Source organism: Oryctolagus cuniculus, chromosome 3 (genome assembly GCF_964237555.1).
Source record: "Oryctolagus cuniculus chromosome 3, mOryCun1.1, whole genome shotgun sequence".
In the NCBI taxonomy this organism is placed as follows: domain Eukaryota; kingdom Metazoa; phylum Chordata; class Mammalia; order Lagomorpha; family Leporidae; genus Oryctolagus; species Oryctolagus cuniculus.
The window spans coordinates 55,891,900-56,180,257 of NC_091434.1; the positions used below are offsets into that span (position 1 = coordinate 55,891,900).

Consider the following 288,358-nt stretch of genomic DNA (forward strand, 5'->3'; position numbering starts at 1 on the left):
GTACCAACCTAAATAGCAGTATGACAATAGCGTGTCAAGCACTCTATATAAGAATCAGAAACCAAATTAAGATTGATTTTAATTAATTTTATTAACAGATTATACTTTAGAAAAATGTTAGACATAAAAATATAGAAAAAGTGGTTTCCAAACCTCCTTTTCCTCTATGTCTAGTTTCCCCTATTATTAGTATCTGGCAGTATGTAACCTCTGTTACAACTGATGAATGGACTTTCATTAGCTGAAGTATATAGTTTATGTTTGAGTTCACTTTGTATTTTACAGTTCCATGTGTTTTGATAAAAATTATGTCACGCATACATCATAGTGTATTACAGAATATAATTTCACTGCCCTACACATTTGCTCTTTCTCATCTAGGCATCTCTTCTTCCCTACTCCAATCCCCTGAGAACAACTGTATTTTTACTTTCTTTAAAGTTTTGCCTTCTTAGAAGGTCATGTAGTTGGAATCATTCAAAGGTACTCTTTTCAGACAGGCTTTTTTCACTGAGAATATGAATTGTAGGTTCCTCTTTATCTTTTCAAGACTATAACTCTATTTTTACTACTGAACAATATGCCATTATTTCAATGTACAGTAATGTCTTTATCCATTCCCTCGTTGAAGGCTATTTTGGTTGCCTCCCATTTTTGACAATTATGAATGAAGTTTCTATAAACATCCATGTGCAGATTTTTGTGTGAGCATAATTTTTCGACTCCTTTGGGTAAATACATAAGAATTAAATCGCTTGATCATATGGTAAGACTATGTTTAGCTTTATAAGAAACTGCCAAGCTGTCTTCCAAAATGACTGTACCATTTTGTAAATCTACCAGAAATGCTCCTGTTGTTCACATCCTTGCTAGAGTCTTTTGCTGTTATTGTTTTGCATATTAGCCATTCTATGGGGTGTGGAAAGGTATATCTACCTCATTTTGATTTGCAGTTAACCTAATAGCATATTATATTAAATGTCTTTTCGGATATTTATTTACTAAGTGTATATCTTAGTTGATGTAGTGTGCAGACATTATTGTTATTTGAACTCCTAATTCAATTAACAGAAACTAATTTTCTAGTCCTTAAGTTGTTGTTTTCTTTTTCACCTTATCTTATGTAAACTCTGAAGTTTAGAGTCTTCTTTTGCATCGATCTCATCAGATTTTTTTTGTTCTAAATATCAAACAAAAATTGTTGCAAAATCACCTGCCTAAAATCCAAGTGAAACAAAGGAGAATTCTTTGGAGTTAAAACATCTCTACAATAATCAGTTCCTTTATAGCGAATTCTACATAGTCAATTCCTATACAGTGAATTCCTACAATTTCCCTCCAAATCAGGAATAGTTTGTTATAAAACTGTTTCAAGAGTATAGTCATCTGTCATGTTCTAATAGGAATATTTCTATCGTTAGTATATATATATATATATATAAATTACATGTACAGATAAATATATTTATATAAAACATCTTGTTGAAATTATATAATGGTATAAATAAAGAATTTATCATGTTATCTCTTAATTATAACATATATTTAATGATATATCTTTTTAAGTGTTTCACATACATGCTACTAATCTCATTTATTTGGCTAATAACTTTAAACTTTATTGAATAAAGTTTGGTAGAAAAGTTTAACATTACTTTTTTGGTAATTGAGAATGTTGTTCATTGTAGAATAAATTGTAATTACCATAATAGGAAATCAGATCTATATTGCATTTTCCAAGCCATAGCTAATAATCTATCCATATATAACACTTGTAGCTACTGAAGACAGTTATCATTTTAAAAAGTGCTTCATCAACAAAACGGTTAGATTAAAATGTAGTCATGTAAATCCCTGGACTGTTCTCTGTATTTTATTGAGATTTTTATGAAAAATATGTGGATATAGATCTATTTGGTAGGTGTTATGGTATAATAGTTTTCCATCAGTGGATCTGATGCTGCATAATGGACTGGGCTAACATCTATCATGAGCAGTCAAACAGTTACATTGTACAGCCCTGACAACCTCTAAAAATAGGATTTGAAAACTCACTATTCTTCCATTCTGTGTTGAAACTAAAATATAAGAAAACGCATATAATCAACTATGATACTCTTTCAAATACCCAGATTGAAAAATAATAACAAAGTAAGGTTTGAGTCTCAATTTAAGCCACAATTAAATAATCCAGATCACAGAGTCAGATTTAATATGGACATCAAACATTGTGAAACTAGTTCAGGAACTCAATTTGGGACTCTGAAGTTATGAACAACTTTAAGTATATAGGTACACGAGTATAAATACAAATACTTTTACAGTTATTGACCTAAGAAATAGTGTTGTGGTTCACAGCTCATGAAATGAGACACTGAATGGAGTGATAGCCAAGAAGACGATGCATTCGGATCAGCAGGCATACAGAAAATAGGAGTTGTGGCTAGCAAGAGAATAGGACCAGGGAAAGCAGGGGATTCTTGGAGACTACTTCTGTCCTTAACTCTCAGTGCAGTACTTGTTCAAGCACCCTGCCCTTTCAGCGCTATCAGGCAGCAGCAGGGATATTAGTGGTTATTGAAGTAAACAGGCAATGGAAAAGCAATCGAGATAAAAGGCAAGCAACGTCCATTCATCAGTGGTTGGAGAGTTGAATCTGAAAGAGTGAACTGAAGTTACTCATGCTACATTAAGCAGCAGCAGTTGAACTTGAAAAGAATCACTATTCATAAAAATACATACATGTACCTGGAAATTTTTAGAAATAAATAGAATTGTGAAACCTATGAAATATTTGGATGCTTATTAACAAGTAGAAGGTGTCCCGATCATTACTTAGTCAGAAATTAAAATATTACTTCCCTATGCTCATGCGGATACTTAAGAATTATATATCATAGAGGATTCTCCTCTCTATGCACTATTTAGTTTAATAATATATTTTCTCCAATACATGTATTTGTACTTGACCACAATTAGTCATCATAGAAGAACACACACACATCCAAAGTAACAAATTATTCCAAAAAAAAAAAAAAAAAAAAAAAACGAACATACATTTAGAATAGTTTGTCTTAATAACATAAATTCACACTTTAAAAATCTATGATACAAGGGCTGGTGCTATGGCAGGATGGGTAAAAGCTGCTGCCTGCAGTGCTGGCATCCCATATGGGTGGACAGTTCGAGTCCCAGCTGCTCCACTTATGATCCAGCTCTCTGCTATGGCCTGGGAAAGCAGTAGAAGATGGCCCATGTCCTTTGGCCTCTGTACCCGCGTAGGAGACCCAGAAGAAGCTCCTGGCTCTTGACTTCAGATCAGCACAGCTCCGGCCATTGGAACACCTCTCTTTCTCTCTGCCTCTTCCTCTCTGTAACTCTGCCTTTCAAATAAATGATCTTTAAAAAATAAATTAAAAAAGTTAAAAAAAGAAGAGCCAGCACTAAAATTCTTAAATAAATATAATACAAAGCCTTTGGTTAGTATTTAATCAAGTGGTTAGTTAACTGCATTTGAACCTTTCTTTTCTATCACATAAAAATGAGAATCTATATGTTTTACATTTATTCTACTAACAGAATAATATATTAGACAATTTCCATATTAAAATAAAACATGACTGAATTTATCTGAAAAGGGCACATCAAGACCTAACCCACAAATTACAATCAATATGATGTAAAAATATGATGTCCTTTTACAATCTGTAGAGAAATTAATTATACATATGACATCACATTTTATTCACTAAAAGTTGAAGTGCCATTAAAATATAATGATAAAGAAAAGCAAATCATAGTAGCTATAGAGATCAACTTATTTAATTGAAATTGTAATACTTTATACTATAAGCATTAATTTGGATAGTTTCAGCTTGGTAATGATTTTACATGACTAGTAGTGGCAAGGCAAGTTTATTGCATTGTCTCAGTTTCAAATTTCCTGTTATAAATGCTCTCCTGCCTTTCCTAATGGAAAACATCTTAGTAATTGCATTATTGAAAATAATGTGCTTAATTGTGCAATCAGTGTACAAAAATAAAATTACATGTTCACAACAAGTAATGAGTAAGAACAAGATTAGACAGGTCAGAGGATACAAAGGCTGGATGGGTATGTAGCCAAGGGGAAGTCATTCTATGGAGTATCTCAGATAAAAGAGGTCTGTGGATTTGAGATCAAAGTGTTAGATCCAGAAAATGCAGAAAATTTGATTATCTACAAATATTAAGAGGGCATGGTAGTTTGGTGCTTGAGCCAAGAACTACAAATACATCAATATAGAAGAACAGATAGGTTCTGTTACATTCAATTGGGTGAATGCAGACCAAAATTCAATAATAGGATGGGGGGAGAAAATAGAGGGAAGAGACAAAGAATAAAGGAGAAAATGTGGGGAGAGGAAAGGTCAAGGGGGGATAATTGAATCAAAATTGAATCAAAGGCAGAGATGTTACAAAATTAATTTAATCCTTTTGAGTAAAACTGAGATTCTTTTTTGGTAGTTATAACACTGTTACTCAAAATGCAAAGATAAGTCAGTCTTTACAGTTTAAAAGCCATGAGTAGACAAAGATTCTTGCAAGCTTCTACAAAATCTTCAAAGCTATCATGTGAAATGTGAGGAAATATACAATATGGGATTTCCTCCCTTGATACAGAGATAACTATTGGATTGAAATTAATGAAATGAGACATGTGGAATAGGTTCTATTACCCATCTATATATGATTGTGTTGCACTGAGGTATAGGGATGTTATCCTTAGGTAAACTCTGATATAATTCATAGGTTAAATCAGCTGATCTATATATTTCCAATCAACACTTCATGTATTTCTCAATTTTACATTGAGGCTGGCATGCTGATGTAGAAGGGGAAGACTGTGCTTGAAGTGCCGGCAGGCATCCAGTCGTGGTTGCTTCACTTCTGATCCAGCTCCCTGCTAATAGGCTTGGGAAAGCAACAGAGGATGGCCCAAGTACTTGGGTCCCTGCACCCATGTGGCAGACCCAGAAAAATCACATTATATCTCCAAAAAGTATGCAAGTATTATGTTAATTCAAAATTTAAAACCATATGCTTTGTTCAAAATCAGTTATTAGATATGAATAAGCATTAAAACAATTATCTATAATTATAAACTTATACACTTGATTATAAACTTGATATTTACACTGATTCCATTTGTATAAGGGTATCTCATCAAGCCTGTGGAAAATGGAAATAAAAGTTTTATGTTGGTACAAACAGTTTGAAACTCATGAAAATTTTGTTTTATAATATGCGTTTCCACAAATTTTTGAAAAACCCCTCTCTGCATGAATTTCAAAACTTTTTGCACCAAAATAATTTTTAATACCATTTTCCACATCTTTGTTGAAGTGACCTTGTACAGTACAGAAATGCAGTTTTTAATAAGGAAGAACATCATTGTAGCATATGTATAGGAGTTGGCAAAATAATTCATTGAAAAGTTAAGAAGTGCCTGGAAGCATTCTAGGATGTCAACTAAGGGAAGCTAAATAAAAAAATTTAAATGAATTAAAATAATGTCATAAGAGTTAGGTAATACACCCCCTCTTACAGACACATACACAGAGAATAAAAGTATGAGTGGGAAGAATAAAAAGCAGGTGGAAGCCTCAAACTAGGGTGGTACAGGTAACTGTAACCTCCTCTGCATTTACCATACAAACATAACAAATATAAAATATTTGCATAAAAATCATGCATAACCAGAGATCTATGCCAGTCACAATCTTTACAGGCTCTAGAACAGACTTTAGAGATAGCACTTTGAAGAGTAATCCAATATCCTACGATAACAAAGAAAGAAGTAGATGGATGTCAGTGTTCGAGACAGCACAGAATTAATGCTCACAGGCATCCCAGAAATGCTTGACTATTTCCTTCAACTAATTAAAACACATGCAATAAAGAAGAAATGGAATCACGTTAGCACTTAATATTGAATTACAAAGCTGTCCAGAAAACTGTGAAATCATTTGCTCTCATTTTACACCTTTGATTTAGATTAAAATGTAAAGTTTTGTTCCCTATGACACATTTTAAGTCAGTGAATTAACTTACAATTGAACAATGGTGGATGAACATTTTGAAATTTTTAATAGGAAATGTGAAAACATCTACAGTTTTCCAGCAATTAATATTACTCTACAAGAGGGAGTGTGCATTCTTCATGATTTCGTTTGCAATGAATGCTACTTAATTTCTTCACAAGTTACCATTTTCTCAAAGGAAAAAAAATTTTACATAATACCTCTTTATCAAGAGAAAATATCATTCATTGAATGTACAACAGAAAAACATTTTAATTTAAGCAAAAGCAAAATAGGCTATTTATTAATCCAGAAATAGAAGACAGCTTAATATTAGGAATCAAATAACGTGTTGCATCCCAAGGTCAAATGAGAATATACTTTTCACATAGTGGGATTTCAGCCCTAGGAGATTTGTTAATGGAAGCATCATTCATATATAGTCCAATTGCTGTTATGGAATTCAGGACATAAAATTTACCACTTGGTTAGAAATAATTTACCGGTCATCATTAGGGATTTAAGTGTTTGGGTTAAATGAATTTTCAATACTCTTAAATTTATAAAAATTCATTAATTTTATATATAGTTCTTACTTCACTGACTTAGTAAACTGTGTTTCAATAAAATTTGGTATGTTAATACATTTAGAATTATCATTATGAATGTCAAGTACCATGCTGTGCTTCAATCACATCCTATGACTCTTTGTTCAAGACCTCTTTGTAAACTGCCCTGTAATATATGAATCATTTGGCTAAAGGATGAGAAATGTATATTTTATAGTAGGTGTGACTGTCCTTTGCCTCATGTTCCTCTTTTTAGTCCTGTTGTCAATTCAAAGTGAGTATGTTTATGTTACTTCCTCTGTTCTATTCAAATCTGTTGACCTCTGATTTCTTCGAATACAATTGATGGCTTTCATAACAAAGAAACTGTTCCTAATTTTAAGTAAACTTTCTAATTTTAGAAAACATTTAATTTATAGAAAAATCATAGAGATGCTACAAAGTTCCCATATATCACGCATCCAGATTATTTTAACAGTATAAATTATATGATCTGTGCAACAAGTTAATAAACAAATATTGATACACTACTAATTTAAGCCCACATTTTAGTCACATTTTCTTAGTTTTTCCTAATGTCCTTTTATTATTTCAGGATCCTATCTAGGATTCCATGCAACATTCAGTTATCATGTTTTCTTAGACTCCTCTTGGCTATATAATTTTCTCATTATAGTCAAGTTTTGGTGGAATATTCCCAATCAGGAATTGTTTTATGATGATGAGACTGGGAATATGGGAGAGAAAATTCAGAGGCATGTGCCACTCTCATCACATTTTATTAAGGCACACACCATCAATATGCATTGTCACTATTAATTTTCACCTTGGTCTAATTTGGGGTAGTGTTTCTAATTTCTACACTGGAAATTATTTGTTTTTTGACTTTTTCCATATTGTTATTTGGAAAGAGGTAATTGCAAGCAGTGTTCACTTCCAGAAAAGACTGATATCCTATCTCTTTGAATAGGGAGCATCTACACAAATTACTTGGGATATTTTGGCACGGGATACTTATATATTCTCTCTCAGTTATTTATTCAGTCATTTATATCAGTATGCATATTTGTTTCATGCATTGGTTATAACCTAAAGATACATTACATACTCATACATTGCTATGTGAATTGTTTCACCATGGGCCCTTGTCAGCTATGTCAGTTGGCTCTTTCATACTTTTTTTAAAATAATTTTATTGTATATATTTGAAAGGCAGAGTTACTCTAAGATCCTTGGTTTCTCTTATTAGAGGATGGCATTTGCTATAAAGTTCTTGAGGAGAAATACTTCTATGTTATGAACATTATAGTAGCATACTATGTGGTGTCATCATCCTAAAGAGTTCCACGTACTTTACCTACTCAATTTCTCTCATTCAGAGCCCTGGGAATCACTACTCTGTTTATTTTCTCTGTAGTTTCATCTTCCCCAGTATTTCAGATCAGTGAAATGATAATTTACCTACACCTTTTACACTTGATCTTAGCCAATATTGAGAAACAATACCTAACCTTTTAGACTGACTCATTCTATGGTATTGCTGAATAGTGTTCCACAACTTGAATAAACACAATTTATCCACTTATCCATTAAAAGACATCACAGTTATTCCAAATTTTTTGGTAATTATGAGTAAAGCTGTCATAAAATATTCATTCAGGTCTTTGAATACACCTGAGTTTTCAACTCAACTGCGAAAATACCTAGAATTATTTTATAAGTGTCATTTAATTCAAATTGACTAAGAATGCTGTTTGAGTCTTCTATGTGCTTACAGATTTTCTGTCTGCTTGACATATCAATTATGGGAAAACAGGTTTTGAAGCATACAACTATGGATAATTTTCTCCCTTCAGTTCAATCCTTTTGTCTCCCGTATTTTGACATTCTTGGGTTGGTTGTATATATATTTTTGGGTTGCTTTACTAACATTATAGTATCATTCTAAAGAGTTTATAACTGTGCAATGTCATTTTAACTATACATTATACCTTTTTATCTCTGATAAATTTCCTTGCTCTGAAGTCAGCTTAGCCCAATATTGATACAGTCCCACCAACTGATATTTGACTTGTGTTATCATGTCATATCATGATATCCATCTGTTACTTTTAACATACCCAACTCTATACATTCAAAGTGTGTTCTATAGGGATAATATAAATTTTTTTTATTTTCAATATACTTTGGCAATACTTCTAAATGTTTTAATTATTTGAAATGCAGCCCTAGCCCTAGCCCTAGCCCTAGCCCTAACCCTAACCATATATATATATATATATATATATAGAGAGAGAGAGAGAGAGAGAGAGAGAGAGGGTGGGAGGAGACATGGAGACCAAGAGACACAGAGAAACACAGATAGATATTTTTCCATTAATTAGTTAACTTCACAAATTATTACAACAGTTATGGCAAGACCAAATGGACCCATAGAACTCCATCTGGGTCTCCTAAGTGAATGGTGGAGACCCAAGCCATCAGTACTACCTCTCAGAAGCTCATTAGGAGGAAGCTAGATCAGAACAGAGTTGGGAACTCGAAGTCAGGTATTCTGATGTGAGATGGAGGCATCTGAAGCAGGGACTAAACTTCTGTGCCACATTGCACACACTGACAATGATTTTAACTGGAATATTTAGATCATTTGCATTTAAAATATTTTATAGACTGTTAATATCTAACATCCTTATTATATTATTTTTGTTCCATTTATTTTTTCTTCCCTTTTTTTCTGTGTTCCCTTGTTTAAGCTAAGCATTTTTATGATTGCATTTTATCTTCTTTTTTTATTATAGTAAGTAAACTTCTTTTAAGTTTTTCCCTCTAATGGTTACCATGTTCTTTTCTCTTTGTAAATCCATTCTTCTGATCATCTTCTGATACATTCCTTTCTCTGAGAAATTATTTTACCATTTCTTACAGAAAAGATCTGCTGGCAATGAAGTATTAACTTATTTTTCAGTCACTATGAAAGATAGTTTTACTTGGTGGTCTTCTTTCACCTTGCTTCCATAATTTCTCACGAGAAGTCCACTCTATTTCTCATTCTTGTACCACTATGAATAAGCCATCCTCCACAAATTATTTCAAGATTTTTTTTTAATTTGCTGCTGGTTTGCAACAGTTTGAATCTAATCTACCCAAGCCTGTTGGTTTGATTAGTTTATTTTTTCTGTTTGGTCATATTTCTTAGAGCTACTTGGACCTATGGTTTAGTTTGGTATCTATCATTGATTTTGAAATGTTACATCAGTCAATATTTCTGCAAATATTTCTTAAGTACTATTTTTCCTTTACTCTGTTTCTGATATTGCAATTGCATTTATGTTATGTTTTTTGATATTATAATATCTTTTTGTTGTTTTGCTCTATATTTTCTCACTCTTATATTCTGCAGGCAATGTGGAAGTTTGAAGTATCAAATGTCAGGAAATTCCCATTGACCTCCCTTCAAGTTCACTGATGACTTTTCCAGTTATGGCAGATCTACTCATGATAACATCAAATACATTCTTCTTTTGTGCCACAGTGCTTTTAATTTATGATCTTTCCTTTTCATTCTTCTTTTACTATTTTCAACTCTTTCTATGTCATGTATTTTGCTTATTATCTGTTTGCAGTAGTGTCCTTAATGTATTCACTATAATTTTTTCAAATTATTTTTGCGACATGTTTATCATAGCTGAAGGTGTTTGTGATGATTACTTTGTTTTTTCAGAGTGTGTTTTTCCTGATTTTTTGCGAACCCTATGATTTATTTCATTGTTGCTAGAATCCAGGCATGTTGCTATTTCCAGAAATAGTTAATGTCAGGTAATGAAAACTGAGCTAAATAGGACTTTGGTGTGAGGATTTATGTTAATATGGCCCAGAGTCAGTCTGTGTTTAATGTTTTTATAGCAATGGGACCCTATTGACTTGACATTCTTCTAGTGCCCTTGGCTTTATTTCTCCTCTTCATTTCAAGTTTCCCTAAGTACTCCTCTTCAGAGACAATCAGTGTTTTGCAGTTCTTTCAGCTCTAATCTACTCTTGTTATGGTGGAACACTCACTATCGGTACCGCAGTAAGTTGTGTAGGAAGAGAGAATTTCTATAATTTTTCAACTAAGTCCTAGTATTCTAATGAATCAGTGTCTCAGTGATGTAACCATCATGATTGTTCCTCCAGTGATAATAGCTTTTCAGTTTTTAACCCTTTCTCCCTCTATCCTTACTTGATAGCAGAGTTCCCAAAGTGTTTTCCTAAACTGTTGAAAATGGAAGGGTAGAGTGATTTAGAGGGAGTGTCATGCCCTTCCTTTGCTGGCATAGTCCCTCATAAAATTTTTTCTCCTGGGCTTTTGTGGTAGAATAGTCTCTGGATGTATTTCACAATTATTACACTTTTCCTTCCAATGTAAATTCCATTCTAAAGGCTATCGCCCTCAGATCCATCATGAGAAACTGATGGTATTACTAGAGATAAAGTCTGCAAACGTGTGAAAGTCTTCACAAAGATTGCAGGTCCCCAGAAGTTTCTCACTCTGTCATAGTCCACACTCAAGCACCAGAATTTGGTGATATTTACTTTTTTAAAAAATTATTTATTTGAAAGACAGAGTTACAGAGAGAGAGAGAGAGAGAGAGAGAAAGAGAGAGAACTCCATCCAGGTCTCCCAAGTGGGAGCAAGGATCCAAGGATGTGGGCCATTTTTTACTGCTTTCCCAGATGCATTAGCAGGGAGCAAGAATGGAAGTGGAGTAGCCAGGGTTTAAACCAGCACCCCTGTGAGATTCTGGGATCACAGGTGGCAGCTTAACCCACTCCACAACCACACCTGACCCAACAATTACTTTTAAGTGTTTCTATCAGTTTATGATTCTAGTGGCATCTTCTCTCAGCTGAGTTCTCTGAATGCATTCCTCCCTCCAATTTTCAGAATAGTCATCTTGCAACTTCATTTCTCTAATGGGTCCAAGAAGTGTCAGATTTTTATATTGTTTTTTTTCTTTGCCCATCACAACCTTGAAGTTAATGTAGATATATTAACACATAAACTCTTTATGTGTTGAAGCTGAAATAGTAAGTCTTACGTATAGTAAATCTTACTTACAAAAGTAAGTTTTAAAATATGAATATCACTTCACTAAGGTGACTAAAGTCTATATTTTTGTGTAGGTGCGGATGGGTTTGGGCATGGTGATAATAATTATAGCAACAGGGGCCCAGCGCTGTGGCATGGTGGGTGAAGTCATCGCCTGAAGTGCTGACATCCCATATGAGCGCCGGTTCAAGTTCCGGCTGCTCCACTTCCGATCTAGCTCTCTGCTATGACCTGGGAAAGCAACAGAAGATGGTCCAAGTCCTTGAGCCCCTGCACTGGCATGGGAAGACCTGGAGGAAGCTCCTGGCTCCTGGCTCCTGGCTCCTGGCTCTGGCTGTTACGGCCACCTGGGGAGTGATTCAATGGATGGAAGACCTCTCTCTCTCTCTCTCTCTCTCTCTCTCTCTCTCCCTGCTTGTGATCATTAAAAAATAAGACATGTATCTTGGGGCAGGCATTTTGCCTAGTGAATAATATGGCATATCAAATGCCTGCATTCCATACCAGAGTGCCTGGGTTCAAGACCCATTTGCATTCCTAATTCTAGTTTTCTGATAGTGTGAACACAGAAGCAAGCAAGGGTTGACTCAAGTAATTGGGACCCTGACACCCAGATGGCAGATACTGATTGAGTTTCTGGCTTTTGGCTTCAGTCTGGTCAAATCCCAACTGTTATAGGCATTTGAGGAGTGAACCAACAGATGAGACAACTCTCTCTAGCTCTCTCTCTCTATCCATCTTTCAAATACATAAAATTCAGACTGGGTGTTCAGCAGAAGATTAAATATACTGCTAGGGATAACTGCCTCCTGTGTTGGAATTCCAGAATTTATGTCTCAGCTTCACTCTCTATTCCAGCTTCCTGCTGATGTGCACCATTAAAGACAGCATGTGATGGTGCAAGTATTTAGGTCTCGGCCATCCTCATGGAAAACCTGAATTGAATTTTGGTCTCTAGCATCGTACTGGCCCAGCCATAGTTGTTAAGGGCATTTGGACACTTGGGGAGTATTATAGGATCTCGAATAGGAAAACTCTATTTATTTATTTATTTATTTATTTAACTTATTTTTTCCAATTTATTTATTTTCCTTAACAACACATGACAATTGAGGCATAAAATATTGTATCTAGGGATATTACAAATAAGATGATCAACATTTGCCCTTCTTTTGAAAACAATTTCTAAAACATATTTGATATTTTTAAGTAAGAGGTTTGAATTTTATGATTTCCACAAAAATATAGTAAAATTAAAAAAAAATTGACGTACTGAGAAATTAGAGTTTAATGACAGGAACAAGAACAGAATATTCTTTTCCCAGAATTTGGGTGATCTTGATAGATAAGCATCTCTGAACTGGAGTTCTAAAAGTTACAAACTTTCTAGCATAAATTTTTGTAGCCAAGAGATTAGTGCTTATTGCATTTGTTTTAAATCATAAGTAAAAGCAGGCCTTTAGCTTAGCAGTTTAGATGCCTATGAGGGATATCAGAATGGCTGGGTTCAGTTCCTGCATCTAGCTTCTGACTACAATTTTCTGTGGCAGACTCTGGAAGTAACAGCAATGGCTCAAGTAACTGGGGTTCCCTAAAACCCAAGTGGGAAACCTGATGCCTGGCTCCTGGCTGTAGCCTTGTCCTAGCCCTGACCATTTCAGGAATCTGAGGATTGAACCAGCAGGTGGTAGTTCTCACACATGGGCTCTCTCTTTTTCTCTCTTTCTCTCTCCCTTTCTCACTGCCTTTCAAATAATTAATCATGTCTTCAGTGTTGGTACCTTCCTATAATAATAAAACAAACCATTGAGTGTTTTGGGGGTAATAACTTGTGAGTTTCAAGAGCCATATTACTAGTTAAAGTGATCATTTTAACTGCATAACTGATCATAAAGATAGTATTAAGTGTCAAAGGAACCACATAAATAAGACCAAGTGTCTGCTAATAATGATAGATAGAATTAGAAAGGAAAGAGTGATCCAACATGGGAAGCAGGCCACACAGCAGACTCATAGAATGGCAGATGTCCCAAACAGCACTCTGGCCTCAGAATCAGCCCTTAAGGAATTTAGATCTGGCTAAAAAGCCCATGAGAGCATTTCAGGCATGGAAAGCCAAGACACTGTGGCAAAAAATTATCTACATTAAGGATCTCTGTGAGTGAGATCCCAGTGGAAAGAAGTGACCATCAAAGAAGGAGGTAACTTTTTCTGAAGGAAGAAGAGAATTTCTACTTTGATTATGGCCCTGTCTAAATACTGACAGAGTTTGTGGACTCAAGAGGCTTCCATAGCCTTGGCAGCTCATGACAAGACTCTCGGGTTTTCACTGATGTCATAAATAAGAGTGTCAAATGTTAAATCAGAAACAGGAGTCACTGTGCACTTGCTCCATGTGTAGGACCTCTGTCCTTAAGGAGTTGTATTATGAGAATTTACAGTAAAACTAATCTTCAAACAATACTTTATACTTTGTGTTTCTGTGTAGGTGCAAACTGTTGAAATCTTTTCTTAGTATAGAGTTGATCTTCTGTATATAAAGATAATTAAAATTATCTTAATGATGGGAGAGGGCATAGGAGGTGGGACAGGAATGGGGGTGGAAGGGCAGGTATGGGGGAAGAACTGCTTTATTCCAAAAGCTGTATTTTTAAAAATTTTTTTTGACAAGCAGAGTGGACAGTGAGAGAGAGAGAGACAGAGAGAAAGGTCTTCCTTTGCCGTTGGTTCACCCTCCAATGGCTGCCGCGGCCAGCGCGCTATGACCGGCGCACCGCGCTGATCCGATGGCAGGAGCCAGGTACTTCTCCTGGTCTCCATTGTGGTGCAGGGCCCAAGGACCTGGGCCATCCTCCACTGCACTCCCTGGCCACAGCAGAGAGCTGGCCTGGAAGAGGGGCAACCGGGACAGAATCCGGTGCCCCGACCGGGTCTAGAACCCGGTGTACCGGCGCCGCAAGGCAGAGGATTAGCCTAGTGAGCCGTGGCGCCGGCTGTATTTTTAAAATTTATATTTACTAAATAAAAGCTTTCTTAAAAAAAAATGACAAACTCTCAAATTCTGTTTCTAATACATTTCATAGATACTGAGGAATTTCTCTGAGGCCATGGTAGGCATGATCCTAATTTTTTTTTTTTTTTTTTTTTTTTTTACAAAAGATTAAGCCTGGCTGGCGCCGGGGCTCACTAGGCTAATCCTCCGCCTTGCAGCGCCGGCACACCGGATTCTAGTCCCGGTCGGGGAGCCGGATTCTGTCCCGGTTGCCCCTCTTCCATGCCAGCTCTCTGCTGTGGCCTGGGAGTGCAGTGGAGGATGGCCCAAGTCCTTGGGCCCTGCACCCCATGGGAGACCAGGAGAAGTACCTGGCTCCTGCCATTGGATCAGTGTGGTGCGCCGGCAGCAGCGCGCCAGCCGTGGCGGCCATTGGAGGGTGAACCAACAGCAAAGGAAGACCTTTCTCTCTGTCTCTCTCACTGTCCACTCTAACCTGTCAAAAAAAAAAAAAAAAAAGATTAAGCCAATGTTTGGCAGAGAATAAACCGATTAAGTTAAAATGGTCACTATGTGAGGTGGCCCAACCTTGAGAGACACCTAGCAATGATAGGTGGAGAAAGTTCAACTATATATAAAATGATTTTAAACATCATGAATTAGAACTGGGGAAAATATAATTGTTAATTTTTTTTCCTGAAAAAGTACAAAAGATTTGAGAAAGAGTGTAATGATTTTTTTTTTTTTTTTTTTTTGGAAGGCAAGTTTTAGATTTCAATCACTGGAGAGATTGGAGAGTTCTTGAAAAACTGTGGAAATGGAATTAAAAAACTAAATTTATTTTGGATAAATAAAATTTGAAAATCTATGCATTTTTTCATAATTTGCATTTTCAATGAACTTTGTGAACATAACTTTCATCACTTCAGTGGGGTGCTATAACTATCAGTGATAGTGTTTTGATGTACCAACTTGACAAGATATAGTTCCCAGGTATTCAATTAAATACTAACCTATGTGTTATTGTGAAAGCATTTTGTCAATGCAATTATGTCCATAATCTCTGTATTTCAAGAACAAGAAATGATCTCAGCTAATCTGGGTGGAGTAAGTTCAGTAAATTGCAAGATCTTAAAGCAGAGCTGAGGTTTCCCTGGTGAAGAAGAAATTCTGTCTGTATCAGTAACTCTAACCTGGGCCTAAAAGTCCCTGCTCACCCAGGCTGTTAGCTTGTCTTATGGTTTGGGACTTCTGTAGTCAGCCCCAAAATTATGTCAGTAAATTCCATGCGATACCTCTCGTAATATATTTCCCGCTTCTCTTTAGCTTTGTGAACTCTAATATATTATGAAAACAAAAGATATAAATTTTATACACATCTATACACATATCTAATTGCTTTAAAATTACAGTTAATAATTAATATAGTTATTGAATCATTTTTCAATGGTCTTTTAAATTTTTCATACATGTATTTCTCTGAGATGTAAATGATTTTCATAAAGCATATTCATATATTTTCTACTTCTGTAACTCCTAGCAAATGCTTATGGTGTAATCAGTAACATAAACAGCATCTTAAATTCTCAATCATATTAAAAATTTCCTGTTCCTCTTTGGAACTTTTGTCAAAAAGATTTATATATTTATTTGAAACTCAGAGTTACAGTGAAAGAGGGACAGAGAGAGAGAGAGCAGAGAGAGAGACAGAGAGAGAGAGAGAGAGAGAGAGATCTTCCATTTGCTGGTTCACTCCCTGGATGGCTGTCATGGCCACAGCTGAGCCAGGCCAAAGGCAGGACCCAGGAGCTCATTCAGGTCACTCACATTGGAGACCGGGGCCTGAATGCTTGTGCTATGTTCCACTGCTTTTCCCAGGCTATTAGCAGGGAGCTGTATTGAAAGTAAAGAAGCCACATCACTAACTGGTGCCCATCAGTGTCCATATGGGATGCTGGTGTCACATATGGTGGCTTTACCTGCTTCACCACGAGACTGGCCTCTAGAAGTTTTAAATTATTTTTAAATTTACTTATTTGAGTTGGGTGGAGGGAGAGATAAAGATAGAGAGAGAGAGAAAGAGAGGGAAGAGAGATATGCCTTCCACATTTTACTCTCAAATTCTTACAATGACTAGGGAAGAGATGGAAATGAAGCTGGGAACTGAGAACTCAAACCAGTTCTCCCAGGTAAGTGGCAAGGATCCAATGACTTGAGCCATCCATACTGCCTCCAGAGGTCTTCATTTGAAGGAAATTGGAGCCAGGAACCAAATACAGACACTACAATGTGGGATGCAGGTATCTTAATTGCTCCTTGGCCTTTTTAGTCAAATATTATACCCATTACCAGGTAGTACAAAGCATTGAACTATATTATGTTTCTGTAGTTTGGTCTCTTACAGAAATATATAAATGGTGTCTTATAATATTTCATCTTTTAAATCTGGATTCTCAGTCTTAGAAGCATACAACAGGGGCCATTCATATTGATATGTATATTGGTTATTTCCTTTTTAGTGCAGAGAATTGTTCCATTGCATGGATATACCACATGTTGTTCAGAAATTTTCAATTTTGAGGAAATTTGAATTGTTCCATATTTTTTGATCATTAAAAGTAAGTCCTTATGAATAGGCTTTGTTCCATTGTCTGTTCACTGTATTAATTCATGAACTGTTTCCTGTGTTCCTCTTTTGTAAGTGTATAAGGATTTTTTTTTTTTTTTTGACAGGCAGAGTGGACAGTGAGAGAGAGAGAGAGAGAGAGAGAAAGGTTTTCCTTTTTTCCGTTGGTTCACCCCCCCAATGGATGCTGCGGCCGGCGTGCTGTGGCCGGTGCATGGCGCCGGTCTGAAGCCAGGAGCCAGGTGCTTCTCCTGGTCTCCCATGGGGTGCAGGGTCCAAGGACTTGGGCCATAATCCACTGCCTTCCCGGGCCACAGCAGAGAGCTGGACTGGAAGAGGAGCAACCAGGACAGAATCCAGCGCCCCGACTGGGACTAGAATCCGGTGCGCCAGCACTGCAGGCGGAGGATTAGCCTAGTGAGCCACAGCGCCGGCTAGTGTATAAGGTTTTGAGTACAACGATGTGTAAGTTTATCATAACTCTACAAGGTAACAAACTTGTGATAAAGATGGATAAGTTAATAATGACTTTGGGAATGGTGCAAGCAAGAGGAGTAGGAGGATCACATAGCTGGTAGTTTCTAGAATCAAAGATGACACTAGACAGTGTGAACTTTAAGTTTTCACCTTAATAATCTGGGCAAGGGTCCTAACATCAAGAAAGCAGGGTTTTATCTTTGGCCCTGCCAGATAGCTCTCACTCAAGTCTTGAAACCTCACTGAATCTTGGTTTGATTAGAATTCTTTATCTGTAGAAGGAAGATGTTCTAATTTAGGTGAATTCTATTTAACTTTACTTTTAAAATTTTAATTTAATTTTATGTTAAATCTAGATCAATTATGGTACTTTTTATATTTGATAACTTTATACAACTAAGTAAATGTGAATTTAAAAAATTACCTACAATAAAACAGAGGTATATATTTTGTAGACTCTTAAAAGAATGTTATCAACATTGTAGAAACACTGAAAAAAATAAATATAGGATGTTACAGAACTTTGAACTGAAATCCACATTTAAATCCCTTCCTTCTGAGTTACTTCAAAGATTACTTGACCTATAGATGTATGCATACTACTATTAAGGTATAATTTGGTTTCCAGACTTTTAAGAATTTCTTCCCAGGAAATGAAAAATATTTTAAATCCTAAAGTATGTTCTTATCCATACTTCGAAGTAGACAATCTTAGTGCAGACGTCTGGCTAGATGTAATAATTTCCAGTTTTAACTGTGAAGAATCACGTTGTCAATAGTCTTTACTATGAGCTGATACACCGAAGTATTCTATTGCAAGAATTTCTGTTTAGTCTTCAACCTATATGGATCCAAGGGAAAGAAAACATTTTGCAGTAGCAATTATTTCCTGTCTAGTGATTTTCATCCTTTTAGAAGAAATTTTTTTATATCCTTATGACAAAAAATAGTTTCCAGTAGCCTCACATGCATTCTTTTCAAACCAGGCCCCAAAGGGAGAATTTTAGATAGGAACAAAGGAACCTCTCAATCATAACTTACATTAAAATGTGTCCAGAAGGGTATATGCAAATAACCTAATATAGTTACTCTATTAATGTATCTCAATTCCATTAAAAGTACTGCTAAAGTAAAATTTAAAATTAATTGTGCATGTTGTAGTTTCTAGATGTAATAAATTTGAAATAGAAAGTCATTAAAAGTTAAAATGTATGTTTTAATTTCTATTTTTAAAATAACTCTTGAATATGCATATACTAACAAATTCCATTTTCAAGATAGGAAATACATAATGTTAACCAGGTAATTTTGTAGTTCCTTTTAATCAAAGCCCTCAAGGTCTGAATTATGAATTTCCTCCCAACTTTTATTTTTCATTTCATGTGCATTTTAAATCTTGGTTTAGAATGGAAACTAATTTTCCTTAGAAAAAATGTCACATTTCTTTAAAAATATGTGGTGATGGGAAAAATATTATCCACTGGGACCAGTGCTGTGGCCTAGCGGGTAAAGCCACTGCCTGCAGTGCTGGCATCCCATATGGCTGCTCCCATATGACCTGGCTGCTCTACTTCTGATTCAGCTCCCTGCTATGGCCTGGGAAAGCAGTGGAAGATGGCCCAAGTCCTTGGGTCCCTGCACCCTCATGGGAGACCTGGAGCAGGCTCCTGATTTCGGATCCAACCAGCTCCAGCGGTTGAGGCCACCTGGGGAGTGAACCAGTGGATGGAACCTCTTTCTCTGTCTCTCTCTCTCTGCCTCTCTGTAACTCTGCCTTTCAAATAAAATAATCTTTAAAAAATTATCAAAAATTGTTCTATTTCAAGCACTTAGAATGATGAACATTATGTCTGCCTTTAGCATTACAATTCATCAACTTGATTTAATTAAATACATATAATGCATGAGTTTATGAATGTCAGTGAGCATACAATGCATTATTGTGTATATATAAAGATCTTCCAAAAGTTCATGGAAATGTGTATTATGAAAAATTATGAATGGATTTCACAAACAATTTGCACCAAAACGAAAACTGTTTAATTAGACTTTTTCTTGAAATTTTGATGTAGCTTTACATGGATAGTCACTCTAAAAACTATGGAGACACATGGTTTTCACTCCAAAGAATTTGCATAATATAGACTTTACCAAAGTCATGGATTTATGCAATTGTTAATATCAGAATACTAGAAATTAGCATCAAAATTATGAATCTATAATACAAAAATGTTTAGAAATTAAGTAGTACCCTGATAAATAACTTCTGGGTTAAAGAAATCACAATGAAATGTTAAATATTTGAACTCCAATAAAATAGGAAATTAACACTATATCAGACCTTTTGAGATGCATTATACCAGTGCAGGGAGGAAAACTTACCTCCATAAATAGTTTTAAATATACACATATATTTGAATGCATTAAGCATATATACCTATGTATTACATTTATTTGCAACAAAATTGAAACAGCAATAGTATAACTTTCCAAAGTAAGAAACTAGAAAATGAACTGTCATTAATTCTAAATTTAATAAGAGAAAACAGATGTATAATAAAGACATGTAAAATTTTTTTTCAGTCAAGAAAAAAAATACCAAAACCATGAATAAAAACATCAGCATATGTATTAATGAAACTTGTAGACAAAATAATATTTTCACAATAATATGACAATATACAAATTAAAATAAAATTGACATATTATAGAAAATTATATTTTAATAAATTTTACTATCCAAGGAATTCCTCCAATTTTTTCAATACAGAAAATCACTTACTAAAATGTTATACTTCTTTAAGATACAATCTTTAAATAAAGGGAACTTAAATAATCTGATAGGATTTATTCACAAGTAAACTACATCTATAGCATCCTTAGTGGTAAAAGATTCAACAGTTTTCACCTCAATTCAAATGACAACCAATGTTTACTCTCACAGTCTGTCTGTAACACCGTATTATGTTTCCTATCCAGACAAAGTCCCAAAAAAAGGAAAAAAAAAGTTATGTAGTTATGTAAGGTATGGAAATCACCAGTATATTATTCACATAATAAATAGCAATTAATTACAATCATATCAATATTATTCAGCTCATAATAAAAATTAAAATTATTCAAAGTAAAAGTGAATTAGCTGAATACAAAATGAATTACTGTCGCTCCCCGTCTTCGTGGAGGAACGACACAGGACCCTGAGCTGTTCTTTTGTCTGCTCGGCCCTTCCCGGGTTTGCTGCTGGTTCTTCCCTGGTTGGCTACCGTCCCTTCCACCTCCGTGGAAGGGCGGTTCCCCCTGCCACTTTCCCCACTTCCGCGGGGGAGCAGCACACTGCCGGCCGGCTCTCTCGGGGGCTGCACAGGTGTTCCTTCAGATAGATGTTCCTCTTAGATGTTCCTGGTGCATGTTGTCTCTCTCCTCCTTTATAGTCCTCTTCCACCAATCCCAATTCTGCTACCCACACGCCGAGTACGCTGTTCTCCTCCAATCAGGAGCAGGTCCTACAGTTTATTGGTTGAACTGGAGGCAGCTGTGTAGAAGTTGTTTTTACTCCTCTCCCAGCGCCATATTGTGGGAGAGCAGATGCATAGAATAAGTCTTAATTCCAGTAACTTAGTCTAGTCCGAGTTGCTCCCAGTTGCTCCCCACAATTACAATTCTCATTCCTAACAACAAAAAGTGGTATTGAAAACAAAAAATGATTATTATTTACATGTTGTATTGAATATATTGAATACTTAAGGGGAAATTTAATAAAATATGTGCAAGATTTCCACATTTGAAAGTACAAAGGACTTCTGAGAAAAAATTAATATCAGCCACAGAATTGGAGAGCGTCTAAGTTCATGCACTGGATAATTCACTATTGTTAAGATGTTCATTCTCCTCAAATTTTGTACTGGTCTTGAGGCATCTAACTCCAACTGAAAATGCAAAGCACATAACCTAAACTGAATAAAAAAGAGTATTCCATTTCTTGGCCCTAGCAGTAAATAGATTTAGTGGTGCTGTTTGACTTGGGAAACCCAATTAAAGTGACTCTCAGAATATTAGATGCAAAAAGAAACACAGAAAAATGTGACTCATTCTCCCGCTGGATGGGAGTTTCTTCTGTGACCGGCTGTCAGCTATCTTTTGACTGTATTGAGTTGGGATGGTGGGGGGAGGGTTGGTAGATTTAGGATGAAAGCTATATTATGTAAAGAAAGGCATGCAGGGGGCCAATGCTGTGGAACACTAGGTTAACGCCCTGGCCTGAAGCGCCGGCATCCCATATATAGGTGTCGGTTCAAGGCCCGGCTGCTCCACTTCTGATCCAGCTCTCTGCTGTGGTGTGGACTATCAGTAGAAGATGGCACAAGTCCTTGGGACCCTGTACCTGCATGAGAGACCTGGAGGAAGCTCCGGGCTCCTTGCTTTGGATCGGTGCAACTCCGGCCGCTGCAGCCAATTGGACAGTGAACCAACGGACGGATGACCTCTCTCTCTCTCTACCGCTCCTCTCTCTGTGTAACTCTGACTTTCAAATAAATAAATAAATAAATCTTTTTAAAAAAAGAAATACATGCAGAGAGAGGAAAAAATAGGCAGTTTCCTTTGGAAATTATTCTGGGTCAATCCATGCTTGAAATAATTGCTAAAACTAGAATTTTGGCTCTTTCATCCAAGTTATCACTTTGATTATTTAAGTTACTTTGAGTTGGATTCTTTATGTTTTGCAATGTAATTTATCTCATGGAAGAAAAACACAGAATCTGAAAGTACTCACAATTACAACAATAAAAGAAAAACACAATGTCACCAAATAATAGGCAAATTGAAAAATATTAATGTTTTTATATATTCCATTTTGAAGCCAAAGACAGAGAAAAATCTCTCAGTTGGCTCTTTACTCCCTAAACTTTATATTTAAGCATTATAGAATCTCTTGAAATGTAGGAGGTCTTTCCCCATTACAGAGCTATTATGATTAACAAAAGTTTCATGAGGTGGAGCGGACTCAATCTAGATACTGGAGAATTGAAGGTATTTAAATAAGTGGAAGAGAATATCAAAGGCTTTATGAGCAATAGGAGGAGTTTGATGAATAGTACAGAACAAGGAATAAGCAGAATTATATTCAGATAAATTTGTGCCAATTCAGATTGTTTAAAGCAAAGCAGTCATCTTGGAGTGTAATAATACAGAAATCCACTTTGATTAACACAAAGCAGTATCTACAGTGTATTTTCCTTTGATAATACAGAAAGATTTCACAAGAGTGACAAAAACTCGATGCAAATATATATTTTCTATGCTGATAGTCAATTTGTTGATAGTATTTTACAAATAGTACAATAACTTTCCTTCCATTCAAGGATGAAGTCTTTTTTTTTTTTTTTTTTTTTTTTTCAATTTGACAGGTAGAGTTATAGACAGGGAGAGAGAGAGACAGAAAGGTCTTCCTTCCGTTGGTTCACTCCCCAAAAGGCCGCTAAGGCCAGTACTGCACCGATCTGAAGCCAGGAGCCAGGTGCTTCCTCCTGGTCTCCCATGCGGGTGCAGGGCCCAAGCACTTGGGCCATCCTACACTGCCCTCCCAGGCCACAGCAGAGAGCTGGACTTGAAGAGGAGCAACCAGGAATAGAGTCCGGTGCCCATATACCCGGCGCCTATATGGGATGCTGGTGCCGCCTGTGGAGGATTAACCAAGTGAGCCATAAAGTCTTAATAAGACAAAAAAAAATGTGGAATTTTAATGATTTACGTAAGCAGAACAAGTAGAGAATAAAACATGAACTTCATATTTTTTGAAAAACCACATTTTGGGGCTAGCGCTGTGGCATAGCTGGTAAGGCAGCTATCTGCAGTGCTGGAATCCCATATGGGCACTGGTTCATGTCCCGGCTGCTCCACTTCTGATCCACCTCTCTACTATGGCCTGGGGAAGCAGCAAAAGATGGCCCAAGTCCTTGGGCCACTGTACCTGCGTGGGAGACCTGGAAGAAGCTCCTGGCTCCTGGCTTCAAATCGGCTCAGCTCCAGCTATCGCTGCCAACTGGAGAGTGAACCAGTGCATGGAAGACCTCTCTCTCTCTCTCTCTCTGCCTCTGGCTCTCTGTAACTCTGACTTTCAAATAAATTAAAAAAAATATTAAAAAAAACCCGCATTTTAAAAAACACGCATTTCAAGGGAATTTTTTCAATATTTTGAACTAATAGAATCAAAAATATGATGTATATTAGTGAATTAACATTTGAGATTTGATTATTGCTAACAGCTCTTGTCTCCACTGTTGAGCAACAATTTTTTTTCTTCTATTTGTTGAATTCTTTACTTAATGGAGGGTTAAGCTTATGATTATAAAATAAACTGAAAGTACAGCATTGTAAAATTTAAAAGAAAGAATAAGAAATGAAAGGAGTAGTGTGGATGGGAGGAATGGTAGGATGGTAAATATCACTATGCCCCTAAATCTGTATATATGAAATACATGAAATTTGTTCACCTCATATCAATAAAAATTTTAAAATATACATATTTCGTAGCATTACCATTAAACATGAACACTAAGGGTTTACAAATCCTGACTATAGATGATGAATTTTATTGTATTTAGCCAACTGTTAGTTCTTTGTTTTATTTAGCCAACTCCTAATATGTAGAATACAGATCCTTATCTTTTTTAGTGCTCTTTGATCTAGTATGTAATTATTTTGTCTTCTCTCCTTTGATTTTCTGAGCATTCTTCATAATTATTCTATTTATTGTTCAGTGATATAGCTTCTTACCTGAATGAGGATGATGCCATATAACATAGATGGTACTACAGATGTAAACAATACCCATCAAAAATCAAGCCTACACTAATTTAACAATTACTTATAAAACACACCTTAAGTACTCAATATTTTTAAATAGATGGAGTGCTGGTTTTTGACTAGGGAATAAACTAAGGTATTTCTATTCACCTGTGTTTAAAAAATCACAAAATAATTTTCAACTTTAATCTAATCATTAAAATATTTATTTGTTTGTCTGCTTGAAAGATTAAAAGAGGCAGAGAGGGAAGGAGTGTGTGAGAGAGGAAGGGTAATGTGAAAGAGAGGGAGAAAGAGATTTTCCATTTGCTGGTTCACTCCCCAAATGCCTACAATAGCCAGGGCTGGGACAGGCCCCAAAGACAAGAGTCAGAAACCCCATCTGATCTCCCACATAGGTGTCAGGCACCCAAGTGTTTGGGTCATCCTCTGCTGTTTTCCAGGAGCATTAACACAAAGCTGGATTAAGAGCAGAGGTGGGACTTGAACCAGCACTTTACATGGGATGTGGGAGTCCCAAATAGTGGCTTAACTCACAGTGCCTCAACAGCTGCTCCTCTATTTAATTTTTATGACAAAAATAGAGCACAAATTCAACAAAATAATGATAAAAATCACAAATTTCCTGAGTGACTGAGTAGTATAATCTAGACCATTTAAGGGTAATAAATCCTTCTTTAGCTATTAGAGTGCAAACCTGGTGGATTTCATTTTAATGTGAAGAACAACGTTTCCATGGATCTTCTCAATATCTTCTTTAATTCTACATATTTCATTTTTAGTTAGTACAACATTTTTTGTCTATTTCTTAGAATACAGTTTTATATATGAAAATTATCTTAATGAGAAAAACATGGGACATATAAGAATTCTACTCCCTGGCCTTGAGTTTAAATCAGATAAAAAAGGAACCATTAGTGTTCAAGTGTATTTGATTAGAAAAATTATCCTGAAAATTGCTCCAAGTGGCCCATGTATGTTCAGTAAGCAATTTTACTAGTTTAATGGATGGCAAGGGAAAACAAAATTCCCATGTTTACCTATCATGTTTTAAGCATCATTCAGCTGTGTGAAATTGTAAAGATTGCTTTGCATCCCATTTGTTGCATGCCAAATCTGTTCAGGAATTAAAGATAGCTCTCAGAGTCACCCTGAAAATGAGTAGTCTATATCTTAATTTATATCCAATATGGTATTAATTGCTGTCTAAATTGGAGGAGAACACAACCTTTCAATTTGTAACAAAAATATGCACTTTAGAAATATCCTCAAAGCAATGCTAGAAAATTGTAGCTTTTAATGAACTTTCTGTTCCCTTTTCATTCTAAAATTTTTGTTACTGTATTTTACTATCATGAGACGCTATGTCCTTGAAATCCAAATGTTCTAGTTAACACTATAAAGCAATATCCAGAGACTATTGAGCAAGTTCCTGATGCTAAAATATCAAATCATTTGGTTTAACAACTGTCATTATAATTTTTGAAGAAAAATATGGTTTTGGAGATCATGCTTACAGAATATACTTATGATTTCAAACCCACACAATATTTTAATTCCATAAGGTGTGTAGGTGGTTATTTCAAATTGACATGGTTTTGTGTTATTTTTTACATGCAAAATTATTATCAGATGGAGGGGAAATTAAATATTCTGAAAAGAAAAAAAGACATCAGTGTTCCTGACTTACAATACCAGTTTCTAACTACTGCTAGGATTTATCTATTTTTGGAAAATGAACCACCTTGACATAATCAGTCTCTATAAAAAATAACAACAGAAATTTTTCAAGATAATTCGAATATAATCCTTACATTAAAATACTCAATATGAATGTGAGAAAAATTGCTAAATGATTTATATTAATTTCAAGTGATTTACTAATAATTCCTGATTATTTAATAAAATGCTAAAGTTGACTATAATATAGATGTGCATTTTAAGCTGATTGTATAATATAGTGTACAATATCCATTTTATTAAAAAATAACACTTTCTAGAAATTTTTACCCTTTTTTAAAAGATTTATTTATTTGAAAGTCAGAGTTACACAGATACCCTTATTTTTAACACATTAGGCATCATGAGGCCGGCACTGTGGCGTAGCAGGTAAAGCCACTGCACATAGTGCCGGCATCCCATTTGGGCACCGGTTTGAGTCCCAGTCTACTTCTGACCCAGCTCTCTGCTATTGCCTGCGAAAGCAGTAGAAGGTGCCCCAGGTCCTTGGGCCCCTGCACCTATGTGGGAGACCCGGAGGAGATCCCTGGCTCCTGTCTCCTGGCTTCAGATCTTCGGATTGGCACAGCTCCGGCTGTCGTGGCCAATTGGGAAGTGACACAGCTGTTGGAAGACTCTCTCACTCTGCCTCTCCTTCTCTCTCTGTGTAACTCTGACTTTCAAATAAATAAATAAATCTTTAAAAAAAAAAGACATTAGGGATCTTTAGGATCTTTTGTCAATCAAGGACATAATAATAGTTTTATTTATAATCTAGCACAAGAGTATTTTTTAAAGATTATGGGATAGTGCAATTAAAGTATGTTTATTTTAGTGCAAAAATTCTTTGAAATCCAGGCACAATTTTTGCATGATGTTTCCATGAATTTTTGATGATCCCTTATACAATAATGTTGGGTTAATTCATTAACTCTCAATAACTAGTATTATCAGGCCAGCAATATACCTCATATTATGTCAGTTTTTTTAGGTTATTATAGATACATACATGTATTTTTGAATATTAATGACTTTTTAAAAAATCAAATTTATGAAATAAAATTTTTACATAATTAGGGGAAATTTTTTTAATGTTGCTGTAGGCAGAAACTTGGTGTTCCTCTCACTGTGCTCCTCTGCATAAAAAGTCTTTTATTTTTGTTTTTAATCTACTATGGACTTTGAGAGCTTGTTTGGAGGTTCTAGCAGGGGAGCGCAGTCCGGTCCTCCTCTTGCAGGGAAGGTCGTCCTCTTTGACCGAGCGCACAGCTTTGGGAGGGACGCACATGGAGCGGTGAGGGAGGAAGGGGACACCTGCCTAGCCAGCCAGATGAGCCAAATCAACCCTGGCGATCAATGGAGTGACAGATGTTGCAGCCAGATCGCCCTCACATCCGTTTTTAATCTACTATGGGAAAATATAGCACATCATTAATGCTTTGTATGGCATTTTCCCGGGATCCTAGTGAAAGAAATGGATTCCTTAATTTCTGGTATTGTGGAATTTAATTTGTATTAGTATATTTGTGTTTCTTCTTCTCAGAGCATCCTTTGTTATATTTATAATGCAACTTCCATTAAGTTATTTTATTTCCATTGCTATTTCGGAGTTTATACTTTTTGTTATTTGTTTACTTTTTTGTTAATGTGAAGAGAACAGATGTATTTCATAAGTACAGTTCTAATTCACTTCTTTATCAACATGGTATAGCTTTTTCTTTAAAAACATTCTCCTATCAGAACTATAGATAGTAAATAGGACAGAGAAATCTACCATGGCATGCCAAACTCCTACAAAGGGGTTGGCACTGTGGCACCGAGGGTTAAGCCACCACCTGCAATGCCAGCATTCCATTTGAATGTTAGTTCGAACCCAGGCTGCTCCACTTTTGATCCAGCTTCCTGCTAATGCACACAGGAAAGCAGAACAAGATTCTTGTGCACCTGACACCCATGTGGGAGACCCATGGAGAGAACGGGATAGAGTTCTTGGCTCATCACTTAAGTCTGGCCTACCCTTGGCTGTTGTGGTCATTTGGGGAGTGAACCAGCAAATCAAAGTTCTCTTTTTCTCCCTGTCTCTCCCCCTCTCTTTCTGTCACTCATCCTTTGAGATAAATTAAAAAAAAAAGTCTCAAAAAAAAAACCTCTTATAAGGAAAACAATACCACATTTCCACTCCAAAATGATTCATAGGTCATACTGCCACTGGAGGGCTTATCTCTGGATATCGTTGGAAATACAAGGTTCCTTCTTCAAATTCTCAGATGTCTACTATCTCTTCATTCCCCAGCCACTGAAAAACTGATATCTGCATGTACATTCAAACTATCTTTCTGACTTAAAAATAAATTTAATTTTTTCCTTCAAAAAAGCAGAAAAAATAAAATCCATTCCTTTTACAACTACTTAATCTTTTTATTAGATTATTAAACACAAAACAAAATCTTATGGTTGAAGCATACAATCCTCCCTCTCCCTTGCCCCCTGAAAATAGTGTTGGCTGCTCTCAGCAAGTCCTTTTCCTTGTATTTTCTTTTGCTGAAGAAAATTACTGTGCATATGCTCATTAACACTTCTCAGGAAGAGTTTGCTTTCAATGTCAGGTGGATGTGAGGTCCAATGGTCCCAATTTGGGACAACATTGCAGGGCCACCAAAGGTTTTCAAAGCCCTGTCCTAATGAGATTGGATGAAGATTTTCTTTTAATTACTTTGCACTCAAATTTCTCTTACTATATACTTTGATTTGTAAGCTCTGAGCATATGTATTGATATTGAGATCACTCTGCAGTGAATTCCTGAACTTAAATCTCTACCTCAGAGACTATTTCCTGGAAATCCCAACCTAAGATACAGCAGTTACATAGATGCTCATCACCAATCTCCTATTATTCTTGACTAAAATGAATTGTATTTTAAGGCAGGAAAATAAAAATTGCAAACACAAGGGATTCTGAGTTAATCAAATATCCTTGTGAAACAAAAAATGTAGAAACCACTTCCAGGAATAGCAAAACCAATCACCAAACTAGTTATACTTTATAATCTAATAGGAAGGCAAACAGCTGACTAGTAGTGTTGTCAAACTATATATAAAAGGAATATTCTTTAACAGTAATTTATCCAAATTCCACAAAGCAGAGACCTGACCAAAAAGAATAAAATCTTTATCATTTCATAAATCATTCTCTATATGTCTTTCTTAGTTTTAATAAAATGGAAAATTTGTTTACACAATATTTAGTAATGCTGATAAAACAAGGAGAAATGATCATTATGACAGCATTACTGTGGGTAATATGATAATGCCTGTTTGGTCTAAAAGAATATATAATTTTAGGAGATGATAAAAATGCTTCTGTACAATAGAATGCATGTGAAAGTCATGGATGATTTTAAAAACTCATGCTCACATAGTAGATAAAATTAAGCCAAACCTCAGTCTGATTACAAAGGTCCTTGAAATAAAATTCTAGGTCCCAATGAAGGAAGCAGTAAGGTCCCAGGTCCTGACCAAAAAATCAATGTGTTGATAATCTGCATCCTACAAAGCTGGTTGCTCTGAGGTTATTATTGTTTTATTCTGAGAACACTACAAAAAACTAAGGAAGGTAGCAAATAAATATTTTTACAAACCTAGACAGCACAAATACGTATGTAGAACTACTGAAATGACTTAAATAGGAGGTGTTAATATTTTAGAATAGTTCGAAGTATAACTGTGTTAGCATGCCATATAAAAGTTTCTTTTTTGAATTTTTGTTTGCTACTTAGAGAATTATATGCTTAATACAATCAGTCATATAATATAGTGATTTGAATTATGCATGACTTCACATAAGGTAATTGATTAGTCAAGATTAATTTTTGAACATAATTTTCTTGTAATATTTTATTATATCTATAGTTACACATTTAATAATTTAAACATTGCAATGTGATAAACATCAAGTTGTAGGTGATTTTTGAAGTGCATAACTTTTTAGCTTTGTTCATTAAACAGATATACAAAAATGTCCTCAACTCTCTCTATGTTGTATACTTTTAGTAATATTGTTAGCAGATAATTTGAATAGCAATTGATTATTATAAAACTGTTATAATACTTTCTTCCAAAAGCACATTTTAACTGTTGCACTCAAAGTTACTTTATTCATTCATCTTACTACATAGTCTATCATCCTTTGTCTAAGAACTGCATCTTTCCTGATATTTAAGACATAATCAGCGCTAGCTGAACAGTTTCCCACTTAGCTATTGCCAAAAACTCACTTGTTTCTCATTTTTATATTTGCTGTAGAATTGACAGGATTACCAATTTGCTTCAAAATGAATGCTTTATCACCAGGCATATTACAAAGTATGAATATATTGAGATCATTTAAACAAATCAAAATAATATAAGCATGTGATTTTTTTCATATAACAATACACTCATGGTTGATGAACTAAAATAAATTGTAATGCAGATGGAACCTTGTAAGTCTTTATCTGCTCCGTTTACATCTTGTTAAATCTTGCTTTACTTTTGTCTTCTAACATGGATAACCATATTTTATCCTAATTCCTCATCACTGGAGTTTAATGAATCACATTACCTTTATTTTGTCTCTTTTGGAAACATAATAGCATATCTTTTGGTTGAGTTGATGCTTTAATTAAAGTCAAATTTGAGGTTTAAGCATCGGGATGCAATCCAAACTAAATTATTTCTGTTCCAATTTACCTTGATTGTTGACATCTATTTCACTTAGAATCAATCTCTCTGTATTGCCCTGATCACATGTACATGTTGCCAGCCATACTCCCCAACTCATGGACAATTCTATCACTTAAAACCATAGAATTATAGTGAATTCGATTATAAATGGAGATATCTCTAAAAGCCTTGCTACAAAGAGACAGTCTTGAGACACATGCTTGGAATAACAATATATTTGGAGCCAAAAGACATTAATTTTAGGTCTGCCATTAACTCCTGCTACTTTGGACAAATTAAAAACTTCTTTCAGCCTTAAGACAATTTCTTGAAATAGGTAATATAATAATAATACCTAACATATATTGGTATTGATATTAGAAAATCATCAAAATTTATGTGATTTGTGTCATTTAAATTCACAGAGACCATATAAAGTCAACATTATTAAATCCTCATTTTAAGATGAATAAACTAGAGATAATAACACCTGCCTCTTTTAATTAAAAAAAATTATCTGAAAGCGAAGCTCCCATCTGCAGGTTTACTTTCCAAAATCACAGACTAATAGGCACTGGGCCATAATGAAGCCCATGTGGCAGGAATTCAGCATAGTTCTCTCTCTGCATAGCAAGGTCTCAAATATTTGAGTCATCACTTGCTGCCTTCCTGGGTGTACACTGGTAGGAAGCTGGAATTAGGAGTGTAGCTGGGACTCAAACTCAGATGATACAATATGAAAAGTGGATTCTTTAACTTGCTGCTCCAAATTCCTGTACCACACTTCCTCTTTGATTCATTGGGTTCCAGGGAAAATAAATTTGGTTAATGCAAATGAACATGTCATTTCACGATCAAGACATACCACCAAATAAAGATTTTTTTCTTTCTTTTTGTGCACTTCTACTCAGCTCTGGAATACATGTCAAATTCATTAATTTTTTAACTTGCACATGTACCTGCTTATTTTATGATTTTTATAATTTTATGATTTTTCAGAGAAAACTACAAAATAAGATGTCTCAGTGTCCCAATTTTGCTAAGCATTCTAGAGGTTCAGGTAAGTAAAATAATTGGAGGAAAGAATAGCTTGGACATTCTAGGAGAATAGGAATGATAAGAAGAATGTCTAATTTGCTCATGTGAAGGAAATAAAAGTATATACCTCTGTCATTATTCTCAGAGACATTTATTCTTCACTGTCTTAGTGAACATTTTTTGGGTGAGATTTCAGTACTATTTTTGAGCAAACAGAAATTACAGCAGAATGTACTCATATATGTTTGAATTCTTTCCAAGTGAACATATTGACCGTAACTGAAAATAATGGTGTTTTGTTTGCCATCATCTGAATTCTCAGTTCTCAATGAGTATGGTTTTATAGCACGTGTGTGCACACACACACACACACACAAATGCATACAGAAACAGTTCCACTCTAGATAGTCTGAGGACACAATAGCTTTCAATAAAATGAAAGAAGTAATTCACAGAGGTTATTGAGTAACTGAAAGCAACTTCAGCAGAAATTCCTAACAACTGGGCTTCTAAGATAAAAACAATTTACTTTCATTGGTGCCAAAGAGATTCAATATCAATGTCAGAAAAGTTTCACCAAATTATCCCACTGGTGTTCCTAAACAAGAATTCTACATTTCAAGGTCTAGGAATACAATTTTATACTGTTTCTATTCTTAGATACTTTGTAGTCTGTGACAGATTTGTACATTAATGACTCAAAATAATGTAATGTGAATTTTTAGAATTCAATTTATGGAATAAAACAATATGACCAACATTTATTCATTTGTTCACTCAATGACTATCTACTGAGTCATTATCTGTGCTAAGCCTTTCACTGGGTACTAGGAAAATAAAAATGAGCAAATCATATTCTTGACTTCAAAATGTTCTGTATCTAAGAAAACAGAACATGTAAAATATGAAGGAAGGAACCAGAATAGAAATATGTACAGTACATGACAAAATATTTTTCTAATTGTGACTAAAGGCAAGTGGTTGAGGATGACCTCATGAAGAAGACTTCATTAATAAAATTCTACCTTTGATCATCAAAGGATGTTTTTGAGTTGGCAAGAAAAGCATGCAACAAGGGAATGGTCAGTGCCTGAATCAGCTAGGAAGAAGCAGCACATAGTACAGTGGACATAGAGGCAAGAAAAGCATTCTGGGTGAGGAATTATAAAAGCACTACTGGATTAATAATAAGGTATGAAGCAGAGATTAGTAGGTCTACTGAGTGAATATTTAATCTCTTTAACATTGTCTGCCATCCAGCCTCCCATATTTACTTCCACACCCTTAGATCTTTAACTGGTCTCACCAGTTATAGTTCAGTAACTTCTTTTCTCTTCTGATTTATTCCCTTTTGTTTCCCCTAGAAATATTTCCATCTCTGATTTACCAATTATATTCTTCCAGCTCTCAGTGCAAATGTCAAATAGGAAGCATTTCAAACTATCATTGTTAATCTGCTAATCATTTACTAAATCAATCACATGTGAGGTTCTCAAAGTGTCATGGAAACTTGTACAAAATATAGTAAAATATATTCCAAAACATATTTTCTCAAATATACACACACATGTATCAGACACTATGTTGAGGTATGAAATAGAGACATGAGGGAAAATTAATTCCTTTCAGCAACAAGTATTGTCCAATATTAATATTTATTCACTTGATCTAACCTAGGACTATATTATAACTGGTAACCTAGGCCATATATTATTTCTATTGAAAGTCAAGCACATGTTAAAACGCCAAAGTGTTAGCCAATTAGGGTAAAAACAATAGATGGAAAGAATTATAAAAGGAAGTATAAAAATTAATAAATTCATTTCTGCTTATTTTTAACATAATCATCAATAATTCATGTTCTCACATTTATAAGATGTGAAAATAGAGGAACATTTATTGACAGAGTTACAAATGAATTTATAAGAATTTATTTAATTCTATATAACAATGTTTCACTAATTAAGCTATCATTACTTTTTTATTTTTTCACAAAGATTATGTTTGAAATTTATATTTATATTAAATATATTTATATTTAAAAAGGCAAAACATCTTGCTTTAGTAAAGAGAGGCATGGGATTGTTATGATCATATCAAATCATATTTGAGAATGAAAAATATCTTTGTCAGATACACAAATATACGAAAAAATCACAAGAAATATATTTTGCTATCATGTATAAAACACAGTTTACATTTACAAAATCACAGAAAATATTTCTTCTACTTACAATAGCTAAAGATATATAATTATATATTAAAAATACTGATCTGCCGGCCAGTGCCATGGCTCACTTGGTTAATTCTTCACCTGTGGCGCCGGCACCCTGGGTTCTCGTCCCTGTTGCTACTTTTCCAGTCCAGCTCTCTGCTGTGGCCCGGGAAGGCAGTGGAGGATGGCCCAAGTTCTTGGGCCCTGCACCCCATGGGAGACCAGGAGGAAGCACCTGCCTCCTGGCTTCGGATTGGCGCAGCACGCTGGCCACAGTGCACCAGTGGCCATTTAGGGGGTGAACCAACGGAAAAGGAAAACCTTTTTCTCTGTCTCTCGCTCTCTCTCTCTCACTGTCTAAATCTAACTGAAAAGTGATCCCTATTAGGAATTTGGAAAACATTATGCAGAGTGAAATAAGCCAATCCCAAAGGGACAAATACCACTTGTTCTCCCTGATAGGTGACAACTAACTGAGCACCAAAAAGGAAACCTGTTATAGTGAAATGAACACTATGAGAAATGGTGACTTGATCAGCCCTCACCCTGACTGTTGATGAGCAACTTGATATGTTATCCCTCTTAGTATTTTTGTTTGTTTGTTCTACTTAATACTTTTGGTTGAATACTGTAATCAATACACAATTCTTCTTAAGTGCTGAAACTTAACTGAAAAGTAATCGCTGTTAAATATAAGAGTGGGAATAAGAGAGGGAAGAGGTGTTCAATTCGGGACATGCTCAAGCTGACTTACCTCAAACGGTAGAGTTAGAAACATACCAGGGGATTCCAATTCAATCCTATCAAGGTGGCATGTACCAATGCCATCTCCTAGTCCCAGTGATCAATTTCTGTTCACAATTGATCATATTGATAGGACTAAGAACCAAAGGGATTACATAAACAAGAATAGTGTCTGCAAATACTAGCTGATAGAATCAAAAAGGGAGAGAATGATCCAACATGGGAAGTGAGATACACAGCAGACCCATAGAATGGCAGATGTCCTAAGCAGCACTCTGGCCTCAGAATCAGCCCTTAAGGCATGTGGATCTGGCTGAAAAGCCCATGAGAGTATTTCAGGCATGCAAAGCCAAGACACTCTGGGGAAAAAAAAAAAAAAAAAAAAAAAAAAAAAAAAAAAAAAACCTAAATGAAAGATCTCTGCGAGCGAGATCCCAGTGGAAAGAATGGGTCATCAAAGAAGGAGGTACCTTTCTCTGAAGGGAGGAGAGAACTTCCACTTTGACCATGGCCTTGTCTAAGTATGATCAGAGTCAGTGAACTCAGGGGGCTTCCATAGCCTTGGCAGCTCATGACAAGAGCCTAGGGTGATTACTGAGGCCATAAACAAGAGTGTCAATTTATTAAGTCAACAACAGGAGTAACTGTGCACTTACTCCTCATGTAGGATCTTTGTCTTTAGTGTGCTGTCCATTGAGATTTAATGCTATAACTAGTACTCAAACAGTATTTTTCACTTTATGTTTCTGTGTGGGAGCAAACTGCTGAAATCTTTACTTAATGTATGCTAAACTGATCTTCTGTATATAAAGAGAAACGAAAATGAATCTTGATGTGAATGGAAGGGGTGAGGGAGTGGGAAAGGGGAGGGTTGCAGGTGGGAGGGACGTTATGGGGGGGAAGCCATTGTAATCCATAAGCTGTACTTTGGAAATTTATATTCATTAAATAAAAGTTTAAAAAAAATACTGATTTGTCAATTCTCCCTGTAGTTAAGTTTTCTTTCTTTCTTTCTTTCTTTTTTGACAGGCAGAATGGATAGTGAGAGAGACACAGAGAGAAAGGTCTTCCTTTTTCCCATTGGTTCACCCTCTAATGGTCACCATGGCTGACGTGCTGCGGCCGGCGCACCTCGCTGATCCGAAGGCAGGAGCCAGGTGCTTATCCTGGTCTCCCATGGGGTGCAGGGCCCAAGCACTTGGGCCATCCTCCACTGCACTCCCTGGCCACAGCAGAGATCTGGCCTGGAACAGGGGCAAGAATCCAACGCCCTGACCGGGACTAGAACCCAGTGTGCTGGCGCCGCTAGGTGGAGGATTAGCCTAGTGAGCCGCGGCGCCGGCCTGTAGTTAAGTTTCAAACTGAAGTGGATGATGAACATAAAAAGTTTCTACTGTCAATAAAAATTTTAATTTTCATAAAAATTCTTCTAAACCTATAATAAATCAATTATTAAACAATAAAACAAATCAAAATGCACTTACATATTTAGTAATATCTGAATAAGCATATTTTCCCTGTGTCATTATTATTATTTCACATAGTTTATTGGAATGTTTTTAGAAATCTAATAATAGTTTAGTCGAAACATAAAGGCTCTTTGATCACTTCAACTTGGTTGTATCATCTGAATGAAAAATTACACAAAGCTAAGCTGAATCAAATTAAGATATATTCCAAGAGAGTAATAGGGTAGCCAGGATTTGTGGTTATCACTAATTGATAATATTTCGAAAATTTTAATGAGTAATAGCAACTCTGAATTGTATTAATCGATGTTGAAGTATAACTCTATATACAACCAAGCTAAATTGCCAAAATCCTTCTTTTAACTTGAAAATAGCAAAATGAAGCAGGCAGCCAGTTTTTACTTCCATCTTTCTTGGCACCCTATCATATGTATTCAACTGTGAAGGCAGTCTAAGCTATTACAGAATTGCATGAGCATAACTTAGGCTAAACTGAGTTTCCTTCTACAATACAAAATTTAAAAGAGAGCTAACATAGTGTATAAGCTATGAAAATAGAAGGTGAATTTGGTTACTCTCATTTAGATAGTTAAATTTACTAAGTTTGAAAACATCCTTACAGTCTGTATAACTCATATTGTTACTGAGTAATCAGCATTATCTAGAAAAAATAGTGTCACTTTCAGTAGCAAAGAAGGAAAAGATACTGATTAATGCACAAACTATAGTCTGGGCAAAGTAACAAAAGCTATTAAGCATAGATATTTAGATTGAGAAGGCAGCTTGTTGTTCATTAATTCACACAAAAATGTTATCTGTCCACCAAATTATGAATCAGGTATGTATTTAGACATAAAGATTAAAGTCCTTTAAAAATAGTCAATCTTCCTTATTCATATGGTTTGTTGGTTGTGGAGGACACAAATATCCATGATAAATAAGTAAAACATAATAGTAAGTGTTAGTGATTGAACTTTGGTCCTCCTAAATAGATGTGCTTAATACCTATTTCCCAGCATATGTAAATGTGACTTATTTAGTAGCAGACCCTTTACAGATGTAACAGAGGTAAGATGAATTTATTAGCATGGGCCTTAATCCAATGTGAATTATCCATATAGAAAAAGCAATAGCAGTCAAGTACATTTGGGAGAGTGTCATGTGAAAATGGAAAACTGATTGGAATTACACACCTGCCAATCAAGAAACACCAAGCAATGCCAACAACACTAGAATGTAAAACAAGGGCATGAAAGTACTCAGAGTTGACAAGAGGGGTTGGTGCTGGAAATACCTTGATTTTAGATTTCTGTTATTTTATGTCAGCCAACTTATCATACTTCGTTTTGGAAACCTTGCAAAACATAAAATGAAAGCAAGACTCAACAGAGATCAATGGAAAGCATTCTGCAGTATAGTACATATTCTAGGCAGTAAAATAAGTCTCACTACATTTAATGGCTTTTTTTTTTTTATTGCAAAGCATGTTTCGGATCACACTGAAGTGAAATTAGAAATAATGTCAGAAAATTTTAAAAATTCAAAAAGTTGTAGAAATTGAATAAATTCCTAACTAATCAAAGCCTCAAAGGAGAAATCACAGGACAAATTAGAAAATGCTTGAGATGAATGAAAATGAAAATACAACATAACAAAATTAATAGGACACAACAAAAATGGTACTTTAGAGGGAAATTTTCATATGTAAACACCTTCTTGAAAATTAATATTCTTGAATCAATAAATTTCTACATTAGGACACATGAAAAGGCACAAACTAAACTCAAAACAAACAGAAGGAAAGGGATAATAATATCATTATTATTAACGATAAATGAAAAAACAGAAAAAAGATTTAAATCACTAAAATCAGATATGTAACATGGTCAGTAAAACTGACTACAAAAATGAAAAGATGTTTAAGGGAGCATTAATACCAGCTGTGAGGGAGTGTAAGTCAAATCAAACATAGGATTAACTACCAACAGACCGTTATGAATTAGTACTTCACATGATATTAGGTAATCCAGCCTTATTATCTTATTAATTTACTCAAAATCATTTTATTTCTCCAGCGACTGTTGTGACTTAATATCACAGTTATTTGAATACCAATTTTCTTTAAATTACACATTTAGGCTTCCTCAAAGTATCAAATAGCACTGCTCCGGTGCTTAGAATCTTCCTGAGCTACACTTTCACAGAAACAAGTCCTCTGAAACATGCAGCTTTCTAACAATATATTCCTTCACAGCTAGAGTATCTCTTTTGAAGTGATCTTGTGGAGTTGACTGGCAGGGATATTTTTACAGTGTCTGCTACTCACGAACCAGACTCTACTACATTTTTTTAAAATATTGTTCACAGCATAAAAAAAAAAGAAATTCTTCATCAGTATAATTGTGGAACCAATATCTTCTTTTATCTTTTTTATGTAACACGTTTGGGACATATTTTTCTCCTTTTTGCTGCTAATTAATATTCAGAAAACAAGACCTTGTCTTTTTATCAAGATAATCATGCTACTTAATTAAAATATAAACAGATTGTCCCACACTACTAAAAGCTCCAATTGCAAAATGCATAGATGAGTTTGGAAAACATAAAATGAAAGCATGCACATTTCGGTTTGTGCCCCTTTATTACCATTTCAAACCACTTTTTTATCCTATATTGAGGAAATAATGCATGCTAGTAACAGAGGTGTCTAAAAATTAGTAAATAAGAATAAAAACAAACAGCCACCCTCAATCTGTGCATTTAAGGAGTTCTCAAGGTGCCAGCGCTATGGCAATAGTGGGTTAAGGCACCACCTGCAGTGCCAGCATCCCATGTGGGCACCAGTTTGAGACCTGGCTGCTCCACTTCCAATCCAGCTGTCTGCTATGGCCTGGGAAAGAAGTAGAAGATGTTCCAAATGCTTGGGTCCCTGTACGCGCTTGAGAGATCCAGAAGAAGCTCCTGGCTCCTGGCTTTGGAGGGGCACAGCTCTGGCTGTTGTGGCCAATTGAGGAGTGAACTAGTGGATGGAAGATTTCTCTCTCTGCCACTCCTTCTCTCTGTGTGTGTAATTCTGACTTTCAAATAACTAAATAAATCTTTTAAAAAAAAAGATTTCTCAAATTGGGGTCAGCACTGTGGCATAGTGGGTGAAGCTGCAGCCTGCAGTACTGGCATCCCTTATGGATGCCAGCTCAAGTCCTTGCTGCTCCACTTCTGATCCAGCTCTCTGCTGTGGCCTGGGAAAGCAGTAGAAGATGGTCTGAGTCCTTGGGCCCCTGCATCCATGTGTGGGAGACCCGGAAGAAGCTCCTGGCTCTTGGCTTTGGATCGCAGCACCTCTGGCCATTGTGGCCATTTGGGGAGTGTAAAAGCAGATGGAAGACTTTCTCTCTCTCTCTCTCTCTTTCAAATAAATATTTTTTTTAAAAAAAAAGATGTTACCTATTCCTATAAAGAAGAGTTCTAAAATTATGGTCTAGATAAAATTAAGTTATGCTTATTGTAATTTGTGGGGCTACCTAATTTCACATATACAGTTACACTCAAGAATATCAAATATAGGGGGCCGGCGCCATGGCTCACTTGGTTAATCCTCTGCCTACAGAGCCAGCATTCCATATGCGCATCGGGTTCTAGTCCTGGTTGCTCCTCTTCCAGTCCAGCTCTCTGCTGTGGCCCGGGAGGGCAGTGGAAGATGGCTCAAGTGCTTGGGCCCCTGCACTCGCAAGGGAAACCAGGAGGAAGCACCTGGCTCCTGGCTCCGGGGTGTAGCTCCAGCCATAGCGGCCATTTGGCGGGGGTGAACCAACAGAAGGAAGTCCTTTTTCTGTCTCTGTTTCTCTTACTGTCTAACTCTATCTGTTACTAAATAAATAAAAAAGAATATGAAATGTAATTTCATTGAGTCCTCTTTTCATGAAAGAGTAAAAAATACAAACATTCCAGAAGCTAGGCCTTAAAACAATGACACCATAACTTCCTTCACAAAGCATATTTAAACTACAGAAAGATTTGTACATTACACAATATATACATGTATCCAGACAGCATATAATATCCCATAACAGCATATATGTTTTATATATCAGCTAAAAAAATTGCATACAATAACAATAGATTTTCCCAGTCAGGCTAGATATCTATCCTACTAGAAATATATACTTCGGACTGTTGCAGTGGTGTAGCAGGTAAAGCTGCCACCTGAATGCCCAAATTCCATGTGGGCACCGGTTGGAGTCTCTGCTGCTCCAGTTCTGATCCAGCTCTCTGCTATGGCCTGGGAAAGCAGTAGAAGATGGGCCAGGTCCTTGGGCCCCTGCAACCGCATGAGACCCAGAGGAAGCTTCTGGCTCCTGGCTTTGGATGGGCGCATTTCCAGCCTTTGAGACCATCGGAGGAGTGAACCAGGGGATGGAAGATCTCTCTCTCTCTCTCTCTCTCTGCCTCTGCTTCTGCCTCTCTGTAACTCTGCCTTTCAAATAAACACATAAATTAAAAAAAAGAAATATCTAAATTTTCCAAAAAAATCAATTATAGTTACATATTTAAAATCCCCTAATCAAATTGCTTTTCAGGATGTTAACAATTTTCATTTTTTATTTTTGAAATAAACTATCAACCTAGATTATGTGACATTAGATGTGTTGAATGGAAATTTACAAGGGATTTTAAGAGTCAAATAGTCTAATGATGGGATCTAGTAAAACATTACATAGATGCATTAAAATATGATTCATGCTGCCATTTAATCAATAGGTGCATTCATGAAGAGATAATTTTTATGCTCATATAATTAAAACTGAAGGATACCTTAGAAATAATCTAGTTATTTTAGTAGACATGTCTGTTTCAGTCATAGAATATCAGTTCTCCTCTCTACATATAGCTATCTACTCCCACAATTTTCTTTTATGAAATCATTCCTACCTTTTTGTGATGCTAATCACAGTATACAGCCACTCTTTTCACTTTCCCTCCTGTGGGGCAAGTTTATGAATCAAGTCCAGTTAATCAAACTGTACTTGCCGCTTAGGCTACTGAAATACACACACACACATCCAGAGTAACGAATAGAGAAGTCATTTGTTACATATGTTCTAACAAGAATGCAGAACTTTTTGATATTGTGAAACTTTGGAACTATTTGCAGTCATAATTCTACAATACAGAAAGGAAAGTATATTATTGGTATGCAGTAATAAGGTTGATACACACAAAAGCAAGTGAGAACATAAGAAGCAGATAGAAAGAGATGGAGATATATAGACAGAAAGATAAATACGGTGAAAAAAATCTAAGTCTGGATTAATTATTCCACACTGGATCTTCTCAGCTACAAGAGCAAAATGCATTCATGGTTTTCCATGGCCAATATGACTCCAGTCACTTACTTCTGGTTAAATAAACAAATCATTCTCTAATTATTTTAAACTTTAAATTCACAGCATGTATGATCCATAGAGAGAATGTAAATGCTATGTGAACTTAGATATGGGAAAAAAGCTACATTTACATATTCAGAATAACTGCCTGAAATTTATCACTAAAGTTTTAAAAATATTTGAGAGAGAGATGGAGAGAAGGAGAAAGGAAAGGGGGGAGAGGGAGAGGGAGAGGGAAAGGGAAAGGGAGGAGAGGGAGAAACGGTCCGATTCGATTCACTGGTTTACTCTCCAAATGCCTGCAATGACTGGGAATGGATTGGCTAAAGCCAGGGGCACAGAATTCAATCTGAATCTCCCAAATGGATGGCAGGAACCCAATGACTTGAGCCATCATCACTGCTTCCCAGAGTCTGCATTAACAGGAAGCTGGAATCAGGAGCTGGAGCTGAATATTGAACCTTGGTGCTCAGATCTGGGACCGGGGCATCTTTACTAATATCCTAATCCCTAAACAAAGTGTCTGCTCCTGAATTGAGCCCTTTAAAATTTCAGTTATACAGGCAACACACACTAACTTTAGAACTATCTGATCACCAATAAAAATAGTAGATCATTTCACCACACACTAGGAATATTTTAATTACAACCAATACTATTCACTCCCATAAAATCATGGTAGTTTGTGAACTGTTCATAACTTAATATATTACTACAAAAACAAATGATTTTATTTATCATGTTCTAAAATAATTTGTTAAATTTATTACAATACATGGATTTCCCTATGTAATTCTAAAATTTTATTTATGCACTGAAAACATTATTCTGAGAAAGGACCATGTTATCTTCAAGATGGACCGAGGAGTCCATAGTACTGTCTCTCAAATGGTTAAAAATAACTTAAAAATAAAGAAGTACTATAACAATGTATTAATACATGTATCCATGTACATATGTATATATATATATATATATATACATATACAAAACCTTCATATGGATTCTTATAACAAATTTATTCATAATTGTCAAAACTCAGAAGTAACCAACATGTACTTCAGTAGGTGAATGGCTCTAGGGGGCAAAAAAACCCTGTGGTACACTTAGATAATGGAATATTAATCAACACTAAGTAAAAGAGCTATCAAGCCATGAAAAGACACGAGGTCACCTGAAATCAGTATTTCTAAGTGAAAGAAGTCAATATGCAAAGGCTTCATGATTTCAACCACTGTACATGACAATCCGAAAGAGACAAAACTAAGGAGACAGTAAAAGAGTCACTAGTCCCTAGAGTTTGGGAGAGAAAGTCTGAAAGAAAGCACAGAGGATTTTTAGGGAAGTGAAAGTTCTCTAGAGGATACTAAAATGATGGCTACATATCATTACAATTTTTCCAAATGCACAGAATGAACAACACCAAACTTAAAGTTTAATGTAAATTATGTACTTTAGATGCAGGTTCTTCTATAGTAAACAAATATACCACTTTGGTGAAGGTGTTGACAAATGAAGAATCTTTGGGTGGGATGCAAGGAGAAAAATCACTAAATTTTTCCCTATTTCCATTATTGTGTGGTTTAAGGAATGTCAGATAAATAGAATCATATAGTGTGTTACTTTATGGGATTAATTTATTTAAAAAATTTTTAACTTTATTTAAGAGAGAGAGAGCGAGAAGTAGAGAAATCTGTATTTGGTGTTACCCTCTCCAGGCTGCCTGCAACAGCATGGTCTGGACCACAGATGAAGCTGGGAGCTAGGAGCTCAGTCTGGGTCCCACATGCGTAAAAGAACTCAGCTACTAGAGCTATCACCGTGGTCTCCCAGGATCTGTGTTCTCAGGAAGATTTACACATGAGTCAGAAGTCAGCTTCTAACCCAGGCACTGCGATACATGGCATAGGCTACAAGCCCACTCCTTTTTGCTTACATTTTATGGAGTATAATTCCTCCAACCTTTATCCGAACTATATAAGAGGTCTTTTCCTTTTGAGTAGGAATGGATGGTAATTTTTGAAACCAATTTTTTTTGGGGGGGAGGAGTGGCTCCTGAAATTAAATACAATTTATTATATTTTACTGCAAAAGATTCTCTTGGTTTTGAAGGAGTGGCTAATTTCTGCTTCTTAAAATGTAGCTTTGCCTGCATTCTTTCAGTTCTTTCCTTACATGTAAGATTATTTTGAAGAGTCCATTTTCACACAAATTTATGAAAGTGTAAATAAGAAAATTATCTATGCAAGTTTGTTCCTCAACAACAGTTTTTATATGGTTTGAAATATGGTTCTAGTTCTTTATTGATCAAATTTGAACATTTTCCACCTATAGTCAGCATGCAAGGTATGATATCTCACACATAATTTTCAAATTAAACGTTTTGTTTTGAGACATTTGTAGATTCACATGCTGTTTAAAAACAGTGCACAAAGATCCTGTGTACCTTTTATCTGTTTACAAAAATGATAACTTTTTATAAAATATAGTGCCACAACCAAGTATTGTAGAGTCAAGATATGGGGCATTTCAGTCAAGATATGGATTCCTCATTGCTCCTTTATGACCATCCTCATTTTTGATTGCCCCAGTTGGCCCTAATGATCTGGAATACTAATTTGTTCTCTATTTCTATAATAATGTGGCTTGGGGAATACAATATAAGTGGAGACCTATAATACGTACCTTTGTCAGATTAGCTTTTTTATTTATTTGTTTTCTTATGGAAAATTCACCTGAATTTTTTCTAAATTGTATCAACTTTCTGTTCTACTATCTTTTCCCATAGTATTGATGGCACAAATGTATGACAGAGAGCTTACAAGTCACCCTTTGAAGACTATCTGTCCATCATTTTGGACTATTTCAAACAAAGCTGCTATGAACATTCATATGGTCCCTTTCGTATTAAAAAATGTGGCCAATTTGCTGTAATAAATCCACCAAAACATAATTGCTTGATTATTTAGTACTGCCTGTCTATATAAAAGAAATAAAACAAAACCTAAATATCATATGCATTGAAATACTTAGTAAATACATTTTGAATGTTTATAAGCAAAAGGTTTCAGTTTTCTATAAAATTAGCTTCTTTTTTAAAGATTTATTTATTTATTTGAAAGTCAGAGTTACACAGAGAGAGAAGGAGAGGCAGAGAGAGACAGAGATATTTCATCCACTGGTTCACTCCCCATTAGCTTCAATTGCAGGAGCTGTGCCGATCTGAAGCCAGGAGCCAGGATCCTTTTCCTGGTCTCCCATGCAGGTGTAGGGGCCCAAACACTTGGGCCATCCTCTAATGCCTTCCCAGGCCATCTTGGACAGTGGATCAGAAGTGGAGCACCTGGAATTCGAACCAACACCCATACGGGATGCCAGCACTGCAGGCAGTGGCTTTACCTGTTACACCATAGCGCCGACCCCTAAAATTAGCTTCTTAGACTGCAAACCAATTATTATATCTATCAGTGAACTTTGAAAAGCATTCTTACCTTATCTATTAAAGGTAAATATATTTTATAACCCTGTAATTGCTGTCTAAATAATATGCTTAGGGTCAGGTGTTATCATGCAGTGGGTTAAACTGCCACTTTGGATCATTCATGTCCCATATTAGAGTAGCAGTTCAATTCATGGCTACTGTAGTTTTGATACAGCTTCCTGCTATACATGGTGGGAAGAAACAGATAATGACTCAAATTCATGGGTCTCTGCCATCCATGTAGGAGACCAAGGTGGAGTTCTCAGCTCTGGACTTAGGCCTGCTTCAGCAGTGGCTGCCTGTTGTGGGAACTTGGGGAGTGACCCAGTGGGTTAAAGATATCTCTTTTCCTCTCTGTCTCTCTTGCTCTGAATTTCAAATCAATAAAAGAAATATTTTTAAAAAGCAGATGAATAATATGCCTAGAAGAAATGAGTATACTTGTTAATCAAATAACATGTGGTACGATGTTCATAGTAGCACTGTTTTCAAGGTCTGAGGAAAACTAGACATATGCCAAATGTCCATGAAGATTCAAATAAATAAAAATTAGTTCTGGCCACACAATAGATGCATTTTTTTAAAATCATTAATGACAAATTTCCTAAATAAAATTTGAAATGTAGTAACCAGATACAAAGTAAATATATAGACTGAGTCATCCATTTATATGAAATTCAAAAGTATGAACTCTGATGAAATTTATTTCTGAATCTTGAAATTATGATATTAGTTATCCTTGTATGAGAGTGAGAGTACAAAAGTGACAGGGGCTTTCCTTGTAAATTCTTGTGATTTTTTATTGTAGTTTCCCAAAATACAACTTTTAAAGCAATACACATAGCCTTTTGCGATTTCTATAGTTCAGGAACTGAGGACAGCTTAGCAGTTTCAGTATTTGTTATAAGATTAAAATCAAGGTGTTGTCTAGAGATAAAGTAACCTCAAGATTCAACTGCAGAATGAGTCACTTCTACTTTCACAATTGTGGTTGTTTGTCAGATTGTTTCCTTCAAGTTCTTGGACAGAGAACACAAATTCCTTGCTGGCTCTTGGTCAGAGGCTCTCTCCAGTGTCTAGTCATGTGGCCGTCTTCAACAGAGCAGCACGCCCAATCAAAGCAAGCTAGAGAGGAAGTATATTGGCAGAAAAAATATCTTTTTATAATGTAAACATCCCTTCAACATTCCAAATTTCAATTGTTTAGAAGGAAATTACTCAAATATAAAATTATGCAAGACTGTACATACCATAACACAAGGATCATTGTGAGTCATTTTAGAGGCTGCCTTGGCATTTTGTCAAGAATAAGTTGAATATACAAACATCTACACATGTGGATATCGATCCACATATGGAATACATACAGTTGTTAATTTTCTATTCTGTTTCATTGATCTATATACTTTTTCTTATGGCAAGCCCATGTTATCTGGGTTACTATGTCACTAGTATCTTTGTTAAGGCTTTCTAAGTCTTTTGCATTTCCCCATACGTTTAAGATTGCCTTGTCATTTTCTTCAAAAATGACTGCTAAGAATTTGATGCAGATAATGCTGAAGGTATAAATTAGTATGTGCACATAGCTGGGAGACATTACTGAAAAAGGTCAGACTAACATTAAGAAGCGGTACGCTAGAGATCCAAGATCCTTAATATGGAGAATTCACACTGACTTCAGTTACAGACACCGGAAAAGCAAAGGAAGGACCATATTCCTAGGAGGTTGATTGAGAGAAATTTTCATTGGAGAATGGCAAGAACAGTACAAAGACTCCATGGAGCAGTTAGGAGAGGGGACAGACACATAGTCACTGGCAGTGTACAACTCCTAATTATTCACAGCTCGTTCTCAGCTGGGAAGCACCGTCTTCCCAGACAAGGCGAGAGGAGCTGCTGGGACCTATGACATCAGCAGATTGGACTGAGGAAGAATTCACGCAGCTCACCGGCTCTGAGTCTTCCCTGGAGAACTGGTGGTAGGTTGAACAGATACCTTCCTCTATGAGGGAGACCATGTTACTTTCCCACCCTCTCCCCACCAAAGCTCCAGTCTCCCATTTGCTGAGGTGGAGCTGCAGCTGAGCTCTGCCCAGAATCAGGGAATGCTGGGAAGCTCATGAACCCCATGCACATTGTGATTGTGAGAGATCTGGGCATAGGCCATGGAGATGAGAGGGACATGGTTTCTAGCTGGGTTCCTGTGCACGTGTGCAGTCTGAGTACAGAAAGTCAGAGTTTCCCTTGTGCTGGGAACACGTCTCTCAGAGGGACACACCATAAAGTGGGTTGGTGTTCTGTATGGTGTGTGTGCCTGGGTCAGTGGAGTACTCAAGCTCCATAAATCAGCTGGTTCAGCTTGGCACAGAGAAGGGCTGGGATTGTGTTAACACTAAACAGCTTCAATATCTCCCCTAACTGACTGAAGTCAGAGGTGCTATACCATGCAAAACTTGGGTGTCACTCTGAACTCTTATTCCACCCATAAATGGTGGCCAGCCACAAACCTAAAACTCCAGCACAATTCGCAAGCACTCCACAGATCCAGAGAGACACAATTCTAAGAACAAAGCCTTCATTAAAAAATAATAAAATAAAAACTCACCCCCCATAGGAGATAACAAGTGATTCCCCAGATGTGTAAATAAAACAATGTAGAGACACAAAAAGCATGAATATGGAAGGCAATATGACTCCCTAAAAGGAACATACTAATAGATTAATCTTGGACTCTGAAGAAGGGGAAATTGATGATATACCTGAAAAGGAATTTTAAAAAATGAATTGATTGCAAGGTTACTTGAGAATACACAGAAGCAGTTACATGAAATAAGAAAAATCCATACATGATACAGATGAGAAATTCTGCAAAGAGATGGAGATCTTAATGAAAAACTAGCAGAAATATTATAAGTGAAATATTCAATAAGTCAAGTAAAAATACAGTGGAAAATCTTAAGAACAGATTCAGTGAGGCAGAAGAAAGAATATCTGATCTCTAAGACAGGTCTTTTGAAATAGCTTGCCAGATCCAAAAAAAAAAAAAAAAAAGAAATAAGAAAAAGAAAAAGAAAAAATTAGAAATACTGAAAACTGTTCAGGATCTATGGGATACCATTGAATAAACAATTATATGAGATTTACAAGTTCCCTGCAGGTATGAAAGAAAAGAATGACTTAGAAAATCTATTCAGTGAAATAACAGTAGAAAAATTACCCAATTTGGAAAAATATATGGGATATAAATAGAGGAAGTACAAAGAACCACAAATAGACATGATCAGAAAAGAGCCTCACCTCCTCACCATAACACATTATAGTCAAACATTCAGAAGTAAACCATAAACAGAATCTTCTAAAATATAAAAGCAAGAAATGCCAGAACACAGTTAAAGGATCTTCCATCAGGTTAACAGCATATCTCTTAACAGAAATCCTATAGACCAGGAGAGAATGGAGATACACAGCCAACGTTCTAAAAAAAAAAAAAAAGTCCAATCCAGAATACTATACCCAGTGAAACTGTCATTCATAAATCAGGGTGATAAAAAGATTTTCCAAAACAAACAACAATTAAAATAATTTGTCACTATTGGCTGGTGCAGGGGCTCACTTGGCTAATCCTCTGCCTGCAGCACCTGCAACCCGGGTTCTAGTCCCAGTCGAGGTGCTGGATTCTGTCCCAGTTGCTCCTCTTCCAGTCCAGCTCTCCGCTGTGGCCTGGGAAGGCAGTGGAGGATGGCCCAAGTTCTTAGGCGCTGCACCAGCATGGGAGACCAGGAGGAAGCACCTGGCTCCTGGCTTTGGATCAGTGCAGCACGCCAGCCATGGCAGCCATTTGGGGGGTGAACCAACGTAAAAAGGAAGACCTTTCTCTCTGTCTCTCTCACTGTCTAACCCTGCTTGTCAAAAAAAAAAATAATAATAATAATTTTCACTACCAAACCAGACTTAGGAAAAGATACATAAGTACATAATACACATAGAAACACAGAGAGACATTTAGCATTATGAAAGAATGTGAAGGAAGAAAACCTACTAGTAACAGAACAAAGGAGATCCAAAACAAATAATAGGAATGTTCCAGGAAAAATGGAAATACCAAGTCTTTATTTATTAATAATAACCTTGAATGTAAATGGACTATATTATCTTGAATTTAATGGACTAAATTCCCAATTAAAAAATACAGACTGGATGAATGGACAAAAAATCTGTATTCTGCCTATCTATATTCTGCCTACAAGAAATAAGCTTTACTAAGAAAGATATACACAGCCCGAAAGAGAAAGGATGGAAAAAGATAGTTTATGTTATGAGCAGAAGTAGCTAAACTCATGTTAGATAACCTAAAATTTAAAGTAAAAACATTTAAAAGAGACAAATAAATTCATAATATAATGATTAAGGATCAACTCAGAATATGTGACTACTATAAAATATATATGCTGAAACAAATATTAATAGATCTAAAGTGAAACATAGGCTCCAATACAATAATATTATGAATTTCAACACCACAATTTCACCAATGGACAGATCAACTAGACAAAAAATAAATAAATAAATAAATAAATAAATACATTATAGACTAAATGGACCTAATAGATATCTACAGAACATTTCATCTCACAGCTTTGAGATACACATTCTTTTCACCAGTGCATATAATATCCTCTAGGACAGATTGTATACTGACCCATAAAAAATCTCAACAAATTAAAAAAATTGAAATCATACTATGTATCTTTTCTGACTACAATGGAATGAAGCTGATAGTTAGCAAAACAATAAACTCTAGAAAATCTACAGACACATGGAAGTTGAGCAATGTTCTCCTGGATGAACAGTGGTCATAGAAGAAATCAAAAGGGAAATTAAAAACATCTCAAAATGAATGAAAGTAAAAAGTAAAAAGACAACATATCAAAGTTTATTAGATACAGCAAATGCAGTATTCAAGGAAATTTCATAGCAACAAGCGCCTACATCAAAAAATTGGAAGGGCATTAAATAAATATTCTAACACTACATCTCAAGGATCTAGATGAAAGAACAAACCAAACCCTAAATTAGTGGGAGGAAAGAAAAAAATAAAAAGAAAGGAAATGAACTGGGAAAGAGGGAACATCATTATATCCTTAGAATTGTATCTGTGAACTACATTGAACATTGTCTTTGTATTAATACTACATTAATATAAGAATTGATGGGAATTGTACTGTAGTAATTACCATGCATTTCTTGTGACCCAGAGAGTCTAATGTTAATAAAACTCCTTAAAAAATAAAAGACTATGTGTATGATTAAGATAATATTAAGAACACCAAATATGAACTTGGTATGTAATTTTACTCAACATGCTCTTCAGTTTTAGTGACCATATTTCTCATATATATTTTAAAAGTTTGTTTCAAAGATCCCAAGTGTGTTAATGCTAGTGTAAATAGAATTTTTTACATTTCATATCCAATTATCCTTCCTTCCTTCTTTCCTTCCTTCCTTCCTTCCTTCCTTCCTTCCTTCCTTCCTTCCTTCCTTTCATTTTTTTTTTTCCTTCTTCATTTATTTGAGAGGTAGAGTTGAAGTAGGCAGGCATACAGGTTAAAATTGCTAGATTTGTGAACTGGAAGACCACGCCTTTGCCATGCCCCTGAGTGGCCTCATTCCCCTACCTGGCCACACCTGGGTGCCCACCAACCAATCAAGTTAATTAACCACTCCCCTTTGGAAGTGGGTTTAAAGCCGGGACATGCTGTGGCCTGGTCTGCTCTTCTTCCCTGGCCTCTTTTCTGGAGAGGGCTTGATGTAGCCCAGCGCCTCCAGGGTGTGTGGCCTTCAGGCCATGTGCTCTAAGCTTCCTGGCCTAGATGCTCTTCCACATGGCTGGTTCCTGGTGCTCGGTATGAACCCCCATTCACTTCTCTCTCTTAAATAAAGCTCTCACTCTCCTATGCATCTTTCTCACTAAATAAAAGCGTAAAATGTACCATGCTGCCTCGTTTATCTGTGCCGGTATTTAGAATTCTTCTCTAAATATTAGGCAAGAACCCTCTTGGGCTTATTAATATTGGGGATTTAGTAATAAGTCTGTGGTGAAATCGTAAGGCACCCCAAATTCCGGTAGCACATGTGGCGCCCCAGATAGCATTTCCAGGGAACTTTAAGGGGCCACATTTCAGTGTAAATTTTAGGGGGTCTTCTCCGATTTCAGAGTTACAGACAGAGGAGACAGAAGAGAGAGGAAGAGACAGAGAGAAAGATCTTCCATCTGATGGTTCACTCCTCAAATGGCCACAAGGGCCAGAGCTGTGCCGATATGAAGCCAGGAGCCAGGAGCTTCTTCCGGGTCTTCCACGTGGGTGCAGGGGCCAAAGGACTTGGGCCATCTTCTACTGCTTTCCCAGGCCACAGCAGAGAGCTGGATTGGAAGAGGAGCAGCCAGGACTAGAATGACACCCAAATGGGATTCCTACACGACAGGCAGAGGATTAACCTATTGTGTCACAGTGCCCGCCCCTCATTGTTAATTTATAGAAGTATAAAAAGACTCATAGGGGCCAGTGCAGTGGCACAGTAGGTTAATCCTCCACCTGCAGCGACAGCATTCCATATGGGTGCCAGTTCTAGTCCCGGCTGCTCCTCTTCCGAACCATCTCTGCTATGGCCTGGGGAAACAATAGAAGTTGGCCCAAGTCCCTGGGCCACTGCACATGGGAGACCTGGAAGAAGCTCCTGGCTCCTGGCTTCAGATCAGTACAGCTCTGGCCGTTGCAGCCATTTGGGGACTGAACCAATAGACAGAAGACATTTCTCTCTGTCTCTCCCTCTGTCTGTAACTCTACCTCTCAAATAAATAAATTTAAAAAATCTTAAGAAACAGACTCATATTTGGTGATCTAAATTAACTATTATTGCCAGAGTTATGTTTACGTATTTCTTAGGATTTTTTTTAATATATGTGATCATTTGCCCAAGAATAAAGACAGTTTTAATTCTTAACTCCTAAATCCCTGACTTTACTTTTTCACTAGGATGACCTCCAGGATACCACTGAATGAAAGCAGTGAGAACTGATATATTTAGTTTCCTTATCCTATGCCTCTCCATGAAGTTTGATGCTCATATAGATTTAGAGATACATATTATCAAACTAGGGGAGGCCTTTTATTTTCTGAATATTTTAATCAATACATTATGAATATTTTCAACCACTCAAATATTTGATTAGTTTAAAATGTTAAGCTGCCTATCTTTCACAGATAAGACAGCTTCTTTTTAGTGCATTGTCCACTACTCACATTTTGAAATAAATTCTACATCTACATTTATTGGGGATTTTTAATTTCTGTGCAGTATCTCTGTTTAATATGTCTGTTAGTATAAATAGAGCCTTATTTAGTGATGTGAACTCTGTCTTCTCCCCTTTGTTTTGTTTGCAATACTTTAATATTATTTATTCCTTAATTGTTTGAGAGAATTAACCTGAGATTTCTATTGGGGAAAATTATTAATTACAGCTTGAAATTTATTAATAGAGAGATAGGTGCTAGCACTGTGGCATAGTGAGTAAAGCTGCAGCCTGCAGTGCCAGCAACCCATATGGGTGCCAGTTCGAGTCTCAGCTGATCCACTTCTGATCCAGCCTCTTGCTATCACCTGGGAAAGCCATATAAGATGGCCCAAGTGTTTTGGCCCCTGGGAGATCCAGAAAAAGCTCTTGGTTCCTGGCTTAGATCAGTACAGCTCCAGACATTGTGGCCATTTGGTGGAGTGAACCAGCAGATGGAAAACCTCTCTTTCTCTCTCTCTCTCTCTGCCTCTACATCTCTGTAACTCTGCTTTTCAAATAAATAAATAAATCTTTAAAAAATGTATAAAGTAAAATAGAGAGTTAATCAATCTGTCCAATTCCTCTAGAATCAATTTTGTTAATATGTATCTTTCAACAATTGCTTTTATTTTTAATTTTATTCATGTTGTCAAATTATTGGCATAGAGTTCATAACAATTATTCACTTTTAATGATTTTTTGAATCTAGTTATTTTTTCTTATTATGTTTTTTTGGATTCAATTTGCTGTTTTTAATAGATTCTAATTAAATAATTGAAGGAATCTATAACAGAAACTTTATTTTTTGACACTGTTGGTATTTTATGACTTTTTTAAGTCATACAGCTGCAAGATTCCACCTCAAAGTGTTTTCCTGTGTACTAGAGGAACATTCTCCAGTGTTTTGTACAGCACAACCCTGCTATAAGTAAACTTAATTACATTTTATTTGTTGAAAACAGACTTTAATTTTGCCTTCCTTTTTTTAGGATTTTTTTTACTGAATACAAAATTATGGTTTTACATTTTTTCTCTCTCTCTTTTGACTACTGCATTTCATTTATATTGTTTGATTCTTTTCTTAATCCATAATGTCTATTGAAGAGCCTATTAATGCATAACTTTATTCCAATATAAAACACTTTTTTTGCTTTTCCTGCTTTTAATATTTGTTCTTTTCCAATGTTATTTTAGCTATTTATATATGATTATTAGTATTTGTGATTACATTTGTTTTAACTCCACAGGGGATTTTAATTTTTGAATGTGTTAATTCATAGTATTCAAATAATTTAGATACTTTCAGTCATCCAATTTTATTTGCTTTTTAATTTTTACATAGCTATATTTCCAATTTACTTTATAATAATAAGCTAAGGTCTTCCTAAAATAAAGAATTATCCAAGTAGTAAGTAAAAAAATCACTGTTCCTCAAGAGTTGAGACAAGGGCTGTAAATCACAATCAAAACTCAAAACATCAATTTCAATCAGATACATTACATATTTAGGACTCTATATATTAGTTACCACAAATCAGGAAAATATATGACTTTTTTCTTTTGAGGACTGAGAAGTATCATTATGCTCTTCAAACTGTATATATGAAATACATGAAGTTTGTTTCTTTTATATAAATAAAAATGTAATTAAATAAATTTTAAAAATAAAACAATTTAGAAAATAGTCAAAGGTAATTACCATTATTTTAGAATTGCATCTGTGAAGTACATGAATCTGTTATCTTTGTATTAATATCACATTAACATAAGAATGGATGGGAATTGTGTTGCAGTAATTATCATGCTTTTATTGTGACCCTGAGAATCTAATGTATTAAAAATTGTAAATTCTTTACAATTTTTTTCTTGAAATTTTTTATGGCTTACCATCTCTTTTTCTGTTTGCTTTATTTTAAAGATTTATTTATTTATTTGAAAAGCAGAGTTACAGAGAGAGAATGAGATCTTCCTATCTGCTGGTTCACACCCCAGATGGCTGCAACAGCCAGAGCTGGGCCAGGCCAAAGCCAAGAACCAGGAATTTCATCTGGTCTCCCATGTGGGTGGCAGGGACCCATGAACTAGGGCCATATTTTGCTTTTCCATGTGCAATTTGCAGGGAGCTGGATCAGAAGTGAGCAGCTAAGACTGGAACTGGTGCTTAGATGGGATACTGTTATTTCAGGAGCAGCTTAATTTTATTATTAATAATTTTATTATTTTATTATTGCTGGGCCACAATACTGGTCCCCCATCATCTCATTTGTCATTTGTTATTCTTATAACCCATAAATTAGACCAAGTTGTATTGTCCTAGAGCTCTAGTGTTTTTTTCTATCTCTCTTTCTCTTTCTTATGGTCTTTTTTTTTTTTTTTCGACAGGCAGAGTGGACAGTGAGAGAGAGAGAGAGAGAAAGGTCTTCCTTTGCCGTTGGTTCACCCTCCAATGGCTGCCGCTGCAGCCGGCGCACTGCGCTGATCCGATGGCAGGAGCCAGGATCCAGGTGCTTTTCCTGGTCTCCCAGGGGGTGCAGGGCCCAAGCACCTGGGCCATCCTCCACTGCACTCCCTGGCCATAGCAGAGAGCTGGCCTGGAAGAGGGGCAACCGGGACAGAATCCGGCGCCCCGACCGGGACTAGAACCCGGTGTGCCGGCGTCGCAAGGTGGAGGATTAGCCTAGTGAGCCGCGGTGCCGGCTCTCTTATGGTCTTTTTACCAGTTATTTTGTGTCCATATTTGCTTTTGAATAATGTTTGCTATATTTTTCTATATTTTTAAAGTTTCTCTGGCAGTGCATAATCTCTTAGTCTTACTCAAGATAATTATCATTTGAGATAATTTATTATTCATTTTCTAGAGATCCAAAGTTATTGGATTTCTTCTAATTTTTCATTTTCTTTATATTTTTAATTGAATGCATGCAAGTAGCATTTTAAACATTGTTGCCTGCTAGTTACATCATATCTGTCATTTCTCGGTCTGATTCATTTGCTAATGTTTTTCGCTTAATAAGCTACACCTCTCCATCTGGGCAATGTTATCATTGGGTTTTGGACATCGCATGCTGTTATGAACTCAATTTTTCTTCCTAAAATTTGTACTTGAAGCTCTAATCCACAGTTTGAAGATATTTAGAATGGAGTCCTATAAGGATAAAAGACTATATCAATTTGTTAGGGTAGGGCCCTAAATAGCTAGGACTAATGTCATGATAAAAAGAGGAAACACATTAGAGTTATTTTGTTTCCCATGTACATGTGAAAACACAGCAAGGCAGGTGTCTACAAGACACGAAGGAGCTGAGAACTCAATCCAGATCTCCCATAATAGATGGCAAGCACCCAAACTACTTGAGACATCACTTGCTGCCTCTCAGACTCTATACTCACAGGAAGCTGAAGTAGAGAGCAGAACCAGAACTTGAATCCAGGCGCTATGATATGGGTACTGGTTTCTGAAACCCCATCTTAACTGCTGCACCATGTGCCCAGCCCACAGGTATTTTGGAAATAGACCTCTAGCCTCCAGAACAGTAAAAAAATATATGATGTTAGAGCCACTCAGGCTGTAGCATATTGTTATGGCATCCTGAACAGACTGATACTATAAAGTTATGCTATTGATGGTTTGGATCTTATCTTCGTTTGATGACCGCTGTTTTCTATTATGCCAGACAGTTAAATTACAGGAGATTAGTTAGATATTTTACAGGCCTGCTTAAGCTTTGTTAAAGAGGTCAAAATATGCTATGAAGAATGGCTAGTTTAGTTCTATTATTAAGGAATGTATCTTTTGCCATGCTGTCTTCTGCAATGACTGGTTGATTGGAATTCAAGCATAGCCTATCCTGTATGAGGTTCAGGAGTTGTTGAGCTTATAAATCTGATTCATTTTTCCACAAATGACTAGAAGTTCAGACTAGAAATGTGATACTTACGCCTGCCCTGTGAAAACCTCTAAATTTCTTTTGCCGCATAATTCCCTCATCCTCGTTACTCTTCCTCTCCATTTCCAGCCACCTCAGCTTCCCTAAATTCGGACTTCTATCATCTCAACATATAATTTCTACTAAATTCTGATTGAATGCTTCACCCTTGACCCTTGGTTTGGATATTTCCCTGGACAGAGAGTGATGGTAATCTGACTTTTCATTTCATGTATTTTATCCCTTTAGGGATCACAGTTATCTGCTGTTGTCCCATTTCTAGAAAAAGTCATTTTATATATGCTGTGCTATTGTCCAGTTGCTAAAGATGGAAAGGCCAATCCGATTGGAGATCTAGTTGTTTAAATAGAAAATCCTTAATATATGACATACATTTCCTGCCTGTCTGCTTGAAATCCCCCTCTTTCATAGGAAACTTGAAACAAATCAGGTTATGAATTATGAGTCCATCTGTAGGAAGGTTTTCATGTTAGAGGGATTTCTGAGAGTTAGTGTTCTGAAGAGTATTTGACAAACAGCCTGATGGACATGAAGGCCCCTATGGGTAGAGGAAGGAGAAGTAGATTATGAGGGCCCAGAATTTGGTTCATGTTCTTTGTGAGCAGAGTCCTGATATGTCCTGACTTGTTTATCAAATAATCACGTGGATAGTTCTTGCAAATATAAAGTGCATAAAATAATATTATTAGTAACTAAAAAGTGTTTAATATCTAATGCGTTTACTATGTGCCAAGCGTTATTTTAAGTGCTTCCCATCACTATTGTAAATTCTTCACATCTGTTCATTTATGTAATCCTCATATTCTAACTATAAACAGATGTTCTAGCATCATACTTAGTCTACAGATGAAAAATACTAAGGCATAGAGAGCAAATTACTTCGCTAAAGTTACTAGGTAATAAGTGAAAAGCAATTTGGCTCAAGTACAATGATTTTATTAAGTATAATATGTTGCATCAACCTCCAGGGTTATTCTGAAAATAGCTGAGGAAATTTACAAAAAGAGGTCTTAAAAGCAAGATCTGGCATGTAGTGCTCGAGAAATGATCACTGTTTTTATCTCCTTCAGGTCATTGCTAGCCATTCCTAACAACTGCAATCCCTTTAGTCTTAATGTTTTTCCTTATTCCTGGGTCTTTGCAAATGCCGTTTCTTCTAACTTCCTCTTTCCCTTAATAAATTTAATCATTCTTGGTAAATTATCTAAGAAAACAACATCTGAAAAAATTCTGTTATGTATCAATTTAGTCCCATATATCTCACTTGTCCATTTATTTAAATAACTTGATTGTTGGAATTCTACACTAATCTTCAGTTTCTCTCAGAAATAAAGCAATGAATCTTTGTTCCTATAAGCCATCTTCAGTGTACTTTTGGTAGCTAAGAATGTCATTTGTTTTCTTTTGGATGGTTACTTCCCTTTCAATTGTTTTGAATAGCTTGAGAAGAACTATAGTTAGTTCTTTAAATGTCTGATAGAATTCATCAGTAAAGCCATCTGGTCCTGGACTTTTCTTTCTTGGCAGGGTCTTTGTTATTGATTCAATTTCAGCCTTCATTATTGATCTGTTTAGGTTTTCTATGTCTTCATGGCTCAATTTTGGCAGGTTGTATGTGTCCAGGAATCTGCTCATTTCTAGGTTTCCTGGTTTGTTGGCACACAGCTCTTTGTAGTAACTTCTGATGATTCTTTTTATTTCTATGGTGTCTGCTGTTAGATTTCCTTTTTCATCAATAACTTTATTGAATTGTGTCTTCTCTCTTCTTTTTTTTTTTTTTTTTTTGGTTAGTTGGGCTAATGGCATGTCAATTATTTTATTTTTTTCAAAACACAAGCTCACTGTTCTGCTGATCTTTTGTATATTTCTTTTTGGTTTCATTTATTTCTTCTCTAATTTTAATTATTTCTTTTCTCCTACTGGTTTTGGGTTTGGTTTGTACCAGGATCTGCTATTTTACTAGGTCCTTGAAATGCATTGATAGCTCATTTAAATGGTGCCTTTCCAATTTCTTGATTTAGGCACTGGTTGCTATAAACTTTCCTCGTAACAATGCTTTTGCTGAATCCCATAAGTTTTGATATGTTGTATTGTCATCTTAATTTGTTTACAGAATTTTTTTTATTTCTCTTTTGATTTCTTGAATGACTCACTGTTCAGGAGTATGTTGTTCAGTCTTCATGTGTTTGCATATGTTTTAGAGATTCCTGCGTTATTGATTCCTAGCTTCATTCCATTGTGGTGTGAGAAGATGTATAATATGATTTTGATTTTTTTTAATTTGCTGAGGCTTGCTTTATGGCCTAGCATGTGGCCAATACTAGAGAAAATTCATGCATTGGTGAGCAGAATGTGTATTCTGCAACTGTAGGATGGAAAGTACTGTAGATATCTGTTGGGTCCATTTGGTCTACAGTGCTAATTAGCTCTGTTGTTTCCTTGCTGATTTTCTATGTGGTTGACCTGTCCAAGTTTGAACCATTCCCACTGAGATCTGGAACCAGACAAGGATGCCCATTCTCACCATTGATATGATTATTATCCTTATTTGCAGATGACACGATCCTATAAATAGGAGCTCCAGAAGACTCCACTAAGAGACTATTGAAACTTATAGAACAGTTTGGTAATGTGGTTGGATATAAAATCAACACACAAAAATCAACAGTCTTTGTATATGCAGACAATACCACTGCTGAGAAAGAACTTATAAGATCAATCTCATTCATAATAGCTATAAAAATATCAAATACCTTGCAATAAATTTAACCAAGGACATCAAAGACCTCTACAATGAAAATTACAAAATATTAATGAAATAAGTAGAAGACATAAAATATAGAAAAATTTTCCATGTTCATGGATTGGAAGAATCAATATCATCAAAATGTCCATGCTACCAAAAGCAATCTAGAGATTAAATGTGATATCAATCAAAATACCAAGGACATTCTTCCTTATACAAAAAAAATTAAATTCATGCCCCAGGTCCCGGTTGGGCACTGAATTCTGCCCCGGTTGCTCCTCTTCCAGTCCTGCTCTCTGCTGTGGCCCGGGAAGGCAGTGGAGGATGGCCCAAGTGCTTGGGCCCTGCACCCGCATGGGAGACCAGGAGGAAGCACCTGGCTCCTGGCTTCGGATCGGTGCAGCACACCAGCCATCACAGCCATTTGGGGGGTGAACCAATGGAATGAAGACCTCTCTTTCTGTCTCTCTCTCTCACTGTCTAACTCTGCATGTCAAAAAAAAATGAACTCATATGGAAACACAGGAGATCACAAATAGTTAAAACAACCTTATACAACAAAACAAAGCTGGAGGTATCACAATACCAGATTTTAAGGCATACTACAAGGTAGTTATGATCAAAACACCTGGTACTGGTACAAAAACAGATGAATAGACCAATGGAACAGAATAGAAATGCCAGAAATCAATCCATGCACCCAAGCCAACTTATCTTTGACAGAGGAGCTAAAATCAATCCCTGGAACAAGGACAGTCTCTTCAACAAATGTGCTGTGAATACTGGATCTCCACATGCAGAATTATGAAGCAAATTTCATACTTATGCCTTACACAAAAATCCATTCAAAATGGACTATAGACTAAAATCTATGACCTGATACCATCAAATTATCAGAGAACATTGGGGAAACCCAGAAAGACTTTGGCACATGCAAAAATTTCTTGGAAAAGACCCGAGGCACAGGCAATCAAAGCCCAAATTGACCAATGGGATTACAACGAATTGAGAAGCTTCTGTATTGAAAAAGAAACACTCAGCAAAGGGAAGAGACAACTGACAGAATGGGAGAAATTATTTGCAAACCATGCAATTGATAAAGGATTAATTACCAGAATTTATAAAGAGATCAAGAAACTCAACAACAACAAAAAAATCTAGTTAAGAAATGGGCAAGGGTCTTAAGCAGGCATTATTTTTAAAGAGGAAATCCAAATGGCCAACAGACACATGAAAAAATGTTCAGGATCACTAGCCATCATGGAATGCAAATCAAGACCACAATGAGTTTTCACACACACATGCTGCCCCTACCCCCCTTTAGAACAGCTCTCATACAGAAAGCAATAAACAACAAACGCAGGTGAGGATGTAGAGGAAAATGTACCCTAATCCACTGTTGGTGGGAATGTAAACTGATGCAGCCACTATGGAAGACAATATGGAGATATCTCAGAAATCTGAATAGACCTACCATACGACCCAGCCATCTCACTCCTGGGAATTTACCCAAGGAAAATGAAATCCACATATGAAAGAATTATCTGTACTTCCATGTTTGCTGTAACTCAATTAATAATAGCTAAGATATGGAATTGGGCTGGCACTGTGGTGCAGCAGGTTAAAGCCCTGGTCTTAAGCGCCAGCATCCCATATGGGCACCAGTTCTAGTCCCAACTACTCCTCTTCTGATCCAGCTCTCTGCTATGGCCTGGGATAGCAGTAGAAGATGGCCCAAGTCCTTGGGCCCCTGCACCCATGTGGGAGACCCGGAAGAAGCTCCTGGCTCCTGGCTCCTGGCTTTGAATCAGCACAGCTCCAGCCATTGTGGCCATCTGGGGAGTGAACCAGTGGATGGAAGACCTTTTCTCTCTGTCTCTTCTTCTCTCTGTAATTCTTTCAAATAAATAAAATAAATATTAAAAAATAATAGCTAAGATATGGAATCAACCTAAAATGCCTGTCAATAGCAAACTGGATAAAGAAATTACAGATATGTACACCATGGAATAATACTCAGCTTTAAAAAAAGAAAAAAAAAAACTAAATCTGGTTGTTTGCCACAAAAAAACTGGAAAACATCATACTTAGTGAAATAAGCCAGTCCCAAAAGGACAAATACCATTTTCTCCCTGACTTGTGAGAACTAATAGAGTACCTAAAGTGTAATCTATAGTAGTGATATTGACACATTGAGAAGAAATGACTTTGAACAGCCCTTGACTAGACTATTGAGGAATAATTTGTTTCTCCATACTAGTTATTGAATTCTTCACTTAACACAGAGTTAATCATATATGTATAAAGTTAATTGAAAATAAATCTTAGTAAAAAATAAGAATGGAAATAGTAGAGAGAAGAGTAAGTAGAGGGAGGAGTGTGGGTGGGAGGGCAGGTATTGTGGGAAAAATCACCATATTCCTAAAGTTGTAATTATGAAATATATTCAGTTTGTATTCCTTAAATAAAAAGTTTCTGCAGAAAAATTTATCAAGACTGCACAAATTTAATCAATAGTAAAATACCATCAGCAGATGCCTGAATTTCTAATGTTATAAAAAGTGATAGTACAGAAAACAAGAATGAGGTGGAGAAACAACAACTCTTGGAAATAGACTGATATTATCTTCTTAAATTGAGATAAACATAACCTGTAACCCAGCTATTCCACTCCTTGTTAGGTACCAAATAGAAATATGTACACAGTTTAACTAAGGGCACATACAAGAAAATCTTCAGAGTCATTTTTCATTAAAAGTGTTACAGGCCAAATTGTGTCTCCACAAATTTATATTGAAGCCTTAATCCCCAGGACCTATAATGTGAATATATTTAGAGATAGGATCTTGAAAAAGATGATCAAGTTAAAAATAAATCATTATGAAGGCTCCAGATGCAATCTGACTTGTGTCCTTATAAGGAGGAAACCTAAACACATACATACACCAGGGTTCCATATGCATGGAGGAGGGACCATATGAGGATGCTGTGAGAAGATTGCCATCTGCGAACTCCACTATTCTAACATAGGGACCCTTAATTTTGTATTTCACTATCTGATTTTCAATTTGAATTAGTAAAATTTAAGAAGGAAGCCACAGAATGACTTAGGTAGATGTGATGGGAATATTAAGGTAGAATACAATAAGGAACCTAAATTAGAAGTGAATGGCGGCACCAGTGCAGGAAGGGGAGTGGATTTCACACAGACACCAGTGGGGAGAGCAGGGACGCCCAGGGCTCCGAGTCCACACATCGGCACTGGAAGGGGAGGTGAGCTCAGTAACCCGATAAATTGGAGGGGAAACGGCAGACAAAATTTAGAGGGGAGTGGGAAAGTTCACCAGACTACAGGAGAGAAGAAAAAAAAAAGGTGGGAGGGTGCTGGTACAGACGAGTTTCTCTCTAGTTTCTCTCTCCGCCAACCTTGCAAAGGAGAGCAAGAGACAAAGAGCAGGCCCCACTCTGGATATACATAACAACAGGGGAGAGCTAAGGAACTGAGTCGCTACAATTCAGTAGCCTAGGCAACCCAGTGGGAGTCCAGAGGAGAAACGGAGCCTGCACGGACTCTTTGGGTAGAAGCCAGAGATCGGAAGCTAAATACCATCAATTCTGCACAGCCGTGTGGTATTACTTACCTCCTGAATAAATAAATAAATAAATAAAGAGAGAGAGAGATTTACCACACATAACCTGAGGGTGTCACCTTTGCACACCCGTAACCCGGAACAACCAAGCAGAACTCTCAGGCCACACCCATCTCAAGCCTCCAAGGCTCCTCCAACAGCAGGCAGGCAATTAACACAGACATAGTATAAAAAAAAAAAAAAAAAACACACAGTGAGGGAAAAAGAATTAACTACGCCAAGCAACAAACACAAAAATCGAGGGAACAAGATCAAGGATCACACTATGATGCCTCCAAATAAACAAAACACCCCAAGCCAAGATTATGAAGATGATGAAATAGAAGAAATGCAAGATACGGATTTCAAAAAATTTATGATAAGAACATTTAGAAGTTTTCAAAAGCAAATCCTTGAACTACAGAAATCCTTATTGGACAGGATTGAAAATCTCTCTCGAGAAAATGAAATTTTAAGGAAGAATCAAAATGAAACGCAGAAACTAGTAGAACAAGAAAGTGTGATAATGAAGAGAAATCAAAATGAAATGAAGAGCTCAATAGATCAAATGACAAACACATTAGAGAGCCTTAAAAACAGAATGGGTGAAGCAGAAGAGAGAATATCAGACTTAGAAGATAGAGCACAGGAAAACATACAGTCAAACCAAAGAAAAGAAGAGGAAATTAGAAATCTAAAAAATATTGTTGGGAATCTACAGGATACTATTAAAAAAACCAACATTCGAGTTCTAGGAGTTCCTGAAGGCATGGAGAGAGAGAAAGGATTAGAAGGCCTTTTTAGTGAGATACTAGCAGAGAACTTTCCAGGTTTGGAGAAGGACAGAGACATCCTAGTACAGGAAGCTCATAGAACCTCCAATAAACATGACTAAAAGAGATCCTCACCACGACATGTTGTAATTAAACTTACCACAGTGAAACATAAAGAAAAGATCCTAAAATGTGCAAGAGAGAAACGTCAGATTACTCTCAGAGGATCTCCAATTAGACTCAAAGCAGACTTCTCATCAGAAACACTACAGGCTAGGAGGGAATGGTGAGACATAGAACAGGTGCTAAGAAAGAAAAATTGCCAGCCCAGAATATTATATCCTGCTAAGCTCTCATTTGTGAATGAAGGTGAAATAAAGACCTTTCATAACAAACAGAAATTGAAAGAATTTGTGGCCACTCGTCCATTTCTAAAAAAGATACTTAAAGATGTGCTACATTCAGAAACACAGAAACACGGCCATCAATATGAAAGAAGGTAAAGGAAGAACACCTACCAGTAAAAGAGCATGGGAAGCTCAAAGCATATACTAGAAAATATCTCCGGGAAAATATCAGGGCAAAGTCACTATGTATCAATAGTCACATTAAACATTAATGGACTTAGCTCTTCAGTTAAAAGACACCGATTGGCTGACTGGCTCAAGGAACAAAACCCAACTATTTGTTGCCTACAAGAAACACATCTCTCTAACAAAGAGGCATGAAGATTGAAAGTGAAAGGTTGGAAAAAGATATTCCATGCCAACAGAAACAAAAAAAGCAGGTGTAGCCATATTAATATCAGACAAAAGAAACTTTAATACAAAAACTGTTAAGAGAGACAAAGAGGGGCACTATATAATGATTAAGGGTTCAATTCAACAGGAAGATGTAACGATTATCAATGTATATGCACCTAATTACAGGGCACCGGTCTATTTAAAAGATATGTTAAGGGACTTAAAAGGAGATTTAGATTCCAATACAATAGTACTGGGGGACTTCAATACTCCACTCTCAGAAATAGACAGATCAATAGGACAGAAGATCAACAAGGATACAGTAGATTTAAACGACACTATAGCCCAAATAGATCTAACAGATATATACAGAACTTTCAATCCTACAGCTAAAGATTTTACATTCTTCTCAGCAGTGCATGGAACCTTCTCTAGGATTGATGACACACTAGGCCATAAAGCAAGTCTCAGCAAATTTTAAAGAATTAGAATCATACCATGCAGCTTCTCAGCCACAGCAGAATGAAGTTGGAAATTAGCAACTCAGGAAACCCTAAAAAGTATGCAAACACATGGAGACTGAACAACATGCTCCTGAATGAACAATGGGTCATAGAAGAAATCAAAAGAGAAATCAAAAACTTTCTGGAAGTAAATGAGGATAACAACACAACATATCAAAACTTATGGGATACAGCAAAAGCAGTATTGAGAGGCAAGTTTATAGCAATAGGTGCCTATATCAAGAAATTGGAAAGGCACCAAATAGATGAACTTTCAGCGCATCTCAAGGACCTAGAAAAACTGCAGCAAACCAAACCCAAATCTAGTAGGAGAAGAGAAATAATTAAAATCAGAGAAGAAATTAACAGGATTGAATCCAAAAAAAAAAAAATTACAAAAAATCAGCCAAGCGAGGAGCTGGTTTTTTGAAAAAATGAAAAAAAATTGACACCCCATTGGCCCAACTAACTAAAAAAAGAAGAGAAAAGACACAAATCAATAAAATCAGTGATGAAAAAGGAAAAGTAACAACAGACACCACAAAAATCAAAAGAATCATCAGAAATTACTACAAGGACTTGCATGCCAGCAAACAGGAAAATCTATCAGAAATGGATAGATTCTTGGACACAGGCAATTTACCAAAATTGAACCATGAAGACATAGAAAACCTAAATAGACCCATAACTGAAACAGAAATTGAAACAGTAATAAAGGCCCTCCCAACAAAGAAAAGCCCAGGACCAGATGGATTCACTGCTGAATTCTACCAGACATTTAAAGAAGAACTAACTCCAATTCTTCTCAAACTATTCAGAACAATTGAAAAAGGGAATCCTCCCAAATTCTTGCTATGAAGCCAGCATCACCTTAATCCCTAAGCCAGAGAAAGATGCAGCACTGAAAGAAAATTACAGACCAATATCCCTGATGAACATAGATGCAAAAGTCCTTAATAAAATTCTCGCCAATAGAATACAACAACACATCAGAAAAATCATCCACCCAGACCAAATGGGATTTATCCCTGGTATGCAGGGATGGTTTAATGTGTGCAAGACAATCAATGTGATTCACCACATTAACAGACTGCAGAAGAAAAACCATATGATTATCTCAATAGATGTAGAGAAAGCATTCGATAAAATTCAACACCCTTTGCTGATGAAAACTCTAAGCAAATTGGGTATAGAAGGAACATTCCTCAATATAATCAAAGCAATTTATGAAAAACCCACAGCTAGCATCCTATTGAATGGGGAAAAGTTGGAAGCATTTCCACTGAAATCTGGTACCAGGCAGGGATGCCCACTCTCACCACTGCTATTTAACATAGTTCTGGAAGTTTTAGTCAGAGCCAACAGACAAGAAAAATAAATTAAAGGAATACAAATTGAAAAGGAAGAAGTCAAACTATCCCTCTTTACAGACGATATGATTCTTTACTTAGAGGATCCAAAGAACTCTACTAAGAGACTATTGGAACTCATAGAGGAGTTTGGCAAAGTGGCAGGATATAAAATCAACGCACAAAAATCAAAAGCCTTTGTATACACAAGCAATGCCATGGATGAGAAATAATTGCTAAGATCAATTCCATTCACAATAGGTACAAAAACAATCAAATACCTTGGAATAAACTTAACAAAGGACGTTAAAGATCTCTACGATGAAAATTACAAAATCTTGAAGAAAGAAATAGAAGAGAATACCAGAAAATTGAAAAATCTTCTATGCTCATGGATTGGAAGAATCAACATCATCAAAATGTCCATTCTCCCAAAAGCAATTTATAGATTCAATGCAATTCCAATCAGGATACCAAAGACATTCTTCTCAGATCTAGAAAAAAAGATGCTGAAATTTATATGGAGGCAAAAGAGACCTCGAATAGCTAAAGTAATCTTGTACAACAAAAACAAAGCTGGAGGCATCACAATACCAGATTTCAGGACATACTACAGGGCAGTTGTTATCAAAAGAGCATGGTACTGGTACAGAAACAGATGGATAGACCAATGGAACAGAATTGAAACACCAGAAATCAATCCAAACATCTACAGCCAACTCATATTTGATCAAGGGTCCAAAACCAATTCCTGGAGTAAGGACAGTCTATTCAATAAATGGTGCTGGGAAAACTGGATTTCCACGTGCAGAATCATGAAGCAAGACCCCTACCTTTCACCTTACACAAAAATCCACTCAACATGGATTAAAGACCTAAATCTATGACCTGAAACCATCAAGTTATTAGAGAACATTGGAGAAACCCTTCAAGATATTGGCACAGGCAAAGAGTTTCTGGAAAAGACCTGGGAGGCACAGGCAGTCAAAGCCAAAATCAACTATTGGGATTGCATCAAACTGAGAAGTTTCTGTACTGCAAAAGAAACAGTCAGGAGAGTGAAGAGACAACCGACAGAATGGGAAAAATATATTTGCAAACTATGCAACAGACAAAGGGTTAATAACCAGAATCTACAAAGAGATCAAGAAACTCCACAAAAACAAAACCAACAACCCACTTAAGAGATGGGCCAAGGACCTCAATAGACATTTTTCAAAAGAGGAAATCCAAATGGCCAACAGACACATGAAAAAATGTTCAAGATCACTAGCAATCAGGGAAATGCAAATCAAAACCACAATGAGGTTTCACCTCACCCCGGTTAGAATGGCTCACATACAGATATCTACCAACAACAGATGCTGGTGAGGATGTGGGGAAAAAGGGACACTAACCCACTGTTGGTGGGAATGCAAACTGGTCAAGCCACTATGGAAGTCAGTCTGGAGATTCCTCAGAAACCTGAAGATAACCCTACCATTCGACCCAGCATCCCACTCCTTGGAATTTACCCCAAGGAATTTAAATTGGCAAACAAAAAAGCGGTCTGCACCCTAATGTTTATTGCAGCTCAATTCACAATAGCCAAGACCTGGAACCAACCTAAATGCCCATCAACGGTAGACTGGATAAAGAAATTATGGGATATGTACTCTTTAGAGTACTATACCGAAGTAAGAAACAATGAAATCCAGTCTTTTGCAACAAAATGGAGGAATCTGGAACACATCATGCTGAGTGAAATAAGCCAGTCCCAAAGGGACAAATATCATATATTCTCCCTGATCGTTGACAACTGACTGAGCACAAAAAGGAAACCTGTTGAAGTGAAATGGACACTATGAGAAACAGTGACTTGATCAGCATAGCCCTGGCTGTTAATGAACAACTTAATACATTATCCCTCTTAGTAGTTTTTTTTTGTCTGTTCTACTTAATATGACTGGTTTAATTCTGTAATTAATACACAGTTATTCTTAAGTGTTGAAATTTAACTGAAATGTGATCCCTGTTAAACATAAGAGTGGGAATAAGAGAGGGAAGAGATGTATAATTTGGGACATGCTCAAGCTGACTTGCCCCAAATGGTAGAGTTAGAAACATACCAGGGGATTCCAATTCAATCCCATCAAGGTGGCATGTACCAATGCATTCTCACTATTCCAAGTGATCAATTTCAGTTCACAATTGATCATAATGAAAGGACTAAGAGTCAAAGGGAGCACATAAACAAGTTTAGTACCTGCTAATACTAACAGATAGAATAAATAAAGGGGAGAGTGATCCAACATGGGAAGCGAGATACTCAGCAGACTCATAGAATGGCGGATGTCCTAAACAGCACTCTGGCCTCAGAATCAGCCCTAAAGGCATTCAGATCCGGCTGAAAAGCCCATGAGAGTATTTCAGGCATGGAAAGCCAAGACACTCTGGCAAAAAAAAAAAAAAAAAAAAAAAAAAAAAAAACCCTGAATGAAAGATCTCTGTGAGTGAGATCCCAGTGGAAAGAACAGTTCTTCAAAGAAGGAGGTACCTTTCTCTGAAGGGAAGAGAGAACCTCCACTTTGACTATGACCCTGTCTAAACAAGATAAGAGTCGGAGAACTCAAAAGGCTTCCATAGCCTTGGAAACTCATGACTGGAGCATAGGGAGATTACTGATGCCATAAACAGGAGTGTCAATTTGTAAAGTCAACAACAGGAGTCACTGTGCACTTACTCCTCATGTAGGATCTCTGTCCTTAATGTGCTGTACATTGAGACTTAATGCTATAAGGAGTACTCTAACAGTATATTTCACTTTGTGTTTCTATGGGGGTGCAAACTGTTGAAATCTTTACTTAAGGTGTACTAAACTGATCTTCTGTAAAAAAAAAAAAAAAGAAAAAGAAGAAGAAGAAATTATCAATTCCCAACTTGACTCTCACTTGGATTAAACTTGACAATAGGTCTGATCTGATTTCATCATCATTTAAAAAATCATCTATTATTTTTCACTTTATGTTTCTGTGTGGGAGCAAACTGTTGAAATCTTTACTTAATGTATGCTAAACTGATCTTCTGTATAAAAGAGAATCGAAAATGAATCCTCATGTGAATGGAAGGGGAGAGGGAGTGAGAAAGGGGAGGGTTGCGGGTGGGAGGGACGTTATGGGGGGGAAGCCATTGTAATCCATAAGCCGTACTTTGGAAATTTATATTCATTAAATAAAAGTTAAAAAAATTATTTGATAGGCAAAGAGATGGAAAGAGAGAGATGGAGAGACCTAGAGATCCCAATTCACTGATTCACTTCCCAAAAGTCCACAATGGCTGGGGCAAGGCCAGACAGAAGCTGGGAGCTGAGAAATGTGGGCGGCAGGAGCCCAATGTCTTGAGCTGTCACCGGCTGCCTTCCCAGCATGCACATGAACAGGAGCTTGGAACTGGGAGTGACTCCAACCCAGGCACTCTGATATGGGACACAGGTGTCTCAAACACTAAACCAAATGCCTGCCACTCACATCCTCTTGAGAGCATTTATTCAAATCTTCATCAGTTTAGAAATGTAAATTGGAAAATGTATTTATATTATATTTTTTGTCATAGCTCCTATTAACATTTCATTGTTTTTATTTACCTAAATAACTTTTTCACTTATATTAAAAGCATTTGCATGGAGAAAAAAAAATGTTTCATGTATTTTTATCCATTTACAAGCAAAGCAAGAGATGAGAAAGAGACAGAGCTCATCATTCTGCTGATGTACTTCCCAAATGCCTCAAACAGTGGGATTGAGACAGGCCAAATATGGGAGTCTGAATCTCTCACAGGGTGGCAAGGACCCAAGTACTTGATTCATCACTTGTTGCCTCCTAATGTGTCAGTTAGCAGGAAGCCGAATGAGAAACAGAGCCAGGGCTCCAACTAAGGCACTCCAATGTGGTATGTGGGCTTCCCGAACAGTGGCTTAAACACTGTACCAAAATGTTCCCCTCAGAAAATTCTTCAGAGAAACACTATCATGTCAGAGAAATAATTGGCTTTTTTGATAACCTGATAGGGAGAATTAATGACAAATACTGTTGTTATGGACTGAACTGTATCCCTCCCTACCTTCAAATCACATGCTATAACCTAATCCCAGTATGACTGTATTTGCAGATAAGGCCTTTATTGTGATCATCAATGTTAAGTGAAGTTATAAGGATAGGACTTAATCTGCTAGAACTGGTGTCCCTATATGAAGAGAGAGAGAGAGAGAGAGAGAGAGAGAGAGAGAGAGAGAGAGAGAGACCAAAATCTTCCTCTCAGTAAGCATAGGGAAGATATCACATGAGGACTGAATGAGAAAATCATCATCTACAAGTCAAGTAGACAAGCCTTGCCAGAAACCAACCCTGACCATGATCTTGTGTAACTGTGAGAACATAAATTGGTTTGGGGACTGGTGGTGTGGCATAGCTAGCACAGCTCCCACCTGCAGTGCCAGCATCCCATATGGGCGCTGGTTCAAAACCCAGCTGTGCCACTTCTGAACTAGCTCTGCTGCAGCCTGGGAAAGCAGTAGAAGGTGGCCCAAGTCTGTGGGCCCCTGCATCCTCATGGGGGACAAGAAGAAGCTCCTGGCTCCTGGCTTCAGACCAGCTCAGTTCTGGTCACTGTAGCTATTTGGTGTGTGAACCAGTGGATGTCTATGTCTATGTCTATGTCTATGTCTATGTCTATGTCTATGTCTATGTCTCTCTCTCTCTCTCTCTCTCTCTCCCCCCCTTCTCTCTCTGCCTCTGCCTCCCTGTAGCTCTGCCTTTCAAATAAATGAATAATTCTTAAAACAAAGAATATAATTTGTTTTTAAACCACCCAGCATCCAAACTGTTATATTGTGTTATGGCAATTTGAGAAGACTGAGTGACACAGCTAACATCAACCATTTATCTATCTATATATCTATTTTATTCTCGTAGGAACCATTTTATTTTTAATGTTTGAGATAGGGGCATCATAAACTGCACACACACACATGTATATAGTTACTGTGTGTGATCACCTCTCTGATGAATTTATAAACAATTTGCATAGATAAAAATTAATACAAATATAAATTGAACATCTAAAGGACTGTGAATACTCATAGACTGTTCTTCAAATATTCCTAAGCACAACATTTAAGTTCAATGTTTGATAGGGACAACATTTAAGTATTTTAGTTCAATGTATTAGAGAATGATTCAGCCTTTAAAGGTAACAGAAATAAAAGCTAATCTTTTTACTTTGTGTTGCTTGTAAACTTCAGTTTTATTTCCTTCTGAGTTGCAATGGAGCATAAACTAAAAGGGAATAATATTTTCTGAAACTGAACTACAATGTAATATGGTGAGTTTACTCTAAAATTCCAAGGGAACTAAAGATAAGAGCAACTATTTTCACATAACAAATTGAAATTGGCCCAAAACAATGTAAAATTATGAACCAATTGCCAAAGATCTGGTGTAAAAAAAGAAGTTCACTTCTAATCTTAAAAATCTCCATAATCATGACAGTTAAAAAGCACAACATTGCTCTTGCAGTGAAATAATAATCAGATTTTCGGCCAATGGTACCTAAGGAAAGTTTATTGTTCTAGGGATACAGAATGATATTGCTGTTTTATTACACCTTTATAGAAGAGTTGTTTTCTATTGAAATATTTGTTATGGCTCTTAGAGGTGGAAAATCTTAGTTATTTTTATTTTTCCCTAGAAACCTTTAAACAACAAAAGCAATAGACCATTTTGTATTTGTCAAATAGATCACTTAAAATCAACTTTAGACTTATGGCTAATGGATATGGGGTATTTTTTTTTATTTTTATCTGATTAAATTTTATTCCAGTACTAATAACATTTTCATTCCTTGGAGTAAACTTATGTTTAGAATATTATTTTTAAGTCCTTTCTAGTTAATAAGGGAATATCTCCATTATTTGGTTATAAAATATTTCTTGGTTATGGAATTGTTTTTCTGTTATGAATTAGTCACATCTATTCAATAAAGTGTCCTTCTATGTTGTGATTAGGCTAAAAACCATACACTCTTAGAGGCATTTTATAAATATCTAGAGCCTTATATAAAAGGTGCAGGTCCAAATTATCCATATTTCATACATAAGGCCACTGGGGTAATATATCAAGCTACAAAACATTTAAATCTTATAACTGAGGTTAGACCTATCCTAGACTATAACATATTTTGAGTAAATATCACAAGATATTAAACATTAATATCACATAATCTAACATTTCATTTGAGGATTTATTTTTATGACTGGTATAGCAAGATCTTGCACAATTTCTACAAATTATTATATATCTTATAACTTAATTATGTATAATTTATTTTTAAAATAAGCACATTAATCTCATAAGCTATAACTATTATATATTCACATTGAAATTTTTTCCATTAATAAATTTTTAAATTTTATTTTTATTTATTTGAAAGTCAGAGACAGAGATGCAATATGGGATGCAGGCATCCCAAGTGGCAGTCTTAACCATTGGGCCAAGCACTCATCCTATTTTCCATTTTAATTTCCTTTCTATGTTCCTATTGTGACAACAAGCATAAGCACAGTAACTCCTTTTGACTTTCACACAAATTAAAATTTTAAAGTTTATTTTTATTTTTAGGTGGAGTGTCAGAGAGAGAGCTTATTTAACTAATACTCTATATATCCAATATACATATGTACTCATTTTATTAGCATTTATGACTCATTACTGGGTATAAATCTGATAAGAATAACATGCACACTTGTGTTTAATATTAGATAAAATGATGTTTTAGGCCGGCGCCGCGGCTCAATAGGCTAATCCTCCACATTGAGGTGCTGGCACACCGGGTTCTAGTCCTAGTCGGGCCACTGGATTCTGACCAGGTTGCCCCTCTTCCAGGCCTGCTCTCTGCTGTGGCCAGGGAGTGCAGTGGAGGACGGCCCAAGTGCTTGGGCCCTGCACCCCATGGGAGACCAGGATAAGCACCTGGCTCCTGCCTTCGGATAGGCACGGTGCGCCAGCCGCAGTGGCCATTGGAGGGTGAACCAAGGGCAAAGGAAGACCTTTCTTTCTGTCTCTCTCACTGTCCACTCTGCCTGTCAAAAAAAAAAAAAAAAAAAAAAAAGATAAAATGATGTTTTACAAAATTCAATCAACTGGTCTACTACTTAACAGAATTACAATTTTGTTCTGTTCAACTATTTTCTTTGGTTGTTTTGACATCATTAAACTCTACATAGATCTTTGAAAGATATGAAATATTTAAATATTGCACCTGATGGGAACATATTTTAGGAACTTAGTGGTATGACTTCTCCCATTTTTCTTCTCACCAGTTTACTTTGAATTTAGAAAAGCTTTTGCTTAGGAATGATGTTTCAACATGAAAACACCATTGCTAGCAGGGAAATCACACCATGTGGGCTTGCATTTTGCCCACATTAAGCTATGTCTAGCCTAACCAAATATGAATATAGGCATTTTGAAGAATGGAAATGAAACCCATAACATGTACATAAGGTCTTATTAACAAGATTTTGAAAATATTTTAACAGTGTTTTTTTTTCATTGAGACTTCAACTCGTATGTAAATTGTACTAACAAGAGACAATAATGCTACCTTCATGTTACAAGCGTCGAAGGAAACAGAATAACACAGAATTTAAGGAACTGAAAATGTAGTAAAAATAAAAGATTTTGCATTTACAGACATTTTACAAAACTCATTCTATGAAAACCCAGGATCTGGTAACTACTTTGCCTTATAAGCCATTTAATATCTTAGAATTTAGAGAATTCTGAGAGAAATTTTTGTTCTGTACTTAACACCAACTAATAAGCAATAATTGGCAAATAATTTGAAATGACAGAAATTCTGTGAGAAATTCAGTTTGAACTCTCACAATTTATTATTGCCAAAGTTACCTATGTGGGTCTTGTCAAATGTTTACCTTTCAAAAGAAAATTGTTTTTCTTTTAATTATTAGAGAAAACTACGAACAAAAACAAATATAAAATTTTACACATTTATAGAATTCATTCATAGGAAAAGTAGTTTTATTTATTTATTTATTTATTTATTTATTTTTTATTTTTGACAGGCAGAGTGGACAGTGAGAGAGAGAGACAGAGAGAGAAAGGTCTTCCTTTTGCCGTTGGTTCACCCTCCAATGGCCGCCGCTGCAGCTGGCGCACCGCGCTGATCCGATGGCAGGAGCCAGGAGTCAGGTGCTTTTTCCTGGTCTCCCATGGGGTGCAGGGCCCAAGCACCTGGGCCATCCTCCACTGCACTCCCTGGCCATAGCAGAGAGCTGGCCTGGAAGAGGGGCAACCGGGACAGAATCCGGCGCCCCGACCGGGACTAGAACCCGGTGTGCCGGCGCCGCAAGGTGGAGGATTAGCCTATTGAGCCACGGCGCCGGCTAGGAAAAGTAGTTTTAAAGATTTATTTTATGCATTTGAAAGGCAAAGTTAGAGAGAAAAGAGAGGGAGAGAGAGAGAGATCTTTCAAATGTTGGTTCACTCCCCAAATGGCCACAAAAGCTGGGGCTGATCTAGGTCAAAGCCAGGAGCCAGGACCTCTATTTAGGTCTTCCATGTGGGTGCCCTTGGGCTACCCAAAGATTTGGGCCACCTTCTGCTGCTTTTCCAGGCCATAGCAGAGAGCTGGTCAGAAGTGGAGCAGCCAGATCAAGAAATCAACACCCATAAGGGATGCCAGCATTGCATGCAGTGGCTTAACCCATTATGCCACATTGCTGGACTCAGAAGTTTTAATAATAATAACAAAAATTATAATCAATAGCTTTAAAAATAAAATTCTGAGGAGGCATACACAAATTATCTAAAGAGGGAATAAATACAAAAGTTATCTAAAGAGTTCAGTTATTGAAATACATGTATGAAAATTGGAATAGAGAGTATGATGATATATTAACAATAACAAGTTAGAATTTTTTAATGCAAAAGTAGTATGAAGTGATCCTTATGTTAAGTGTTAAATGACTGTAAAGTTATGTTTTAAGTTATATATTACCATAGTACAAAAAATGCTGAACAAAGAACACAATTTCAGTTAATGCTTTATTTCTAATATATGAGCAAAAAATTACTCACATTTTCATCTTTTTCTGGCAGGATGGATGGTCACTCAACAAAAAAAGCAAGACTTAGCACTGGTAAAAATTATAAGAAATTTGTGAGAGAAGACAAGATTTTAAGAAAGCATATTTTTACAGAGAGCTTACTTGCTCTATGAAAACGCAAATCTCTTAGACTGGATTAAATGTAAACCTCTTATACTGTATTAAAGAATGCAGAGAAAGAAACTGAAGATTAAATCTCTAAATACCTGTCAGTTATGTTGCAAATATAAGGATGAGAAGGAGAAGGAAAAGGCAGAAAATGAAATGATACCATACCTTTCATAGTGGATATAAGGAGCAATTTCATAAATTGTAGAATTTGATGCAAGTTAAGGTCAGGTACTAAAGCATTTGTCATTAAAATTGGATTTTTAAACATTTGTACAATGACCTTTCTTTTAAAAGTGTTTTATCATTATTAAAATAAAATAAATCTAATTGCATATTCTTTATAAGTGATCTACCCCAAATAATGCAATGCAAAGAAACTGGTAAAAGAGATAGTAAAATCATATCATGGATAAACTAGTAAAAATAATTCATGTTGGTGTACCAATGTGGTCAATAATTAAAGTAGAATATGATGCAGAAAACATTCCATGGGGGAAAATGGTCTAAAAAGCCAAACACTAACATATCAGTTCTTAAATTTTCTTTTTTTAAAGATTTTTTATTTACTTGAAAGTCAGAGTTACACAGAGAGAGAAGGAGAGGTCTTCCACCCACAGATTCAAACCCCAGATGGCCACAAAGGCCGGAGCTGTGCCGATCCCAAGCCAGGACCCAAGAGCTTCTTCCAGGTATCCCACGCAGGTGCAGGGGTGCAAGGACTTGCGCGATCTTCTTTTTTTTTTTTTTTTTCCATTTTTTTAATTTAATAAATGTGAATTTACAAAGTGCAACTTTTGCATTGTTGTGGCTCCTCCCCACCCTCCCTCCCGCAGCCCTGCCCTCTCCCACTCCTTCTCCCATCCCACCCTTCATCGAGTTTTATTTTCAATTATCTGTATATACAGAAAAGATTTCAACAGACTGCACTCACACAACTGCACAAGGTATAGGGTATTGTTCGACTAGTAGTGTTATCTTTAACTCTCATAGTAAAACACGTTAAGGACAGAGATCCTACATGGGGAGCATGTACCCAGTGACTCCTGTTGTTGATTTAACAATTGACACTCTTATTTATTATGTCAGTAATCACCTGAGGCTCTTGCCATGAGCTGTCGAGGCTATGGAAGCCCCTTGAGTTCACCAACTCTGAATTTGGTTATTTATTTATTTATTTATTTGACAGGCAGAGTGGACAGTGAGAGAGAGAGAAAGAGAGAAAGGTCTTCCTTTGCCGTTGGTTCACCCTCCAATGGCTGCCACAGCTGGCGCGCTGCAGCCAGCGCACCCCGCTGATCCGATGGCAGGAGCCAGGTGCTTCTCCTGGTCTCCCATGGGGTGCAGGGCCCAAGCACTTGGGCCATCCTCCACTGCATTCCCTGGCCATAGCAGAGAGCTGGCCTGGAAGAGGGGCTCCCGGGATAGAATCCGGTGCCCCGACCGGGACTAGAACCCGGTGTGCCAGCGTCGCAAAGCGGAGGATTAGCTTATTGAATCATGACGCCAGCCCAACTCTGAATTTGTTTAGTAAAGGCTATATCACAGTGGAGGTTCCTTCCTCCCTTCAGAGAAAGGTGCCTCCTTCTTTGATGGCCCGTTCTTTCTTTGCTGGGGTCTTGTTCACCAAGATCTTTCATTCAGGATGTATTTGTGACTGTGTCTTGGCTTTCCATGCCTGTGAGACTCTCATGGGCCTTTTAGCTGGATCCGAATGCCCCAAGGATTGATTCTGGGGCCATAGTGCTGTTTAGGGCGTTTGCCATTCTATGAGTCTACTGTGTGTCCTGCTTCCCCAACAGGATCATTCTCTCCCTTTTAATTCTATCCTTCATTATTTGCGGACACTTGTCTTATTTGTGAAATCTCTTTGACAATTACCCTATCTTTTTGATCGGTTATGTACTTATACTTATCACTTTACCAAGTGAGCTGGCATTGATACATGTCTCCTTGATAAGATTGAGTTGGGATCCCCTGGCACATTTCTAGCTCTACCATTGGAGGTAAGTCTGAGTGAGCATGTGCCGACCTGTATATCTCCTCCCTCTCTTATTCCCATTCTTATATTTAACAGAGATCGCTTTTCTGTTCATTTTAGATACCTAAGAATAATTGTGTATTAATTACAGAGTTCAACCAGTGGTATTAAGTAGAACAAACAGAACAACAACAACAACAAAAATACTAAAAGGAATAAAATAGTAAGTTGTTCCTCAACAGTTTAGACCAGGGCTGATCATGTCATTGTCTCTCATAGTGTCCATTTCACTTCAACGGGTTTCCTTTTAGATGCTCGTTTAGTTGTCATTGATCAGGAGGAACATATGATATTTGTCCCTTTTGGACTGGTTTATTTCACTCAGCATGCTATTTTCCAGATTCCTCAATTTTGTTGCAAATGACCGGATTTCATTGTTTTTTACTGCTGTATTGTGTTTCATAGGGTACATATCTCATAATTTCTTTATCTAGTCATCCGTTGATGGGCATTTAGGTTGATTCCATGTCTTAACTATTGTGAATTGAGCTGCAACAACATTGAGGTGCAAATAGCTCTTTTTCCCCTTTAATTCCATTTGGGTAAATTCCAAGGAGTGGGATGGATGGGTCCTGTGGTAGGACTATATTCAGGTTTCTGAGGACTCTCCAAACAGTCTTCCATAGTGGCTTTACCAGTTTGCATTCCTACCAACAGTGCATTAGTGTCCCTTTTTCCCCACATCCTCGCCAGCATCTGTTGTTAGTTGATTTCTGTATGTAACCAATTCTAACTGGAGTGAGGTGAAACATCATTGTGGCTTTGATTTGCATTTCCTTGATGGCTAGGGATCCTGAGCATTTTTCATGTATCAGTTGGCCCTTTGGATTTCCTCTTTAGAAAAATGTCTGTTAAGGTCCTTGGCCCATCTTTTTATTGGGTTGGTTGTGTGTTTCTGTGGTGTTTCTTGATCATTTTATAGATTCTAGTTGTTAATCCTCTATCTGTCGTGTAGTTTGCAAATAACATCTCCCATTCTGTTGGTTGCCTCTTCACTTTCCTGACTATTTCTTTTGCTGTAAAGAAACTTTTCAATTTGAGGTAATCCCGTTTGTTTACTTTATCTATGATTATCCGTGCCTCTGGTGTCTTCTCCAGGAATTCTTCGCCTGTTCCAATGTCTTGAAGGGTTTCCCCTACGCTCTCATTTAGTTTCATGGTGTTGTGGTGTATCTCTAGTTCTTTGATCCATGTTGAGTGGATTTTTGTATAAGCTGTAGGTAGGGGTCTTGCTTCATACTGTGACATGTGGACATCCATTTTTCCCAGCACCATTTGTTGAAGAGGCTGTCCTTGTTCCAGGGGTTGGTTTTAAGTCCTTAGTTGAATATGAGTTGGTTATAGATGTTTGTATTGATCATTGTTTCTATTCTGTTCCATTGGTCTATTCATCTGTTTTTGTACCAGTACCAGGCTGTTTTGATCATAACTGCCCTGTAGTATGTCTTGAAGTCTGGAATTGTGATGTCTCCGGCTTTGTTTTTATTGTAAAGGATTGGTTTAGCTATTCGCAGTCTCCTGTTTCTCCATATGAATTTCAGCATCATTTTTTCTAGGTCTTTGAAGAATGACTTCGGTATTTTGATTGCATTGAACTTGTAAATTGCTTTTGGGAGAATGGACATTTTGATGATGTTGATTATTCAAATCCATGAGCATGGCAGTTTTTCCATTTTTTGTGTCTCCTATCTTTCTTTAATGTTTTGTAATTTTCATCATAGAGGTCTTTGACATCTTTGGTTAAATTTATTCCAAAGTACTTGATTGTTTTTGTGGCTATTGTGAATGGGATTGATCTTAGAAGTTCTTCTCGGCCACAGCATTGTCTGTGTTTCCAAAGACTATTGATTTCAGAGCGTTGACTTTGTATCCTCCTACTTTACCAAACTCTTCTATGAGTTCCAATAGTCTCTTATAGGAATTTATTGGATCCCCTATATACAGGATCATGTCATCTGCAAATAGGGATAGTTTAACTTCCTCCTTTCCCATTTATATCCCTTTAATTTCTTTTTATTTCCTGATGGCTCTGATTAGCACTTCTAGGACTATATTGAATAACAATGGTGAGAGTGGGCATCCCTGTCTGGTGCCAGTTTTCAATGGAAATGCCTCCAACTTTCCCCATTCAATATGATGCTGTCCATTGGTTTATCATAAACTGCCTTAATTGTATTGAGGAATATTCCTCCTAACACCAATTTGCTTAGAGTTCTCATCATGAAAGGGTGTTGTATTTTGTCAAATGCTTTCTCTGCATCTATTGAGATAACATATGATTTTTGTTTCTCAATTTGTTAACGTGATGCATCGCATTGATTGACTTTCAAATATTGAACCATCCCTGCATGCCAGGGATAAATCCTACTTGGTCCAGGTGAATGATCTTTCTGATGTGCAGTTGGATTCAGTTTGCCAGAGTTTTGTTGAGTATTTTTGCATCTATGTTCATCAGGGAGATAGGTGTGTAGTTTTCTTTTGTTGCTGTGTCTTTTCCAGGTTTAGGAATTAAGATTATACTGGCCTCATAGAAAGAATTTGGGAGGATTCCCTCCCTTTCAGTTGTTTTTGAATAATTTGAGAAGAACTGGGGTTAGTTGTTCTTTAAATGTCTGGTAGAATTCGGTGGTAAAGCCATCCGGTCCTGTGCTCTTCTTTTTCGGTAGTGCATTTATTACTGATTCAATTTCTTTCATGGTTATGGGTCTGTTTAGATTTTCTATATCTTCATGGCTCAGTTTAGGAAGGTTGTATGTGTCCAGGAATCTATCCATTTCTTCCAGATTCTTCAATTTGTTAGCATACATCTTTTTGTAGTGGTTTTTGATGATTCTTTTTATTTCTGTTTTGTCTGTTGTTACATTCCCATTACTATCTTTGATTTGACGGATTTGGGTCTTCTCTCTCCATTTAGTTGGGTCAATGGTGTGTCGATTTCTTTATTTTTTGAAAGAACCAGCTCTTGGTTTTGTTGATCTTTTGTATTTTTTTTTTTGTTTCAATTCTGTTCATTTCTTCTCTAATCTTTAGTGTTTCTTTCCTTGGGCTTGATTTGATGCTGTTTTTCTAAATCCTTGAGGTGCATGGAGAGTTCATTTGTTTGGTTCCTTTCCAGATTCTTGATATAGGCACCAATTACTATAAACTTTCCTCTTAGCACTCTTTTGCTGTGTCCCATAGGTTTTGATAGGTTGTGTTATCATTTTCATTTGTTTCTAGAAATCTTTTGATTTCTCTTTTGATTTCTTCGATGACTGTTCATTCAGAATCACGTTGTCCATTCTCCAAAAGTTTGCATATGCTGTAGAGATTCTTCGGTTGTTGATTTCGAGTTTTTGTATTTCTGTGTGTAGCACGTCTTTGAGCCAGTGTTATAGGGTTGGACGCGAGGATACAAATTCTTTCAGTTTCTGTTTGTCATGGAAGATCTTTATTTCCCCTTCATTCATAAATGATAACTTTGCATGGTATAGTATTCTAGGTTGGCATTGTTTGTCTTTTAAAACTTGAAATATATCATGCCATTGTCTCCTTGCCTGTAGTGTTTGTGATGAGAAGTCCGTGGTGAGTCTGATTAACTTACCCTTGAATGTGATTTGTTGTTTCTCTCTGGCACATTTTAGGATTTGTTCTTTGTGTGTCACTGAGCTCAGTGTTGCCACAATGTGTCGTGGTGAATTTCTCTTCTGGTCTAACCTGTTGGGGCTCCTGGCTATTAGTTGAATTTGCCTGTTATTACCCATTTGCCTCTGTTGGAAGTTTTCTGATATTATTTCCTTGAAAACACCTTCCAATCCATTCTCTCTTTCCACACCCTCAGGGACTCCTATCATCTGAACATTACACCACTTGATTGAATCTTGTAGGTTTCTGACTGTGTTTTTTAATTTTCTAATTTCTTCTTCCTGTGTTTGAACTGACTGTATTATTTCTGGAAGCTTGTCTTTGAATTCTGATATTCACTCTTCTATTTCATCTGTTATATTTCTGAGGCATTCCACGGTGTTTTTTATATAGTCAATTGAGTTTTTCATTTCCAATATTTCATTCTGGCTTCTCTTTAGGATCTCTAATCCTTGGGCTTGCTTTTCTTTCAGATCTTGAAACTGTTTCTCATTATTTCTAAGTAAACTGATTATTAATTTTCTGAATTCTTTTTCTGGCATGGTTTCAAATTCTTCTTCTTCAGCCTCTATTATGGTTGGTTTAGCCTAATCCATTGGCAAGTTTATAGGTTCTTCTATATTCTTATTCTGGATTTTTTCCTTTGTTTTTTGGCATTTCCGTTTGGCTTGATTTTCAGGTTGATTTCCCTCTGCTATGGGCTGCTGTGGGTCTGTAGCAATATCCAGTGTAAGCAGGCTGCTCTACTTTCTAGAGTTTGTTTATTTATTTATTTGCTTTTTATTTATTTATTTATTTGATAATTTGAGTGGACTGGTGTCAGGGCTTTGAGGTGCCAATCTCAGCTCCTTGGGGCCGGTTTCCCTGTTCCTTTGTTCACCCTAACGTGCCTGTGCCTGGGGTTCGTTGGTCAGCCACTCTCCCTCACTGCACCCCCTGTGCTAGGAGTGCTGAGTAGGTCCAGACCACTTTTGGTCTCCGCCCCTGAAGTTTCCTCCTTGGGAGTGCGGCAGCAGAGGCCATTCTCCTTTATGCCCGAATGTAAACAAATAAGATGGCTGCTCTCTGCCCATTGCAGCTCTGATTGGGGGGAGGGCAGAGACACCAAAGTATCCTGGCATTTTTAATCCCTCAGTTCATCCCCTTGGATCGTGCCCTCTTCCCACAGGCGCTATTCAATTTTTTTTCTGGTAACTTGAGTAGGCTGGTGTCGGGGTTTTGAGGTGCCAAGCTCCACCCCTGGGGGCCAGTTTCCCTGTTCCTTTGTTCGCCCTGAATCGTTGGTCAGCCACCCTCCCTCACTGAGCCCCCTGTGCAAGGAGTGACAAGTAGCCCCACTCCACCTTTGGACTCTGCCCCTGAAGTTTCCTCCTTCTTCAGAGTGCAGAAGCAGAGGCAATTCTCCTTTATGCCTGAATGTAAACAAACAAGATGGCTGCTCTCTGCCTGTTGCAGCTCTGATTGGGGGGAGGGCAGAGACACCAAAGGATCCTGGCGTGTTCAGTCCCTCAGTTCATCCCCGTGGATCGTGCACTCTTCCCGCAGGCGCTATTCACTTTATTTTGTTTTTGATTTCCTCCCCCACTCACTCGTGTTTGTCTCACCTGTCCATCCTGTGGGGAGCAACTCGGACTAGACTAAGTTACTGGAATTAGGACTTATTCTATGCATCTGCTCTCCCACAATATGGCGCTGGGAGAGGAGTAAAAACAGCTTCTACACAGCTGCCTCCAGTTCAACCAATAGACTGTGGGACCTGCTCCTGATTGGAGGAGAGCAGCGTACTCGGCGTGTGGGTAGCAGAGTTGGGATTGATGGAAGAGGACTATAAAGGAGGAGAGAGACAACATGCACGAGGAACATCTAAGAGGAACATCTATCTGAAGGAACACCTGTGCAGCCCCCGAGAGAGCCGGCCGGCGGTGTGCCGCTCCCCTGCGGAAGTGGGGAAAGTGGCCAGGGGGAACCGCCCTTCCACGGAGGTGGAAGGGATGGTAGCCAACCCGGGAAGAACCAGCAGCAAACCCGGGGAGGGCCGAGCAGACAAAAGAACAGCGCAGGGTCCTGTGTCGTTCCTCCACGAAGAGGGGGAGCGACACATCCCAGGGTGGGTTGGGGGGGCAGCAGCAGCTGCTGCAGTGGTGTCGGGTGCCCTGTCTCATCTCAGCTTCCAGCACTGGTGTGTAGACTCGTCGGCTGGTGTCCTGTGCTGTGGGCATCTGCACCCTCTTTGCAGGTCTACCTTGTCTCACTAGTTCCAGAAGAGTTTCCTCTGCAGTATTTTTTCTCTAGTTTTTTTCTCTAGTTTTTCCCTGAAACTACAGAATCTCAACTTTTATTGAACTATCTTTTCCCGGACTATCAGTGTGCTCCCTCCCTATTCCACCATCTTGCCCCACCTGGGCCATCTTCTACTGCATTCCCAGGCCATAGCAGAGAGCTGGATCAGAAGAGGAGCAGCTGGGATTCAAACAGGCTCCCATATGGGATGCTGGCACTGCAGGCAGCAGCTTTACCCGCTACACCACAGCACCAGGTCCGTTCTTAAATTTTCATTCTGTGTTTCTGTATTGTTGCATTGTGACACTAAACATTTATTCATATTTAAATAAAAAACTAAAAAAATATTTTATGCTGATCATAAAGATACAATGATTAATTTTTATGATAATGGCACTAGAAAACAGCAAGCAAATATTTACATGATTGAAAATAATTAAGTATGCTATTTTACCATACTACACAACTGTAATTTGAAATCTTTAGAGATACTGTGGTTTTTTAAAAAACAGTGTTAGAATCATATATTTTGAAAAAGAAGTTTTTGGATACTTCTAAAGTAGCACACAACATCCAATTCTAAATTTATAAAGGCATTAGTGCAAAATGAATAAATAATATTAAATGAAAAAATAAAATTGATGTAAATGCAATGGTTTCATTAGATATAATTTATACAAAACTATACATATTTATCTAGTGTATACAAATGATGAGTTAGAGCATATGCATATGCCTGCTAATCCATCACTTCAAAAGTAATAGATACTTGACATCCATAAATGTTTCTTTGTGAGACTCCACTTTTCGAGGTAAGAATTCTGTGAATCTGATCTACTCTTTCAAATTTTTAAGTCCACAATACAGTATTGTTTGTTAACTGGGTTATGTAATTTTGTTTTTCTGTGTCAGGTTAATTCCACTTTGCTAAATTTCCTATGATCCACCCATGTGGTTACAAATGATAGAATTTTCTTCTTTTTAAATAGCCCAATAATAATCCATTGTATGTTTATTCATGTTTTCTTTGTCTATTGCACTGTCAATGGACATTTGGATTGTTTCAATATACCATTTATCAAGAAGAATGCTACAAGGAACATGAGCATACAGATATTACAATGTTTTCCTGATTTCCATTCTTTTAGGTATTTGGCCAGAAGTGAAAGTATTGAATCCTATGGTAGCTCCATTTTTTTTCATTTTCTGAGGAAACTCCATAGTGTTTTCTGTTGCAATTATACAATTTTGCATACCTAATGACAGTGAATAAATTCCCACTTTCTCCACATCCTTGCTAACACTTGTGTGGTTTTTGTTTTTTGATAGTCATACTGATAGATACAAAACAATATCATATTGTGGTTTTGATTGTCATTTCACTAATGAACAATGATATTGAATACCTTTTCATCTATTTATTGGCCAAACATATGCATTTTCTGAAGAAATTATTATTCAACTGTTGGTCAGTTTTAACCATGTGATTTGTTGTTTTGCCTTTGAGTTGAAATGCTTCAGATGTTTTTGATAGTTTTCTCTTTTTGGATATGTTTGACACATTCTTCCTTTCAGTCCATAGGTTACCCTTTCATTGTCTTGATCATTTCCTTTGCTGTGCAGTTTTTAGTTTGATGTGGTCCTACTTCTTCAATTTTGTTACTTGAGTTTTTGGTGTCATATTGAAGAAATCACATTCAAGCCCAGTGACAAGATATGTTTCCCCTGTGGTTTCTTCTAAGAGTTTTACAATTTGATACATCACATTAATAAAAATGAAGGATAAGGCTCAAACAATCATCTCAAGAGAGTCAGAAAAAGCATTTCATTAAAATCTTGATAAACATTCTCATCAAAATAGGTACAGAAGGAACTTTTCTCAAAACAATAAACCTTGTAAATTAAAGCTCATAGTTAATATACTACTTAACTATGAAAAAACTAAAAGATTTTTCTCTAAGATCAAAGAAAAAGGCAAAGATATTCATTCTCACCTTTCATTCAGAATAGTACAAATCAGAGCCAAGAAAAATAAATAATAAATAAAAATAAAATAAATAAAATAATTAAATAAATAAAAATAATAAAATAAATAAAAATAAAAAATAAATAATAAATAAAAGTAATTCAAATTGGAAAGGAAGAAGAAAAATCATTACTGTTTCCATATAAAATGGTATCACATGTAGACAACCAAAAATATGTCAGTAAAATTGCTAGAACTGACTGGTGTGTTCAGTAAATTTTCATCATTTTTAAGAAAGATTTATTTATTTAAAAAGCTAGAGTTATGGAGTAAGAGACGCTGAGAGAGAGAGAGAGATCTTCCATTTGCTGGTTCACTCTCCAACTGGCCGCTACAGTCAGGGTTGAGCTAGGCCAAAGCTAGGATCCAGGAGTTTCATCTAGATCTATCATGTGGGCGCAGGGTCCCAAGGATTTGGGCCATCTTCCTCTGCATTCCCAGGTGCATCAGCAGAAGTGGAGGAAGTGGAACAGCTGAGCCCCAAACTGGCACCCAGAAGGGATGCTGCCACTGCAGGTGGAGGCTTTACCTGCTACACTGCAGCACTGGCCCCAGATTTTCATTTTATATATCCAACATAGAAAATCACACATTCATAATGAACTATATGAAAAGTAAAATGAAAAAAAAATTCCATTTACAACAATGTCAAAAAGAGAAGAATAGTTAGAAATTTCAAGGAGGTAAAAAATTTATACTCTGTAAACAAGTAAAATCATAAATGAAAGAACTTAAGACTCTAAGTGAAAAGACACTCAAGTTCATGTATAGGAAGATATAGCAGTGTTAAAATGTCCGTAAGTACCCACAGAGATCTACAGGTCCAATGCAATGTCTGTCAAAAATCACAATGACTTTTTTTTTTTTTTAGTAAAATTCACGTTAATCATCAAATACATCATACAACCTAGGTTATTTTGAGAAAGAACAAAGCTGAGAACATTATATTTCCAGACTTTAAAATATATTACAAAGTGATAGTAATTAAATGAGTGATATATTGATATAAAGACAGATACAGACTGATGGAACAGAATTGACAGTCTACATGCAGAGTAGATGTGACAAATAGTCTACTCATTTTGACAAGGGTGCTAAGAATACACAATGGGGAAAGGACAGTCTCTGTAACAAATAGATATTGGGAAAAGTGGATTTCAATGGGCTGAAGGATGAAATTAGATCCTTATCTGGCATCACACACAAAAATCAGCTCGAGATGGATTAAAGAATTAAACATATGCTGTGTGAATATTTGCACAAAATTGAACTGGGAATGCTTTGCTAAAATAACAGCAAAGGTAAAACAGCACTTTTAACTATGGAAATGTATTCAGTAAATATTTACTATGGGCCTGAGGTGTTTCATGAAATACTTGGTAGTGAGACAAACAGACAGGGAGACTTACAGATCTTCCCTAAGCTTACTCAGCTGCCTCCCATGATTTATGCTAGAAAAAAATAGAATGGAGAGCAGAACCAGGAACCTTAATTTGGGAAATCATATAATATCTATGCCAAACACTCTCCCTAAAATAGTAGGTTTTCACCCAAGTTTTTCACTTTATATTATTGATATGATTATTTTATTTTCTTAACTCTTAAGGTAAGCAATGTATAATAATTTATGTTAAGTAATTTTTAAATTAAAATATTATAAATTTTAAAATTAAAGACAGCAGTATTCTGTCTGAGAGGCATCCAAGGAAAGCATGTAGTTCGATATTTCACCTAGCTCCTAAGATGTAACTGGGATAATTTTTTATTTACACCTTTTTTTTTGACAGGCAGAGTTAGTGAGAAAGAGACAGAGAGAAAGGTCTTCCTTCCATTGATTCACCCCCCACAAATGGCCACTACGGCAGGCGCGATTTGCCGATCCGAAGCCAGGAGTCAGGTGCTTCCTCCTGGTCTCCCATGCAGGTGCAGGGCCCAAGCACTTGGGCCATCCTCCACTGCCCTCCTGGGCCACAGCAGAGAGCTGAACTGGAAGAGCAGCAACCAGGACAGAATCCGTTGCCCCAACCTGGACTAGAACCCCAGGTGCTAGTGCTGCAGGCAGAGGATTAGCCAAGTGAGCTGTGGCGCTGGAATATTTACACTTTTTTTCCACATATGGTTTTTTTTTTTCCTGATCATACCAGAGAGCTCAACACTCATTCTAGAGAGAGATAATTTGCATTTTAAGGGAACCATCATTCTCTTGGCCCCAGGGCAATCCTTATAGCTTTCCCTAATTGAGATAGATACTAATCCAGGGGTCTGGGCAACCCAGGGAAACACTGGCCCAGGAATAACTGCCTAACCAATATGAACTCATCTTAATGATCCCTCCTCTCTGCCCCATTAAAAACAATAGCCCTCAAAGCCAGAGACCTGACAAAGGTTAAAAGGCATAACAGACAACTTAAAGTCGCAGGCAGTTTTAAAACAATGCAATAGTTCCATTAATTCCAATCCTTGGAGTCACAGGATTCTATTAGTCCCGGACCTCTAGGCTTGGGAAAATCGTCTGCCTTTGCACTTACTGATAAAAGATAACCAAACTTTAGGGACCCCTATTTTTACAGGGGCCCAGGGGCCCAACAGGCCTCTATTCAGCTTAAGTGGGCCTTAAGTGGGTGTTTTTCAAGGCCCCAGATTTAAGTTTCCCATTGAGCAAAGTCTTCAATCTATGTAACAGAGAGAAAAGGAACGGTTTTATGGTGTTGACTCAGATTCAGGGACCAGCTCTGCAGCCAACAGGGTATCTTAGCAAAGAACTTTACATGGTGGCTAAAGCATGGTCAACCTGCCTCTCAGTGGTACCAGCTTTCACTCCCCATAATCCCTGGAGGTTACACACTCACCCTAGGACAAGATCTAACAGTATACAACCCCCTATGTGACTGGGTTGCTAACCTCTAGTGGAAACCTTTAGTTAGTAGACAATTGCATTTTAATATACCAAACATTACTGCTAGGAGTCCCTGTGATCCAGCTCAAGACTTGATTTTGTGTTAATACCACTACCTTTCTCCCAGAGAAGATGGAAAACCAAGAACATAAATTTGAACAGGTAGTTCTACAGGCCTCTACAGTTTTTGAAAGATACCTGCATTTAGTGCAGCAGAAACGTGATTGGTAGAGATAACTCCATCTGAGGGAATAATGAAATCTAGTCCTGTGCTCTACTCCATATAGCTCAGTATGAAGACAGTCAATTCATGAAGGTCGCATGTAATGAGTATATGTAGCGCTAAGGTTATTGACTTCAAAAATCATTTATAGGGGCCAACATTGTGGTATAATAGGTAAAGGTTGCCCACCTGCAATGCTGGCGTCCCATATGGGTTCATGTCCCAGCTGCTCCACTTCTGAACCAGTTCCCTACTCATGGTCTGTGAAAAGCAGTAGCAGAAGCCCGAAGTGTTTGGACCACTGCCACCCACATGAGAGACCTTGTTGAAGCTTTTGGCTTTGGGCTTCGATCTAGCCCAGTCCTTGTTGTTGTGACCATTTGGGAAATGAATCAGTGGTTGGAAGATCTTTCTTTGTCTCTCCTTTCTCTCTGTAATTCTGGCTTTCAAAATAAGTAAGTTTTAAAAAAACATTTATAAATATACACTAATATGCAAATATATGAGAACAGTGAGACAAGAATAACTGATCTATTGATAATTGTAGAAAAATGAAATTATGATAATAAAAGAATTTGAATTATGCAAGGGAAACAGATGGCTGAAATAAAATAAGAGGATCAATAACAGAATCACAAAAACTACCAACTTTAAACAAAAGAAATCAATATACTGAAGAAAATGGGAAATACTGTGATTCTCAACATGGAGAGAGGGAAGCTTGGTGTTTTGAAGGAAAAAGAAGGAAGAGAGACAGAAAACAAAGACAAAGAGAAAGTTCCTATATGCTGGCTCACGTCACAAGCACCTGTGTCTAGAGTGGCTGAAGCTGAGAGCTGGAACTCAATTCAATTTTCTCACATGGGTGGCAGAAACCTAATTATCTGGATCATCACCACTGCCGTCCAGGGTCTGCACCTGCAGGAGGCTGGAGTTAGGAGTGAGAGTTTGGCATGCAATCCAGACATTTCATGCAAACCAGTATTGGATGCAGGTATCTTAAATGCTAGACCAAACACTTTCATAGAGATATTTTATATAGAGAAATAAGGGACAGGTATTTGGCAAAGCAATGAAGATATCAATTGGGACATCTGCATCACTTATTTGAGAGCCTGTGTTTGAGAACAGCTCTGGGTCTTATTCTAGTTTTATAATAAGGCAAACCCTGGGAAGCAGTAGGGGATGGCTGGAGTACTCAGATTCTTGCCACCCAAGTATGAGACCCTGTTTGAGTTCTCTTCCTAGTTTTGGTCTAACCCAACCAAAACTGTTACTGGCATATGAGGAATGAACCATGAACCAACAGGTGTTAAGCTCTCTGCCTGTGTTTTCAAATAAAAATAAAATTAAATATTGTTAAAGAAAGCTAAATAATGGGGCCTGTGCTGTTATGTAACAGGTGAAGCCGCCTCCTGCATGCCAGTATCCCATGTGGGCGCTGGATTGAGTCCTGGCTGCTCCTGCTCTGATCCAGCTCTATCCCATGGCCTGGGAAAGCAGTGGAAGATGGACCAGGTCCTTGGGCCCCTGCACCCACATGGGAGACCCGGTAGAAGCTCCTGGCTCCTGGCTTCAGATCGGCACAACTCTGGCTGTTGCAGGCAACTGGGGAGTGAACCAGCAGATGGAAGGCCTCTCTCTCTCTGCCTCTCCTCTCTCTCTCTCTCTCACTCTCTCTCTCTGCCTCTCCTTCTCTCTCTGTGTAACTCTTTCATATAAATAAATAAATCTAAAAAAAATAAGGGTAAATAAAAGGGACTTTGCTTTGATAATTAAAAGGCAATATTTATTTTTAATGAGAGCAATATTCTGATCACCAACAATATTTATACCACGTATGATTATTTCTTTATGTACTGTTATACCACCCTTAAGAGGCTCTTCTTGTTGGAAAGTCGATCTACAAACAGAAATGACATTTGTGATACATAAATTTAACAAAACAGATGAGGCATTATGAAACTATGAACACAGAACACCAGGTACATTTTTTTCTCACTATTTAAAAACAAATTGTAAGCACATTTGACTTTTTTCCTATTATGCCCTTAATTCATAATGATCATCTTTTACATCCATTTTGGTTGCCTAAACTATTTATCATTTGTTTCCTTCTTTCAACCCTCAGCTTGTATCATCACTTCTGACTTGGCAATTACCATGTTTTTCAGACTGGTATTCCTGCAAGGTGTCTAGCACATAACAAATCTTCCCAGGCAGATGAATCAATTAAAAAACAAGATTTTATTGGGATTCCGCTCCTGGGTGAGGTTCACCCATCCCAACAGAGCAGGGGTTGGGGAAGTCGCGCATCAGAGGTTGGGAGGGCTCCTTTTATAGATACAGGGCATGGGGGTTAAAGGTTGAGGCAGGTCTGATCCTCATTGGTTGACCTTTAGGCACCCATGGGGACCTTGACAAGGACTTTTCTTCCCCAGAAGTGTGGGTAGGGACTCTCCATTCTTGGAAGTGTAGGCCTTCTCTCCTTGCGGATCCCGGAGCTACCATCCCGACCTTTAGAAGAATGGAAAGGGGGCAATGATGAGTCTCTGGCTACTTCCTGCTGATTGGGAACGATGAGGTACTCTTCGCTGGCATGGTGCGATGTCTCAAGCCGCTGTCTCCTGGGTGGGAAGCCAAATATATCCCTGTAGCAACATTTGGTTGACCACCTGGTTGCTGAAGGCCTTGGTTCTTTCCATTATCACTTGCTGTAAACACTTAAACAGACACTGTAGTATACAAGTCAGGGTGAGAGTAGCAACCAATGATCCTAAGAGTGGCATTAACCAGGTAATGAAAGGATTTCATAGAGGAGAGGAAATGAGGGGGGTCTCCAGAGCCTTTTGAGGATTGTTTGATGGATGTGGTTTAAATCTGATCCCAGCCAAGACCAGAAGAAAGGCCACTCAACTTTTGCAGGTAGAGGGTTTTGTCTGTAGAGAAATTCTGAATAATCATACAACATTAAGTGGAGGAGAGGACCATCAGTACACATTGGTTGGGAGTAGAGACATTTATGTTAGAGTAGATTACAAAGGAGTGAGACCCAGGTGGGCTAGACAGGGTATAGAACAAAGGACAGAGTCATTATTAGAGGACCCAAGAAAGGTGCTGTCTAAGCCACAAATAAGTTCTCCGATTGAGAGGCAAATAGAAACTGACAGAAGGGGCTTGATAATAATCTGGTGGGCTTTAGACCTTGTAAATTAAGAGGCCCATACCTATCTATCTCTTCACATAGGGTACATCCTGAGAGATGTGAATCTCCTTGGGGAAGGCACCCTGTTGACTTCCATTACCTACCTGGCCTGGGAGGAGAACTTGCCAGGTAAAGGCAGGTGGCATCTCTAACAGGAAATTTACAGTTCTGCCTGCAGTGTTGCTGACCCTACTTGGCCATCCCCTCAGCTGCAGTGGTCACTTTGGAAGCTGGGCTGAATGAAGGGCTTTTCAGCTTAGAGCCAATAAGATCTGTGGCTCTGACCTGAAGTCCTTCGACTCCAGGGCAGTTCCATTTCCAGTGATCCAACTCTTGGCTGGCAGAGCTGCCAGGGCTCTTCATAAGCTGACTTCTGCTGAAGCCCAGGCTTACCACATTGAAAGTCACTGCAGTGGACTGGCCTGTTGGGTCTCCTTGAGGGCAGATCACTGTACAGAACAGCCATTAATAGGCCTGCCACCTGTCTTTACATTGCTTCTGATGCCTAGCTTTCTCTTCCTCCTGGTTTTTGTTAAAGCAGACCAGAGGATGCAAATCAAGGGGATGCTCAAGTCCCATTTCTAATCTTTGTGGCCTAAACTAGAAGTCTATAGTCACAGGCATGTTCTGATAGTGGTTTTTCTGAGGTAGATAATGCCAGTGAGGATAGCTATGTCCTCACTTTAAAACTTTCTTTCCCTTTATTTGGTCTGAAAATGAGGTCTTTCCTGTTTACTGTGCCCATGTAAATCTAGCTGTGAAATTATAATTTAAGCTATGCTATTACAAAAAATGTTAGCCATTCCTTTCATAAGATATCAAGATCAGATCAAATTTTACGTCTTGGAGAGTCCTTCAGAATAGAATGAGTTTCCTACCTCAAAGAGAATAGAGAAATGAGAGAACAAGTTGGACTTAGAATAGAGAAATGAGGGAGCAAGTCCTAGATTGCCTACTGACAATAGCAATATCAAATAAAAACTTAGCTAGTGACCTAATTTGTTTCTCAATAAGCAGGGAGCCAAAAAGGACATGATTACCACACCCTTGCTATTCTTATGGTAAAACTGGAACAAGAGAGGGAGGGACAAAAGACCAGCTGGAGGACAGGGGCTGGAGAGTGAAAGCATGGAGACAATCATTTCCAAACTGATAAGAGAGAGTAGACTTTGGACCAGGCCTGGTTCTAAGATAAAGTCTGAATTCCTAGGTGGGAGGGGGAAGTACAGTGAGATAGTGAAGAGTTGGGGCTGCAAACCTGGAAGGCCGAGGTTTTGGCTTAGGCTCTTGACCTCTAATGGAAATTTTGGAGGCCAATAGGACCTGGGCCGGAGAGCAGAAGGTACAGATTAGATGAGACTGGTTTCAGGAGGCAGAACAGAACATGGCAGAATCGCAGGGGGCAGAGCAGAACATGGTGGCCAGGATCCAGAGGGAGGGGCAGGACATGGTGGTGGGGCGGAAGAATGCACATATCGGGGTGGGAGGTTCCTGACCAGCTGTGGGGTCCCCAGGAACTCAGGAGGGTCTGAAAAGGTGGAGGGTGGAGAGTTCGGCAGTAACACAGAAGAGGGGTCCTTCGGAGGTGGGAGCCTGATCTTGGCCCAGCAAGACCTGGGCCATGGAGCAGGCAGAGAGGAAAGTAGGGGAGAAAGGAGTAGGACAGAGCGGAGGTCCCAGAAAGCCTGGACGTATGGGACCTCGGACCATTCTCTCTCCATGTGGCTGAAATTCTCAAGGTAATTAGGTCATGCCTGGGTGGAGAAAAAGATTAAGCTTTTATGCCTTAGGTCCTGCGCCAGTCCCAGTTGCTTCAAGTTCTTTAGGAGGCAAGCCAGGCGGCATTTTGAGTCCCACTCTCGGGATTGGCCAAATCCCATTGTCTCCCCAGCAGCCCGTGATCTACTGGAATTTGGGCAAGGTGTCCCCTGTCCTGGACTTCAGTAGACAGAATACAGGTCAATCCTCTACTGAGCCAAGCCAGTGGCGGGACATCTCCAGAGCCGCTGGGAGGCTTATCAGTGGAGAACAGACCCACATGAGCACAATTTGTAGATGGATGGAGAGCTAGCCGGAGATCACAGAGACTGGGCCAACCCAGAGGAGGGAGGGACAGCAGGGGAGAAGTTACTTACAGTTGGTCGAGCGTGGTTTGTAGTCAGTCTGTTGCACCAGACAGGTTCAAGGAGCGAGGGGGCCTCGAACCCAGAAAGAGGAGGCGTGCACCCTCAGCTCCCATGTTTCGGCACCATCTGCAAGGTGTCCAGCACATAACAAATCTTCCCAGGCAGATGAATCAATTAAAAAACAAGATTTTATTGGGATTCCGCTCCTGGGTGAGGTTCACCCATCCCAACAGAGCAGGGGTTGGGGAAGTCGCGCATCAGAGGTTGGGAGGGCTCCTTTTATAGATACAGGGCGTGGGGGTTAAAGGTTGAGGCAGGTCTGATCCTCATTGGTTGACCTTTAGGCACCCGTGGGGACCTTGACAAGGACTTTTCTTCCCCAGAAGTGTGGGTAGGGACTCTCCATTCTTGGAAGTGTAGGCCTTCTCTCCTTGCGGATCCCAGAGCTACCAATTCCTACCAATTCAAATTTGTCTCTACAGAATCAGATCTCTTGAGATGTGCCAAAGTGTTCTTTCTAAAATAAATATGAATATGGAACATATTTAATTAAAATCCTTCAGTCATTTATGATAGGTTTCAGAGTAAGTAAATTAACACACAGCCTTTTATTACCCTGTCTTGCTTCATGAAATCATGGGAATATGGGTAGCTCTCTGTTATAGTATTTGTTGCCCCTTCTTTTGATTTCTGTACAGTTTTGCCTTTTCTAGCTTATTTAGTTAGCTTCCTTTAGTTCTGATTTCTCATAGCTTAAAACAATGCCTAGCAGGGCACGATGTTGATGGATTGAATACAGGAGTATAGGAGACTCTCTAGGAATATTTGCTTCTCTTATGTATGGAAAAATAAGAAAAACTAGTGATTTACTTAACATTATTTTTATGAAATGACAAAATGAATGAAGGCTGAAAAAGTCAAATACTGTATAAGGTCACCATAGCATATAACTTTTCACAGCCTATAATCTTCCATACAACTTTGAATTACAAAGATATGCCTTAATTATTCCTCATCTTATCTTTACATCAGGGAATAAAACAAGGATAAAGCATCTTTTTGAAACCATATCACTCCTGAGACATGAGCACTGCAGACACACATTCTTATACAGATTCTAGTCAGTGGATTAATTTAGCTGCGGGCTCCCAAAGGAATTTCTCTCTCCCTGGAGAGAAATTGGGAAGTGCAACAGAAACTGCAAATCAAGGAAAGGCACTTCATAAGAACTTCCCACAGTATTACAACCTACAGATAATGGAATAATAGCGAACAGAGTAACTCTCAACTCTGTGGCCCAGAATGTAAGCAGCAATGCTATCTTTTCTTCCTCTCAAGGTCTTTACATTTCCTGAAAAGATATTTGAAAGATGAAAGGTCAAGTTCAATCCCATATGCCCCTCCCACATCCATAACATAAAAAAGAAATTTATTTTGCTTTGTTACATTTGCAGTTATTTAGTCCAACATGAATGGATTTAAGAAATCAAAGGTGTTAATTTCCAAAGGTTTTATCAGAAATCACAAATGTTAGATAAGCAATTTTATTAGTTTTCATAAATTTCTTTTGCCACAAACAAAAATTTAAAAAATATGTAATATATGTGTGAATGTATATGACATACAAAATAATCCACAAATTATAAAATATAAGCATCAAATGGAACTTCAGTTATTGTTTAATCCAACATTTGTCATTCTCACACATGACAAAATGAACATAGAGGAGATTAAGGAAATTGTATGGTTTGCAGAGAAGTATATAGTTATTTAGTGATAAATTAGGACCAAAATGAGAATTTCAATTTGCGGGAAACTCTATACCTCATTAATATGACATTTCCCATTTTTTTAGTATTTTTAAAATTATTTAAACCAAGCAACCAAAATATACCTTTTTATTTTAAAAAGTTTTGTTCTGTAATAGTAATTAAAATATATTTTATTTAATTTTTCTGTTTTTATGTAAAATAAAAACATACTCAGTTTTCTATCCTTTCAGGGCATATGAAAAACAGTTAGTTTGCTGTAGTGACATTTTAGAAGAACTCATTGCTTCTTTGGACATGCTTGTTCTAAGTTTATTAATTCTATTATGTTGGCATAATTCTTAAGAACGTGAACTTCATCATTTCAGATGTTTACCCACTGAAGCTCATTTCCCGGACTTTTCCCTAACTGAAGCAGAGATAATTCAACACCAGCAATTTTAAATGTGAATTATATGGAAAAGAAAAGGGGAATGCCCATCCCTTACAAAAGAAGGTACCACAATCAATTACAAAAAGTGAGAATTTTGAGTCCTAAAAGACCTAGTTGGGTTCGGGTGTGCAACAGGTGATATTGTCAACAGTATTAGGTTGTTGACTCAGGCTAACCAGGATATTAAATAGAACTTTGTAATATATTTGTAACATATATATGTATATGTATATATAATTTCAGGATTATATACAATTATCATCTGCATTATGTAATCTACTTTTTGAATTACTTAATTAATGTCTTTTCTACTAAATTAGCACATCAAATCATAAACCAGAGGCATTGTGGACCTCAAGAATTAGCAAATGTGTTAAATGAAAAAGCTACTTGGCATCAACATCCCATATCAGAAATAGCAGTTGGAGTTTCACTTGTTCTGCTTTCAATCCAGCATTCTGTTAATGTGTTGGTTTGCTTGGCCCAGACCTGGCTGCTGGAGAGTGAACCAGAGAATGAAGTTATCTCTCTCTCTATCTTTCTCAAACTCACCCATCCCTCCCTCCCCTACTCCCTCTCTCCTTCCTTTTCTCTCCCCTGCCCCTTACACTTTGCCTTTCAAATAAATAAGTTAAAAATAAAAATATTAATTAGAATGTGAAGAATAATGCTGATATTTCTTGCCTTAAATTTTGAAGCCACTTTAAAACACATTTCAATGGGACATTATGCATATACTATTAAAGGATTTTCTTTCAATGGAAATTTTCTCTTTCCCTTTCTTTCTTTCCTTTCATTCCTTCCTTCCATCCTTCTACTTTTCTTTTCTCTTCTTTTCTCATTAATAAAATAAAAAATGGCAGTGTAAAACATGAAGCTAGTAGAAGATGTTTTTGTTCTTGAGAAACTTGTACATTTCCCAAGAGATCTCTGCAGCTGTATTAAGGCTGAATTCAGGTATAACCAGAAAAGTTGTATTTTGGTTACTCCAAAGAATACCAAGGATGTAAGGACATTCATTAGTATTAAACATGGTCTTTAGCAAATTAGTACTTATTGAAGGCAGCATGACTTTATTAGGAAACAACTGAATTTTACTTTTACAATGGAACATAGTAAAATATTTACCTGGAATTATAGGTTGGCTGTACCTTTTAATAAATAACTTGATGAACATTATAATAAAATTGGGACAACTCACTAAAGTTATAATTTTTGATAGATCCAGGAAGGAACTATAAAAGATGGGTAGTACAGAATCCATGTTGGAAAAAAAAAAAGTTCTACAGTAGAAACATGAATCAAAAAGGAGCACAAAATAATAAATTAATATAACTTTAATGAATGCTTCCAAATTATTTGATCACCTATTAAAAATATACAAAAATTTTATCTCAGAATCTCTCTGTGTTGACTGCTTTGTTCCACAGAGAACTGCTACTCCCTATATTTGTCCTCTAAAGCTCACTTCTCAAGTTTTGCAAATATGAGATTTTATGGCTCTCCACCTCTATCACCAGTACCTTTCATAGGAATGTTTTAAGTGTTTATCTTTCCTTAGAAATAAGTCTCCCACCATGGAGTTTGGTAGAACATTGGTTCTGCATAGTTGCAAGTGCATGCTTTTCTTGCTCTTCTCAACTAAATTCCTGGCCCCAATCTCTGACCTGGCTTACGTTATTGGTAGGAAAAATGTATTTTCACAATATAATAATCTGTGTAGATTTTTTATGCTGCCCTCAAAAGTGACAACTTATTACAGCATAAAACATATTAATTAAGAAATAAAGCTGCACAGATCTAAGTTCTCATATTTGGGTTATATTCCAGGTTGAGGACCTGAGTAGTGAATACCTCCCTTATAATTACAAAACTAAAATTCTTCATGGATATAATGACATAATCTCTCTTGAAAGGAATAATTTATTACTCTTTAAATTTGTTATTTATTTGAGAGAGAGAGACAGAGTGAGGGAGGAGGGAGAGTGAAAGAGTAAAAGAGAGAGAACTCTCATATGCTGATTCACTTCCCAAATGATTGCAACGTGTGGTACTGAGCCAGCCTGAAATCTGAAGGTTGAGAATTCAATCCAGGTCTTCTAAGTGGGTGACATGGACCAAATTATTTAAGACATCACTTGTTGCCCACCATTCTCACTACTATGAAACTGGTTTGGAAGCCAGAACAAGGCATTAAACTCAAGTATTCTGATATGGAATGCAGGAATTAAAACTAGTGTCTTAACTACCAGACCAAACATTGGCCTGGCCAGAACTAATTTAAGTTTCTACTATAGAAAATACAAATCATAAATACATACAAACACAACTTTCCATAGACCTAGTTACATAACTATATCGTCAATGCTCCTGATAAGTAGGGTAAATGTGTTAGAGAACATTCGAAAGAAATGTGCCTGCTGAGAAAAGAAGGAAGAAAATGAAGAAGAGGAAGAATAAGAGAAAGAAGGAGAGAAAAGGCAATAAACAAAATTTTAAGATGGGAATAGGTTGAAAGGAACATAAAGGTTATAATTATTCATAAAACATATTCTATAAATAAATGGGTTCTCAATGACTCAGTTACATTGTATTGCGTATGATTGAAAGTGATAGAACTAATAAAAAAATAAAAGATAGACAAAATGACTGGAATTAGGAAACACTATCTGCATTCAAGATTTCTGTGTCCAGTTAAAATAGCCAAGAATGAGATTAACAATATTTTTCTCAACTTCATATGAAGTGACTTACTTTTCTCTTTATTTCAAACATTTTGACAAAAATTTTTCAAATGAAAGAGGGAGACTTAATCTCTGGTATGGGGCTCCTCCCACTTATGGCTCTGAATTTAGTCATTCTTGTAAGAAGTTGGTTCTTAGTCTTTTTTAAAGAAGTCTAGATTATACCAACAGCTTTTAGTCCTGAGATCAAGGACAGAGGGACACATAGGCAGTAGTAGGTAGACTATGGACTTAGACTGTGCCTGTAGATATGCCAACAGTTTCACTGTTTGGTTTCATTGGCATTTTTTTTAACTTTTATTTAATAAATATAAATTTCCAAAGTACAATGTTTGGATTATAGCCGCTTTTCCCCCTATAACCACCCTCCCACCAGCAACCATCCCATCTCCCACTCCCTCTCCCATCCCATTCTTCATCAAGATTCACTTTCAATTATCATTATATACAGAAGATAAATTTAGTATATACTAAGTAAAGATTTCAACAGTTTGCACCCACACCAAAACACAAAGTGTAAAATACTGTTTGAGTACTAGTTATACCGTTAATTCACATAGTACAACACATTAAGGACAGAGAGCCTATATGGGGAGTAAGTGCACAGTGACTCCTGTTGTTGATTTAACAATTGACACTCTTATTTATGGTGTCAGTAATCACCCAAGGCTCTTGTAATCAGCTGCCAAGGCCATAGAAGCCTCTTGAGTTCCTCAACTCCAATCTTATTTAGACAAGGCCATAGTCAAAATGGAAGTTCTCTCCTCCCTTCAGAAGAAGGTACCTCCTTCTTTGATGGCCCATTCTTTCTGCTGGGATCTCACTCACAGAGATCTTTCATTTAGGTCATTTTATTTATTATTATTATTATTTTTTTTTTTTGCCAGAGCGTCTTGGCTTCACACGCCTGAAATACTCTCATGGGCTTTTTAGCCAGATCCAAATATCATTGGCATTTTTCACTGTAATCTTTTGAATTGTGCTATATTCATCTTTTTCACTGCCTAACCTTGTCCCATTTAATTCTTCATTTTTTGTCTTCACATCATACTAGATAAGGCCATCTGTTATGAGCTTTCAAATCATAAAATTTATAGCATACATGAATTGCTGGAATAATAGGTGACTCCAATTAAAATGTAAACTCTTTGAAAGCAGTTACTGTCATTGCTTTGTTCTCAACTGTATCCTTCCCAAGGTACATATAGAGGTTCTCTAGTTTATAAAACACTTAGTCGATATTTGTTGAATTCTAGTTATTGAGGCATTTAAAGTGAAATCATGAAAATAAGATTTAAAAGGTAGTTGGAGAAATCCAGGAAGGAAAAAAAAATCATTATATCTTTACATTAAGAGTTCACATCAATAGCAGGAAAATGATAGAATAATTCAGTGTAAATAAATGCTTTATAAGACAAAAAGTGATCAAAAAGGCATTTGAAAAACAGTTATAAAATTTAAGACTTAGGGAACCCAGAGGGAATTAAATAATCCATTCTGGAAATGGTTCCTCCTGATGAATCATAGTTCTGTTTAAATTTTAGGAAGGAAATTAGATATTGATACACAGTTGTGATTCCTTAAATAAAACTAATTAAAATACATTAAAAAATAAATGTATTAAATTCTAACAAGTTTAAATACTGTGGTAGCATTTTGATAGGTAACTGATGTCCCCCCATTCTTCAGATGATAACAATTTTTACATATATTTTCATTTCTAATAAAACTCTTTGACTCAGAGTAAAATGAGGTGAATATAAAAGCTAAGGAATAAAAGGGCCATCTAAATCTCCAGGCTTGAATCTAACCTAACTGAAAATAATTTATCAGTCAAGAAAATTAAGAAAGAAAATGACTATAAGGAAAGCATGAGTATTGTTGAGAGGGATACAAAGCAAAAAAAGAATCCTACTAATTATTGTAGAGATATTCCAGTTGTAGTCTCACTAACCTATAAAATTATATTTCTTAAGGTTAATATTTATAAAACCAAATATTGTTACAAATACCTAATCCTAATTCCATAACTTGATCAATCTTGTGAGACAAAAGTTTGGAAATGATTTTATAAAAATGAGGATAAAATCTATTTTTAAAGCTCTGTACATGGTTTTACAAATAAACACATGAGAGAAGCACCCCATCAGACCATATAGTCTTATACTCTCCTTCTTCATCACCCTCTACACACAGGAATGTTTTTTACAGGGCAGTGACTCAGGTCAACTGCTCTCACAGAATGTTTCACAAAAGGGTGTTCACTTGGTATAGATTTTCTCATTCCTTCAGCCAAGCATTGATAGTGCATACCATGGACCAGACACTGAGAATGCAGAGACGGAACAGAAAGACCTAAAGATCTGTGAGCATTACAATGATCCGAGGATGATTTGAATTACAGAACAATGGCTATAAACTATGAGCTGTATGGTTGTTATGGAGCCCGATTTATCTTCCCTTGAAAAAGGATTTGTTTCAGATATAAAACATTTCTTTTAAAGTATCCTTTTAAATTAGTGTACTTAAAAACAAAAGACAACAGGGTCCATAGACTTTCAGTTCACAGCATGGGGGGGTGGGTGATGCTGAACATCATCAAGCTTGGCATGTTGATCTGCTCGTGAAATGCGGGCATAGCACGTTGACATGGTGCTGGTCGAGTCCACTCTGCTCTGTTTCCCAAGCAGCTTCCTGTTCATACAACTGTGAGAGCAGCAGAGGATAGGCTGAGTACTTGGGCCTCTCTCTGTCTCCTCCCTTTCCTTTGTGACTCTGCCTTTCAAATGAATAAATATTTTTTAAAAAAGGTCAGAATCAGTACAAACATGTTAGGAGAGCTGTAAAACTATGCTGAGACAGCTGCTGTCTTCTTGACAGCAGTATATAGGTTATGCCTGAATTCTTAGCAGTCTGTCACGTGTGTGTGTGTGCATGTGTATGAGAGTATGTGTATAAAACATACCTACATTGAACTATAAATCTCCTTCTCAATCTGCATATCTGTATGTTTTGCTTAGTGAAAGACATGTGTCTATTCTACAGTTGGCCAAATAAGAAATCTGCTAGTTACAGTATTCCCTGATTTAATGTATAAATTATTATCTATATTTGTCAATTACTTTGCAGGGAGAATTTACTCTAAAAGAGGGTCATTAATTCTCAGAATTTAACCACCTATCTTCTAGAAATCACAAACAGCTGTGAAGAATGTTTTGGATTTCACTGCTTAGAGACTGGGGACAGTAGGGTCTCACAAGTTATAGATCAACCACAAATTATCTTGCAATCTGACAACTATCTATTTTTTCCAGGGTAAAGGATGAAGAGAGAACTATGAAGAAATATGACAAAAAGTTTCAGAATATTGAAAGTACGAGGCAACAGCATACTAATATTGGCAACTTTAGTCGTGTGATAATTAAATTACTTCCCAACTTAACTGAGCTAAGTGTTGCCAAAATAGCTGGGAAAATAATGATTTTTGGATGTGCCTGTGAAGGTGTTTCTGGAAGTGATAAACATTTGAATTGGTGTACTAAGATGTGCCCTCACCATTGTGTGTGGGCCCCATCTAATCTATTGAGGTACTGATCATGAACAAAGGCAGAAAAGTGTCTAATGTGCTTTCTGTTTAAGATAGGGCATACATCTTTTCATGACTTTGGGACATCAAAGCTCCTGGTTTTCAGAACTTTGAAGTTCACTAACTTTCCTGGCTCTATAACTTGCAATCTCAGTTTCATGGGACTCCTCAGCCTCCATAATTATTTCAACCAATTCAGATGACAGATTTCTCTCTCTCTTCTGCCCTCGTCCTCTCCCTCTCCCCTCTCCACTGATTTTGTTCCCCTGGAAAACTCTTAAACAAGTAAGGACAAGTATTAGATCTATAATATGGAAATAAGTATCCTCCTCAGTGTTGGACATGAAACCCTCACACTAGCTTTGGTATCAATTCCATAACTAATGCATTGGTCAGCTGTAAGGCACACAGAACAGAAATGTAGTAATATGGAAGTTCTGAAATTACAAAGAAGTCTAGTTTGGGGAATAAATAGTAATTAGTTTGGAGTATTGTAAAAACTTATTGGAAAATATTTTGAAAGAAGGTTAATATAGTCATTCCAGAGTGAGAAAGTGCTGAACCAAAGAAATGTTTTTAAAAATGTTTGTTCAATTTCCCTTCAAGATATCTGCCCTGAAATATAAGGCTAAAAATTTCATCTTTATCTCAGAAGAGCACCCAAAATTAATGAATCTCTTTAGTATTTCACCTCAAATAGCGATTTGAGATAAGCGGTTTGAGATAAGCAGTTTGAGATCTGTACTTTCCAGTTAATGTGTTATTGCAAACGGGCGAGGTCAGAAATATAGATCTAGGTTGTTTCAGAGCGAGGAATAAAATCTCTGGGCGATGGAGGGTTTTGTTTCATTAACAGGGAAGGAATAGAAGAAGGAAAAGAAATACCAGTGACAGCAGTTGGTCAAACATTTTTTTCCTCCAATATGGCATTTTTATTTAAAGGCTGCATGATAGTTTAGAATAACCAATGTGACATTCCAGGATCACTGACTGATTGGAGAAACTATGCCACATTGATTGTTAAATACATTGAGTGCCATATTTGAGTTTAGTTAAATATAGAATATATAGTTTTGTGAAGATAGTAAAGTTATAAATAAAGGTGAATGTAGAAAGTTACAAATAAAGAATTACAACAAATCTGAAATAAAAGGTCACATACTCATAGGAGCAAAATAAAGTTGTGATGGAAGTCAAGAAAATTTCAAGAAAAGATTGCTCACCTAAAGAAGGAGAGTACTATGCTAAAGTCTTAAGGAAGTTCATAGGCTCTGTTATTAGGAACAGTTAGTTATGGATTGTCTTTGATAAATTAAAAATGAAAAAAATCCTAATGTTTTATTCTCAGAATTTATGTTACTCTCATGTACTTTTTATTGATGGTATTGTCAAAGACGACCCAATAGTAGCATAGATCCTGTATAATGCATGAGCTGAAATTTTTAAGCATGCAATAAGGTAGACCCACCAATATGACTCTTAATGATGGTACATCTTAAATTGCATTTTAATAAAGAACTGGAGGGAGGAGGGATTGGGAAAGTCTGATTGGTACTAGATTGCAGCTAAATAGGAGTAAGAAGTTCTGGGGTTCTAGAGAGAGTAGAGTAAATACATAATGTTAATTCACCACATATTACTTTATAAAAAAAACTCAATTATGGGATTTTGGGAGATTTCACTATAAAGAAATGTTAAATGCTTGAAAGAATAAATATATTTACTTTTACACATGTAATGAGACATCACATAGTATCCCATAACACGTATAATTTTTTTTATTTTTTTTTAATTTTTTATTTAGTAAATATAAATTTTCAAAGTACAGTTAATGGATTGCAATGGCTTCCCCCCCCCATAATTTGCCTCCCACTCACACCCCTCCCATCTCCCGCTCCCTCTCCCATTCCATTCACATCAAGATTCATTTTCAATTATCTTTATATACAGAAGATCGATTTAGTATATTTTAAGTAAAGATTTCATCAGTTTGCACCCACTCAGAAACACAAAGTGTAAAATACTGTTTCAGTATTAGTTATAGCATTACTTCACCTTGGACAACACATTAAGGACAGATCCCACATGAGGAGTAAGTACATAGTGACTCCTGCTGTTGACCTAACAATTTGATACTCTTGTTTATGGCCTCAGTAATCTCCCTAGGCTCTAGTCATGAGTTGCCAAGGCTATGGAAGCCTTTTGAGTTCGCTGACTTCGATCTTATTACCACAGGGTCATAGTCAAAGTGGAATATCTGTTAAACTAAAGGGATTACAATGTTGTCATTATGGCAGAATAAGTGTAGAAGAGCCTGCTACTTGTCCACCAGGACCAATTTCTCCCTTCTTTCACAGAGAAAGATTTTAAGAGAATCTTTGCTGGGGCCAGCATTGTTGTGTAGTGGTTTAAGCCAAGATTTGAGATGTCGTCATCCCGTAGGTTCACTGGTTCAAGTCCTGGCTGCTCAACTTCTGTTCCAGCTCACTGTTAATGTGCCTTGGAAAGCAGCAGAATGTAGCCCATGTACCTGGGCCCTGAACCCACAAAGGGGATGCAGATTAAGTTCCTGGCTATGAGCTTCAGCCTGGCCCTCCCCAAGCTCTTGCCTGCATTTGGGGAGTGAACCTGTGGATGAAAGATATCTCTATCTCTGTTTCTCTGTCCCTTCTTTGTAACTCTGCCTTTCAAATAAATTTTTAATCTTAAAAAAAAAAAGAGAGAACCATTGCCTACTGCTAGGAATGTATTTCCCAGCATCCCATATAGTTATGTTTGACCACAATGAACTGCTCTGTGAACCTCTGACTCATTCATGTAAAAGGACACTACTGCTCTTGACATTCTATTTCACCCACATCATGCTAGCTAGAGACCTGCCTGGCCCATTGCTCATTTCAGCATAAAGTAACATAATCCAGATAATGGTAGAGCAACTTTTTTTTAAAATTCTCAATAAAGTAAGACTTTCTGTGAGCCCAAATGTCTGTCATACATAGCTACTTCTAAAAATGCAAGGACTCAATGAGATTTTTCTTTTTGCTCTGACTTTGAAAATATATTTAAATATACAGTGCTGGTTTCCTAGTCATTTCCAAATTTTTCAAAGTTAACAACTATATTGATATAAATGAGTTAGTAAATTGACAATTACATATATAATTTATATTTTCAGAGTTTTCCAGTGTGCTTAAATTAAAAATAATGAACAATTTTGAAAAATTTTAGACAGGATAGATCTTCAGGAATGATATTACATTTTTATGCATCTCTGTAAACCATTTGGGCAATAACTTCATTTCTTTCATTCACTGGATTCTTCAACAAAAACAATGCAAACATTGCAAACCATGCAACATGAGTCGTTGAAAATCACTAGGACTGAAACTGTTACCCCAACCTGTAGTCTTCTCTCATATTCTTGGGAACTATGAGATAAATGTCTTTGTTCTCTGAGGCGGTGTTTTTTAAGTTTCTTTGTTAAAATAAATTAGTATTTATTCTCATTACTGATATACATAACCCGAGAAAAAGGGACAAATACATAAGCCCTAAGCATGTAAAAAGGTATGTTTTGAGATTTTAAAAATGCATAAGTGAGCTGTCGAATTGTAGGTCTGCATTAGTAAACTGAGATGAAAGCCAGCAGTATTGCCTGCGAATGCCTGGTGCTCCAGTTCTTGAGGATCACATTTATGATGCAGGATACAGGTCATACCAGGAAAGAATTCAGATCTCAAAAGGCTAAGATGAAGCAGAAAAAAGTAAAAACTCACTGCACAAAGAAACTTTTCCTCTCTTAGTTTAGGTTCTGGGTTTATGAAATAAAAGAGAACCTTCCCATATCCAGTTGTTCATTTCAGACATGTGTGTTGAACAGAAAATTTCATTACTAGTTAGATGTTAAAAACCACAAACTGATATGCAATTCAAATTAAATATAGTAATCTCAGATTAATAACATGCCCCGATGACTGTACAAAGGAATACAAATTCCTTGTAAGAAATATATGTTAAATCCAGGATTCTAAGAATCCTTCATTGAAGAGATTATCCTTTCTGCAATGTATGGTTGAGCACTTCTGCCAAAAATCAGTTAGCTGTATGTATGCAGATTAATTTTTTGGCTCTCTATTCTGTTCTGCTGATCTATGTGTTGGTTTTTATGCCAGTACCACATTGCTTTAATTATTGTAGATGTGTACCATGCTTTGATGTCACTTACTGTGATGCATTCAGCTTCTTTTTTTGCCCTCCAATTGCTTTGGCTATTCTGGGTCCTATTTGATTCCATATGAATATGACATATATGATATATATGAATATATATATGGATTACATATATATATATGACTTAAATTAGACCCATATATCTCATCATATAAAAAATCAACTCAAGATGGACCGAAGATCTAAACTTAAGAGCTGAGACTATGAAGTTGCTGGTAGAAAATGTGCAGGAAACACTTCCAGATATTGGTGTAGGTTATGACTTCTTGCATAAAACCTCCAAAGTACATGCAATGAAAGCAAAAGCAGACAAATTGAATTATGGCAAATTCAGAAGCTTTTGCACAGCATCGAAACAATCAATAGAGTGAAGATACATCCAACAGAATGGGGAAAATATTCGCAAACAAATTCTGACAAAGGATAAATATCCAAAATATATCAGCAACTCAAAAAACTCAACCAAGAAATCAACCAATCCAGTTATGAAATGAGCAAAGGATCTGAAGAAAAAGTTCTCAAAAGAAGAAATACAAATGGCCAACAAATATATGAAAAATAGTCAATATCAGTAGGCAGAGGGGAATTGCAAATCAAAATCATAGTAAGATATTACCCCAACCTGTAAGAATGGCTATTATCAAGAAGCCAAAGTGTAACAAATCCAGCAAGAATGTGGAGAAAGGGAACTCTAATACACTGTTGGTGGAAACATAAGTCAGTGCAACCACTATGGAAAACAGTATGGAGATTTCTTAAAAACTGGAAATAGACTTACCATATCATCCTGTTATCTCACTACTGGGTACATATCCAAAAGACATGAACACATTGTAATAAAGAGATACCTGTACCACACTGTTTATACCAGCACTGCTCACAATAGTTAAAATATAAAATTGACCAAAGTATCCATCATCAGATATGGAAAGAAAATGTACTTCATATACACAACAGAATGATATTCAGCAAGATAAAAAAAAAAAAAAAAGAATGAAATACTATCACTTGCATCAGAATGGTTGCAACTGAAAGACATCATGTTGAACAAAATAACTGGGGGGCCAGTGCTGTGATGCGACAGGTAAAGCCACTGCCTGCAGTGCCGTCATCTCATATGAGTGCAAATTTGAGTCCTAACTGCTCCACTTCTAATCTAGCTCTCTGCTATCGCCTGGGAATGCATTAGAAGATGGCCCAAATCCTTGGGCCCCTGAACCTGTGTGGGAGACCTGGAAGAAGCTCCTAGCTCCTGGCTTAGTGGCTTAGGATTGGCGCAGCTCCAGCCATTGTGGCCACCTGAAGAGTGAACCAGCAGATGGAAACCTCTCTCTCTCTCTCTGTCTCTCTCTCTCTGTTTCTCTTTCTCTCTCTGTCTCTGCATCTCTGTAATCTTTCAAATAAATAAATAAATATTTTAAAAAAGAAATAAAACTGGACAGAGAAAGTGAATACAACATGTTCTCCATGATATGTGGAGCTAAAATTAAAAAAAAAAAATCAAAGAAAAGATATGCCTATGTACAACAGTTTGCTGCAAATACTATTTTGTGGAACATTGTTTTAAATCTTTGTCAAAATAATTTTAAGAGTTATATGCTACTACAGTTTCAATTATTTTTGTTACTATTTTAAAATTTAAGATGGCACCAGGAAACCCATATCCCTTATCACCATGCCTGAGTTTGAGTTCCAGCTCCACTTCTGGTTCTAGCTTCCTATGAATGCACACCTTGACAGGCAGCAAATTCTGGCTCAAGCACTTGGATCCCTGCCACCCATATGGGAGACCCATATTGAGTTCTGGATTCCTGGCCTTGGCTACCCCAATCCCTACATGAGATGGGAGTGCACCAGTGACAGGATGATCTCTCTCAATCTGTCTCTGGTTCCCTCTCTCTTGGTCTTTCTGTATTGCAAATAAATAAAATAAAATATTTAAGCTTAATACATTTTACAGTTGATCTTAGCCAAAAGGCTGAGAAGCTATGCTTAATACATTTTAATAACTAGTATATTTAATGAATAAATTTAAACAGGAATGTTTATTTAGCAGAACCAAGAAGAACCTTGAGAATTAAAAATTGTAATAACTGAAATTAATCATTTCAGGGGTTGGTTAAACAGTATATTAGAAACCTCTGAAGAATGAAGTAAACCACAGAATTAATGAAATAATCCAGAATACATATAAGGTAGACAAGGAGATGGGATACGCAAATGATATATAAAGGGTAGTAAGAGTTTTGAAAAATAAAAAAAAAAAAATTCAGGAGAAAGCAGACATTAGGGGATGGACAATATTTAAAATAATGGCCAATAATTTTTCAGGATTGATGAAAGATACCAACTGTTAGATTTAGAAATAATTTATAAACATTGTTGGAAAAAAATAAAGCCACAAATGACTAACCAGTATGCAACTAGAGAGCTCCAAATACACAGCTTGATGAAATTCCATTAGTCTATTTTGCTTTTTTTTCCCTGTAGCATTTAACATATTTTAAAGTCAAGTAGCGTAATGCCTTCTGCTTTGCTTTTCTCGCTGAAATTATTATGTTTACTTTGGATCCTTTGTGATTTCATACAAAAATTTTTTTTTTTTTTTTTTTTTTTTTGGACAGGCAGAGTTAGTCAGAGAGAGAGAGAGAGAGAGAGAGAGAGGTATTCCTTTTTCCGTTGGTTCACCCCTTAAGTGGTGGTTACTGCCGGCGCGCTGTGCTGATCCAAAGCCAGGAGCCAGGTGCTTCCTCCTGGTCTCCCATGCGGGTGCAGGGCCCAAGGACCTGGGCCATCCTCCACTGCACTCCCAGGCCACAGCAGAGAGCTGGACTGGAAGAGGAGCAATCGGGACTATAACCCGGTGCCCCAACCAGGACTAGAACCCAGTGTGCCGGTGCCGCAGGCTGAGGATTAGCCTAGTGAACTGCGGCACCAGCCGGTTTCATACAAATTTTAGTACTGTGTTTTCTAGTTTTGTGAAAAATGTCATCCAGATTTTTATGAAAATTGCATTAAATCTGTACATCATTTTGGGTAGTATACACATTTCTACAATAGTGACTATTTCAGTTCATAAACAGGGGTTGTCTTTCTATTTATTTTTGTTCTCTTTAATTTCTATCATCAATGATTTGTAGTTTGCATTATAGAGACCTTCTACCTCTTTGGCTAAATTTCTTACCAAATATTTTACTGTTTTGTTGTGGCTATTGGAAATGGAATTAACTTTCTTGACTTCTTTGTTCAGACGATTCTCCATTTGTGTATAACAATGCTACTGATTTTGTACATTTACTTTGTATCCTAAATCTTTGCTTAATTTATTATTTCTAACACTTTTTTTCAATTGAGTATTTGTGATTTTCTATATATAAGATCAGCTTAGCTGTAAACAATGACAGTTTGACTTGCTTCTTTCCAATTTGGATGCCACTTATTTCTTTCTCTTATGCAATTGCTCTACCTAGGACTTCCAGTTAAACAAAGTGGGTCCAAGTGGGCATCCTCCTCTTGCTCCTGATTTCAGAGAGAAAGCCTTCAGCATTTCCTCATTCAATATGATGTTAACTGTTGGGCTGTTACATATGGTTGTTATTATGCTGAAATATATCCCTTCTACACATAATTTGGACATAGTTTTTATCACAAAGAGATGTTGAATTTTTATCAATTGCTTTTTCTGCATCTATTGAATAACATCTATTTTCTGCATCTATTGAAATCTACTTCATTGTATTTATGTAGCACATCACATTTATTGATTTGTATATATGGAATCATCCTTGTATTCCTTGGGTGAATCTAGCACAATCATAATAAATTATCATTTTTTCTTTTTAACTTTTATTTAATAAATATAAATTTTTAAAATACAGTTTATGGATTACAGTGGATTTTCCCTCCCATAACTTCCCTCCTACCTGCAACTCTCCCATCTCCCGCTCCCTCTCCCATTCCATTTGCATCAAGATTTACTTTCAATTATCTTTATATACAGAAGATTAATTTTAGTATAAATTAAGTAAAGATTTCAACAGTTTGCACCCACAGAGAAACATAAAGTGAAAAATACTGTTTGAGTACTAGTTATAGCGTTAATTCACATTGTACAACACATTAAGGACAGAGATCCTACATAAGGAGTAAGTGCAGAGTGACTCCTGTTGTTGACTTAGTAAATTGACACTCTTGTTTATGGCATCAGTAATCCCCCTTGGCTCTTGTCATGAGTTGCCAAGGCCATGGAAGCCCCCTGAGCTTGCCGACTTTGATCTTATTTAGACAAGGTCATAGTCAAAGTGGATGTTCTCTCCTCCCTTCAGAAGAAGGTACCTCCTTCTTTGATGGCCCATTCTTTCAGCTAGGATCTCACTCACAGAGATCTTTCATTTAGGTTTTTTGTTTGTTTGTTTGTTTTGCAAGAGTGTCTTGGCTTTCCATGCCTAAAATACTCTCATGGGCTCTTCAGCCAGATCTGAATGCCTTAAAGTCTAATTCTGAGGCCAGAGTGCTGTTTAGGGCATCTGCCATTCTATGAGTCTGCTGTGTAACCTGCTTCCCATGTTGGATCATTCTCTCCTTCTTATTTCTATCAGATAGTATTAGCAGACACTGGTCTTGTTTATGTGATCTCTTTGACTCTTAGACCTATCATTATGATCAATTGTGAAGTGAAGTTGATCACTTGGACTAGTGAGATGGCATTGGTACATGCCACCCCTGATGGCATTGAATTGGAATCCCCTGGCACGTTTCTAACTCTATCATTTGGGGCAAGTGCGATTGAGCATGTCCCAAACTGTACATCTCCTCCCTCTCTTATTCCCACTCTTATATTTAACAGAGTAGACTGAATAAAGAAATTATGGGATATGTACTCTATAGAATACTATACAGCAATAAAAAATGAAATTCGGTCATTTGCAACAAAATGGAGGAATCTGGAAAACATCATGCTGAGTGAAATAAGCCAGTGCCAAAGGGACAAATATCATATGTTCTCCCTAATCGGTGACAACTAACCGAGCACCAAAAAGGAAACCTGTTGAAGTGAAATGGACACTATGAGAAACGGTGACTTGATCAGCCCTTGTCCTGACTTTTGATGAACAACTTAATACTTTATCCCTTTTAGTATTTTTTTGTCATACTTAATACTATTGGTTGAACTCTGTAATTAGCACACAATTATTCTTAGGTGTTTAAATTTAACTGAAAAGTGATCTCTGGTAACTCATCATTTTAATGTACTGTTAGATTCATTTTGCTAGTATTTTGTTAAGGATTTTAGCTTCTATGTTCATCAAAGGTATTAGATGCAGCTTCATTTTTTTCATTTTGACCTATTGTAGTTTTGACATCAATGTAATGCTGGCCTCACAGAATATATTTAGAATAATTCCCTCATATTTTTTAAAGATTTATTTATTTATTTGAAAGTCAGAGTTACACAGAGAGAGGAGGAGAGACAGAGAGAGAGGTCTTCCATCCAATGGTTCACTCCCCAATAAGCTGCAATGGCCAGAGCTGCACTGATCTGAAACCAGAAGCCAGGAGCCTCCTCTGGGTCTCCCATGTGGTTGCAGGGGCCCAAGGACTTGGACCATCTTCTATGGCTTTCTCAGACCACAGCAGAGAGCTGGATTGGAAGTGCAGCAGCCGAGTCTCAAACCAGCGCCCATATGGGATGCCAACATTTCAGCCATGGTGTTCACTCACTGTGCCACTGCACTAGCCCCATCCCTCATATTTTTGAAATAATTTAAGGAGCATATTTCTTTCATACTCCAAGCCTTACAGTTGATAAGTCCTCTTAATATGCCAGGTAGAATTCAGCACTGAAGCCATCTGATCTGGACTTTTCTTTGGTGGTGGAATTTCTGTTACAAATTCAAGGTAGTTATTTATCATTCATCTGCTTAGGCATTTTATTTCTTTATGCTTGAATATGGGTAAGGTGTATGCATCCAAGAACTTGTCCATTTATTCTATGTTATTAATTGTGTTTTCATATGGTTGTTCATGGTAATTTCTAATAATCCTTTGTATTTCTATGGTGTCAGTCATATATCATTATTTTCATTTCTAATTGTGTATATTTAAAAATTCTCTCTTTTCTTGGTTAGCCTAGCAAATGGTTTGTCAATTTTATTTTTTGTTATTTCTTTACTTATATAAATGGAACAAATTTCATGTATTTCATATATTCAGTTTTAAGAACACCCCATCCTACTTCCCTCCCCTCCCTCCATACTACCCTTTCTTCTATTTCTCATTTTTCTTTTAATTTTTGCGATAATATATTTTTTCATCGAGAACAAGTTTTATCATTAATTGAAGAAGCATCTAAGAAAACAAGCAATGGAGTTCAGTACTTTGGCTTATCTAAAACTTATGAGACATAAGAATATCATCCATTTAATATACTAAAATGAAGTAAATCTTTGAGAACAAGTTTTTTGTTTTGTTTTGTTTGTTTGTTTTGACAGGCAGAGTTAGACAGTGAGAGAGAGACAGAGAAAAAGGTCTTCCTTTTTCCGTTGAATCACCCCCACAAATGGCCACTACGCCCAGCGTGCTGTGCCCATCTGAAGCCAGGAGCCAGTTGGATGAATAGTCTGGTATTTAAAATTAAGGGTAAGTATATATTAAATCATAAAACTACAGTAATTTTCAAAAATATATAATTTTATTCTAGTAAGTAATTGTGAGTGTATAAAGTACTTGTAAATAACAAACACAATGGGATTTTTAATAAAGTAAGATTTTTTGTGAGTCCAAGTGTCTGTCATACATAGCTGCTTCTAAAAATGCAAGGACTCAATGAGATATTTTTCTTTTTGAAAATATATTTAAACATACAGTTCTGGTTTCTTAGTCTTTACCAAATTTTTCAAAATTAACAACTATATTAATATAAAGTGAGTTAATAAATTGATAAGTTACATATATATCATTTTGTAATTTAGAATTTTCAAACATGTTTATGATAAAAATAATGGTCAATTTTGAAGAGTTTTAGACAGAATAGATCTTCAAGAATGGTATCATGTATTTATTCATCTCTGTATACAATTGGGAAATGCCTTCATTTCCTTCCTTCTGTGGGGTACTTTATAAATAAAGATTTATAAAATGACATTAAATAAAAAAAAAACAACTTCACTCTTACCCATGGTATTAATGTTTTACACAGTTACTTCAACTTGAATAGTAAACTAAAATATAAATAAAAATGGAAATCATAACTTACTCATTAATTAAAATAAACATGTATAGAGAGGTGCTCAAAAATAAATACCATTGTTGTAGTTTTATGAGCCAAATAACCTGTTTTTTTAATATTCTCTAATATTTCTCATTCAACACTCACTATATAAGGTGCTTTGCTTATAATAGTGACAATCATTGGCCTTAATGTATTTTCTTATTTGAGGGAGTAGAAAAAATAGAAAAAAAAGCACACACAATTAGGTATTGTATAAAATAAGTACAATGGGGGCTGGCACTGTGGTGCACCAGGTTAAAACCCTGGCCTGAAGCGCCAGCATCAGATATGGGTGCTGGTTCGAGTTCTGGCTGCTCCTCTTCCAATCCAGCTCTCTGCTATGGCCTGGGAAATCAGTAGAAGATGGCCCAAGACCTTGGGCCCCTGCACCCACATGGGAGACCCAGAAGAAGCTCCTGGCTCCTGGCTTCGGATCAGTGCAGCTCTGGCCATTGCGGCCATCTGTGGAGTGAACCAGTGGATGGAAGACCTCTCTCTCCATCTCTACCTCTCTCTGTAACTCTGTCTTTGTAATAAATAAAATAAATCTTAAAAAAATAAAATATATACAATGAACTACATAAAGTTTATTAAAATAATAAATATGGCAGTACACACATACAGCATCTGATTTCCATTGAGTGAAACTCAGAAAACTACACAAATTTTGAAGACTGTATAGCTATGTTAAATATATCACTCCATTATCCATATACAGTAATGTGGGGAGCAACTCGGACTAGACTAAGTTACTGGAATTAAGACTTATTCTATGCATCTGCTTTCCCACAATATGGCGCTGAGAAGGGAAACAGCTTCTACACAGCTGCCTCCAGTTCAACCAATAAACTGTAGGACTTGCTCCTGATTGGAGGAGAGCAGCGTACTCGGTGTGTGGGTAGCAGAGTTGGGATTGGTGGAAGAGGACTATAAAGGAGGAGAGAGACAACATGCACCAGGAACATCTAAGGGGAACATCTATCTAAGGGAACACCTGTGCAGCCCCAGAGAGAGCCGGCCGGCGGTGTGCCGCTCCCCCGCGGAAGTGGGGAAAGTGGCCAGGGGGAACCGCCCTTCCACGGAGGTGGAAGGGACGGCAGCCAACCCGGGAAGAACCAGCAGCAAACCCGGGGAGGGCCGAGCAGACAAAAGAACAGCGCAGGGTCCTGTGTCGTTCCTCCATGAAGAGGGGGAGCGACACAGTAAAGCATTACTGTAATAGTGCTGTTTGTTTGTTTAAAGTAAACATGGGTGAATATATTTGAGATTTAGAAAATATGAAAAATACAAATGAATGCAGTCCCTCATTACATTGCTAAGTGATTATATTAATATATCACTTTTATTGATGTCCTTGTTTTATGCCTATAGATTGTTTTGCTGCAAATGTATATAGTTTTGTGTCCAATCTTCCTCTTATTAAATTTTGAGAAATTCTTATCTTTTCTATTATACGATATTTTTATATATGTCCCATGCATTCGAGAAGAAGATTGGTAAGTTTTCCTAAGCCTCATTCATTGTTTACCTAAGTAACTAATACTCTACGTTTTGGTTTAATACATTTTGGTTTAATATGAAAGAGATATAGGTTTTGTTGCTGTCATTTTTTGCTACTTTTATGTTGGTAAACTATGCATATGGCAAAAGAGGTTATTTTAACAATGTACAATAACTACATTCATCATGTGCAACTACTTCAACTATATATTTTCCATTTTGTCATCGCTCAAGCAGAAATTCTATATGCAATGAAAAATGACTCTTCATTTTTTTACTCCCAGGGGTAGCTCTTTTCTCTACTTTGTGTCTCTATGAATTATCCTACTCTAGATATTTAGTTTAAACAGAATTTCATAATATGAGATTTAGTGTCTGGATTATTTCACTTAGAATAAAGTGTTCAATGTTCATCCATATCATAGTATGTATAAGATTTTAGCTATTATTTAGGCATGAGTAATATTTGATTATATGTATATACCACTTCTTGCTTGTCATGAATTGTTGATGGATACTTGGGTCATTTCTACATTTTGGCTATTGTGAATAAAGCTGCTATGTCATAGAAGTATCTGTCTCCATCAATGTTTTAATTTAACTTGATATATACCTAGGAGTAGAATTGATGAGTCACGTGATAATTCTGTGTGTGACGTTTTTATGAATCCTCAAACCATATGCATAGTGGCTACACATTTTATAATCCTAACTGCAGTATATAAAGGTATAATTTCTTCACATTTTCACCAACATTATTATTATTATCTAAAATTTTTATTTTAGCTATACTAGAAGGTAAGAGATAGTATCAGCTTATGGTGTTAATTTGAATTTCCTTAGTATCTAATCATGTTTAACATCTTTTCTTCTGCTTATGGGCTATTTGTATACCTCCTATTTTAATTTTGCAACACATAGGATACAGAAAACTTTGAACAAGTAAATGGCCTAAGGTAATATGTAATTATGATATTGTAGTTCAAGATAGTCTATATTTAATTTGTAGTTTGTTCTTATATATGTAAATAGTATTTTCTACACACACGCATGCATATTCTTATATGTGTGGGGGTATCACACACACAAATACAAATATACACACACATACACCCACAAGGAATCTTTAAAAAATTTCATTGATTTCATCCCTTGGTGATTTCACATGACTATTGGTCATTTTAGGCCTTCTTGTGGGAGATATATGTATAGATGTACTACCCATGCATTATTTGAGTGGGTTTTTGTTGTTGATGCTCCCATCGAGTTTGAGTTCCTTCTACATTCTAGCTCTTGTCTTCTTGTCAGATATATAGTTTGCAAATATTTTCTCCCATTTTGTAGGGTGTTGCCTCACTCTGTTGGTTATTTCCTTTGCTATGCAGAAGTTCTTTAGTCTAGTGAAATATCTGTTGTCTACTTTTTCCTTTTGTTTCCTGTGCTTTTAGTTTGATACACAATATGATAGCACCTCACTCAGCTAAAATTGGTTATCATCAAGAAGAAAAATAAGATAATGGGTGTTGGCAAAGGATATGGAGAAAATGAGAATTCGTGGACACTGTTGATGGGAAAGTAGAAAATTCCTCAAGAAAAAAAAAGAAGAAAGGAAGGAAGGAAGGAAAGAAGAAAGAAGGAAGGAAGGAAAGAAGAAAGAAGGAAGGAAGGAAAGAAGAAAAAGAAAGAGAGAGAGAGAGAGAGAGAGAGAGAGAGAATCTACGATAATATAGCAACGCTACTATTGTGTATATACTAATGTGAAATGAATTCACCTTGTCAAGGAGACATCTGTGCTACTATGTTTATTGATACACTATTCATAACAGACAAGAAATGGAATCAACTTAAATATCTACCCACTGATATGAAGATTCAGACAATCTGGTATTATACAAAATGGAATGCTACTCAGCCATAAAAAGGATGAAATATTGTCACCAGCAACACATGGATTGAACTGAATGTCATAATACTAAGTGAAGTAAACCAAGCACAAAAACACTAGTGTCACATGATCTCATTCATAGGTGGAGTCTAAAAACATGTGGCTGTCAAAGAAGATAAAACTCTAATCATGGTTACCAGAGGCTGGAGAGTGTAGGGGAGAATGAAGAGTGGGAAAGGTTGATTAATAGTTACAGAGTTATAGGTAGATAAAATAAAAAGTTTTGCAGTTCTATTTCACAGTGTGTTGACTATAGATCATGTTACTATTATGTATATTTCTCGTTTTTTTATATATTTTCACCTTAAAGAAATGTCAAATGTTTGAAGAGATAGATATATTTACCCTGATTAAACAGTACACAGGGTGCACCCATTTAGAAACATCATTATTCACTCAATAAATATGTACAAGATTATATGTCTGTTAGTTAAATAAAATTATGTTCATGTAAAATGCCTGTCACACAAAACATGCATAGAATTCAAATTGTCATAACAAAGTAAACAGCTTCATTTTTCCAAGAACTTTTTGAACTCTGATCATATGTTCCTGTACATATATATATTTATTTTCATACACATAGTTAGAAAATATGCAAAGGTGAATAAAATATTTATTATTAGAATTCTAAGTATAGTTGTACATACTATGTTAGAGTAAAAATGTAAGAAAGAGTGTGGGTGTCAAAGTTTATCCTGCCTTTTTAGGATTATCTTTATATTCTAATTCAGAGGGAAGGAAATGAACTAGAGAATTTAATACCAGACTTTTTAATATATACTAAAATGATAAGTCAAAGGAAATTTCATTAAGAAATAGTGTTTAATTAAATTGTAAGATTCAGCACAAATGACATTTTTCCCTTTCTAAATTTTCAAGCCTATTTTAAAGGAAAGTTGTAAGGGTACTTACAATGTTCACAAAAAATGGAATAAAAGCAAAATCTCTTTGATTACAAAAATTTTTGAGATCCATTCATACTTTTTTCATAATATGTATTTTCTTTTTCTATTAATTTTTTGAAGATGACATAGGCATAAATTTTAAAATTATTCAAATCCTGGTTCTCTCTCTTGATGTCTGTAAGGAAAGGGGCAGAACAGAGAGGAGACAGGATACAAACTCACAGCCACAATGAATTTATTCAAGAAAATAATGAATTATCAAAATTGGCTGACTGCCAGCATGCACATAGAATGAACAGGCAGAGAGCAAGAATTTAGTTATGGGCTGGGTTTATGCAGCATAAGCCAGTTAAGGGCCATGATGGAGGGTGGAGATGAGGTAGCTTTTCATGGGCATTTCAAACTCATTGGGCCTTCCTTTCTGCCAGCTGGTTACTTGGAAAAGAGTGCACAGGGTGGGATGGAGAAGATTACAAGGCAAGTGACCAAGCTTGCTTAAGAATGCAGGGGGACCAGATCTGCTCTCAGCTGAGGAACTAAAATGGCCCTGAGACCCATGTCCTTGCTTAAACGCCCTCCTCTCCTTGTCCTTTTGTTGACCTGTCCTCCTGTTACTACATCTGCATGCTATCCTGTACACCACACTTATTTCCCCTATATAAGCAGTAAAAATCAACCCTGGTACATGTGATCGACTGCTCCAATATTGACTACCTATTAAGACTTTTCCTTCCTTCTCATTTTTTCCTCATTTATTATTTTTTCAAAGGTTTTATTTATTTATTGGAGAGGTAGAGTTATAGACAGAGAGAGGGAAAGACAGAGAGAAAAGTGCTACATCCAGTGGTTCACTCCCCAAATGGCTGCAATGGCTAGAGTTGAACCAATCAGAAGCCAAGATCGAGGAGCCTCCTCCGGTCTTCCATGTGGGTGCAAGGGCCAAGCACTTGGGCCATCTTCCACTGTTTTTCCAGACCACAAACACAGAGCTGGGGATGGCACCGTGACTCACTAGGCTAATCCTCCACCTTCGGCGCCAGCACTCCGGGTTCTAGTCCCGATTAGGGCGCCGGATTCTGTGCTGGTTGCTCCTCTTCCAGTCCAGCTCTCTGCTGTGGCCCAGGAAGGCAGTAGAGGATGGCCCAAGTGCTTGGGCCCTGCACCTGCATGGGAGACCAGAAGGAAGCACCTGGCTCCTGACTTCGGATCAGCTCAGAGCACCAGCCATAGAGGCCATTTGGAGGGTGAACCAACGGAAAAAGGAAGACCTTTCTCTCTGTCTTTCTAACTATTCCTGTCAAAAACAAACAAACAAACAAACAAACAAACCCAGAGAGCTGGATATGAAGAGGAGCAGCCAGCACATGAACCGGTACCCATATAGGTTGCTGGCACCACAGGCAGAGGCTTAGCTTACTATGTCACAGCACCATCCCCAAATTTTAAATTTTTAAATATTTGTTTTCTATTTTATTTTTAAAATTTAGATTAACATGAAATGCCTGTACATTTTATGGGGTATAGTACATTATTTCCACAGATATTCACAGTGAAATCTGGTGATATCAAGCTATTAGTCCTTTCCATTTCCTCCATCACTGGCTGTAGTTACCCTATTGTTCTGTGGAACACCAGAGCTCATTGCTTTAACCTCATTACATTTTGGTGTCCAGTGTCGGTCCTCCATCATCCCTCCATCCTTCCCAGCCCCTATGGCAATTGTTATTTTAGATGAATATGGGCTGCTTGTGTAAAGCATATATAAATATCCACATATGAGAGAAAACATGGGTTATGTGTCTTCTGAGTCTGACTTGATCCCAAATCCCAACTATTTTATTGCAAATGTCAGAATTTCACTCATTTTAATGACTGAACAATATCTCATTGTGTGTGTGTGCATGTGTATGTGTGTCTTGCATGTTCTTCATCCATCCATCCATTGATAGACATCTAGGTTGGTCTTGGAAATCATGAATGGTGATGCACAAATATGTGAGTCCAAGTATCTTTTTCGTATGCTGATTTCATTTCCTGTGCATGCATTCTTAGAAGTACGATAGCTGGGTCATATCCATTTCCTAGTTTTTGAAAGAAACTCCATAAGGCTTTCAATAATGGCTTTACTAGATAGCATTCTCAACATCAGCGTATTAGGGCTCCCTTTTCTCCACAACTGTCAGTGTTTGTTATTATTTGAATTTTTGATAACAATCGTTCTAACTGGAGTGAAATGATAACTCATTGTGGGTTTTGTTTGCATTTCCCAGACCTTTAGCAATACAGAGCATGTTTTCATGTGTTGTTAGCTATTTCTTTTTATTATTATTTTATTTTTTATTTTTTGACTGGCAGAGTGGACAGTGAGAGAGAGACAGAGAGAAAGGTCTTCCTTTGCCGTTGGTTCACCCTCCAATGGCAGCTGCGGCCGGCGCGCTGCGGCCAGCGCACCACGCTGATCCGATGCCAGGAGCCAGGTGCTTCTCCTGGTCTCCCATGGGGTGCAGGGCCCAAGGACAACACTGTACTCCCTGGCCACAGCAGAGAGCTGGCCTGGAAGAGTGGCAACTGGGACAGAATCTGGTGCCACGACCGGGACTAGAACCCGGTGTGCCAGTGCTGCAAGGCGGAGGATTAGCCTAGTGAGCCGCGGCGCTATCTAGCTATTTCTACTATTTCTTCTTTTTTTTTCTAAAGATTTCTTTTATTTATTTGAAAGTCAGAGTTACACAGAGAGGAGAGGCAGAGAGAGAGAGAGGTCTTCCATCTACTGGTTCATTCTGCAATTGGCCATAATGGCAAGAGCCTCACCAATCCGAAGCCCAGGGCCAGGAGCTTCTTCTAGGTCTCCCACACAAAGGACTTGGGCCATCTTTTACTGCTTTCCCAGGTCATAGCAAAGAGCGGAATCAGAAGTGGAGCAACCGGGACTTGAACTGGCGTCCATATGGGATGCTGGCACTGCAGGTGGAAGCTTTACCTGCTATGCCACAACGCTGGCCCTTATTATTTCTTTTGAAAAATGACTATTCGGATTCTCTTTCCTATTACTTGATTGGAGTATTTGTTTTGCTGTTGTTGTCAATTTATTTAATTCTTTACATATCCATCACAGTAATCTGTAATCAGATTCATACTTTAGACATATTTTCTCCCATTCTTTCAGTTTTCTCTTCACTTTGTTGATTGTATCAATTGTTGTGCAAAGGCTTCTTAGTTTGATAAAATTCCATTGATCTATTTTTGATTATGAAATATTATGTAAAAAAATGTTGCCTATGCCAGTGCCTTGAAGAATTTACCTTATGATTCTTCTAATAGTTTCATAGTTTCAGTTACTATAGTCAGCTTTTTGATATAATATAGTCTTATTTTCCTCTTTATTTTTTTTTTTTATTTGGCACAGTTGGACAGTGAGAGAGAGAGACAGAGAGAAAGGTCTTCCTTCTGTTGGTTCACCCCCCAAATGGCCTCTACGGCCAGCGCTGCACCGATCCAAAGCCAGGAGCCAGGTGCTTCCTCCTGGTCTCCCATGGGGGTGCAGGGCCCAAGCACTTGTGCCATCCTCCACTGCCTTCCCGGGCCACAGCAGAGAGCTGGACTGGAAGAGGAGCAGCCAGGACTAGAACCCAGTGTCCATATGGGATGTCAGCACCGCAGAGAGAGGATTAACCAAGTGAGCCAAGGCGCTGGCCCTCCTCTTACATTAAATCACAATGAAACACTTTCCCTCAACTTTCCATTTATTCATGGCTTTGCAGAAGTAGATTATTGTGTTTGTGATATCTTTATACTCCTGCACATCCATCAGGTTTATAGCTCCCCATATAATTGAGTTGTCTGTAGAAGACCCCAGGTAGTCTTATACACAATACAGCTCTGCAATCTCCCACTGCACTTTGCATAACCTTCCCTTATTGTTTCTATGCCTGTATGATGATGTAAACATGGACTGTATCCTTTGTATTCTCTAGTGCCTAACGAGCATTTAAAAAAAAACCTGAATACATTAGTCAACTGTAGAAAGGTCTAACAGTCTCATAAAATGTTTTTTACTGGATTTTAAATGAATCATGAAATTAAAATTGAATGCCTACTTGGAGAAAGGGGATTTCTTCAAGATTAAGATATGAAGCACATTTGACCTTACAAAATTTTAATAAAAAGCAGTCTGCAGTAATAGAAAAATCCCTGTATTCAAAAGAATGAAAATTGGATTCTAGGTTAAGAATCGCACTTTACTCTCTGTATGATCTAGGTAACATTTTAATCTCTCAAATTATTAATTTCCTAAGTAGTAAAAGATTTTTGCTTTACTTACAATAGGATTATTATAATAAAATGAGATAAACATGGTAGGCAATATGAAGAGAATTATACAAATTTTGGATATTAATAAATTATAAAGATGGAAACTTAACACACTCTGAATGTATCAAAAATTTGACCTGTTATCTCAGATTTCTTAAGATGAAAAGTGTGGGAAATATAAATTAAATATATGAAGATAGGGGAGAATAGATGCATTTTAACTACATGGTGGTAAAATGGAATTTTCCTAGCTATTAAATTCAGAGATACAATAATTATTTTATAACTTGATCTGTGGAATTCTTATGTGACATAAATATTGGAAAGACTTCTTTGAGTATTTTTTAAAATACTATGAAGACATCTTCCAATGTTCAGCATTTATCAGCTATGTGAAATATAGATCTCTTACATAACTACAGTGCTAATTTGGTAAAAACTCACAAAGAATCTGTGAAATATCATGATGCCTCAACAGATAGTAGTCTTGCCAAAGAAAAGCTTAGCCTCCATAAATATTTATTTTTGAGAGATAGTCATTTTGTATAAATACAAAAATTTAATACGCACCTTCATGGTAACATATTTGAAACAATTTCGAACCATCTAGTAAATACAGAAAAAGATATAAATAAATCAGGAACAAAAAAAGTATATCCACATCTTGCAAGTAAGCATAACATTAAAACTCAGCTAGTAGATATCAAAACTTGAATTCATTTTTACTTAGTAATTAATTTTGAGAACCTGATATATTTTTAATTTTGGAGCCACAGAACAAACTGATTATTAAAGTATAAGTATTAGTTTTAATGATAATACACAAATCAGTACTGGTGGTATTTGTTCTGGTTACATTTTATTTTACCATGGTATCTGGGTGATAATAGGTATAACTTATTACCTAAAATTTATTTTAGCATTTCTCTTTTGAAAATAAAGTAAAAAGAATATGCTTCCCTTTTTCAAGTTTAAAGGGGTGAAATAAAATGTAATTTAAGTAGGAAATTCTCATTAAAAATACCACATGCCAATATGCCATTAGCAAATTACATGAATTAAATAATTGATGTTACTCTGATATCTATCTAGCACCTAATACATATATTTAGAATATCTGTATTTAAGTTTCTGCAAAATCATTATTAATTGAAATTTTAGTTATAAGTTGATTTTTCAGAACCATAAATTCCTAACCTAGAAAGGGACACATATACTCCAATGGGTTATATTAAAACAACACACACAATTAACATTGATAAGTGCTTTAGTAATGAAATATTCTCTTTTATCATGAATTTCAAAAGCTTTTATATCTGTTTCTAGGTAATGCTTTTCAGAAAGTGTTACCATATCTTTTAAAGATATCCTAGATGCAATAGAAATCTCTCAAAAAATGAAGGTGATTATATTAGCAGCTATTTTCTTCTGTTTTCCCTATGTACATCAGCTTTGATTTTCTTACCCACATTCAGCATTCCCTTCTGTAAGCTTTATTTGATTAATCTTAAATTAGAATATTCTCTGTGCCAGGAAATATTCTAGATCCAAGAGAACATTAAGAAATTGGAGGGGGAAAAAAAGCAGAAACAAATGCCTTATCTCCTTGAACTTAGAGCAGTGAGGAGATAATCATGAATTAAAGAATAAGAAAATTGTTAAATTGCAAAGCTAATATATGTAGGAAACTATTAAATGAAATGTTATGTCTAATGGAATCTGACCTTCTTAGTAAGATGCCAAGGCTAAAATGCTGGCACTGAGATTTAAACGACATACAGAAGTTACGTAAGTGAAAAGGAGAGGGTGGCAAAGGGAAGCAGCAGAAAGAAGAGTGTGCAAGGCTTCCTAAACACTGGGTTGCATTCCATGAACTGAAAATCATTGTGACTGGAGTGTGGAAAGTAAAATGACTAACGGTACAAAGTGGGAACGTTTTAGCCTATCACAGTCCTTTACACTATTTCAGTTCAGTAATTCCTCGAATTCTAGACCACTGATTTCTATCCGTATTCATTTGCATTAGTTGCTTGACTTCATTTCTTAGACAAAAATGATTCGTTCATGTTCCACATATGTTACATTCCAGTTACAACCCAATATTAAACCTATGTGTTTTCCATAACTTTTGAATCCAGAAGGGACACAAAGACCTATTCAGGCACTTCTCCCTTCCCCCACTGCGTAGCAATGTATATTCTACGCTAGGAGTTCTTGGCCCTCATGATATTAAGTGGACATTTTTGCCAGACAAAATTTCTTTCTTAAATGCAATAAATATTTTTTCTATCTCTCAAGGGATCAGTTGTCAAAGATGTCAGTGCCACTCCATGAAAACAATGTTGACATTTGTCTATACTTGTACTGGGTCTTCAAAGTGTATACATTCTTTGTGTGTAGGCATACTCTGCACTAATACCAAAAAGTTTGCTAAGTGCTACACAGTGCCACCTCCCCTACACTTGATGAGGCCCTTGAAATGCTGAGGACCCACAAGTCCCTGCTATCTGTGAAGGCAGGGTTCTATTTCACATTTTGGGGATAGTCTTATACTTGTATACTTGTGTATTTAGCTTCATGAGCTGAAGAAATATGGCACTGATGCTGAGGTCTAGTGGGTTCATGAGACCTTGCTAATAAATAGAAAAACAACCAACTGCAGTATCTTTGTTAACTTGCCCGTGAAGTCCATTCCCTGTCTCTCTGGTTATGACTCCATATGTTTTACATCTATATACCAGGTTAGATCTATACCTATTCAAAACTTAATTTTATGCAAATTTGTGAAGTATGCAAAATTCTTCATTAGTGATCCTATAAATGAAGATCAACAGTTTGGATCGTTTGAAGACTTTTTCTTAACTTCTAACATTGTTGTGCTTCTAAATAAAACCCATTTATTATGGTGATTTTTAAACTTAATAATTCCTGGTATATTTATTAATTGAATACTTTCTGTAAGGAAAGCTGTACTTAATTAATTTATTTCAGGATAGGCTCCTTGGTTCTTATTTTATTCAATGAATTAAAATTTTTCAATAGTATTATTTATTTTGTTGCTCAAATTGTCCCAGATTTGGCCAGTGGGAACTCCTTTTAATGAATTCTATGTCGTTTGACACATCTTCATTAATTTCTGAACACTACTTTACTTTCTGTAACTGTAAGTATATCCCAGGTATATCTTTTATTGCCCCAGGTCTGGAACCAGCTGGTGCTCCTATTAATAAATGATTTAGGTAAAATTCATTAATAATGAAAGTGCAGGTTTGAGGAATAACATAATATTTATTATATCTCAAAGCTCCCCAACAAGCATTTTACCAAAAAATGCTAATTCATTATAATAGGAAAATCTGTAACTTACAATAAACGAAACTGACACACTAATGAAGTGATCAATGCAGGGCAATCACCACTAAAAGACAAATAAAAATTAAGTAATTCCTGATATGATGCATCATGAAAGCAGTACTTTCCTTCAAAGACACACTCATGCACAATCCCATCACTGGGAGATTGCAATTAAAGCACGGTAGTGGGCTACTCTACAAAATAACTGACCTACTCTGAAATGTCAATGCCATGACATACAGGGGGAAATACAGAGAAATTATCATAGACCAAGGAGACTAAAAATATGCATAAATTTAATATAACTCATCATCAGGAATTTTCTATTACATGAGGAATTTTATTGGAACAACTGTAAACTCTGGTAAAAGGCTGAGGGTTTCATGGTATTTTAATGTTACTTTTCTGATTAAGATAAAAGGAATAAAATTATAATTATTATAAAACAGAAAAGTATTCAAAGATAAGTAGGTATCCAATCTACAGCTCCTTTTCAAAGGATTTCAAAAACATTATCTATCATAATAGCAATTTGGTAAAAAAATTTTTAAAGATTTATTTATTTATTCAAAAGGTAGAATTACCAACAGAGGGATAAATAGAGGGGAAGACATTTATATATATATGTGTGTGTGTGTGTGTGTGTGTGTGTATGTATATATACACATACAGAGAGAGAGAGAGAGAGAGGAAGAGAGAGAGAGAATCTTCCATTTGCTGGTTCACTCCCAGAATGGCTGCAGTGGTTGGGCAAGCTGAAGCCAGAAGCAAGGAGCCAGGAGCTTCATATGGGTCTCCCATGTGAGTACACGGGCCCAAGAACCTGGGCCATCCTTTGCTGCTTTCCCAGGAGCATTTGCAGGGAGATGGATAGTACATGCAGTAGCCAGCACTCAAACGGGTACATGGGATGCCAGCATTGCAGGCTGTGACTTAACCTGCTATTACACAGGGTAGTCCTCCCCAAAAATATTTTCATTTGATAATCTGGGTAAAAAGCATACAGACATTCTTGATACTGTTCTTATAACATTTTGAAAGTTTGAAACTAAATATTATATAGCTATAATAAAATATTTAGATCAATATTTTGAAAAAGTGTGATTATTACTCAGAATAATAGGCACTACAGGATCGTAGAACTTCTCTGCATTTTATTTCCTTCAAAGAAGTAAAAAGCCACAAATAAAACTAATCACTAATTTATTGAATATTTTTTGATCCTATTGATCATGAGCAATTCATTTGAATTTTATGTGGCTTTAATTGAAATGACATTGAAAATTTGGGGAGGATGAAAAATTTCACAAGTTGAGAACATATAATAATTAGTCCAGGTAATAAATTAAAACATGAAGGAAACAGAACGAATTATTGTATACAAATTCCAGCATTTTATTGACATTGGCAGAAGGAGAGAACTCAGAAGGACTTTTGTGATTAATTATTTCCTTCCAAGGTTGCCAGGCATTTAAAAAAATAACTTAAGATCAACTTAAATCAGGTCACATTCTCATTAAACTCTCTTCATCCACTAATTATGAGGGTACATATTTTTCCAAATTAGTTTGGTTGATGGTTAATGAGATTTGATGCTACTTTCCAGGGTAATCTGGCCAAAAGACCATTGTTGATTTTAACAAATGATTTAGAACAATTTATTTAATATATGGAGGAGGATATCCTATAAATTATGTTTTTTTTTCTTTACAGTTTTGAAATTTTATTTAATCATTGCCAATCATGAAGTAAAAATTGTTACACACTCTAGTAGTTTGCTATTTTGGTAAATAATTGAAAGATTTTTCCAAAAGATTTTTCTAAAAAAACATAGTGTTTATTTTTAAAACATTTCTCAGGAAACTTAAGAAATTATAAAAAAGAATATCATCCAAAGTAGTTCCAAAAGGAATTATAATTAATTTTAAAGCAATTATAATAGCATGCCTACTGCTAAAGTTAAATTATATGTACACATTCCTGTGATGTTTCAAATTATATTTGGATCTGATTTCATTTGTTGGATATTTATATAACAAACATTGATATATTCTATGTTTACTGTAACTAAATAGTGTTGTTTGGCTATTTCACCCTGTACAAATTCAAATATGAATTAACTAACTCAAATTTCTTTAAAATAAAATTTAGAAACATGCTTTTTTTCTGAAATTACACTGCACAACTTTTCCTGAGATTTATGTAAGTTGAAGACATTTTCTAGCACTTTGGCTCCATTTGTTTATATTTATAGTTTTTACTTTCATTTTATTTGTAAATATATGTTAAACATCCTTATGGAATTTAGTGTTCAAACCTAAATATGCTTATTTATATGTATTTCACATTCCATCCTATGTATTAAGTGGAATGAAACCTTTTTTCTTTTTTTTTTTCTTTTAAAATGTTTATTAAGTTTCAACTATGTAAAAAGCAATGAGAGAGAGAGAGAGAGAAATCTCCCATCTGCTGGTTCACTTGCCAAATGGCTGCAATGGCAACCCACATGGGAGCAGGTTTGAGTCCTGGCTGCTCTACTTCCCATCCCTCTCCCTGCTAATGTGCCTGAGAAAGCAGAGCAGGATAGACCAAATCTATGGGCCTCTGCACCCACTTGAGAGATCTGGAAGAAGCTCTTGGCTCCTGTTTTTGGATTGGCCCAACCCTGGCCATTATGGCCATTTTGGGACTAAACCAGCCGATTATAGATCTCTCTTTCTCTTTGTCTCTCCTTGTTTCTCATCATAAACTCTGCTTTTCAAATACTTAAAAAACATAAATTTAAAGACTAAAACCTATTTTTAAAAAATATTTTCGGAAATTAAATAGTCATAAATAATAGGTTTAATATGTCAGACAAGTCATGTGAATCTGATATCCTTGGTTGTTAAGAACATTAAGAAAAATTAACATTGAAACAATAATTATGAATCAGAAATAGGATGACTGCCTCCTGACTTTCCTAACTGGAAGTCTCTTTCCCTGAGAATGCTTACAGTGCTGGACAAACTGGAACAGATGGATTTTTTAGCTGAGTTATGAAACCGAGAGTGAAGAAGTAAGTAGTTTCCTAAGAAACAAAGATTTTGTCAGTAAAAGTTATAATTATCAAGAAATGGCAATGAAAGTGAAGAGGAAAACTTCTCTCTCCTTAAATGTTTGACTTGGAAGGAAAAAACAAACACAGGTTGAAAAGGCAGTAAAGCAGATTTCGCAGTGCATAGCAGGGTTAAACCAAGGTTAAATAGAGATGTTCTGTGACAATGTCGAGGATATGGATGATTAGGCTAAAAAACCAAAAATTTATGAATCTGTAGTGTGAACATTCTGGAGAGACAAAAAGTATTGAATCCTGGGAATAACAATTGTGCTCGCTTCAGCAGCACATATACTAAAAACTGGGAATAAGAATCAGTGGATTTATAGAAAACCGGGAGATTTAAGGTGATTGATTGATTCATCAATTGATCAATTCATCTCGTTGAAAATGATAAATAATGATTTTGATGATTACTGAGGTAAATAGGAAAAGATAGGGAATCAATTATTAAGTCTTTTTAGAGAAACAAGACCATAAATCTATAGTCTAGCATTGCTATTTGGTAGTATGGTGGCTTTTGTTTTCCCCCACCCCTTGGACTTCATAAGGAGGTTTTCAATGATATTGAGACAATTCTTTCATCTCCCTGAGTCAGCGTGACAAGGTGAGAGTACGGACTCTCTGAAGCTGCTGCTCTGAGGTGGGGGAGAGGAGGCTCCTACCTCAGTGTTGCTTCAGAAGTATTCCCTTGCCTGATCTATGTGTATCACTTGGCTAAAGTTCACCTAAGAAGTAGTCTGCTTATCTGGACTTCTACATCGTGCTAAGTAGTGGATTCCCAGTGCTGTACCCTGCTCCTTCCTTTCATCTGTAGGGACTAATCCATAGGAATTCAGTATGTACAGATGCTTTTCATTTTTATAATTATCTGCTTACCTCATGCTGAAGACAAAAACAGCAACAACAACAACAACAACAAAAACCAAACAATCTATATTACAATGTGCTCTTAAAATCACAACTTTACATAGTGTGATCTCAAACCACATTAATGTATGAGAGAAAGTGAGAAAGCTTTGGTCTTCATGTATATAGAATAATTTTGATATGTGTATTTCTACCACTTATCTAAAATAATAAGGGAAGTGATTGCTGTTTTATGATTGGTTCAAGTTTTAATAATTTGGGAATTTGGTTTTGAAAACGAATGCCAGGTAAATGATTGCTGTTACCAATTGAAGACCTAAATATGTTAATTTTCATAGTGCTGACATAAAAGGCCAACACATTGCTCATTGGTTTAGCTGCTTCTGCAGTCTTTTTTTCAAAGATTCATTTTACTTATATGAAAGACAAAGTTATAGAGAGAGGTAGAAACAGAGAGAGAGGTCTTGCATCTGCTGGTTCACTCGCCAGATGGCCACAACGGCTGAAGCCTGCAGTTTGATTATCAGTTTCTTCTCATGTAAACTTCTTTTAATATTTTATATCTGCACTTGAAATTGCCTGGAAATTTATATGCTTTCTTCAAATTGTATGCTTTAGTTGTGGTAAAAATCACAAAACTGTTTGCTAATAAAATTAAGTAGACAGATAGAAGAGTGGGAATAAGAGAGGGAAGAGATGTGCAATTTGGGACATGCTCAAGCTGACTTACCCCAAACGTTAGAGTTAGAAACATACCAGAGGATTCCAATTCAATCCCATCAAGGTGGCATGTACCAATGCCATCTCACTAGTCCCAGTGATCAACTTCTGTTCACAATTGATCATAATGATAGGACTAAGAACCAAAGGGATCACATAAACAAGAATAGTGTCTGCAAATACTAGCTGATAGAATCAAAAAGGGAGAGAATGATCCCACATGGGAAGTGAGATACACAGCAGACCCATAGAATGGCAGATGTCCTAAACAGCACTCTGGCCTCATAATCAGCCTTTAAGGCATGCAGATCTGGATGAAAAGCCCATGAGAGTATTTCAGGCATGGAAAGCCAAGACACTTTGGGGGAAAAAAAAAAAAAAAAACTAAATGAAAGACCTCCACAAGTGAGATCCCAGTGGAAAGAACGGGTCATCAAAGAAGGAGGTACCTTTCTCTGAAGGGAGGAAAGAACTTCCACTTTGACCACGGCCTTGTCTAAATATGATCAGAGTCAGTGAACTCAGGGGGCTTCCATAGCCTTGGCAGCTCATGACAAGAGCCTAGGGTGATTACTGATGCCATAAACAAGAGTGTCAATTTGTTAAGTCAACAACAGGAGTCACTGTGCACTTACTCCTCATGTAGGATCTTTGTCCTTAGTGTGCTGTACTTTGAGATTTAATGCTACAACTAGTACTCAAACAGTATTTTACACTTTGTGTTTTGGTGTGGGTGCAAACTGTTGAAATCTTTACTTAATGTATGCTCAACTGATCTTCTGTATATAAAGAGAATCGAAAATGAATCTTGATGTGAATGGAAGGGGAGAGGGAGTGGGAAAGGGGAGGGTTGCGGGTGGGAGGGACGTTATGGGGGGAAGCCATTGTAATCCATAAGCTGTACTTTGGAAATTTATATTCATTAAATAAAAGTTAAAAAAATTAAGTAGACAGATTATTTTTTCCTACTAGGTGAGGGTAAGATTAAGCAGCAATTGTTAGGTAACAGGACATAAAACCTATTTGTGTCATCATCTTTATTTTTATTTTTCCAAAATGAACAAGTCTCTGGTAGACACTAGATTGAGAAAGTGTTTTAATATAATTATGTACCTGTAAAATTATTACTAGCTTTGACAGAATGCCTCTGAGAAATTGAACAACTTAATGAAAAAGGATCTTGTATGACTTCTATGAGAAGAGACAATATTCAGAAGAGAAAAATGTTGTGCACATTGATATTTCTGCATTTTAAAATTACTAACATTGATTTTTGTTCCAAAGCAATGATAGGGTACATAGGATAGAACATATATAAGGTCAGATGACATGAATATAATATAGATCTTTTAAAGAATTAATGTGCACATTTAAGGAAAATGACAAGTTAAGAAGTAATAAAATCAAGAAAAATTGACTATCTCCTGAAAATGGCAGAATGTAATTTCTAGATGAATTCTGCCTGGTCCAGTTTGGAGGCTAGCATTAAAGCTTCAGAAGCATAACTATTTTTCTAACACTGAATTGTTAGACATGGACAAATGTCCAATTGTTAAACATGGACTCAATTTAATCAATACATGTGCTAATGTAGATTAAAAGAATATTTTAAAACAACACAAAATATAAACAGTGATAATTGTTAACAACATGGCCAAAATATATTCAGAAGCTTGATTTAATGAACTTGTGAGGGAAAACAGATTTAACCACAAATAATAATTTGGTTAAATTTATGTATTTCATGGTTATCAGAACCAGGATACTTTTGGGTACATGATTAATATATTTTCTTCCTGTGTAATCAATCCTCCATAGGAAGTAAATTGGTGATCTTAAAATAAATTGAGGAATAGGGTGTCAGAACAATGGAAATCTCCTGGGTGAACCAAATGACTCTGTGAACACAATCTGCCTACTGACTCTCTCTGGAGATACAGCCGTACCATTAAGGATTAAAGATTAAGGACTAAGTTTAGCCTCTTTCTAAACTTTGTGTATAGTCATTCCCAGTACTGGGTTTTAAGAATCTATTATTTTATGAGCCTGATAGTCACCCCTGCCTCTTTATGAGGTATGGAGTTTGCCTTTTGATAGACATTCAATCGGCTTAAAGTTTAATTTTAGAAGCGGAGACTTTACTGTAAGAGTTTATATTGACTTTCTCTATATGAAAGGACTTCAAAGATGTTGTAGAAAATAGAATCAAAAAGTAAGTTTATTTTGGTGCAAAAACTTCAAAATCCATGTAGTTTTTTCACAATATGAATTTTCCAGGAATTTTTTTGACACCCTCTGGCATCAAATGCCAAAGTATTTTAAACTCAGCACACTGACATTTGGGCTGACTAATTCTTCGTCATAGCTGTGCACTACAGGATGTTCAGAAGCTTCCCGAGGCTCTAATATGCTAGATGCTGGTGACGCTCCCCAGCTTCCTTCATTCTTAACAACCAAAACTGCAGTATTTGTTTAGGCTTTTCTATTTAACTGTTTGAAAAATTCTACTTCTGCTCATTACTTCACATGGATTAGTAGTTCCAGTATCATGATAAGAAGTAAGATGGCTGGTAAAAAAAAGTTTGAGCAGTTTTCTGCTGTCTTTTCTTCTAATCTGGGTTTGTGGGTATTAGGAATCACATCAGTTGTAACCATCTAGTTGAAACAATTTAAGGAAAATAAAGATAGATATTAGAAAGAGAATGGATACTATAGTTTACTAGGCAGCGATAGCAACTTAAAGGAAACATAACTCAGGTTATGTTAATGGGTAATTCTCATTTATGTTATTAGGCCCTATACATTGCCCACATTTCATGTTATATTTTACCAATTCATTGATTCTACTATTATTATATTTGATCATTTTATATAGTGCTTTCTTCCCTAACCTCCCACACATTCTCATAGTCATCACATCACTTAATTCTTATTTCAATGGTAAAACAGAAATGAGTAGAAGAGAACTATTATAACTTCCCACCTCCTTACAAATTTTCTGTATGTGTGTGTCTGCATTAGTTCTAATTTATGCACAAACTATCTCCACTCTTAGAAAGAAGTCACTGTCTTACTGTTTTCCCCAAAACAGATATTGAAGCAAGACTCACCTTTCAGCAGTTCATTTGGGAAGTAAGTCCAGTTATAAATGTAAGGGAATGAAACAAAATCAATGAAAGATTCTTAATGAGCCAGCTTCTACTCTTGGTATATGGAATCAATTCACTGATAATCCTTTGAAGAGTGTGTAGACCACGTTCAGAACTGTCTAACTGGATTGTACAATAGGAAGTTGCAGCACTGACACAGAGACTCCACTCAAAATTGCTCCTAGACATGTTATTCCTATACTTCAGCCACCTCTATACCTCCAAGCTGTGCCCAATTTTAGCAGAGCATTTTCTGCAATGCCAGAGTAGGGTCTGAGGAAGGAAGCTATTACAACCAATCTGCTGTCTCTGTGGATGAGCCCAGCAGTTGAAAAGAACAGTCAAAGCCTCTGCATTCAATTTTCACCTAGTTGTGTTCCTGCCTCTCTACTCAAAGACACTGCTCTAGAAAGCCCCTTCCCTCCTTTCCATCAGTTTTAAATTGGTAAAATGATTTGATGGAGGGGGAGAAATTCCTTCCCTGTTAAGGAAATCCCCTGTAGCATTTTTTTTCATATTTCCTATCAATTTCTTTCCTCTTGAATATTTTTGACCAGGATTTTTTTTCACTATTTCATTAAAAATGTTCTAAGTCATCCATCATCAACCATCTCCAATATCAATTCTCTGTGCTCCTCTTATTTCACTCATTAGCAGTGCTTAGCACACATGATTACTCTCACAAAATTCTTTGTTTCCATGCAGACAATGCACTGTTTCTTCCTCCTCATATCACATGCCTTACTTTGCTTTGATTTTCCCTCTTAACCTGCCAAACCACTTTTCTTGCAGACAAGGACTTTGTCTTCAGTTACTTTCTCTGATCATTCCACACACTTTTCTTAGTTATCCCCTTTGCCATCATGGTCTCAAGATGAAATAAAAGTTTAGCCCAGGCTCTCTTTAAACCCCAGACACAGTTATTTAAAAGACCACTTGTCCACTTTACCTGGATATCTGTAAAGGTTTTTAAATTGTATGTGGCCCAAATTAAATTCCTGAAGATCAGCTTTTCAAAGATCTTTTGCACTGATTTTTTAAAATCAATAAATAGTAATTTTAGGTACATAGTTGCTCAGGGAAAAATGTCAAATTTGATTCTTATTTTTTTTTTTTCTCAGATACCACATCTAAGGTTTTGGTAGACTATGTCAGATTTAATTTCTAGTATATCAAGACATGACATATATACTTGTCACAATCCACACTAACCTCTTCTGGAATATTGGAGTAGCTTCCTAACCGGTTCCCTTGGTTTTTCCTGTTCAGTCTGTCTTCAACACAGGAGCCAGAGCAATCCTGTTCAGTATATATCACTGTGTATTATTAATTCTTTTCAGAAAATTTCCAGGACTTAAAAGGCAAAAGTTATCTGACCCTCTGACCTAAGCCCCAACTTACTGGGCATGCTCCTGCCCTTGGCTTGTGGCATGTGCAATTCTCTTTCCTTGACTATCCCTTCCCTGATAAATTAGTACAGTTACAGGGCCTCTTCCTTCTTTCCTTGATGTCATTATTTAAATGTCACCTTTTCAATAAGTCTTCCAAGCTATTTTATGTGAAACTTCCACTACCTGCTACCCCCTCTCCTATACCCCCATTCCCTTCCTGACATAGTTTTTTTTTCTTTTTATTTTTTTGACAGGTAGAGTGGACAGTGAGAGAGAAACAGAGAGAAAGGTCTTCCTTTGCTGTTGGTTCACCCTCCAATGGCCGCCGCGGCAGGTGCGCTGCAGCCAGCGCGCTGCGCTGATCCGATGGCAGGAGCCAGGTCTTTCTCCTGGTCTCCCATGGGGTGCAGGGCCTAAGCACTTGGGCCATCCTCCACTGCGCTCCCTGGCCACAGCAGAGAGCTGGCCTGGAAGAGGGGCAACTGGGACAGAATCCGGCACCCCGACTGGGACTAGAACCCGGTGTGCTGGCGCAGCAAGGCGGAGGATTAGCCTAGTGAGCCGCAGCGCCGGCCCTGACATAGTTTTACTCCTTTGCACTTCCGACTACTAACCATGCAAATACTATACAAATTCAATTTTTTATTGATTGTTTCCCCCGCTAGGATAGAAAATCCAAGACATCAGGAATTTTTGTCTTTTCTTTTTTATCTATGTTTTTATTGCTGCCATCAGAATAATAAGATAATCATTGCACATAGAAGGTCACAACTATCTGTTATGAATGACTACATGGATAAATGAATGAAGAATACATTAATAATATTAACAATTGGAAAAGAACATAAATTTTAAAATTTATTGTTGTAAAATTTTCCTAGTCTTATTTCCAATTCCCTTAGTTTCTGTAGGAGAAAGTTTAAATAGAAGGATCTTAGACAGCAGTGCAATTCTTTAAAAAAATATATATATACCAATTATAAATATATAAATACATATACCTATATATATACCAATATATATGTATACCAATATATATAAATATATAAATATATATATATATATTTGAGAGATAGATAGAGAAAGAGATAACATTCCCATCCTAAGATCCATTCCTCATGGCCTGTGTGGGGCCAGGCTGACTGAGGGCCAGGCACCCATTCTGGGTCTCCCACATGAGTGGCAGGAACCTAAATATTTGAGTCATCACCTGCTGCCTCCCAAGGTACACATTGCTGGGAGGCAGCAATCATAAAAGGATCTTGGAATTGCACTCATGCATGTATATGGAATGCAGGCGTCTAAGCAAGGCCCTAAGCACTAAGCCAAGGCTGTCCTGCAGCGCAATTCTTAGGAAGATTTGCCAAAATTATCAGAGTTTTTTAGTCAAAATCATTCACTGGGTGAGTGCCAACTCACATAGGAGAGACCGAGCTTAGTATTCCTGCCACACTCAGCCACTGGGTAAAAGCAGTGCTTGCAAAACGTGGCTTCAGCAGGAGTGCAGTTAGGAATTTCAAAGAGCATGAGTTGGGGCCATTGGCAATTGCACTCTTAGCAGAGCAGTCAGAGATCACTACAGTGCATTTTCATGACCACAACATATTGGCTTTCTATTATATTAAATTTTGCTTTTAAAAAAATCAATACATTTCTTCCTGCTCCCTTAAATTAATTTTGTTGTTATTTTCAAATACACTTGCCTTAACAACTTAGAATCGAATATGAAAAGTTGCCATATCACATTAGTTTAGGTCTCTGAAAGGCTCCTGTTTTGAATAAAAAATAAGTTAAAATACATTGCCTCACCATCCATCCCAAAGCAGCTCTCCAAGCTCTGCACTGTTTTCCTGCCGCCCTGTATATCCATATTCTGTCATGACTCAAGTCGCTAGTTATATGTGCTGTGTGCTGGTTGGGTTTCTAACTCTGGCAGTATAGCTCTACTTTCTGACCACAGGACTTCACAGCCAATAAGGATGACTCATCTCCTGCACTTAACTTTGCCCACCCACAGTGAGGACATGTCATGATAGAAAAAAAAAAAAAATGCTTCTGTTCATCGTCTCCCTTTCTCCAGCTGAGAAAACAACAATGTCTAAAGCTTGCAGGAGCTGTCTTTGGACACTAACAGACAAGCATGAGGAAGAAAGAATTAGAGTCTGTGATGACATCTTTGAATACAAGCAGCAAGCGTAGACAAACACAGAACTCCCTTTCTTTCTTTCTTTCTTTCTTTCTTTCTTTCTTTCTTTCTTTCTTTCTTTCTTTTTTTTTTAATTTGGAAGGTAGAGTTATAGACAGTGAGAGAGAGAGACAGAGAGAAAGGTCTTCCTTCCATTGGTTCACTCCCTAAATGGCCACTATGGCCGGAGCTACACCAATCCAAAGCCAGGAGCCAGGTACTTCCTCCTGGTCTCCCATGTGGGTGCAGGGGTCCAAGTACTTGGGCCATCCTCCACTGCCCTCTCAGGCCACAGCAGAGAGCTGGACTGGAAGAGGAGCAACTGGGACTAGAACCCGGTGCCCATATGGGATACCGGTGCCACAGGCAGAGGATTAACCAAGTGAGCCATGGCACCGGCCCCAGAACTTCCTTTCATATGAAAATAATAAACTATAATTTTCTTAACCATTTTGGTTTCCTTTTACAAAGGTGAAAGTTTTCCTAATGGGTACACTGGTGAAACAATAGCATTAAAACTTAGGTTGTAATAAAATGCCTATAGTGTCTTTATATTTAGAATTTGTAACCCTCAATTATTGCAAAGTATCATAGGAGGCATTATTAAAATAACTAATTATTACATGATCTCCACGTTCCTCAGTATCTTTTTCCAAAAATGATATTCATGTGGAGTGACAAACATACAAGTTAAATTCCTAATACAGATTTGGTGAATTTTGAGAAATGTACAGTCATGCAACATTGGCAAATAACAAAATATTGAATATTTCATTAGCTCAAATTTCCCACATTCTTGATGCAACCACTAACCACTGACTGCCTTAATTTTTAGATACCTAGGATATCAAAAATAGGATCATATCATATGCAGATTTATGTATGATTTCATTCACTATCATAACTGTTTCGAATTTTCTCATGATCCTGGATACAGCAGTAATCCATTCCTTTTCATTACTGAGTAACATTATATTGTATTCTGTGTTGTTTTATGTATTTATTCATGTGTTCCATATTTCATACATTCACAAATTAGTGCATATTTGGTTCTTTTTCATTTACACTATTTTAATTAGAGCTGCTCTGCACATTCATGTGCAGATTTAAAAATAAAACAACAACAAAAACCTCAGATGTCACATGCATCATCTAAGCAATCAGGTTCTCAAACGGAAAGGGACAATGAAATAAATGTGATGGCATATTGTAGATAAACAGATAATGCCACTGTATTTGTAGCATCTGACTAGCTTCATTAACTGTGTATGAAAATAGAACAGAATCAAGAGACACAAAACCTAATGATTTATTACATTTTCTGAGACATGACCATACCTGCCCAGAGATGCTAGGATATCAAGTTCACTTTTTCTTGTATGTCTATCTTCCAATCAATACTTTGGAGGCTATAAATTTTCCACTGTTTACTATTTCGTGATTCCTCCTGAGTATCTTAAAAATGCTACTCTCACACACTTCTATACATTCTCATTGTTACTTCCTTTATAACAAAAGAAAGATTTCTTCCCTGAGTTGCTGGAAACGTTTGAGTGTATTGTGCTTTTTTAGGTAAAGTTGAAAGCCAAAGTCAGATCTGAACAGTTCAGATCCTCTGTCGTGAGTCTAAAGCTGCTCAGCCCAGAGTTTGTCCTAGTCTAGAACATAATTTAGTTTCCTTGGAAATCTTTCTCTAATTAGAGAAAGAGACCTTAATATTCACCTTCTATACCAATGTCTTTCTAGATATTCTGCTGGGGATGAGACAAAAATCTTTTAGCATGCTGTAACAAGTCTGTGTTTTTTCTCTTCTTTTAATTTTGCAAAATCTTGCCTACTTTGCTCAGGAGTTTTAAAATATTTATCAGTACTCATTCACAGTCACTCTCATAATAAGCCCCTAGATTCATCAAAAGCAGCCGCGACTTCTGAGATTCAGTCTCAGAGCTGGGTTCTATTTTTACACTCTTTAATAATCTCCATTTTATTTTTTTTTCACTTCAATGATTTTGCTCATCCGTATTTGGTAGAAAAACAAATAGACTTAATTTAATTCTTATTATCCACTTTGCACTTCCTTTTTTCATTCTTTGCCTTCTATTAGCTTGTTTAGTCAGTGTTATATACACCACATTATTTTATTTTTAATTTTTAAATTTTTTTTTAATTTGAAAGCTCTCCACCACTCTGCCATTCCTCCACTGACACTACCTTAAAGAGTAAAAACTAAGTACTTAACCCCTCCTTTCTGACTATACCCTAACAAACACGAGATGAAACATTTTTATTTCCTGCTAGCATCATTTCATCTCTTCATTGCACATTGTCATGCATCTAACATGGTCCATAGCATATGAGTTATACACACGGCAACGAACTTGGTTTCCTGTTGGTTTTATCAGTTTAGTCACTTTTTTTTTTTTTATCAGTTTAGTTACTTCTTAAATCTCTTTCTCAGACATACTAGAAGAGAAATATTTTTGCAGAAAAACCATGTTTACCTAAATAACTTTTTTCCTGATATATTAATACTACCATAGTTTGGCATAAAAATTGTCATTACTATTATTATACTATCTTATTATGCTATACTAAATTATTTTCTCTAATCTGCATATTTTTCGTTCCCATAATCATTTACTTTCAAATTCAGATGCAAAACTTCTGATCCTTGCCTGAATCCTATATCTGATTTTTACAAAGTTTTAAAGGGCTATTAAAAATAAGTTTATTATTATTTTTGTTCTTAACATTCATAAATTACACCAGAATATGCGTATAACATATTTAAGTATTAATATACGTGCCTTGCTTATAATAGGGTAAAAATGCCTTCTGTATAGATTCAACCTGTTTTAATTTTATCTATATGAAATCCAGAGGGAGTGAGGAAGAGAGAGAAAATTTCCACCCATTGGTTTATATCCCAAATACCCCTAACAGCCAGGGCTAGGTCAGGCTGTAAAAAGCATCCAGGAGCTCAGTCTAGATCTCCCAAATGGCGCCATGGATCTATCTACTTGAGCCCTTCAACTATTGCCTCCCAGGGTGTACATTAGCAGGGTACCTTAATCCAAAGTGGAGCAAGGATTTAAACCTATGTACTCCTATATATGATACATGTGTTCAAGCAGTATATTTACCTCTGCTCCTTTTTTGTTTTGTTTTGAGTGCAGGAAAATTTCCTGTTTGTATTGAATAATATGCTTGTACTTTATTCAATTAAAAATGTTACTTGCCTCAAGGACAACATAGCATGCTTGCAGGATGATATTGGTGTGCCTAGAAGCAGATTTTTTGAAAGCAACTTCCTTCAAAAGCATAGTTTTCATTCCACCTATGTGCAGCATCTTGATACACCATCGCAGCAATAACAATCAAAAGGATGGCATCAAAGAGAGCTATCATGAAGCATTATCACCAATCCAGAATAGACTTTATGTTGCGTTTGTCGTAAATCTACGTATTCTCATCTTCCATGTGACTATTACTGCAAAGTAGAGCTTGTTTGACATTGGATGACAGGACAATTGTATGCTATCACCCTTCTGTGGATATTCCACCTGATCACTAAAAACCTGTCCCTTGACCAGATTTAACATTGTTATGCTAGTTTGTTTGTTTGTTTGTTTGTTTTTTGGTGTTTTTTTTTTTTTTTTTTTGACAGGCAGAGTGGACAGTGAGAGAGACAGAGAGAAAGGTCTTCCTTTTTCCTTTGGTTCACCCTCCAATGGCCGCTGCGACTGGCACACCGCGCTAGTCCAAAGGCAGGAGCCAGGTGCTTCTCCTGGTCTCCCATATGGGTGCAGGGCCTAAGGGCTTGGGCCATCCTCCACTGCACTCCCAGGCCACAGCAAAGAGCTGGACAGGAAGAGGAGCGACTGGGACAGAATCCGGCGCCCTGACTGGGAATAGAACCCGGTGTGCCGGCGCTGCAGGTGGAGGATTAGCCTATTGATGCGCAGCGCCAGCCAGTGTATGAGGTTTTGAGTACAATGATGTGTAAGTTTATCATAACTCTACAAGGTAACAAACTTGTGATAAAGATGGGTAAGTTAACAATGACTTTGGGAATGGTGCAAGCAAGAGGAATAGGATGATCACGTAGTCAGGGAGAAGGAATTAATTCTGGTATTTTATAGCATAGTAGCATATATCAATTTATGATGTATTTAAAGATAATTAGAAGACTCCATAGTCTTCCAACACATAGAAATGATAAATGCTTAAAGAGCTATAATGCTGGTTACCCCGATTAAATCATTGTGCACTGTATGCAGAAACTTAATTATCATTATATACCTCATAAATATATATACATATCATGTACAAATTTTTAAAAATGGTGGGCACTCTTCTATGAGGGACAATGTCAGCATCACAAAGAAATTCATATCTTTCAGCCTCTTTAGAGCATAGAGTCTTCCCAGTTCTCCACCATCATTTCAGGCTATTCTAGGGAAACAGAATATGGGAATTCATCCACCATTCCAGGAAGAGTATAATGGCCATAAACTACTTTAAAATATTTAACATTTTGAAAATGTAAAGTTAAAAATATACTAATGTTCTGAAATGAATTAATGAGAAATTCTATTAGTGTCATTTCCTCATTATGGAGAATGTCTTATATATCACCTTAATTTGAAATGTAATTTATTAAAAATAATTACATTATGTATGTTGTTTCTGTTATTCTGGTAATATTTAGTAGAACTTAACGTGATTTAAAGCATATTCTAACACTACGTTGAAAATTATTGTATAGAATTGTTAAATATTCTGTGAAATAACTTTGAAATTATTTTAAAATTTTATTCACAATGGCTTATCAATAAATTTAATTGGATTGCCACTACTTAGTGGACATGGTGTAATTAATCATCATTTGCTTCCCGTCTTTTCATTCTTCCCTTCAGAAAAACAAGGAAATAAATAGGCTATTTTTGACCTTTTACTGAACTAGCCATCAGGGAAATACAAATCAAAACCGCAATGAGGTTTCACCTCACTCCAGTTAGAATGGCTTACATACAGAAATCTACCAACAACAGATGCTGGCGAGGATGTGGGGAAAAAGGGACACTAACCCACTGTTGGTGGGAATGCAAACTGGTAAAGCCACTATGGGAGTCAGTTTGGAGATTCCTTAGAAACCTGACTACAACCCTACCATACAACCCAGCCATCCCACTTCTTGGAACTTAACAAAAGGAAATTAAATTGGCAAATAAAAGAGCTGACAGCACCTCAGTGTTTATTGTAGTTCAATTCACAATAGCTAAGACCTGGAATCAACCTAAATGCCCATTAACAGATGACTGGATAAAGCAATTATGGGATATGTATAATACTATATAGCAGTAAAAAAGAATGAAATCTGGTCATTTACAACAAAATGGAGGAATCTGGAAAACATCATGCTGAGTGAAATAAGCCAGTGCCAAAGGGACAAATATCATATGTTCTCCCTGATCGGTGACATCTAAGTGAGCACCAAAAAGGAAACCTGTTGAAATGAAATGGACACTATGAGAAACAGTGACTTAATCAGCCCTTGTCCTGACTATGGAGGAACAACTTACTACTTTATTCCTTTTAGTATTTTTTTTTCTACTTAAAACCATTGGTTGAACTCTGTAATTAACACACAATTGTTCTTACATGTTTAAATTTAACTGAAAAGTGATCCCTGTTAAATATAAGAGTGGGAATAAGAGAGGGAAGATATGTACAGTTCGGCACATGCTCAATCGAACTTACCCCTAATGGTAGAGCTAGAAACGTGCCAGGGGATTCCAATTCAATCCCATCAAGGTAGCATGTACCAATGCCATCTCACTAGTCAAAGTGATCAGTTTCAGTTCATAATTGATCATAATGATAGGATTAAGTGTCACATAAACAAGACTAGTGTCTGCTAATACTAACTGATAGAATTAAAAAGGAGAGAATCATCCAACATGGGAAGTGGGATACACAGCAGACTCATAGAATGGCAGATGTCCTAAACAGCACTCTGGCCTCAGAATCAGCCCTTGAGGCATTTGGATCTGGCTAAAAAGCCCATGAGAGTATTGAGTATTTTAGGCATGGAAAGCCAAGACACTGTGCAAAAAAAAAAAAAAAAAAAAAAAAAAAAAAGAAAGATCTCTGTGAGTGAGATCGCAGCAGAAAGGACAGGCCATTAAAGAAGTAGAAGTAGGTACCTTTCTCTGAAGGGAGGAGAGAACTTCCACTTTGACCATGGCCTTGTCTAAATAAGATTGGAGTTGGGGAACTCAAGAGGCTTCCATGGCCTTGGAAGCTGATTACAAAAGCCTTGGGTGATTACTGACATCATAAATAAGAGTGTCAATTATTAAATAAACAACAGGAGTCACTGTGCACTTACTCCCCATCTTTGTCCTTCATGTGTTGTACTATGTGAAGTAACAGTATAACTTGTACTCAAACAGTACTCTATACTTTGTGTTTTTGTGTAGGTGCAAACTGTTGAAATCTTTACTTAGTGTATACTAAATTGATCTTCTTTATACAAAGATAATTGAAATGAATCTTGATGAAGAATGGGATGGGAGAGGGAGTGTGAGATGGGATGGTTGCGGGTGGGAGGGTGGTTGGGGGGGTAAAAGCCGCTATAATCCAAAAGTTGTACTTTGGAAATTTATATTTATTAAATAAAAGTTAAAAAAGATATATGATGAATGGTGTATATCCAGAAACTTGCGATTTGTACAGTTGTACTGTACTTTACAGGTAACTGATGACTACTATTTGTTTTGCTCATTTACTGATCACTTGTGCGTCATTTTATTGTTGGTATAGTTCAGCTATAGTTCCAGTATCATTTTTTAATTGTTTTGCAGTAGAATTTCAGTGAAAACCAGTATCCAGTGTTTCTAAGGGTGAATGAATGAATGAACAAATCAATAGACAAACAGAAAACCATATAATGAAATAAATTAGGTGCATTTACAGTAGCTAAAACTGCACATAAATACATTTTTATTTTTTAAAGATATATTTATTTTAAAGTCAGAGCTACACAGAGAGAAGGACACACACACACACACACACACACACACACATACGGATATTCTATGTATTGGTTCACTCCCCAGATGGCTGCAACAGCCAGGACTGAGCCAGTTAGAACCTAGGAGCCAGAAAATTCAACCGGGTCTCCCACATGGGTGGCAGGTAACAAAGAGTTGGGACATTCTACAAAGCTTTTCACAGGCCATTAGCCAGGAGCCAGATTAGAAGTGGAGCAGCTGGGATCTAAATCATTGCCCATATGGGATTCTTGCATCAGCTTTACCATTTACATTACAACACTGGCCCCATTTAGTACATTTTAAAAAATGTATTGATTTTCATTTTATTTGAAAGGGAGACAGACAGAGAAATCTTACACCTGCTGGTAAACTCCCCAAATGCCCCTCATAATCTGGAATGGTCCAGGCCAAAAGCAGGAATCTGGGTCTCCCATTTTGGTGGCAGGAAACCCAGGTACTTAAGCCATCATCTTCTGCCTCTCAGTGTGCACAATTGCAGGAAGCTGGATTGGAAGCAGACCCCAGATTCAAATCAGACTGTCCAATATGGAATGTGGCATCCCATTTGGTATCTTAACTTCTGTGCTAGTGTCCACCTCTAAAATTGCTTTTTTTTTTAATTTGGTAAATTATTATGGCTTTCTTTTCATACCTTTTAAGAAATATACATCGGGGCTGGAGCTGTGGTGCAGCAGATTAACATCCTGTCCTAAAGCACAGGCATCCCATATGGGCACCATTTCGAGACCCAGATGCTCCACTTTTGATCCAGCTCTCTCCTATGGCCTGGGTAAGCAGTAGAAGATGGCCCAAGTACTTGGGCCCCTGCACCCACGTGGGAGACCTGGAAGGAGCTCCTGGCTCCTGGCTTCAGATCAGCTCAGCTCCAGCCATTGCAGCCAGTTGGGGAGTGAACCTGTGGATGGAAAACCTCTCTCTCTCTCTGCCTCTCCTTTCTCTGTGTAAGCCTGACTTTCAAATAAATAAATCAATCTTTAAAAATAAAATATATATATCATTTCCAGTGTTTATATATCACTCCATTGTAGGTAATTATCATTATTTAAATAAATATTCACATATTAACATACTAATACTCAGGGTTTAGCAATATTGTATTCAATGTTATTATGAATGAATGTTCACAAATATTTTTCAGTTTTCTTCAATTATATATAAGAGCTATTTTCAGAAGTAGAACACTCAAATCAAGGCATTTATATTTAAGTATTGATATTATATTTTAAAGTGCTTTGTCAAAGAGACATACAGTTTAGTCATCAGAAAAGAGTTCATGGAGTGCTCGTTTTACTCTACCTACATAGATAATATGAATAGTAGTTAATGCTTTCTCAATTTCATTTTGGGCCTGGTGGTCTTTTGGTGTAATTCTGAAATAAAACATTCAAATATTTTAAACTGTGTACAGTAACTATTACCATTTTTTTACCATATTTTTTCTGGCATGTATACTTTTCAATGGGGACATCATAACATTTATGGTGGGTGGATGTTTGGCATAGTGGGTAAGACATGCCTTGAGATGTCTGCATCCCTTGTTTACAAATTCCAGCTTCTTGATAATGTGTACCCTGCAAGGCAGCAGGTGATGGTTGGTGTAGCTAGGTACTTGTCAATTTTGTGGGAGACCTAGATTGAGCTCATGACTCTTGGATTTGTCCTGATTTAGATGTGGCTGTTTTGAGGGTTTGGGAAGGGAACCAGTGGATGGGGAACCTCTGCCTCTACCTCCTTTTTCTGTCTCTCTCTTTAACTCCCTCTCTGCCTTTCAAATAGTTTTTTTTCATAATGTATATTTGCTATAAGCTTCCTAAAGACACTCTGTATATATTGATATATATTTAGGCCAAAATTATAAAGATATAACCCACATTTTATATTTAATGCTTTCTATTACTTTTTTTTAAAGATTTTATTTATTTTATTTGAGAGGTAGAGTTACAGACAGTGAGAGGGAGAGACAGAGAGAAAGGTCTTCCTTCCAAATGGTTCACTCTCCAAATGGCTGATTCGAAGCAAGGAGCCAGGTGCTTCTTCTCGGTCTCCTGCACAGGTGCAGAGACCCAAGCACTTGGGCCATCCTCTACTGCTTTCCCAGGCCACAGCAGAGAGCTGGATCAGAAGTGGAGCAGCCGAGACTAGAACCAGCGCCCATATGGGATGCCAGTGCTGCAGGCAGAGGATTAACCTACTGCACCACGGTGCTAGCCCCTGTTTTCTATTACTTAATTGACACTTTTGATTTATTTTTGTTAAGGACAAGATAAGTAACCCAATATATTTAACAGAGCAACAAAATTCTAGTCAATATCATTTATTGAAGTATTATTCTCAATCATGACTAGAAATGAAAATCACACTGTGTACATGAAGAGCTGTATGTCAACTGCATATTCTTAATCACTAAATTGTCTGCAAAGCCTGTACTTCTTTCTGGAGTATTTTAATTACTATAATTTAACATGTTTCATTGAAATTGTAACATGTTGTGTTATATAATAAGAGATTTTGTTTATTGGAAGTTGATGTACACTTATGATATTATATTGGTTTATCTGTCTTGCTTTATGAGAATGAGGATAATTTTTGTTCCCATGTGATTGTGTTTTTGCTCATATTGTTTATTGAAGGTGGAAAAGATCTTATTTATTTTGGGGAAATATATTTGTCACATTCCTAGATAGTATTTTATTTTTCCCTGTATCCAAGAAAAGGAAAATGTTAGTGTAACAGTTTGAAATAAAGAAAACAAAATCAGGAAGATAAGGATATATATTTCCCATGTTATTGTTACTATTTTAAGTATTTATCAAATACAAGTAACTTCCAGAACTAAAAGAATCCTTGGACCACAATTGGTCTATATATTAAATAAAAACATAATGGAATTTATAAGGATGAGGTAAAGAAAGGTTAGACAAAAGGTCTGTGTTTGTGATGAAAGATTAGAAACAAGAATGCCATCTACACAAGGGGACTAGTATTTTAATTTAAAAGAAGACAGGAAGAAGAAGATTATAAACTTGGCTCTAAGTTTCATTTTAGTTGCAGAGATTTCATCTATAAAATTATTGAATGTCTTGGAGAATGAGGAAGATAGCAGGCTTGAAATTTAATTATCTCAAATGAAAAAATTGGGAAATGGTGAGTTCAAAACAATAAATTCAGATATTGACATCCTTAATATCATATCATCAAGCATTTACAAATTTTGATCTGTATATATGTATTACAAGGAATTGCTGAGATGATTAATAAGAATAGATGAATATTCCTGAGGATATTTGTAATTCATTAACTTTTTAGTTTTCTGATCAAACTGGTAGATGATAAATAGCTGAAATTATGAATAACTTTTTCTTTCAAAACTAGACATCCATAACCATATACTAATTGTCCCAGATTCAATAATATATATGTAAATTTAAAATAACTATGGTATCTATACAAAAGATTTAATTTAATAAACAAGAGAAAATAGTATCCTCTATTCTAATGTATTATTTCTCTTCAATAATATATGTATATTAAAATGGTTACTCTCAAAACTTTTTTTTGGGTGAAATTATATGGATATCTGTGTGAGGATATTATTTGGCATTTACATTCACAGAAACTCATTGATAATCTGTATCTATCATGTTTATATAGAAATTAACAAAAATACATTTGGTGATGTGAAACATGCTCCTCAATATTAAGTTTAGGGATGTGGTTATCTTTTCAAGATTTTATCTTTGACTCTGGCTTTCAGTAGTTTTAAATATTGTATTCTCACAGTTATATGTTTGTGAGTGGGTATTTGAACAGTTATCCTACTTGGTGTCCTTTAAATTTTCTGAGCTGTGAGTTGATATCTGCCATTTATTATGGAATGCTTTCAGCCCTTATTACCTCAAATATTTCTTTCTTGCATTTAATCTTTCTTCTCTTGTGGTGTTTCAAATACATATGTTAGATCTTTAAATATTGTCCCATTCCTTTTTTGAATATTGCATTGTGTTATTTTTCATTATTTTTACTTTTTTACATTTCAGCACAGTAAACTTTTATTGACCTATCTTCAAGTTTGTGCATTTTTTTAGCTGTGTTGAAAAATAAATGATGAAATCATCAAATATATTTTTAATTTCTATTCACGTGATTCTTATTTCTAGCATTTGATTATTTTTGCATATGATTTCATATTGCTGCTTGTCTTATCCACCTATTCTTGTTTGCTATCGGCTTTTTCATTTATAAATCTTGACACATTAATCATAGTTATTTTATTTTTCTTGTCCTTTTTTCCCTTTTTAGCTTTTGAGATAACATTTTAATTTACATTATAGTCAAATGTTTATTCTCCAGTGAATAGCTAAACAAATAAAAATAAGAAGACCATAGACCAGGAGGAATACAGTTAAAGGCTATAAACCATAATCAAATGAAAAAATGTCAATTTCATGCATATACAGTAAACTTTAAAATAGTCACAGATCATTAAAACTATAGTAGCATATATCGTCTGGTCATTCTGGCATTTGTGTCATGTTTGAGTCTGATTTCAAGATTGCTTTGACTCTTTAGATTGTGTTTTTTTTTTTTTTTAACCCTCTGACATGTCTTGCAATTTTATTTGCTAAAGGCTAAATAAATTGTATTGCGTTGTAGAAACTGAGTTAAATAGAACCTTTATGTCATGACTGATGTTACTCTGGCTAAGTTTGTTCCAATTTCTTTAGTGTACCTTTTGGTTTCTCTCTACTCTAGCATTTGGGTGTTCCTGAAGACTCCCTATCAGAGCGAATTAGTGTCCTGTAGCTCATCTGTACTCTATAAATCGATTATAATTAGAGGCCAGTTGTATGGTGGGAATGGTGATGGAGATTGAGCATTTTATATTTTGAATAATCTCAATTTATAAGTGAGCTGTGTATAAGGGCTGCGACATTCACAAGTGGTCACAGTTTTCTCTAAACACCTACTCCTTTTCCTGGTTACTCAGACCCCAATATGTTTCCTTGAAGGTTTAACCCCTGCTGACTGCACCATAATAAACCTGCCTTATGTAAGACAAATAAAAAGGAGAAAAGGACTGGAGGGAATTTCTTTTCCCCAGCTGGGATACAAGATCAGAATTTAGCTCTGGGAAAGTCATTTTCCCTGGGATGTAAGTCTTTTATACAGAGAAGGTTCTGGGCATATATCGCTATCATTACTCTTCCCCTCCATATGCAGAAGCCACAAGGGTTATTTTTTTTCTCAGTTCATAATTGCAAGAATCTGGTAGAGCTGATGGAAAGAAAGCCTATGAAAGTATTTGGACAGCCCACTAAGACAGTAGCCTCTGGGATGTTTCTCTCACACTAATCCAAACTCAGCCTCCAGCAATTCATCAAAGTTACCTTTTCATAAGTGTTCCTACCAGTTCACAGCCCCTGTCCTTCTGCTCCAGATAAATAGTTCTTAGCTAAAACTGCATTTTCTTGCGATTTGCCCTACCACTTCATTTCTCTGGTGACTCCAGAAAAAGTCATTGATTTTCATAGATTTAACCTAGCATTATTATGGAAATGATAGCACCTAAGCTCTTTACATTTTAGATATAAGAACGTGGGCCTGTTTTGGGTCATCTTTGACCCTTTTGACAATTTGATAAGATGAAAGCTTATTTTCTCATAGGAAAAAATGAATAAATGTACATGAATATACTTGAATATGAGTATAAATATTTGCAAAATATTTACACAAAATTTTACTAAATAAAAAATATATATTTAAATTAAAACTAATACGTGCAACAGCATATTCTGCAAAAAAAATTTTGAGGAAGAAAAAAACTAATTATGGAAACTTGATATTTTATGGTTGAACAGATACAGAGGAAGTAATAGTTTGTATTCGGTGGTTGACTGTAGAAAGAAAATTGGTGCACATAGTCAAAAATTAGAACGTGGAGCAGGTATTTAGCAGTAAAGATGCTGATTGACAGACATGTTTCCCACATCAGAGTGCCTGGGTTTGATTTCTGCCTTCAGCTCCTGATATCAGCTTCCGGCTAACATGAACCCAACCTTTGGGAACAACAGGGATGGCTGAAGTAATTGGATTTCTGCCACCCACATAGGAGACTTGACATTCACTGAGTATTAAGCGCCTGGCTCCAGGCTTCACCTAGGCCCCGTGTTGACTATTCTGGGCATTTGAGGATTGAACCGGCAGATGGGAGCTCACTGTGTGCCTGTCACACTATTTCTCAAAAAATAAATAATTTAAAAACAACTAGAATGCATGGAAAAATCATGGTAGACTTGCATAAAAGGAATAAGACCAGAAAATTTTTAAAAAAGAGAATCAGGTGGCTGAAAGAATACAAGGTCAATGAATTATTTTCCAGTTTTTTAACTTTAGAAAATTTCATACTTATTTGTACAAATAGAAAGTTTTAATTTTTTTAGTACAGAATCTCTTCTGTAACATAGAAAGGAAACTATTGCACATCCCACACATTTACTTATAATCCACACAGATGAAAACAATGTTTTAAGCATAAATTTTGAATATATAGCCATTGAGTAAGACATATGTAATTCTAATTTAAGCCATAGAAAACTATTTTGTATATTTGCATACAAATGTTAAACGATGAGTCAACTTTGTTATACTATTCACAGATTACTACTTAATTATGTCAACTGATATAATTTATGCATTAGAAAGTTAAGTAAAGGAATTTATATGTTCCATTTAACATTTGAAGTAATTAAATGTGTTGTCTATGTGTATAAAAAAACATTATTTGGTTAAAAGTTAATGCTAATGTCCAAAGAAAGCCACTAATAGATTCATAATATGATTATAAATCTATTTAATTGTGTGTATATGATCTTAACATATGTTTGAACATCTTGAACATTATTCAGTACAATGTACTTTCACTAATTTTTTTGTTAGAAGCTCTAGAAACAGGAATGTAAACTAATTATGTTGGCATCATTCTAACCTTAAGACAAATGTAATAACATACAAATTAAATTATATGAAATATAAACAAGATTTCACTTTTTATGTATATATGTGTTACTGTGCACTCATTATCAAAAGCATATTAATGATATACAGTTGTAGATATTCAGATTTACAAAGTTAAAAATAATTATGAGGCTCAATTATTTTTGTAGGGCATATAATAATGACATTATTGACTGAGGTATACATTAATATAATCCTTTAGCTTGTCATTTATAGATTTTGTATCAAAGTGTTAAGTACTTTTATCTCTTGAGGTTGGTAATTGTGCTTCCCTAACTATCCTTAGATTCCAAAATGATGTAGCTAAAATTGTGAAATTTATAATTGTGAAAAGAGAAAACCAACATTTAAATATTAGTCAAGTACCATCAAAAATAAAAATATTATTTAGATATTGAAAAAGATAATCTAGAATTAAATTAATTCAGATGACAAGTATCTATCATTATTCTTGAATGATATGAAAAATTTACAAAAACTATGGGTAGTATGAGATAATTTGTGTAAATTAAATAATATTTACTCACAGAGATACCTATATTGAAGTGAGTTAGACATTGACAGTATTTATTTATTGCTGTAAAGTTAAAGGGTATTTTCTTTCTGCTTTTGGTATTTAGTTATAGCTTTACTAAGATACAATTCACATAACTAAAATTCACCCACCTAAAGTATACAATTCATTGGTTTTTGGTAAATTTATAGAGTTTCAGAACCATCTACTTTTTATTAAAAATGATTTATTTATTTATTTGAAAGGTAGAGTTAGAGAGAGAGATTGAGAGACAGAGAGAGAGATTTTGCATCTGCTGGTTCACTTCCCAAATGGCCATAACAGCCAGGGACAGGCCAAGTCAAAACCAAGAGACTAGAACTCCACCTAAGTCTCCCACATTGGTGTAGGGACCCAGAGCCTTGGACCATCTTCCACTGCTTTCCAAGGCACATTTTACAGGGTGCTGGATCAGAAGCGGAGCAGCCGGGACTCAAACTGGAACCCAAATGGGATTCTGGCATTGCAGGCCAAGGCTTAACTCGCTGTGTCATAGCACTTGCCCCAGAACTATCTACTTTTTAAAATACTTACATAACCTCAAAAAAAAAAAAAAAACCCACTCACAATAGCAATCCCTCCCCACTCCTCCTTATGTAAAATGCCTGTCAATCACTAATCTACTTTCCATTCATCAATAAGAAAATTCTCTGCACTTTCTGCTAAATGTTTCTGTAAACCTAAAATTCCTCTAGAAATATAGTCTACTAGTATGAAGAAACTGTACATATACATATTATACTTTTCAATATGGATTAAAATATGAGGAAACTTCAAAATTTCATGGAAAACAGAATTAAAAGATAAATATATTTTGACACCAAAAGTTTTGAAATCCATGACAATGTAGTCCTAAAAGAAACTCTAATACTTAGGGAATAAGATTCAACAGTTTCCAAGTTACTAGAGGTTTTATGGGAGAGAAAGAGACTGGATGGGATATTTGGCAAGCTTCATAAAGAAAGTGTCAGTGGAATATGCTACACAAGCCATACTCCCTGCAGCAAGGAAACTTTACACCATTTACATTAGAAACTTTTAGTTTGTAAAGAGTCCACATTAAACACTAAGCATCTAATCAAGGGACATCATAAGCTAGGTACTACCAGGTCAATCAAATAAATAAAGTGGATTCATTCAGAATCGCACCTTAAACAGAGCTGTCCCTTTCAGCACTGGGACTAAGCACACCTTGAAGGTACAAGAAAGCTATACTAACCATGAACACATACTAAAAGGCAACATCATGGTTACATTAACGTCCCTACATCAAGTCACACACAAGTTGTCTTTGTTGTTTCCCCTGACAAACTGACAGGGAATGTGTCATGAATATGTCATCTTCGCTTGTACTTGCAAGCTTAATATGAGCTATTGCTACATTAGAGATACATTCGGTAGTGACACTAAAAGACAGTAGTGGATGGAACAGCTCCCCTGTGATTAAAACCACAGGCAGCACCGTTGAATTTTTTACTTCCTGTGGATAGAAGATAATTTACAGTGAGGACACATATACGTCCACCGACATGGTCAAAAGGCTCTGCTGGTTCATTAGGAGTCTAGGAGGACCAATCTTGGAGGATACATAAAATGAGATTTGAGGGAGGAACATGTTGCCCAAGAGCAGTGGATCATTCTTCCTTGCATATTAGTCTAATCACAAAGGAAATGAAGAAATGAAATTAGAAAAGATAAGATTTATTTCTATGATATGAATTAAATATTATAATAGAAGAAAACTCCTAATTTATCGAGGAGATTTCAGTAGTTTAAAGACATGTCTCTATTCTTTGATACTCCTTCAAAAAGTGGTGAATATTTTCTCTTCCTTTGGGTGTGAGACAGGCTTAATCAACCATGATTTATGAATATAATATAGCAGAAGTGATACTATATAGCTTTTGAAGATACGTCAAAAATTTAACTTTCTCATGGAGCTCTATGAGGGTATATGACATATTTTTGGAAAAAGCGTATTTTGTAGTATTTAATGGACAAAGGAAAAGATTATCGAAATTTTATAATATAATAGTAATACCATATATGTTAGATGTAGGGAGTTAGAAGAGAAAATTGTAGATAAGGAAAAAGGCACACATATTCTCATTTTATGTAGAGGCATAATCACCACCATGTGTGCATACAAATCTAAGCATATGTTTTAATTGCAAGTAAAAATAAGGAGGATCTAAAATTACTTTGGGAGAGATAACAATATTTACTGAGAAGAGTCTAATTTGGAAAACAAAGATTGCATATAATGCTGATGCCAATAAGAAAGAACTAAACAGAATAATATTTACAATACACAATTAACTACCAGAGTATTGTAAGCAGAAAAGAGTAAGTGTTCCTTCCAGGGAGTTTTACTGGGAAGAAGGGAGGGAAAGGACACTGCATAGTTGAGAATCATAGGCATACGGATACTAGTTTAAGTCGACAAAATCTTTAAATGTGAACAAAAGACAAATGACAACAAAATCATGCAAATCCATTAATGAATATTTTGAAAAGTTTTATTTCTTTGAAAGGTGGAGACAGAGAGATGGAGAGATAGATACATAGAGAGATCTTGCTGTCAGTGGATTCTCTGCCCAAATGGCCATGAAAGCCAGGACTGCACTAGCCCAAAGTCATGAGCCATGAACTCCATCCGTGTCTCCCATGTAGGGGCCAGGGATCAAATACTTTGGTCATCCTTCACTGCCTTTCCAGCTACATTAGCATGAAAGTGGATCTGAAATAGAGCAGCAAAGACTCAAATCAACACTCTGATACAGGATACTGGTGTGTCAAGATGTGGCTTAACCCAACACTCTACAGCACAACAGTCCCCATTTGTGGATATTGAAAGGAAAATGCACCAGGATGGTAAGCTGTAGTCTCTCAGAGTAGAAGAATCAAAATGGAATGCTTTTACCAATTCTGAGAAATGGGAGAGTTTCATAAAGTAGTAAAGAGTGTCAAATTATCCTGAAGTCAAGAGATGAAAATTGTCACTAAATTTGACAAATTAAAAAAAAAAAAAACTTTTCTTTTTCCATTCAACAGAACTATCATGGGCCACTACAAAAATGATAATTTTTTTTTCAGTGCTGCCTTAGGCATACATAGATATGTGCATACACACACACATACACACACATACATGTGAAAGACATGCCCCCAAATTATTGAATGCAATATAATTTTTACATTATTATTTAGAGTATTGCCAATTGAAAGGGAAAATTACATTGTATTGCATTAATAGGTAAATACTCAGCAAACCTGAAAATTATTTCAAAGAATTTAGAGGAGTTAAAGGAGGGAAGCAAAATATAAAGAAAAATAAATTATAGGATCATATTGGCATAACTTAATCAGATTTGAATATATGCATTATTTTCGTATATACATCTATGTTCCTATCACATACCAAAATACACATCCAGGACATATTTTTAAAAACGAATTTAAAAATTTACTCATTTTAATTTTATTTTAAAGGCAGGAAGAGAAAGACGGGTAGAGATTTTTCATCCACTGCTTTACTCCCCAAATGCAGGCAATGGTCAAGTTTAGGCCAGGCCGAAGTCAAGAGCTCAGAACTCAATCTGGGTTTCAAAGAAGTGTGGCATGGACCCGAGTACTTGAGTCATCATTTATTGCCTCCAAGGGTGCAAATTAGCAGGAAGCCAGAATCAAAAACAGAGCCACAGGGCTGGTGCTATAGCATAGCAGGTAAAGCTGCTGTCTGCAGTGCCAGCATCCTGCAAGGGTACAAGTTTGTGTACTGGCTGCTCCACTTCTGAGTCAGCTCTCTGCTTTGGCCTGAGAAAGCAGTAGGAGACAGCCCAAGTCCTTGGGCCCCTGCACCCCCATGGAAGACCCAGAAGAAGCTCCTGGCTCTTGGCTTCAGATTGGTACAGTTTTAACCTCTGGCCATTGTGGTCATCTGTGGAGTGAACCAGCGTACAGAAGACCTCTCTGTATCTCTCTGCCTCTGCCTCTGTAACACTGCCTTTCAAATAAATAAATAAATCTTAAAAAATAATAAAAAAGTAGAGCCAGAACTTAAGCCCAGGCACTGTGATATGCAATGTGAGTCCCACATATGACTTAATGGATGCACAAAGTGTCCACTTACAGGGTTTTAAAGTAATAGTATTTTTAAAAATTACTTATAAGGAGATAGAGGGAATATACAAACAATTGCTTATAAAATGACAGGCCAGCGCCGTGGCTCCTTGATTAATTCTCCACCTGTGGTGCTGGCATCCCATATGTGCACCGGATTCTAGTCCCGGTTGCTCCTCTTACAGTCCAGTTCTCTGCTTTGGCTGGGGAAGGCAGTGGAGGATGGCCCAAGTGCTTGGGCTCCTGCACCCTCATGGGAAACCAGGGAGAGGCACCTGGCTCCTGGCTTCGGATGGCGCAGCACTGGCCGTAGCGGCCATTTGAGGGGTGAATCAACGGAAGGAAGACCTTTCTCTCTGTCTCTCTCTCTCACTGTGCAACTCTATCTGTCAAATTAAAAAAAAAAAAAGAGAGAGAAAAGAAAAAATGTCTATGTTTTTCTACTTCTATTGGTTTTACCTAAGCATAAACAAAGCATTGCAGGGACAGCACAGACATAAAATATTCACTTTGTTCTTGTTAGACATGAATCATGAGACGCAATCCAACCTTTTGCCAATATTTTAATGTTAATATTCACTATAGCAGACATGTATTTAGCACTGACATCCTAGGTGTATAAACTTATAAATACAAAATATATTTCAGGAAGCAATTGTTTAATATATTTATATCTATATCTATATATAAATATCTGTATCAATTGTCAACATTTCCCTCTGGAGATTCTATATTAGATGAATATAGAGAGTTTTATATATACGTATATATGCAGTCATGCATTGCTTAATGATGGAATAAATTCTGAGAAATGCATATTAGGCAATTTTGAAATTGTGTGAATGTCATAGAATGTATTGCATTGTGTGAACAACAAAGTGAACTCACACAAATCAAAATAGTAAAAGTCAATCATTTGTGGTGGTTTCTTGATACAATAAAGAGATGCATAAACATGATACGTAGTAAGCTGCTGCAGGCATAAGACGCATACTGTTCTACAGTTAACATTTTTAATATAAGTATAAGGAATACACTCCAAAATGACACATAAAGTACAGTGTAGTAAATGCATAAACCAACAACATTGTCCTTTGTTATCATTATCTAGTTATGTACTATATATAACTGCATGTGCTCCAATTTTGTATGACTGGCAGAACAGTAGATTGTTTATATCAGTATCTTAGCAAATGTGTGAGTGATGCATGTGCTACAATATTATAATATCCACATCATTAAGTGATAGAAATTTTTCAGCTTCATTAAAATATTATTGGATCACTATATTATATGTTGTTTATCAGTGACCAAATGTACTTACATAATACATGATTAATAAAGTTAGCCTCATTTTAAATATATGTATAAAGTATATAAAATTATATATAAATTAGGTACAAACATTATATGTATATATATATTCAATAAATTTTGTAGTATAAAACAAATAATTCATACATTCTCAATAATAGTTAAATAAAATTTTTATATACTTTGAATAGTATATAAAGGCATTGAAGTATTATTTTGTAGAAGCTAATCAAGGGATGGGACAGACACTGTGGAGTTGTGGATAAAGCTGCCATCTGCTGTGCCAGCATCCAATATGGGTGCTGGTTTGAGTCCTGGCTGTTCTACTTCCCATCAAGCTCTCTGCTATGGCCTTGTAAGGAGGATGCTCCTGGCTCCTGGCTTTGGATCAGCGCAGCTCCAGCCATTGCAGCCAACTGGGGAGTGAACCAGTGGATGGAAGACCTCTCTCTCTCTCTCTCTGCCTCTTCTCTGTTTGTTTAACTCTGACTTTGAAATAAATAAATAAAATTTTAGAAATAAAAGCTAATCAAGGGGCCTGCACTGTGGCATAGTGGGCTAAGCCTCACCTACAGTGCCAGCATCCCATATGGGCACTGGGTCGTGTCCTGGCTGCTTCTCTTCTGATCCAGCTCTCTGTTCACGGCCTGGGAAAGCAGCAGAAGATGGCCCAAGTGCTTTGGCCCAAGCACTCACATGGGAGACCCGAAAAAGCTCCTGGCTACTGGCTTCAGATCAGCCCAATTCCTGCCATTGCTGCCATCTGGGGAGTGAAACAGCGGATGGAAGATCTTTCTGTCTCTCCCTCTCTCTGTCTGTAATTTTGCCTCTCAATTAAATAAATAAAATCTTTAAAAAAAAGATAATCAATTTGGAAAGTAATCATAGAAAGTATTAAATGAATGCCTAAATGCTTGTGTATATTTATAAGTGCTATAAATTTGTTGGTTTTTTTTTTTTAATTTATGTTGTTCAAGGAGATAGAAAGCAAACTTTGGAATTCATAGGGATACAATTAGCATCAAGGATACCCCTCTTTCTAAATATTCAAAGAGCTAGTAACAGTAAATACACATATATTAATGGACCAAATAGCAGAGAAATGAAAAAAAAGATGTATATTTAACCCAGTTGTGTTTTGGAAAAGTACAGGAAAATGACCCATCAACATGCATCACTGGGATATGTACTATTATTATTGAAAGACAAAAATTTAAATTTGTACTACTTGTCATATAGATGAATAAAATACATAAAGAATAAATATCTAAAAGAAAAAAGAAATTAGAGAAAAATGAATTGGCTATATATATATATATATATATATACACATTGCCAAGATAGAAAAAAAAAACACTGACACAAGTCTCAGATTATCATCCTACAAAGGGACAGATTGATGTATTTGATGATACAAAAATGTAAAGAACAATTTTATGCTAATATACAAAATGATACACAGAGGGAAACACGTTTTATGCATCCCTTAAAATTGAAGCACATATTTTTAACATTAAGTAACTTCTGTTAGACAAAAAAGTACCATATGTATTCCACAGAAAACCATGGAAATGCTATGAAGATAATTTATGGAAAACATTATTTGATGTCTAGTAAACATGAAAAGTTTTCTGAAGTAGCTAGAAATCAGAGAAATGCAATAAAAGCAAGAGACACAGCTCCATACCAGTTATTTTAGCAAAATTAAGGTCTATAGTATTGTACATTGTAAAGAGTTGAGGGTTTGGGCAAAATTTATCCACATTTTCTGTCAGGAATGTCATTTGGCACAGACAGAGTTTATGATACAGAGTTCACCACCACACATGTATCCTAGAATCTGCACATGTAGGCAAGAAGACAAACACAGGTATTCCTTTCAGTGTTGATTGTAATCAAAGAGGGGATAAACAAAATATTGATTCACAGTAAATAAATAACTAAATTGCAGTACATTCACATCCTGAAATAATAATAATAAACACTTAGAATTACTTATATCTGAAGAGCCACATGTAAAGATAAATAAATATAAGAATTCTGAGTGAAAACTGATCTGAAAATAGATACAGATCATCGTTATCTTGAAATTGTACATTAATTATGCAAAAATATTTAAGTATAACTGAATACATACTCACAGGATTGTTTTTTTAATTAATGGAAGTTAACAGTTCCTTCAAGTGAGAAGTTAAATCTATGAATAAAATTTAAGAAAAGAGTCAACCAATTACTGTGACATATATATTTTAGCTCATAAAGAATATATCCAGGGGCTGATGCTGTGGCACAGTGGGTTAAAACATCAGCCTGCAGCACCAGCATCCCATATGGGTGCCGGTTTCAGTCCCAGCTGCTCCACTTTTTTTTTTGCCCCCTACAGGCAGAGTGGAAAGTGAGAGAGAGAGACAGAGAGAAAGGTCTTCCTTTTCCGTTGGTTCACCCTCTAATGGCCGCTGTGGCTGGCCCGCTGCAGCCGGTGCACTGCGCTGATCCGAAGCCAGGAGCCAGGTTCCTCTCCTGGTCTCCCATGGGGTGCAGGGCCCAATCACTCGGGCCATCCTCCACTGCCTTCCCGGGCCACAGCAGAGAGCTGGACTGGAAGAGGGGCAACCGGACAGAATCCGGCGCCCTGACCAGGATTAGAACCCGGTGTGCTGGCGCTGTAGGCAGAGGATTAGCCTAGTGAGCCACGGCGCCGGCCACTTCTAATCCAACTCTCATTTTATGTGCCCGGGAAAGCAGAGGAGGATGGCCCACATCCTTGGGCTCCTGTACCCACGTGGGAGACCCAGAAGAAACTCCTGGCTCCTGGTTTCGGGTTTGCTCAGCTCCAACCATTGTAGTCATTTGGGGGAGTGAACCAGCTGCTAGAAGACCTCTGTCTCTGTCTCTTCCTTTTCTGTAACTCTTTCAAATAAATAAAATAAATAGTTTATATATATATATATATCCAAAATATGATAAAGTGTTGATCCACATTAGTCATGGAAGTATTGCGAATTTCTCTGTTTTGAAAAAAATTGTCCTGTTTGGCATATTTCACAATTAAAGTTTACAAGAAAAATAATATAACAGCATTGCAATATATTTAAAAATGGCATCTAGTTTTCACACTTTGCCATGTTTTTGTGGTGTATTTCCATATTTTTATGTTATAGTAATATATTATCTACTATGTATCTTTTTAAATAAAACTACAACAGAAAATTAAGAAATGTAGAATACAAACAGTGACTCAGATATCACTGTTTCCTTTTTCCCTTGTGTTTAAAGACTGTGAACATATCTTCCTTTTTTATATTGACACAATAATAGAAATTATGTGTGGCAAAATTTAAACTCCTTAACAGCTAGCTTGCATTTCCAGTAGGTTCAACTGGGCTCAAAACCATGCCTAACACATACCGGGGTTTAAATATATAAATTGATATTTTCATGTCCTCTTATACCTGGTATAGATCATTTAGTTAGTAAAATATCTGTGTTACCAAAAAGAAACTATCAATCACAGGTCTTTTATGAAGAAAAATTTCACAAACTAACAGTCAAAATAATTCATGTGAGTTATTACACAGAAAAAGGGGAAACTGTAGATTAGTAGTGGAGGGGAAGAATTGCTGGGTAGCAATCTGATTTATTATAGGGTTTATGACCTCTGGTGATATAAAGTAAGGCATAAACCAAGAAAAGGCAGATAACTGGATAGATAGAAAATAGAAGTAGTTACTCAGGAAGACAGGCTATATTTCATGTTTTTGCAGTGTTTAGTTTCATACAGTGTCCCATTTTATGGGAAAAAATAGAGGGTGGGATTATTTCCCAAATATAAGTGTGAGCACATCACTTCCATTTAATCTGCCTCAACTGTATGTGGACACCATCAATTCCTGATACATTTGCAGCACTAGATGTCTCTATGAGTCACCATATAAATGATTTTAACCTTTACTTATTATAAGAAATGGTTATTTTGGGTTGCATACATTATCTCTTCATCTTTTTTGGGACACAGTCACAGAAAGGAAGACAGTGACTTATTAGGTGCTTTAAAAATAAGGTCACCGAAGAATGGATAGAGAGAGTAAATGAGAACAATGTGAGGCTTTGCCAGAGCCAACTGCAGTAGAATATTTTTAAAGTGGAGCATAACCTCAGGTTAACTTGCATGACTATTTCCCGGCATCCATGTCCCTGAAAGAAAGTATTTAATCATTAGTTACTTTTCTCTGTGTGTATATATACATATGTATGCACACAAATATATATATAGCTATATATATGTATATGTATGTAATAGTTTTGCTACTGACTATTTACTGATAAAAAAAAAAAAAAAAAAAAAAAAAAAAAAAAAAAAAAATGGTAAATTTGAACTCCAAAGATTTTTAGTACAAAATGAAGGTAGGTCTTTAGTCTAAAGTCCCTATACTAGTTAGTAACTTTCACTAAGTATTTAGCTATTCTTCAAAAGTGTCATTGTGAGCTATTGTGTCTATGTATATGTGTGTCTGTGTATGTGTGTGTAAGAGAGAGAGAGAGGGAGGGAGGGAGGGAGGGAGGGAGGGAGGGAGGGAGAGAGGGAGTTTGGATACAGATAGAGAAGGGAGAAATTCACTTTTGACAGAAAGAAACAGCAGCTACATCTGCTAAGTTTCTGTTTCCATAAAAAGAATACCTGCTAGCCTGCTGACATGAGGCAGACTAAACTGCAATGTTGAAAGATTAAGGCCAGCTGGTGTTTTTCCAGTTGATTTGCATTTTTGGAGCTCAAGGTGATCCCTTTTTATTTTTAAGGCATGTTGATGACTCAAAAATATTGGCATTTTATGAGGTTAATAAAGCTACCCCTTTTAAAGACATTAGAAATCAAGTCTGAAAAACACAAATAGAAATGATTAACATCAAAGCGGTTAATTTGCAATAATTGCCATATGAATGTTTACTCTGTTGATTAAGTCTAACTATTTATAAATGGCCTAAGTATAATCTATATTCTGAAGATGTGTGGGAAAGGTGCAGGAATGTACAGAAATAAACTATATCCCTATGTAAGAAGTAAGGAAACTTTCCAATTAAATGAAGAATAAATTTGCAATAAAAATTGGATTGAATTCAAGAAAACTAGTTTGCAAGATTATTAGGAAAGATATTACTTTGTTTAATTCCACATTTTATATAGAATAAAGGCATTTATTGCCATTTCCTTCATATTTTTTATAACTCCAGGAACATCCACCACCATATTAACCATAGGGATATAAATCATCTTTTTACTATTGCTAGATCTAATTTAACTTCAAATTTTCAGATTATTGTAATCTGAGAGGTAGGTATGATTTCTCAGTACTTCAAGTTATTGGGGCTGGCGCTGTGGCATAGTGGGTAAAGCTGCCACCTGAAGTGCCAGCATCCCATATGGGCTCCAGTTCAAGTCCCGGCTGCTCCACTTCTGATCCAGCTCTCTGCTATGGCCTAGGAAAGCAATAGAAGATGGCCCAAGTCCTTGGGTCCCTGTACCTGCCTGGGAGACCCGGAAGAAGCTCCTGGCTCCTGGCTTCAGATCAGTGCAGCTCTAGCCATTGTGGCCATCTGGGGAGTGAACCGGTGGATGGAAGACCTCTCTCTCTCTCTCTCTCTCTCTGCCTGTGCTTCGCTCTCTAACTCTGCCTTTCAAATAAATAAGTAAAATCTTAAAAACAATACTTCAAGTTTTTATAGAAGTTATTTGTCCTATGCTTACCAGATATGCTTCTTGGTATACTCCACGATTGGCTGATATACATGATTTATTTAAGTGAACATTTATGAAAATTTACTTTTATGCGCTTACACAAGTATGATTTACATCTTCATCACATAAGTTATCTAACATATCAAAAATTATTTCATTTAAATTATGGATTGAAAAACCAAGATCAAGACTTACAATTTGCATATGAAAATATAAACTGTCATTGAAAGGTGTTTTAAAGAAGAATCATTCCTGAAAATTATGCAGACATTCCTATATTAAACACCAAATGGACCCACTTTAGGCCACATTTCATAAAATTGATTTATTTTCACTTTATTGAGGTAATGTATATTTGTAAGGATAGCTACCAAAAATTATACTTACTTAACATTCTCTTAACACTAGTTAGAAAATCATAAGATGCATTTCCTGTTTTTGTATGAATATATTTAATTAAATCTATAAAAATGTACTAGAAAGTGTTTTACTATAGAAACAAGGAAGACAAAGACATCATGAAATTTTATTACTGTTGCACTTTTAGTAATTTTGTCTTATCAAGTAATTTTTTAAGAAGTTTAAACATTTTTTACTTATTTATTTATTTGAGAGACAAAGTTATTGATGGATATACAGAGAGAGCTCCCATCCACTGTAGTACCCTTCAATCTACTTCAATGACCTGGGCTGGGTGAGGCCAAAGCCAGGAACTGGAAACTCAATTCAGGTCTCTCCTGTGTGTAGCAGGATATCAATTACCATAGACATCATTGCTGACTCCAAAAAGATCTGCCTTATTAGGAAGCTAGAATCAGGAGCCATAGATACACAGCCATATGCTGGCCCACAAGTAATGGTTTCTGCCTAATATTTCAAGTACCAACATATAAAGTATGTCACATGAAACTTAACCTTGAGCCACCCCATGTATGTTAGACTATGTCATACACTTACTATTTTTGCATAGCATCATTAATTCTTTTGCTTGCAGCAGGGGAACTTACTTTTTTTGTCAGTGGTTTTGCCTATACATTGAATGCTTTCAACTCTCAGAAGCAAAATCATCATAAATCATTAAATACCATGATTTTTATCTAATATATGCAATATAAGCTATTTATATCATGCCTGTAAATAAAGACTTCTCTTTGAATGTGTTATAGAAATATTTCACCAGCCACCTATCCACATGAATATAGGTATTTCAAAGTTGTAAATTATTTTTTATGCCTAAAGACAGGAGTAACTGGGCCTGGCATTGGGATGCAGTGGGTTAAGTCAGGACCTGCAATGCCAGTATCCCAAATGATTGCCAGTTTGAGTCTGGCTGCTCCACTTCTGATGGCGCTCCCATCTATGTGCAGCGGGAGATGGCACAAGTACTTGGACCCCTGCCACCCACTTGGAAGAACCAGATGGAGTTCCTGGCTTCTGGCTTCTGTTGGCCCATGCCTGGTCATTGCTGTCATTTGGGTAATGAACCAATATATGGAAGACTTCTCTCACTTCTCTCTCTCTCTCTCTCTCTCTCTCTCTCTCTCTCTCTCTCCCTATCTCTGTGCGCGTGTATGTATGTCTGTGTGTCTGTCTGTCTTTCCTTCTAAGTCTATGGACTATCTTTCAAATAAATAAAATAAACATTGAAAACAAATATAGGGGAAACATTCGAAAGATAACTATAAGTGAATTTAAAACAAATTTATAAAATGAAATATAATCTTGGTGGGTGAAATACTTAAATGTCTTAATGAATAACACTCCAAAAACAAGAAAGTTCCCTGAGCAAATGAGCGTGGCTGTAGGTTTCTGAAGCAGTGTCTGAAATACAATATAAGTCACAAATTTAAAAAAGTGTTTTGTGGCTAGTGTATATTTGGCTCAGTAGACACAATGGAGAATAAAACTTATAGGTCTTCCTAAAATTCACAGATTTATATTACTGAATATAGTAGCTAAGCCAACTTTACAATATTGCACCAAGCTTTATGTCAGCCATTGAAATAATTAATTGATTTAGTTTTCAGTACGGTTCATATCTTGGTAGAGTAAATCAATTCACCTATTTTTAAAGATATGAAAACCTAAGTTTATTCATATTTCTAATTATTTAGTTAGTAAAAGACTTTTCATTATATAATTTTCATAATAAAATACTATGTATTGGATAAATATAAGTAAAATACTGAGACTAATATCAGAAAAAAATCAGTTCAAATTATTTATGATAACAATGAAAAGGCTCAGGTAAATTTAGCCAGGACTGTTGTGGGTTTCAGACTTTGAGAATAATGAATAATTCCATATTCTTGTGATTCATATTAATTATATTTAAACTATTAACAAGATATTTGGGGTATTTTAGAAAGTAGCTTTGTGATAAACTCTAAATATAATTATGATATGATCTAGGACTATTTTCTCTGAATGAAAGCAATTTTAATCTGAAACACTGAGTCTGTAGTGTTCCTAAGATAAATTTTGCAAGTAATTACACACTCAATAAAATCATGAGTTTTTGTAGTATAAAACTGAGCCAAGTAATCATATGAGGACTTTATGCACTAATGAACTATATACAATCAGATATATGTAAATGTGCCTTAAGGGCTATATAAAAGTGACAATGATTGCTGAGAAAAGAGACTTTAATGGTTATTAAGAAACCATCATTGATTATTAAGTAGTATTTATATTAAAAGTACTATTAATATGTACTGGTAGAGCGACAAAAAGAGAAATATTTAGTAGTAGGTTAGTGTAATGGAAATACAGAGAAGGTCATCTTACCAAATTAGCTTTGACAAGCATTCCCTCAAATTACCTACTGTGTAAGCCTTGAGAGGTTAAATTTGCCTGAGTAACAACTTTGTGTGCTATAATATGAAATAACAGTTCTTTCTCCTACAATTATGAGGTTAAAGGTAGATGAAATTAATAAATATCATAGTATGAATAAAATATCACAAACTCAATAAATGTTAGTTTCAAAACAATTTAATAGTATTAGATACAATTTTATTTTTAATTTTGGACATGATATTAGGAATAAATGAGATAAACATTTATGAAAAAATTTTTATGATGGCTTGAGGAATAGAGTATATGCAGCACTACATATTTTTGACTATTGTGTCTTACCATATCATCATACCATTAGAAAGTACTATGTAAAACCATAAAGAAAATAAATTAATCAATCTCTTATGGTAAAAACTACGGTCAGAATCTATTTTTATTTGAGAGTGACAATTGGAATGCTGATGATACTGGTATAGAAAATTATTACAATGCTTTAATATTTTTTCAAGTAACCAAATTGTTTCAGAGAAGAGGATTTTTCAGCTTCAAACTGGAAAATAGTATACCTTTGTTTTCAGCTCTGATGTGTGTGACATTGCCATTTATTTAGAAGAGTCACTTTACCAAAGATTTACACAATTAGCAACTATGTAAAGATTAAAATCTGTACTATTCTTTCTACAGATATGCTGAATGTATGCAAGTCTGACAAAAAATTCTGTTTGCTTCTTTTAGCTCTTTATTTTTAAAAGCTCTTTCAAAATAGTGAAATACAGAGATCTTAAGAATAAAATTTGATCAGTTTTAACAATGGATACATCGCATGTAAACAACAGTGAATTTATAGTAGATGACATTTTGTTACCTTCAAAAGTTACCTCTTGCAGCCCTCCAGTATATGCCCATACCTCCCATAGAGGAATGGTATATTTACTAATATATTCAATTTTCTCATCTGATTCTTATTTAAATGGAATAAAATCTATACTTAATTAAAGAAATTGACATTTATAAAGCTCTCCACATGGGTTAAACAAAACACACATTCCTTTCAGGTGCATCTGAAGGTAGACCACGATCTAGTACATACAGCAAACCTTAAGTAATGTAAAAGAACAAAAACTATAAAACATAATAATATATTCTTGATCTATGACAGAATTAAATTGGACATCAATAACTAGAGACTTATACAAATTCCTAAAACATTTGTATATGATACAGTCTGGATCTTAATAAACCATAGGTTAAAGATGAAATTTTAGTTGGAGGTTGTGATACAATGATTTAAACCACCACTTGGAATGTCCACATCCATTGGAATGCTAGTTTAGTCCACATGGGAGATTCAGCCTGGTTCAGCTCCTGTCATTGTCACCAGCTGGGGAGTGAATCAGTGGATGAAAGATTTCTCTCTCTCTTTCTTCTCTGTCTCTCTCTGTTTGTAACTGACTTTCAAACCAATAAATAAATCTTTAAAGAACAAACTTGTGGAAATGGTAGTTAAGAGATAAGTATAAGTGGAGAAAACACATTTGAATTCCATGCATACAGAGGTCTTCACAAAGTTCATGACCATGCATATTCATTTCTCACACCATAGTAAGTATTTTTTCATTTCATATAATTTTATCCTCACAACTTGAGGAGAAAGTAGTGTTAAATATGCATATTTTATAAAAAATTATGCATTGATTTAAAAAAATTTTACACAAAAAATGAACCTTTAATTTCTTTTTTCCCAAAAACTCGTTGAAGTATCTTCATATATTTTACTTGGAAAATTCTACTGAATTTTATACAAAAATTTTAGGGAGCTATTATTAAATGATACCCAATATATATGAACTTCATAACATATCATGACAAAGTGGAATTTATTTCAGGAATGAAAAGGTTATTCAATTTTTAAAAACTGACAAATGTAATTTGCTATGGAGCAGACTAGAGAGTAAAAACCTTAGGAACATTTCAACAGTTGATTAAAATACTTGACAAAGATTCAACATCCATCATGATTAAAAAAATAACTTTAGGGGCTGGCTCAGTCGCAAAGTGGGTAAGGCTGCATCCTGCAGTGCCAGCATCCCTTATGGGTGCTGGTTCAAGACCCAGCTGCTCCACTTCCGATCAGCTCTCTGCTGTGGCCTGGAAAAGCAGTAGAAGATGGCCAAAGATATCTGGCCCCTGCATGCGAATGGGAAACCCAGAAGAAGCTCCTGGCTCCTGGCTTCAAATCAACGCAGCTCTGGCCATTGTGGCCAACTGTGGAATGAACCAGCAGATGGAGGACACCCCCTCCTCCCCCGCCTCGCTCTGCCTCTCCTTTCCTCTCTAACTCTTTCAAATAAATAAATAAATCTTTAAAAATATAAATAACTTGAAAAAGGAAACTATTATGTTAGCAAACTAGAGATAGAAGTATCTTGACAAAGGGCATGGAATAAAACAATATAAATTACGTATTATTTATCTCAGAGAGAGAGAGAGAAATCTTAATCTACTGGTTCATTCTTCAAATGTTTGCAGATTGAGTGTTCTGGGTAACCCAGACTGTAGCAGACATCCAAGTACTTGAGCCATCACCTGCTGTCTCCTAGGTTTCATACTAGCAGACCACTAGAGTTGATGCAAAAGTGAGACACAAACCCAGGTACTATTATATGACACATGGGCATCCCAAATGGTGGCCTAACCTCAGAGCAACACACACTTCAAAAAGCAAAGTATAATTAGCACAAACTATAGCTAACATAATATTTAATGCTGACTTAAAATCGAAAACAATGAAATGAACTGATGTCCACTCTACCACTCCATTTTGAATTGTACTGGAAAATCAGCACATGCAGTCACGTAAGAAAAAGAAATGAAACACATAGAGTTTAATCAGAAGAAATACAACTGTTTTTCTTTCTAGAGACATTATTTCCTACTTAGAAACCTCTAAGGAATCTAAATAAAAGCTACTAAAACTGATAAATGAGTGTAGAATGTAAGCAAGTCTATCATGGGACTATTCATCAGCAGTGAACAATTGAGTTCTGAAATTTTAAGAAAGAAGAGAATTAAAATCAGTATCATTATTTTTCCCAATATGTGAAAGACCATTCTCTTTCAAATAAAATTAAACTAAACAAATGTGTTAAAAGCAAACCTATTGTAAGGGTGATTCTAAGGAAGAAACCCAACTCAAGAGATGGAACAGCACCACTTTCCTCAAAGTCCCTTTGTGTTCTCTACCAAAGTCATTGCTTCACACTTCCCTATAGATAATCATTTCATTGTATTCTGATAGTGTAGTAAGTTTGCCTCTTTTTCAATATAACATAAATTTAAAAAATTATATGTGTTCTTTTGTTTATAGGCTCTTCCTTTATTACTATATTTGTGAAACCACATTGATAGAAAAAAATATGATAAATTGATGAAATTTCATATGTATAATCCTTTTCTTAGCAATTGTACCATAAGAGATTTATCTTCCAAAGAATTTGTATCTTGGGTCTTGGCAAGATGGCGGAATAGGAAGGGAGCACATTGATAGTCCGGGGAGAGACGGTTTAATAAAAGTGGAGATACTGCAGATTCAAGGAAGAGTAGGGGAGGAAACAGCAGAAGAAACTCTTCTGGAACGTGTGATTCACAGTGGACCTGCGTGGAGAGCGTGGGGGCCCACAGTTCAGGACACCAGCGGCAGACTCAACACACCAGTGCTGGAACGCGAGGTGAGCCAAACCTCAATAGCCCGAGACACCGGCAGGCAAGCAGAGAGAGGAGACTAGAGGGAACGACCCCCGGGGGGGAAAAGTTCACCAGGTTAACTGGAAGAGAGAGAGAGAGAAAAAAAAAGGTGACTGGTATGGACACGGGTTCCTCTATCTCTGCTCACCTCTCAAGGGCAAGCAAGACAAAGAGCAGGCGCCATCTTGGACATACGTCATAAGCAGAGCGACCTCAGGTCTGCACTGGCCCTGAACCTAGCAGAAAAACCTGACTCTGGGCGGGGCGAATTAACAGGAGATTAGGACCTAGTAAATTTGTGGGGCTACTGAACTGAGACTGTGAAAAAAGAGACGGTGGGGGAGAGAACTCATGGAATTCACGTGAGTACTCTCCAGAGATGCTACAATTCCATAACTTTGGCAACCCAGTGGGAGACTGAAGGAGAATTTGAGCCCACTCTGAGGGCCGAACAGATTCCCTGTGTGGTCCTTGGGAAAGAGCTTCCGATCTCTGGCTCCTGTGGGTATATCATTTGCCTGCTAACTACCTCCAACTTCGTTCAGCTGTGCGGAATGACTTCCCTTTTGAATCAAAAAAGAAAGAGAGAGAGAGAGAGAGAGATCTACCACGCCTAACCTGGGAGAGTCACCTTTGGCACACCAAACAGAGCTCTCAGGCCACACCCATCTCAAGCCTCTAAGGCTCCATCAAAAACAGACAGTCCACTTAATCTAGAGTCATTGTATAACAAGAAAAAGCACCACAGTGAAGAAACCAAATATCTCCAATATGCCAAATAACAAACGCAAAAACCGAGATAATAAAAACAAGGAAGTCACCATGACGCCCCCAAATGAAAAAGACACCCCAATTCAAGATTATGAAGATGATGACATAGAAGAAATGCAAGAAGCAGATCTCAAAAAATTGATAAGAACATTAAGGAGTTCTCAAAAACAAATTCTTGAACTACACAAATCCTTAATGGACAAGATAGAAAATCTCTCTCGTGAAAATGAAATATTAAGGAGGAATCAAAATGAAATGAAACAACTAGTACAACAGGAAACTGTGATAGTGACGAGAAATCATAATGAAGTGAAGAATTCAATAGATCAAATGAAAAACACAATAGAGAGCCTTACAAACAGAATGGGTGAAGCAGAAGAGAGAATATCGGACTTAGAACACAGAGAACAGGAAAGGATACAGTCAGACCAAAGAAAAGAAGAGGAAATTAGAAATCTAAAACATATTGTCAGGAATCTGCAGGATACTATTAAAAAACCCAACATTCGGGTTCTAGGAGTTCCTGAAGGCATGGAGAGGGAGAAAGGATTAGAAGGCCTTTTTAGTGAGATATTAGCAGAAAATTTCCCAGGTTTGGAGAAGGACAGAGAAATCCTAGTACAGGAAGCTCATAGAACCCCCAATAAACATGACCAAAAGAGATCCTCACCACGACACGCTGTAATTAAACTCTCCACAGTGAAATATAAAGAAAAGATCCTAAAATGGGCAAGAGAGAAACGTCAGATTACTCTCAGAGGATCTCCAATCAGACTCACAGCAGACTTCTCATCAGAAACCCTACAAGCTAGGAGGGAATGGCGAGATATAGCCCAAGTACTAAGAGAGGAAAACTGCCAGCCCAGAATATTATATCCTGCAAAGCTCTCATTTGTGAATGAAGGTGAAATAAAGACTTTTCATAGCAAACAGAAATTGAAAGAATTTGTCACCACTCGTCTAGCCCTGCAAAAGATGCTTAAAGATGTGTTACACACAGAAACACAGAAACACGGTCATCAATATGAAAGAAGGTAAAGGAAGGAAACCTCACAGCAAAAGATCACAGGGTATTCAAAGCATATATTAGAACTTATCTTTGGCAAATGGCAGGGCAGTTACCACTTATCATTAGTCACAATGAACGTTAATGGCCTGAACTGTCCAGTTAAAAGACACCTATTGGCTGATTGTGTTAAGGAACAAAACCCATCTATTTGCTGCTTACAAGAAACACATCTTTCCAACAAATATCCTTACAGACTGAAAGTGAAAGGCTGGAAAAAGATATACCATGCCAACAGAAATGAAAAAAGAGCAGGCGTAGCCATCTTAATATCGGACAACATAAACTTTACCACAAAAACTATTAAGAGAGACAAAGAGGGACACTACATAATGATTAAGGGATCAATTCAACAGGAAGATATAACAATTATCAATGTATATGCACCTAACTACAGGGCACCGGTTTATCTAAAAGATTTGTTATGGGACTTAAAGGGAGACTTAGACCCCAATACAATAGTACTGGGTGACTTCAATACTCCACTCTCAGAAATAGACAGATCAACAGGACAGAAGATCAACAAGGATACAGTAGATTTAAACGACACTATAGCCCAAATGGATTTAACAGATATATACAGAACTTTCAATCCTACAGATAAAGATTTTACATTCTACTCAGCAGTACATGGAACCTTCTCTAGGATTGACCACATAGTAGGCCATAAAGCAAGTCTCAGCAAATTCAAAAGAATTAGAATCATACCATGCAGCTTCTCAGAGCATAAAGGAATGAAGTTGGAAATTAGCAACTCAGGAATCCCTAGAGCATACACAAACACATGGAGATTGAACAACATGCAACTGAATGAACAATGGATCATAGAAGAAATTAAAAGAGAAATCAAAAATTTTCTGGAAGTAAATGAGGATAACAGCACAACATACCAAAACTTATGGGACGCAGCAAAAGCAGTATTAAGAGGAAAGTTTATATCAATAGGTGCCTACATCAAGAAAATGGAAAGGCACCAAATAGATGAGCTTTCAATTCATCTCAAGGATCTAGAAAAACTGCAGCAAACCAGACCCAAATCCAGTAGGAGAAGAGAAATAATTAAAATCAGAGAAGAAATCAACAGGATTGAATCCAAAAAAAAACATTACAAAAAATCAGCCAAACGAGGAGCTGGTTTTTTGAAAAAATAAACAAAATTGACACCCCATTGGCCCAACTAACTAAAAAAAGAAGAGAAAAGACCCAAATCAATAAAATCAGAGATGAAAAAGGAAACGTAACAACAGACACCACAGAAATAAAAAGAATCATCAGAAATTACTACAAGGACTTGTATGCCAGCAAACAGGGAAACCTATCAGAAATGGATAGATTCCTGGACACATGCAACCTACCTAAATTGAACCAGGAAGACATCAAAAACCTAAACAGACCCATAACTGAGACAGAAATTGAAACAGTAATAAAAGCCCTCCCAACAAAGAAAAGCCCAGGACCAGATGGATTCACTGCTGAATTCTACCAGACATTTAAAGAAGAACTAACTCCAATTCTTCTCAAACTATTCAGAAAAATCGAAGAAGAGGGAATCTTCCCAAATTCTTTCTATGAAGCCAGCATCACCTTAATTCCTAAGAAAGAGAAAGATGCAGCATTGAAAGAGAATTACAGACCAATATCCCTGATGAACATAGATGCAAAAATCCTCAATAAAATTCTCGCCAATGGAATGCAACAACACATCAGAAAGATCATCCACCCAGACCAAGTGGGATTTATCCCTGGTATGCAGGGATGGTTTAATGTGTGCAAGACAATCAATGTGATACACCACATTAACAGACTGCAGAAGAAAAACCATATGATTCTCTCAATAGATGCCGAGAAAGCATTTGATAAAATACAACACCCGTTCATGATGAAAACTCTAAGCAAACTGGGTTTGGAAGGAACATTCCTCAATACAATCAAAGCAATCTATGAAAAACCCACAGCCAACACCCTATTGAATGGGGAAAAGTTGGAAGCATTTCCACTGAGATCTGGTACCAGACAGGGATGCCCACTCTCACCACTGCTATTCAATATTTCTGGAGATTCTAGCCAGAGCTATTAGGCAAGAAAAAGAAATTAAAGGGATACAAATTGGGAAGGAAGAACTCAAACTATCCCTCTTTGCAGATGACATGATTCTTTATTTAGGGCACCCAAAGAACTCTACTAAGAGACTATTGGAACTCATAGAAGAGTTTGGCAAAGTAGCAGGGTATAAAATCAATGCACAAAAATCAACAGCCTTTGTATACACAGACAATGCCATGGCTGAGGAAGAACTTCTAAGATCAATCCCATTCACAATAGCTACAAAAACAATCAAATACCTTGGAATAAACTTAACCAAGGACATTAAAGATCTCTATGATGAAAATTACAAAACCTTAAAGAAAGAAATAGAAGAGGATAGCAAGAAATGGAAAAATCTTCCATGCTCATGGATTGGAAGAATCAATATCATCAAAATGTCCATTCTCCCAAAAGCAATTTATAGATTCAATGCAATCCCAATCAAGATACCGAAGACCTTCTTCGCAGATCTGGAAAAAATGGTGCTGAAATTTATATGGAGGCACAAGATTGCTAAAGCTATCTTGTACAACAAAAACAAAGCTGGAGGCATCACAATACCTGATTTCAGGACATACTACAGGGCAATTGTAATCAAAACAGCATGGTACTGGTACAGAAACAGATGGATAGACCAATGGAACAGAATTGAAACACCAGAAATCAATCCAAACATCTACAGGGTGATCAAGGGTCCAAAACCAATTCCTGGAGTAAGGACAGTCTATTCAATAAATGGTGCTGGGAAAACTGGATTTCCACGTGCAGAATCATGAAGCAAGACCCCTACCTTTCACCTTACACAAAAATCCACTCAACATGGATTAAAGACTTAAATCTACGACCTGACACCATCAGATTATTAGAGAGCATTGGAAAAACCCTGGAAGATATAGGTAACGGCAATGACTTCTTGGAAAATACCCCAGAAGCATAGGCAGTCAAAGCCAAAATTAACATTTGGGATTGCATCAAATTGAGAAGTTTCTGTACTGCAAAAGAAACAGTCAGGAAAGTGAAGAGACAACCAACAGAATGGGAAAATATATTTGCAAACTATGCAACTGATAAAGGGTTGATAACCAGAATCTACAAAGAAATCAAGAAACTCCACAACATCAAAACAAACAACCCACCTAAGAGATGGGCCAAGGACCTCAATAGACATTTTTCAAAAGAGGAAATCCAAATGGCCAACAGACACATGAAAAAATGTCCAAGATCACTAGCAATCAGGGAAATGCAAATCAAAACCACAATGAGGTTCCACCTCACCCCAGTTAGAATGGCTCACATTCAGAAATCTACCAACAATAGATGCTGGGGAGGATGTGGGGAAAAAGGGACACTAACCCACTGTTGGTGGGAATGCAAACTGGTTAAGCCACTATGGAAGTCAGTCTGGAGATTGCTCAGAAACCTGAATATAGCCCTACCATTCAACCCAGCCATCCCACTCCTTGGAATTTACCTAAAGGAAATTAAATTGGCAAACAAAAAAGCGGTCTGCACCCTAATGTTTATTGCAGCTCAATTCACAATAGCTAAGACCTGGAACCAACCCAAATGCCCATCAACAGTAGACTGGATAAAGAATTTATGGGACATGTACTCTATAGAATACTATACAGCAGTCAAAAACAATGAAACCCAGTCATTTGCAACAAGATGGAGGAATTTGGAAAACATCATGCTGAGTGAATTAAGCCAGTCCCAAAGGGACAAATATCATATGTTCTCCCTGATTGGCGACAACTAACTGAGCACCAAAGGGGAAACCTGTTGAAGTGAAATGGACACTATGATAAACAGTGCCTTGATCAGCTCTTGTCCTGACAGTTGATGTACAATGTAATACTTTATCCATTTTAGTATTTTTTTTTTGTTCTAGTACCATTGGTTGAACTCTGTAATTAACACACAGTTATTCTTAGGTGTTTATATTTTACCTGAAAAGTGATCCCTGTTAGGAATTTGGAAAACATTATGTTGAATGAAATAAGCCAATCCCAAAGGGACAAATACCACTTGTTCTCCTTGATAGGTGACAACTAACTGAGCACCAAAAAGGAAACCTGTTAAAATGAAATGAACACTATGAGAAATGGTGACTTGATCATCCCTCACCCTGACTGTTGATGAGCAGCTTAATATGTTATCCCTCTTAGTATTTTTTTTTGGTTCTACTTAATACTTTTGGTTGAATACTGTTATCAATACACAATTCTTCTTAAGTGCTGAAACTTAACTGAAAAGTGATTGCTGTTAAATATAAGAGTGGGAATAAGAGAGGGAAGAGATGTGCAATTCAGGACATGCTCGAGCTGACTTACCTCAAACGGTAGAGTTAGAAACATACCAGGGGATTCGAATTCCATCCCATCGAGGTGGCATGTACCAATGCCATCTCACCAGTCCAAGTGATCAATTTCTGTTCACAATTGATCATAATGATAGGACTAAGAACCAAAGGGAGCACATAAACAAGAATAGTGTCTGCAAATACTAGCTGACAGAATCAAAAAGGGAGAGAATGGTCCAACATGGGAAGTGAGATACACAGCAGACCCATAGAATGGCAAATGTCCTAATAGCACTCTGGCCTCATAATTAGCCCTTAAGGCATGCGGATCCAGCAGAAATGCCCATGAGAGTATTTCAGGCATGGAAAGCCAAGACACTCTGGGGGAAAAAAAAAACGTAAATGAAAGATCTCCGTGAGTGGGATCCCAGTGGAAAGAATGGGTCATCAAAGAAGGAGGTACCTTTCTCTGAAGGGAGGAGAGAACTTCCACTTTGACCATGGCCTTGTCTAAAAATGATCAGAGTCAGTGAACTCAGGGGGCTTCCATAGCCTTGACAGCTCATGACAAGAGCCTAGGGTGATTACTGATGCCATAAACAAGAGTGTCAATTTGTTAAGTCAACAACAGGAGTCACTGTGCACTTACTCCTCATGTAGGATCTTTGTCCTTAGTGTGCTGTACATTGAGATCTAATGCTATAACTAGTAGTCAAACAGTGTTTTTCACTTTATGCTTCTGTGTGGGAGCAAACTGTTGAAATCTTTACTTAATGTATGCTAAACTGAGCTTCTGCATATAAAGAGAATCGAAAATGAATCTTGATGTGAATGGAAGGGGAGAAGGAGTGGATAAGGGGAGGGTGGCGGGTTGGAGGGACGTTATGGGGGGGAAGCCATTGTAATCAATATTCTGTACTTTGGAAATTTATATTCATTAAATAAAAGTTAAAAAATTATTAATAAAAAAAGAATTTGTATCTTAAGTTAAATGGGTTAAAACACTTTTCACATTTGGAATTTTAAACCTAGACACTCTAAGAATATTGTTAGAATTAATAGGTTGTTAAATTGCTTGAATCTAGAGAATAATTAATAATAGTAAAATGATCACTATATATTATATCTAATTAAAATAGTTTATTTCATAATTTTTGTAGTTTTTTACTTCTTTTTTTCAACATTTATTTAATAAATATAAATTTCCAAAGTACAACTATTGGATTATAGCAGCTTTTCCTCCATAACCTCCCTCCCACTCGCAACCATCCCATGTCCCAATCCCTCTTCCATCCCATTCTTCATCAAGATTCATTTCAATTATATTTATATACAGAAGATCAACTTAGTATATACTAAGTAAAGATTTAAACAGTTTGCACCCACACAGACACACAAAGTATAGAGTACTGTTTGAGAACTAGTTTTACCATTAATTCTCATATTACAACACATTAAGGACAGAGATCCTACATGGGGAGTAGGTGGAAAGTGACTCCCGTTGTTGATTGAACAATTGACACTCTTATTTATGACGTTAGTAATCATCCGAGGTTCTTTTCATGAGCTGCCAAGGCTATGGAAGCCTCTTGAGTTCACAAACTCCCATCTTCTTTAGACAAGGCCATAGTCAAAGTGGAAGTTCTCTCCTCCCTTCAGAGAAAGGTACCTCCTTCTTTAATGACCCGTTCTTTCTCTGGGATCTCACTCACAGAGATATTTCATTTAGGTCATTTTTTTTTGCCACAGTGTCTTGGCTTTCCATGCCTAAAATACTCTCATGGGCTTTTTAGCCAGATCCAAATGCCTCAAGGGCTGATTCTGAGGCCAGAGTGCTGTTTAGGACATCTGCCATTCTATGAATTTGCTGTGTATCCTGCTTCCCATGTTGGATTATTCTCTCCTTTTTAATTCTATCAGTTAGTATTAGCAGACACTAGTCTTGTTTATTTGACACTTAATGCTATCATTATGATCAATTATGAACTGAAACTGATCAATCTGGCTAGTGAGATGGCATTGGTACATGCCACCTTGTTTATGTGACACTTAATCCTATCATTATGATCAATTATGAACTGAAACTGATCACTTTGACTAGTGAGATGGCATCTGTACATACCACCTTGATGGGATTGAATTGGAATACCCTGGCACATTTCTAGCTCTACCATTAGGGTAAGTCCGAGTGCGCATGTGCCAAAATGTACATCTCCTCCCTCTACTATTTCCAACTTTCTCTCTTTTAGCTGTACCAAAAATTTAACAATATGTAACAATTAAATACAACAATCATTTCAAGTTACTCAACAAATACTAGCACTTTGAAAACAGAGTTATTTAAACATTACATGGTCACACTTCTGTTTTATTCTGAAAATAAGACAATATAAAGCTTCACACCTAATTCTTTTGATATGTTTATATTAAAAATTTACAGGTGGTTTTGTAAAGATTGCCTCGATTCTCTTGAGGGTGTTCCTTCTATACCCAATTTGCTCTAGGTTTTTATCAGGAAAGGATGTTGTATTTTATCAAATGCTTTCTCTACATCTATTGAGATAAACATACTTTTTTTGTTCTTCAGTTTGTTATCGTGACGTATCACAGTTATTGATTTGTGGATGTTCAACAATTCCTGTATACCAGGGATAAATCCCACGTGGTCTGGCTGAATGACCTTTCTGATGTGTTGTTGGACAGCCAGCATCTTATTGAATGAGGAAAAGTTGGAAGAATTCTTGCTAAGATGCAAACCAGACAAGGATGCCCACTCTCACCTTTGCTATTGAATAGTCCTGGAAGTTTTAACCAGAGCCATTTTGTAAGAAAAAGAAATCAAGTGCTTAACAAATTGAGAAGGAGGAAGTTAAACTATTTCTATTTTCAGATGACATAAGTCTATATACAGGCAATACAAAATATTCCACTAACTATGAGAATATTAGAACTCTTAAAAGATTTTGGTAAAGTGGCAGAATAAAAATTAACACAAAAAACAAATAGCCTTTATATACACAGTCAATGCCATGGCTAATAAAGAACGTCTAAGATCAATCCCATTCACAATAGCCACAAAAAATTGAATACCTTGCAATATATTTGATCAAGGATGTCAAAGGTCTCTATGATGAACACTACAAAACATTAAAGAAATAAAAGGCACAAAGAATGGGAAAAAATCTTCCATGTTCATGGATTGGAAGAATTGATATCATCAAAATGTCCATACAACTGAGAGCAATTTATAAAATCAATGCGATTCCAATCAAAATACCAAATATATTCCTCTAAGATTGAGAAAAAACAATGCTCAAATTTATATGGAAACACAAGAGACTCCAAATAGCTAATGCAATATTATACAACAAATGCCAAAGGCATCACAATACAAGACTCCAAGAAATACTAAAGGACAACAATAATCAAAACAGCTTCTTATTGGCAAAAAACATATATGTAGACAAATGAAACAGGATAGAAACTGCAGAAATCATTCCACAAATCTATGAGTAACTTATATTTGACAAAGGAACTAAAATCAATCCCTGGGCAGGGATAATCTCTTCAACATTTTGTGCTAGGAAAACTGGATCTGCATATGCACAAGTATGAAAGAAGACTCTTACGTTATATCCTAGCCAAAAATCCACTCAAAATGGATCAAAGACCTCAATCTATGACCCAATAAATTCAAAATAATAGAGAACATTAGGGAAAATCTGCAAGACACTGGTATAGGCCAAGACTTCTTGGAAAAGACCCCAAGCACACAGGCAATCAAAGCCAAAATTGTCAAATCAGATTACATCGAGCTGAGAAGCTTCTGCCCTGCAAAAGAAACACTCAACAAAATGAAGAGGCAACTGACAGAATGCGAGAAAATATTTGCAAACTAAGCATCTGATAAAGGATTAATATTTGGAATCTATAAAGAGTTCAAGAAACTCAACAATAACAAAACATTCACCCGAATTAAAAAATGAGTAAAAAACTTGTAGAGGTATTTCTCAACGAAATTCAAATGGCTAACATACACATGAAAAAATGCTCAGGATCACTAGCTGTCAGTAAAATGCAAATCAAAACCACGATGAGTTTTCACCTCAACTCAGAATGGCTCTCAAACAGAAATCAACAAATACTGGCAGAAATTTGGGGAAGAAAGTACCCTAATCCACTGTTGGTGGGAATGCAAACTGTTGTAACCATTGAGAAAGACAGTATGGAGATACCACAAAAAGCTGAGTATAGATCTACCTCATGACCCAGCCATCCCTTTCCTGGGAATTTATCCAAACAACACAAAAATCAGTTCTGATAAAGTGATCTGCACCCCCATGTTTATTGTAGCTCAATTCACAATAACTAAGATGCAGAATTAACCCAAATGCCCATAAACTAAAGACTGGATAAAGAAATTATGGCATATATACACTATGGAATACTACACAGTAATAAAAAATCTTGTCATTTGCAACAATGTGAATGTAACTGGATAACATTACACTTAGTGAAATAAACTAGTCCCAGAAAGACAAGCACCATATGTTCTCCCTGATCTGTGGTAACAATTGACTACCTAAAAGGTAATTTATAGATGGGAAATTGCACTTTGAGATGCAATGAATTTGAACGCCTTTGTCTCAACTGTTGAGGAACAGTGTTTTGTCCTGTTTTTTTCTTCATGTTATTTATTGAACACTTTACTTAGTGTAGGGTTAATTTTATGAATATAAAGTTAACTGAAAATTGTAAAAAATAACAATGGTAATTGGAGAGGGAGGAGGAAGAATGGTGGAAATGAGGATAGGAAGGATGGTAGGGAGGGAAGAATCACTATGTTCCTAAATTTGTATAAATGAAAATCATGAAGCTTGTATACCTTAAATAAATAAAATTAAAAAATAATGTAGCATATTATAGTACCAATTTTTAGAGGTTTGAGCTTTTTGTACTCTGCAGAATTGTATAAGAAATATCAAGGAGATATTGCAAAACTAATATTATAGGAACAATGTCAAAAATTAGGGGCTCTTTTCCAGAAAATAATTACTCAATTATTATGTGTTTGAGTCTTTCTATCCTTAATGAATTGTATTGACTGTGAGGGGATATTTCTCAGCATTTAGAATATGAAGTAGGGGAGAGAAGTAGATTGAATAAAGCCATTTTCTTGCTGAGTTTCAGAGGTGGGCCTTGAAAATACATTTTTGTTGTCATCATCAATACTTCCTAACTGGCATCGATCATCTCACATCATGACTCATAGTTTCTAAGAAGTAAGATGAAAAGATCTGATAAGGCAGGTGTTCCTCATCCTCTTAAGACTCTCCATTGTCACAACTCTTCCTACCCTCTTATTGTGGTGAGTTTATTTTATTGAGAGTAGGATAGCTGTAAGCTTCTTTAATATGTTTACATTTCACATACCTAGAAGAAAATAATTTAGTGTATTATCATTAGTGATGTAATGATGTGTAGACAAAATACTGTAATTTTTCTTTTTTTTTTCACTTTGCCTTCTACATAGGGGAGATAATTAGTCCAATGAAGTTGTTTTTTGCCAGTGAAATCAGAGCAGGATGCTTTTGATACACAAGTTTTAGGCAAAGCCTTTGAAGAAGTTTGTCCATTCTACATACACTTGACTCTTATGCTTTTGAAAACAGATAATAAAGAGGAATCAAGACATGATACAAATGAAGCTGGAACAGATCCTTGTCTTTAAAAGGAACACATTTTTTGTAAATGTGATCCACAATGCATAAATATCATAATGGTGTATGTATCACTTGGAAAAAGAAATGTTTCTGATGTAGGAAGCCACTGAAATGGTGGTGGCAGCATTACCTTACCTATGACATTAGCCAGAAAAATATATAGACATATTATATTAAAATATAAGTTGGCCTATATCAGTGTTAGGAGGAACTTTCACGGAATGTGAAAAATGTATAAATAACTTTCACAATTTAAAAAAGTGTGATTAAATTAAAACTATTTACTTCTGGTTGTGATCTGAACAGAGCTGTTAGTTCATATGCAATCAAATTATGAAAAGACTAAGCAGGTTATAAACAGTTTAATGCAGATGTTCAGCTACAAATATAGTAAGAATTTAATCTTCAATAACATCTACAGATATAAACCTTATTTAGTATTTTAAAATAACAGTATAATTTTATGACAACTCCAGATTTACAGGTTATATAGTAAAATATGTCTAGAACTTACCCTAGTCCCTTGTTTCAGAATTTCACTAAAATAGATATGGAAATATAGAAAATAATTAGGAAAATTTGGGGAATTATTGGGAAAAAGATAATTGCATTAGAAATGACAGACTCTTCCAGGAAATTGTGGAATATGCTTTCTGCTATTAAACCAGAGTAAAAGTGATAAATATGTCTGAATTATAACTTCTATTCCCCTATAAAGCATGTGACCAGTAATGACATTTAGGGAATTCCAGAGTTCACGTTTCAGGAGCAAAAACCGGAGGTGAAAATAAGCAATAATGATCAACTTGGATTTTTGTATGCACCATTGGTAAGTAGTATTTTTCAAACAGTGGCCCTCATATTTGAGAGAGGTTTTACAATAGCTAAGAACACAGTTTTTAGGTGATAAAGACTTGTTCTTGGTAGGAAGTAAACATAAAAGATTTCATAGAATTTTACTTTTATTTTGAAGGAATAAGTGTGGCAAACTAACAATGACAGATATGTCGATAAAATATTCAAAGGATGAATTAAAGCTACAGCATCATAATAAAGGAAATATTTTAAAAAGATAGAAAATACCAATACAAAATGATGATTTCTGTATCCACACAACTCTCACCTAATACTACAAAAACTAGATAGAAGCACTTAAATGTATTAAAATTTATGATGTCCAGGATAAAGAAAGTGGCTAATATAAGAAAACATGTTAAGAGGCCAGTGGCATGGACAAAGATTGGTATATGTTGTGTCACTGACATGGAAATAGGGCCCAGCAAAAAAAAATCACAGTGAGAATTTTGTCCTTGACAGGCTAAGTATAAGAGTTATCAGTAAGAAATGAATCTGCAAGGAAGTTTGTATTCTGGGAGTACCATAGTTATGGAAGTTTTCATAAATTAATAATTGCTGAATTGGAGGTACAAGTGTCTCACACGCTAAGTTTTGGTTTAACTTTTCAGAAAACAAGCGAAAAATCAGACAGTGAGGAGATGCAAAGAGAATTTACACAATTTGGAGAAAGCAACTACTTAGAACTTAGCCAAATATTAGTAACCAAACATACTCACACATATTCACATTCACATACACAACTTGCATCTGTAAAAAAGTACAATATAAAAACCAGAATCAATAATGCTCAGTGCAACTGAAAATGTATAATATGAAAAACATAATGGCATTATGGAATAAACCTACTTTTCTATCAAAATTCAATAAAACCTTACAAAATATACTTTGAAAAAGATATGAAAATGACATTGAAACCCCAAGTAGAAATAAAATGGGAAGTGGGATGGAACATAATTTGCATGGCCAAAGTAATTTTACTTTAAAAACAAAAGGCCAAAGAATAAAGAGTAATAGGAAAAAAACAAAATAGTGATAGTTAAGGTAAAGTAAGAAAGGTTAAAGGGTCTGAAAGGATCTGTAACACTGTTGAATATATCAACAGCCACTGAATAGACTTTTGTTTCCACAAACAAGCCAACAAAAGGTTTAAAAATGATGTTTTTGTAGGTCAATTAGTTTCATTCTCTTTCAAATTTCACCTGGTACAATTAATTAATATATTAATAGAGATTTTCTTCCAAATTACAAAAGATTACAAATTAATTTAAATGAGTAAATGAAGAAATGAAATTCAATGTTCTGTTTTCACAACTCCATCAACAATCTACCCATATAAACCACATATCACAAGGAAATACAATACAGATACATGGATTTGACATTTATTTCTATAATATATAAGTATTAAATCATACTATAGTTAATGATTTATATGCAAATTCTTTCCTGTGACTAAAATATTATTGATATTTTCTAGGTTGAAAATTTTTCATAAATTCAAAATTTTGGAAAGCCACCATTTTACATGGTGAAATAATATTCCATTTCCAAAGAGCATCTTAATTAAATAATTGAAACCAACTGAATGTTGACATTAACCCAAATCTTCCAATGAATTTCCACTTTTTTCTAAATTTCTTTATTTTCTTTTTACAATTTCTTAAATATTTTGCCAAATGCATTTAGAATATAGACATAATATATATACACATATGAACATTCTTTTCTTTTTTTTTTTTTTTGACAGGTAGAGTTAGAGAGAGAGAGAGAGAGAGACAGAGAGAAAGGTCTTCCTTTTCCATTGGTTCACCCCACAAATGGCCACAACAGCTGGCGCGCTGTGCTGATTTGAAGCCAGGAGCCAGGTGCTTCCTCCTGGTCTCCCCATGCAGGTGCAGTGCCCAAGCACTTGGGAGATCCTCCACTGCCTTCCTGGGCCACAGCAGAGAGCTGGACTGGAAGAGGAGCAGCAGGGACAGAACCAGAGCCCCAACCGGGACTAGAACCTATAGTGCCAGCGCCACAGGCAGAGGATTAGTCTAGTGACCCGCGGTGCCGGCCTGAATATTATTTTCTTGAAAACAGAGATACTAATATCAGAGAGGGATCCATCACAATGATCAGAAGAGTATATTGTCATTCAATATACTCTTCATTCAATGAAGCAATATTTATAAATAACAAATGATATGACACCCACATATTTATATTTATTTATTTATTTATTTGAAAGGCAGTGTTATGGAGATGGAGAGGCAGAAAGAGAGAGGTCTTCCATCCTCTGGTTCACTCCCCAGATGGCCACAATGGCCAGAGCTGTGCTTATCCAAAGCCAAGAGTCAGGAGCTTCTTCCAGGTCTCCCATGTAGGTGCAAGGGCCCAAGTGGGCCATATTCTATTGCTTTCCCAGGCCATGGCAGAGAGCTAGATTAGAAGTGGAGCAGCTGGAACTTGAACCAGCACCCATATGGGATGCTGACACTGCAACCAGCAGATTTACCGGAAACACAAAGCACTGGCTCCACACCCACACATTTTTATACTCTATATATTAACTTCCATAAATAAGAGAAAATGTGATATTAGTCTTTGTGGATATGGCTTATTTCACTTAGCACAATGAACTCAAATTCTTGCAAATGTCAGGATTTTCTTCTTTTTTTATGGGCAATAGTCCACTGTGTATATAAAACACATTTTCCTTATTCAATCATCAATTACAAGACATAAGGTTAATTTAACATCATAGATGTTATGAATTGAGCTTCTATAAACATCAGCGTACAGGTATCTATTTAATATGCTGATTTCATTTCATTTGGATATATTCTCAGAGGTGGGATAGCCAGGACATATGGTAGATCTATTGTTAGTTTTCTGTGGAATCTCCATACAGTTTTCCAAAGTGGTTATACTAATTTATATTCCCACCAAGAGTATATTAGGGGTAACTTTTTTTCCATGACCTTGCCAGCATTCTTATTTTTTTTTTTATTTTTTGGACAATAGCCATTCTAATGGGATTCCACTGATACCTAGTGAGGTTTTTATTTGTATTTCTCAGATAGCTAGTGATCTTGAGCATTTTCATGTGTCTCTTGGCCATTTGTATTTCATCTTTCAAAACCGTCTGTTCATATTTTTTCCTGTGTATTAACTGGGTTGTTTTGTTCTTGTGGAGTTTCTTGGGCTCTCTATATATCCTGGATATCTCCTTTATTGAATGCATATTTTCAAATATTTTCTCCCATTCTGTCAGTTGCCTCTTCACTTTGTGTCCTTGGCTGTGTAGAAGCTTCCTAGCTTGATAGAACCCATTTGTCTATTTTTGCTTTTACTGCCTGTGTTTCTGGTGCTTTATCCATGAATCTTTTGCCTAGGTCACTATCTTACATTTCCTCTAGTACTTGATGGTTTCAGTTCTTAGGTTTAGATCCTGGATTCATTGTGAATTGATTTCTGCGTATGTTGTAAGATAGGGGTCTTGTTTCAAACTTATGCAGGTGGAAACCCAGTGTCCTTTGTATTTTGATGGAGATTGCAATGAATCAGTAAATTGCTTCCAGGAATATGAACATTTTGATATTAATCCTTCCAGTTAATGAACATGGAAGATTTTTCCCTTTTCTTGTGTCATCTTCCATTTTTTCTCATTTTTGTTTTGTAATATTCATTGCAGAGTTCTGTCACATCCTTGTTTATAATAATCTAAATTATTTATATCTTTGTAGATATTGTAAATGGGACTAATCTTATAATTATAGCTCTTTCTCAGAGGATTGTTGGTATATAAGAATGTGACTGATTTTTGAGTTTTGATTTTACATCCTGCAACTTTCTCAAATTTTTATATGAGGTCTAATAGTCTCTTAATGGAGTTGTTTTGGTTCCTTGTATAAAGGATAGTGTCATCTGCGAACAGGGACAATTCGACTTCCTCCTTTCTAATATGTACCCCTTTTATTTATTTTTGTTGCCTAATGTCTCTGGATGAAACTTCCAGAACTATATTGAATAATGGTGGTGAGAGTGGACCTTCTGTCGCTCCCCTTCTTCGTGGAGGAACGACACAGGACCCTGCGCTGTTCTTTTGTCTGCTCGGCCCTCCCCGGGTTTGCCGCTGGTTCTTCCCGGGTTGGCTATCGACCCTTCCACCTCCGTGGAAGGGCGGTTCCCCCTAGCCACTTTCCCCACTTCCGCGGGGGAGCGGCACACCGCCGGCCGGCTCTCTCGGGGGCTGCACAGGTGTTCCTTCAGATAGATGTTCCTGGTGCATGTTGTCTCTCTCCTCCTTTATAGTCCTCTTCCGCCAATCCCAACTCTGCTACCCACACACTGAGTACGCTGCTCTCCCCCAATCAGGAGCAGGATCAGCTCCTGCAGCTCAGTCAATCAAATTGACGAGAGGCAGCTGTGTAGAAGTTTACTCCTCTCCCAGCGCCATATTGTGGGAGAGCAGATGCATAGAATAAGCCTTAATTCCAGTAACTTAGTCTAGTCCGAGTTGCTCCCAGTTGCTCCCCACACCTTCTTGTCTGGTACCAGGTCTCACTGCAAATGTTTCCAACTATTCTACATTCAGTATTATGCTAGATGTAAGTTTGTCAAATATAGCCTTATTACGCTAAGATATGATCCTTCTATGCCCAATTTAAAAGGCTTTTACTGTGAAAGTATGTTGTATTTTATCAAATGGCTGCCCTGCATCTATTCAATAATCATATGATTTTATTCTTCATTTTGTTGATGTGCTGTATCACGTTTATTTATTACATGCTTATGTGTTATTTGATTCTATTTTTAGTAATTTGTTGAGGAGTTTTATATCTATGTTCATCAGGGATGTTGGTGCATAATTCTCTTTTTTGGTTGTATCTATATTTGCAATTGAGGTAATGTTAGCCTCATGGAATGAGTTTGGAAGGTTTCTCTCACTTTCAATTGTTTTGAATAGTTTAAGTAGAATTTGTACTAGTTCTTCCTTAAAAGTTTGGTAGAAGTCAACAATGACGGAATCTGGTCATGGCTTTTCTTTTTTGGTAAGCTCCTTATTTGTGATTCAATTTCAGTCTTGGTTATTGGTCTATTAAGGTTTTCTACATATTCATATCTAAATTTTGGCTAATTATACATGTCTAGAAATAAATCCCTTTTTCCATATTTTGCAATTTATTGGTATGTAGTTGTTTGTAATAATCCCTATTCTTTGTATTCACATGTGCATCAGCTATAATATTTCCTTTTTCATATCTGATTTTATTAATTTGGGTCTTATGGAATACTTCATGTTTAATGTTTCTGTTTCTTTTTCAATATCTCTATCTCACAACTATGTATCGTAATGATCCTAATTTAGTATATCAGTATCTCCCCTTTTTTGAGTAAACTAAAATCATTCTTTTGTATTCAGGCATTTCATCAATCTGCCTTTCTTCAAGCCCAATATTAATTTATTATTGTGTTCTTATTTCAGAGTAATATTGCCTTCAATGCTCATTTTTCTAGTGTTTCTACACTGATTTTTGTGCCTCTGGTTGATCTCTTATTTCTAACACTTCTTCTGGAATATAGCTATTTTGATGAAAGTCTTTATTTCTGGAGATGTACCTCTGGCTCTCAGTAGCACACCTACAGTTTACTTTTTAGTTACAGCAATATTTGCTTGGTGAAGTGAAGGAGTTCAGGCCACTGTATGTCAGCGAATAAGCATCCAGAGTGACGCCCAAGTTGGGCATGGTAGAGTACCTCTGGTTACAATCATTGGAAGAAAGAGATGCTGGAGCTGACTGTTGTGTTCAAAGTCCCAGCTTCTCTCTGTGCCAAGGTGAACTAGTTGATCTGCAACTTCGAGTGAGTTCATAGTGCCAGCACAGTTCTCCCATCAAATATGCACTTCATCCAGAGAAGAACCAACTCACTCCGTAGTTTCTCCCCCAACTCGATTGTGATCTACATTCCCAGGGTGTAGGGAGTCTGAATCTCCAGTCAGCCAGGGCAGCTATCTAGGATCCTAGATGCAACTTGTAATTTTTTCAAGTGGTTAGGGCATGGGTGGCTTAGGAAAAGAGAGAGGGTCATTCTCAATTCCAACAGGGACTGCCTCCTTATATACAAAGTACCAGGGGCTACCCCAGCTGCCCTACCCAGGTTGTTTGCCATAGCACAAAGAGCTTAATGTGCCTGGGCCCCAGGGCTGTTGCTTCTCTAGTTGGCTCAGCTGGACCTAGGAGGCTCAGTTTGCCTGTTAGATTACAGGAGTATTTCTCAGACCCCTGGAAATAAGCAAGAAATTCTTGGGAGTGACTTGCTTCTCAATATGGCTTCTCCCTGCATGATCCCTACTCTGAGAAGTGGAGGAAGGAACATGCAGATCCCCTCTGAAGTCCAGGAGTCCTGAGTTTGCAAGAAAGTACTCCTCACTGAACTGCTGGTCTGTGACAGTAGGAATCCTCACAGGGGAGGGTCATCTGCAAAGAGGTCTGTGCAGATGGGCTCCATCTAGGATCTCCTGTCCACCCACTCTCCTACCACAGGGACCCCCCTGTCTGTGGAGCCTCAGACACTGTCTTGTTTATCTTTCTCCTCTCTCTAAGCAGCTATGCCTGACACAAGTATCCCACTGTGTTCTTACTTGTCTCCTGCAACCTCTGCTGCTCTTGATGACCTATAGAGGTAGCTGCTTTGGAGTATATTGGTGGAAGCAGAGGCACATCTGGATTTTTGTCTTATTCAAAGTCAAGGCCAAAGCTTAGCTATGTCTCCAGCATCAGCTATGACTTCCATGCCTTATGCCCCTCCTCCAGCAATATCATGGTCACACCTTGGGGTCTTTGCATATCCTGCTACTTCTGTTTCCTGTAGGATCTCCACGTGGTTCACTGCATCACTTGTTTTTAGTTCAATGATTAATATCATAGTATAAATATGCCTTATCAGTTCACTCTATGTAAACTAGTAACATTCTCCAACTCTTTCCTCTCTGTCATTATCACTTTTCTTTTACTTTAAAACAGTTATCAGCGTTGAAAGCACTATATGTTCAATTGTTTATATTTATTTGTTTGGTGCCTAGCCTTTTCCACTGGACAATAAATAATCCTTGAATCCAACAAGCTTTTCTTTTTTTAAAATCACTTCTTCCACACTACCTAGAATAGTACCTGCTACAGAGTAAGCACTTGAGAATTTTTATATTGAATGAATGAATGCTCCCTGCAGTTTCTCTTTATTGAGTAACTTGTGTTTTAAATTTTTTACTTTATTTATATAAATAAATTTTGACACATTGCCTTCTACATAGAAAATATGTTATCCTTGGTTATTATTTGTCTTTAATTCAGCTTGTAATGTCATTTGTCATACATTAGCTATTGATTTTTAATGTAGCAGATAAAATTGCCCGATTAAAAATTATTATAAGATGCAAGTAAAATGTGTTAGAATAAATGTGATTTCCTTCCACTTTTCACTCTTGTCCAAAAGATTATGAACAAGTTAAATAAAATATTCAAAATGAAAATAACTATTAATGAAAAAATGTGAAACTTGAAAATACAAAACAGTATATGTTTCAAACCCTGCAAAATGTGATGTGGGGTAAAATAGAATGGTGCTAACTAACACATGCTTCCTCAGGCATCATAGAATAGTTTCAAAAGTTAATGTCACTTTCCCAGTTAAGTTGTGTCAAACATTTAAAAATCACAAGGGAGAATGTGATTTTTTTAAAAAAAGTGAGAAATATCATATGTGAGACCTCTTTATTGAGAAAGGAATGCATTCTTGTTGTCCAACAGAAGACTATGAAAGAGTCAGAAAAATAATATAAATACACATCCATACAAATATATGCATATTTGCATATATGTATAACCATATGAAGTATGTATGCATCAGTAAAGAAGTGTGTGTGTGTGTATTCAGTACACAAACTTTGTAGCTTACTCTTTATGCTCCATAAGATCCTCAAATCCCAGTGTTGTTTTTGTGGCACAGCAGGTTAAGCCACTATCTGTGATACCAGCATCCTATATGAATGCTGGTTCAAGTCCCAGCTGCTCCACTTTTGATCTAGCTCTCTGCTAATGCACCTGAAAAAGCAGCAGAAAATGCACTAGTAGTTGGGCCTCTGCAACCCATGTGTAAGACCAGGATGGACCTACTGGCTTTGGCCAGTCCTGGCCATGGCTGGCTGTGGCAGACATGTGAAAATGGAAAATGGTGTTCCATTTGCTATGATTAGTTTATGCCTTAGTGTTTAGAAATGAACACGCTTTCCAACAAGATATTTCTCATCCAAAAAGGACTCTGAATTTTAATTTCTTGCAACAATATTCTCAGAGTACTAATTAAAATTAAACCTCCAATTAATTTAATTTGAAGTAATTTCTCCTGAAGATTCAAGTCAGTTAGCAACTGGCTGACATGCCAAACTTGTATAAATACATCTTTTTATTCCTTCCCAAATTACAAATGTTCTATATCCATGGAAATATCTTGATAAGTGTGACTTTATAAAACTGAGTTTGGAAAATTAGAAAGGTACATAAAAGCCATCACACAAACCAAGGGTATGTATTACTAAATTCTTCAATAGCCCCTCCAAAATCATTTGCTAAAATGACTGTTACACACGATGCTGTTAATTTTAAAGAACATTATGCCAGAAAAATTCTATATAATAGTCTGACCTGTATATTGATTACTGCTATGTATGCAGAAATGTTTCCTATGAAAATTAAAATATACAACCAAACAATTAAAATTCTTCACACATGTCTTTTAACATCATCTTTGTAAAATATCTATTTTTTATTGCTTTGCTGAAATTTGGCCTATTAGCTCATACATATGTCAGAATTCATCTGTTGAGCTACTGGTGAAATTCATATGTAAATTACTACACATACCCATCCAGTTTGCCTTAAGAACTACCACAAAATGATCTAAACTTTCTGAGCTTTACCCAGAACTCAGAACCTAGCCGTATTCCTAATTGATAAGAATGGCATGCATGGTCCAATCTAATAATATTGGGAAAATTAGATTTTGGCTAACTTCTGTTAAATAGACTATTTTCTGACTTCGTGGTTGGAAATTCCAGTTATAACACTTCCAGCTAAGTGACCTTTAGGAGTGATCCTAACATCTTTAAGCTCCTGTGTCCTTAAAAGTAAATGATAATAATAAAACTACTGTGTGATATTTTCTTAACATTCACAGGTTAATTGGTGGAAGTCACAGATTGTAGTGCATTAATAAAAAAAGCTTTGTAAGGCTGTCTGGAAGGTACTGTTCCAGGATTTCTATCTGGGAAGTCCCTCATCTTCAAGGAACAGGCTTGCCTCAATACCGGCCACACCAGTCATTGCCGTGAGAATCCTGTGGTTGGTTAAGTATGGAAAACACAGCGAGGTATTTCAGAATACATCAGTTAGGACCTTGATCAATGACATTCTCAGCAGTCAGAGATTGGGGGGACACATTCTCATGTCCACCAAAATCCATTCTCTGAGTCACACAGATTTATTTCTCCATACAAGTTTAGGAGGTCACCCTTGGAAGAGTTCCCATGGGCCTCTCTTCCTTAAGAGAAACTAACAAGAGGAAAGTACATGGATGGACTGCCATACCTTGGATGCAGCCGATTTCTGATATTGGGGATGCAATTGGTATCCACCTTTAGCTTCCACTAGAGACACCCAATGATTTTTAGGGTCACCCAGTTATACCTATAATGTGGCCATTATTGTACACACAGATTTATTAGACCTGTTTGTAATCCAAGGGCAGTTTTTCTTGCTCTCTCACCTGATCATATAAGACTCCTTATATTGCCACTGGTACAAGCTGGCATAGAGTTTCTGAAAAGTTCTCTTGTGGTAATTTATCCTTTTGGCACTCTTGAGGTTATTTTTCTCAATTCCAAAACAATTTTTTTTATCTTGGCATGTGGATTTTTATTTATAATTTATAAAATTATTTCCCCAATATAAAATATGTAATCAGCATAAAAATAAGGAAAAATGCAAAAATCAGAGGAAGAAAGTCAATCAACTCTTTTCCCACATACAATATCACAGCTGTTAATAGTTTGGTTTATGTTTTCTCTTGTTTTTTTTTTTTATTTTTTTAACTTTTATTTAATGAATATAAATTTCCAAAGTACAGCTTATGGATTACAATGGCTTCCCCCCCATAACAATTTTTTATAAAATATAAGCATTTTCATTACTGGAAAATTTTATATTGGTTCTAGAATTAAATCCCTTCCTTTTATTTTTGAAATAACCTATTTTTAATTTATATTATAATTAAAGTCTTAATACCTCCTAAATAAAGAAGTCAAGTAAAAAATTAAAAGACCATAATTCAACAGGAATATAGGCAGTGTAATAAATAATATTCATATGAAAAGATTTACATTTCACTCCTATATGGTAAAATTTAAAATAAACACAGATCATAAAAACCACAATAGTATAGCATTCCTAACCATTGCTTTGACAAAGATATAAAACAAAGTTTGAAGAGGCTACATTGGCACCACTACCCACCATACAAGCATTTGTTTTATTGTGTTTTTTTTTTTTTTCTTTTCTGTTTGTTGAACTTGATTTTGTGGAGCAGATAAGCCTTTGACTACAATCTAAATTTAAAATGTTATCTCAAGATAATAATAAAATAATAATAAATTATAAAAATAATAATAAAATAATAATGATAGAGATGATGGTGGTACACAAGCTTCCTACTACTCGTTCTCTTACCACTTCACTACCTATTTAGACAAACTGGGGTTTGGACTTCAGCTGTTGAGAACTGAATTATCATGATCCTCAACCTAGAAAACACTATTCCATTGGTCCAAGCAAGGTTACTGTCTTACAAAAATGCATTAGTTTCATATGGGTTGTGTGTGTGTGTGCACGAGCACACACATATATACATGCATGTGTAGTCTGGCACAATACATACTATTGTTTTATTTGTGTTTAATTTACATGAATACTATGCTACAAAAAAATTACCTTTATGCCCAAATAAAATAAAATGGACATAGACTTCTTCTCTCAATAAAAAGAGTAGCAAAGATTTTGATGGTTTTTATTGAAACCAGCACATCAGTTTTCCTGAACAATATATCAGCCTGCAGCTTCCCCACAACCAGGAAAAATCCATTAAAATAAATCAAACAGCTGCATCAATAAATCCTGTATCACTGAGTTTTATATACCCAACTAGTTTCTAACCTATTTCTTTCTAGATATTCTCTTTTGTGAGGGTTTTCATAATCCAGAAAATATATAAAGAAAAGCAAACTCCTTAGGTAAATTAGAAACAAAATAATCAGAACCAGAATGTTGTAATTTTAGTATTTGGTTCTGATCAGAATATTATGATGCTATAACTTCACATATACATTTAGTTCTATCTGATAACTTTTTTAGAAATATTTTCTACTAGTAGTTTATGGAGTCACATATTCTTGGCTACTCCTCAATAAATCAGATATGATTTGCCTGCCCCTGGAGGGAGAAAAATTGGTACAAAGATGGTGACTCTCATATTATCCATTGATAAATGAATGTAACGTGTCTTAGATATTTAACTAGTATAATAACATTCTTGCTTTTTAAAATTTATTTATTTTCACTTTATGTGATAGGCAGACAGAAAGATGGACAGAGAGACACATGGAGAGAGATCTTCTATCCTCTAGTTTACTCCCCAAATACCCAAAGCAACCAGGGCTTAGGCAGGCCAGAAGGAAGAAGTCAGGAGCCTGTACACCCTCTATATAGTAGGGACCCAAGTACTTGAGCTATCTCCTGCTGCCTGCAAGGGTGCACATGAGCAGGAAGTTGAATCTAAAGCACAGTAGACAGGACTTAATCAGACACACTAGTGTGTGATGCAGAAGTTCCAAACAGCTAACAGCCACTGTACTAAATGCCTGCCTAATTTATTCTTGCTTTTTAAGAATTCTGCTTGGAATTATTTTCTCTTAAAATTGAGTATGTTCTTCAGTAATAAACCAAACACAGTTTAGAATCTCATACTCTGGGAAAAGCATCCAAAAGTAGAATACTTTTATCTAAACATAAATTATTGAAGTTAAAAAATGTGCAATAATAGTATCTACCTTTTAGAATTATACTCAAAAGAAAATGAGATTACTGAAAGTACAAAATTTTAATAGTTCACAAAAATTATAAGCTGTAAAGATTTTAATTCACTCTTTATAAAGTAACATGGGACTATTAAATCCAAAATCTATAATTCATTAAAAAACATTTTAATAAAAGCACTGGTAGTGTAATTCTATTTTGTTTTACCATTAAATTATTTTAGTATCATATAAAATAAATTATTAAAATTCATATTTTAATATTTAGATTTTAAATATAGTATATGCTAGCCTTTAGAGCAGAATATTTCAATTATTTAAATATTTTGAGCATATGGTTAAAGCCAGAAGCATGTGAAACTATATGAAAATTACCTGGAAAAGGATGATAGTGACATATATTACCTCTGAGGAGGCCATTCTCATGGTTATTCTTAGAATGAAGTATACGTAACACCAAGGTATTCCAAAGTCAAGGGGTCCATTTGGTTTTCCCAAGACCTTAGTCATCACAAGACCTTGAGATAGGTTTCACTAATATATAACAAGTCAACTAGCTTGTGATAGAGGCAGTAATTATTTTCATGAACATGTTTTAATATAATCCAATTTTGAAAGACTTATTGCAGTAAATAAACTTTAGTAGTTAATACAATCCAATTAATAAAAGAATAGCATTAAATGATAATTTACCCAATAGAAATATAGGTTCTGTTTTGGTATAATTGCTTCAAAAATTACATGCTAACTAAAAGCATCACATTATTTTCTCATTGATTCAGTTAGAGTCAACCACGGTGACTGTTGTCACACCACAAAGCCGGAAGAAGGTCTCGTGGTAAAATTGAAATACTGGTATCTACACACTAAAACTCACCAATGCTAGGAAAATATGACACAGGACATGACTGTGGAGAACAGATACATACTAGAAATAAGGATGCTGTAAGAAATACTGTCAGAGTTTAAATGGTAATGGCCTTACCCAAGCCTGCTATGATGCATGTACCAACCAAAAGGGTCTGGACAAGCATTGGAATCATATCCCAATTTAGAAAAAGAAGGTTAGAATCAGGCACTGTCTCTTCAAGGTGGCATTAATGGTGATCTAAACAGTGAAACTGACTGAAATGATCCACTTAATTGTAACTCTAGTTTCCTGCCTTTGGCTAACAACAAGACAAATAGCCTTTATGAATAAATCCAATAAATGACCTTGAAGAGAGATTCACATTGATCAAGCTGCCCATTTGCTTACATACTGGAGAAAGTAGTATTTCATTGTATACAAAGCAGATAGCGTCATGGAGAATTCCCTAATAATATATCAATTGATCAATTAAACTGACTGGTTTTTGTGAACTGCCTTCAATCTCCAGTGCTTTCATCTCTTCAAAGGCGCCAGCCTCTGAGAAGCTGCATGAATATGATCCTAGAGAACCAAGAAGCATGTTGAGTGGTGACATTTAATAAGTTTACTTATTTTTGGCTTATTTGAAGGGTGGAGTGAAAGGGGGGCAGATATCTTGCACCCTCTGGTTCATTCCCAAAATGCTTGCTACTGTCATAGATGGATCAGACCAAAGTCAGGAGCCCTGCATTGTCCATGTGTGTGTCAGGGACCCAAGTACACGAGGCATCACATGCTGCCTCCCAAAGTGTGCATTAGCAGGAAGCTGTATCTAAACTGGAGGTGGCTCTCAATTCCAGAAACTCCAATTCAGGATGCAGGCACTCCAAGTATCAGCTTAACCACTGCACCACAATGCCTGCAAAAGGCTGGGGACATTTTTGTGTGAAGTTTGGAATCCTCTGAAATCAGATGCCTCCTGTTTTGCATTTGTATAAATAACAAGTAAAGGAAAACTCAGGGAATTGAGGATTATTTTAATCTAACTAATGATTTTTCAAAAGCTGGGTTTATAATAAAAGCAGCTCTGTTTATTCTAAAGATTTAATGTTCTGAAGAACATGTAGGGCATAGGTTCTTTGAGGTCACTGAACCAAGACATTACCTAAGATGCAGACATTGCTTAACCTCCCTTGGGTTACCCTGTCAGAGAAGGAGCAAGACACACTAACATAATGTTACCCTAGGGATGAGCATCCGGTTCTTAGTTTTGTTGAACTGTTTTATCGACATGCCATGCTAGCTTGTCATAATTCTGACCTCTGGGTTTTCTCTTGAATATTTTTTTTTGGTGCTTACACTTGTATTTTAAGGTCTGAAAGCTTCATTTTTTGGTTTTGGTGTGACTTGTTGGGATAACGTGTAATTAAAATCAAAGCAGTTCCATGTAATTTTTGTTTTTAAGAGAATTTTTACCTATTTTTCTACTTTAATTGCTCATTAAGAATTCAATAATGGGAAAATTTTATAGTAATCAAATATGTGGTATAATATTTTTGCTAATGCATTATTAAAATTAATTGTATAAGGTCATTTGAATAATTACATAAACCTTCAGTGAGTCATAATTAGCCATGTTCCTGGAAAAAATGAAAATGAGAGTAGAAAAAGGGATAACTGGAAGTGAGGTAGTAATATTTGGATTTCTATAATTCATAATATGTCTAATTCATTTCAAATATTTCTGGAAGAAAAATTAATATAAGCATTTCTTTTAGAAAGACACACATTGAGCCGGCTCCGCGGCTCACTAGGCTAATCCTCTGCCTTGCGGCGCCGGCACACCGGGTTCTAGTCCCGATCGGGGCGCCGGATTCTGTCCCGGTTGCCCCTCTTCCAGGCCAGCTCTCTGTTGTGGCCAGGGAGTGCAGTGGAGGATGGCCCAGGTCCTTGGGCCCTGCACCCCATGGGAGACCAGGAGAAGTACCTGGCTCCTGCCATCAGATCAGTGTGGTGTGCCGGCCGCAGCACGCTGGCCGCGGCAGCCATTGGAGGGTGAACCAACAGCAAAGGAAGACCTTTCTCTCTGTCTCTCTCTCTCTCACTGTCCACTCTGCCTGTCAAAAAAAAAAAAAAAAAAAAAAAAAAAAAAAAAGACACACATTGAATCAGAAACTGGAAATAAAACAACAGTGCTAAACTGATATTCACCCTTCACTAAATAGTACAGTCACAATGCTGGAGAGCTGTTGGCTTTTTGTTATTACCATAGTTTAAGAAAACAGAGGGGGTTGCATGGAATAAATATCCTGTGCCCCTATGTTCCTGGCTGTAAAATAAGATCTAACATGCCTATAAAACTTTAAAATTGCTAGGTAGGAAGTCCTTTTACTTATTTCACCCTATGGGAGGAGTGAAGATTTATGTGAATAGTATAGAAGTGTTCTGATCACCACATGGAGCTAGGGTGGTCACACTTTTGGTGGCCTAAGTTTTGTTTGGCTAACAGGGTGCACCTGTCACAAAATTTTCTGTTGGGAAGTCATGACTTATGACACCACACACATACGCCAAAGTTTATGAAAGGTTTTATTCACATAATAATCCTTTCCTGGGAAATTAGGGCTGGTCACAAGCAGATTAAAAAATGGCTTGAGAGTACAGAAGCTGACTGGTTTGTATTTTCTGTGATTAGCAGCTTGGTTGAGATGAGGGTTCCCCTACAGGTTTTAAAGCTTTATTGGTTTGAAGTCGTGATACTCAAAGAGGGGAAGGAAAGTGCTTTCATTTTATTTTTAAAATAATTTATTTGTTTATTTATGAGAGAGAGAGAGAAATCTATCTGCTGGTTCACAAGCCAAATGTCTACAACATCCAAAGGGTAGACAAAAAAAAAAAAAAAAAAAAAAAAAGCTTAGAACCAGGAATGCTGTCCAGGTCTCTCACATGGGATGCTAGAAACCAAGTAGTCCTATTATTGCATTATCAAAAAGCTGGATAAGAAATGGAGACAGGGTTCAATCTCATGCACTCTAATTCAGGATGTGGATTTCTTAGTAGTGCTTAAATCACTCTGATACAACATCTTCTCCTGCTGTACTTTCTGCCAACTTTACCCAAATGTGGGATACAAAAGAAATAAGTGGTTGTGCAAACTGAAAGCTGTCAGCAGTGAAAATGAAAAAAAAAAATGAAAAAAATGTAAAATTGGAGAAGGCTTTCCTTAGAGACAAATATATGAAAATGCCAGCGGATTATTTGTCAATGAAGTTGGAAGTGAAATGCATAGTCAATTAATGCAATATAGTGTGTGTATGTGTGTGTGCATGCGCGTGTGTATTTGAAAAGTCATAGACAGAGATTTCTGATTTGCTGGTTCACTCCTAGCTGCCACCTGCAGTAGGCCTGTGTCAGGACAAAGCCAGGAGCAGGGAAACCAATTGAGGTCTCCCAACTAGGTGTCAAGGATCCAACCACTAGCTTCATCTCTGCCTCCCAGGGTGCATATTAACAGGAACTTGTAAAGAAGAGCTAGGACTCTAACCCTGGTATTCTGACAAGAAACGGGATGTTCCAATAGCAACTCAGCACTGCAACAAATGCCCCGCCTCATTAAGCAATGTAATTTTGAAAGCTAGAATGGAAAAGTTTTTGAGAAGATAAAGTGGAATCAAATTTGATCTAATATATGATGTTTCAGGGATGAAGAATATAATTCCTGTAATAAAATAAGTATGAGGTTAATTAGGAAATAAATATTATAAAATATTGCATTTTCTGGCTTTTCAGATGTTATTTTTCCTGTTCTCTAATTTCATATTTTACCAATTAAATGCAGTTTTCTCAGGGCAGGGCTTAATAGTCTTGATCTTTATCATTTTTTTCATTTTCTTTTAGACACATATTTATACTTGAGCAAAAGCAATATTTGGAAGAATACAGTTTATGCTCTGTGATTTTGTAAGTTCTAAATCAGTCCCACAAAAGCTTTCATTGTATTACTTCCTTTAAAAGTATTAAGCAAAATCTCTTCTTTTAGTTTAATATTTTTTGTTTGTTTTTTTTGACAGATAGAGGTAGTTAAAGAGAGAGAGAGAGAAAGGTCTTCCTTTTTCCATTGGTTCACCCCACAAATGGACACTACGGCTGGAGCCGTAAGCCTGTAAGCTGATCCGAAGCCAGGAGCCAGGTGCTTCCTCCTGGTCTCCAACGCAGGTGCAGGTGCCCAAGCACTTGGGCCATCCTCCACTGCCCTCCCGGGCCACAGCAGAGAGCTGGACTGGAAGAGGAGCAACCGGGACTAGAACCCAGCGCCCACATGGGATGCCAGTGCCACAGGAGGAGGATTAGTCAGGTGAGCCACGGTGCCAGCCCCTAGTTTAATATTCTAACTTGATTTTGTTCACACAATTGTAGTCTTTTTGTGTTTCCTGAGACACAGAGTTCAGGGACATGGGACGACAGTCCAAATTCTCCCTGGAAAAAGCCAAATTTAGAGCTGTAGATTAGACTATATATTCTCAAGACTAAGTACTAAAATAATTATTGTTGAAGTATTATTATTTTTTACAAATAAAAATGACTTATAATGATACCACTGAAAATTAAAAGCCTGTTTTTGTCGAAACCCAAGGAGGAAATAAGGTAAGGGATACTTGTTAAAATATAATTACTATTGCCTTTTATAGGTTTAGTAATTCACACTTCAAATCATATTGTATAAGCAAATGTGATAAATGAACTAGTTAAATGAATTATTTTCTCTTGCTTAATAGATCCATGCAAAAATTCACATATGTTACTTACATTTAAAATATTTTTAAAAGCCTGTTTCCCAACTAACTCATTTAATATGCATGAATCTTTAAAGATATCATGTCTTGCCAGTGGAAATTAGCTAGGAGCAGACTTTCCTGAATATGGAGTGCAACTGATTAGGTAAATAGCACTTTAAACCCATTTCACTGAGAATTTGGAGTGACAACCAAATATTGCCATGAAATAAGAATGTGATTTAGTTGGTAGAAATAGGCACTTATTCAGTAAGTTTTTAAAATGGGAAGAAGAACTAAGGATTGGTCTCATAATTCCCTCCACGTTGTGGTATCCTTTGACAAAATATTTTGAAGAATCATTTTGGTTGTAAAAAAATATGCTTCCAAAAAATTCCAACCCCACTATCATCCTCCAATATCAAACAACCTCTGGGGTAAAGGCAGAGTTTTGTGTTTAAATATATGCAGACTAGAATAGAGGAATTTCAAGAAGGTAAAAGGAATTCAACCCTGTATCAGGAGATGAGTCAGAGCAGATGATACAACTGGAAATTTTCTGACAGGAAAGAAAAGATAGCTGAGCTACTGAACAAAAAGAAAGTCAAAGTATGTCTAAATTTAATTTTCATTATATACTGAGCTTTGAGAAAGTATAGCTGTCACTGTCTTTAAAATTCAGGGTCATCGTATAAGTGGTGCAAGGCAAACTAAAGAAAATAGAATAATTTCTCCTGTATTTGGATACCACACAAAATGACAGTAGAATGCAAGACTTGAGAAAATAACAAGAAGGTAGGAGAAGCCACAAATCTAACTTGCAAGTGATCAGGTGGAATATAAGCCCCCTAAAATGGCAAGCAGGTATCGGAAAGGGAGCAATGTTTCCAGTCATCTATGATATAGGAAGTAAGCCCACCTTTCAAAACCAATAGAAAGGATGACAGGGGCTGACATGTTGTTATGTAAATTGTAATTCCAGTGAATTTGGTAGTTAAATTGAGTTTCTAAATGAATGAGCATGGTAGCAATAGCTGCCTTTTAAGAAAAGTATTGAAAAAACGTATGGGTTAATGGACTCGTGTCAGGGCATAGTGGGTAAAGCTGCCACCTATCATGATGGCATCCCATATGAGCATCAGTTTGCTTCCTGGCTGATCCATTTTTGATCCTTTTCCCTGATAATGTGCCTGGGAAAGCAATGGAAGATGGCCTGAGTACTCGGGTCCTTACCTCCCATATAGAACACCTGAATGAAATTCCAGGCTCCTGGCTTTGCTGTGGCTCAGCCTTGGCCATTTTGACAATTTGAGGAGTGAACCCGTGGATGAGTCAGCTCTCTTTCACACTGCCTCTGTGTGTGTGTGTGTGTGTGTGTGTAAAATTCTGCCTTTCAAATATATAATTTTTTTTTAAATTTCATTGTTAAATAAATATTAATTTTGGAAAGTTTTTATTAAATACTTGCATTAGTAGTGCTAATGCTTATAGAGCAAAAATATAAAATGTTTTCAAAACATTATAAGCTAGGGGTGGCACTGTGGCATAGTGGGTAAAGCTGCCATCTGCAATGCGGGCATCCCATACCCATAACAGTTCCAGTTCCGGATGCTCCACTTCCGATTCAGCTGTCTGCTATGGCCTGGGAAAGCAGTAGAAGATGGCTCAATACCTTGGGCCCCTGCATCCTGGTGGGAGACCCAGAAGAAACTCCTGGCTCCTGGCTTCGGATTGGTGCAGCTCCAATCGTTGCGGCCAACTGGAGAATGAACCAGCGGATGGAAGACCTCTCTCTTTCTCTGCCTCTCCTTCTCTCGCTCTGTAACTTTGACTTTCAAATAAATAAAGCTTTTTTTAAAAAAAATCATAAGCTTATTCACATTTTTGAAAAAATCTTCTATGTCAAAATTTTTACATGTAATTTCATCACTTATCTATCTTAATATTAAGTCACAGGAAGATTTTCATATCAGTGTGCATAGTTTCCATTTTACAAAAATATATTACATATATATTTTTTACAATTTAAAAACCTGATTTAAAACATCTATTGGAAAAATATAATAAATAAAAAATTTAATATATGTCTCTTGCTCCATTCTTACTTATTGCATTGTTCCCAAGTCAAACAAAATACTTATGACATGACTGTGGACAAGTGGATTTACCTCTTGGTAAGTCTTGGTCTCCTTGACTGTAAAAAGACCAAAGTACTAATGAAAAACAGTTTGATTTAACAACAAAGAGAAATAATTAAACAAACGATGGCTGGCAGTGTTAGCCATTACTACATGCCTTTATCAGGTCTAGACGTCAATTGTATATAAATCCAATATTTGAGCAACAATAAAGATAACCATTTGTTTTTTCCTTTGACATATTGAAGCAAGTCATGTTAGTTTTTTCTTAGTGGGTACTTACTAACAGCTAGAAATAATTTCTAAATTAGGTAATTTCATATTTATAAATTGTCTTGCTTCTTTTGTTCTTGATTTTCTCCCAATGAGAGAGAAAATATTATTGATGGTATTATTATTATTATTATTATTGAAAATTGAGGTGTGTATATATATATATAATTCTCTAATGAAAGTGTTTTGAGGTGTTTAATTTTATTCAAAACAAATTATTTAAATTAACTATAAAAACATAAAGAACCCTAAACTGGTAAAAAAAAGATAATTTGTTTTCTAAAGTTTTTACAATTTATTTTATCTGAAAAGCAGAGAGACATATAGGTGTGTACACACACACACAGGGAGAAAGAGAGTGACACACAGAGAGACAGAGTCAGAGAGACAGAGGAAAAGTGCTTACATCTGCTGATTCACTCTCCAACTCTCCACAGTGGCTGGGGCTAGTGAATCCAGGAGAATGGAGTCCAATCCAAGTCTTTCTCATGGGTAGCAGGAACCCAATTACTTGAGCCATCACCTCTGCCTCACACGGTCCACATTAGCAGAAAGCTAGACTCGGAAGCAAAGAAACCCAGGCACTCACAACCACTAGGCTAAACCCCCACTCCCAAGAATAACTTCCAAGAAACACATTGAACCAAAATGTTTACACATGTAGCATATTATGAGCTTATATATAATGTAATTAATTCACAAAAAAGGCCATGAATGCATTCAGGAAGCCATCAAGTAACTACAAAAGTATAGAGAATTTCAGCTTTACTTATATGACAGCCATATTTCTCTCGCATCATCCTACTGTTAGTAAATAGCAAATGTTCAATGTGTGTTAGGTAATTAGATGAAGCTTACATTGATATCGTGCTTATCATCATTTTATATCAAGCTTACTCTCACATTCCGTTTTCATAAATGTTTATTGGCACCTCAGTTGCCCCTGTCAGCATAATTAACAGACAGGATAAGTCACATCATTTACAATGTCTCTGTAAAGTTAGCATAGTTTCTGCCTGTATGTGTGTGTGTGCATATATACACATATTCACATATGTATATGCATAAACTTGTATATGTACATGCATACATGTGTATATGCATATATGCTCCATATATAAAAGTCCTATCAGGATATTAAATAAGCATTTTCGTTTATTAAACCAACTCTGAACACATAAATGCTTTTAAAATAATACCTTACTATTTTCTTCTTCTTTTATTTTTTGAAGATTTTGTATTTATTTTTAGTTTTTAAAAACTTAAATGGTTGTGGGTGTTATGGTAGAGTGGGTTAGGCCACGACTTAGGATATCCACCATACCTCACGGAGATCATGACCCAGCTCTGCTCCAGTGCAGCATCCTGTGAATGAACAACCTTGAAGGAGCAGATGATTTCTAAAGTGCTTGTGTCCCTGCTAAATGTGAGAGATCTGGATAAAGTTCTTCAGCCTGGCCCAATCCTGGTTGATCCAAGTATTTGGGAAATGAATAAGCAGATTGAAAATTCTCTCTCTGTCTTTCTCTCTCTGTCACTCTGCCTCTCAAATATACAAAAAATGAATAAACAAAAAGCATTGCTCCTATACTTTGAAGCAAAGTTAAACAAATGCACCTAATGTTATAGATTTGGCTTTGAGTTTTACACTAGATGCATGTCATACTTGGTTTTATGGAATAACATCGGTAGTATTCTTTTCTATGCATTATATCATTATGTCACTAGCATTATTGTTCTCTGATTCAAGGATTAATTAGAAGGTTTTTTCATATTATGTGAATTGACTAATTACCAAGTAAACTTGTTTTTATTTCTTTCTAGTTTTATAAATATCTCTGATATTTACATTCTAGTCAGTTATGTTTTCCTTGATTTTTGCATTTATTGATATTTACTTTGAAGTATATGTATTTTTGCATGTTTCCTGGACATTGAGTAATCATTAGATACTTAATCTAAGATGTAAAATCAGAGGCATTTTTGCCAACTTAAATAAATTACAGTTGCCTTAATAGATTTGTAAAGAGGCCAAGTTATAAATAATGTCATCAAGGAAATATGGATTTTTCTCTTGTTGAGAAAGTGGTTTCAGCAAAACATCATGCCAGTTTGGTTTGGTTGGCTGACATTTCCAACACTGAATTGTTTTTTCCTTTCCCATCAGCTACACCAGACTACCAATCACAGTGTAAGAAACAAATATATCCTTAGGGCCGGCATTGTGGCACAGCAGGTAAAGATACTGCCCGTGATACAGGCATTCCACATTGTGGTCGGCTGCTTCACTTCCAATCCAACTCCCTATTAATGGCCTGGGAAGAGCAGTGCAAGATAACCCAAGTGCTTGGGCCCCTGCAACCCAAATGGGGGGATTTGGCTCCTTGCTCCTAGCTTCAGCCTGATCTTTCCCTGGCTGTTGCAGCCATCTGGGGAGTGAACCAGCAGATGGAATATCAAGATCTTTCTCTCTCTCTCTCTCTCTCTCTCTCTCTCCCTCCCTCTCCCTCTCCCTCTCTCTCTCCCTCTCTCTTTCCTATGCCCCCCTCCCCACCCCAGCCTATTCTTCCTTTCTCTGTAACTCTGACATTCAAATATTTTTTTTAAAACACACACACACACACACACACAGAGATATATTCTCAATACCTTGTGGTCATCAGAGGACCATTATTTGATTTAACAAATTTGGCCTAATTGAGATTGGAAGAGATCTGCTGCCTCAGAAAGGCTTCTCCAGAGTGGAAGAGAAGGGCAAGCATAAAATTCATTTATTGTGTAAACTGGGATATGTTCAACAGTGAAGGAAGATCTATTAATTCTAACTCTTGGACAACTATCTTTGGAAAATCTTAAAGTCCCTGACTGTTATCTAAATGTTGCCTACAGATGTGTTGATGAGAATTAGCTGGCACCAGCTAAAAATCAGAAGAGTTCACATAAGCATTCACATTACCAGTTTCTGTTGAAAATTATGAGATACTAACACTAAGTGTCACAGGTTTGGTTTACAGGGAAGCAGACCACAAGATTGAGTTTAGCAGGCAGGATGTTAATTATGGAGGGCCCTTGGGAGCAATCTCTCCAGTTGGAAGGGGTGGTGTATGGATCAGAGGAGGCAACCCCAATGACAGCCTAGGCTGAGCACAGGGGCACTCTAGAGTTAAAATGGTCCAAATGCTGTTGCCATTTTTAGTCTGCCTCAAACAGGCATTGATTATGTGATGCCTGGGATGAGATTACATTGTTAGTAGTGGAAGCAATTTACAAAGGGGATAATTGCTGAAGGGTATCTACAGAGCTGGACACTAATTCCTTTAAGAAATGTATCTTAGTGGTACATCAATAAGTTCATGGCCAGAGATAAGTAAGATGCCCCTTGCTATAGAGAAGCATTTCCAGTGTTTGCCTGTTTGCTCAGGGCATACTTCTCTGTTACTTACTTGGCCACTACATGCATTTAAGTCAGTGACATCTGATCTAGAGCTTTATCTGCTGCTAGTGCTGCTGAGTAGGACTTCTGTTCCTTAGTCTCTTGTGGGTTTCTAGGAGCTTTGCCAACACTGATGCCTTTAAGAAAAGCAATGAGAGAAGTGGCTTGCAATCTAGTCAGACCCCTTGCCCCGTTTTAAGCAAATATCTTAAGATTCTCTTTAACTTTACTGAAATGAAAATCATAATTTTAACTGCATATATTTCAAAAGAGCAATAAATACAAAACTGTAAATATAATTTAAGGATAAAAGGTAATAAAATGTATACTAATATATTTTATACATAAAAACTTAGAGATGATTATGCTAGTGAAAATACTGAATGAGTTAGTTGTTTGCACTTGAATGTGCAAAATCATAGTTGGTTCCATAGCTATAAGAGTAGATAGAACGTGTTATGAGGGATACAAACACTACAAAATTTTTTTACAAAATTAGAAATGACTCATTCAGTTCCTTAAAAACATCATGTTTCCCTGATCTACATAATAATTGCATTACTATAAAATTTACTGAGTATTGAAAATGTTCAAAAGCGCTTTGTATTTATGTGAAAAACTGAATCAAGGTTCTAGCTTTAGTTATTAATAAAATGGCTTTTACATTTATAAATAATTAATGAAACATTCAAATTATGAGAGATGCAGCTTACAGGGCAGATCTTTATTGAGCAATACTGTAGAGAACATTGCCAAAATTCTAGCATCTCTGGCACAGATACAGTTATTGTCAATAACACCATTCAATCAATAATGCTGCCACACTGAACCACTCATTTAAAAACCATGGGACCAAAAAGCTATAATCAAGTTTGCCAATTCACTTGTCAGTCCTTATATCACGTTACGTAATCCCCAGAGGTCCATCATACCCGTTGCTTTCCCATTAAGCCATAATGTTACAGGAAGATGATTTATCAGTCTGTCCAGAGCCTCATCTACCCTGTATCTGTCAAACATTCTTCACACTTTCTGGCATTTAGAAAATGACCTACCCAAGTTCCAGGGATGATGCAGCTCGATCCCCTCCCCCTTTTCACATTTCCTCATTCCTTAAACTATTTCTTATAAACTGGAAAGGAAATAACCCAACTTATAAACTCATGCCAACACATTTCTGGGAAGCTCTAAATATTTAATTGTGCTAATGGAAACATTTGATTTAAAAAGATCTTGTTATCTTAATCTGATATTGCATAGTTTCTTCAAGAGAAAGCACTCTGTGCATACATGAAAGACATTTTGACTGCCATTTTTCCAATATGATTACAGAAACTTCGTTAAAACACGATTAGGAACTTTGGTATTACATTTGGAGTGCAGTCTTAATGTCTACACTGTACCCGCAGTGTTTAATAAATTGCGTAGGCTGAGGGTGGCAGCACAGTAACAAAGCTCTGGTGAAAGACTCGCATTTCAGTTTCATTTTTGTTAGTAACTAGTTATGTGAACTTAAGGGAAATGTAACTTCCCTTGGCTCCTTTTTCCATCTGTGAAATTGAGTTGAAAATCATGATCTCTAAGGACCCTTCCAGTTATAAAATTCACTAACCCTGTTTTTGTGATTACCTTTTCAACATTTTTTCAGATGTTAAATTGGCAGGAAAGTTAGGTTTGAGAATTTTATTTCTGGAAAACTTTCAGCTTTCTTTTGCAATGCAGATGTTTTCTTACATATAGAATTTCCCTGATGGCTAATGATATATGACCTCAGTTGGCTTCAAGGAGATTATCCATCTGTTAATCTTGTGTCAACTCTGAAAAGATAATTTTAAAATGTCTTAGGAGAGTATTTCTATGGAATATGACATATGTTGAGACACAGGGAGGCATGATCCAGTTCAGCAAAAATTGAAGGGATCTGGAACCTACTCTACCCAGTGGTATGGGGAAAACAACTTGGGAGTCAACCCATCTTTTTTCTTGGGGAAAATCTACATTTACATACAAAAAGTAAACAGGGAGGACATGACACAACATGTGATTGGTAGTGATTGAAGAGCTATCATTCGTTTTCAAAAATAATGCAAAATAATAGATCACATAAATTAACATTGACTTAACTTCAACATATAATTTTTTTTCATTGACCAAATACCTAGTGTCTGCAATATGTTTATGAGTAAAAAAGTTGAATTCATATTATTTTTCAATATTACATAAATTATTCAATATGTGACAGTGTTCCAAGACTGATACATCTGACTAGGTAAATATCAGAAACAAAGGGAAGCAATCTTTATGAAACTTGACTATTTCATAGGTCATTGATAAGTGGATTCAGCAGTGAGAGATGGCAGATTCAGTCACACGGTCTGGAATTCAGTCTGTAATGTTACTTACACACAAGATAAACAAGGTAAAAGTCCAGGTTTCGTTAAGGAGTCAATTTGTGGCTGTACTAGTAGCCAGAGCTCATAATCTTTACTTATATATGCTTTTTTGAACTTTGTTTTCTATAAGTGTTCTTGTGTAAGCTGAAGGTTTGTAGGCATAGGTTTTTTTGTTTTTTTTTTTTTTTTTTTTTTTTTGATTTCCATAGCAAGGGTGGAGGTTGGGACATGGGGGGTTGGGGTTGGAAGGGATGTTTGCTATTGTTTGGGATGCCCACATTCAATATTGGAGTGCCTGGTTTTGAATACTGACTTGGCTCTACAATCCAGCTTCTTCTTATAGCATACCCTAGGAAAAAGTAGTTGGCCATTGCTGAGTCCCACCCACATGCAAACCTGGATGGGATTCCTTTGTCCTGGGTATCTTGGTCAATACTGACTCTTATAGACAGTGAACCAGAGGATGGGAGATCTGTGTCTCTGTATTTCAGGAAAAAAAGAAAAAGAAAAAAGAGAGATCTCCTTGTATATTGTATTTTAAAAATTGAAGTAATCTTTTAATTTTGTGTGTTTTATGATTTATAACTGTGACTATTTTGCAATCACATTTCAAACACTCTTTAAGAATTACAGGAAAATTATATTTCCATGCCCCAATGTGAGTTCAAATGTTTAATGGAAAAAATTCATCACCTATTCTGAAAGATTTTTTTTTTATCATTCTTAGGTAATTAAACTCCCATGATCACTTAATTTCAATAAACATTTTCAATTTAGAAATTATGTTTAATGCTATGTAACAAATCAAAATTTAATGTGATTTAAATTTTCACATGATCTCCCTAGTTGTGCTTTCTGTCAGTACAAAGAGAAGAATGGAACAACAATTTCACTAATACCATTGTTTTACGGATATTCCAGAGCTAAAGGGGACCAGGAAGACAGTTGAATGAGAGATAAGAGACAGTACAAAATCCTCATCTAAATGATCCTAATGTGATCACATGCTTACCTCAAATGTTTACCCCCGGAGGAACTTCCAGGTGATTTGCCAAGGTAGAGGCAATATTTTCTATATGCGTGAGAATTCTATTTTTTCTACATCCTCATCAACACTTTTTGAATATTTAGTGTCATCCAAATTGACACAAAATTATGGCTTTGATTTTTCTTATGACAAATGATACTGTGTAATTTTCATGTGCTTACTAGACATATGTACCTTTTTCTAGATAAGCTTTGAATGTTATCCACAAATGTTAATAAATATCACACATTTAAAATAATAAAGACCATTAATTCCATCATGCTATTCCAAAAATGCCACGCTGTTGAGTGGCTACTTCACGTTTGTTTTCCCATTTAATTTTTTGAAACTTGTCTAAAAAATATCAGTGAGAGTTGTAGTAATTTTTACCTCAAAGATGATGAAGCTATGACTGACAGGTTAAATGGCTTGTCTGGATTTATATAAATATCATTGGAGCAGCCAGAGTTTTCTGATTATTAACCCATGGACTTGCATTTATTGTGGCTATTCAAAAATCACTTAGGATCTCTTTCATCTTGAATATATGTACCAAAGTCCATATGTTGCACCCTTAATTCCAAAATTTGTTTGCTGATGGTATTTGAAGATGAAGACCTTTAGGAAGCGATTAACATTAGATGAGATACAGGAGGGAGGTCTCTACAATGGCGTTAGTAGCTTTATAAGAAGACAAAGGGTGACCTGGACTAGCAGCCACTCTATCTAACCATTCAAAGAGCTCAGATATGTTGTGAGGCAGCAGGAAGGCCCTCCAGATGTTGAACAGGTGCCAATGCCTTGTGTTTGGATTTCCAGCCTCCAGAACTGAGAGTTAAATAAATTTCTACAGTTTATAAATTGCCTGCCCTTTGGGTGTTTTGTTATAATGGCAAATGGACTAAGACAACAACTGAGAGAGATTTTTGGAAAATCACTGAGAGAAGACGGATTCAGAGAGAAATGGAGTAGCAATGCAGGATAATAGAGAAGACATGCAGTTGAATGGTTTGGGAAGTATGGTTGTCAGGAGAAATTTAATTTAAGATGAGAGATATGGGGCCATGGTTATATAGCTAAAGGACTTAATGGGAGAAGGGCAAAATGATAAAAGCCATGAAGGCATATTATATCTAGTCAAGTTCAGAATGGGACAGCAAAGGATCAAAGCCCAGAAGAGAAGACATTAACCTTGACTGCTGACAAAAGAAGCCAGACATTGAGGCTCTCTTCCTCGGTGTCTTAGGAGGAGAAATAAGAAAGGCTTCAAATGAAAGCTTTGTTTTTAAGAGAAAAGAAGTAGGTTCTTATAAGGCTTTGTTTTGGGAGATTTTGTTAACTTTGTTTCTGAATCTAAAATTTGCCCTTGTTTTCTTTCCTGAAGTTAATGTGTTCCCAAAATTACAGTTAACTGAAGTCTCTGATAAGGAGGCTGCTAGCTAATCAGGCTTTTATCTATGTTGTTTTCTCACTGACAGATTAATTGCTTGAATTGCCTTTTTATTTTTAAGTCATCCTGAGGAGGAAATTTAGCAATTAAGACGATTTAGACTTTGCTGCTTATGTAGCAGTTAAAATGACATTTGAAAGATAGTGGGGGAAATTAATAAATGATTGTACAAAATAATGTAGTAGAAATATGTTTGCTGCTATAATTAAATGTGTATAACTTTGTGATCCAGGTCAATTTTTACAAAGTATTAATGAGTACTGCTTTTAAAACAGCTTTAAAATTGATTGCTTCTAATCAGTCATATTTAAACTTTAGACATGGATTTGAATTTTTAATTAAAATTTTTGAACTAGTGTATTATGGACTTCACTTTTATGTAGTTGATAAGTACTTTTTGTAGCTTTATGATATTCATAAAAGTTTATTAATCAGAAACTTCAAATTAAATTAGGGATTAATTTTTATATTTTTAATTATTGAAGAAAATGTGCCAATACAGATGTGTAAACTATGACTTCATTTTAATTATTGCTATATATATTCACTATAGAAAAATGAAATCACTATGGAAAAATAATACAGGGAATAAATAATGAAAATATAGAACTATATAACTGCAGATAACAATATTGTTAAAACTTGTAACTATTTCAGAGATACCCTTATGAAACAATAGATATATAAATCATACACAAATATATACAATTGTTGTCCCTCAAAGAGGAATAATTGCATTTGATACAATTGTCTTGATTCTTTTAACACATAGGGAATAAATTCCAATGCCATTAAATATCTCTTTTATAAGTACATATTTGGCTGCATAATTTCATTGCATGGTTATACTGAAGTTTATTTAATCACTTCTAAATTTTAGATATGAAAAATGGCATTTCATTATTTATACAAATGTGCACATATATGTATATATGTGTGTATATATATATATTTACACACACATACATACCATTTTGTATATATATAACTTCTGATTTTTATCTTGAGACAAATACATAAAAAGTAAATCTAAGTATGAAAAAAACATAAACTCTCACAGTTTTGTTTGAGAATATCTCTGTAAGTAAAAAAAAAAATCCACAATGCTGACTTGGAGAGACTCTCCATATATAAACTCCAGTCTTGTACAGCCACTATATTTAATCTACTTTCTGTCATTAAATATTTGCCTTTTGAGGATATTTTCTATAAATGAAATCATATTCTATGTAGTCTTTAGTACAATGTCTGAGTTAATCTGTCAGACAGATGGATTTTTGAGCTGCTTCCTGTTTTAGGTAAATAAATATTTCCACATAAATTTGTGTAAAAATATTTGTGCAGAGATAGAGGTAAGTCCTCTTGTCTAGATACCTAGAAATAGAATTGTTGGGTCATACTGTACATTTATGTGTAACTTATTAAGAAACAGCCAGATTGTATGCAAAGCAACTGTTGCTGCTTTATGTTCCCACCAGCAGTATATGCAGGTTCCAGTTTGTCTGCATAACAAATGCCATTGTCTGTTTTTGATTCTAGTTATTACATGGGCCAAAGGTAGTATAACAATGTAGTTTTAATTTGAACATCTGTAGTAATGAACAGTGTTGAGCATCTTTGCATGTTGACCATTTCTGTATCTTCTTGGGAAAAATGTCTATTTATATATTTGTCTATCTTGTGCTTGATTGGTCCCTTGGTTATTTGATGGTTCTTTATAATTTTGTATTTATTTCCTTTGTCATATGCATAATAGATAGTTGCCTGTTTTTGGAGATTCTCTTTCCACTCTTCCTGATGGTAATATACGAGGCATGAACATTTTACATTTTTCTTTAATTGCTCATACTTTTGGTGTTTTATCTAAGAATCCCTTACTAAATCCTTGGCCATAGAGATATACACTTTTATTTCACAAGAATTTTATAAGTTTTGCTCCTTTCATTAGGTCTCACATCTACTTTGAGTTCATCTTTGTATATGATGTGATGTGTAATCAAACGTAGTACAGAAAATCTAGGGTTCTAAAGAGAAAAAAATGGAATCCAATGAATATTTTCTGGGTCTGTTTATTGATTTTTATATACCAAAATTTCATTACCTATTAAAAGAATGAAAATAAAATATATGAAGGAAATGCATATGTTTATATGAAAATGGCATGATACCATATATATATATATATATATATATTTTTTTTTTTTTGGACAGGCAGAGTGGAACAGTGAGAGAGAGAGAGACAGAGAGACAGAGACAAAGGTCTTCCTTTTGCCGTTGGTTCACCCTCTAATGGCCACCGTGGCTGGCGTGCTGCGGCCAGCGCATTGCGCTGATCTGAAGCCAGGAGCCAGGTGCTTCTCCTGGTCTCCCATGGGGTGCAGGGCCCAAGCACTTGTGCCATCCTCCACTGCACTTCCGGGCCACAGCAGAGAGCTGGCCTGGAAGAGGGGCAACCGGGACAGAATCCAGCGCCCCCACCAGTGTGCTGGCGCCGCAGGCGGAGGATTAGCCTATCGAGCCACGGTGCCAGCCATATACCATATGTTTTTATATGAATACAAGAGCATTGTCTCAAATTTTATCATGGAAGAAGCAGCATTCTAAATCTGCATCATAAATGAAAATAGCAAGAACCTTTTCCTAGGTCAGAGTAGATGAAGGACATGAAAATGACTCATTATTACCAGATTCCATAGGCTGGGAACAGAATTGGGATGGAATATTGATAGCTAACACTATAACACAAAGCTAGTCCCAACTCATCCCATAGACTACATGGAATCCACATAAATCTCTGTGTTCCTTAGTGCTGACAAAAATCTCCATAAAATCGTTTTAGAAAATAATATACCTTTTGTTTCTTTTCTGTTTACCATGACATTTCATCTAACAAAAAGTGTTTGCTGTGCTTAACTGTAGTACAGATAAATGTAAGGCCATAAAGGTAAGTGACATGCCCCATGTTTATCCACATCAACAAAACAGAAGTAAAAATGTCCTTTCTTGTTTAAATACCTGGAAGCAAGATAGCACATAGAAAGGAAAACTAGAGTTAAACACCTTACCATAGCCATTTCTGGCTAGAACATCACCAACAGTTTTGTCATTAAAAGTTTTTAACACCAACCACAAGCTAGAGTAATTTCTAAATGTTGTTTGTGATTTTTTTAGTCTTCTGTTATATGTGTTTATATATTAAAGAACATTTTAGAAAAATTCTAGGTTATGTTAAACAGGTGGTTTCTGGAATTTATGAAAAAAATGACTATATAGAATTTACATGAATTAATTAAGTATAAAGGAATTTCAACCTTTAAAAAATTATTACAGAAGCTGGTAGTGTAGTAAGAAAGGCTAAGGTGCCATCAGAGAACTTGGCAACTCATATCCGAGTAACAGGGAGTCCTGGATGATCCAGCTCCCTGCTAATGTAACTGGAAAAGTAGGAGAATATGGTACAAGTGCTTGGGTCCCTGCCACCTGCATGGGAGACCCACATAGTGTTCCAGACTCCTGGATTTGAGTCTGTCAGGCCCTAGTCATTGTGGCCATTTGGAGAGTGAACTAGTGGACAGAACACATCTTTATCTCCATGTCTCACCCTCTCTTTATTTCTGTCACTTTGCCTTTCAAATAAAATTTTAAAAATCTTTAAAATTTATTATAAATATCAATTTTAGATGTAGATAGGTATGAAAATTGGTACATATGCTCTTCACTGGGGACTTTGAGAATACTTCACTATTGACAAGTGTGCATGATAAACTGCCTAACTGCTGATACAATTAGGAAAATATAAAAATATCAAAAAAAAGTTGACTTTATATCTTATTGTTAAAAGTGTGTTACTGAACTATATCCTTGATATCATCTAATACATATCAAAATTTTTAATCTATTATTTAATTGGACAGATGTAATACTAAGAAAAAAGGGTTACAAACACAACAAACACTGATCAATCAGAATAGACACAAGGTTTAATGACTAGGGATGATCATCCTAAATCACACAAGCTAAATATGAGCTCAAGAGCCTATTTTTTAAATATTCTTACCAAATGATGACTCATACATGATTGTAAGAGAGCTGGAAAGTTATTGCGTCAGATGGCAAAATCAATATTTTAAGGGACAAATGAACCCGCATTAATATTACTAATAAGTTAGACCTATGTATCAAATCTGGTGTTTGAGGCTCATAATGATAACTACCAAGTTCTTTAGTTTTATCCAAAGCAGCAACTGCAAAGTTAAATGTTGTAGACTGCATAACAATTGTCAATTGGAAATCACACTGAGAATATCAAATAAGTAAACTCTTCATAGATTCGAAAATACAATTTGCTTATAGGAAAACAAATCTAATTAAATAAAAAGGCAGTATTAGAAAAAACATAATGTTTAGGTCCAAATCATTATTGTCTCCACAATATTCTAACTCAATTAAACATAAAATGTCTAATTTAGCCGTCCTTGCCATAATTTTAAAGAATTACATTTACAAGACATAATATATAGGTCTTGAAGCTGTATGATATGAGAAAGCACTGAGAAGGGATGTCATGTTTCTACTATATAAGGTAAGACTTAAGAAATATAGTAGGTACATTCTGGTAATTGCACTATGACAGGAAATAGAGACTTGAATGAATTACATTGCTACAGATGACAAAAGCAATTTCATGAATGAGGACTATTCAGAAGCAGATTTCAATCAAATGCAAAATGCTGTGCACCAATAACAATCAGAGCTCAAACAAGGGAATGCACTAGCTCTCAAGGTTGAGAGGACCTGTCATTGGAGGTGTTCTACTACCTAATCTTATATAAATAATTGGTTATCTACATCACTTTTTTATAAGAAAGATACAATTAGCTAACCTTTCAGCTCCTTTCTCCCTCCCATATTCTATTTCTACAGAACACAGTTGAAACAATTCAATGTTAATGTTACAATGTTAAAAATTGTCATCTCAATCTCAAACTTGACACTTATATCATGTGTGCCAGTAAGCTAAGTGACAAAATTTCATGATTTAGTTTCCCTTAAAGAGTAATAGTCAATCTATTTTTACATGTGAATTGTTTTTCTTTTATTTTTCTTTCAAGGCCGCTCGTATCTCCTTCCCAACACTCTGGGTGATGTCAGGCTCCAAAATAATTGCGATTACATTAAAACCATTTGTAATATGTTTCAAAGACAGTTACAGATTTATATATTATGTCGTTTTAAAAGTTTGGCTATCATTTGTTCCAATTTACTCACTTAGATATTATATTGTAAAGGTTTTATTATATTCTATTTTAAGCCACTAAATAACTTTTTCCGGGGCCAGTGTATGGATTATTTTAAATGGAGTATCCAAACATTTCAAAGCACTGATTTTATACAGCGACCTCTTTCAGTTGTATATCTCATATAGATGAAAAGTCAATTTTGAGGTGTCCAAGTGGGGATTAAAATTATACATTCTAATCTCTGATATTTGTACCACTTGACACCCATCGCACTTATAGGGATTAATTTCTTTTGGATTTATAATGAATTTTTCACTTTTTCCTTGCAGTGACTTAATTTCATAGTGTTGAACTCACTCATGCATTCCATCATGAATTAAATTTTGTCTTGTTGGTGATGAGAGGTATCCAAGGGAATGGTGTGTTCCATGCTAACATTCTATACCTTCATTCAGAAATAGGAATTCTCATTCTCATTCTTAAAGAGATGTTACTACTATTTTTATTTTCACTGGGCTTTTGTGAATATTTTGCCTTTTATTCTTCTTTTCTATCAAAAGGAGTATTTACATATATATAGGGGTATGTAGTTTGAATTAGATATGTATGCAGTCTACCAAGATCTCTCCTTTCTGTCAAGTTATTGTAAAACTCCATGTTCACAGATTGAAAAATTTAACATTGTTTAGATGTCAATACCCCTCAAAAAATCTAAGATCCAGTACAATCCCTACCAAGATTCAGTCTTTTTTCATAAAAACAAAATAAAAAACAAAACAACAAAAAACATTAAAGCCAATCCTCAAATTCATATGGAATTTTAAGTAGCTACAATTACTGAAAATGATTTTGCAAAAAAAGAAGAAATTTGGAATCTTTCCTATTTCAATGCCTACTACTCAACTACAGTAATCAAAGAGTGTGGAGTAGGAATAAGGATAGATGTATAGAACAATAGAACAGAAGTCCTAGACTCATTTGTGAATAGATTTTCTGCAAGGATGCCAAGTCTATTTAGTAGGGTTTGCAAGAATCTAGATTTCTTTATTCAGAAGAAGAAAGTCATTTCTCTTACTCTCAACATATAAAAATTAACAGAAATAGATCAACAACCTAAGCACCAGAACAGAAACCATAACATTCTCAGAAAAAACCACAGAGCTAGATATTTCTTTTAACCTTGGATATGGCTAGGAATTTGTACCAATGGCACCAATAGCATAAGATAAAAGACAAAATATATTAAACTTCATCAAAATTAAAACTTTTTGGATAAAATTATACTTTCAGAAAGTGAAAGAAAGCATACAGAATGAGAGAAAAGATTTTAAAATTCATTATCTGGTAAAAGGTATCTACAATAGATAAAGTACTATTAAATTCAGAAACACAAAGGCAACGATCTGATTTTAAAATGGGATAAGAAATTCAATAGCTATTTCTTCAGAGAAGATATACAAATGCCCAGAAGCATATGAACAGATGTTATTAGTCACTGGGGAAATGCAAATCAAAAATACACTTCATTACTACTAGGCTGACTACACTAAAAAAGGGAAAATATTTTTTGGTTGAGGTGTAGAGAAATTGGAATCTGCGTACATTGCTGGTGGGAATGTAAAATTGTGCAGCTGCTCTGAAAAACATTTTGGCAATTCTTCAAGAAATTAAACATAGAATTACCTTCTGAATCAGCAATTCCAGGTGTAGATCAAAAGTATTCAAAGAGAGACTTACATAAGATACACAAGTGCTCATTGCTGCTAAAAGAAACAATTCAAGTGCTAATCAACAGATGAATGAAAACACAAAACGATGTCCACACATATAATGAGGTACAGTCTGCCATAACAAAGAAAGAACTTATGATATATGCTTCAGCCTAAATGAAACTTGAAAAAGCATTCAATTCAAAAAGCCACTACAAAAGATTTAGTACTTTTTGAATATACTTTTATGAAATGTCTGTAAACTACAGAGATAAAAGTAGTTTGGAAGTTGCCTGACACTGAGGATGGAAAAATGAGAAGTTGTTGCTTGGCAAGTATATTGTTTCTGTTTGAAATAATAGGAAACTGGAAGTAGATGGTGGTAAAGGTGGCACAACATTGTGATTGTTACTAATGTCACTGAATTGTATAGTTGAAATTGCAAACTTTAAGTATGATTTTTACTATAATTAAAAAATCAAAAGGTAAAATTCTTGTTTTCAAAGTAGAACACTCATATTTCTCCACCATAGAAAAAAGAAGCTTATTTTGCTCGTAGTTAATAAACTGTTTTTTTGCAGCTGGCAACTGCAAAATCTTGATCACATTTGTGATTTGTGTTTTTGTTGGAAACATTCATTGTTCCCTATGTTGTTTATAACTTGCATCTCCCCCTAAAACTACTGCTCATGAATTTTCCTTTTAAAGTTTTGAAATTTAATAGAAACATAACTAAAAGAAAGCACCTGGTTACGGCCAGCACACCACGCTGATCCGATGGCAGGAGCCAGGTACTTCTCCTGGTCTCCCATGGGGTGCAGGGCCCAAGCACTTGGGCTATCCTCCACTGCACTCCCGGGCCATAGCAGAGAGCTGGCCTGGAAGAGGGGCAACCGGGACAGAATCCGGCGCCCCGACCGGAACTAGAACCCGGTGTGCTGGCGCAGCAGGTGGAGGATTAGCCTATTGAGCTGTGGCGCCGGCCAGTACTTATATGAACTAAACTATTTTTATTTTTAGAAATAAATGAAACCATACTTAAACTCAATAAGTAAATTCTTTAATCAGGTAGCCAAGGTGAAAGAACACACTGCTGATTTCTCTTTGTAGCCTAAGGACTGTGATTTCTTTTCCAAAATGATGTGACTGAACACTGATAAGTCAATCATTTTATTACATTTTTTGATAGACAACAACTTTTAGATAACAATCAGGATCTGTGGGAGTGCTTTTGTTAACATGGTAGGCAATTTTGTTTACAAATAAAACTATGGATTAAATCAATTTGGTAATTTTGATAAAATAGCCGGATACAGTTTAGTTCTTAGTAAACGAGATCACAGTCAGTTATATAATAAACACACTGATTGCTGTTTGATTTCACTATTTCTTAATTAAATACGGTATTTACTCATATTATTATCTAACATCTTTGAGAATATCTCAAAAGGTGCCCACATCCCCCAGCACAAAACATAATTTTCTCTTTCCAAATGATTATATGGAAAGACTAAATTAAGATGATTGTTTACAAGAAGGAACTTGGAGGAGGGAAAATAAGCTATGTACTGTCTACATAGAAGAGCAAAATTAGCATCCTCTAACCTTATGCTGAAATCATCTTGAATGGAAATCATATGTACTTCATTATATGCCCAAATCATATCTAATTCATAGTATGCCCATATAAAAAGATAGATTAAGGAAGATCACACTTCCCTCTGTTCCTAATAAGGAAAAAAACAAAGTTAAAGCATTTTAGCAATGTGTAGTTTATGGCTCAGAAATGTTCATATAGGCTGGCACTGTGGCTCACTTGGCTAATCCTCTGCCTGCAGTGCCGGCACCCTGGGTTCTAGTCCGTTCTAATGCCGGATTCTGTCCCAGTTGCTCCTCTTCCAGTCCAGCTCTCTGCTGTGGCTAGGAAGGCAGTGGAGGATGGCCCAAGTGCTTGGGCCCTGCACCCGCATGGGAGACCAGGAGAAGCACCTGGCTCCTGGCTCCGGATCAACGTGGTGCGCCGGCCGCAGTGTACCAGCTGTAGTGGCCATTGGGGGGGTGGTAAACCAACGGAAAAGGAAGACCTTCCTCTCTATCTCTCTCTCTCTCACTAATTCTGTCAAAAAAAAAAAAAATGTTCATATAGCCAAAGACTACCGAAGGCTGAAAAGAATGCTGGGAACACATGGATGGTATTTAGCATTGATTTAATAAGAGAATGAAGACAAATTAAATATTTTGATTTCTCTCTTTGTTTCAGTTAAAGAATATGATTTGTCTCGATCCCTAAGTTAAAGAATTTGATTTGTCATTAACTCTTTCTTTACAAAATTTGCTTTCTGTGGTCAAAAAAAAAATCAAGTTTAATTTATTCAAGGGAAGAGTTCTAGCCTTATGTTTGACTGACCTAACATAAACTCAAACATGGAAACCAGCAAAATAGTTGTGTGTGTGATTATTTTCCTTAACCTCTCTCCACATTTAAACCAATGATTTTAAAGTCCATGTATAACAGAATATTTACTGAACTATTAGTAGAATTACATTACAGCATCAGGTAATGTCTGGCTCATTTAGTGAGCCACCCACTTCATTTTTTTTCTCATATATTTTCTACATCATCAGTATTCCAAATAACTTCAATAGTGAGAGGAGGAGGTAGAGTATATATTTAGAGTTGAAAGGCTAAATTTAATGCTCCTTACATAAAAAATGAGAGAGAAAATAATACACATTAGGAATTAACAACTAGAGCTTAAGTGTCCCATGTTGTCACAATTTATAAATAACTTCTTAGAACAAGTGCTTAGATAAAGAAAAATTTCAGAGCATCTGGAAATTTATGATTTTTCCCATCAGAGTTCTTCAGAGATTAAAAATGGCCCAGGACATTATAATATTTATATATTATCAATATATTAAAATGGACTTTTTAAGATTAGCTGATGTTTACAATACTATCTATCAAAGAATAAGTTCAAAGATTTCCCAATAGATCCCATCAAAATATTTTATATCTAAAGCACATTGTAGTCAACTATGGGGAAAAAAAGGGCAATAAAAAGAGAAAATGGAAAAAAAAACAACAACAAAAGGTCCCTACTTACTTATAAGGGATTACCCATTAGATTAATAACAAATTTCTCAGCTGAAACCTTATAGGACAGGAGAAAATGGGATGATATATTCAAAATATGAAAGGAAAAATTGGCTGGCCAAGAATACTGTTTACCTAGCAAAGCTATTCTTCAGAAATGAAGGAGAAATAAAGGCTTTCCATGATAAAGAATCTGAAGAAATTCATCAAGATCAGCACTTTAAATATGAATCTGTACTCCATTCCCTTCTTGCCTTCATGATTTCTGAAGAGAAATCCTATGTAATTCTAACCTTTGCTCTTCTATGGGCAAGAACAACGTCTCTTCCCCAAGTCCCACCATCTGCTCTCAAGGCTTTTGCTGTCTTTGACTTTCTACATTTTGAATATGATGAACCTAGATGTAGCTCACTACTTCTTGCTCTCTGAACTTCCTGAATCCAGAATTTGTCTCATAAATTTGCAATATTCTCAGTTTTTAAGTAATTATTGTTTATTTCTTTTTTTTCTTTTTTTAACTTTTATTTAATGAATATAAATTTCCAAAGTACGGTTTATGGATTACAATGGCTTCCCCCACATATCGTCTCTCCCACCCGCATCTCTCCCCTTTCTTATTTTTCCTTGAGTGTTACCATATACATTTAAAATATACCTTGTTAATTGTTCCACCATTGGTGAATATTCTGTTTTGTCTTTTTTCATTGTATTTTTTTTTCAATTATTGCTCTTTACTTTGCAAAGTTTCTATTGGCATGCTTTCAACTCACTATTTCCTTCTTCAGGCTCGGTCAACTGGTAAGCACATTGACTGCTTATTATTTTCTCTTTTTATGTTTAGTACTTCCTTTGTTTTCCCCCTCATTGTTTCCATTTTTGCTTTGTGTTACTTATTTGTTTTATTCACATTGTTCAATTTTTCCATTATAGTGTACAATATATTAATTCAGTCATTTTAAATTTGTGGTCTGATAACTCCAGATCTCTACCAAATTTGTCTTCTTCAAAATATATTTTTTAACTTTTAGGATGATCTGTAATGGCTTGGTAGAAATATGAATATGATGTGATGGTTAAAAGGAGCTGAGGTAAATAGGCCTTTGATATAAAGTTCTATGTTTTCCTTTGGCCAGGAGTTAGGTCACTCATGTTTACTGGGTCAGTGGCTAAAATTTCTTTTAGTGTCCTTGTTTTTGTCTTCTGTGTTGCATTTGGGTTTCACTATGGACTTCCCAAATAAAGTCTAGAATTTGCAATTCTTTCAGGTGTAATCTCCAGCTCTACAGGGGCCCTCCTGATGGGGAGTCAGATGTAGGGGAACAGAAGATATTCTATCATTTTATGATTACATAGGAGTTTTCCAGTGAGCCTGTGCCCTGGACTGTGAACCTCACATGTCTTTAGGAATGCTCTCCTCCTCCATGAGATTTAAGTCTAAGGGGAGCTGAAATGCAGCATTTCCATTCTCTAATGCCAGGTGATTTCTCATAAAGCCCATGTGGTTGGGGTCTGGTAAAACTGTCTGTCTACCTGGAGGGAGAGGCTTATTTTTAAAAACAGAATGCTTTGTTGTGTTCTCAAAACAGTTACTCCTTCTCTCCCCGGGTCAAAGTACTAGATTTGACTAATATCCTTGTCCTGAGAACCTGGTGAGGTTTCTGGGAGTCAAACTGATGAAAATGTTGGTTCACCATCAGACAGTCACTCCCTGCAGTTATTAACTCTCAAGCTTGTGTACACTGAGCTTTCAGAAATTCACTGTTTACACATTTTGTTTTCCTATACCAGTACTGGTTCCTAAGGTCAGCTTTGGCTCCAGTAAGCTCTCATTCTGTGTATTTACCTGGTATTTCACTTGGAGGACAACAATTTGCCTTTGACAGATAGAAGAAAAGTCATTGGTATTCAAATTTTTCAGCTTTCTTTTTTTTAGTGGGAGACAAAAGAGATAACTTCTAATTTCTTAAATGTTTGATCTAAAGCCCTTACCATTTTGGCTTTTTTGTTTTGTTTTGTATCGATTTATTTTTTAGTTTGCCTTTAGTCTTACAGACTCTGTTCATTTCCTACACTATGTAGGTCAGTATTGTATTCCCTATCATCCTTAGTGAGGCTGTTTCATGCATTTATAATTAAATTAATGTCTTTTATCACATTCTACATTCTATCCTGTGAGCCCCTGAACTCCTAAATGGTTTGAAATTTATTTGCATACACTGATGCTCGTTCCTTGTCCTATTTTCTATATGGGTTTGGAAAATGGCATAACCATGTATCTACTATAATTGTAACATCACATAGACTAAGTTCCCTAATCTTTAAATTTCCTCTTTACTTCATTTGTTCAACACCCCCCATGTGAATGTCTGATAAACCAGTAATCTGTTTGCCATATGTAGAGATTCATCTTTGCCCAAATCCCAGATAGTTGAAATCATACAGTATGTAGCCTTTACACACAGGCATCTTTTAATTAGTTATATGCATTTAAAATCCTTGCATCTTTTTGTAGCTTTATTGGTCATTTGTTTTCAACACAGAATAATATTAAATTTTATAGATGCACTGCAATTTATCAGAATTCTCACTGAGGATGTTTATTGCTTAGTTTTGGATGAAACTGTCAAACTGATCAATTTTGCATTCCCATGAGCAATGAGTTTCTGTGACTTTAATTGCTTGCCAGAATTGTCGGATTTTAATAGGCGGTTTATTCTCTTTGTCATGCAAGGGCAAAGCAAGAAGGCAGGAAGGAATACATAAACTGGGAATGAGCTGTCATCTGAAACTGACCATGTTGGCACCATGAGCTTCAGCTGGTAGCCTCTAGAACTGTGATGAAATAAGTTTATGTTGTTTAGTCTATCACATGTTTTGATGACAACCCATGCTGAGACACAGAGTTTATTACTTCCCTCCACCTTAAACCAAGAATGTTGGATTGTAAAATTTTGTAATGTGTATGATAATTTATTCTCTTCTATATCTTTTGCAAATATAAAAACTTGAAAAGCTATATTATGGAATTTTTTAAAGAAGGGGATTTTTCTAGAGTTCTATTTGCTCACTCATTCCACCATTAACTTTCTGAGTTAAATTAGGCATTTTTTCTTCTTACTTGCCCTCCTCTTTAAAATTAGAACACTCTGCTTATTAAGAATCACCTCACAAATCAAAGAAAAATGCTCCAATTATCTTTTGGGAATGAATTTTCATACTACGTGCACATCAATTCTTCTCAAGAGAAGACATACCTATTTCAAGACTTCTTTGAAAATTACAATTTAAGCAGCTCTTATTTGCATCAAAATTGTTTAGCCTGTTTGAATTGCCACAAGAAAATATATGCTAAGGAGGCTTTATAAAAGGAAAACTTCTTATTATTCACCTCATATGTTCCTCCTGAGAATTTTTAAACACTTCTATTTTAAGAACCTGTAAGGAAATTTAAATTTTATCGAGGGTAGTTGTAAACATCAAATATAAAAAGAATCCAAATAGAGTTTCTGAAGCAGGAGTATGTTGAATTACTATAGTAATTCTTTGTTGTCTATTTATATATGTTTCTAATATTTCCCTTAGAAACATTTACAGAGAAAAGAAGAAAATATTTGAAGAGAAATCTAGTGGTCCACTCATACAGCAGTTTCCAACAGATGAATTGTAATTCATTTACGGAAAGAAATAGATCTAATTGCTATATATCTGCAGATATGTTTAAAAGAGAGATGAATTTTCATCAGTTGTCAAATAACATTTATAAGAAACATGCATATTATCCCTAAGTCCTGGGGTATAAGAGAAACTAATACATACTGTTAATTAAATGAATGAAGTTACACCATTGAAATTAAAATGGAAAAGGACCTGGAAAATAAGCACTACTTAGGTACATTTGTGTGTATAATGTAAAGAAATGTTTACATGAGTACATGTATGTAATTGATGTGTATGTGTATGTCTTCAGTGCCTATATACATGAACATGTATGTATGTATACAAATGTGTGTAGGGACATCTATACAAATATATAATCTCAGCCTATATTCACATAAATGTGATCTTGTGCTTTATCCTTATGATACAAATACTGCATCCTACTTCTTATCTTCACATTAGAAAACTCAAGAATTCATTTCTCTCCCAGTTTTATAAAGTTAGATGTTTGTCTTGGCAAATCCATAGTATGGCATTGAAATAATGTGCTAGCATCTCAAGATCAAAGAAATAAGATCTTTAAGTATTTGGGTGGAAAAGAGCCCTAACCAACAACATCAGTAGATTCATGAGATAAAAGGTTGTCCTGTCATACAAGCTAGTGGTTTACTAATATACTTTGCAATATCTTTCCTTAAATGATCCATGATTTATTGTGTTTGCTTTATTATTATTAATCACATTGAGTATGAGCATATGCTTGTGTTCAGAATGAAAACATCATATTTTTAATAATAGTTCTTAGACACAGCTTGACACTAATTTTCAATTCAAATAATATCATTAAAGATATTGAAACTAAATATCAGTGTTCTCCAAACTAGACTTAGGTTAGAATCTCACTTGATTTTAGTCTTAAGCATTATTGCGCAAATGTACTACATGAATGTTAAAAGGTAAATCCTAAATGAGCAGACCTGGAGTGTGGGGAGCAATCCGGACTAGACTAAGTTACTCGAATTAGGACTTATTCTATGCATCTGCTCTCCCACAATATGGCGCTGGGAGAGAAGTAAACAGCTTTCGCACAGCTGCCTCCAGTTCAACCAATTAACTGTAGGACTTGCTCCTGATTGGAGAGCAGCGTACTCAGCCGAGTTGGGATTGGCGGAGGAGGACCATAAAGGAGGAGAGAGACGGCATGCACGAGGAACATCTATGGGGAACATCTAAGGGAACCCGTGCAGCCCCGAGAAGAGCCGGCCGGCGGTGTGCCGCTCCCCTGCGGAAGTGGGGAATGCGGCCAGGGGGAACTGCCCTTCCACGGAGGTGGAAGGGATAGTAACCAACCCGGGAAGAACCAGCAGCAAACCCGGGGAGGGCCGAGCAGACGAAAGAACAGCGCAGGGTCCTGTGTCGTTCCTCCACGAAGAGGGGGAGCGACATAATGGTGCCGTGACTCGGATTAGGAAACCTAGCTCGGATAGGAAACCTGACCCGGATAGAAAACCTAGGACGGATATGAAACTTAGGAGGGAAGAAATGACTCGGATTAGGAAACCTAGGTCGGATAGCAAACTTAGGAGGGAAGAAACGGGAAGAACTGGGAAATTACCGGAGAGAGAGATTAGCAAACAGCCTAGGGAAAAGCCGGACGAAAGAGGTGCCGGAAGAAGCTATTGAAAGCCTAGGCATAGACTCGGATACGGACTACGGGGGGAAGCTGGGAGAAATCTCTAAGGTCGAAAGCGAAAGTGAAAGCTAGAACAAACAGATTCGGACGCGGACTGTGGGGAGAGGCCAGGAGAAATGAGGGAGGAATATCGTTGGAGGAAAGCTTGGGGAAACATACCGGGTAGAGAAAAATGTTAGGGAAATTGAAGCCGCGGGGGGCAGGCCGAGGCGGAAACGAAAGCCACTTTGGGATTCTCAAGTTAGCCCGGGAATAGGGGGCGAAAAGTTGAAACCAGAAGCTGAGACGTAAGCCAGATTGGGATCCGTCTGATTAGCCCGGGGAGCAAAGGACGGGAAGCCAAATCGTGGGGCGGAGACGTACGCTGGGTTGAATTCGCCAGGCTAGCCCGGGGAACTTGGATTGAATGCTAGTGGTGGAGACGTAAGCTACGCTGTGTTACTCGCGGAAGCCGCCGCGTGCAGAGAGAGCACGGGGCGTGAATAGATAGGGAACGCTGGCGTAGGCCGTGGTTCAGACGCGAAAGGGTTAAGCGTGGAGACCGCGGAGCGAGCGAAGCCGAGCTGCGCAAAGCCGGGAAGCTGTGCAGATGAGAGAGGCGCGCGGGCTGAAGCGGCGCAGAGCCGGGAACCCGCCGGCGGGGCGAGGTGCCGGAAAGCCGCAGGGATAAGAGAAACAGAAGTTTTAGAAGTAAAGTGAGAGAAATAGGAATGCTGGAAGATAGAAGTAAAATGGGAGAAATAGGAATGCCCGGAGATAGAGAAATAGAGAAAAATAAGGCCTCCCCTCAACATGCCAATTAGAAGGCTTGGATTCGGTCTGCCCGATTAGTGAGGCGATGAGCACCTGGGCGGCTAGCCGCAGGTCACCGAAGACAGGCACGAATTAACATCAGTAAAGCTTCCCCACAATGCAACAATTAGGAGGTTTGGATTCGGTCTGCCTGATTTAAGGCGGTAAGCGCCAGCAAAGCTCGACCAGAGTATGAGCCGCAGGTCACCGAAGACAGGCACGAATTAACATCAGTAAGGCCTCCCCACAAAAAGGCAATGAGAAGGCTTGGATTCGGTTTGCCTGATAGGTTTTGTAAACACCTGCAGGCAGTTCTAGCAGAGCAGAGCATGCGCTGCAGGGCACCGAACACAGGCACGCATCAGCGCCTAAAAACCTCCTCACAACATGGCGAAGAGAGGACCCGGATTCGGTTTGCCTGATAGGACTTGTAAGAGCCTGTGGCAACTCTAGCAAGTAGAGTAGAGTGTGTGCCGCGGGACACCGAAGACAGGCGCGTATCAACGCTAAAAAATAAAAAGAAAGGGGGATCTGTGGGGAGCAATCCGGACTAGACTAAGTTACTCGAATTAGGACTTATTCTATGCATCTGCTCTCCCACAATATGGCGCTGGGAGAGAAGTAAACAGCTTTCGCACAGCTGCCTCCAGTTCAACCAATTAACTGTAGGACTTGCTCCTGATTGGAGAGCAGCGTACTCAGCCGAGTTGGGATTGGCGGAGGAGGACCATAAAGGAGGAGAGAGACGGCATGCACGAGGAACATCTATGGGGAACATCTAAGGGAACCCGTGCAGCCCCGAGAAGAGCCGGCCGGCGGTGTGCCGCTCCCCTGCGGAAGTGGGGAATGCGGCCAGGGGGAACTGCCCTTCCACGGAGGTGGAAGGGATAGTAACCAACCCGGGAAGAACCAGCAGCAAACCCGGGGAGGGCCGAGCAGACGAAAGAACAGCGCAGGGTCCTGTGTCGTTCCTCCACGAAGAGGGGGAGCGACACTGGAGCACCATCTGAGATTATAAGACAAAGGATACACTTAGTCCTGGAAGGTCACAAATGTTCCAATGCTGAATGGCTACCAGGCACTTCTGGTAGAAAGTTAAAAACATCAGACCTCAACTCCCAGGGAGATTTTATGGGAAAGTTTCTGTGTCGAATATAAGACACCAGTAAGTTTTAAAGGCTCCTCCCTCCAGATTATTAATATGCAAATTGGGGAAGGATATTGGAGAAAGGAAATTGAGGAAAGAAAATCCTCCAGCACCTGCTTTTGAGGGAAACTGTCATGAAACCAGTGGAGGTTAAAATCTCCTGTCAATCCAAAAAAAAATTATAAATGTGAAACCCATCTCTGTTACATAAATTTAACCATATACACACTCACAAACTTTCCAAATTTTGATGGACTAGAAGTGAATCAATTTGCTCCTCTTTTTAAATTTACCTGCTTATAAAAATCAATAATCAGTGTTTGTTATTAGAAAGTCTTAATGAAAGCCAACGTGTCTGAAAATAAATTACCTTGGGAATAACATGCAGTTTATTCTAGATCACACAGAATCATAAAACCAAATAAAAATGTTGAAATGATCAGTAATATTTCATGAAAAAGTTAATGTTTTTGTTTGTTTATTTTGTTGTATCTTATTCCGTATTGATAGTTAAGTGATAACTTAGATAAAATAAGAGTCTTTAGTGGAAATTTCAGTTATAACTTTAATCTAAATGCTATGGACCAATCAATACCATGGCTGAGAAAGAACTTTTAAGATCAATCCCATTCACAATAGCTACAAAAAAAAAAATGACTTGGAATAAATTTAACCAAGGAAATCAAAGATCTCTACAATGACAATTAAAAACATTAAAGAAATGGAAGATACAATTTATGGAAACATGTTCTACGCCCAACTATTGGAAGAATTAATATCATCAAAATGTCCATAATACTTAGAGCAATTTACTGTTTCAATGAGATCACAATAAAAAATACCAATGATATTCTTCTCAGATCTAGAAAACATGATGCTAAGGTTCAAATGGAAACACAAGAGACTCTGAATAGTTAACACAATCTTACGCAACAAAAACAAAGCCAAAGACATCACAATACGAGATTTCAAGACATAAAACAGGGAAGTAATGATCAAAACAGCCTGGTACTTGCAAAAAAAAAAATAGGTGTGTAGACCAACAGAACAGAATAAAAACTCCATAAATCAATCCAAGCATCTACAACCAACTTTTCTTTGACAATGGCGCTAAAATCAATCCCTGAAATAAGGACAATCTCTTCAACAAAGTGTGCTGTGCTGGGAATATAGGGTCTCTGCATGCAGAAATATGAAACAAGACTCCTACCTTTGACCTCACACAACAATCCACTCAAGATGGATGAAGGACCTAAATCTATGACCTGATACCCTCAAATTACTAAAGAACATTGGGGAAACTATGCAAGACATTGCCACAGGAAAAGACTTCTTGGAAAAGACCCAGAAGCAAAGGCAATCAGAGACAAAATTGACAAATGAGATTACATTAAACTGAAAAGCTTCTGCACTGCAAAAGAAACACTCAGTAAAATGAAGAGGCAACCATCAGAATGTGAGAAATCATTTGCAAACTATACAAATGATAAGGGAATAATATCCAGAATCTGTAAAACGCTCAAGAAACTCAACAACAGGAAAACAAGCAAGCCAGTAAGAAATGCGCAAAGGACTTGTACAGGCATTTTCAAAAGAGGAAATTCAAATGGGCAACAGATTCATGAAAAAAGCTCAAGATCACTAGCCATCAGGGAAATGCAAATCTAAACCACAATGAGGTTTCACCTCACTCCGGTTAGAATCATTCTAATACAGAAATAAACAAGCAATTCATTCTGCTGAGGATTCCCACTGTTGGTGGGACTGTAACATGATGCACACACTGTGGAAGACAGTATGGAGATATCTCAGAAATCTGAATATAGACTTATATATACCCAGCCATCCCACTCCTACTAATTTACCCAAAGGAAATGAAAGCAGAATATCAAAGAGCGATCTGTACTCCATGTTTATTGCAGTTCCATTCACATTTGCTAAGACATGGAATCAACCCAGATGCCCATCAATTGAAGACTGTATAAAGAAATCATGGTAAATATACAACTGTGGATTACTACTCAGTGGTTAAAAAAAAATGCAATCCAGTCTTTTGCAACAAAATGGATGGAACTGGAAACCATTGTACTTAGTAAAATAAGCCAGTCTCAAAAAGACAAATACCATATATTTCACCTGATCTGTGGTAACTAATAAGAGTACCTAAAAGGTAATGTATAGGAGTGAAATTGACATTTTGAGATTTGATGATTGTTTACAGTCCTTATCTTGACTGTTGAGGAACAGTGGTTTTTTTCATACTATTTGTTAAACTCTACTTAGTGTAGGGTTAATCTTATGAATATAAATTTAACTGAAAATAGATCTTTGTAAAAATTAAGAGTGGGAAAAGGAGTGGGAGGAGGAAGAATTGTGGGAACATAGGTGGGAGGGAGGATAGGATGGAAAGTACCATTAGGTTCCTGAATATATATAGGAAAGACATAAAATTTGTATACCTCAAATAAAATTTAGAAAAAAAATAATCTCAGATAACAGTATTATTAAGCTCCCTATGTGACTAAATGGGCTGCCAAATATAGATTGTTACTCTTAGAGGAAGCTAGAATCCAAGATGGAAAATAAAACAAGTGCATTTAGCTGGAATAAGAACTGCAGGAGAGAAGTCAGAGGTCATAATAGAATGAATGCATTTATAAATTATTTTAATACAGAATTACTGACTTCATTACATCCTATCACTTTTAATTCTACAGTGCTTGTTTATCCAAACCACTCTTCTCTCCAAATTCATCTCTTGCTTTAGTTCTGGACCTCACCAGCACTCATACGCTATATTGCTATACTCTCTGTTGGACTTCATATTCCAATTCATTCTTACCTGTATCCCACCCAACACAAAGAAATAAGGCTGGAACAATCTTCCTAAAAGTCAAATATGATAGGTTACTATCCAACCTAAAATGATCTAATGGATTGCCAAATATTAACAGATAATACCTAAACTTTTAAGCAAAATCTAAGAATCCGCCTCTTCTTGACTTCTCAGCCTTGTCATCTGATTCATCCGGGGTGTTCAGTCTCTGAGAATTCACCTGTTCTTGGAAATACCACCACCTATCTTCCTGCCTCTCTGATGAGGCATTTATTCTTTTCTTGAATCAGGTGTAAATGTTTTTAAGGCTATCTTTTTTGTGATAATTGTCTATTACTATATGCTTACTTCAGTAACAGTATTTGATAAAAATATTGAAAGTCTATAGAGTGCAAATTCTGTTTTCTGATCTACAAAATACGTTCTGATGATTCTGATTGTTCAATAATAAATTTGATGATAATTAAAAAAATAAAGCCAGTTGATATGTTACATTTATGACCTTGAACTATAAATAATATTTTAACGATTTCTTTCTTTTATTTATATCAATAAATCTTTACCATATTGATATTTTAAAGCATATATTCCAAAAATTGTCATATATATGTTGGGGCAGTCTTTGAATATAGAACTTCAAGACTTTTGAGTCTTTAAAAAGTGATCCTTTATTCACATACTTGCACTATAAAGCTATTGCTAGATGAGAATTTGGTCTATCTTACATTTAGCCTGCCACAGAAATCAATTCACAGAACTCCCACACTATAATCAATTGCATTTATTAATTCTGTACGATTGTTCCTTTCTAAATATGTTTCATTAACTCAATTCGGACTTAACCAAAGAGAAAATAGTATGGTTCTTCTCAGTGTTAAAACTAATCTTATGTATTAACAATGTAGTTCATTTCAGCAATTTTCCATGTTTAACTGCTAACAGCAGATATTTTCTATTATTGTAAATTCAATCCCTCACAGAGCCAGAACCCATAGGGCTTCCATCAAAAGGTCACTCTTTACTACAATTTTTTGCCATAATTTTTGTTTTAACTTGATCTATCACTAAGTCCTTCTCTTGAGGGATGGAAAGCAAGCAAGAAAACAAGATAGACATGTTCATTTGACACATGGTGATTAGATGTAAGACATCACTACTTGGTACCTTTCAATCTCAACTTTTTTTCTATAATATGGAAATATGTATTTTATGTCTTGCTAATTGATGATGCTGTTTTCCTTTCAAATACTGAAATATTTTTTGATTTTTAAAATTTGTATGAATATGAAGAGAACATGTGTTTCATAGATTCAGTTCTGAAACAATAATCACGATTCCCTCCCTGTCTCTCTCTCTTAATCTTTAACAAAATATTTTATCATAATGGCTTCTCAAATCTGTACAGTTCTAATAGAAACCCTGGAAAATATGCAATATCATTAGATTAATTTCTAAGTAATCAAGCTAGTGTCTGTTAATTAAAATTTACTATAATTATACTAACTATGTAGAAATTCATTTTCAAGATTTCCATAATCAAAGTCCACTGAATATGCTAAAATCTCAAGTGTATGGGTATCATACTTAAGCTTTTTTTCTTCACATTTAAAATAGCCTAAAATTTGTTAACTTGGTAACTCAGTAGGAGTAATTGTGTACTTGAGAAAGAATAGAAGGCTAAAAACTGATCAAAATGATTAGATTTCTGTATTGACTTTAAAGAAAGCAATTTTTTTAGCTTTATAAGGAAACTTTCTAACATAACAAAACCATGTTTCCACTCATATATTAAATCCTCTTTATCATTCTCAAGAAGCTTCTTAATATTTTTAACCTAAACTTTATTCTTAAAGGAAAATATTTTCTAACTTAAGTGGTAATGCTATTTTCCTTCAAATGCATTAACTTCTACAAAGAAATATTTTATCATAATCATTTCCCAAATATGATTGTTTCTAATGGGAAATCTGGAAAATGTACATTATTTAAATTTCTGAAATATTTATTTTCATAGAGAGGGAAATTAAATTACTTAAATGCTTGAAATATCTAATTAGCCTTAATAGAAAATGAGAATACAGGGGCCGGCGCCCTGGTGCACTAGGTTAATCCTCCATCTGTGGCACCGGCATCCCATATGGGCGCCAGGTTCTAGTCCAGGTTGCTCCTCTTTCGGTCCAGCTCTCTGCTGTGGCCTGGGATAGCAGTGGAGGATGGCCTAGGTACTTGGGTCCCTGGACCCGCATGGGAGACGGAGAAGAGGCACCTGGCTCCTGGCTTCAGATTGGCGTGGCTCTAGCTGTAGCGGCCATTTCAGGAGTGAACCAACGGAAGAAAGACCTGTCTCTCTCTCTCTCTCTCTCTCTCTCTCTCTGTAACTCTACCTGTCAAATAAATAAAATAAAATCTTTAAAAAAAAAGAAAACTAGAGTACATAGTTTTCTTGTTTGAAAAAAAGTGTTAGAAAAATAGGATATTTAAAATTGTTATCTAAGGAAAGCAAACACTGAGTTATATTTTAATTTATTATTTTATTTAGTCTTACTATCCTATTAGAACAAAAATGAAGAAATAATTAGATGAATCAAGGTTTCTAATTAGTCCAGATCTATAGCTTTAACTAAGAGAACTTAAGTAAGCATGTTACTATTTTGTCAATTCAGGAAGGGAAATGCTTTTAATACTTTATTATGAAAATTTTGAAACATACAAGTTGAAATATATTTTCAGTACACCCTGTTTACTTATCCTCATTCATTTTTTTTTTTTTTGCTTTTGGTATCTGTTATATTACATACTGATATTTCCTTTGCTCTATCAATTTATCTTATGACTTGAAATGTCAAGGTGTCAATTTCACCAAATACCTCAGCATGGATGTCATTAACTGGAAATTTAAGGTGTTTTTTTTTTTCTTTTATGTAAAATCATTACACAACACAATGCACAAATTTTCTGAGTTTTGGTGAGCACATTCTGTGGTAGAGGACTTCCTGGAATAGACATAGGAGAAAAACAAAACCAAAAACAAACAAAACTTATCCAGGGAATAGAATGTGGTCTATCTGCTCTCCTGTAAATGTTTCACCTATAGTCATATGTGCTTGCAGTATAACTGTTTTGCTTCTGCTTGTTAGCACAGATCTATGGTATTACCCCTTGCCAGACAGCTCAATATTCGTGCAGAAACATTATCCGTAACTATGTATGCATGTCTGCATGTGCGGTATTGTATCAATTCCTATAGCTATCAGGTAGCATTAGTATATCCAAGTCAAATGTATGCATGTAGCCATATAAGGAAGACAAAAAAAGCTAAAAACATATATGAGAAAATACCCTTCTTTGTTCCTATCTCAGGTTTCTCAGTAAGAATCCAATTAAGCCTTATGCAGGCATAATGAAAGACTGATTCCTGGCATTGGTGTCTGTTCACAATCCTGCTAAAATTCATCTGTAAAATCCGAGTTATTTATTAATATACATATATAATTACTATCAAACATAAAGGCTATTCATGCTTCTTCCTTTCTTTGTTTCCCAGAAGCAAGTATCAATTTGCTACTTTTCGCCATTGCCTAATTTTGATAATTTTAAAATGTCCTATCTTTAACATCATATCATATTTGGACATTTAAGTGTTTGGTAGTTCAGCATTATGTTTCAAAAATCTTTCATAGTTTTGTAAATAAAGAAGTATTTGCATATACCAATATTTTATATATCTAAGTAATATTCAATTGTATTAAAGACAGATGTTTTTACAGTTATTTCTTTATTGATGGTCAATGGAGTTCTTTCAGAGTTGTTTTTTACTATTTATCATAAATAAAGTTACTAAGAATATTTATGTGTTACTCTTACAAATGTTTTCATTTGTATAGCATAAATACTTATAAGTGGAACTGCTGGATCATAGGGTAGGTGGATGATTAGTTTTTCTAAAAACTGGCTTAAAAGAGAAAAAAAAATCCAGATGCAGAATGTTGGGAGGGCTGAGAAGGACAGAATGAGGAGAATATTGTAGCTGTTTGCATTGCTACCTCACATTTTTTTGTTTTATTAATTATATCTTTTAAAAAAATAAAACATAACAAATAAACCAGAAACTGTCCAGTTTTTTTTTCAAAAGAGTTCAGAATTTTACATTCCTATCAAATGTTCACATACTTTCCTCATTTTTCAATTTTTAAAAGTTAATTTATGGAACATTTTCATGCTTCCTGGATAGCAGTACTTCATCAGATATGCGTTTTACAAATATTTTCTCCCAACCTATGGCTTGCATGTTCATGTTCTTCATGATGTAGTTTTTGTTTTTGTTTTTTTTTGTTTGTTTGTTTGTTTGTTTTGGACAGGCAGAATTAGGCAGTGAGAGAGAGAGAGGTCTTCCTTTTTCCGTTGGTTCACCCCCCCAAGTGGCGCACCATGGCAGGCGCACCGCGCTGATCCGAAGCCAGGAGCCAGGTACTTCTCCTGTTCTCCCATGCAGGTGCAAGGCCCAAGGACCTGGGCCATCCTCCACTGCACTCCCAGGCCACAGCAGAGAGCTGGCCTGGAAGAGGAGCGACCAGGACAGAATCCGGCACCTCAACCGGGACTAGAACCCAGGGTACTGGCGCCGCAGGTGGAGGATTAGCCTAGTGAGCTGCGGCGCTGGCCCTTCAGGATGTATTTTAATGAGCAGAATTATTACTTTTAATGAAGTCTAGTTTATCAGTTTTTAATGGTTTCTTTTTCCTAAGACTAATTTTAACAATTTTGCATAGATAAAATCACAAAGATGATCTCAAATTTCTTCTAAGGATTTGACTGTTTAGCTTTCTATTTATGTCTATGGCTCATCATGAACAATTTTTTTTTTTTTATATGTTGTGCATACAGTGGGAGGTAGAGACTCATAGCAGCCCTCCTCCAAAGGACTATTCTATCAGACAGCCTTCGGCCCATGAGCAAAAGTGATATGGGACACCGTTTGCTGAGATTCTGAAGAAGCGGAAGTGATTCTCCATCAACTGTTTTCCTTCTTACCATTTGATAAAGTTACGATTTTAGAAGACAGTTTGTGGCAGCTTACAATACATAATGAGATCTAAATCACCACATAGAAGAAACCAACTGCAAATCTGGAATTTTTATGGATGTGAAATAATCTTAAGACAAGTTTGTTTCATTTTATTCTAGCAGTTTTAAAAGTTTATGGAAATTGAAAAATATAAAAGCAACAAAAACATGCAGGGGCCAGCCTTGTGGCATAGCACGTTAAGTCACCGCTGTGAAGCCACCATTCAATATAGGTGCCAGTTCCAGTCCTGCGGTTTCACTTCTGATCCTGCTCTCTGGTAATGCATCTGGGAAAGCAGCAAAAGATGCCCCAAGTGCCTGTGATCCTGAGACCCACAGGGAAACTCAGTTGGAGCTCCAGGCACCTGGCTTCACCTTAGCCCAGCCTTTGTCATTGTGGCCATTTGGGTTGTGAACCAATGGATAGAAAACCTCTCTCTGTGTGTCTCCCTCTCTCTACATAACTCTGCCTTGCAAATAAATAAAACAAATATTTAAAGAAAACAGAGCATGAATTTGTAACTTTTGCATGGAAATATATTTGCTTTAATTATATTTTTCCACAAACTTTGTTTGAAGTATCCTTATACATTTAGATTTTTTAAGGATCACTATATTGCATCCTGATTGTACTTTAATTTCTTTCTCCAACGATGGAAATTAATGACTGAGTATAGCGTGCATGTGAGTTTTGGCTGTGTCTTATACCTACTAGTTAGTAATCTGAAAACAAATAAATAAAAGAATAATTTGTTTGACCTTTTTGTTTTTAATGGCTTATATTATATGTCCCTATGCCAAAAGAGTTAATAAAATGAGACATAACAACTACTATTAGCATGAGACAGCTAAATTAAATAATATGATTTGAAATGTCTTACTATACTTTCTAATGATATCTCTTGGAAAATTGAGGTTTAGGATATTTATACTGGCCATGGCAATGGTAACGTTGATAATCCACATTCCTGGTGAGGGAAACAATATCACAGAAAAAATTATGCTATAATGCCCTTTGCTCAATAGCCATTCTTAAGGGCCAGAATGAACATAATATGTAAGGTATAATATGCTAATCACAATTATGAAATTAGATATTACAAATCAATAGCTTTGGCCTATGTAATGCATGATATACCTATACCACATATTAAGTGGCATGTGTCTAAAGTTATCAATTCTATAACCCACTGATAGTTATGTGAGAAAAAATAAAGATTTCCTATTTAGATTTAGGAAAAGCTGATTTAAGCAAATATTTTGACACTTCCCAATCATCTTTCCTTCTGGGCATGCTTAAAGCCAACCTCAGGGTCTGAGGCATACAGAAAATGGCAGGGCAATTAATCCTGGAAACGCATGGTCCACGTTAGCTTCTCCTTGACCAGTCTGTCACATCTTCATTGGTGTGTTCACCATTCACAAAATGCTGACTTTCCTTAGTTACTTTTCACTGTTTTCTTACTACAATTTATCATAACTTCCTTGTTTTATGTACTCATATTTTATATCCTTTCTTCCTCCAATAGAATGAATGGTGTAAGAGAGCAAGCAGCGCATCTGTCTGACGTTAATTCTACCTCTATATTTTGCTGGTATCAACTTTCCTTTTCCTGATCTCTTCATGGGACTCTAAATTGGGCTAAGTTTCCTCTCCTTAACAGGTTTTATCAAGAATAGCAATAATTTATCTTGTCAAGCCTTTTGCAATCTTGCCTTAGGTGAGTTGTCTGAAACCTGCAATTTCTGTTGACTCACTCCACATCTACATACCCAATGCCAAATTCCTGAATTTCAGACTCATATTCAGTCAGTTATTTAGCATTTCCATGTACATGCAAAAATTTTTGAAGAGCAGAAACAAAAGTTGATTATTCACTGTGTCTCAAAATCTTATCCAGCGAATCATGTCCATGATCTTCCTAAAATAGAAGCTACACCAATTTTTTAAAAAATAACCACACTCTGATACCCAAGTCAAAGATACTGTCACTCACTCCTGAAATAGTACAGTTGTCTACTCATTAAGTGTCAAGTTCCTACTCTTGTCCCTTTCACTCCCTGAACAGATCACTCTTACCATAGCAGCCACTATCCTGTGAAAACACAGACCAAATTTTCATGTTCTATATGTATTTATGAATTTTAATTGAAAGATGATTCTACTAAGATTCACTTTCAGCTCAGTCAGAAATAAATTTGTTGCATTAGGGAGGGGATAAGAATTGAGAAAACATAAATTAACTCCGTGAGTTTATTGGTGGAAGAATGGAAAGGACACAGTGACATTTTGAATCAAAGCAGTCCCCAGAGTTGAGTACATACTTTCCATAAGTGGTAAATAGAGAGGAGAGTGAAAGTGAGAAACTGAAGATTGGAGAGAGAGTGATGGTGCAAGGTCCAAGATGAAATACGAGGTAGTGAATACTGGAAGTGTCTATCCCTGTGTGTCAGTTCTTCCAGGGAGAAAATAGAGGATATGTTTAAGCAACTTTTTTTTTTTTTTAATTGAGAAAGGCAGACTTATAGGTAGAAGAATTTCTTGGAAATCTTCTCTTCAAATTAAATAACTTTCTTAAGTTCTTAACTTTTCAAATATAATTTAAATGTTAATTAATGTACATGGAATTATATGCACACACAAGGACTGATGATTAACATTATTTCGACCTCTGAAATAAGCTTATTCTAAGATATTGCTGTCAATTTAAAGGCTAGTATTCACTGTTAGGACACTGTGGACTAACAAAAGGCAGGAAGATACATTAAAAAAAAAAAGGAACAACAATAAACCAGCAAAATCTTTAGCCAGGATAAAATTGAGCACAGGTTATGTTACATACAGCATTAAAACAAGCACTTCTAAAAATTCAAAACAAGACAATAATCATAAAGTACTATAGTTTTGTTAAAGTAAAAAACTACAGTAAAAATTTTTACTGTGAGAAGGAGAATATGCAGTACTGGTTGATAAAAATGCTCTTCTACCTTTTCTCCTAAAATCATAATACTTGTATGGAAAAAGGGAGACAGTTCACTACAGTTTTGTTGGTGTTTTCTGGCCCCTCTTTCAACAGCAGATGATAATTTTGCAGAAAGCCTTGGAATGATTTATACTGTAGATGGAAGAACAAAATGTGCTACCCTTGTTAAATATGCAAACATGAAACCAGACTTGCCTGAAAAGAATAGGATGTAATTGTATTTTATAGTTTTATACTATCTTTGTTTATTGACAAACATATTTGTCAATTCAGTAGCCTTTGCTTATTAAGTTCAAAATAGGAATCTCATTTTAATGATTCCAGCATAGTCTGAAATTCACACCTGCAGTATAATATATGCATTCAAATATAACTACATTTTTCATAATTACTCTGTCAGTCATTTGCTGCTTTAAAATCTTATTTTACATGTGTATTACAGTTCCCAAAATAAGAAGTCTTTCTAATGATGTCTTACATTAAAATTTCCTCTGATCATTATTTTTGTCACAGAAATGTTATTGATTTAGTGGCTCCATCCTAATTACATTTGCCTCATTATTTAGTTGACCTTTATTAAAAGTTCGATAGAAAGGATTTTTTAATATAAGAGGTATTTTGTCATACCTGATTCCAAATTAAACTTTTTTTGCCTGAACTATTTTTCTACCATATTAATCTTTGGTGTTGTGCTACAACATGAAACTCAATCTGAAAATTCTGAGTATATGATAAATTAAAACATGATATTTTAGCCTTAGTCCTTAGTCCTTGTTGTGCCATTCAAATTTGTTTTATTTATTTATTTGATAGACACAGTAAGAAACAGAGAGAGAGAGAGAGAGAGAGAGAAAATCTCTTCCATCTGCTGGGTTACTCCCCAGAGGGCCTCAAGGGAGCCAACCATAATTTGTTCTATTCTAGGAGTATTAGCAGAAAGCTGGGTCAGAAGCCAAATTCTGGATTCTGTCCTAAGCACTCTGATATGGAATGCAAGCACCCCAAGCTGTGGCATATCCTGCTGCACTACAACTTCTACCATGATACTATTTATTTTTGTATTACATAAAATATGTTTGGGGACAGCATTGTAGCATAGCCAGAAAAGCCACTGGGGGGCTGGTTCATGTCCCCGCTGCTCCACTTATAAAGCAGCTCCCTTTTAATGTGCCTGGGAAAGGCAGTGGAAGATGGCCCAAAAGTTTGGGCCCCAGCCACCTACATGGGGAACCCCGAAGAAGCTCCTAGCTCCTAGCTTTGGTCTGGCCCAGCCCTGACAAGTGTGGGCATTTGGGGAGTTGAAACAGCAAATGAAATATCTGTGTGTGTCTGAATGTTTGCTTTGCTCTCTTTGTGACTCTACCTTTCAAATAAATAAATAAATAAATATTATAAGTTGGCTCTTCAAAGTAGGGTACCGGTCAGCATTTATCATTTCTATATTTCATGGAAATCATTGATTCTAGATACCATTGTTCATGCTCCAAAAATAACTGCTCCTTATTAAGGTTTTGTCCAGAAATATGCTATTAAAATATTTTCTATGAGTGAACTTTTTAGTTTGATGAAAAATTCTGTAAAATTATATTAGCTTGATATATGTATATTATCTTTTACAAAATGGAAATTTTAAATTTTATTTAATTTTTAAAATATTTATTTGAAAAAGTGTAGAGACAGAAAGAGAGATACATAGAGAGAGATTCCATTTACTGGTTCAGTTACCAAATGCCTACATAAAAGGCAGAGCTGGGCTAGGACCAAAGCTGGGATCAAGAACTCAATCCAGGTCTCCCTCCCAAGTGTCAGGAGCCTGGGGACTTCCATTGTCACTACTGCCTTAAAAGGTTTGCTTTAGCAGGACTCTGAAGTTAGGAGGAAAACACAGAACTGCATCCAGGCACAGAGATATGGGAATTGGGAGGCTTAATCACTGCTCAAAATTCCTCCTTCTAGCTTCCTAATTGTTACATGTATAAAAATGTTATTTCATAACAGAGTAATGCATAGTCAATTGAAAAATAGTATGAGATCATAATTATGTATTGTAGCTAAAATCTAAACCAAAATGGGATATTTCCTCTTTCATGTCAATTTTTATCTCCATTTGTGAACAAGGGCTATGGTAACATCTGCCTAGGGGAGTGTGAGAAGAAAAAAATAAGTTCATGCAAGTTAAAAATTTAGCAGTGTTTCTGGCATTTAGTTAATGTTGAAATTTTGGGTCAAATCAGTTTCCAAAGAGGTGAAGTTCAGAGAAATGTCTTATTCTATTTTAGTTGAAGTAATTTCTATAAACATTACACAGTATTTTTACCATAACTATATTTAATAAGGCAATAAAATTTAAATTATATTAACTGATAATTCTAGAGGGAAAATATGAAAAAATTATAATTGTACACTATAATATTAGTCACTGCAAAAAATCAAATTTAAAAAATAGTACAGAAAGGTATTATATGTTTTCCTCAAGTTTTTCTTTAAATATGATACATTTTAAAAATTGGACATCATGTGTATGTTGTTTTGGGTCTTTGGGAGGTCATTAATAATGTTGGAGGTTAGAATTTCTTTCCTTGGAAAAATTAAGAATTAGATGAGGTTCTCACAACAGAAGTGGGGCGTATCAGAAATATAGCTATTTAAAAAATTCACTTGTGGACGTGATCCTATGACATTTTCTGTTAAATGTTCCTTTCTAGAATGCTAATAGACTCTCAGATCCCAGTGTGCTGTGATATGCTTTCTAAAGCATAATGTTTATTAGGGTTACAGCAGTCTCATAGAGGTCTAGAAAGATTTTAGTTACTTCTCAGGAAGTTTTTTCTTTCAAGTTGGCAAAAGTCAAGATGATTTCATTCATTTTGTAAAATGTCTTCTTCCCCCTTGGAAAGGAATCTATAAAGGACATAGTCAATTTTATTTTACAAGAAACATTATACATAGGACAATAATTTTAAAATATATCGTGGTAAAGTCTTAGTTATGTTTTTCTAAAAATTCTTTTTTAGCAGAGAAACATAATATATGTTAATATTAATCAGCAAAATTTTAAAATAGCATTAGGTTTAGTTTCATATTAACTTTCCCCACCATTGTCAAAGGAAGATGCAGTGTATCCTCTTAACTGTCCAGTCACTGAGGAAGTTGAATATCTTGGTGTCAGAGTTATCATTTATACAGAGCCATAAACATACATAACATCAAGAAGAATAAAGAAATGCTCTAACCTAAAGGATTTTTTCCATCATAAACCATTAAAGAAAAGGAAAAGCCCATGGCATTGATATTTTTAAAGTGCAGGAAGACGCTGAAATATCAAGAAATACCGAAATAAGAAGATTAACCTCTTAAAAACAATCATTGTTGTGACATTTAAGAAACATAGCATAACAGAGGAAGAAAGGTCAAAATATAGATTCTAAGAGTACATACTTAGAAAACACACCCCAGTAAAGGAAGTTAAATATCAGTGATATGTTTGAATATCTAAATCTGTATACAGATGTATAGAGATATATTTGAGAGAGAGAAACATAGATGGATGTATATAAATGTAGTAAATCAAAAGGAAAAATAAGTAAAAATCTCCAACCTAGAGTTTGAATAGCTAAGGAAAAATCTCAGGATCAGAATGTGTATAAAATAGAAAGGGTAGTTCATGCATTAATATTAATATTAATGTTAATGTTAATATTTCATTAATGTTATAAGAAACATATACCTCTCCTCAAAGCAGTCATGTTTAAATGTGCAATAAAATAGTGTCATCTGTATTCAAGAAACTTAAATAAATACTATATATAATCATACATTATGAATCTGAAATTTTCATTGGCTCTTTGTGGGGCCCCATGGGCTGGCCAGCCCTGGGGTCCCCATGTCAGGGTTTGGTCTGATAGCTGTCATTGTGTCTTTATTGCAAGGTGGATGTTGCTAGTTTCGGTTAGGGCAATGCTTTCCAGCGGTCAGGACTTTCCAGAGAAGTTGAGCCTGTCTCATAAACAACAAGATGGCGCCGAGGACTGTGTAGTGAGCCTGCCTGCTGCATGACACTTCATCTGATTGGCCCGAGGACGCGTGCACACCGCGTGAACAAGCAGCGGATTGGAGTGTTCTGTGCATGGACTAGAGCCCGCTTGCGATTGGTTGAATTTCGTATATAAGCTGTGTGCCCAGGAAGGAGGGGGCTTTTTTCTCTCTCCTCTCTTCCTCCTTTCATGCTTTCTCTGTCGCTGTTATTTTCTCAATAAAAGACTACAGAAGACCGATCAGCTGCGAGCATCGTCGTTCCTTTGCGGGCAAGGGAACGGCAGCTCTTTTCTATGTTGCTTGTTAAATATCATATAGCTCCTTCCATTTCAAATTATGATTCAGGATCACAGAACTTTTAAGTTCTTAAGCAGCAAGTTTTGTCCTTTAAGGTTTCTACTTCTTTCCTGTCACCTCTCAGGATTCTGATGATCTTCCTAAAGAACCCCTGTCTGCTCATTATTATCTAATCACCCTGTTAATTCTGTCCATAGCATATTGCATTTCTTACACTGTATTATTTATTTATCACTCAAATTTATTGTAAGCAATATAACCACTACTAGATTAAATCATGTATTTTCAGAGGGCTGACATTGTGGCAAAGTAGGTAAAACTGCCACCTGCATCTCACATGGGAGCTAGTTCAACTCTCGGCTGCTCCACTACCCATCCAGCTCTCTGTTAATGGTCTGAGAAAAGCAGTGGATGATGGCCCAAGTGTTTGGGTCCTGGCCACCCTGTGGAAGACTTGGAAGAAGTTCATGGCTCCTGACTTCCACCTGGCCAAGCCTAGGCCATTGTGGCATCTGGGGAGTGAATCAGTGGAAGGAAATAATCTCCCTCTCTGTCTCTCCTTCCCTGTGTAACTCTGACTTTGAAATACATAAATAAATAAATATTTAAAAATATTTTCAGACAAATATACAGTCATTTTTAAGTTTGTATGTATTTCTTGCTATGCCAAAGCACTGGCCCAAAGTTTGTATTTTCTTTCTACATCAAATGTTCTTCCATTTTGATTATGTATTTTCTTAATATAAGTTTTAGGTACAGCTGTCATAGGGAACTTAGAAGGAGCAAAGTTGCCACATACTTGATCCTAATCATCTATCATGAGTTCTGAGTAAAAGAATGGGAAAAGAAAATACATATATACTTATATATTCTTTTGAAAGTGGAAAAAACTTGTTGGTAGGTTAATGAAAAGGCCTATAAGAATCCCAGCAGAATACCAATTCTATAGATACAGAAAATCTTATCCTAAAATTATTTTTAAAAAGTAAAATGGCTACATCAAATAATGGAATCACTCTCATTTTAAGATCTTATGTTGCAGTTATAGTCAACACCATTTGTTGAGAGCAAGAGGATAGATACATGGATCAAAAAAAACATTGACATAACTATTCCTATAGCTACTGACTTCCAAAAAAGGTACAAATGCAGTTCAGTGAAGAAGCCACAGTCTTTTTAGAAAACAATCCTGAAGCAACTGGACATCTACAGGCAAGAAAATGAATCTCAGCTCAAACTTCATATAAAAATACCTAAAAACAGGTAAAACAACTATAAAACTATTAGAAAGATTAACAAATGGGAGAAAATCTTTCAGACCTAAAATTGGTAAAGAATACTTAAGATATTATGATGAAAAGATGATCTTTGATTTTATTTTGTAAATTAGAGTTCATCAAGAAACCTTCTATTCCATGCAGATGATAAATATATAAGTTACAGGCTTGGGAAAATACTTGCAAACTACATATGGCAAAAAAAAAAAAAAATCCTGTATCCAGAATATATAGTGTACTCTTAAAAAAAAAAAAAAACAAAATCCCTTCAACAGGCAAATGGCTAAACCAATGGTAATAAGTACTACTATGGAGACTTAGCAGTTGAAAAGAAATGAGGAAATTTTCTTGGTTTCCAGTATGGCATGTAATAAGCTTGGAGGATGCTTCTTCATCCTAAGAATAAAAGCAACAAATGTTACATAAACTGAAAAATCAATAACTCTTCTACACTGAAGGCTCAAAAAAAAAAAAAAAAAACAAAAAAAAACCACAAAACTCCAGGAGAACACTGTCACAAGAGGGGCCTCAAGTTTTCATGTGCTTTATCTGGAGCTCCTGGAAAAGCACTAGCAGTTCCTTATAGTGAATATTAGAGAAAAATCCCCTCAGGCTTCCAGAACAATATAAGAGAACGTAGTCATATTGAAATATGCCAGATATATCAAAGCACTTTCTCTTAAGATGGCTTACACCCCAGGTGAAAATATTTAATCAAAGTCTAACCTGCTAGGAACTTATCAGGGTACAATCTACCTATAGGAAGTGAAATAACCATCTTCAGTTTTCTCTAGTGTATTAATATAATAATAAAAAAAAACAATCTATTCCCTCCAAACGACTTTTTTCATTTAAGTGGGGTGGAGATGTGAAACACATTGGTGGAGCTCACTGTCTAGTAATACAGGCTCTTCAACAGACTGACATCTAATCCCAGAACTGAACAATGCTTTCCTTCCACTATCACACCTTATGGTTTTATGGTAAAGGCTTAATTACCTCCATTCCCTTTACCCAGTGAGCCATGTGACCATTCAACAGAAAATTAGAAGACATCAAAAGGCAAGAAAAGGAAAAGTGAGGTGGGGCAAGGTAAGGGGAGACAAAAGTAAGGGCGGGAGGGTAGAAGTAGGGAGAAAGGAAGGAAGAGAGAAAGACAGTGGGAAGAGACGGAAGAAGCATTAGAACAAGTCAGATTTGGTAGGGATACTGGAATTATCAACAATAATTTTTAACATTATGATTATTATGTTAAAGTTTTTATGAGCCAGTGGATGAAAGATCTCTCTCTCCTTCTATCACAACTGTGTTTTTCAAATAAGTAAATAAATATTTTTAAAAAGAATTTCTTCCAAGAGAAGAAAAATGATATATGTCAGAACAAAAACCTACACAAAAAAGAACGATTTTTAGGGAGGGAATAAATGAGTATAAAATAAAATACTTTATCCTTCCTATTCTTAATTTATATAACTGAAAACATGCTTTGAAAATAATAAGAGGACGGGGCCGGCGCTGTGGCATAGCGGGTAAAGCCGCCGCCTACAGTGCTGGCATCCCATATGGGCGAGCGCTGGTTCGAGTCCCAGCAGCCCCACTTCCGATCCAGCTCTCTGCTCTGGCCTGGGAAAGCAGTAGAAGATGGGCCAAGTGCTTGGGCCCCTGCACCCATGCGGGAGACCTGGATTGAAGCTCCTGGCTCCTGTCTTTGGATCAGCGCTGCTCTGGCCGTTGTGACCAGCTGGGAAGTGAACCAGTGGATGGAATCCTCTCTCTCTCTCTGCCTCTTAAATAAATAAATATATAAATAAATAAATAAAAGAAAATAATAAGAGGAACAATGTATCTGTGTATATATGCTCAGAGAAATAGATACTCACAGATACATATGTATCTAAAAATGTTTTTAGAAATAGAAATATGATTGATGTGATGACAAAAGAGAGAAAGTGGAATACTAGAAAACAGTCCATTAAAACCACAAAAGAAAGAGAAAATGTGAAAGAGCAAATAGGAACAAAAATAGGGGCAACAAATAGAAAACAGTAATAAATATGACAGATTTCTATCCAGTCATGTCAATAAATACTTTAAACCCCAATGGCTTAAATACATGAAGTAGGGATTAGCAGAGTGTATGCAAAAAAACAGGATTCAACTCTATATTTGCCTACAAGAAACCCACTTTTAATGCAAAGAATCATAGTTTAAGAAAATGAATAGGGAAAGGTATAGTATGCTAACCCAAATCTAAGTTGATTTTATGCAGAGAAGACATCAGAACAAGAAAGTGAAACAGGTACATTACATGACAAAGAGATTAGTAATCCAAGAAGACATAACAATTCTTAACGTGCATATGCCTGATAGAGCATTAAAGTATTAGTAAATGAGGAGAGAACTGAAAAAAAAACAAAACAACAACAACAAAAAAAAAAAAAACAGAAAAAAGAGGGGCCAGTGCTGTGGTGCAACTGGTTAATGCCTTGGCCTGAAGCATTGGCTTCCCATATGGGCGTTGGTTTGAGACCCAGCTGCTCCACTTCCAATCCAGCTCTCTGTGTGGCCTGGGAAAGCAGTAGAAGACGGCCCAAGTCCTTGGGACCCTGCACCCATATGGGGGACCTGGAAGAAGTTCTTGGCTCCTGGCTTCGGATTGGCGCAGCTCCAGCTGTTGCAGCCAGTTGGGGAGTGAATCATTGGATTGAAGACTTCTCTCTCTCTCTCTCTCTTTCTCTCTCTCTCTCTCTGATTCTCCTCTCTCTGTGTAACTGTTTCAAATAAATAAATAAATCTTTAAAAAAAAGGCACCCTTCCTCATCTTGTGTATAGGATACTTTCTAAAAAAAAGCAAAAAGAAATAGATAAGTCCACTCTTATATATTTAGTTTTTATTTATTCATTATTTATTATTTATATTATTATTATTTTATTTTTTCCCCAGGTCATATCAGAGAGCTGGATTGGAAGCGGAGCAGCTGGGACTCAAACTGGCACCCATATTGGGTGCTGGCATTGCAGGCAGCAGCTTTACCCACTACAGCACAGCGCCAATCCTTCCACTATTATATTTGGAGACTTTAATGCCCCCCCTATTAAAATTGACAGATCCACTAAGTAAAAAGTCAGGAAAGATATATTTGAACTCAATAGTACCATCAATCAACAGGACATAACTGACATCTATAGACTACTTAATTCAGCAAAAGTAGATTAGATGTTTCCTTAAGCATAAATGGAACTTACAAGGCAGATCACCTTCTGGAGTCAAAGCACACCTATACACTTAAAAGAAAAGAAATCATACAATGAATGCTCTTAGATGACAATGGAATTAAAGGGGGGGGCAGAGAGAAGTAGAGAGGAAGGAAGAAATAAAGAGGAGATAATAAACATGCAAAATGATAAAAATGGTTAATATAAGTAAAGCTATACAGATGCTCAATGAACTGCTCTTTTATTTTATTATTGTTAGATTTATTTATTTATTTGAAAGTCAGAGTTATAGAAAGAGAGAGAGGGAGAGATAGAGAGATCTCCCATCTGTTGATTCAGTCCCCAGAGTGCTGCACAGGCCAGGGCTGGGCTAGTCCAAAGTCAAAAGCAGGAGTTTTATCCAGGTCTCCCAAGTGAGTGGCAGGGGCCCAAACACTTGGGCCATCTTCTGCTGCTTGACTCAGAAACCAGCATGCATTTGAAATATTAGCATTGCAGGCAGTGGCTTCACCCACTATGCCACAACACCAGCACTAGAACTACTCTTTTCATCTTTATATAAGTTTGAGTAATTTTTAGAAGTGAGCTATTAAATAAAATGAATTTAAGAAATGTTTCTCCTGTGCATGGTAAGTTAATAAACCAAAATAAATCCACATTTCAGAAATTTTAACATGGAACATATTGACTAAGTCTACCATAGAGTAGTAGAAGGAAAGTCAAGGGAATTGTTATATTGTTTTATCTACCCATTCACTCATCATGTTAAAGGCAGAGATACAGAGAAAGAGAGGTCCATCTGTCGGTTCACTCCAACGCATGCTTGCAGCAGCCAAGACTAGGTCAGGCCAAAGCCAGGAGCTCAAAGTTCAGTTTGAGTTTCCTAAGTTGGGTGGCAGAGACTCAAGTTTCTCAGCCATCATTTGCTGCCTCCAGGGTGTACATTACTAGAAAGCTGGATTTGCAAGCAATGCTGGGACTCAACATCCAAGCACTCTGTTGCAAGATGTGAGAGCGCAGATAGCATCTTAACCATTCAACAAATTGTCCACCTCTCTTTTAAAATTAAATAAATTAAACAAGAACATGAAGATATTAAACTACCACATGGCCTAGTTACATGCAATAGTTGTTGTTAACTGATAAAGATTTGTAATTCTCTCTCATTACTTTATTGCTTTTATATAAAGAACTTTTGCACTCTTAAGTGCTCTCAAGGTCCTCTTATGACCTAACACTGAAGCCCCAGTAAGTCCCATCCCTAACTGATAAATCTAAGTCTCTTCCCATCAATCTATTTGTGAAGCACTGTAATTGGAGACCGACCAGTACACATTAAATGAGCTTGTTAGCTAAACACAGAGTGCCAGAAGTCAGCCTTACCACTTTGATGTTTTTCAGGGGTAGGGAACATCTGGCCTGTGGGCCCTAAAAGTCCCAGTACATCATTTGGTCTGGCCCTGCCAAGGCAACCACAGATGGAATTTGGAAAAATCTACAATAAATCTATATAAAGTATGCTAACTTTTTAAGTTGAATGATGTTATAAATATCCAAATGGCCCTTGGCAGAATAAAAGGTTACCTATCTGACTTAACAGAAAGGAAAACAAATATTTCAACATACTCAAGAGTATTGTACTCCCAATTTCCTCTCTAAGATTTCTTATCCAGAAAAAAATTGTTCCTTGTAGCAGAGAAGCAAACTATACAAAAAGAAAAAATGTTTAATTTTCTTGCCAGAGGAAGGAAGAGGACCTGACCTGCCTATCTAGGCTTAGGTATCTGGTCTAATAGAATATGAATTACTTAGGCCATCACAATATTTCATGCTTCATGGTCAATAGCTCTGCTTATAAATTCTATAGCACAGACTTTTGACGTAGAAGCAGCTAACCATGCTCACATATCATGCTTAGTAACACATTTAATTCTGTTCCTACCGTCCTGTATGTGAAACATTGTCATCAGCAACTGGGGCATCTCAGGGTATTCCTTTTGTTAGGAAAGTGAGAGAATAAAATCCTGTCTCAGCACCCCAACATACCTACCACTCTGTTCATATCTGGGAGACAAAAATGACAACCATCTAAAGAATATCTACACAAAGCACAAATGTGATATCCTAATTGTTTAATGATCAAAGCCAGTACTTCTATGAATTAAATCCCAGTCCATGTCTTCATAGAAGTCAGAGTGAGGATTAGGTTGAGGAAATATGGTCACAACACAAAACAAAATGATTATAGCACAATTTATGACAAAGATCTTCCATATTTATCATCAATGACTTCATCTACACAATATCTCAATGAGAAATATTTCACCATTTGAGGAAAGGAATATATAATTTAAACTTATCTTTTTATATATTTTCCACCAATAAATCAACATGTACTCCACATGATTTCAGGAAGATTCTCAAAAACATAGACATATCTAATATTAGATAAAAATGTTTACCTTGAGAAGTTCTCAACCATATATTATAAAAATATACTTCCTTTTATTTGGGATTATAACTCATTAACACTAAATTTCAAAAGATAATTTCAACTTATTAGAGAACAAAAGTTCTTAAATTTCTCTTGAAATAACTCATTTGAAATTATTAGTACCCAACAGGGACAGGATGGGAGGAAATGAGGACAAGTAGGTCAAATTTACAAACTTGCAATTATGTGAAATGGACCAGTCTAAAGATCTCATATGCAGCATGAGAACTATCACTAATAATACCACTTTATTTGCTGAAGAACAGATTTTAGGTTCTCTTACCACAAAATATAACTATAGAAAGTGATGGCTATTAATTTATTGACCGTCATTATTTCATCATGTTTATACATATCAAAACATCATTTGTACACCTTAAATAATACAATAAAATAAGTTTAAAATTTAGAAGTTTTATGAAACAAAGAATTGGCTAAAAGTTATTTTCCTTGATAATTGTATCTTCTTTGCTTGAAATGACTAAATGAAGATTATTTTAGTGGCAAAGAATGGAGCATTTTCCAACTGTAATAAAAGAATATTTGAAAAATATAACACAGCTGAATGAATATCTGGTGAGATAAAATTCTAGCTACTGTTATATAAATGATACTAAGCATTACAGTTTTTTGGGACACAACTAAAATTCTTTTTCTTTTGCTAATTTAATTTTGGACTAATTGAGTTCTTCTCAGACAAGCTTGGCTGGGAACAAGGTGCTGAGTTAATATACAGTTGATTGTAATCACTTACTCATAGTAAGGTATCATAGAGACCTGTGAATGAAATACAATATTCATCCATATTTCACCACCCAATACTTAACCTCCTGATTTTCATCAACAAATTTTCTTTTTGTCGAGTTTTCTTAAAATACAAGAGAAGAATAGGAAGTATCTCTAAACATCGCTAGAATGATTTCTGTAGATATGGGTCAAAGGTTCTATTCCCTTAAAAACTGAAATGTGTTCTCATGTGATTATTATTTATACCCCTTGTCTATTTTAATGCTGAACTATGGACTTTTTACTCTTTCTTGTTGAACTCTTTATTTAATGGAGCATTAAGATATGTCATATCAAAAATAATATTCAAAATTTAAGTATGATAAGTTTATGACTATCAATGTAGCTCTTCTGCAAAGAGATTGTACACTTCTATTTGACATAAATCTATATGCTCTTTAAATTAACTCTTAATGTACATGGCACTGATACCACATTGATAAGAAACAGGGCATTATACATGGCTATAATTAAACCCGTAAGCATCTACCCACTATTTGGATATGAGAGAATTTAAATAAAGCAGTTAGATATGTAGTATATGTAGGAAATGTTAGACTAAATACCACTTCCTTCAAAAATACCTAGATTGTTAAGTTAACCAACTTGAATTATTATTCTTTTGATAACTCAAACTACAACAGTACTAATAAGAGTATCATAAAGCTGTAAAAAAATAAAATATGACAATGGCATTAACAATGACTGACATCTTCAGTTCAAAAAATAACATCTGAATCTGGTAAACAAATATGAAGCCAATTTCACAAAGTGAATACTGAATTTAGATAAATAATTTTTAAAGTATACAACTACTATGATCTTCTGTATATTCTCCAGAGTTAAGGAGAGGATTTGAAGACAAGTTCAGTGGAATAAGCAAATACAGTTAAAGGCAAGTACCATATATTTTCTCTTAAATTGTATATGAGATTAATCCATATTAACGTTTTAACATATTAACATGTACCTTCTTTTTTTAAAGATTTATTTATTTATTTTAAACAGTTACAGAAAGAAATAGGGAGACATAGAGAGAGGGAGAAATCTTCCATCCACTGGTTCACTTCCCAGATGGCCACAACAAGTTCTGGGCCAGGTTGAAACCATGCGCCAGGAGCTTCTTCCAGGTCTCTGACATGGGTGGCAGGGCCCTAAGTACTTGGGCCATCCTCCTCTGCTTTCTCCGGGGCACTAACAGGGAGCTGGATCAGAAGTGAAGCAGCCAGCACTTGACTAGGGCACACACAGGAAGCCAGTGTCGCAGGAGGCAGCCTAACTTCCTGTGCCACAGTGCTGGCCTGGAACTTGTGAGTTTTTTTTTTTTTTTAAAGTTTATTTTTATTTATTTTCATCTACTTGGAAAGGAGAGAAAGGGGGGAGAAGGAAAGAGGGAAAGAGAGAAAGACAGGGGGAGGTGGGCTGAGAGAGAGAGGGAGAGGGAGAGAGGAGAGAGGGGGATAGGACAGGGTGATAGAGAAGGAGAGGGAAAGAGTGTGTGCAGGAGAGAGAGAGAAAGAGAGAGGAAGATGTTATCATTGGCTGGTTCACTCCCAAATGCTCACAACAGCCAGGACTGTGCCAGGCTGCAGCCAGCCTGGAACTCCATCCAGGACTCACATGTGGATGGCAGGGTCCCAAGCATTGCTGCCATCATCTTCTGCCTCCCATGATGCATTAGTAGGAAGCTAGATTGGAAGCAAAAGCTACGGCTGGATGTGGGTATAAGAGGCAGTGTAATCTGATGAGCTACAATGACTCACTAGAACTAGTGACCTTTTTTTTTTTTGAAACTTATTCATTTACCTGAAAGTCAGAACCATATGCACAGAGGAAGAGATAGATATCCTGCATCTCCCAATTCACTCCTCAAATGGCCAGTGCTGGGCTTGGCCAGGCTGAAGCCAGGAGCCAGGAGATTCCTATGGATCTCCCATGAGGGTGACAGGGACTGAACCACTTGGGCCATCTTACACTTCATCTCTCAGGCCACCAGCAGGGAGTTGAATTGGGAAAGGAGCCGCTGAGATATACACCGGAGCACATATGGGATGCCAGCATTGCAGGCAGTGGCTTTACCTACTATGCTATAACTCTGGACCTGAATTAGGAAATTTCAATTAGAAAAATCCTAAATTGCAAGGGGGATTGAAATGGAATATGCTAATGATCTCAGTAGTAAAACCTTGTTTCATTATTGATGTTTACCTATCATCAATTTGTAAAATGCAGAATCATGGCTTAATTGACCCCATCTCCTATGTCTATAATCTTTATATCTTGAAATTTGTCCTAGTTATGAAGAAGAAACATGGGTACACATATTTTTTGTGTGCAATACCGTTGTTTTTTAGCCATGTAACTAGTTTCTGAGAAGTCTAAGTGGCCAAGTATCTGACATTTATATTCATGACATGTAGAGACTGTGCCTTGTTCAGGGAATGACTCTGATTAGGTTGTCATACCTAATATTATAAGTAAACAACTTTTACCACAATGAGTACAGACTCTTGCCACAATTGATAGTGAATACTAAAAAGGCAATCTGTGTGTTTCTCTAGCATGAATCTTTGCAAGAGGAACAGGCAAACTTTGTGATAAATATCATATTCAATCAGATCTTACTTTACATACAGGAAGTATATCATAATTGTAGATATATCAAGATAATTATTTTTAAGAATTAAAAAACCCTGAATCTACATATCAAAAAGGCCAAAGCTCAAAGCAAAATTGTTGTCAGCAACTCAATCTGGGAACCTCACATGGCTGGCATGGATCTAAGTACTTCAGCCACCACCTGAGCTATCATCTGCTGCCCTCCAGGATATGCACAAACAGGAAGCTGGAATCAGAAGTAGGGGTGGTACTGAAAGTAGGGCTGGGAAAATATGGGATGCAAATGTTCGAAGCAGCATCTTAACCACTGGGCCAAAATGTGTGTGTGTGTGTGTGTGTATATATATATATAGAGAGAGAGAGAGAGAGACAGAGACAGAGACAGAGAGAGACAGAGAGAGAGAGAGTAAGTATACACCTAGGTGTATACTTAGTGCTATGCCATTTCTGTAAACTCTGGGATTTATCCTTAACACTTGTTCACCCTGCCTTCAAGAGGAAAACACAATTATTAAATATTTCCTTTCATGTTATCACTCAAAACTTGCACATTTCCATTAACATTTCTTTGGTAAAGTTACTTAGTTTTTCAAGTCACTCTAAATTTCAACATTGTTATTTGCCCAAATGAATGTAACTGATGTCTGAGCAAAACTGCCCTGGGAATTCCATTAGATAAAGTTAATTGTGCAAATGACTTTTTTCTTTCTGCAACAGAGGAAAGAAGCCAGAACTTAGCCTGAACTCCAAGCTACTTAAACAAAGGGCTGAAGAGCTTCTAATAGCTAGGGTGGGTGGAGGGTAATAACCTATCTCTGCTTGCTAACACAGCATTACCCAAAGAGTAATCTTACTCTTTTTGAGGTAAGGTAGTTTACAACTTGAAGGGAGTCCCTTACTCCTATCTCCCTACAGAAAGTGGAAGATAAGGGTGCTATTCTCCTTGATGATTGCATTTGAAAGAGATGGATTCCAGGTCTTTGAGAAAGGGATTCTTATGATATAACACTGGCAAGAAGCTTCTAAAAGGATTTACATCTCAAAGGGTCAAAGATACTAAAGAAAACAGAGGTCAGAGTCCTAGAGGCAGGGAAGGACCTAGCAGCAGGAAGCAGTCTGTCTAAAGTTTCCTCCAACTGAAGGAAATATTAAAGCCTTCTGGATCACTAAAACCCAATCTTCACTACTAATAATTAGAGCTGCTGAACTAATTATTGGACAAGAGCTACAGAATCTGCACAGCACCTACCATCTTGGACTTTAGTCTTCTCTTAGACAAAGTGCGTGTACATGCAGTTGATCCCAAATATGTTTCTACTGTCCTATTTTTCTAAAATTCCTATTTATTTATATTTCCTTATCTAAAGACCAAGGGCAAAGCAAAGCAGAAATGAATTTTACTAATTGTTCTGTTTGGAAATAAACCATAGTTGAAAAGAGAAAATCCAAAAACAAAATAACAATAGGAACAATAACAAAAGCTCAGTCAAATTTTTCACAAGAGGAGAAATTAGGCATATATGATTATAGAGGCCAAAGCATCCTTATTGTTTCTGTGGGAAAATCAGGACAAATATATCGAGAGAACATTGTTGTATTCTTAAAGATGATCTTTGTCATAAGAGTATTAAGAACTTATCTTATTCCCTTTAACTTTCTCACCAGATTCTCAAATCTCATTCAAGATTTTTGATGTAAATAATTTATATTAGATATTTTATTAATTATCAGATTTCTATGTTCCAAATAAACTAGACTATCCTTAGCTAAAGGACATTCCAAAGCTTTGTTCTCCAAGTTCTGTTGCTATGGTACTCAGGAATGTGCCCCATAATTTTCCCCAATTTTATAGTCATTTTGTTTAGATATGCTAAATTCATTTCAAATTTGAATACATCTTTTGATTATCTGTAGTTTAAAATTAACAATAAAAATTAAGCATTTTTTTCTTACAGATTTTGATAGGAATAGATAATATTGGCTTTTGTTTTATTTTCTTGTTTTAAACAAATTTTAATTGACTCATACCTTGTTCCTTTTCTTAATGCTTTAAATTTTGATTTCTAGCAGAGCGCAGAATGATGGAAATGCTAAAAAAAAGTTGAATGTTTATATTCAGATTGAAATGCCAATTCTCTTGAGCTCAGAAAGATGCAGCTGCTTTGAGAGATAAGGAATTAAATGATACCTTATGGTATCCATTAAAACTATGATTAAAATTTATAAGCCCAATCCTGCAATATCAAAAGTATTATAAAAAAACTTAAAATAGTAAATGTGGTATTGTAAAAACACATAACAACAAGAAACATAGTTGACATTTTCTGTGTTGCATTTCAGTCTTCAAACCTCAAATTAGTTTAGTTTCAAATATCCAAGTTGCATTTTGTTGTGTATTCCATTAGTTTCCCAAAATATTTTAGCAGCATTATTTTAAAATATGAATGCCATAATGATAGTCATGTTTGATACATTGTTGGCAAAATTAATAATCCTAGTGCAATAAGTGTCAGTAATACAGAGAACTGTACCTTGAATCTAGAAACAGAAGTCCTCTGCTTTGATCTCTATAGAGAACTTTGCATATTGCAAACATGAAACTTACTCAATTAAAGAAGATATATAAACCTATTTGCTCCAGACTTAATACTAAAATCTAGTACCATATGCATAACCCTAAACTTCCTACCTCATGAGTAATTTCCTTCAGATTACAGTGAACTTTTTTTCATGTCTCTTGCTCTATTTCTTTGGAAAAACACAATGAATAGGTTCAATTATTGGGACAGGTTATGAATGGAGCCTTACTAAAATTAAAATGACTATGTTTAGTGGTATAAAGAGAGACAATTTATTTAGTGGACTTGGGTAAATTATTGGGCATTGCTTAAAACCTCCATTACATTATGGCGCCTGGCAGATAGATGTTCAGGGGGCGTGTTTGCGGTATGGTGATTTCTCCAGTTTTATTTTTATTGCTTAGGATTGCTTTAGCTATTTGGGGTCCTTTATGATTTCAAATGAATTTAAAGGTCATTTTCCCCAGATATGAGAAGAATATCTTTGGTATTTTTATTGGGATTGCATTAAATCTGTAAATTTCTTTGGGTAGTATGGACACTGTAATGATATTAAATATTTCAATCTGTGAATATAAAAGATTTTTAATTTTTTTTGGTGTCTCCTATTTCTTTCCTTAATGATTTATAATTATCATTGTATAGGTAGATTTTTCATATTCATAGATGTTGGTTAAATTTATCTGAAGGTATTTAAATTTTTTTAGCTATTGTGAATGGGACTAATGTTACAAGTTCTATCTCAAGCATGGCATTTTTAGTGTATTGTTAGTGTATACAAAATTTAGTGATTTTTGAGTGTTGATATTATATCCTGCTAATTTACTAAACCCTCTTATGAGTTAGAATAATCACTTAGTGGAGTCTTTTGGTTCCCATATCTATAGGATCATATAATCTGCAAACAGGGATAATCATACTTCCACCTTCCTATTTGTATCCCTTTGATTTCTTTTTCTTGCCTAGTGACTCTGGCTAATTCTTCCAGAACCATATTAAATAATAATGGTGACAGTGGGCATCCTTGTCTGGTTCCAGATCTTAGAGGAAATGTTTCCAGATTTTCTCCATTCAATATGATGCTATGGTTTTGTCATATAATGCCTTGATTATTTGAGAAATGTTCCTTCCTTTCATAGCAAATTTGCTTCAAGTTTTGACACTGAGAATATGTGGCATTTCATTAAATGCTTTCTCTGCATCTATGATTTTTATTCTTCAGTTTGCTAATGTGCTGTATTGCATTTATTGATTTTTGAATGTTTAATCCTCCCTGCATACCATGGATAGACCTCACTTGGTCTGGGTGAATGATATTTCTGGTGTGTTGTTGCATTCGATTAGCTAGTATTTTGTTGAGGATTTTTACATCTATGTTCATCAGGGATATTGGTCTTTAGTTCTCTTACTTTGTTGTTATCTTATTTCTGGTTTTAGAATTAAGGTGATGCTGGCTTCACAGATGGAGTTTGGGAGGATTCCCTCCCTTTCAATCATTTTGAATAGTTTGAGAAGGATTGGGATTAGTTCATCTTAAAGAGTCGTAGAATTTAGCAGTGAAGCCATCTGGTCTTTGGCTTTTGTTTTGAGTGTTTATTACTAATTCAATCTCCATTTTGGTTTTTGAGCTACTTAGATTTTCTCTGTGTTCATGACTCAATTTTGGTAGATTGTCTGTGTCTAGTAATCTATCCATTTCTTCTAGAGTTTCCAATTGGATATCATGTAGCTATTTGTAGTAATGCTTGATGTTTATTTTTATTTCTATGGTATATGTTGTAACATTTCCTTTTATCTCTGATTTTATTAATTTGGGCTTGTCCCTTTTTATTTTGGTTAATTGGGACAAGGGTGTATCAATTTTTTTTTTATCTTTACAACAACCAACTCTTCATTCCACTCATCTTTTATATCTTTTGTATTGCTTTTCATTCTATTGTCTCAATTTTTTTATTTCTTCTATAATTTTTATGGTTTTTTAAAAATTTTTATTATTTCTTCCTACTAAGTTTGGATTTGTTTGTTCTTGTTTTTCTAGGTTCTTGAAATGCATTGCTAGATCATTTATGTGATGCCTTTCCGATTTCTTGATGTAGCTACTAATTGCTACAAACTTTCCTCTTAACACTGTTCTTGCTGTACTCCATGGGTTTTGATATGATATATTGTCATTCTCTTCATTTCTAGGAATTTTTTTTTAATTTTATCTATGACTCTGTTCATTTAGACCATGCTGTTCAGTCTCCATGTGTTAGCAAATCTTTTAAAGTTTCTCCTTTTTTTTTTAAAGATTTATTTATATACTTGAAATTAAGAGTTACACAGGGGAAGAAGGAGATGCAGAGAGAGAAAGTCATGTTTTCCATCCACTGGGTCACTCCCCAATTGGCCGCAATGGCTAGAGCTGCAATGATCTGAAGCCAAGAGCTTCTTGCAGGTCTCCCATGCAGGTGCAGGGGCCCAAGGACTTGGTCCATCTTTTACTGATTTCCCAGGCCATAGCAAGGAGCTGGATCAAAAATGGAGCAGCCAGGACTCAAACTGGTGCCCATATGGGATGCCAGTACTGCAGGCAGTGGCATCACCAGCTATGCCACACCACCAGACCCTCTAAGTTTCTTAAGTTGTTGATTTCCAGCTTCCTTCCATCATGATGAGAAATGATATATGGTATGATTTTAATTTTTTCTTTTTTTTTAACTTTTATTTAATGAATATAAATTTCCAAAGTACAGCTTATGCATTACAATAGCTTCCCCCCCATAACATCCCTCCCACCCACAACCCTCCCCTTTCCCACTCCCTCTCCCCTTCCATTCACATCAAGATTCATTTTCGATTCTCTTTATATACAGAAGATCAGTTTAGTATACATTAAGTAAAGATTTCAACAGTTTGCTCCCACACAGAAACATAAAGTGAAAAATAATAGATGATTTTTTAAATGATGATGAAATCAGATCAGACCTATTGTCATGTTTAATCCCAGTGAGAGTCAAGTTGGGAATTGATAATTTCTTCTTCTTCTTTTTTTTTTTTTTGTTTTTTGTTTTTTGGTTTTTTTTTTTTTTTTTTTTTTTTTTTTTTTTTTTTTTTTTTTACAGAAGATCAGTTTAGTATACATTAAGTAAAGATTTCAACAGTTTGCACCCCCATAGAAACACAAAGCGAAATATACTGTTTGAGTACTCGTTATAGCACTAAGCCTCAATGTACATCACATTAAGGACAGAGATCCTACATGAGGAGTAAGTGCACAGTGACTCCTGTTGTTGACTTTACAAATTGACACTCCTGTTTATGGCATCAGTAATCTCCCTATGTACCAGTCATGAGTTTCCAAGGCTATGGAAGCCTTTTGAGTTCTCCGACTCTTATCTTGTTTAGACAAGGTCATATTCAAAGTGGAGGTTCTCTCCTCCCTTCAGAGAAAGGTACCTCCTTCTTTGAAGACCTGTTCTTTCCACTGGGATCTCACTCTGGTTTTTTTTTTTTTTTTTTTTTTTTTTTGCCAGAGTGTCTTGGCTTTCCATGCCTGAAATACTCTCATGGGCTTTTCAGCCAGATCGGAATGCCTTTAGGGCTGATTCTGAGGCCAGAGTGCTGTTTAGGACATCCGCCATTCTATGAGGCTGCTGAGTATCTCGCTTCCCATGTTGGATCACTCTCCCCTTTATTTATTCTATCGGTTAGTCTGAGCAGGTACTAGACTTGTTTATGTGCTCCCTTTGACTCTTAGTCCTTTCATTATGATCAATTGTGAACTGAAATCGATCACTTGGACTAGTGAGATGGCATTGCTACATGCCACCTAGATGGGATTAAATTGGAGTCCCCTGGTATGTTTCTAACTCTACCATTTGGGACATGTCAGCCTGAGCATGTCCCAAATTGTACATCTCTTCCCTCTCTTATTGAAACTTGCTTTATGGCCTAGAATATTGTATATCCTAGAGGAATTTCCATGCACTGATGAAAAGAATGTGTATTCTGCAGCTGTGGGATGAAATGTTCTGTAGATAACAATTAGTTCCCTTTGGTCCATAGTGCAGATTAGCTCTGTTATTGATTTGTTGATTTTTTTTTTAATTTTTATTTAATGAATATAAATTTCCAAAGTACAGACTATTGATGACAATGGCTTCCCCCCCATAACGTCCCTCCAACCCGCAACCCTCCCCTTATCCACTCCCTCTCCCCTTCAATTCATATCAAGATTCATTTTCGATTCTCTTTATATGTAGAAGATCAGTTTAGCATACATTAAGTAAAGATTTCAACAGTTTGCTCCCACACAGAAACATAAAGTGAAAAATACTGTTTGAGTACTAGTTATAGCATTAAATCTCAATGGACAGCACACTAAGGACAAAGATCCTACATGAGGAGTAAGTGCACAGTGACTCCTGTTGTTGACTTAACAAATTGACACCCTTGTTTATGGCATCAGTAATCACCCTAGGCTCTTGTCATGAGCTGCCAAGGCTATGGAAGCCCCCTGATCATTTTTAGACAAGGCCATGGTCAAAGTGGAAGTTCTCTCCTCCCTTCAGAGAAAGGTACCTCCTTCTTTGATGACCCATTCTTTCCACTGGGATCTCACTCGCAGAGATCGTTCATTTAGGTTTGTTTTTTCCCCAGAGTGTCTTGGCTTTCCATGCCTGAAATACTCTCATGGGCATTTCAGCCGGATCCGCATGCCTTAAGGGCTGATTATGAGGCCAGAGTGTGTTAGGACATTTGCCATTATATGGGTCTTCTGTGTATCTCACTTCCCATGTTGGATCGTTTTCTCCCTTTTTTATTCTATCAGCTAGTATTTGCAGACACTATTCTTGTTTATGTGCTCCCTTTGGTTCTTAGTCCTATCATTATGATCAATTGTGAACAGAAATTGATCACTGGGACTAGTGAGATGGCATTGGTACATGCCACCTCGATGGGATTGAATTGGAATCCCCTGGTATGTTTCTAACTCTACCATTTGAGGTAAGTCAGCTTGAGCATGTCCCGAATTGCACATCTCTTCCCTCTCATTCCCACTCTTATATTTAACAGCAATCACTTTTCAGTTAAGTTTCAGCACTTAAGAAGAATTGTGTATTGATTGCAGTATTCAACTAAAAGTATTAAGTAGAACAAACTACTTAATACTTTTAGTTGATTTGTTGATTTTTTTTCCTAGTTGATTTGTCCACTGATGATACTGGGATGTTGAAGAAGTCCATGGCTCAGTTTAGGTCCATTAACATTTCTTTTAAATAGCCAGGAGCCCTAGCATTGGGTGTGTAAGTACATCTACTATTGTCACATCTTCAATTGATCCCTTTCATTACATAATGCCCTTCTTTGTCTTTTTTTACAGTTTGTGTTAAGGCCTATTTCCTCTGATGTGTGGATGGCTATTCCCACTAGTTTTGCTTTTTATTATCATGGAATATATATTTTTCCATCCTTTCAGTTTCAATCTGTGCATATTGGTATAATTATTGAGATTTTCTGTTTTCACATACTTTCATGATATTAACTTCCATTGTTTCTGTATGTAGCACATTCTTAAGTACATGTATAAAACTAGGAGAGCATTAACCAATTCTCTCAATCTCTGCTTTGCTTTATTTCACCTTCACTTATAAATGAGAGGTTTGCTTTGTACAGTATTCTGGGTTGACAGCTTTCTTTTAGGGCTTGGATTATATAAGTATGTCTGTTCTCTCTTATCCTGAAAGGTTTCTGATGAGAAATCAGTTGTAATTTTAATTGGCAATCATTTAAAGATAATCTGACATTTCTCTTGTGCACGTTTTAGAATTTTTATGTTTTATTTTTGAAAGTTTAACTATAATATGTCACAGTGAATAATTTTTCTGTTCATGTCTATTAGGAATTCTATATGTTTCGTATAGTTGAATGTCCATATTTTTCTCCAAATAAGAATTTTTGTTTTGCTATTATTTCATATTATTTCACTGAATACATCTTCTATTCCATTCTCTCTTTACACATCTTCAGGAACTCCTTAGACACATATATTTGGTGATTTAACATTTTCCCATAATGCTCAAACACGATTTATCCAATTTTTTCTTTTTCTTTTTGTCTAACTGAAGGATTTGTGTCTTCTAGCTCAGGTATTCTTTATTCTGCTTGAGTCTGCTGTTAAGGCTTTCTACTGTACTTTTTATTTGACCTATGGCATTCTTCATTTTCAGTATTTCAGTTTGATTTCTCTTTAGTATCTTTATCTCTTGGATGAATTTCTCATTCATATTGTGTATGGATTTCTTTTATTTACATATTTGCATTTCTGTGGTTTTGATTTACCTGATATCCTTCTTTTGAATTCCTTCAGGCATGTCATCAATATCTTCATCTTCACTGTTGGTGTGCTCCTTTTGGGGAGGCATATTGTCTTCCTTTTCATGTTTCTTGTAATTCTATGTTTATTTGTAGGCATTTGTGGAAACATTTTTTGGGCTTCTCCTATGAAGACTTTTAGCTTCAAAATATGCCTCTATAACATAGTGGAGTGTCTGCTTCTTCAGCAGATACACAGAAGCGTGTCCTGTGTGGGGCCAGGGAGCTCTAACCAGTGCTTGAGGATGGGACAAGAGTCCAGAGTGATATCCTACCTAGCTGGGTGTGTGTTTGATCTCCTCTGTCATCTGTGGTGGGGAGGGCATGATCATGTCCTACCCCCTCTATGCCAAGTTGATCAACACCCAGGATGAGCCCTCAGTAGCTGTACACTCTACCCACGCAGGCAGATGAACTACACAAAACATCTTTGCACTGCTCAGTGTGAGCACGGGACCCTCTGCTATGACCAATCCCAGGGACTCAGAGAACTCTGATTCTCTGAACGAAACACAGTGATTTCCCAGAGACCCAGCCATACCCCATGTCCTAATAGATGGTAGCAGAATTCCCACAGTCACAGCACACAGGACTCTCACATTCATAGGGAGTAGGAGATTATGTCTCAGCTTTTTAAGCCTCCCCCATCCATATAGATAGCTGCAGCATTCTCAGAGCCAGCTGCCTGCCCAATAGAAGTTGGTTGGTGCTCTGTCTTGGCTGGCATTTTAAGGATGAATCTTGAATATCTGCATAGCCTAAGGATATTATCTGAAACCTACATGTTCTGTAATGGACTTTCTTCTAATAATTTTCGTGTTGTCTTTCTGAGGTTAGATTGTGATTATTATTTAATTAAACCAGAGTTTATCAAAGAAATAGTGATCAACCCTGAGAAATGATGCCCTAAGATTAGATATCAAATTTAGCGAAATGTAGGTTATTTCAGGCATGTAACAAGTATCTTTTGGTGGAATGGGGAACTAGAGGAAAATAGTGTGGTTTTAAGAAAGAATGACTGAAAAAACCTGATACTGTGACTTTGATTGAGTGTGGGGAGCAACTCGGACTGGACTAAGTTACTGGAATTAAGACTTATTCTATGCATCTGCTCTCCCACAATATGGTGCTGGGAGAGGAGAAAACAGCTTCTACGCAGCTGCCTCTTGCCAACTTGAGTGATGACCTCCAGGAGCTGATCCTGCTCCTGATTGGAGGAGAGCAGCATACTTGGCGTGTGGGCAGCCGAGTTGGGATTGGCGGAAGAGGACTATAAAGGAGGAGAGAGACAACATGCACCAGGAACATCTAAGGGGAACATCTGAAGGAACACCTGTGCAGCCCCCGAGAGAGCCGGCCGGCGGTGTGCCGCTCCCCTGCGGAAGTGGGGAAAGTGGCCAGGGGGAACTGCCCTTCCACGGAGGTGGAAGGGACAGTAGCCAACCCGGGAAGGACCAGCAGCAAACCCGGGGAGGGCCGAGCAGACGAAAGAACAGCGCAGGGTCCTGTGTCGTTCCTCCACGAAGACGGGGAGCGACATAATGGTGCCGTGACTCGGATAGAAAACTTAGGAGGGAAGAAGCAAGAAGAAGTGGAAAATTCCAGAGAGAGAGACTAGCAAACAGCCTAGGGAAAAGCCGGACAGAAAAGGTGCCGGAAGAAGCTATCGAAAGCCTAGGCAGAGACTCGGATACGGACTGTGGGAAAGAAGTTAGGATTTAAAGTGAAAGCAAGAAGAAACTTAGACTCAGATACGGACTGCAGGTTGAAAGTGAAAGTGAAACCTATAAGAAACTTAGACTTGGATACGGACTGTGGGGAGAGGCCAGGAGAAATGAGGGAGGAATATTGTTGGAAGAAAACTTAGGGAAACATACCGGGTAGAGAAAAATGTTAGGGAAATTGAAGCCGCGGGGGCAGGCTGAGGCGGAGACGAAAGCTACCTTGGGATTCGTCGAGTCAGCCCAGGGAATAAGGGGCGAAAAGTTAAAACCAGAAGCGGAAACGTAAGCCAGGTTGGAATCCGTCAGATTAGCCCGGGGAGCAAAAGACGGGAAGCCAAACCATAAGGCGGAAACGTAAGCTATAGGTTGAATTCGCCAGGTTAGCCCGGGGAACTTAGATTGAATGCTAGTGGCGGAAATGTAAGCTACGCTGTGTGATTCACGGAAGCCGCCGTGTGCAGAGAGAGCACGGGGCATGAATAGATAGGGAACATGGGGCTAGCGCGAGGCCATGGTGCGGGCGCGAAGGGGCGCGGAGACCGCGGAGTGCGCGCGCGAAGCTGGGAAGCCGCGCAGATGAGAGAAGCGCAGGCTGAAGCGGCTCAGAGCCGGGAAGCCACCGCCGCGGGGCGAGGTGCCGAGAAGCAGCCTCGGGGCGGGCGCCGGGATGCCGCAGGGATAAGAGAAACAGAAGTTTAGAAGTGAAATGAGAGAAATAGGAATGCTGGTAGATAGAAGTAAAATAGGAGAAATAGGAATGCCCGGAGATAGAGAAATAGAGAAAGGCCTCCCCACAACACAGCAATGAGAGAGCTTGGATTCGGTCTGCCTGATTAGGACAATAAGCACCTGCAGGCGGCTAGCAGCTTATGCGCCGCAGGTCACCGAAGACAGGCACGAATTAACACCAATAAGTCTCCCCACAATACGGCAATGAGAGGGCTTGGATTCGGTTTGCCTGATAGGGCTTGTAAGCACCTGCAGGCAGTCCTAGCAGAGTAGAGCATGCACTGCAGGGCACCGAACACAGGCACGCATCAGCGCCTAAAAACCTCCTCACAACATGGCGAAGAGAGGACCCGGATTCGGTTTGCCTGATTGATAGGACTTGTAAGCACCTGTGGGCAACTTTAGCAAGCAGAGCAGAGTGTGTGCCACGGGGCACCAAAGACAGGCGCGTATCAACGCCAAAAAATAAAAAGAAAGGGGGATCTGTGGGGAGCAATCCGGACTGGACTAAGTTACTGGAATTAAGACTTATTCTATGCATCTGCTCTCCCACAATATGGCGCTGGGAGAGGAGAAAACAGCTTCTACGCAGCTGCCTCTTGCCAACTTGAGTGATGACCTCCAGGAGCTGATCCTGCTCCTGATTGGAGGAGAGCAGCGTACTCGGCGTGTGGGCAGCCGAGTTGGGATTGGCGGAAGAGGACTATAAAGGAGGAGAGAGACAACATGCACCAGGAACATCTAAGGGGAACATCTGAAGGAACACCTGTGCAGCCCCCAAGAGAGCCAGCCGGCGGTGTGCCGCTCCCCTGCAGAAGTGGGGAAAGTGGCCAGGGGGAACCGCCCTTCCACGGAGGTGGAAGGGACGGCAGCCAACCCGGGAAGGACCAGCAGCAAACCCGGGGAGGGCCGAGCAGACGAAAGAACAGCGCAGGGTCCTGTGTCGTTCCTCCACGAAGACGGGGAGCGACAATTGAGTTTGCTTCAAAGGGAAGCAAATACATAGGATAGTGACACGGTGAATTATAGGAGTAAAGATGAGAAAAACTACTGCAATTATTTGCCAGTGAAAAGTTAATCAATAAAGGAGGAAAATTGAGGCTATACAAGAGGATCACTCTTGCTATTTTCTTTGCTATCTGAATCTCTCATTCCCTCTCTCTCATTGCAGTCTTTTTTTTAGCCTTTTAAAAAGAACAGTTTCATGTATTTCATAGCTAAAATTTTTTGAAGATTTATTTATTTTGTTCATTTGAAAGGCAGAATTACAGAGATAGAGGGAGATCTTCCACATGCTGGTTCACTCCCCAAATGGCCACAATAGCCAGAGCTGGGTCAGCCCAAAGATAGGAGTCAGTCTCTTCTTCAAGAGCCCCTACATGGTTGTTAGGGCCCAAGCACTTGGGTCACTTTCCACTGCATTCCGAGACACATTAGCAGGGAGCTGGACTGGACGTAAGCAGCCGGCACTCAAACTGGTGCCCATCTGTGATGTCAGCATCACAGGTAGGAGTTTTACCCTCTATCCCACAATGTTGGCCCCATAGATAGAATTCTGATTCCCTTAGTTCTGATATCATTATATGGTCTAAGTAAAAATTATGCAACTGCAAGTTTAAAACATATAAAGAATAATCTTGTAATCAAAACCAACATATTCTCATACTTAAACACACAGTTGGTTTATTTGAGATTTTAGGACAATATGGAATGTGAAACAATCTTGATGTCTTCTCTGTGATTTTATTACTTAATCATCTATAAAATCTATTCCTGTAAATCTTGCTTCTATTAATAAAAATTATAATTGTGCAACACCAATTCAAGCAGAATTTTATAAACATATTTTCTTGTGATGGGGATGAACTAACAAGTAATTTAGTAACATTAGCTTCTCTACCTGTCCTCTTACGGGCAGCAATGATGACAGTGGTCATGACCATGAAGCATTTTAGCAAGGCTTCCTAGGTTGAAAAACCCTTGCAAGTGAATAATCAGCATTTTTCTTCCATGCTTAATGATCTAAGTGGAAAGACTATCAAATGAGTGGATTTGTCATTAATCACAACTGATATAGTGCTGCTGACTCTGAATTTAACACCTTTTTCCAACTTGACACCTAATTTTAAATAAAATGTCTCCTAGATGTTTTAATAATTACCTCTTAACTATAATCCACAAATGATTTTATTTAATAGAATGAAAAACAAAGACATTTCCTCTTATAAAAGATAATAAGTTTAGATTACTCTTGTAATAATATGCATATATTTATTATCTTATATTCCTGGAAATTAATAACTATATAATTTATGTTTTCTAGATGATTAAAATTATCTTGGGTTTATATTTATTTAATATACTTAAAATTTGATATTGTTAAAATTCTTATATGCTTTGATTTATCTTTTAATGCTGTTTCCAGTTTAAAAGATGGCTTATTCAAATACCTCCTGACACTTGAGACCACTTAAAATTCACCTCTTGCCTGAACTTATGGCTTCCTGTAGAACTAAAGAGGCATTTAGGCTAACATGTTACTAACTGCTGGCTTGAATCCTTCTAACTTTGCCATGTAAATCATCATTATCTTAGCATGGAGAAGCTAAAACAGCAGATTTCTTCAGTTTTTAGTCCCTGTAGGTTTTTATTAAACGAAATGAAAATTCCAGGAACAGAATTACTGATACTGCTCATAAGCTTTCCATAAGACCTTAATTCCTAGTCAGAGAGAAAGTATCATGTCTCCATTGTTTATTCTTTTTGTGCATTCATATCCAGAAATATTTTGGTCTTTGTGTAGTTGACATACTGATTCTTGCTTCTTTGAATTTATTGTGTTTCATATGATCTTTACTTTTCAAGAGATAATTATCTTGTTTGAGTATTAACTTGAAACAATTTTGTTCCAAAGGAAAATTTCCACTAAACCAGTTCGTAATTTTATTGCCACATGATGAATGATCTAAATGCAATAAGAAGTCTCCAATTATCTAGGGACAGAAGAATTTTCGATAGAAAGTGTGATTGTAGTTTCAAATATATATACAAATCAGCATGGCTAAAATGAAATAATCTTCATCTTCTGATGAAGACATTTTTAATGTGAGTAGATGTTCCACATAGTTTTCTTTTTAAAACAAATATTTTGTTAAATTGTTTTCTCCTGTTGATTCTATTAAACTATTTATAGGCTATTATTTCTGGATACTCTCAGATTTAGAATATTCAAAACAAAGAAAATATTTGTAAGTAGAGATAATACCTTAGATATTATCAATACTTAGACATTATATTGTAAAATGCATTGAGGTTCAGATAGGGTGAAGAGTTTATGAGGTCACATTTTCATAGTAGGTATCAAATTCAAAATTCCATAATTTCTTGTCCATCATGCTGATTTCCTCAAAATGTTAATAAAAATAAAGCAACAGCAGAATAAATTATAAGAGATAGTAAATTATAAATTATAAGAGATAGTAACCAAAATTTTAACAAAAAAAAAAAAAAGTAGTGGAAATATGTTTAATGCCATATTTTTTTTTTTTTTGGACAGGCAGAGTTAGTGAGAGAGAAAGAGAGACAGAGAGAAAGGTCTTCCTTTACCGTTGGTTCACCCCCAAAATGGCCGCCATGGCCGATGCGCTGCCACCAGTGTGCTGGGCTGATCCGAAGCCAGCAGCCAGGTGCTTCCTCCTAGTCTCCCATGCGGGTGCAGGGCCCAAGCACTTGGGCCATCCTTCACTGCCTTCCCAGGCCACAGCAGAGAGCTGGACTGAAAGGAGCAACCAGGTGCCCCCACCAGGACTAGAACCTGGGGTGCCAGCACTGCAGGAGGAGAATTAGCCTAGTGAGCCACGGTGCTGGCCAAATGCCATATTGTTTTAAAATTAGATTATCATTTCTTTCAGGACTATATTATATCTCAATTTATAAGAATACAATAAAATGTAAGTGTAACTTGATCAACATAGTATTTGGTTAAACAGTAACGAACCTCTATAAATGCAGAGTACTCAACTTAAATCATTATTTAAATTAAGTTGAAAGTTTTAGGAAATCCATGAAGGTTACAAAAATACTAATAAATAATCAAATTATGAGCATGTGAAGAAACTAGAGAGATGAAAAGCATAGTAATGAATCACTATTTTGTTTTGTTTTCAATGTGAATTTGAATTCTTATTCTTGGTTTTATCTTCAGACAATGTTTTATTTTCAAATTCTGTTAAAAATTTAAATGGCTACTGAGAAGACAAGTGGCCAAGCACAATTAGGCCACAACTAAAACACATTTTCTTTAAGTGATATTTAGCCATATTTTTGTGATCTGAAAATGCGAATTTTGTTCATATATAACAGTGGCAAGCTTAGATAGGGCCTATTGACAAATAATAGTCTTGACACTTGTCCATAAAATATGTTTTAAACTAAAATAATTATTCAATCTTTTCATTGCTTTAAGGAAATATATAAGCCAGCAAAACTGTAGCCAAGGCTAATTTTGTATTTAAGTGACTCTTAAATATTTACTTCCTATTCTCACGAACACCATAAAAAGAATAAACATGATGAAAAATGGGATCACAGTTCATGAGTAATACTGCACTATAAAACAGGTGTGTATATATACATATTTATATGTATGTATATGTGTATATATATATATATATATACACACACACCTGGAGGTACAGTGAGAACTATTTAATGCAGGGCTAGTTGACTAAGTTGTGAAGATATAATTTTACTTATTAGAAATTAATACTATAAATGCAGAGGAAGTAAAATGTTCATAGTTTCTTGAAAAATGACTATTTTAAATCTTGCACACTCAGATTTTAAAGTAAATGGGAAAAATTATGAAGAAAGGGAAAACACAGTATGCAAGAATCTACTCACTCTGCCTTTAAGATAGCTGTCAAAATTGTATAGTGTATGTGTGTGTGTGCAGTGATATGAAAAAGGTGTGAAATTTCTGAAAATTAGATATTTCTTGAGTGCTCCTGATTGCCTGCAAGATTCAATCTGTTCTATTTCAACATATTTACTGATATGTTTATGTGTAAGTCAAGAGAAATAATATATATGAAATAAACTGCATAGTATCTGTCAAGCAAGGGCTAAGAAGTATTCATTGGACTTGAATTAATCTAAACTTTGCCTGCTCGATCCAATTTCAACACACAAAAGTTTTCAGTAACTCCAAAGAACCACTATCTGTTTTCTGCTATTGAATCATTGAATGAATGATGGAGATTTTAAGTTATATGTACTTAAGCAGAAAATTTTATAGTGGGCTAATAAGCACATAAGTGATCAAATTCAACTTTATTGTGTTTTAACAAAAAATATTTTAAACTGTTAAGGAAAACTTTAAGATATATAAAAGTTCTAATAATTTCAAATACTTTCTATAATGTTTCCCATTTTTACATTTGTTCATTTCCCAAATGCCCACAACAGCTGGGGCTGGATAAGTCTAATGCTCTGAGCTGGGGTTTTACTTCTGTTCTCCCATATAGGTGGCAGGGACCCAATTACTAGAACCTGTCACCTTCTGCAGAATACATCAGCGGGAACCTGGAATCAGTAGTGCAGCCAAGACTTGAACCCAGACATTCACACGGGATGCAGATGCCACAAGTGGTATCTTAACAGTTGAACCAAATGCACACTATTTTTAATTCAAAATGCTGAAAATCATCATAAAAAGCCCATTTACCAGAGACATAATTGACATATAAATTAAGGAAAATCAAGAACAAGTTGAACATCTTTTCACTTGATTATGTTTACAGTCCTTGCCTACTATCCTGCTAAACTATGATCATTTTACATTTCATTTCTTGAACTGTTTATTTAATGAGAAATTAAATCTTTGACTAAACGTAAATTAAAATATGCTTTCTCAAAAATAATAAATGTTAAGTTTAAAATACATATATTTGTCTTGAATGAGCTTTCATGGGAAAAAAGAGCATTGCTTAGCACTGAGTTTTCTGTTTTCTTTTTTTTTATTCTAAATGTCTTATGAAGCTCCTGTGTCAATTGAAATCTTTTGGAAATGATTGTAGTATAAATTTTAAATAGAATAAAAATATTATCTTTGGCAAAAAATAATTATTACTATTGATTACTTTAACATTTAGTATAAAAGTTAATTTCAGGAGCCAGCACTGTGGCGTAGTGGGCTAAGCCTCTGCCTGCAGGGGAACCAGCATCCCATATGGGCTCCAGTTTGTGTCCTGGCTGCTCCTCTTCCAATTCAGCTCTCTGCTTTGGCCTGGAAAATCAGTAGAACATAGCCCACATACTTGGGCCCCTGCATCCATGTGGTAGACCCATAAGAAGCTCCTGGCTCCTGGCTTTGGATCGGCCCAGCTCCGGCTGCTGTGACCATCTGGGGAGTGAACCAGGAAGACCTTTCTTTTTCTCTCTGTCTCCCTCTCTCTGTCTGACACGCTGCCTCTTAAATAAATAAATAAATCTTTTTTTTAAAAAAGTTAATTTAAGTTGCCAGTACTGTGGCATAGCAAGTGAAACCACCACATGCAATTCTGACATCCCATATCAGAATGCCAACTTGTGTCCCAGCTGCTCTGTTTCTAATCAGCTTCCAAAAGAAAATAATAGGCAAATTATTTATGTCCCTACCATCCATGAAGGAGACCCCAGTGGGGTTCTTGGGTCTTGTCATTGGCCTGACCCAGCCCTGACTGTTCAGAGCATTGAAAGAGTGAACCAACTGATGGTTCCCTTTGTGTGTATCTTTCTCTCTCTCTGTTTCTTTCTTTTTGTCTCTTTCTCTCTCTCTCTTTCGGTCATTGTGCCTTTCGAATAAACAAATATTTTTAAAAGAAAGCTTACAAAAAACAAATGGCCTCTAATTTATTATAATGTTTCTTATCAATACTGAATTAAATATATTGTATTGATTCATATATAGGCAAAAATGGTTCCACAAGGTCATTCAAATATCCTGAAAATTCCTTCTTGGAAAGAAAGTCAAGAGACTTTTTTTTTTTAACTTTTATTTAATGAATATAAATTTCCAAAGTACGGCTTATGGATTACAATGGCTTCCCCCCCATATCGTCTCTCCCACCCGCATCCCTCCCCTTTCCCACTCCCTCTCCCCTTCTATTCACATGAGGATTCATTTTCGATTCTCTTTATATACAGAAGATCAGTTTAGCATACATTAAGTAAAGATTTCAACAGTTTGCTCCCACACAGAAACATAAAGTGAAAAATAATAGATGATTTTTTAAATGATGATGAAATCAGATCAGACCTATTGTCATGTTTAATCCCAGTGAGAGTCAAGTTGGGAATTGATAATTTCTTCTTCTTTTTTTTTTTTTTTTTACAGAAGATCAGTTTAGTATACATTAAGTAAAAATTTCAACAGTTTGCACCCCCATAGAAACACAAAGCGAAATATACTGTTTGAGTACTCGTTATAGCACTAAGCCTCAATGTACATCACATTAAGGACAGAGATCCTACATGAGGAGTAAGTGCACAGTGACTCCTGTTGTTGACTTTACAAATTGACACTCCTGTTTATGGCATCAGTAATCTCCCTATGCACCAGTCATGAGTTTCCAAGGCTATGGAAGCCTTTTGAGTTCTCCGACTCTTATCTTGTTTAGACAAGGTCATATTCAAAGTGGAGGTTCTCTCCTCCCTTCAGAGAAAGGTACCTCCTTCTTTGGAGACCTGTTCTTTCCACTGGGATCTCACTCACAGAGATCTTTCATTTAGGATTTTTTTTTTTTTTTTTTTTTTTTTTTGCCAGAGTGTCTTGGCTTACCATGCTTGAAATACTCTCACATACCAGGGGACTCCAACTTAATCCCATCAAGGTGGCATATACCAATGCCATCTCACCAGTCCAAGTGATCAATTTCAGTTCACAATTGATCATAATGAAAGGACTAAGAGTCAAAGGAAGCACATAAACAAGTCTAGTACCTGCTAATATTAACCGATAGAATAAATAAAGGGGAGAGTGATCCAACACGGGAAGCGGATACTCAGCAGCCTCATAGAATGGCGGATGTCCTAAACAGCACTGGCCTCAGAATCAGCCCTAAAGGCATTCCGATCTGGCTGAAAAGCCCATGAGAGTATTTCAGGCAAGAGACTTTTTTCCACATGGGCTTATATCTGATTATTTATTTCTGTTTCCCAAATATCTGCTTCATGATTTCAGTGGAAAATCTAAAATTGTTAGTACAGAATAAACTAATTTACATAATTTGTCCATCCTCCTTGTCATGGTTCCTCTGCTTCTCATGACACAAATCTACTGAAAATATTTTTATTTTAATGCATATAAATTGTTGTTTATATTTTATTTCCCTACTCTCTTTTCATATAAAAATGTTATTGTGAAATAATTTTAAGTTCATAGAAAATGTAACTGCCACCAAGCTTCCTTCAATGATAACATCTTAGATAAGTATAATACAATTTCAAAAGCAGAAAATTAAAATTAATATGACTCATGTAATTACCCATTTTCCACTAATTCATACATGTACTCAGATGTGCATCCCTGTGTTTGTGTTTTCTATGCAATTTTATCTTATCTCATGTATGTGTGTATATAATATATATCTGTGTATATATATATATATATATATATATGAAATCACCACCATAGTCAAAAAACAGAACTATTCCATTGTCAAAACTCCCTTTAGTAGCCAGTGCTGTGGCATCCTAGGTTAAGCCTTTGCTTTGGGCACTAGTGTACCATATGGCCACCAGTTTGAGTCTCGGCTGCTCCACTTGCAATCCAGCTCCCTGCTATTAACTTGGAAAAGCAGCAGAAAATGGCCTAAGTGCTCGGGCCCCTGCACCCATGTGGGAGATCCAGAAGAGGCTCCTGGCTCCTGAGTTTGGATCAGCTCAACTCTGGCTATTGTGAACAACTGGGGAGTGAACCAGAGGATGGAAGAACTTTCTGTGTGGGGAGCAATCCGGACTAGACTAAGTTACTCGAATTAAGACTTATTCTATGCATCTGCTCTCCCACAATATGGCGCTGGGAGAGAAGTAAATAGCTTCCGCACAGCTGCCTCCAGTTCAACCAATTAACTGTAGGACTTGCTCCTGATTGGAGGGCAGCGTACTCGGCGTGTGGGCAGCCGAGTTGGGATTGGCGGAGGAGGACTATAAAGGAGGAGAGAGACGGCATGCACCGGGAACATCTATGGGGAACATCTAAGGGAACCCGTGCAGCCCCCGAGAGAACCGGCCGGCGGTGTGCCGCTCCCCTGCGGAAGTGGGGAATGCGGCCAGGGGGAACTGCCCTTCCACGGAGGTGGAAGGGATAGTAGCCAACCCGGGAAGAACCAGCAGCAAACCCGGGGAGGGCCGAGCAGACGAAAGAACAGCGCAGGGTCCTGTGTCGTTCCTCCACGAAGAGGGGGAGCGACATAATGGTGCCGTGACTCGGATAGGAAACCTGACTCGGATAGGAAACCTAGGACGGATAGCAAACTTAGGAGGGAAAGAAACGGGAAGAAGTGGGAAATTACCGGAGAGAGAGACTAGCAAACAGCCTAGGGAAAAGCCGGACGAAAAAGGAGCCGGAAGAAGCTATTGAAAGCCTAGGCATAGACTCAGATACGGACTACGGGGGGAAGCTGGGAGAAATCTCTAAGGTCGAAAGCAAAAGTGAAAGCTAGAACAAACAGACTCGGACGCGGACTGTGGGGAGAGGCCAGGAGAAATGAGGGAGGAGTATTGTTGGAAGAAAACTTAGGGAAACATACCGGGTAGAGAAAAGTGTTAGGGAAATTGAAGCCGCGGGGGGCAGGCCGAGGCGGATACGAAAGCCACTTTGGGATTCTCAAGTTAGCCCGGGAATAGGGGGCGAAAAGTTGAAACCAGAAGCTGAGACGTAAGCCAGGTTGGGATCCGTCTGATTAGCCCGGGGAGCAAAGGACGGGAAGCCAAACCGTGGGGCGGAGACGTACGCTGGGTTGAATTCGCCAGGCTAGCCCGGGGAACTTGGATTGAATGCTAGTGGTGGAGACGCAAGCTACGCTGTGTTACTCGCGGAAGCCGCCGCGTGCAGAGAGAGCACGGGGCGTGAATAGATAGGGAACGCTGGCGTAGGCCGTGGTTCAGACGCGAAAGGGTTAAGCGTGGAGACCGCGGAGCGAGCGAAGCCGAGCCGCGCAAAGCCGGGAAGCTGCGCAGATGAGAGAGGCGCGCGGGCTGAAGCGGCGCAGAGCCGGGAACCCGCCGGCGGGGCGAGGTGCCGGGAAGCTGCGGGGATAAGAGAAACAGAAGTTTGGAAGTGAAGTAAAAGAGAAATGGGAATGCTGGAAGATAGAAGTGAAATGGGAGAGGTAGGAATGCCCGGAGATAGAGAAATAGAGAAAAATAAGGCCTCCCCTCAACATGCCAATTAGAAGGCTTGGATTCGGTCTGCCCGATTAGTGAGGCGATGAGCACCTGGGCGGCTAGCTGCAGGTCACCGAAGATAGGCACGAACCAACACTAATAAGTCTCCCCCACAATAAGGCAATGAGAAGGCTTGGATTCGGTTTGCCTGATAGGTTTTGTAAGCCCCTGCAGGCTCGACCAGAGCATGCGCTGCAGGGCACCGAACACAGGCACGCATCAGCGCCTAAAAACCTCCTCACAACATGGCGAAGAGAGGACCCGGATTCGGTTTTCCTGATTGATAGGACTTGTAAGAGCCTGTGGCAACTCTAGCAAGTAGAGCAGAGTGTGTGCCGCGGGACACCGAAGACAGGCGCGTATCAACGCTAAAAAATAAAAAGAAAGGGGGATCTGTGGGGAGCAATCCGGACTAGACTAAGTTACTCGAATTAAGACTTATTCTATGCATCTGCTCTCCCACAATATGGCACTGGGAGAGAAGTAAATAGCTTCCGCACAGCTGCCTCCAGTTCAACCAATTAACTGTAGGACTTGCTCCTGATTGGAGGGCAGCGTACTCGGCGTGTGGGCAGCCGAGTTGGGATTGGCGGAGGAGGACTATAAAGGAGGAGAGAGACGGCATGCACCGGGAACATCTATGGGGAACATCTAAGGGAACCCGTGCAGCCCCCGAGAGAACCGGCCGGCGGTGTGCCGCTCCCCTGCGGAAGTGGGGAATGCGGCCAGGGGGAACTGCCCTTCCACGGAGGTGGAAGGGATAGTAGCCAACCCGGGAAGAACCAGCAGCAAACCCGGGGAGGGCCGAGCAGACGAAAGAACAGCGCAGGGTCCTGTGTCGTTCCTCCACGAAGAGGGGGAGCGACATTCTGTCTCTCCCTTTGTTTGCCTATAACTCTACCTCTCTAAACAAATAATTAAAATCTAACAAAACAAAACAAACAAACCAAGGCTTCCTTTACTATTTTACCCTCAGTTTTCTGCCAGCTTCTATTCAGCAACTTTTGAGGCACAGCCTAATTCCCGTGGTTTTGAAACATTCCCTGATACCCCTGGATACTGCTCGTCCTTGTGTTCTCAATGCTCTCAGTATGGGCTGTTTCAGAAACCTTGGCTATTTTATATTCTAATTACTTTTAAAATGCATAACTTTCTGTTTTAATTAATTACAAATTCTTTGAAGGTGGAAGAGTGTCCCTTTCAGTAACATGTGTTGAATGGATGCCTACAGGGAAAACAGAATTTACCTAAGATGCTTATGATAATCATATCTTGTTTATATAGTGATTTACTGAAACTACAGTTTTAAAATACCATCTCTGTGCTACAAATAAGAGGACTGATTATTTACCCAGCTTTGGGACAAATTTTTGCATAAATGTATTATAAGAACTAGTGTGAATGAGAACAGAAAATGTGATTAAAAATATAACTGCTGATGGCATAGTCTAGTTCTGCTGCTGAAGATGCCATAATCTTCTTAATTATTATATAGAGAGTCATTTTTTAGTAAAGAGAACTACAAATTGCTTAAGTGGCCATGGTAAACCTAGCAGGTGGGTGACTATTCCAAAATTCCTAGTAGTTAAGCAACTCTCTAATTAGAAATTTCAAATTCCTAGAGGTGTTTGCACAGCCATCTAACATAAATTTAATTGCAACACGACTGCCCCAGGACACCTGCAACCTACAGACTTCAGATGTATTTTATTAGGTTTAAAAATAAGATACTCAAAGGGAAATTAAATTCTGTCATCATTATTTCTATTTATTTGTGAATACGGGTACTTTATTAGCTTATTTCCAGGTATTGAGTCATCCCCCACATTCTTGATATTTTTTAAAAGATAGACCTATATAATTTACATCATCAAATGTACTCAATGTTTTGTATGCAATATTAATTAAAACATCAATTATAAACAAATGACTATAAGAAATAGGAGATATATTTCTAGTTTTAAATAATTGGTTCAGGGGCAGGCATTGTGGCACAGTGAACTAAGCTGCCACTGGCAATGACCACATCACATATCTGAATGCACGACTGTGCTTCTGGTACAGCTTTTAATTAATTCATCTTGAGAGGTAGCAGATGATGACACCCATGCTTGGGCCTCGGCCACCCACGTGAGAAACCTGAATTGAGTTCTTGACACTTAGCTACTGCCTGCCCCTGCCCGTGGTGGTTAAAAGCATTTGGAGAATGATTCAGCAAATTTAAGATCTCTCTTCTGTCCTTGAAGTATAGGAAAAATAAAAATAAATATTTAATAAAATAATAGCTTAAATGGAATTAGTCTCATAATTTCAAGTTACCACTAAATCTTTTTTTTTGTAAGATTTATTTATTTTAAAGGTAATGTTACAGAGACAGGAGAGAAAGAAAGAAGGTGATATCTTTCATCTAGTTGTTCACTCCTCAAATGGCTGTAATGACTGGGGCTGGGCCAGGCCAAAACCAGGGACACTGAACACCATCCAAATTTCCCATGTGGTTGCAGGGGCCATCGTCTGCTGATTTCTCAGTCCCATTAGCAGGGAGCCAGATCAGAAGTGGGGTAACCAGGACTCAAACCTGTGCTCATGTGGGATGCTGGCATTGCAGGTGGCAACTTAACCCACTATGCCACAAAGCTGGCCCCAATGACTAAATCTTAAAAGTTTTATTTTTCTGGAAGAAAGACATTTACTATATAATTTATTTTTTGCAACACATAATTTTTTAAATGATTTATTATTTTATTTGAAAGTCAAAGTTACACAGAGAGAGAAGAGGTAGAGAGAGAGAGAGAGAGAGAGAGAGTTCTTCCATCTGCTGGTTCACTCTCCAACTGGCCACAACTGCAGGAGCTGTGTCGATCTAAAGCCAGCAACCAGGAGCTTCTTCTGGGTCTCCCACATGGGTGCAGGGGCCCAAGGACTGGGGCCATCTACTGCTTTCCCAGGCCATAGCAGAGAGCCAGATTGGAAGTGGAGCAGCTGGGACTCGAACTGATGCTCATATGGGATGCTAGCAGCAGTTTTACCTGCTAGGCCCAGTACCAGCCTCTCAACACACGAATTTCCAAAGACTTATGTATTTATTTGAAAGGCAGAGTGACAGCAACACACACACACACACACACAAAGAGAGAGAGAGAGAGAGAGAGAGAGAATCTTCCATCTACTATTTCACTCCCCCAATTGCCACAACAGCCACGTCAGAACCAGGCCAAAACCAAAAGCCAGGAACCATATTCTGGTCTCCCACACGGGTATAAGGTGCCCAAGTAGACAGGTCATCTTCCGTTTTTTTTTTTTTTTAACTTTTACTTAATGAATATAAATTTCCAAAGTACAGAATATTGATTACAATGGCTTCCCCCCCATAACGTCCCTCCAACCCACAACCCTCCCCTTATCCACTCCCTCTCCCCTTCCATTCATATCAAGATTCATTTTCTATTCTCTTTACATACAGAAGATCAGTTTAGCATACATTAAGTAAAGATTTCAACAGTTTTCAACAGTAGACAGGTCATCTTCCGTTTTTAAGATACATTAGCAGGAAACTAGCTTGGACACAGAGCAGACAAGATGCCAAGCAACACTCCAATATGGGATGTCAGCATTGCAAGTGGAGTCTTAATCCACTACACAGAAACTCCAGCCTCTCAAAAGTTAAGGCACAGATTGTTGGACTCCTCTCCCAGAGTTCCTGATTCAGAAGGACTGGTGGTGGGTTCCAAGAATCTGCACCTCTAACAGATTCCCCAGGTAATGCTGACAATTCTTGTTTTGAAACCATTTGGGAAAAACACCGCTCTAATAGTTGCCTCAATCAATGAATGCAGCTCAATTCACAATAGCTAAGACCAGAATCAACCTAAATGCCCATCAACAATAGACTGGATAAAGAAATTACGGGACATGTACTCTACAGAATATTATACAGCAGTCAAAAAAATGAAATCCAGTCATTTGCCAAAAAATGGAGGAATCTGGAAAACATCATGCTGAGTGAAATAAGCCAGACCTAAAGGGACAAATATCATATGTTCTCCCTGATTGGTGACAACTAACCAAGCACCAAAAAGGAAACCTGTTGAAGTGAAATGGACTCTATGAGAAACAGTGACTTGATCAGCCCTTGCCCTGACTGTTGATGAACAACTTAATACTTTATCCCTTTTAGTATTTTTTTGTTCTATTTAATACTATCGATTGAACTCTGTAATTAATACACAAGTATCCTGAAGTGTTGAAACTTAACTGAAAAGTGATCCCTGTTAAATATAAGAGTGGGAATAAGAGAGGGAAGAGATGTGCAATTTGGGACATGCTCAATCGGACTTGCCCCAAATGGTATAGTTAGAAATGTGCCAAGGGATTCCAATGCAATCCCATCAAGGTGGCATGTACCAATACCATCTCACTAGTCCAAGTGATCAATTTCTGTTCACAATTGATCATAATGATAGGACTAAGAGCCAAAGGGAGCATATAAACAAGACTAGTGTCTGCAAATATGAATGGATAGACTAAAAAAGGGAGAGAAACATCCAACATGGGAAGCGGGACACACAGCAGACTCATAGAATGGTGGATGTCCTAAACAGCACTCTGGCCTCAGAATCAGCCCTTAAGGCATTCAGATCTGGCTGAAGAGCCCATGAGAGGATTTTAGGCATGGAAAGCCAAGACACTCTGGCAAAAAAAAAAAAAAAAATGACCTAAATGAAAGATCTCTGCGAGTGAGATCCCAATGGAAAGAACAGGCCATCAAAGGAGGAGGTACCTTTCTCTGAAGGGAGGATAAAACTTCCATTTGACTATGACCTTGTTTAAATATGATCAGAGTCAGCCAACTCAAAAGGGCTCCATAGCCTTGGCAACTCATGACAAGAGCCTAGGGTGATTACTGATGCCATAAACAAGAGTGTCAGTTTGTTAAGTCAACAACAGGAGTCACTGTGCACTTACTCCTCAGGTAGGACTTCTGTCCTTAATGTACTGTACATTGTGATTTAATCCTATAACTAGTACTCAAACATTATTTTACACTTTATGTTTCTGTGTGGGTGCAAACTGTTGAAATCTTTACTTAATATATGCTAAATTGATCTTCTATATATAAAGAGAATTGAAAATGAATCTTGATGTGAATGGAAGGGGAAAGGGAGCGGGAGAGGGGAGGGTTGCAGGTGGGAGTGAAGTTATGGGGGGGAAAAGCCATTGTAATCCATAAGATGTACTTTGGAAATTTGTATTCATTAAATAAAAGTTAAAAAAAAAAGCAATAAAAAATGAGTGGAGCAATGTATTTAAATCTTTAAGTGTGGTGTTGTTGATGTGGCGCAGTGTTTTAAGCTACCGCCTGCAGTGCCAACAGTGCATATGGGCACTGGTTCAAGATCAGACTGCTCCACTTCCAATACAGTTCTCTGCTATTGCCCGGGAAAGCAGTGGAAGATGGCCCAAGACTTTGGCCCCCTGCACCCATGTGGGAGACCTGGTGGAAGCTCCTGGATCCTGGCTTTGGATTGGCACAGTTTTGGCCATAGTGGCCATTTAAGGAATGAACCAGCAGATAGAAGACCTTTCTCTCTCTCTGCCACTTCCTCTATGTAGCTCTGCCTTTCAAATAAATAAATAAATAATTTTTAAAAAATTTCTTTACTTCTGTTCTATCACAAAACACTTTCCGGCACTTACGTTGCAATAGAGGGTGCACTCTTTGCATACATCCTCTAAATTCAGTTTCAGTAAAAGGGAATTTGAAGTAAAACAATTTGAAGCTAGAGTAAACTCCTGGATGCTCAGTTTTCTATACTTTCATTGGATCTAAATTTATCTTGGACTATGGATACCTCGTATAAGTTTCTCATAAAAATGCAAGCCATGCCTGAACTGGACTATAATTGGGAATATTCACATATTTTTTTTATTTGACAGGTAGAGTTATAGACAGTGAGAAAGAGAGACAGAAAGAAAGGTCTTCCTTCTGTTGGTTTACTCCCTAAATGGCCACCACGGCTGGCGCTGTGCCGATCCAAAGCCAGGAGCCAAGTGCTTCTTCCTGGTCTCCCATGTGGGTGCAGGGACCCAAGCAATTGGGCCATCCTTCACTGCCCTCCAGGGCTACAGCAGAGAACTGGACTGGAAGAGGAGCAATCGGGACTAGAACCCGGGGTGCTGGTGCCACAGGCAAATGATTAGCCACGTGAGCCACGGCACCAGCCAGGAATATTCACTTATAGATGTGAAAAAGTATTGCATCATTCAGTAACCAACTGTCATCATGGAAGGATTGCATTCTTTGAGAATTCTAGCTTCTAGTATTTTCTCCAAAAATGGATGGAAAAATGAAAATAAATATACTCAAACAATTTATCACATTACTTGATGGAATGAAGAAAAGATTTTTCTATTATTCATTTTATTTGTTAAAATTTTTGATTAGCATTTAATACTTGTGCATTTTGAGAGGTACACTTAATGTTGGCAAAGAGGTAGGTATAGGGGAAGTTGAGGTTGTCAGATCTTCCCTATATGCCTGCCTATGCTAGCCCTTTGCACGACACCCAACCGCTCCCCATACCTTTCTGTGGAACAGAAGAATATAGCTTCCATGAAATGACCACTCAGAACCGGTGCTAGCCAAAAAAAGTTCTATGAGATGAATTTTAGCTAATTATAATGTCACTAAATAAAATTATCATGGTTGACACTCTTACCCCCACCATGATACTTCAGAGGTTTCCAAAAATGGTCAAAACAATGGTCAGAAGTCAGTCCATTGTAAATTCTGCCTTTTAGAAATATTCAACTAAACCACAAATCAGACATCACCACCATGCCTCCAAATCCTATCAAAGGATCTCCTCAAACTTCATTGAATGTAGTTCACTTTTGAGTATTTCCACACTCCCTTGAGAGTGTACTTCCACTTTGCATAAAAATAAATATTTTGAGGCTGGTGTTGTGGCACAGCCGGTTAAGCTGCAGTCTGCAGTGCTGTCATCCTCTATGGGCACCATTTCGAGTCCCAGCTGCCGTACTTGTGATTCAGCTTTCTGCTAATGGCCTGAGAAAGCAGTAGAACATGGCCCACATACTTGGGCCCCTGCACCCATATAGGAGACCTGGAAGAAGCTCTGGGCTCCTAGCTATGGATCAACCCAGCTCCAGCCATTGCAACCATTTGGGAGTGAACCAGTGGATAGAAGATCTCTCTCTCTCTCTCTCTGATTCTCTCTCTCTGCCCTCTCTATTTGTAACTCTGCCTTTCAAATAAATAAATAAATCTTAAAATATAAAAATATTTTTTCTCTGCTGACCTTTCCCTGTGTGTAATATGCACCTTCTTTCTTGTTTCAGGATAAGAAGCTGGGCCCAGTCACTTCACAACGTCCATGGAGATCCCAGCAGGAAAATCAGGAGTTGAAAGCTTACCCAAAAATTGACTGATGAGTCCTTGTCCCAACTATCATCTTTCCCTAGGTCTTGGCTTCATTTTTTCTCTCCTTCACTCATTCTACCCACTGTGCACTGACTCGTCTTAACTCTGTCTGCTCCTTCCAGTGAGTGTTGGGGTCAGAAGGCCAGGGGCAGAAAACATCTATACTGGACATATTTGAGTCCTCTGCGAAGAGATAAATAAAGGTGGGGATTTGTCCTTGGCTGTGCAGTGACTGTAGAGTCTCCTTATTTATATCATCAATTTGTGATGGCTTTTCTACTTTGCTTTAGCTCTCCACTTGTGCCTTTTAAACATGCAGTCTTTTTCTCCTTCAGAATGAGTGCCTCATTGCATATTTTACCACTCTTACCAATGAGGTGTGTAGTTCTTATGCAGTAAGCCCTGCTATAAATATGGTAAACAAACTCTCTCATCCTCTGACCCCCAAGGGTGCTTGCTATATGTGGTAAAACCTTTGGTTTTTCTCACATTCCTGATTCAATACCCATAACATCCCAATACCCTATTGTTTACCTTTGTTAGAGTGTTTCCCTCTCCCATGGATGTGGCAATGCCCAAAATGAGGAATCAGGATGTGTTCCTGGGAATGGCTGATGAGAGTTCTAAGAACACTGAATTGGAGAGTTCCCTTGTTTTCTTCAAAAGAGTTCTTTACCACACCTTTAATTGATAAGCATCAGGACTATTTTAATAGTTATATCAAACTGCTACATGCTGGACATGGAGTGCCAAGCATACAACCACCTTGCTAAACTGTTAATAATGAGTCCTAATATCTGATGATTAACCCCATCCACCTTTAATCCCCCCTGGAAAGCCCAATGGATGCCCAGACAAGATGAAGAGCCCAGTGATGCTCAGTCACCAGTGATTGTATTCAAGGTCTGGGGTGCCAGATCCAGATAGGATCACAAGGGGTCTCCCAGCGACATCCAGGTTGCCCAAGGGCATGTTCGAGACCCTGGGATGCCAGTACTGACTTTGTCCACTGACAGTACTCTCACAAAGCCATGGCTACTCATTTCCCTTTTTCTCTCCCTACGTCACCAAGGGAATCTTTCAAATATGGGTAATTTCCTGTGCATTTCCATGGACTCACCTCTGGGTTGCCTTCTTAAAAAATGGGCAAGTTTTAGACTAGATGTTCTAAATAGCTAGGTTATTGTTTTCAACACTGTCTCACCATAATGTGTTAGAAAATGAGGAAATCTGACCAGAAAACAGGACTCTCAACTTTAATATGACCTTCCAACTTGACCTCTTCTATATGAGACAACAAAGACAGTCATAAATGTGTTATATCCAGGCCTTCAAAAACCACAATCTTAGAGGTGTTGTTGGCTCTGTTTTTCCCATACCCTCCTGGAGACATTCAGAGTGGCAGCATAAATCTGCGGATGACCCAATGCTGACTGGTCCTCCATCATCCAGGACTCCACCACATTGAGCTCAGCTTGCCCCATCTCTAAGCCCACCCTCAGGAGATGACGAATCTTTCCCCTCTCCCTCAAGTCCTGATTCTCTTTCACCCCCTACTCTCCTACTGCCTCCGCCTTACAACTGTGTCTGCCCTGCTTTACTGGAGGATAGTTCAGCTGAAACAACTCTGTTATCACCAGCCTGATACATGTAAGTTTTGCCTCTGAAAGATTACTAACGGAGATGTCAAGACAATTAGAGTCTCCTTCTCTATGACTGACTTAAGTAAATATAAACCAAAGTTATGGAGGTTTCAGAAGACTCTACCTTATTTAATGAGGAATTTCAGGCCCTAACTCTGGCCTTTCACTTGATCTGGCATGACCTACACGTTGTCTTGTCCACTTCTTGCACCCTAGAGACAAAACAGCAAGTCTGGGACAAAATCCAAGTGTAGGCTGACTTTGGTGACTCAACAGCTGAACACACATGCTGTAAGAGCCTCAGAAGTTCCACCAACAGATCCTAATTGGAACTATCAAAGAGTTCATGAGCATCCTGGATGCCAAGAAAATATGGTTACCTGTTCAGTGGTAGTATAAAAAATGTATATCAAGGCCACACATTAGGACAAAATCAGGGAGGCGACAAAATGTAAGGAAGGTAATACAGCCTTCCAAGTATGGCTGGCAGAAGTCTGTAAGATAGATACCAACATAGACTCTGGAGCAAAGGCCTTGTTTAGTACCCATGTTATCAGCCGCAGGTACTCAGAGGAAATTCCAGAAACTGGCAATGGAACATCAAGCTCCCAGGAACAAGATGATAGGCATAGTACTTAGGGTGTTTAACAATGGAGACAAAGCTGAAGAAGAAAAGGGACTCCAGCCTGGGAAACAATAGTCCAAACAACAGACTCATACGTTAACAGTTGTAACCAGCACCCTGTGGTCTGAAGGACAACAAGAGGGCATCCAATCAAAAGTGTCTGCGTGTGGGAACCTCAGACATTGGTTCAAAGAATGTCCCCATCGAAAAATCCAACTAGCCCCTGCCCCTGCTTTAAACAAAAAGGGCGTTAGAATAGGATTTCATTTAGCTTCAAAGGGAGGGTAAGATGCACAATTCCCTTATGTCCTTATCTGAGAACTGAAGGGGGCTCAGAACTCAGGTGGCTCCCACAAACCTTATTGCTAGAACTCCATAAGACTCTGGATGTTACCAGTAAAAATATCAACTTTCTAATTGATATTTATTCTGTTCTAAATTGTCATCCAGACCACTATCCTCAAAGATTTGTGTCATGACAAGTCCCATGCCCAACAATTCACTGCTTATCAAGTGCTACTTATCACTGCGACTGTAATTAAATTACATGAATTTTTAGAGGGATACATCAGTCAAGGAGTAAATCTCCATCCTTTGAGTCTTCATAAGCAAACCCAGAGAATAACTTGGACTACTCTTATGAGCCAATTGAAGACACCAAGTTTATCTTCAAAAGGCTAAAATATAAGTAAAATTTGTGTTTTTGCTGTAAATTTCTACCTAAAGTGAGAAACATTAAGGCTGTTGCACTTTCCAACTGACATGCTTTTCCTACTTTTCTTATTATTCTCAGGAAACTGCCATTGGCAGAAAAACAACCTGATAAACATTTTTACTATAATATCAAAAGGAAAAAGACGTTGCTACATACCATGAAGTTATTTTGAGAATCTTGTTTACTGCCTTGGACAACTCAACACATACTGCTTGTCAGGCCCTAGAGAAAAGACAAAATTCTTTAGATTCCCAAGGTAAAGTGATCATGGACAATTGACTAGACCTAGATTACCTATTAGAAAAACAGGGTGGAGTATGCACAGTGATTAATAAACCCTGTTGCACTTATTAACAACAGTAGGCTCACAGAATAAGATATCAAAGTAATTTATGATCAAGCCAAGTTACTTCATGATTTTGGTGAGGGGAAACCCTTGACATCTACTACTTAGAAGCAGAAAAAACGTTCTCCTGGAGCCAATGTTGTGGCATAGCAAGTAAAGCTGTTACTGTGATGCTAGCATCCAATACGGATGATGGTTCGAATCCCAGCTTCCCCACTTCCAATCCATCTCCCTGTTAACGGCCTGGGCCCCTGCTACCCACATGAGTGACCTGGAAGAAGCTCCTGGATTCTGGCTCCTGACATAGGCCTGGCCGAGCCCTGGCTATTGCAGCTATCTGGTGAGTGAACCAGTGGACGGAAGATCTCTCTCTCTCTCTCTTTCTCTCTCCCTCCATTCTCCCTCTCCCTCTCTGTAACTCTGGTTTTTCAAATAAATAAATCTGTTTTTTTAAAGAAGTGTTTTCCCTTCTCTTCCATGGTTCTTATTCTTGCTCTTTTTTGGCCCATGGATAATCATCTTAATTGTCAAATCTGTGTCTTTCAGAATTCAACTGTTTCATTTTAAAATGATGGTCATGCAGAAATTCCAGCCTTCACCAATTGCTGGTATTGAACTCTAAGCTCTCCATTGGAATCTCTATATCATTTAGCAAAGATTTTAATCCCCTGACTAGGCAGGGCCAACATCCTGACACAGCATGAAGTTACAGAAGGTTCTTGACCACCCACCAAGATTGGGTGATGAAAATTTCTCGGGGGGATTAGATGATATAGGCAAGAAGGTAGCTAGCAAGGATGTGTTATGGTTGCCAGGCACTCCCTGCAGCTCAGCCTGTGCTGCAGTCTCACATTGTATCCCACCCTTCCTTCCTTCTGTTAAATCCCAGTTCAGCACCAACGGTAGCCAAACATTGCTGCTGACTGCATCCTCATGATGATGTTTAGCTAATTATAATTTTTTTATAATAAAATTGCAATGGCTAACACCCCTACCCACCCCCAGCATGCACCTGCTGCCATGACACTTCTGAAATTTCAAAAAAAAGCATAAGAAAATGAACATTGCTCAAACTCTATGCAAAACTCCAGTACTATCTAAGAATATTCACTTAAACCGTACCTCAGGTATACCTCACCCCTTATGCCTCCAGATCATGAGAAAGGATTTCTTCAAGCTTTGTTGAGTGAAGCATATTCTTGAGTATGTCTGCATTCCCTCTTGAGTGTGTACTTTGACTTTGCATACAAGTAAATCTTGTTTCTCTGTTGATCTTTGCCTACATCTCATCCTTATATTCTTTCTTGCATTGAAGAACCTAGACCCATCTACCTCATAAAACAGCCAATATTTCAACACATAGACACAGCATAAACTGACCAACACATGCAACTAACCTTTCCTTTTCCTTATCTTTCCATCATGTTTGAAACATATCAACTTCTCTATTTCAGTTTTTATACAGTATATTATCCATTATTGTGAAGTATAGTCACTCTATTGTGCTGTGGAACACAAGAAATTGTGTTAATTCTAATAGTCAATTCTCCACCAACAAAGAAAATGAAAAACATGCATTCTAAACAGTGAAAATGTGAGAAAATTACCCAATTTGATATTTTATTCTTCAGGCTGGTTAACA

At 36.6% G+C, this 288,358-nt stretch overlaps 2 long non-coding RNA genes across 2 annotated transcripts in view; both read right to left on the reverse strand.

Annotated features, from left to right (window-relative positions):
* Window positions 1–41,587, reverse strand: part of LOC103348794 (uncharacterized) — a 57,491-nt gene extending 15,904 nt beyond the window's left edge. The window contains exon 1 of the long non-coding RNA XR_001793616.3: window positions 41,435–41,587. This is a non-coding gene — a long non-coding RNA (uncharacterized lncRNA). The remainder of the gene's footprint in view (window positions 1–41,434) is intronic.
* Window positions 41,588–46,182: 4,595 nt separating this feature from the next.
* LOC138848962 (uncharacterized) lies at window positions 46,183–161,857 on the reverse strand. Its single transcript, XR_011387207.1, has 5 exons — window positions 161,786–161,857; window positions 159,774–159,829; window positions 123,352–123,387; window positions 75,528–75,586; window positions 46,183–46,495 (listed from the first exon to the last, which is right to left on the reverse strand). It is a non-coding gene; the product is annotated as an uncharacterized lncRNA (long non-coding RNA).
* Window positions 161,858–288,358: the final 126,501 nt, after the last annotated feature.